This window comes from Corvus hawaiiensis, chromosome 7 (genome assembly GCF_020740725.1).
Source record: "Corvus hawaiiensis isolate bCorHaw1 chromosome 7, bCorHaw1.pri.cur, whole genome shotgun sequence".
Taxonomy (NCBI): domain Eukaryota; kingdom Metazoa; phylum Chordata; class Aves; order Passeriformes; family Corvidae; genus Corvus; species Corvus hawaiiensis.
Window position 1 is genome coordinate 20,143,625 of NC_063219.1, and position 212,413 is coordinate 20,356,037.

Genomic DNA, 212,413 nt, shown 5'->3' on the forward strand with positions numbered 1-212,413 from the left:
GGAGTCTTGCCTGGCTTGTGAAGTTCCCTACATTTTGATGCAAACTTTTTGCAGTATCTCAAAAAATTGCATTTTCCATCAGCACTGTAGGTTAACAGAAGTCAGTTGTTGGCCAACTGGCTGTAAATTATTTCAAGTTGCACAAGTCTGCCTTATAAGCAAAAATCTTTACCTATTTAAATGTTCAGAGAATGTAATTAAAAACTGAAGAATGTGCAAAAGACTATACAGACAATGAATTGCTAAAATAATTGTAATGATGCACAGTTCTACAGTCACCCTTTTCTCTCTGCTGAAGGACCCTGTGTAGAAGGCAAATCTCTGCCTGACAGATTCTGATAAGAGTTTTTGATAATTACACTTACGTCACAAGGTGCACTATGTCAGTTCTGCATAAAAACAGTACATTGCTTCCATTATAGTTGGACATTTGCATTAAACCACAAATAGTTTCCTTGCTTATCTTTGTTCCTGGCTTGAGACCAGTAGTTTTCTTGCCTTTTATTAGTTGCAGCATAATCTAAAATAGAGGATGAATAAAATAATTGACCAAGAATATAGCTTCCGATATTATTGTCTATGTGCCCCACTCTGTCTTTCCCTTTTCTGTCTCTCCCTAGGGGAAAGCAGTTTTCTTCCTTATGCTAAATCCAGTTCCTATCCACAGCAATCATGTAAATCTTGGCATCAGTCTCACAGCAGAATAGAAAGTCAAATCAGCAGGAAGCTTCCACATGAGAGCAACAGGCAGCTCCAGGAGAAAATAAAAAAACCTACAAGAAAAAAAATCTTTTCAAACTCTTCCATTTATTTTCTTTCAAAAATAAGAGTTCTACTCATTAGAAACCCTCAGGTTTTCTTGTATTTTTGAAGATAATATGCCTTCAAAGAATAACAATTCATTATTCAGCCAGCCTTTCAATGCCTTTTCTTTCAAAGCTTCTTTCTGAATAAACAAATCTATAAAGAGAACAAATTGAAGTTCTTCCTAGTGTTTTACATAGAGACTACACAAGCTGTCTTCTCTCAAAATGAGTCAGACCTGAAATTACAAAGTAACCAAAATTGTTGGATGTAGCTGGTGGAATTAATTTTATGTATTTTACATACAGACTGGCTCTAAAGCCATAAAATATATTTAATTGAAAATTCAAAATGTTAGATCAAAACCCCAAGGTATTCTTTATTATTATTATTTGATTAGGGATGTTTCAGGTGTTTAGAGATAGGCAAAGGAAGACTAATTAAAATACAAATAACTATCATAAACATGGTGACAAGGCTAAAAGTAGGGTTTGTGATATAATTTGCATTTGTACATATTGTACTGATGTACAAGATGTCTTTGTATCCAGTTATTACATTCCACAAGAGTTTACTTTAGAGTGAATTAGTCCTTTAAGGCATTAGGAGGAATTGGCTTACTCAGACTAAACTGAGTTACCCTCCCCAAGATGAGACATTGATTACCCAGGTTTTAAACCAGAGGAAACATACCCAGAAATATAAAGATTTTGTTGCTAGAGCAGAGATTCAGGGAATATGAAGATAGGAGTAAAATGTCCTCAGAAGAACTGGAGAAAGGAGTTTGGGATAAGAAGGAAATGTTAATTAGTGAATGGAGCACATGTAACTCAGTGGCTTGGAAAGAATAATGTTAGTAAGTGCAAATTAATACAGTTTGTAGGAAAATGTGGAGAAATGTCTGAACTGTCACAGGATTGTAGTCACCGCTTCACTTTGTCATAGGATTGTAGTCACCTCTTCACTTAGGAAGAAGACCAAGGCAGTGCTGTGGCAAGCTCAGACCATGTGTAGGTTCCTTGATAGAGTTTCCTATAGTTAGTACCTGAATAACAATTGAAAATAAAAAAAGAGGATCAAACATAGTACACAAGACTCCATGATGACTGACATAGGCTTACAAAGGAAGAAATCAAAAGAAGCACTCCGTGTGATTCTGTGCCAGAATATTTGACTTCATATTAAAAGCAGGTGCAAATGGAGTACAGATACAGTCAGAAACTGGAGTAACAGAGAACTCTCCTGTCCCTGAAGTCAACTAAAAGCTCTCGAAGCAATTCTTACTTAAAGATACTTTTTTTTCCAAGTGAAGTAACTGTGGAGGGGATTTGAACAGTTGTTGAATGTGGGAGTTGCTGACCACCTGTATTGCCTGTGAATTTTTTCATTTATTTGAGGAGAGCAGTGCTTAGGTCCATATGCAAACTTTTTCACTCAAATAGTACTTGTGGTTATACAGTTACAGTCCCATGAATAGACAAATTGGTCCTAGGCTTTTGCAGTGCCATCATCAGGGTTCCGCTGCTTGGTGGCAGGGAAGAGTTCATCCAAATCCATCTATAACAGTGCCTTCTTTTCAGAGCTGCAGTCTTTTACGCCAGCCACCAGCTGCATAATTGTCAGTACAGACCAAAGAGCTAGGAAAACTTCTACTGCAGCATTTTAAAATCTGCTGCAGTTCTGGTTTGCTAGGCCCTTGCAACTTCTGCTTACAGTATGCAATAAAGTGAGGACAAAATTTATCTCTGATTTTACATTGCTGCAGATTTTAAAAAAAGCATACCTTTCTACATGGAAATGGATATTTCCTGCTGCTAGTCTTACTAGGTATGGAGACTTGTGAAATGATGGTATCATTCAGTATAATTGTAAATGCAGAAAAAAAAAGTGCTTTATTGTTGTTGAGTAACTGTCTGGCAAATATCATTGTTCACTCCAGGCACCTCATCTGTTATTTGTAGATTATAACTAAAATGTAATTTTTAGGCTTTTTAAGCAAGGTATTTCCATAAAACAATATGAACAGAAGAAATAGTTATAAATGGAGAAGCCACTGTCTGTCTACAGCAAATACTTCATGAAGACTGATCTATCCAGTTCAGAGTACAGGCAAGAAGATTGCTGTCAGGGTGCAATGAAGAATGGCCGGGAGCAGGGCAGGCACAAATTGCAGGAAATGGCAACCAGGTTCAGCTGCTGAGGCAGGTTGACAGATAGGCTGGAAAGTCATTCCACAGGTCTTAACCCGACCTACTGAAGGCCAGAGTCTTGTGGTCACTAGGCAGGTCCAGGGTGATGGGGTCAGGCAGAAATGAGGCTAGGAAGTCAGGTCCAAGAGGATGCAGGCAAGCACTGAGAACAGCCAGGTGGATCTGGATTAGAGCCCTTGGACTCAGGAGCAGGAGTATGGGGTTTGAAGCTCCCAGGTGAGGCTGGTCAGGGCCATTAAAGGCTATCTGTTACTGTGTTCAGGGTCATTATTATCCATTGGCAGTCTTGCATTTGGAACAGACTAAAATGATTAGAGAGGCTGTACCATACTGAACTTTTTTCCAAATTCCTCATTACAGATACAGTAATCACAGCAATGAACAGTCATGTAAATTTTCTTGTATTTTTAATCCCACTCTCTACATCTGATCAGAAACAGGAGCCAGACAGTATTAGTGCTCCCATTGCTGCAGTGATGTACGAGCTATTCCTTAACTGCAACAGCAATTGCTGTTTTTAACAAAAAGATCAAGCACTCAAGCTGAATTGCTAGGGTATTTTAAACTAGTATTTCTACCAGATTCAATAGTCATAACAATAATGAGAGTAGTTAATGTTCAGAATTACATGAATTTTTCCACTTTGTTGACCTAAACATGAATAGCAAGCTTCGTGAAAAACTGCAGTGCCTTGTCTACATCAGTACTAGTTAGCCATAGGAGACAAAATTACTTCTAGTGTAGACTGAGAGAATGGGTAAGCAAGGAAGATCAAGCAATATCACTAGCATACCATGTAAAAAATAGCTTTCAGTAGTACTGAAACTAGTCCATTCAGTGGAATAGATCAGAAAACATCATCAGAAAACAAGCCAGTATCCACAAAGAGAGTAGATTAAGAACAGAAGCTGTTAGCATGTATCAGACAGCAGAAGTGTTCTTTTTCGTTATTTGAAATTGGCACTCATGTTCCCCTTTTCAGGATCAATTTTTAATTTTTTTAAGCTGCAAGGTCAAATGGTAAAAGTACTGGAAGTTCCTGTTTTTTTTCTAATTCTTGCTACTCTCTTATCTTGTATATGAACTTATCCCTAAACTTTCGTGCTTTTCTGTTCTCGTTGTTGTGTCTTTTAACCAAGCTTGTATTTGCACAAAAGTTACAAACAGAAGTTTAAGAGCTCTGAGGTAGAGCACAATAAAGAACAATTTCCAACATCAGGAATGAAGAAATACTGTATTCCAAGTGGACCCTTTAAAAGAACAGAGAAGTGGATATATAAGTTCTGACATGACTGTGTGGTTTATGTCTACTGACCTTGTAATTTTGTTTTGAGGCAGACAACTCATCATATTTTATCATCTAAAAGCAAGGCTGGTCTAGCATCTGCTAAAGGCCGTTTTGGTAGTGCTTGCCACCTAGTGGATTACTGCTTGTACACACATATGAGAAGGATCATCTGCCACAAAAATATTTGACCATCACGCTATTAATCACACTAATATTTAATTATGTCCTGCAGAAATTGAGTACTACTCAATGGAATTTTCTTTTGTTGGAATGAAATGCTTGTGAAAATTGAACTAGAAATTGCAAACATTTTCAAAACTTTTATCCATTTTCTGATAGCTGTATTTGTGACTATGACATGACTTGGAGACCAGCAAAATATGGAATTTGAGAGCCAATGAGTAATCAGTGTACATGGCCATGGATTCACCTGTAAACTCAAGCCCCACGCTAACATATGTTGGCTGGTGCTCTATGATGAGAACATTTGGTGAACATAAATGAGCTCGCTGAAATTTATATCTATTGTTTCTGCTTCTTCTGTAAGAGTTAGCTGGGGCCCTGTCATTTTTTTAGGTTTCTGGTATGTATACAGTAGTAACTGGATTTTCTCAGCTTTACCTCTTCTGTTCTCTTACCTGAATTGCCTGGAATGGTTGTCATCCGTTTTGTTGACCTGGACCTGAGTTTCTACCTGACTAATAGTTCACCCTTCATTACTGCCCACTAGTCTTAGAGAGGTCACAAGAGTTGCTCATACCATAACACAATGCAAAAATCTGTATTGTAAGTTACCAGGGTTCCATCAACCACTTACAAAAACCACTTTTCCACACAAATGTAGTCCTCATGCCAAAATTTTAGTCCCCTCTTTCAACTTTGAATACAATTGAGCTTTTACTGAATTTTTTAATAATCAAAATATTTTAAAAACATGGACTATTTTATCAGAATTTTCCCCAACACATCCAGCCTACAGGCAACAGTTAAGGGAAGTTATCAGTTAAGGGAATTGTCAGGTTTGAATGCAACAGTCTGCTACACTAATGTTTGTAATAGTATTTTTTCTTATTCCATGATGATGACAATGTTGGAAAATTTTAGCCAACAGCCATATGGTATTCACAAATAATCAATTTATGCTTTACACTTTCAGAAGAATTTCCAATTAAACTTACTAAACTCAAGAACATACCTTAATTCTTAGCTGTTACCGATACATTCATACAGATTATTTTACTTTTATAGCATTTTATGATCATTAACCTATTCATGGGTAACTTGATAGGCAGATGTTAAATTGGGTCAGAAGATTCCATGGGGTCTGTGCTTAGTCTGGCTGTTACTTATCTGAGGGTATATGGATCTCATAGTGCATTATATTACCATTATATATCAGAATTCATGATCTTCCCGTATTTGCTACAGCATTCTTATGACAGGATAGTTTTGGTTTGTTTTTTTCCTCCCTCTAACAACTGCTATGAGGAATTTCTGTCATGATCAGAAGATGAAATACAAATTGTTTATACAGTGAATTCCTTCATTTTCCGCCGTATACTGATTATGTTTCTAAGACTACAAAGGATATAAATGTCATCAAAAAGATCATAATAAATAGTTGAAATTAAGACATATTTTAAGAAACTTTGTACAACTGTCCTCCTGTTTTCAAAAAGTAATTTAGGAATAATTTGATCTTTATCCAAATTTAGAAAGTTATATTTTAGTACCATAAGAAAAATCTGTACTCAGTAGTATCATAAGCTCAAAAAATCATTTTTATTAACATATAAAAAAAGAATAAGGAAAACAGACATTGTAATTAAATATTTTCTCTCATCTACTAATAAGTACCTTGGATAATAAAATAATTTTTAAAATTCTTTTGAACAGTTAGAAACAGAGGAAGGAATTTTCTGAAATAAAAGCGAAAAAAAGAGACTTCTGAAATAGAAAATATTTGGCAATATCTTTTAGTCACTCAATAAAATATCCATGTAAACAAGTAATTCATATTTACAATATCATATGCAATATTCTTGGTTACATGTAGTAAGAAGTACACATGTAATTACATTCAATTTTAAAACCAAATTTGCACCATCATTTCTCAGTTTCATTAATGTTGGAAAAAAAAGTCTTCTGCTTCTGTGCATAGTACTGCATGACAGCATGTAAAGATAGTATTTTTTTTCCCAGGCCTCTTAAAAAGATAGCAGATTCAATGTTAAGTTTTGTAACTTCCTGTTTTTCTATAAGAATCCAAACCTGGAACGTAAGTTCTACAATCATGTTCCTGTAAAAACGACCACGTAGATGATTTCCAAACATGCAGAAAAATACTGATGAAAAAGCTAGAGTTCTACCTCCCATTTGTATCTTTGAAAATACACTTTTTTATTTCCTATGTTACTACCGTATTTATGTTACTCATAAATACAGGTAAGAAAATTTGCATGAAAGGAAAGTTAACGGAAGGCCACTTTGAGAAGTAGGTTTAGGACTATTACTCTCCAAATACTTATGTATTTTTATTTAGCACTTAAACTAACCTCATTTTTTGCAAGGATACTTAGAGGTCTTTCTAGTCAGTTTAGAATTAAGCCAAAAGTCTACAGTATGTTTTGTCAGTTTTAAATTGCACTCACCAAGACTGATCAAGGTTCAGGAGCGCACAGCTACTGCATCTCATGGGGACCTTCCAAAGACCAGCAGCCAGAATCCCACCGTTCATGCACATGAGATATCACTGATTATAAATTCCCCAAATGGAATCTTCCAGCTTCCACTGAGTTTTTACCATCATGTTTAACCTCTAAGTTTAAAAACAAAATTATGTTCTGTGAGGCTCCCCTCAAAAGGTTGCTAATCCTTGATTTTGAGAATAGAGAAGTAAAGAAATGCCATCATTCTTTTTTCAAGTATCATTCCCCTTGAACAGTACATGGAATACAATGGAAAACAGAGGGCATACTGGTTATTATAGCTTAACTTTAACAGTATATAGAACCAGTCACCTAGAAGCTGTTCATTTCAATACGTTCAACTCAGTGCTGTAACAAAAGAAGTCATAGATTTTGTGTTCTTTTCCAGTACACTGTACAGTTAGTTTCTTCCAGAACAATCCCTAGGCAACTGACTACCTTCCATACAAACACGTGCTTTTATTATGTGACCTAGTACTATGCAAGAATTGAGGGAGCTCATTTTCTCAGGTGGATGAGACAGAGTAACAGGCCAGTGCATAACAATTTCAAATGCTGTTGGCCTGTGTGAGTGCAGTATAGAAAGCTGCATAGTAAATTACTACAAGTGAGCTCATTTATTCACTTCCCCTGTCAGGCTTCACTGTTTGATTCACTGCATATAGTGGGACTGGAGGAATGCTCACACAATAGTTTAGTAGTTTAGTTTAGTATTCCTTCTGTCATACCTGAATTGTACATTAAACGTAGATATTTTCTACAGTGAAAAAATATACCAATGTGAGGTTGGTCCCAGTCATCCTCAACAAGTGAAAACATAGAACTCTGGGATGTAGTCCTGGAGTCCCGAATGGTACAGCAGAAAAGTTTTTGAAGTATTTTACTATGCTAGCTTTCTGTACTGAATTCACCAAATAATAAAATATTATTACAAATCAAATCACAGGAACTGAGGTGCTTCTTGTCAGAGAAGACTTAAGAGTAACTCTTGTCCAAAATAGTTTGTGAACTACAAAAATGGTGTATTTGTTGAAGGGTAATGTATTAAAATGTTTTTAAAAGCTGAAGAAGATAAAAACTTATGTAGTATTTAAAAAATAGGAAATTACATGCTGTCTGAAACTATGTATATTCCAACATGAACAGTGGTAAATTTAGATTTCTAGTGGGCTCTGAAGCTTTTACAAGAGATTATAATAGAATGGTTCATCGTTTTGGACATGTGCAGTCCAAATAATCTACTAAAATTATTCTTCTATAGTAGTAGAAGTATAAATATTGTTTGTATCTGTGAAATTAATGAATGAGCATAATACATTAATACTTTAATTATTAGAAAGAGCTATAAAAGTAAAGTGCCAGTAGGGACTCTTCGTTACTTAGAGAAAATGGCATTATTTAACACTGTAATTTCAAATTAAAAAGTCATCGAGTTTATATAGATTGCTTATAGACTAAAGCATGTCTTCATGCATATGAAAATAATGCTTTTGATGTCAGGTGTGAAGATACCCAAACTGGCTTTCAGTTAACAGGTAGCATTTTATTAAAACAGCAAAGCTCACCTGTGTCTTAGAGAAAGCATTTCTCACTTCAAGCTTATTTTTTTTTCTGTGAGACTGATAGGAGATTTTTCTGGTTTCTAACCTCCTAATTTGTAGTCTAGTACCACAAATCAACAGAACTGTGCAATCAAATAAAGGTAGTAAAATGCTGCCTCTGGGATAAAAGGAAGACTTAAACTAAGTGTTAATTTTTTCTAAGTGTGTTTCTATAGCTTTTCAAATAAGACAAATTCTGCATTTGGATGTCTTTAAATTTCCTTAGATTTCAGTAATAATTGCACATAATTCAAAGCCAAATGTTGTCTGCATACAATATATTTGGTAGAATTTGTTAAAAAGTCAACAAATACATTCTGATTTTAAAAAAATAAAACCAAAAAACCCCAGAAGTTTCTAAGGGAAACATAACATTTTATGAAGATATCAAGCAAACATTTAATTTCCTTATTTTTTAATTAAAAATTTTAGAATAAACATTTTATGGAGCAACTCTGTAAAGTGCTGAATGACCTCAAATCCCATAGAACATAGCAGCTGGTGAGGGGGTTAATCAACTAGAGAAATCAGAGCTTTAAAAAAGTGAAAACTACCAGGAAATTCATGTGTGACAAACTAAATTATTCTGTTTGGTATACTTCATGTCTGATTCATAACCTGAAAAATCACTCAAGAGCAAAATCTAGTTTGAATCTTGTTAAATTTTTCATGACTATTAGAGATATAAGCATTAAATTAAGAAGTGAGATGGAAAACAGTTTCCGATTATGTGATTTTCCCATTATGTGATGTCATTCATGCTCTTGTTTTTTAAATGAGGACTAGGCATGGACCAATATATGTTTGGGACTTACAGGAATTTAAATCCCTATGCAGAAAACTTGAGTATTTTTCAGCAAGCCATACTAAAAATGAACCCCCAACCTACTTATATATCAATGTCACTAAATTAGAAGGACCCTCACCAGGGGAAATTTGGCAGTATAATAGTACTTTTATTCTGTGTATTTTCTTACATAGTTGATCTTTGTCCTGCTTCATCAAAATTGATGTTTTGTTTTCTGGCTGCTTCAGTATTGATCCTCAGATCAGATTTATCTGCATTACTACTGTCTGTCATTGTGGATTCCACTTGTGTGCCTTCAGGAGTCGCTGCATTGAGCCTCAGAATTTTAGCATTCTCTGCTGGGGGGCGCTTCCAATGGGGCCTGCTTGCCATCCATAAAACAAGTGAACCAAATATGACAAGCAAAAGACCAAGACAGTTGACCAAAGTTGCTTCTGGTGGGGATGCACTGTATGCAGGATTTTTCCTTTGAAAGGGAAAAAGAAAGAAAAGGTCAGAAAAGATTGTTTTAAAAACAATCCTGGTCTAAAAGCAGCAGTCTCCTACTAGGTAGGTCATTTTAATACAAACAAAACAGTGTCCCAACACTGGATGCTTATTATTCTGGGCAAATGGAAGTATAGTTTACAATGAATAACCTTAATAAACAAGTGGAAACAAATACTTACAATGAAAATATAAGCTTTTCTGTGATTCCCATGAGAGCTGTTGCAATCACGGTTGCAAAGATGGTAAGACCCGAATAAATATGTATTGGCATGAGAACTACTCGAAGGTGAACTGGAGCAAAAGGGAGCAGAAACACAGCGAAACCCAAGAGAAGCTAAAACCGAAACAGATTTATAGTTAAAGCTAGATGGAAAACAAACTGCACTTCTCAAGCAGAATAAAAATAATCATAAAAATTCCATTCTGAGATATATTCAGGTAAAAATTTGAAAAGAATTGGCATTTCTATTTTTGAATGTGTTTCCTGTCAAAACCAAAACAAAATTCTGGATTAGCACTTGGGAAGCAGACATTCAATATTTTATAAATCATCCTACTTAATATCAGTGTCCAAACTTACTGATAATGCTAAAACTCCAGCCAAACTAAGTTTTCAGTGTCACTAATTCGCTAGTATAGTAAAGGTGTGAGGAGCTGCACTTTTACAGTCTCTTCAAGTCCTGTTCTCTGCTCCTGTTACAGATTTGCACATAAAGGAACATCAGAAGTCAGTCTAACCTTCTGACTTAAATGGATTAAATAATTTTACCTTGTAACAATTTCAGTTAAATTCAAGTGCCTATCTTTAGAAGGAGGATGGTCTTTCAAGATATCAATCACATGGCATTTACAGAGTGAGACATGTATGGGTGGCATCAAGTTATTCAGGGGACATTAGTCCTCCCATTAGCACTAATTTTGTGATGGAAAATAACCCATCATGTCCCATGGTTGCAGTCACAGGCTTGCCCAGTCATATTGAGGTTGCATCCTGTCTTTAGTTTGTTCTACTGTTACTTGCCCCTGCTGCTAAATTAGACACAGGGCATGAGTTTGTATTCATCTTGCTTTAACTTCCAGTCTTAGTCCTTGTTTTGTCTTTCCATGATGTATTAGAGACCCTGGTATTTTCTACCTGGGAAGCTTTTTAGTACACCATAATCAAATAGTCTCTTAATCTTAGATCTGCTGAACGGTTGGAGTTTTTTAAGTATTACACTGGAAGATAGCTTTTCCAGCTCTCAAATTACTTTTCCAGAGTTTCTTTGGGTTTGTTGCTTTTAATTTTTCTGATAATTCGTTTATATTTTAAAAAAATTATTCCATAATACTTCATATTAGTTTCACTAATGCCATCTTTTTCCTGCTGTCACAGCATTGTGAGAACTCATTTGGAGCTTCATGTAATTTTTGAGTACTTCTGTCCAGAGACATCGTTTTCCAAGAGACAGTCTCATTTTACATTTTTGCCCTATTCTTAAATTTATGTCAGTGTGCTATACTGTATTAACCTACATTTGACTTAAATACAGTATAGTTACAATATTGTTCCTGTAGGCAGAGTATTATGTGAGCGTAGGACTGACATGCCACTTCTGGTAAGTGCCAAACATCTTCTCTATTAACGAAGATACTAGTTTATGATTATTTTTAGTAGTGCTCAGTCACTTAACAAACATCAGTCTGACTGGAGAACTACATCCCAGACTGGAGGAAGGAACACCAAGGATCTTTTGATGTGACAGGCAAGGCATTAAGTGCCATTGGTCATGTTTATAGTAGCAAAATGAAAAGTAGAACTAAGATCTTACTTGCAATTCTTCATTTAACCATTAGAAAAGATACTGATACTCAGTGTAGTGGCAGCACAGACTTCCTTGAAATAGCTGCATTACTAGGACAAAGAATATCTTAACATTGTTCTTTCTTATTAATTCATATTCATTCTTATTAATTTGCTCAGCTATAGAGAATATACTCAACAATGCTGCAATATGCTTTCTTTTTTTCCAAGTGTTAAAACCACTATTTCAACATTATTTCCTGTACCTCCTAGCCTGAGCAGTGAAGGATAAAGTCCAGAACCCAAATCCCTTAGCTGAGGATTTTCTGTGCTTGATCATAGATAATTAAGTCTTTTTTAATGTTTTGGAAAAAAAATATTTGAAGTAACAAAATAAATTTCCATAGTGTAATAACACAATTTAGGGAGTTCAGAATGTATACACAGAAGCATCTGTATGTGTTCTGTAAATTTCAGGGCATGGTTGCTCTTCTTTGCCAAATGCAAAACGTACTAAGTTAGCTCATTTTACATTACAATAATGCTAATTCTCTGCCAAGAGGAGCAGTTTAAAGCATGCCCTGGAACATCTATCAGAGTTTTGCTGATTCAGGAAAACTGGTTAGCCAGTAGTAGCTCATTCAGATGTGTCAGATCCTTTACATCTCTACTGCTCCCTGATGCACTTGTTCTGCTGATTAACAAAAGTCTTGAGGCCAAGAAGTGACTACTTAAATTTATGATAGCTGGAAAAAGAAAAAAAAAAAAAAGAAAAGCTGTTGCTTCATTGAAGACTTCCTTAATAAATGCTCTAACTATATTTAAATATGCTGCCAACAAACCAAATAACTTGCTGTAAGTTCAGGAGTTAATAGAGCTTAGAATCACACTATTGTGTAACTGTATTGTAAATTAATGGCCGTTATCCCAGCAAATAAATAAAATATGCTTAAAAATGCATTTTTCTTCAGAGTCAGTGATCCAGTATTTGTACGTTTACATGCTAATTTGCCAAATCAGAGTGTAAAATGGCTATCCCAGTAGTTACAATGTACTTGTGAGAGCCTATTGTGCCTGAATTACTCAAAACTTTCTTCAAATTTACAACCTGTTTATAAATACAGTTAGATTCTGACCTGGAGAGAATAAAATATAACAGCAGTCAGCCCAATCCAGCTGTGCAGACTGTACATGTTAGGAATGTTCTTGGCATTGTGGAATTCAAACACGGCTACCATAGAAACAATTGCAAGAATCATAGCTATGGTATTTAATCCAGCATGTATGAACTTCATTAAGAGTTTGCTGCACTTCCAGGTCCAGGGCAATCTGTACACAATAATAGCTGAAGAAAGAAGAGAAACAAAATTTTATGCCTTATAGGGTAACTTCCCTCAGATGTTAATAATTATGCAAAATTCACATAGTTACATTGTAAATTACAGTAAAATCCAACCTTTAATCTTCTCAAAATGTCTATTGAAAGGCTTTTTCTCATACACATAGCATAGCATATTCTAAATATACAACTGAGGCTTAAATATAGCTTTTAAGGGATTTTTTCCTGATTAAAAAACACTTCCAGAAACTTAAGTGTGTTTCAAAAAAAAAAACCAAAACAAACCAGTAAACAACTTGATATCATATTTTCCTCAGTCATTAAATTGATCTAACAGGGATTTGGCATAGGATTTTGATTTTTCTGCTACTAGTCAGATTGGAGCAATATAGCCTGATTCTTATGTTGAGAAGATAATTTGTTGAGAAAGTGTGTAGAATTATTTTACAATATTTATTGTCTTTGCCAACTTTGGATAATGCTATTCTCTAATTGCATAGATACTTATATGACTGTCTATTGCATTGATATCAATAGGAGTACTTTGAATGGGAAAATGCTCTTCAGCATAAGGGAATCATAATCTGACACTTAAGAGACAAAAGCATTTGACAAATACAAGTCTTCCATCACTGTTAGATGAATGTAGGGAAGTTTTGCCTATACTTGAATTAATAACTCTAGCAGACAGTATTTTGTCCAGTCTGAACAAAACAATAATATCCATTGATCTAACTGCGGATGGTCCATAAGAATAACTTAACCTAGAGCTGCTTCTTGCCAAGTTTTCTCCAAGATCCTCACTGCCCCTATCCTGCCACAACTGTCCCCTGTCTGTCATATGACCCAGGTGCTTTCCACAGGGGACACAAACAGACCAGATTAGATCACTGAAGCTCCAGGTACATCCGATTACAAACTAGGTAGTAATTCTGAATGTGTGACAGCACATAAGTATATTCAGATAACAGGGGACAAATATTTATGAGGACAACTGATAATTTAACCAATAAAGACTAATGCCCCCATCTATAATGTCTTGCCCAAGCAAAAAGTCTGAGCTCCACTCAGTGATTCATCACATCCTAATTTAAGGCTTCTGCTTATGAAATTACAGTGAAAATTTTATATATAATTAGGTATAATAAAACAAAGGAATAATAATTTATATAGGTTTTTTTAAAAAAAACCTGTTCCAACCATTAAGAAATAGAAAAGTATTATCTGATAAATGCAAAAATTAGAAATTTACTTAATTGATTCTCATGCACCTTATTCATTACTTCTCCGTAACCCTTGCATTTTAGGCAAAAAGCATCGATTATGGAAAATAAATAAAATATTCTCTCTGCATGTTCTGATGAATAGTAGTAATAAATTACAAATTCTTTCCAAGTTCTGTTCACACTTTTTTTAAACTTGGATGCATTTCAATAAATACAGTACTACACTAAATAATTCACAAAGAAAACAGTTTACAAGTCAGATTTCCATACTATGATCAGATTTTAAATCAATGTATGCTCTTACATACTGTGTGAAAATATAATACTGGAATGAAGGCGTTCCTTAGGATATTTAAATATATACAGCACTTCGGCTGTTCTTGCCTTTCTACTACAAAAAGCAACAGTAGTAAATCCTACAAAATCAGGAAGATAGAAACCTTGTTTTTAAAATGGTTTGACTGTCTTAAAGCAATCTATTACATAAATATGATTCAGCACACCAAGCTTATCACCTCCAACAGTTCCCCAAAGTGACATTACGTGATAATGTTGGAATCACAGAATCCTAGAATCACTGAGGTTAGAAAATACCTCTCAGATAATCGAGTTTGACCACTAACCTATCACTGCCACGTCCACACTAAACCGTGTCCTGAGCACCACATTTACATGTTTTTTGAACACTTCCAGGGACGGTGATTCCATCACTTTTCTGTTTCAATACCTGACCACCGTTTCAGTGAAGAAATTTTTGCAAGTATCCAAGCTTAACCTCCCCTGGTGCAACTGGAGGCCATTTCCTCTTGTTCTATCACTTGTTACTTGGGAGATGAGATCAATCGCCACTTGCTACAACCTCCTTTCAGGCAGTTGTAGAGAATGATAAGGGCCCCCTGAGCCTCCTTTTCTCCCATCTAAACAACTCCAGCTCTCCCAGCTGCTCCTCATAGGACTTGTGCTCCACGCCCTTCACCAGCTTCGTTTCCCTTCTCTGGACACACTCCAGCACCTCAGTGTCTATCTTGTACTGAAGGACCGAGAACTGGACACAAGATTTGAAGTGCAGCCTCACCAGTACCAAGTACGGGGGAAGAATGACTTCCCTGCTCCTGCTGGCCACACTATTTCTGATACAGGCCAAGATTTTGTTGGTCTTGGCCACCTGGGCACACACCGGCTCATGTTCAGCTGTCTGCCAGTAATATCCTGCATGAGACTATTATTAATCAACTTGGTACTAATGATAATGACTCCTGATTTTGTAAAGCAGATGTATCAAAAGGCCCCAAACAGGCCACAACGTCCCATGAGGATATTCCAGTAAATCTTCCCTACCATATGTCCCACAGTATTGTCAATAATTTATTCAAAGTACAGCAGAGTACTGGACTCTGTATGAAGAAAACTTGATGAGCATAGGTCCTGGTCTCAGTTTTCAGTCTTTGATCTCAGAGGGTCAAGGGTTTTTTTCTTGTCATCTAGCTGATGTAACTTCCAAAATCACTATCAAAGTCCTTAGTCACTTGTCCACAGTCTCAGATCTCTGGGCCTTGAACTTTCTAAACTGCTTCCCATAAACATTACAATCGGAAACCAAAGAATAACAGACTAATGGTTTGGCCAGTTGTTAATACCATCCATTACCATGTTACATGCCACAGCCCAGGACATATGCATGATGTTACAGTTTGGTTTAATCCTCTTTTTTTTTTGTGTGAAGTTACACCTTGCAACTTCAGCAGAATTATTACTGTGAAAAAACAGTTCCATTTCCCTATCACCACTTCTGTGTGCTTCTCCCTGCCTTTCTCATAACTGGTGCTTTTCTGACCTGCAGGAAGAAAGAAGACAATCTGGGGAACAAAGGGGAGAGAAGGAAGATTCACCTTTCAGTGGTACAAACTCTTAAAAACTTACTCAGATGTGATGTTTAATTTCTTGTCAAGACTAAAACAGCCCGGGTTAAAAGCACATACCCAGTTAGAATGTTTAGTGGTGACATGGTAAAGCAGCCTTGTGAAGAATTTTATCAAGGTAGAGCATCTCTAGTATTGTTAAGAGATTTCACAGCCTAGGCACCCCAGACTGAGCTTTTTGACTCAGATCTTACTCCGGTTTTGAACTATGATTTTAAAACACATCACATAAGGCACAGTTTTCTTGCAATATCTTTATATGGCATGGGACATCTGTCCTTTAACAAATGTACAGGGCAAAATTCTAGAGTTAGCTTCCTAGTATTTCTGGCATGCGCTTCACATGTTGTAGGGAAGTGTGATGGATTGCTTATGAGATGCCTTCCACCTTAGAAGGTACACAGAATGGCTCTGTGAGTGCACTGGAGCTGCACTGCACAGCACCTCACAGCTGTCAGAAAGGAACGTTCCTCTTCCCTCCTCCTGTTTTCCTCTTCTGTCCCTTCTTGGCTGATCCTGTTGTTTACTTCTGGGAAGTTCTGAATGCCCACAAGGTTCTTTGGAAATAACTTCAACACCAGAATGGAGAAATGCTGATTTATGATTTCAAAGGGACTCAATTAAGCTCATCAAGAGAGTGGCGTCTTCAAAAGTTGCCTGTGATGAGACCCTTACAGGTCACCAGTAATTTACCCTTCCAGTTCTTGAGAATTCTGCAGCTCCTTGGATGTTAGGAACTCCAGCATTTATCTGTTTTTCCTTTGAAGAAATATTTTATGTTTGAAGCAAAAGTAATCGCATGTCAGATAACTCAGAGAAAGCTTTATCTGTTATTTCAAGATGAAAGACTATGCTTACTTTAAAATAGATTTGCACTCCTTCTCTTTGCTCTTGCACATTGTCCATCATCTCCCTTCTCCCATCTGTGGTGGTTCAGAGACCCTTTGTGCAAGCGATTCAGCTTTCTATTTGAGAAAGAAAGGTACTTGGGGTGGGTGTGGGGGTGTATTTGATAATTTTCTGCTAGTTGAGTTAATTCAGTTTATGCATCTGACAGTGGCCGGAGCTGGCACAAACAAATGGGTAGGAAGGTGAAGTCTGAGTCAAGAAGAAAGCTGAAAGGAGAAGTAGAGGAAAAAAGTAGAAGTATTTGAAGTATTTCAGACATGGTGAGCTGTTAGACTGTCTCACCCACTTAGATAATTTAATCCAAACAAATGAAATTTAATTGATTCTGTAACACCACATGGTGATGTGGCTGACCTGGATTTTTTCTTCTCTTTTCTGTGTAATCTCTCTTAGTTAACATGCATGTCATATTCCTTTATTGATATACTGCTGCTGTTAGACTACAGCTTCATGTTTTAAGCCTGTTTAAAATACAGTTTATAGGATATTTATGAATCATATATGAGAGGAATATTAATTTTCCAAGCACCTTCCAAGATTTATAGTCAACTTACAACTTTATTGTATAGAACTTACATATGACTTCTAAGCAGTAGAAGTCTGATCTGAGGGTAGGAGACAAGGACTACCCCACCCTGCTTGTTCTGACTCACTCTTTATTCAATCTTCCACAACCCCAAAAGCCACCATGCTGCTCCTCAGTCTGCAACAGAGATTTTTACATCTCTGTAGAAAAAAAAATGTTCTTTTATTAGGTGAGTAATTGGAAATTCTTAAAAATAATTTATACCACATTATATCTTGATGGGTTTCTTAATTAGTCCTTTGAGAGAGAACCAAACATTATCATTTGCAGGTCAAACACAAACCATGATGAAAATACACCTTTGAATCATGCCCTGAGTCTACAGACACTGCAACATTTGCACATGTAAATAAGACAGATTTCCTCATTTACTTATTTAACACATTTTATCACACTACTATTCCTTCAAGCTCTTCTTAAAACTCACTTTTTCCCCATGTTTTTTTCTTACTATTTTCCAAAATGCTGCTGTACTAATATACACACAGAGTTTTATTACCTATGTTTTTCCTGCCTTAAGTATAGGAAATCTCGAGGACAATTACTGTGCACTGACAGTGTTTTGTCAGGTATAATCTACCAATAGATGCTGATCCACAAATAATAAGTATTAATATTAACATGCCTACAGCTTTGCCATTTGATTGACAAGATATATACCACACTTTTATTGGGGCACATCTACTTCCCAGTATGCTCATTGTATTATAGTCATCCCTTCTACTCCCTACAGACCAACAACACAACATTTCCATCCTTTGTATAGGCTAATAAACTCAAGAAACAACTGGTTTAGTTATTATTTAAAGTCCTCTACAAAAATTTAACCAAGCTTTTTTAGGTACACCTTTCTACTTTCAACTACTTAAAGACTGATTTTTCTTGTATGTGTCCAAAGAGATATCTGATTTCCCAGTCTCATCCAATTTGCTTTGAATTCAGTGGCAGACTTCTGTCAGCCAAATTTGAATCAGGTTCACAGTGGTATCTTATCTGTTGATATTTCATCTGATTTACTACAATGCTCATTCAGTCTCCAACTGTGCTTTTCCTATTATGTAATAGGATTTCCTGCCTAAATGATGCTCTCTTTTTAGTGAATTCCTTGTATATGTGTGGTTTCTTAGCGATGGTAAACTTCCATTTACTTTACTTATGTCCTTACCTATACAGGGCTTGAGGCAACCTCCTTTCTCTATGACACAGGTAAAAAACTGAGTTTCAGAGGAAAAAATAAAAAGAAAATACGTAGGAAAAAGCTGCAGAAAACCTCTCCCTATTTTCTTTGTAAGTTCTATGCGTGTATAAAAAACCAATATGTTGAGCACATTAAGTAGTATTGATCTTAGCGAAGTCAACAGGTGGTTTTCATTGCTTATTTATAGCATGGAATTACACTTCCTATTGAGCAATATTATGTAAAACAACTTCAAAATGTGGTTTATTGCTCAATAGTAGTTTGCAGCTTGAAGCTACAAGAAGGCTGAGAACAGCCCCACTCCCACTGGAAAACAAAATCTTACAGTGTATGGTCAAATCACAACATTCCCTTCATAGCCAGAACTAGACAGCCTTCGGCATCTTCCAGCCTTTTGACTGGTTGGAAGTGTAATGGGAAAATGTTAGTCCACAGCTGAATTCTGTGGAATCCAAAGTTCATACACTCTTAAAAAAAATCACTTTAAAAAAAAAAAGGAAATAAAAAGAAGCAACCCTGTATCTTAGTATTTGTATGTTATTATGTTATTTAAGCAACAGAACAAATGATTAATTTAAGAGATATACTTTACAAAACAATTAATGCTAAGTCTAGGCTGAAGAACTGCATTTTAATAGTGCTTATGGTGCTACATTTTCTCTGGCAAAAACCCCGTTCCTGGATCAGGCTTCTGTGGTACTGAATTTCCTTTCTCCTCTTGGGACATGGAAGAGAGCCAAAAGAAAAACTTTCCTAGGGCAGCATTTCTGGCATTTCGATTTTCAACTTGCATAAATTCCAGCTGCGTAGCAAAAACACACCTCGCAAGCCTTACTCAAAATCCACGGCAATCCCCAGGCCAGAATAAACAAGTGCTTGCAGAAAAAACCCCGAAAAAACCCAAACCCCATATGTAGCAATTTTGGCTTATTACAAGGAACTCTTTGTCCCTTTTCCGGGAGTGCTGGCTTTCCTAAACCGCGGACCGACTGCTGCGCTCCCGCTGTCACCCGCCACCGGCCGCGGGCCGCGCCGGCGGCTCCGCCCGGAGCCTCCCGCGCCCCGCCGCCCCGGCCCCAGGCAGCCCCGGCTCCCCCGCAGCCCCGCGCCACCCGCTCCGTGCCGACCCGGGCCCCCGACGCACCGATGCCCTGGATGAAGACGAAGCCCGTGATGACGAGGACGGGGTGCCAGTTGAATTCCCCCTGGCTGCCGTCCCAGCTCAACCCCTCGCGGTAGTGGAAAACCCAGACGAGGGAGAGGATGACCGACACGAACCCAACCAGCAACGTCGAGGCGAGCAGCGCCAAGAATCGCCCGTAGTCCTCCATCTTTCGAGCCCCGTGCGCGGCAGCGAGCGCCGCGAAGGAGGGGCGAGCCGGCGGCCGGGCGGGGTGGGGCTCGGGCGCGGGCTCGGGCCCGGCGGGGACGGGACGGGCGCAGCAGGGGCGGGAGCAGGGCGGCAGCGGGGCGGCACTCCGTGCCCCTCGCCCTGCGGTCTCCGAGCGTCCCGTCGCCTTCAGAACTCCGCCTTAGGAAAGAATTTTCTGTGGCAGCCTGTCCCCTGCCATGGTGGCAGCCCCAATGCGCTCCCCCCCCGGCAGCCGAGGAAGGGAGCTGATGGTCGCGGGCTTTGTGCGAGAGGCTCTTGTGGAGGTTGGGGAGTTCACAGACCCGACATAAAGATAAGCCACCACAGCCATAAGCACTTAGAGATAACGCAGGAACGCTGCTATGGTGAAACGCATACAGAAAATGCAGAGAAGGAGGAGCGCGCTTAAAGACACTGATGTACTGTACCTGGAGCATAGTCCTGCCATCATGATCTCCCCCTTCCCACTGGTTTAATTGAGTGCTGCAAATATAGAACAGATACTAACCAGTTTCATATGTGGAGTCTGGCCTAAGTAGGCAGGAGGATGTGGACTTTGTTCTGTTGAATAGCACAAATGTATCAAATATCCACTAGCAAAGAAAGGGAATGCGTTAAAATTTAGACAATTCCAATAGGTATGGAAAGGCCCATTGCAGGGAAGTTAGAGAGGAAAACAGAGGGAAATAAAAGAGAATTGCAAAAGAGACAATAGGCAACCTGCCAAAAATATAACATGATAGATTAGACCAGTTTGGTCAAATAATGCAGTTACTTTTTGCTTTGGTGTCATTCACCTGGCTCTGAAGGCTGTCAGATGTAGTAGGAGGATATGTCCAAACATATATTCAACACTACTTTTCTGGTATTTGATTAGCTTATTTTTAAAATATACGTAGTGTTGAATTACATATGAATTAGAAGTTCATTAACTGATTGAGTGAAAAAAATACTATTTACTCTGGCTAACATTTGAGCTCTCTGGTATCTCACACTTGTATTGAGGCCTAGAAAGTGAAAGGAAATAGTTTTATGAAACTTAAAATAGTTCCAGCAGAATACTGCCGATTCAAACACCATACTGACTAAAGTGTTGGAAATATCTACATAGACACAGGAAGACCAAGCCAGATTGGAGAGGGATGCAAATATATTTCTTCATTATTCTCTTTAATCTCCTAAAAATAGATGCTGACATTTTAAAGAAAAGCTTGACTTGAACATCACTTGTATAAAGATATTTAACTTTAATTTGCATGGATTTGTTGTGACCTGCCCTCAGGATTTAACTGGTTGCTCATTCTACTCACAATGATAACTAGAACACTGAAATAGTTAAATGTCACGAGTCACAGCATCTAACAGAAGATCTAAGCCTTGAATCATCTGATGAATGCACTTGTGCATAAACTTGCAAGGGTGCCAGGTTGTCATTAGCTTATGAGGCACACAGGTCATCTCAATATTATGGTCATTAAAATTTTACTAAGTTTTCTATTGATTCTTAAATGAAAGTTTTCTGTGCAAACCAGCATATAATAAAGCCGTAGATCTGCCTGCTTATGCACAAAAAATATCATGTGCGTTAAACAGAATAGTGTTTCTACTTGATCAAATTGAGGATATTTTTACCTGTAAAAATATCTTTTCCTCTACTCATCCAGAATCCTTTCTTCATTGTCTTTTAAACAACCTTATAATCTTTGATGTCTTTAAAAAAAACTTAGTATTTCCTTAAAGAGTATTGTAAAACCTTCATATTTATGTTGAAATGTTACAGATTGCAAAGCATCAGTTTCATGGTACATATTAGTTCCATACGGGGAATTTCAAAATTTTTACATGAAATTCCGTAAGAAAGGATTCACAGGCCCCAAAATGTGTCCATTCTTTCCAGTTACATGGGGTGGTCTAGTAAAATTGCTTTTGTCTCTGTAAAGCCTAAAAACTGACATAAATACTTATTTTAGTTTACCTCCTATGAACTTAAATTTCCCAATTGCAAAATGCTTCCAGTTCCCACTGATTTTAACAAGCTTTGATTACATCCAGTATCCCAACAGCCCCATTTAGGAATCTTCTACTCAAGCAGATTTTACTTAACCTAAAACTATATCTCTTGGAAGACTTTCATGAATTCCTATAGCTCAAACTGGTTTACCCTGTTAAAGCAGCAAATAACAAGAGCAAACACAAAATTTTATTGAACTGAAAAGGAAGCCTAGTTTTACCAAATAACGATGAACAATTTTTAAAAAAAAAATAGAATTGAAGACATTCTAAAGCTTAGAGATTGTTAAATAAACCAAACCAGAGCAAAGTGCAAAATAAATTGTTAGACAAAGTGAAATGTTCTGTATGGAACATCTGTAAAGCAGAAGAGATTTCAGGCAGCACCATTAATAACTCTGGCCTGTACTTCTCCACGTTTCCTGTTCTTCCACCTCTTCTTGCCCACCTGCTGCAAATGTCAGATTGGTACAGAATCAGAAGCAATCCTTAGCACAGCTATGATGTCCGAGTGGATTTCATGTTTACCTGGGGGTGGGAACTCAACATGATACAGCTGACTGCTGAGGGCTGAATGACGCACTTTATAATTTGTTTGGAAAATAAACTTCCACTGGCATAAAAATGAACTATCCTGTATGGGGCTTTCAAGTCTCTTGGATCAATGAACACCTGCTTTTGTTAACCATTACTGTGGATAGCTTCTACAGCAGTTCATAATCTCTATTCTTTTCCAGAGCCTCTGTCTCCTAGAGACAATGGTATTTTTCCATACATTACCAACTCTATCAGTGTGTGTTCCCTCTTAGCAGTTCTGTTGGGACATGATCTAACATGCACTTCTTTCTTTGGTTTGCTGCATTGTCAGATGTAGGATAATATGACAGCTGGTGAGGGGTCAGTAGCTCTGACCAAGGAAGCTGTGACCAGTCCGGAGAGATGGTCCCGAAAGGAATCGCCTTCCCGAGGCCCGGTGTCTTCCCTCAGCTGCTGGCTAGGAGGGCCCGTGCAGAAGCTGTCAGCTCTTCAGTGATTGTCAGCTCGTGATTCCAGCTCAGCTCTGCAGGGCAGCCTCCAGGCCAGACCAGGGAGAGATGAGAGGCTCGTGTAGCTGTTCCACACGAGGCAGCTTTATTGTTGGTCCGTACTCCAGCAAAGGGGAGGCCAGGGACAAGCTGCTCTCTGCCCTTACAGGGGCAGGGGGCTAGCTTTATAGGGATACACAGGGGATGAGTGTCAGAGGGTAAAGGCCAGTGGGCTACAAAGGATCTGCATAGGGTCTCCCAGAGGATTCTGGGTTTGTCTTCTTCTCACCTTAACTGAAGAGTAGCTGCCTTCCCAGAGGGGGTCCTGCTGGGAGATTGCTCAATCTCCTTATCTCAGCAGACATCCCTCCAGGGCGGGGGCTGGGCATACCCCACAGGATAACTGTGACTTCAGACCTGGAAGAACCTACAAAATAGACAGGCAAAATAAGACCTACAAAACAGACAAAGATTCACAGATTATTTTGAAGAGGCAGCAGTGGATTCCTGCTGGTATTGGACATGTGGTACTCAGCAACTGCTGTCATCATTGCTATACCATTCATATATTCTGAGAGCAGCAACCTAAACATAAGTGTACATAAATGCCTATCTAAGCAACACACCATGTCACCATAGGCCATTATTTTGTGCTTCTCATGTAACTTTTTTAATACAGGAAGTGTTTCTAGTTTCCAGTGACCAGTAACTGGCTTGTATTCTGTACTTAAAATAAGATTAGAGTCTCTTTTATCAGCTACAACTTTATCTCTGTTTTTCCATGCTGGACAAGTAATTTAAGATCTAAGCCTTAGATCTGGATATTCCAAATAAGTTACAGTACCCCTTAAAGCATTTCGATGAGTTTTTCAGAAGCCTGATGGCTGTTCAGTTTGTAAACAAACAAAACTGCTGAGATTGTCCAGTCAGCTTTGTTCTGGCAGCTAATTTAACTGACTGTTGTGGAAGCTTTAGAAAGACCCCTGTAGAAGTTATCTTACCAGGAGTAATACAGACAAAGGAGTTCAAGTAATTAGTGCTTGAATGGCACAAACAAACCAGAATGATCCTTTTACTCTTTGGAACAAGACTCTTCCAATAAATTATTTTTTACTTATTCTTCACCCTAGAAAGAGCTTTTGCTGAGATAAAATAGAGCACATAGTACAGTTTTTGTCCAAAATGCTATGCTGGTTATAGGCCAGTCATTGTTACCTGTGCAATGAAACTCTTTATTGACCTTCAATCCATAAACATTTTGCTTCTGTGAGTTATAGGATGTTTTTCTAATAATTAAAGTATTTTGTAGTTTTTTCAAACTTGTGGAACTGTGGGACAATAGTTGGAATTGTCAATGCAAGATTATAAAGTTTAACTGCTTTCAGTTTTTATTTGGCTTGTGCTTTCTTACTTTCTTCCCTACCACTCTCCAGCCTTGCCAATGGGTATGTACTCAAATGAAAAGAGAAAGGCAGGATGGGCACTCTTATTATGCTCAAAGCAAATCTTATCAAGAGAAGCCATTCCTTCATATCTTTTAAGTTTCTAGGCTGGGAAATTGCACCTGGACCTCTAAACAGCTATATTTGTCAAATACAAATAAAGGACTAGCACTTTGGGGATCCCATTTTTGCTTCTCTGTCCTGAACCAGTCATTGAGATGTCGTGGTGAAGTGGGAAATAAAAAGTCATTTTGTTGAAGTAGAAATGCCGGAAGTATGCTGCTTTGGTCCACAAAACAAAATGTTCCTAAGACAGTCATTAGATCAAGCCAGCTTTCAGGCAGTACAAAGAATCACACAGAATCACACACAGAATCACCAGGTTGGAAGAGACCTTCAAGATCACCAAGTTCAACGCATGCCCTAACACCACCTCAACGAAACACTGAGTGCCACATCCAGTCTTTTTTTAAACACATCCAGGGACAGTGACTCCTCCACCTCCCCGGGCAGACAGTTACAGAACTTTATCACTCTTTCAGTGAAAAACTTTTTCCTAACATCCAACCTAAATTTCCCTTGGTGCAGCTTAAGACTGTGTCCTCTTGTTCTGTCAGTTGTTGCCTGGAAAAAGAGACCAACCCCCACCTGACAACAACCACCTTTCAGGTTGTTGTAGAGAGTGATAAGGTCACCTCTGAGTCTTCTTTTCTCCAGGCTAAACAACCTGAGCTCCCTCAGCTATTCCTCATAGGGCTTGTGTTCCAAGTCCTTCACCAGCCTTGTTGCCCTCCTTTGGACACATTCAAGTGTCTCAACGTCCTTCCTGAACTGAGGAGCCCAGAACTGGACACAGCACTCGAGGGGTGATCTCACCAGTGCCAAGTACAGGGGAAGAATGACTTCCCTGGTCCTGCTGGCCACACCATTCCTGATACAGGCCAGGATGCCGTTTGCCTTCTTGGCCACCAGGGCACACTGCTGGCTCATGTTCAGCCGGCTGTCGACCACCCCCAGGGTCCTTTCTGCCTGGGTACTGTCCAGCCACACCGCCCCCAGCCTATAACGTTGCAGGATGTTATTGTGGCCAAAATGCAGGACTCGGTACTTGGGCTTGTTAAACTTCATCTTACTGGACTCTGCCCATCTATCCAACCGTTCCAGGTCTCTTTGCAGAGCCTTCCTACCTTCCAACAGATCAACACATGCTCCCAGGTTAGTGTCACCTGCAAATTTACTAATGAAAGACTCAATACCCTCATCCATGTCATCAATAAAAATATTAAACAAAACTGGCCCCAGCACAGATCCCTGAGGGACACCACCAGTGACTGGCCACCAGCTGGATGCAGCACCATTCTCCACCACTCTCTGTGCCCGGCCATCCAGCCAGTTCTTAACCCAGCAAAGAGTGCTTCTGTCCAAGCCGTGGGCTACCAGCTTTTCCAGGAGTGTGCTGTGGGAGACAGTGTCAAAGGCCTTGCTGAACTCCAAATAGATAACATCCACAGCCTTTCCCGCATCCACCAGGCAAGTCACATGGTCATAAAAGGAGATCAGGTTGGTCAAACACAACCTACCCCTCCTAAACCCATGCTGGCTGGGTCTGATCCCCTGGCCATCCTATAAGTGCGGTGTAATGGCACTCAAAATAAACTGCTCCATTACCTTGCCAGGTACCGAGGTCAGGCTGACTGGCCTATAATTTCCAGGATCCTCCTTCCTACCCTTCTTGTGAATGGGTGTCATGTTGGCCAGCTTCCAGTCATCTGGAACGTCACCAGTGAGCCAGGACTGTTGATAAACAATGGAGAGTGGCTTCGCAAGCTCATCTGCCAGCTCCCTCATCACCCTGGGATGGATCCCATCTGGTCCCATAGATTTATGAACATCCAGATGGCTCAGCAGTTCTCTGACTGCTTCCTCCTGGATAACAGGGGGACCATCCTGCTCCCTAACACTATCTACCAGCCCAGGAGGACAGTTGTCCTGAGGACAAAACGTCTTTCCAATGAAGACCGAGACAAAGAAGGCGTTAAACACCTCTGCCTTCTCCCCATCTGTGGTCACTGAATTCCCTCCTGCATCCAGTAGAGAACCAAGGTTGTTCTTACCCTTCCATTTGCCATTAATATATTTGTAAAAACATTTTTTATTATTCTTCACAAAAGTTGCCAAATTAAGTTCTAACTGAGCTTTGGCCTCTCTAATTTTTTTCTACATGCCCTAGCAACCCCCTTAAGTATTTCCTGAGATACCTGACCCTCCTTCCAAAGACGATACATCCTCTTTTTATTCCTTAGTTCCTTCAAAAGCTCCTTGCCCATCCAGGCTGGACATTTGCCTTGTTGACTCATCTTTCAGCATACAGGGACAGAGACATTACAAAGAAGAGGCAGTGGCATTACAAAGAGCTAAAATAGGAAGAGTGTGGTGTCAATATTCAGGAGTTTCCTAGATTTCCATTGCCCCAGAGCATGGAAATGTGTGCAACCATGCTGCAAATTGCATGTTAGAGGCAGGCAACATCCAAAGTTGAGACTAACTGCAGCTACAGAAGATAATAGGGAAAACTGCCGATGTATGAGTCTGAATATGGAACATCCAAGTAAACATGTTAACAGAATAATTTTCCTGTCTGTCTTCTGGCAAGCAGCTGTTACTGGGGACTGTCTGGAGAGCCTGCAAGACTATCATGTGGAATGCATTGCTTTTTCTGCAGCATTCAAGTAAGACAGAGTTCTTGAGTCACTTTGTGGAATAATTCCAGTGAATTTTAGCTTCCCCTACCATGTTTCCTTTTTTCTTCCTGAGAAGAATGTGCACTTACTCTTCCCTAAAAATATAATGTTCTCAACAACACAGTATTCCTTCTCCACTCAGGTGGGAATAAGGCATTTGTACTCCCAGTTTACTAAATGAGTTACTAAGCTATACCAAGTGGTTCTTAACAATCACATTATTGTAACTCTTCACTCTGCTAGGATACCTAGTTCCTTTTATTAAAAAAAAATCAAAACCAAAAAATCCAATCAACCCATTTTTGCAATTGTTAATCTTTTATTAGCTGAAGCAAGCACTTTAACTACTTTGTTCAATCTATAAATATTTGAATGCACTGGCATAAAATTATTTTCTATATTCTTTCCAATTCTTTCTATATTATATAAGAATATAAGAATGTAATAACCTGAATATTTTGGTCATCTTTTTGTAATTTCAGTAAAGCAGAAATAAATACTAAAGTTATAGTTGTATAAATGCCAAGTCTAGCAACAAGAGAGCTTCAAGTGATCCTCTCTGAATTGCTGATACACTTCAATTATTATTGTTGAGGCATTGCTACAGACATATCAGATCAAGTCAAGAAAAAAGCAGCTCTTTAAAGGTTCTGTAGTGTAGCAATACTTGGCAGTTAGAAAAGAACTCAGCTGCTGTTCTATATATTTTTTTGTGGTTCAGTCTTAGAAAACCAGTTTTACTACTTCCCCTTTTTTGTACTTATCATTTAGGATTTGTTCATTCTGGCAACAGCAGAAAGCTTGTATCAACCAACCTTAGGTGAAATCCAACATGAATTCACTAGTCCATGACCTTTTTAATTACTAGACCAACAATTTGCTTTTTGCAGGCAGAGTGCTCAGAGACCTTGCTTGAAGCAGCAAACAGCAGTTCCTCACAACTGTTCTTTCAGAAAGCACTCAGCCTACATGCCACCCTGTATGGGTGTCCTTTCTAGCAAGTATTCCTATTAACAATCTTTATTATAACTGGGAACCAAATTAATTTATTAGCTGTTCCATCTTGTGGGATAGCTGTTACAGTTCCATAAGGAAAAAAATTCTTGCTGGTGAGTTTTTGGCAATCTTCAGTTACCATTAAGTAATATAAATGGTATTTTTCTCAATAACAAGAGGAAGATTAAAGACAAAATGAGAATAAAATGAGCAAGAAACCGTGCCATTAAAGTAACTGGACACATTCAGAAAAAAAATAAATAAAAAGAAACATTTCTCCACACTGAAAATGCAAAAGGAAAGTTTGGATGAAGTTACCTAATTGGGAATGCTGGCGAAAGTGGCTAAGATTCCTTCAACTCTATGTTTGAAATATGTGTTTGAGAGTTTCCTCACATTAACAGTTCGCTTATATATTTACATCTCTCTACATATGTATATATAATCTTTTTCCCTTGGGCATCTAGTGCTAGTGAAAATAATGGAAGCATAGGCCATAAGCCTTTCTGGTTTGATATTTTAAAGGATGTACTTGAAACTGCATTTGATGTAATTAATTGAGGCTTTATCTGCATACTCTGGAAGCCATGGCATGAGTGCTAAGCACCCTCTGAAAATCACAGGAAACAAGGGTAGTCGATAATAATTCCTTAGTCTAATTTCTGTAAAATAAAAACCGCTGGTGAGGGGTCAGTAGCTCTGACCGAGGAAGCTGTGACCGGTCCGGAGAGATGGTCCCAAAAAGAGACTGTCTTCCCGAGGCCCGGTGTCTTCCCTCAGCTGCTGGCTAGGAGGGCCCGTGCAGAAGCTGTCAGCTCTTTAGTGATTGTCAGCTCGGGATTCCAGCTCAGCTCTGCAGGGCAGCCTCCAGGCCAGACCAGGGAGAGAGACGAGAGGCTCGTGTAGCTGTTCCACATGAGGCAGCTTTATTAGTTCGGCAAAGGGGAGGCCAGGGGTGAGCCTCTCTCTGCCCTCACAGGGGCAGGGGGCTAGCTTTATAGGGATACAGGGGATGAGTGTCAGAGGGTAAAGGCCAATGGGCTACAAAGGATCTGCATAGGGTCTCCCAGAGGATTCTGGGTTTGTCTTCTTCTCGCCTTAACTGCAAAGTGGTTGCCTTTCCAGGGGAGTTCTGCTGGGATGTTTGCTCAATCTCCTTATCTCAGCAGACGTCCCTCCAGGGCGGGGGCTGGGCATACCCCACAACAACCTATCAGTAAAATGGGTTTCCTGATAAAAAAGGAGCTAGGTACTGCCTATAAGAAGTGAAGAAAAATTTTATCTTCTCTGTCTTACTTTAATTAATCTAATGCATTAATTCACATTTAATATCAATTTGATACTACACAACAGTACACCCCTACCAGCAACAGTGACTAAAAATGCTTGCATATAAAATCTCCTGGAGAAGTAAGGTACTATCTTTTTTTCTGGGGATGAGTTTTGTTTAGAAATTTAACTTGAAGTAAAAGCAGTTGATTCAGATGGGCTGCCACCAAGCATGCAGGTATTTGTATTTGGTTTAGATACAGTTATTTTAAATAGTGTAAAAACTACTGGTTTGTGGTCAGCATCTTCCTCCTATTTAAACAGAAGTTTATTTTTAGAATTTTCTGGGTCTCTGCATAGGTACAGAAGGCAACTCACAGCTTGAAAAGCACAAACCATAAGCATTTAATAATTCTGATTCTTTGGTGTGTTCCAGGCTGTAAGTAAGGTGCCAAGACACTCAGAAGTGTTCAGGGCTAGTCATTTGGGATTCTCTATTCTTAAGTAGCTTTCAAGGTGTTTTAAAGTAAATAGAAACCTCTTTGTTTCTGAATGAAAATGTCTATGTGGGACCTGCCAGGATGGAACATCTGCCCTTATATGTAATGCAGCAACACAGTGTGCATTTAGAGTGATAGAACTTCTTGCACAAGACTCAATCTTCATCAAAGTTTGGGCTGCCTTTTGGTCATTACAAATTACTGCATTTTTGTTTTTTAAAAAGATACTAATGTACATTTATAGATTTAACAGACTATCACTTCATAAGTCTGCCATAGCTTAAAAATAAGCCACGAGGAAGCACAGTAAACTCCTGAAAGCTATGGCTTGTCTTGATGAACAATACTTGCATTATTTAATAAAAGATGAAGTTTAAATATCTTTCTCTGAGAGGAACTGCTTCAAAAAGCAAACAGCAATGAGAGAAAAAATTATCTTAAGTATCTGCTTAAAAGTTGGGTCTTTTGTCTTAAGAATACAGCTTCATATTAGTTTTTATCTTCATATATTACTTACATAGTTATAAAATAGCAGGTAATGGACAGATGTTCTTTCCTGGACCCAGAGTGATAACTTACAGAAGATAGGGTGGAAGTTGGGTGTTGCTGCAACCCTTTTTTTCTACTGTTGTTTCATTATCTTCTTAAATGTCCTTATTGTGTTGTTTTTTTCTTTCCACAATTGTAATTAACTTTTTCTTTTGCATTACACTTTCTTTAAAAACTCACAATAGAAAAATTTTATCATTCTTCTAGAGCTCTTCTCTATTGCATCACTAGAATGATCCACACTTAATTAGTAAAGCCTGGAGCAAAAAGAAGTATTTGCATTTAGAATTGCCATGCTTATGATGACAGTGATAGCAGTGAGTTCTGTTTTGATGAGCTATTCTCCTGAGCCCAGCTTTGGCGTGCATTTGAAAAAACTTTATCACTGTGAAGTCTAGAGCCTGTGTTTTGTTGTTGTGAGTGTTTTTTAATTTAAAATGAAAGCTTTCATTCTGCAGATTCTGAATATACCACATAGCATTCCAATGTATCTGCACACAGTTGTAAGGGTGAACAGCTGGGAGCTTTGGCTCACACTGTACAACTCCTGATCCTTAACAGAGTCAGGCAGAGAACTGCTTGGTTATCTATCTGTAAAAACACATAAAAAGATATATTAAAAAGACAGTAAAATACATAATTTATTAATATTTCTCTTTAAACCAAAACATACACAACCAGAAAACCTGAGTGATTTTATTTCTCACACAAAACCAAGAGAAGGATTTTGTCTAAGTGGTTTAATGGGAACACTACAATTTTCATACTACATACAAAATTTATCCTAGATAGTTTTACATACTTGGATTAATTAACAGTTTGTATTAGAGTTGCATAGGTAAAACTATGTAAGACAGATCACAGCAAATGGTAGATAATAAGTAAGTCCACATCTTTCTTCTTGATATCCAGTATTTCAATCCTATTGCTGAAGAGAAGCAATAAATGCTGCATCTAGCATTAATGATGAACTGGTAAATACATGAAAAGCCATGAGGAACTACAGGCAAGTGTACAGTGTCACAAAGAAAAAAAGAAACAAAACCTTATGTAGTAGTATAAAATGTTAAGATTAAATCCAGCAAGAAAAACAGTAGTTGACTACTTCATATGTATGGAGTCCTTAAATAGCATCCAAAAGTTTGTAGCTGGTGTTTATGGCTTAAATATATACAAAAGTTCTCCCTCCTTTTTTTACAAAACACTTTCTGGTTTTTTTCATAGCATTAAGGATCATCATCTTTTGCAGTATCATTAAATAGCATCCAAAAGTCTCTGTAGCTGGTGCTTATGGCTTAAATATATACAAAAGTTCTCCCTCCTTTTTTTTTCAAAACACTTTCTGTTTTTTTTCATAGCATTAAGGATCATCATCTTTTGCAGTATTACAGACCATTTGATAAACATGACAACTGAATCTCCTGTTAGGCTTCTGTTCTATATGTAATACGAGGTCTTTGTCAAAGTAAACTTCATGACTGTAAGTCTGAAATGAGAAAAAAAAAAAGGATTGCAGTCTCTATTTGCACAACTTGCTAAGATCCACATCATTTTCCGCAAGGAACAAAAAATATTTAACACCAGTGAACTCCATGATCAGGCAGAAATTTTGTGTGGATACACAGAGATTACTCTTCCAGATAAAGGACAGAATTTTAAAACTTTGAGAGGTTTCTCACATCCCTATTTTAGGAATCTAAATTCAGAGCATCCGATTTAAAGATCACAAGTTGCCTATGCAGTCAATGATAAAAGAGGTGCGAAGGTGCTGAAAATTTCAGACCATATTAGTTGGATGTCCACCTAAACTTGGACTGTATGAACAGCCCATTCCATCTTCCCAAATATATACATAGTGAGGTCCATGCTTCATTCAATGCATGAGTAGTTCAAGTTAAACTAGGGAGACTATTTACAAGTTGCAAAGTTAATCTGATGTAAATAGCCACAGAATGAGTATTTAAGTTGATAAATACTTCAGAAATACATTAAGGACAACCCTTACCCCCAAACAAATCAACCAATGAAAAAAAATTACAATTTCAAATAAAGGAGATTTGCAGGTAAATTAACTACTGTCTGATGGAGCAGTTACAATTTTAGAGTTGTGATTATTATTTTATACAAATCTCATCCCTTCGCAATACTACTTCTATATCTGCTTGAAATGTGAAAAGTGGTATGTAAATGAGTGTGGGGAAGAGACAGTGGGAACAAAAGACAAGAATTTTCCTCACCACATCCCAGGACTCCTTTAATGGAATACTCTTAAGTAGAATCCCATGTTCATTACAATGAAAGTCAAGGTGAGCTCTTCCATCAGCTCCTATCTGAGTAACTGCCACAGTGGATAATAAATCCAATTCATCTTCATAGTCCACAATTTTGAATGTCTTAGGAAAAACAAAACCTCAAGATTACAAATCAAACATAAATTCACATTCCTCTCTACCTAAATTGTAGAGCTCTTTTTTCTTTCAGGTGAAAGCAGAATTGGGCAAATTCTAGTACTTATCTTCTGAAAGAAAACTTTGGGAGCTCGATACCCAACAGGCATTTTTCCCAACATGAGCTGTCAGGGTATTTCAGCAAAATTCCTTAAGTAGGAGAAAAGGAAGTGATGTTCAGAAAAATCCTAATGTGCAAGTACATGTATTTAATATGTAACATACAGGAAATACAAAATAAGTACTTCTGGAGAGGCTGAAGAAATGTATTTATTTATATGTATTTATTGAAGCAGAGTCATTAAGAGACAGTGTAGCTTTAAACCATCATTGGTTTTGAGTGAACGGGTACATTAGAGTAATTCCATTTACCTGAATATCTCTATGTTCTATTCAGATCTCTCTCTTGCTCCACAGATTATATGTCATTGAAGAACTGAGACCCAAATGGCAAGATTGTGAACTATCTTAATTGCCTTTATCTCACTGTGACATGCTCTTTAAATTCAAGCCAGTCTTTCTTCCATAATGTAAAAACATTTACTGGAATCACAAGTAAAGTGTAACAGCAGGAAAGAAAAATAGTGTGCAATTATTTTTATTATGGTTAAAAGAAAAAGTGAATAGAGATATACTGCAGACCCTTATGGGTTATACTGGACTGTGCTGTATTTTTACCACAGTAAAATCTATTTCCTCAGAATAAAGAATAGGAGAGACTGCCAGAAACTGATGAATTTTACCTGTTGTGCTTATGTCAATTACAGATCCAGCTCTAGATAGAGCTAAAAAATATTTTTCATAACCTTTTAAGACTCAAGGGGTGTTTTCATTCTCAAGAAGCAGTTACTTAAAGGAAAAGTGTTAAATACCTTATCCTACAATCCAATCAAAGTAACTGGGAGAGAAAAAGAAAGTTTAGAGATACTATAAAAAAGACAAGAGGATCCTAAAGCAGAGGAAAAGAAGGAGTTCCTTTCATTTCGTAAAATGCTTTATAAGGAACGTTCAAAGTAGACATTTAAATAAAGAAAAGAGTAATGGTTTGACACATTAACATATCTTTTCTGTGCCACTGAAGGCACATGGAGTTATGGTATCATGGGGCATAATATGAGTTCTTGAAAGAAAAAGAAAATTCAAAGCTCAAATGTCAACCAAGGAGAAAAGATGATAAACAGCATGTGAAGCAATTAGAAGAAGACAAAGAGAAGAAGAATAAAGAACTCAAAGATACACACAGCTAATGGTTACACCCACCGCACCTGAAACAAGAAGGGCTTTTGGCTAGCTAAACAGTGAAATAATCCATGAAGTGCTCTTACTACATCAGTTACCTCTTGTTCTGGGTCATCATCCAGCGAGGTAAAACGCTTTTTCACCACTCGACCAGAAGCTGTTACAGTAACAGTGTTGTTCACCTTTGGAGAAACATACAAAAAGTGTCTCTAGACTTCAGAACAATTTAGTTTCTATTGATTTGACAACGTATCTGTTTCATATATTTTGTTTTCTGACCTTGTTTTACTCAATAGCTATGCATAGCCCTGGTGCTGCTGTTTTCCTTAGGAGTTCATGAACTTGGTGACTTTAGTTGAGATATTATTGCTCTTTACTCATATTTAGAGGTGTCCCACAGAGGTGGCAAAGGTTCTCAGCTACCATAATTTTTTGAACAGAAGTGACTAGAACCAAGATGCTAGAATGAGAATTATGACTGCTAAATCACCACCAATTTTTTTCCTAAACTCTTACTTCCAGAAGATGGGGAAAGTAGCATCTTAAACCACCATGGGTGCTTCCACTGGGCTTCATTAACACCGAAAATATTTAAAAAAAAGGTTATCAGTGTCTTAATAGAAGTCAAAAGGAATAAGCACAGCATAGGCAGCAGTAGAACTCGGTATGTCAAGTTATTAGATGACTTGGTGCTTAGTTTTTTAATTCAATGCAAGTTTTGTTCTTGAGTTTGTGTAGATTTTTAATACACAAACCTTTTTTCCTGCAAAAGCTTCAAAATTAGTATCACAGATTCGCAGACATTTTACAGTATTCAAATTATAAAAATTTGCTTTTAGATAAGACATAACTTGTCTGCTCAATCAAAATGACAGTTCCAGGCACTACCTAGAATTGTTTTCATGTGTGCTCTTTAACCTTTTTGACATTAGATTGTCTTTGTGATTCTGTATCGTAAAAGGCTTTGTGAAACAACTGAGGTGATTTAAGAGCTCAGTTCTACCAGTAGTTTTAAACATCCTCTCACGCTTGATTCCACCTCTCTGCACTCTTCTGATTCACTGATGATTCAATCCTGTTCTGCTCCAGTTCAGCAAAACAAGCAAGCAGGAAAGTACTCACGTTTTCTGTCAGGTTATTATTCTGTTATTTTAGTGCCAAGGGTTAGATGAATGCCAGACTTGTCACGAGAGAGTGACAGGTGTGGATGGCCAGGAAAAGGAATGGACTTTTGGAAGCAGTGTATTGTCTTTGTTGGCTTATGAAGACTTACCCCTAAGTTATGAGAGACTTGAAACATTTCTAGCATTTGTATGCTCTACTTACCTGAGCACCAGAGATGCACACAATTATCACTTGGTGGCACCTTCATTTGAAGGAAATCTGTCACCATCTTTTAAGTATGTTTTATATCCATGATACATGTTTACACTGCACACCATAAAGAATGCTGAAAACTAAAGAAAAGACTGGAGGTTTCAGAAATCTATCCTGAAAGTGTTATTGTTTTCAAAATTCTTTTCATACTGCTTAAAGTCCAATGAAGACAGAGAAATGTCTTTCAATAAACCTTGAATAAAGCCCATCAAACACAGTGATTACTCAGATATGCAAACCCCCTGTGTATAGCTCAAAACTACACATTGTGGTCTCAGACACTAAACTCACACAGTTTTCTCTGTTGGCTACAATTGTAAAATCTTCTGCAATCTCCATTTGATCTGCATGATTTTTAACTTCCTTAAGCTTTAAGACTCTACAAAAGAAACAGAAATTATAAAGTAAGTAAATGTCTTGGGGTGACTTTATGACTTACTGACTTTATTTAGTCAATGTATTCTAATCTGCTTACTGCAACATTTCTATATAATTTTTAAAAATCTATATTAAAACACTGTAAATAAATAAAATGAAAATTAATTATTTTTGTAATTTATGTTTACCAGTGAAATTTTGACACAGTGGTCCTTGAATATTTTTCATATCAAAATCTAAACTGTGGCCTCTAGTGCCCACATTCATCACACAGAAGTCTTCAGATGTTTCTAGAAGAACTTTTGATTCTGACAAATTAATAGATTTTACAATTTCTATGGTCTGATGAGTTTTTGGGCCTGCAAATTGTCAAACTACTGAATTTATTGCAGTTATGCAACTTCTTCTGTAATGAAAACAAGATTTGAGTAAAAAAGGCTCATACTTTATCAAGTTTGGTCCCACGTGGATTATTCTACCTGACATATCTGGATGGAAATATATCCAGTCAGGTTCAAGTGAACAGCATTTCATATCCTGTATGCCATTTTTTGCCTGAAGAAGAAAAAGAAAGCTTAGAATATTAGTATTTTGAAAGTCTCACAGATCTAATTAAAGAGGAAATACTGAGCTCCTCACTATATACCTCTGGAGGTTTTTAAGTATTGCTCCTAACCATGACCAGAAAGGATGGCGGTGGAACAATAATAAAAACAACAACAATAATAATAAAAAGACTCAGTTCCAATTCTCAAGATATTCGGTGGAGCAGTTTCGAGATTTTTAATATGCAATAAGCAATAACCTTGTACCTTAGCTATGTATCATCCTATCTCTCCTGAAACTAAGCAAAATGAAGATTTAACTGAAACTGTGCAAACGCTTCAATAATTCCCGCTATTTGAGTATCCAAGACATGGGACGTGTCAACATATGTGACAAACATTAGCACAGAGTTTTACTTCAGCTTCAAACCTCAGGCTTAGCCTCTTTTGTGCAAATTATTTGTGGAGCATGTAAGCCTGGAATACCTTGTGATTTCAGCAATCAAATGCAAGCCAGTCAAAATCTCGGGATTTTGGCAGTGGCTTTCTGTTGTTAAATTTAGCTGACATCGATCATTCAAATTGCCAAATATATGAACCCACATAGAAAAAAACAGATGAGAAAGGATTCTACAAGTCCATTTGAATCAAAATTGATCTTCAGCTACAGTTGTGAAACATCAGTTTTGAAAATAAGACAGGAGGGAAATAACTGGTTTGATCAGGCAAGCAAAAGAGATAAGGACATTTACAAATGAGACTTATTTAGTCAAGAAACTCTGAACAGACCTAGAAGTTGCTTGAAATACAGAATGATCTTCAGGTCAATTCCAGATTCAAAATAAAAGCTGAGAGGGAGAGCTCACACAAAATAGTATTCATATGATGAATAGTACATAAACAAAAACAATTAGGAACAGATTAAACTAAGTAATAAAACCTTTCTAGGGACAAAAAGGGATTAAACTGAGCAATCAAATCTTTTTAAGGAGAGAGAGAGAAGGTACAAGTCAAAGATAAACTACAAACATCAAGGACATTTACTCTGCAATTTCTTAAAATTTAAAATAATTCTTTAGTCAGCATTTAGTAGGCTGACTAGTCAGAAGTGTTAGGATGTTACCATGTAACCAAGGAAACAGGTAATGAGACTTAAAAGTTAAGTCATGAATACAGTGCTGTGTAGCTCTGACAGCGCTACTGTTTATATTGGAATGAAAGAAATATGAGAAGCAGTACTAATTCAGAAGAAACTATTTTACATATGACTCCATGGGATAGCTAATTTGATACTGGAGTGATCCCTGTGTAAGCTCTACACTGCTAAACAAAGGTATTATTACCTACTCAGAATAAGAGATGAAGACAAACATAATACACATTAATTTCAGAGAAGCTGCTTTCTGAATATATTACCAAAGCATTGTCTTTCAGAGAACAAATATGGAAGACTCCTTTATGTTTTTTCTTGTTAGGTGTGATGATATAATGCCAAGGGTAACCTCCAATTTGAAATGCATTCTCCAGAGAAGATGCTTCAAATAGCAAAGGTGGGGTATCTGCAAATATTCGGTAATGTTAACACCATTAGTAGCAGAACAGTCATAATTCCATTGATCCTTACAATTCTAAATTCCAATAAAGCTACAAATTCTTCAGAACTTTTGAAGATTGGTGGAAACACATTGGCTGTGAACTCTTTTCCAGCACCAGCTATGCTACCTCACCTAGCATCCGGGTGCACATCTGCACTGTTCCCTCTGGAGGGTTACTGCCTTCTTAGATCTTGATGCTGAACTACTTTTCTAGTACCTTTGATTTACAAGCAAAGACACAGCAAATAAAATTATCTGATTGAGAAAGGATGTACACATGAACAGATCGAAGACCATATCAAAATGGTCACTATTGTCTTGGGAAAAACAGTGATAAATAACTGGAAACAGCAAGCAGCAATCTCAACTGAATTAAATGCAGGAGGATAGAATATGCAGATTCTGCTTTCTCCTTTTGTGTAATACAACAAAATAGTGTGGACCACAATGGATGCAATCTGTAGCTGAGTTCATAAAAATCAATCAAAATATAAAAATTTTTGCAATTAATGGCAAAAGGTATCTAGTTTTCCTTTCAGTTCAGTTGGGATAAATTATAGAGATGTACTAGGCCATTCTTACAAGTCTTCCGTTTACTAAATGAGAGGCATTTTGAATGAAATGGACTGCACAGAACTTTACAACTTCTGCCAACTAGGTAAATCAAAGCAATTTCTACAGCTGCTATAACTGAATCAACTTTAGAGTGAAGATCAGCTCTTTCTAACAGAGAAAAGCTGGGAAAAAATTGACAAAATGTGGAGAAAATCTGCAGTTACAAGGGGAATTTAGACAGGCAGAACACAAAAACCCAAACTGAACTAGTGCAAGGAGAACAAGGTTCTTATTTGGACTTTGGGTCCCAAACGTCTTATCCAAATTTTGACTTGTTCTTATCCTGCTTAGTGTAGATAATTATCCTAGCTGCCAATGGTGCTGTCACATGACATCAGATACTATGTTTATGGAGTGCTTCTCTCCTCTTCCTTTGTTCATGTTTCCATCTACTTAGCCATTTAGATTGAATGGAATTAGTTCAATGCCAATGGAAATGAAGTCTTTCCTAAGCTGGAAAGTGACTATGTTCTATTTGCCTTTTGGAGTGACGCATAGGAAATGGGTGATTCTGTGCAAGATATAACAAACTACAGGTTATAAAAAACTCATGCATCTGCTGGAAATGTAGAGAATGTTGAAGATGGAAGCATAAGCAAAGGACCTACTGATACTAAAATCAGTCAGAAAATGAAAAATGACATAAGAAAGTTTGCTAACATTTTACCCAAACAACTTTTTAAATAAAGCATATATATCAAGGTCCCTCAAAAATTCTGGTAGATGAACTAAATGATACAATTAAATGTATCTCAATAGTATATCAATACTGAGTAGTAGAGCCTACTTATAAAATACGCCTTTCCTTTTATGTTCATTTGGCAAAGATTTGCAAGATCATAGCCACCTAAACCACTGTGATAATGTGATTCTGCTGCCTCAACTCCCTCTTTCCTGCTGTATGTCACTTGCTCTGGTTGCTTAACACCTCCTGTTTTATTGTTTGCAAGTCCTTTCCCAAGTCTTGCCAGTTTTCAATCTTCAATTGAGCTTCTTTGTTCACTTACTTTAAACTCTGCAGACTCATCTAAACTCATCATAAGTTGTTCCTGGCAGCACTAACAAGTGTTTGTTCTAAATGCAAATAAAACCAAAGAAACAAGAACAGGAAAAGGTTTCTACAAGGTATCCTTCTCCTTGCTTTTTTCCTGAAATTACTATATCATCTAACAATAAATCAAACTACAGTTTTAAGTTCTGGACCATTCAGAAAATCACACACTGTGACCAAAATCAATTCCTCACCAGTTAAGAGTTGTAGCATAGTACATAGTAGCCTGTATGTTTCGATCTCTCTACACTTCCTTTCGGGTACCTCACACCATGGAAACAGTACTGTAATAATGGCCATCCCTTCAGGCAATTTCTGTAGGGAGGCTAGGACTAAGTAAGAAGGAAAACTACACAGTTCAATTATAGTAAATACAAGCCTGCACTCTGAAACTGTTAGGATCTTGCTCACTGAAGCATTTGCCCGTCTCATTCTTGAAAGAAAACAACTCAGAAATGCAACTATTCTTTCAAGAAGGAAACCACAGGAATGCAACTATTTGCAAAAAGCAACCACGAAAAATGTATGTCATGGGTTCAAAACTTCCTAACCACAAATTCCTGAATGTGATTAAAGATCAAAAATGTTTTCTCCAGTCCACGGTTTTAAATCTCAAAACTAAAAACTACAATGATCTATAAGCCATGAGATCAAATCGTCCTATTAAAGTTCCCACAGCAGGCTTTCCACAGGTCCCTGAAGTTAAATGGTGGTTTCACAGATCGAGATGGAGAGAAAAATGGGGAAAGAACCTGAGAGATCAAATATAGCAGCCTATTACTTTGTTTTGCTAAAACATTGCATTATAACTTCACTATGTAAGTCTGTATTTTATCTTTGTGTACTCCCTCATTTTTATATAAATATGGATTGATGTGTCACTTGTTATCTGACACTGAAAAAAAAAAAGCATATTTTATGTGGACAATCACCTGTAAAAAACGTTTAATACAGAAGCATTTTAAATTAAATAAATAAATACATGCATTCTTTGATATTCGTGAAACCAACCTTTTAAATTTTTTTTTTAGATGCCTCAAGTGTGAACTTGTGAGAATGTATTTTTAAAGTAAGAAAAGAAATTTTGAAGAAAGTCTCAGGCTTTGCTCATTCATTAAGATTCTTAGCACCAAATTCTAATCTCAAGTATACCAACAGAAGCCACTGTTTCATTTTAGAGAAAGAAGTCATTAAGTAACACAGAACATTTATAAGTTAATGATTTGAGGCATTAGAATTGTTTTTAATAATTTGTTCTCTTCTCGGGAATTCATTTTACTGAAACTGGCACATTTCTGACAACCTAGAATATCAAAATGCAAGTCAGACAAATTTTATTCAGTCTCTTTGAATTTCCTCTGCAAGCTGGAGTAAATGTTCTCACATCTTCTGCTTACATACCATATACTGTTTCTGGGTGCTACTAACAGCTATCCTAGTCCTTCCTGTTTCTTAAGAACAGTTGCATCTCAGAAATAAAGAAAGGGGTTTCCATTTCATGCACTGCTTATAAAGTTTTTCAGATAGCTTAGTTGCTCTAATAGTTTTCTTGGTGTGTCTTATATAATTATTACTGTAATTAGAAGTAAAGCAAAGCGCATTTTACTATAATGTAAATCCAGAAATACAGCTACAGCACAACATGAGCACAGTAATTTTAGTATTTTTCCTTAGTGTGAAATAAGTCACAATTAATCCATAAAAGCCACCAGTCAAGCCAATACAAAGATCATAATTACCTGTTATTTTAATGTTACATGGAAGACCAAATGGATACTTTCCTACAACTCCCACCTGACCATTCCAGTTGAATTCTTGTCCCAAATCAAATGGTTGTTCCATGAACTAAAATAACACAGAACAATTTAGCTTTACAGATGCATATTTATTTACTTTTTAGTTTTACTGCTCTATTACTACCGCATTCTTTATCTTGTTAGATACTGCTTGAGGTCTTATTTTTGAATTAGTTTGATTTTTGACTGGAAAGATATAAACTCACAAGTCTCACTGCAGTTCTGTTTGAGATCAAACTTCCCCATGCCCACCAGTTCCTGGCCTTAACAATCATCTAAAACTACAGTATACGTGTGTAAAGAGGAGCACATCTGGTCTAACATTTACATAACTCCTCAGAAGTGCCTGTCTGACCCTGTATCTCTTATGTTTTGCCAACTGTAACTGTTGCAAGTAATTTTTCTAATAGTGTATCCATTTGTATCTTCTGACCATAAATTCGGGCAGGAACCTATCCTTTGACCCATGCCCCATGTACTTATGTAGCATACACAAATATTTATGACTTTTTACCCAAAAATAGCATGGACTGTATGAAAACTCTTTTGTTTCATTACCTGTTCCAAAATGGCCTTGAAGTTATAGAGCCTGACCAGACCCATGCTATACATTACAATCAGGATTCCATTAGAAACAGCAACATCTGTCACACTATTACCAAAAATCTGGAATAAAATAAAGCAAAAAATATTCTATTAGAGAAGAAATAATTGAGAGAAAACACAAATAACTGACATTATGTCCTTGATTTTGCAATTGCTTTATTTTTTTTTATTCTGACCAATCTCTACGATCAGTCTTTAAATTCATGAAGTTTTCTGTAACTCATCTCTTCTGCTGAGTTTCTTTAATCCGTTGCACTGCAGTAACACCTGAGGTTAGATTAGTCATATTCTGCAAGCAGATTCATGCTCTAATAAATTCTCAGTTTATCTTCATATCATGCTACCCAGTTATTATCATACATGAATAGATTATATTATCCAGCATCCCACAGGAATGTTAGCAAAACTAGCAACTCAATCCAAAAGTCCTGATTTCAGATCTTCTGTTCTTTCTTCACCACCAGGGTAAAATACTAGTCTAATCACAACTCTATGGCTGCGTACAGCTGTACTAAAACTTCATTATCCAGCTGTCACAGAGTACAGGATTCTCTCTGAATCCAAATTAGACATATACATGAGAAGCTGACTTATCCTTTTTAATAATTATGCACTATTCATTTGTGCTACTGCTTAACACATCACTGAGCAAACCCCACAAACGAATTCTTCATATTTAATTAATAGCAACATGTGAAGTTCATTGGGTTTTTTTAATAGATATGCTTGGAAATGTAGTTTTCTTTAATCTGACTTACTATGTAAAAAAGCAATTAAACCAGTTAAAACAGGCTCAAAACCAATAAAAAATAAAGAAACCCAGAAACTGTAAGACACCTACACCTTAACACTACCTACAATTTTGTGATCTGTTCAGTTATGAAAGATATATTCACTTCTGAGACTTCACCTTTTACTTCGTTTTACAGCTCTTTCTCAATACATTTGTTAGCTTAGGTCTCTGTGTCTTTCAAACACAAACTCTAATAATCTTCCAACCCTCAAGTCTCCTTTCTATCCTTAAGACCTCAGCCACTCTGAACTCAGAATTTATTGTGGTACACCATCTCAGTAAAGCTGATGCATGAGGTGCATTCTGCAGTCTTAAACAGTAACACTAACCCTAACTCCAATCTAACAGTCACATTCCTCTGATCTGCGGCAGGTCTGGCATTGCCTTCACTGGTTGCATCTCCTGCTGGGTGATTCTCACATCTAAAATGCTGCCCTTCCATTATAGTTTAACAATTTCTCTGATGAGTACTTGGTACAGACCCAGCTGAAGAAGTGCTCTTTCAGATGTTCCGCCTACTATGACCATGATGAATTTGGCATGCCATTCCTAACTAGATTGAGAATACCTTTGATACTGGTAACATTTTTTCCAGTCCCAAATACTAATTTTGAACAGAACAATACACAGTACCCCCAAACTTTCATGGGCCCAAATGAAAAAGTTTAACCCCATGCCTTCACTTGTCAGGCCCAATTTCAATTATAGCCTCAACCCAACCTAGCACCAGCTAAAACTCCAGCTTATAGCTCTGGACCTTAAAAGACACTGTACCTCACAGAACCTAAAAGACAGAGTTTGCATGTTTGTACTCTTTCATGTGTAAGTTGTATCCAGAGCTTTCTTGACTTAAAATCAAACAGTAATAATTGCAATCTGGCTCAAAGTTTCTTCCTAAGTATATGCACTTACTTACAGGTCAGAAACTGAACTCAGGTTGTTTGTTCTTGACTGGTAAAGCAAGACATATTTACTTCTGTCATTCAATAACAGTGATAATAAAAGTTTGAAACATTTGTAACTGCATATAGACTTGATAGACAGTTACTAGGACTGGGTCAGAGGCACATCTATCTTTCTTTAAGGAGGTGAAAAGAAGTGTACAAACACTTTAGGATTTCCTAATTCTTATGATTGTTCTAAGAAAAGGCTAAAGTCCTTCCACATGTCAAAGAGCAACCCAGTAACAGAATCTATTTGTATCTTCTCTTCTGGTCATTAGAATTAAGAATATTTGCCCCAACGCCCCTATCAGACACAAGAACACTGCTGCTAATTAATGTTTCAATTGCTTTTACAAGCTGTAAGTATGACTTCGGAAATTCTGAAATAAGTGTCTAAACTACAGCTGTCATAGAACTACATTACAGATCACATGTTATTAGAAAAATTAACTTACCTTTTTGTTTATTTCCAGCATTCCAATGAATGAAAGAGGCAAAACTTGGAATACAGCAAGATAAAACAATACAGTCTGCTGGATTCCTGCCTGGGAAGGAACAATACTGAATATAGTTATTAAAGGTAGGACAAATTTTATCTTCTACCATAATAACAAAGTATAATGTCCCCATCTTTGTGCTTGTAAATTTTTTTGATCAATGTTGTAAAAATGACAGTTTTTTGACAAACTTACCTGCCGTGCTGCTGCAGGGAGCTTATTCTGAGCTGACTTTACAATCATTACCTCTTGAGGAGTATCCCAGCTCAGATACCTATTTGTGACAAGAAAGGCCTATCTTAATGACATAAAAACTATTTATTAATAAATATATTATTTCACATAAAATATAGTCAACCATAACTAAGCCAATGCCTGTGCCCAGGCAAACTTCAGTATTTGATTTGGAAGAGGTGCTCAAGATGTTTGCTCTTTGCAATGATGTAAAATCCATGGAACTAGGAATGGCTTATTTCATACAGGATTGTGAGAAATAGTTGGAAAGCATGAACATTCACTATCTTAATTTTTCTCCTTCCCTTCATAATCACACTTTCTTATCCTTCAGCCTAAAGAAAATAATTTCTTCTGAAAACTGAAAAAAAGAAGCAGTTTACCAGAAAAGTAACTGCTCTGCTTTAAAATCTACCCTATGGAGAAGAATCTTTGCAAATTAAAAACATCTCAGACTTTGAGCATATTGTTTGTATGTTTGATCAGGTTTGTTTTTCAGCTTTTAAAGTCCTCTCTTGGTATGTTGCTATTGCAATACTAAAGGCTGTAAAGTTGTCAGAGAAAAGCAAATAGTACGCTAGGTTTTGTGGAACTTGATACCAAATTTGACCCCATAATACTTAAGTTGGTGAAATTCTTCTACAGGTAAGAGCATGCAGGAACACTACTCCAGGTAATGTTCTAGATTAACAAATCTGTTGTCAGCCATAGGATAGTACTAAAATAAACACAATTCCCCTTCTCCTCTATAGTACTAATCACTGTTAATTATATAAAGCTCTCCTTCTCCACTATACTACTAATGACTGCTAATGATATAAAGCCTAGTTGTTGTGTAATACCTGAAGAATTTACAACAGGAACCAGCAAGATATACTTTTTCCAGTACTTCTCCACTATCAGCAGAGAGACGTAGAAGCCAGTTCTGCACTGTCAAGACTATCAGGGAAGCTTTGTAATCTGATGGACTCGGTAGCATTTCCCCCTACATAAAAAAAGGCTATTAGAAAAAAGTTTGTATCAGGAGGATACATAACATTTTGACACAGTCAGAAGAACACAAAAGTAAATACACATTCCTCAAAAACTGAAGGAGGAAAGCTGCCTGCTAATCAGATCAGTATCTCTAAGCTCATGTCCATGCCAAATAATCACCTACCACATAAATAGTCTGCTGTCACATTTTTTGCAGGACAGTTACCATTTCTAGAAAAGACAGCCTTTAAAACATCCTTGCCTTGTGAAAAATTAACTGCTTTTTGATCTAATTGATACCAACCTTGAAGATAAAGTTCTTTAAGTATTTCAAAATGAGACATTCAGTAGTAACTGCTACAAATGGCATTTACATTGCTTTATTTTTAGGTACCTCATGGATAGGGCTATATTTCTAAGCTCTGTGGACACTGGGTGAAGGAGAGAAATTATGTAATTATTAGTTAGAAACAATAGAACAGTTTTTGGGCCTCCAGTGTATCTGCTTTTTGGTTTTTTTAATGTCAACAGATCTGGAGAAAACTAAAACTCCCAGCTACTGTCCTAGAATTTATTTTGTAAGGAATTAAGAATTAATTGCATAAGCATAAAAGCACTGGTTTTAAAATTTTCCATGAAAGCTTACAAAAAAAGCATTTGAATGCACTACTGAGAAATACAGAGAAGTATACCTCTAAATGTTCAGTTAATATAAATAAGGCACATGTTGCAAACCTTTAATGACTTAACTCCCTAAAAACATTGAGAAAATGGTTTGGAAGGAAAGAGCACTCCATTCTAAATGTTTCACCAAAATATATTAATTTAGTATTTTGCACAACAATGCTCCAGTAAAAAGCAATCTTACCAGTGGGCATTCCAATAATAAAGCATCTTCTATTTTTTCAGACTTGGCACACTTTGACTTTTGATAAAGTATTCTTGGCTCTTGTGCAATGCTAGAGGAAAATGATTGCTAATCATTAGTCTATTTTATAGACCACTTTCTATCAACAAGTCATTTCATACAGTTTTATAAATCCTGCCTTCTCCTTAGGCCGGTCAGAAAAATTTGTAAATATACCTTTGTAAATATACCTGAAATTGCTCTCAAAATAAGGCCTAATAAGCAATAGTTAATATAATGTAATATTTAAAAGCTAAACTTCTCTAAATCTTTTGGTCTGGTTGCTTTTTTTTTGTTTGTTTTTAGTTTTGGGTTTACTTTTAGTTTGGTTTATTTTTCTTTTAAGTAACAATAGTAACATTCTTGCGCTAGTGATATACATTAAGAAGAAAGCACATTTCAAAAACTAATGATCATCCTGGAACCTTCCCCTCAAGTTCTTCCAATGTTGCCTTTCATAACAAAGGTGTGGCGTCATGTTCAGATACTTTAAAAAAAACCTCTACTAACTAAAAGAAAAGCTTTGTACTGTGCACAGTTTTGCCCTCTGGGAGAAGATGAGACAAAGAAAAACCTGAAAGATGTTAGACAGGTTAACCCAGTACTGAAAACATTCATACAATGTAGGAAAAAAAGCAGATTTAGATCTCAGCTGTGGGTTATAGATTAATTTAATTAACTCTTAGTGGTTTACACTGACAGAGTAGTTTGTCTTTTATGTATCATATGACACTATCTCAAAACTGCTCTGCCCACAACTTCCTCAGCAATGCAGTTCTCCAAGTCCATGCTACTTCCCTCACAGTAGGGACAGGCAAGGACAAGGGCTGGTGGACACAGATTTCCTGTCCTCTACCCTACCATGTCCTGCCTCCTAACCTGTGTATCTGCAACTGGTCATGGAACAGGAGAATACATTAGATCAGAGAACTAATCTGCAAAATACATTAGCAAAAACTAGCACATACTGCGGGCTGTACTTTTACATGAAGAATAATTTACCTATTTTATACAGAATTTACGTAGTACCGAGCTTGTTACATAGGCTGATTCTGTGACACACTCTTTAGCACAGTGCTAGTTACCAGACTACAAAGAACTACTATTCATTTGGCTTTTTAGTGCAAGACTAGAAAATGGTGGTAATCTTCCATTCCTGCTCTGAAAGCTGAGGTTATACAGCACCAGAAAGATCAGGCTTTCTTTTACCAAAGTAGGTGTCACATTAAGATACAGCGACATCTAAATGTAATTCAAAAACTGTAAACCAAAGATTTATGCACCTGGGTTTTTTTTTTGTTCCTAAGTAAACTCCACTCAATTCATGGCAGCTATTTGTATGAGTAAAGTTAGCAATGTAACACAGAATCAGTCTCAAAACTGTAAGTCAGTACCTTACAATTGTAAATTTATTACCTGGTAATACAGCATTGGTAATTGTCCATGTAAATTCTTCCTCTTTCATACGCAATAGGAGATGCAGAATGAGTTGTCCAGACATTCTTGAATTTAGTACTTTCCTGAAACAGAATCGTTTTAACAGTGATGGCTGTTTGTAACAAACTTTGCTTCTGAAAAATATTTTATTTGGCTCCTGCAACTTAATAATTCACATTAATTGAAACTTTACAGCCAAATACACAAGGAAGAATCTTATTTGGTTTTTATAAATAAAATTACCAGACCTTTTTAAAGAAAATTTTGTCTTGTTTAAAAACCAAGTTAAAAGATTTTTAATTAGCTATAATGGACAGCAGGGGTAAGGAATATTTTGTCATTAACTTGCCTGCATTAAAACTGGCTACTAACCTTCCATGGTGACTTTTGAAATCAAGGACTCAACTCCCCAGAATATAAATATGCACAGAATTCTTTTATATGTAATTAATTGGATTTATTAAATACGTAATTCCATTCTGCTGGTGGTGTTCGGTGTGAAAGACAGAAAAATGTATTTACTGTTATTTGCAATAAGCACCCAAAACGTTGATGAAATAGACTGCTCACATTAAAGTTTCTTCCATGCATTTAAGATATCAGGAGCTCTATACCATTAACAAAGGTACCAGTATTAGAAAAAAAAAGTGTAAGTCAGACATACTTATTTTCATTTCAGTAAACCTTGCATGCCTATTGATCTAGTTACATAAGCAAATACTTCAGATGACTTCCAATAAATGTATTTTCAGTGTAAGATAATTGCCAATTCACTTCCACAGTCTTTTCCAATGTATTTCTATCAACTACTGTATGGAAGCAGTAATTGTTTTAAAACTGTTTTTAAAAAAGGGTTCAGTTTGTAATTGGTTTAATTCCTATTTATTCTGTAACATTAGTTTCACTAAGAACTGGGGTTACATTTACCTGAAAATCTCTGCTGATTATCTTATTGTGCAAAATTCCTTTCAAATTTAACATGAAACACTAAGACTTTAACATTAGTATTAAATATGAAGCCATCTTAGGGAAATAGGTGATACAGAATCTCATAAAAGCTTATTTCTAACACAATTATTAGATATACAAGTGCCTCTGCAGTTTTTGCCCAGCACAATCCTCTCTACATTTCTAGGCCCGAGCCTTGTGAAATAAATTTAACCATTACTAACTGTCTTCGTCAAAACTGCACCTTTTTTTCCCCCAAACTTGTTCTCCAGCGTGACGGGGGACTTCTCGAACACCAGAGGACTGATACTCAGCCCCCTCGACTGAGAGCCCGTACCCTCAGGGATGCAGCCAGCGCCGAAACGCAGCCCATTACCTGACACATTATCTTTCTGAGGAGTCCCAGGTTCTTCCTGTGGGCGACACCAGCATCCCTGGCATAGAAACCGTGGGCCCTGCGGCTGAGGAGGCGGCACACGTTGTGCACCCCGCACGCCCGGGGGGCGGCCTTGCCCCCGCCGGCGGCCGCCTGCGGGCATATTCCCGGCCCGCGGGCCGGGATCGCCTTTCTCCCTCGCTCCAGGCTCGCTCTCGGCGGGGCGTGCAGCCTTGCAGGGCCAGGCCCGCGCCGGCTTTCTCTCAAACCCCTGCCCGGCGAGAGGTGAAGCGAAGCGGGTAAAGGCCCGAACGGCCCCTTGCTCCTTGACTGCCGAGCGAGGCAAACCGAGGCCTGCCGACGGTGCTCCACGCCCTGCACTTCCCCCGCCACCACAGCGCCGGTTTCCGCAGACGCCAGGCGGGGACAGCCCTGCGCCGCCGCCTCCCCCGCGGCTCGCCGGGTACTGTAGTTTTTCGCGAGAGGAATCGCGCGGCGCGCCCGGACTTCACCTCCCGCCGCGCTCCGCGGAGGGCCGCCGCCGCTCCCGGGTGGGCCGGGCCGGCTGAGGCGGCCGCGTGGTGCCTGCGGGTGGCGGGCGGAGCGGGGTCGCGCTCCTCCGGGGGAGGGCTGCGGCGTTGGGGCTGATAAGGCGCTGCTCGGAGGACCGGGCAGGAGCAGGCGCTGCGCAGGGCTTGGTGAGAACCGCCGGCAGCGGCCGCCCGCTGGTGCCCGCGGAGCCGCCGGCGCACCGGGAGTTCCGCCCCCGCCGGGCTCCCCGCCGACCCTGCTCTGAACGATGCGGGCGCTCGGCACGTGGGACGTGCAGATGGAAGCATTTTACCGGTTGTTTTTTAAAATAATGGCAGGAAAGTTTTTTTAGTGGTAACTAGTTAAGGAGAAGTGGGAACTAGTATATTCTTTCTTTTAAAATGTTCCTGCTGTAGAGCACAGTCCTCGGGGTTGGGCGCGGGGCACTCCCGGGGGTGAACGCCCGAGCTGGCACCTGCGAGCCTGGGGCACCGGCCGCGAGCCTTTTTGGGTACGGCGGTGTGGGATTGAGTGTACCTGGATCTAGGGGGACGGTTAAGGGATTTGTTGAAAGCTTTTTAAAACTCCAAGGTCAACAGAAACTTTTTAAGACGTGTAACACTTCATTTTTGTATTTTTAGAGCTACCTCCCAAATGTTGTCGCAGTCATCAATCGCTACTTGCCGGCAGAGCAACTGAAGGCTGTAGACAGATTTGTTTCTCTTCCTTGCCAGAAACCAAGCGACCAAATGGGGTAATCAAAAGTTGCTGATCTTTTGTGTGCCCATATCTGTTCTTCAGGATCTGAGCGGAACCTTGAATCATCACTAATACTTTAAGAATAGAGAAAGTCCTTTAAGTTTCTGCTGCTTTGCAGCTATTTCGTGAAGGTAGCTAAACACAAACTCGATTGTTGCAGTTGCTCCTTCAAAGAGCTGATTAGAGGAGTAAGTGGAGCTTACTGTGCGGTGGATTAGCAACATCGCCAGTGACTTCAGAGCTGGTAAGGCAAAGTCCACGTGGACATCCAGAGTCCTGCAAGAATGTAAATGGATGAGGTTCTTGAATATAAATTGTAGACAAGTAGTAAAATTCATGTTGCCCTATCACAATTCTCATAATCTTTAATAAAAAATCCCATAGTTTGTGTTGAGACAAATCATCTTTTGTTAGGCAATACAGTTAAATATTCAGCATTTTGTAGATAATCTGGTTAAAAACAGTTTAAGTGATTGCATTTGGAGGTTTAGATGTATCTTCACTGTACAAGTATATATGTATGCATACACGTAAAGTCTCAACAGCTCTTTTTTTTCCTTTCCCTCCTTCCTGTGTTAAGTAGCAGCCAGCAGAGGGTGTGCACGGTAACGAGGAACCCTTCTTTGATTATTCAAGTAAATATTTCCAGTAAATCAGCAGGGTTTATCTCCCCTTCTCTCCCTCTACCATTGCATAAACTCTTTCCTCTTTGCTCGACTATTTTTAACAGGCTACCTCGCAGCTTGTGGAAGAACAGGCACTTCTCTCTCAGCACATGTCTATGTGATTTAAATTATATCTGGTGGGGCAGGTTTGTTTGTTTTTATCTGCTTTGCTTTTCAACTAATTTTAACTTCGTTGTCTCTATAGGAATCAGAATAAATCAAAATAATTTTTCTTTTGTTTTTCTTTTCCCCTGGGAGGCAGTGCTCTGCAGCAGTTTTACTGAGGTTGCTGTATGCTCACAGGGAGGTCTGCATCATTCCCGGTGCACGAGAAAGAAAAGCAGTTGAAGTTTTTATATCTGCTGAGTTTGAAAAATTGTGAAATACCCTGTTGTTTCAAATGTGCAACATTTTTTGGATGTATATAATTGAAAAACTAATTATGAAGCCCCAAGAGGGCATGATTAGTCATTTGGCCAAATAGAATAAAGCACTCAGTTAATGAATGAGTCTGGTTGACAGTGAAGTCACCCCCACCTCCACCCAGATTGGAAATATTAAGAAATATTAATATGTATGTAGTTTAAAAATAACCACTGGTAATTTGTAGTTATATCTTCTGTGTCACCATTATCTTGAAATTTTTTTTCCTTTATGTCCCTGATTGCCACTTGCATCTGTTTTGTGTAAGGTGTTCTGAGTTTTGGTAGTGTTTGGTGGTGATAATACAGATTAGGAAGGCTTTACAGGAGAGCATTGGGAATTAATGGTCAAATATTGTCTAGATAAGCTTCTAGGTACCAAGCAGAAGTAATTGTATGAAGTTAATAGTTTTCAAAATACTTTTCTGTCTAGGAGTGTCACAAAAACTGCACATACTATTCCTAATATAGGCTATATTTTTCTTTATAAGAGAGACTCTACAAGTAGGTTTAATGATTGGAGATGGAAGAAGTTGTTAGATTTGTAGTTGGAGATCAGTCAAATGTCAAAATATTTTCATCCAGTAAATACATAAAATTAGGTTCTTGGACAAAAGTAACAGGTTATTTCTATTCTTTTTGTTTTGTTTTTTTTTCCTCTGACATCCCTCTCAGAACTGATGCTTTTAAAGAATTTTACTCATCAGTTAAGTGGTTTACATATGTTTTGGGGTGTAATTCACTGTTAGAAATCTTAGAGCAATTCTTTTCTCCTGTATCTAATTTTTCTTCTGTGGGTGTGACTGCTCAGGGTTTTAAAGCCTACATCAATTAATTTAATGCCAACATCAGGTCTGGCTAGCAGTGGATGTATGTACGTTCTTCTGCATATTCACCTGCATAAAGCTGTACTAAAGATGCTGTGTTAGCTTGTTTGCGGAGGGAAGGGGTTTTAAGGCTGTTTCTTAAAATTTCTCAATTAAACTGAGGACCTGATCTGTACTTGTAACAGTGACAAAATTGTAAAGTGTAAAAGGCAGTGCTCCACAGAGAAATTAAGACTTCCATGTTGCTCTTCAACATGGTTATCAAGTGCATTGTTTCTTTGAAAGTTTTTTTCTGAAAAATAGTTATGCTGCCACAAAATTTAGTAATTTTTAATGTAATTCAGTTTTATGTTAATTTCCTTAAAGATGAAAGTTGAATTGTTTTGATTAATAATCAAACTTAAAATATTCCTGACTGTGACTCTGAACAACGAAAGAACTCCTAATTCTTTTAGACAACATTTCTTGCTGTCATAACTTCAGGGTATGATCATCTTACCTGATAACAAGAAAGGGTGTTTGCCTGTTTCATTAACAAACTTCAGCTGAACAATCGAGCAATGACTCGCTTCAGAAAATCTGATTTAGGCTTACAAGTGATCTAATGCTTTTTGAACTTCTAGTAGCCCTGTTGCCCACTAATCTCGTGATCTGTGGATCACGTTTAACTCTCAGGGATATACATGCATGTCTCAAGGGAGTTCCTTCACATTTAGCATTGAATGCAGCAGTAAACTTCCTCACCTACCCTACTTACCTTGCATTTTCAGAATTTATCCACTGAAATTGTTCAATTATCACTCAAAGGCTCACTTTTTCAAAGAAGGAGTTGCATATCTGGATTTTACTGATGTAAGATCATCTTAGTCATCTGACTATAGTTCCCATCTGCACATCTTTTCATGTTCTTATTGAGATATTCAGAAAGCCAAGAAAAATTATGTGACTAGCCTAGCAGCTGAATCATTGTGTTTTATGGTGAATATCAATGCTGGCACAGGAAATGCAAGATACTAACTCAGGTCTTTTCAAATGACAGAGGGAGGAAGAGGATTTGTAAACAGTTTGCAATGTAATAATGGAATCTTTGTCCAAGCATTTTTATAATTTAGTAATAATAATTTTCGATTGTGGTTTGGGGTTTTGGAGGACTTTCTATTTGTTTTTATTTTCAAGAATTTTATTTTTCATTGCCTTTATGTAAATTACACGTTTTGCAGAAATTGTCATGATATCTTAATTTTCATGTCTCATAATTATTATTTCATTATATCCCATATATGTTAATAATTATAGATTATATTATGAAAAATGCATACATATTTTCAAATAAAAACCATGAACAACTTGTAGTAATTGAAGTATAAATTGGAATTGTTTTAGCTGCTGAGCCACATTTTTTTAAAAAAGCCGTAATAAACTCATTAACATTAGAAGAAGTTTTGATTTCTTTAATAGGCCTCAATGTTACATTTTCACTGTATGGCAGTGCTTCCATGTCTCGGTAACATTGCAGTCTCAACAGCCAAAATTAACAGTGGTTTTATTTGGCATTGTCAGCCATAAGGCAAGCTCCATTTTATTTAATCTTTGACAAATAAAAAGAAATTTTAATCTTTTTTCCTTTTTTTCTCCTTTAGGCTTAAAATGAATAAACAATGCCGTTTTTAAAGCATGACTCATTCAAAAGTACATGTTAAATGAGGAATTGTTCATTTAATTAAAGTGATTCCTTTGCCAGTCTTTGTATTGATGTGTACAGATTAACAATTTTCAATTCACAGTACAAGACTCGTCAACTAGTACTGTTTTCCTTGAGATAAAAATCTTTGTTTTGCAATCAATTTGCACAGAATGTTTTCTAGTAGTGTTTTGTGCCTGTTCTTTTGTAACTACGTTTTGTGTTTCCAGTGCATTAAATTTGTCTGTGTGATTTTTACAGAAGCAGCATTGGGGAAAAAAAAAAAAAGAGGAAAAAGGCGGGAAAAATAGGACTTAGAATAATTTTTAAAGTCATGCAGAGCATTTAAGGAAAAAAGAACAAAAGCCCATTAGGATAAAAGTAGCAGGAGGGGTATTTCATTTTACTCGTCTCATAGAAAGCCTACATAAACAATATGCAAAAAACCCCACCAAAAATGCTGGCACTAGCTGCACACACTTGTTATCTTTTATAGATCCTTTATGAAGATATTCCAAATAAGGTAAAATATAGCAATATAAGACAAAATAATACATGTAATAGAAAAATCTGAATCACTTTATGATTTGCGTTAATAGAAGTTAACATGTATAACCATTAGATTTCAAAGACAGCATTGAACAGGGATCTGGAGAATACATGGCAGAAATTTTGGAAAGCTTTATGTGCATTATGTTTACACTTAAAAAAAGATAATATAATTTCCTATTTAAAAGCATAAAACCACAGTCACAGTTCCATTTGAAGAAAATGAGTGGGGTGAAAAATGTCAATTTTGCTGACAGTATGTCCCCACTAGAAGAAGTGGTTTCTTTACTGATCATTTCTTGCTTGCGTTCATACAATATCAAACTTGGGTTATTGTTTTACTGCGTATTTCTTTTCTTTTGCCCGCCTGATAGGACTTTGAAATGATACCAAATAATTTACCTTTCAACTGGTTTCATTCCAGTAGCCTACTTTGGGATTATTTGGGCTTTCAGCACACTGAAGGGGTGTTGGCATTTTCTAAAAAGCATTTGAATTGATATTTTAGTAAATCATTTTGGTAAATCTGATGCCAGTTCTTGATTATTTGACCAGTCTCTCATGTAAGTGACATAAATAATTAGGTTACTACAAAACTGTAATTTGAGTTAAATGTGTTTTCAGGTCTCTCAACACAATAAACTTCCTTACAAGGCTTTCTGCTTTATATCTGAGGAAAAGCAAGATGCAACACAGGCACCAAAGTAGTAGACGACCAGCGGTTCCACTCGGATCACGGATTTTAACTGATCCTTCTAAGGTCTTTGAGCATAACATGTGGTAAGATGTTTCTTCAAGGCTGATTTTCATATAATTTTGTATACTGTTTACTCTGATGAATGATGGTGTGGGTGTATAAAACAAGGTACTGCCAGAACAGACACGTGAAGGTAGCACTAGAGGAAACTTGAGACTGTCAGAAGTAATCTGACAGTTACGAGCTCTCAGTGATTCGCGTTAAAAGCTGCCAAGCAAATAGTTAGTCAAGGAGTGAAAGGCAAAATATTGTTATAGATCAGTAATCAATTGGGAGACAGAAAATGTAGAGATAAGATAGTTCATGTTATTTATAATAGCAGAAAGTTGCTAGTTACGTACAATAACATTGCATGCTGGCACCCTAGTCTAAAACTGACATCATTTTGGAAGGTACGTGTAAATTACTCATATTCTTCTAAAGGTGTACTGAAGATGTTACAGATAATTCAACAGAAATTTTCACACACTGTGCAATTATCAAAAAAAGTAAATTGAATTTTAACATAAAGATGTAATAGCAGAGAAAACATCAATGTGTACATGCTGACAAGAATAAGAATTGCCCTGATTTGCAACATCTCCATCTCTAAAAGGTATTTTTGTGGTTAATGGATACTCAGAAAAGAGTGAGATTCAACACAGTGGGAAAAATTATATTGAAAAGCCTAAGATTTTTGACTGTGGAATGGAGATGAACACAAAACAGCAAGTGATATAGGGAGTGTTAGAAGGATAGAAGAATATCTAAATTTGTTTAGGAAGTAGAATATCTGGTCTCCCAAATATCTATCTGCCTGAGATATTTGGGAGACCAGAAATTTCTATTCCTATAGTTCATAATAAACCCAAGGAATATTTGTTGAGAAGTGGTAAATTTAGAAGCTATACAAAAAATTACTTCTTACAAAATGTTAAATGTATTTTTGAATTCTGTCACCATTTTTGAAAGCAAAAGTTTAACAAAATTAGGAAAAGGATTGGATGTGGCTAACAATAACCAATGGGTAGCATAACATAGGAGTAACATGACGCATTTCAGGACCTAAGCTTGCTTCATAGAAGTAATCTGCAATTTTACTTTTACTTTCCTCAGAGGTGTCCTCTGCTGTCAGAGAAGCTACAAGACAAGCATTTGTTCTGAAATGAAGTTTCAACTTGCCAGGGCTTTTAAAATTACTAATTTTTTTATAATCTGTTTTATTGGTCCACTTTGCTTTTTAATCTAAATTATTTCAAAATATTCTCTATATCAAATTCTGATGAAGAAAATGTCTTAAGAATATGATACAGAAGATTGTCTTCTGGTTAATAAAGTAGTATATTTGTTACTCTTTTTAGTCTCTAAATTTGGGCTTAACTCATTAGTTAAGATACACAACCAGATCTGTCAGCTGTTAGTGTTTTCTAAACTAGATGTCCCCAAGCTGTGGTCTCCAGCACTTATCACTTTAAGGCCAAATTTGGAGTTAGCTATTCTTCTTGGTCAAAAAAGCTGGAAGCTGGCTGATTATTGTGTTAAGAGTGTAAAGTTTGTCTCTGTATTTCATAAATCTATATGCAGTGTAGTTCTGGAGCATCTTCCAGGCTCAGTGCTTCCTGCTATGTGGATGAATCCTTTACATGTGTAAATGCTGATTCAAATGTAGGCTATATAAGCAAGGTAGGCAAAGATTTTAAGAAAAAGGCCACCCTTTTTCTGTAACATTTTTTCTTGATGAAACTCAGTTAATTCATTTGTTTTATAATTTCCTTCAAAAAATTGATCATGTGTAGCTTCAGTTTTTCCTGCTAGCCTTTGAAGACAGTCTAATACAAAGTTATCAAACTTTGATGCAGGTGGTTGGGATGGATTGTGAAGATGGAAGTGAAAGAAACAGGGTTGTTCAGGAAGTGAATCTTCAGATGAATCCATGTAGCTCAGATGGGAAAACAGGTGAAATTGAATTGAAGCAGAAGTCCATGGATGTTGTGATGGTCTTGATAAATCAAGAACCTGGCTATGATGTGGGGTAGGTCCTTGTTTCTGAATCTCACTGAACTGGCAGGGTTCTCACTAGGGACATAAGGAGAATTAGGATGAGTGGTGGTAGTGCTAAATAGATTATACAGGGTGACCATAAGATACTCATCTCCTCTAGCACTGATGTATGATGTCCTTTTGTTTTCCACTCATCATCTTTGGTAGTTCATACAGTGGCATTCTTTTTGTGTGAATTGGCAGAGAGACAAGAGCTACTACCATTGCTGCTAGAAATACTAAGTAAATTAAATTTGGGAACTAATGCTTTAGATGTTTGTTGTGGTGCTTTTCTGTCGTTTTGGGAGAGAAGTAATGAATGATGCTAGACATTGGAGCAAAAAATGCCTGCTTCTATGCAGGTCAGTAATTGACAGAGTTTTCACATTATCCCAGAGATAATTAAACCCTGTGTTAGCAAACAAGTTAGTGGAAAAGGACTAAGTTGAATAAGCAGAACTGAAAGCAGCATTGTTTGATCTCATATCAGGCCTGCTCATGTTAACAGTTCTTGGTGTGGCTAAAATGGATAGCTTGCTTTGCTGCTCTAAGTGTTCGGCTTAAAACAATTCTGTATTTAAACACTTCTGTGCTTAGAATTCTTATGTGTCTTGTGTTCCTACCAGCTTGTATTGCTGAAGGAGCTGCCTCATTTGAAGCATCCAAGCTATGTAAATAGTTTGTGGGAGAGCTACACAATGTCCCTTCTTTTGTAGATTTTGATCAAGAAGTGCTGCAGCAGTATTGTTATTTGGGATCTACCATATAGAAATTTCTACAAAAGTGCCAAAAGGTGCTCTATGACTTTCCAAGGAGGGGAAAAAAAAGGCGTTTAATGAAGATGGAGGGCTTCAGGCACCTTTAGTATTGTGTGTTGAGCCCCTAAGGGCTCTGACAGACATGCAATGATGGATTAAAATTGATCAGCTAAAGATTACACCGCAGCAAGTCATCTGTCAGAAGGGCTGCCTGTGTATTATTGCCATCTGAATAGTCCTTGGTTTCAGCTTGCTGGAATAGGCAAGGTCAAAACTGGTGATAGCGGTGAGGGAAGCAAGTCTTTCCAAGAGGATGTCTGCCTAGTAATGCTTCGGTCATTTGGTTTTATTCTGCTGCAGTGTGTCTGTCAGAGCCATGACACTGCACAGGAACATTTGGTATATGAACAAATACAGGAAGGGGAGAGGCAACCTGCTGGGGACAATAATGAGAAATATTTCAGTAGAGAGGCGGAAATCAAGTCTGAGGCAAGCAGACAAATATATACCAATTAGTCTCCCACAATTAACAAAAGGGGAACAGTGAAGGTCTAAGAATTAAATTACCTATATGTCACCATGTACGGAAAAGGAAGATGCTCATTAGCTTTTAGAGACAATCAACTCTTTTCAAGTTGGCACCTTCTTCCTTTTCCCATAGTAACCAACGGAATTTTAGTAATGGGCTTTCAGTTAGTTGATTTCAGTAGGATTAGGATCTAATAGATGACTTGAATTATACTATCTAATTTAATCTGTTCAGACCGGAGAATTTGGAGGGACAGCTGACTGGCTTTTGAAAACATCCTGCAGCACATTTTTGGGCACCCCCCATTGTCTGATCCAAACCCAGGATCTGCAGGGAAGGCAGTTTAGTCATCAGGGTCAGATCTGGGCTTGGTTCTGTGACCATGGATTAACATAACATTTAGGTAACCACACAAATATAGATGGCATAGACTTTGGAAACATTGCAGCACTGCTTGACTTTTCTTACAAATGTCTCATTCAGGTTTTTTTAAAATGTTACCTATCTCTATTCCTCAGAAAAGTAAAATCCTGTTAATCAATTCCACCTGTTCCAGTTGAATAGGTGGATTATGCTTCCTGTTTCAGAAACAGCTGATTTCTTTGCTAGTCCTTAGTTCCCATCATAAGCACTATTAATGTGAGATGTTTCTTGCATTAGGGTGTTTGTTAGTAGGTCTGTTATTGTATTCAGTTAAATACAGTTCTAATGGGATACTCAAAATACATGCCTGTAAACACACTCAATTTGCAAGATATATGTAATCCGGTTATTAAGAAAAGAAATACATTCTACTTCAGTCTCTTTGCAGTTGGGACATCTTAATCACTTGACTTTTACCTAATTAGTAATTAATTTTCATCTATCATACACTGAAACTTAGGTTTTAACTGTCAGTCTCGTTGTGGTCATTTGCTTGCACTCAAAATATAAAAAAAAAGTATTTGAGACAGTGTCGCTAATTCATGACTGTTTTTCCTGGGAAAAAATATTGTGAAAAACCCTACTGAAAAGCTGGGTCTTCAACTGCCTTCTGCAGGGACCACATGCAATGGTCACAAGAAGAAGAGGAGAATGCCAAGAAAAAAGCAACAGAGAACTCCCTTGTGAAAGTTCAATCAGAAGACCAAGGTAACAAATATTGAATGGTATAAAAATTCTCGTTTTAATGCTCTTTATTAAAACATTTGAAGATGCTGTAGAATTCAGGAAGACCCTTCTTATTTCTTTCTCTTGTCTAAATTTTTTGATTAGTTTTTGGGTTTTTTTCCCTTTGTTGCCTCAAAAGATCTCAAAGTATGTTTTTCTAACAACATAGTTACTTATTTGAACAATTTTGCGGTTGGAGTGGCAGTAGGCTCTATGTAAACAAGTACATCAGTATGGTGCAGTTGTTCTGAACCCTTTCACAGTCCTTCAGAATACAACTCCTACTACACAAGGCTTTTACAGGATCAAAGGGAATGAATTTGCATTCAGCTAGGGTACTAGGGATGAAGATTCCCATGTACAATATTCAAATGCTTTTTAGGGATTTGTGGACTATTTAGAGAGCTTGTGTTTGTACATTGCACCATATTTCAGTTAACTGCCGTGAAAGTTGCAGTGGTCCCAGCTGGTCCCGGTTTGCTGTCTGCCAGGCTGAACTGGGAGTGCTTCAGCAATCAATGTATTCACTTTGTGTGGAGGGTGTTCCAATACATCCTGCACAGTCTGCTCTGTATGGGATTAAGGAGTTTTGTGCCTGTCTTCAGAAAGGAAATTTAGTGTGTTGTGGATTTCTGAAGAGTGATAGCTCTAGGTTCAAACTGGCAAACTAAACCATAGACTAAACTCTAGGATAGTTATGAATGCTAAAGCTGGAATATCAACTTGATAGTAGCATAGAAGACTGGATTCTTAATTTGTTGTTCTGTTTGAAAGATATTCTGAAAGCAGTTACTTGGATGTCCTGTGCCTCAGTTTACGTAGCCTGTTGTGAATCTGTCAGATAGTGTCATTGTGATCCTATGCCTTGATGTAATTAAGGTACCTGTTGGAGTTTATTTGAATTACTTGAGAACGTGCCTTGCATTGTGTGCCCTTCACCACCTTGAATACTCTGGGATTGTCAGCCTGCCTTTCTCTGTTACCTCTCACACATTCTTTATCTACATGCAGGAGTACAATGTTTGTTTTTCAAAAATTACATCTAATATCTTCATTTGATCTGTATAAAAAGCTGAAAAAGAGCTCGTAATTGAAAAGTAAGCGGTGTGACCATGTGGCTCATGGAACCTTTCATTCTTTCTCTACAATCAATTACAAGTTAGTTTGTGTTGGTGAGAAATGGAATAATCAGTCATTTGTCTATTGCCAAGAAATGCAAAAATCCAAGGACATCTCCTATGAATGCCCCTCTGTTTAGAACTTGAATAGGTGAGCATTGGTGATAGTGCTCCTTCAGAAAGCTTCAGCTTCATTCTGCAAGTGGAAGTACATTTTGGCCTATTTGTGTAAACAATGAACTAGACCAAGGCTAATGAGCAGATTATATTGGGGCCTTGAAAAATACAGTAAGGAGAAAAAAGACAAGACAGACTTCAACAATACTATTATATTACTAAAGTAGAATAGTCCTGGTGAGCCTTTTTAAAGCAAGCGAAGTTAAACCAAATGAACTCATGATACTACCTTTAGGAATTTGATTTACTTATTAGCATGTGCAATTTTGTCTCAGGCATGCTTGCTAGCATTGGAAGATTCTGTTATGGAGAAAAATTGATTGATAAAGTAAAGTTGTTTTGGCAGGGGAGGGCTGGGGTTTTTTTTGTCTTGGAAGTTTATCTGTTTTTTAGTTATGTAATTTTTACATGCTTTGGCAAATTTAGTGGGTAGGCTAATTAAATACACAAAATGAAACAAAAATTTGATAATACTGCATACATGTTATTACACAGAGGTGCAGGAATGACCACTGCAACAATGCAGAGTAAAGTGTTCCTTCATTTGAACCCGTGTCATTCCTTACTAATACAATTTGAAAGGCTGACTTTAGGTACTGCTTTCCTTCAGAAAACTGGATGTGAATTTAAGTACAAGGGTTCTGAGCAGACTTGTAGGAAAGTGGTGACTACAGCAAGGGGTGATAATAATTTGAGAACCTTTTGAGTAGAAGGGTTTCTGTTTTTTATACTGAAACTGAGCAGTCTATAAATGTGCAACTTAAACTATTGAAATCTGATATATATATGACCTCAATCAACTCTGAACTTATAAAACAGGTCTGTACAATTACAATTACATGGCTGGGTCTTGCCCTTTAATAATACAACTGGATATATTAAATGTTAATTTTAAAACATTATGCAGATTTCTAGGACAAGGCATTCTGCCACCTCCTTACCACTTCCCACTGCCTGTCTGTGCCTCTAATGATAATTCTCAGCCTTGTTTATCTCTGAAAAGCTGTAGTGATTTAGGAAATAATATGTTAAGATTTAAAGAGAGTAGTAGGAGAAGTGCACCATGCATTTACTCTGTGCATTTATATTAAAAGAATTAATGTGTTGGTGTGAGTGAGAACAAAATAAGAAAGGCAACACATTATATGAGATACACTTTTGCAGCAAGAGATGTCAGGGGTAGCAAGATAATTCTGCAAATGCTTTGGAAATAAGGGGGGAAAAGCAAGAAAAAAGGTTTGGTTTGGTACTTAGGAGGGATAAGGAAGGGAAAACCATCAGCAAAAGAGACATTGAAAAGCTGTAATTCTTATCTTTTTATCAGCCTTCCTTTGAAAGGGTTAGCTAGCTCCAGTCCAGTGGCTAGCACACTTAGTGCTAGTGAGAAGGAGGAAAGATTTTGTTCTTGAACTGAGAAAGAACAGGTTACAAAGTACATCCATAGAGTACATGGATGACTGGAAAAGCAGAAAAGAGAATATTTGCTTTTTTAAAAAGGGAGGTGGGAAAAAAGAAGAGTCAGATAATTAATTTCAGTTCCTGGGAAAATACTGGAAGAGTACATCCAGAACTTGCAGACATTGGGTTCAGAAGAACAAAGGAGATGAATACTGGCCAACAATCATTTTTTTCAAGAATAAATCATGTAAAATCAAGCTAATTTCCTTATTGGAGAAGGTTACAAGCCCTGGGGATAAGGGAAAAGCAGCAGATGTCCTGAAGTTTATCCTTAGTCAGGCTTCTGACTTGCTTTACTTGACATTTTCATAAGCAAGTTAGGCAAGCAAGAGCTAATGAAACTGCTTTTGGGTGAATGAATGCCTAGAGAGATCCTTTCAGAAGGGAAAGGATTTGTGCTGGGCAGAGGAGTGTTTTATTCTGTGTCCAGTTCTGCTTGGTATTTTCATTAGTGACCTCAGGAAACAGGAGACTTGAAGATGATGTTAAGGGAAGAGATGTTTCAAGTATGATGAAGGACAGAATTAAGATTTGGAAAGATCTGGACAAACAGTGGAAAAAAATAATCTGAAATATATAAATTTGCTAAAAATAAGTGCAGATTTCTTTGCTTCAGAAGAATCCATTGAAAAAACCTAGATTCTGGAACAATTGGTTTGGTAGTCATTTTGCAGAGGAAGATTGGAGAGTTGTGGTGAATCACTAGCTGAATCAGCAGTGTCATACTGTTGCAAAATGGCAAGCTGGGAGTTATAAACAGGATTACAACCTGTAAGCCTCATAAAATACTCCTTTTGCTCTGCACTGATAATGCCTTTGCCAGAATACAGCACCCAAAAGTAGTAAATCAATTGGAGAGAATCTAGAGAAGAAAAATTGAAATTATCAGAAGTCTAAAAATCAAAAAGAAGAGAGTTAGGTTTAGACAATCTAGAAAAGAGGTTGTTTATGGAGACATAGTAAAATACTTCAAATATGTAAATAGGTGTTGCAAAGAGAAAAGAGAGTAATCTTTGCTTTATCTGCTTGGTCCCTAGCTGGGACAAGAATTGCTGGACCTAATTGCAAGATGGAAGTTTCTAGTTAGGTAGTGGAAAAGGTTTCCAACTGCATTGAAAATTAAGGACTGTGATATATTACTGAAGAAAGTTGTATGTGCAAAGTGGTATTTTAAGAATAATTTGGACAGATCTTTGTGGAGAAGGGGTATGAGCTCCCTGACTGCGTGAAATCCCTTTCAGTCCCACTCTTTGACATTCTAACACTCAGTTAGAATGTTTTGTGAATTAGAAGTTAAAACAAAGGTCTACTGTAAGACTCTGACGTGTTTTGAAAGTAAGAAAGCCAGTATGTTCCTTCTGCATTGGTGAATGGTTAAGCGTGAATTACTGTCTATTTGCTATGCAGTAGCGTTTGTCAGTCCAGTTCACAGAACTGGAATTTTGTTTTAAGAGGTGATGAGGTACCAACAAATTTGCAATTGGTTATGGAATTTCATAAAGCATGATGTAATTTCAATTTAATATTTCTTAAATAAGTGAAAAGATGCATTGCTTTTTTTATTTGAGCCATGAAAGCTTGTCTAAGGAACTTCAGATTGCTTATTTTGGTGGTGCTGTTCTATGATGTCACTAAATTTTTTTAAAAATGCAGTAAGCCTGTCTACCTCTTCCTAAGCGACATAAAATCTGATTAAACCTTCATAGGAGTTATTTTGAGCACAAGTTAAGGTAAGACAGAAAATCCATATGTTTTAATTTAAATGTACAATGTGTGGAATTATGGATTTTTAAACTGTATATTGAGGTCCAAATTATATGTTGCTTTAGAGTATATTCTAGCTGAGCTCATATTCACCAAGGTTTTGTTCTGTTTTAATTTCAGATAAATATGAGAAAGAAGCCAGTAAATATTGGAATGAATTTTACAAGACCCATAAAAATAGCTTTTTCAAGGATCGCAATTGGCTGTTTCTGGAGTTTCCAGAAATTCTTCCAGAAAAAAGGAGACATGAGTTCAAAATAGAAAAAATATCTTCAGAACACACAAAAATAAATAATAACAACAGTTTTTCATTTGAAAATGAAATGCTTAAAGAAGGAGAGAAATACTGGAGGAAAAATTATAGAGGTGGTTCTACTGCTGGACAAGGATGTGTATATAATGAAAATCAAGCAAAGGCTCTTACAGACAATCCTCAAGGTAAAAACTGTGGAGAAGAATTTGGCAAGCTAGAATCCTTCCCTGGTTGTGATGCCACGTACCGAATATTAGAGGTAATGCACTGCAAATGTTCTACCCATCATATATAGCTCCACTTAATTGCTCAAAAATCTGATAAAGACCCTTACTAAGTATCAAGAAAGGAAGCCTTTGGAATTTTACATACTACATTCATTTATGGCAGAAACTTTCAGAGAAACCTAGGATCTGTACTTGGTTTTCCCTTTAAAGTTTCTCCCAAATCAGAATGGGGCTAGATTGTCAGATTCCATTTTCATTGAAAGTCAGGTTTCTCATTTCCTAAGGAAAGGTGTGTGTTTAAGTGCTTTGTCTAAAAGTGCAAGTACTTGCTGCATTCCTGCCAAATGGTGAAATTGGACAAGAATATTGCATTTTCTTATGCAGTTTGAGAGATGGATTTTCTCTTAATTTTAGAAAGACATTGGGGAGAAATGGGATGATATAAATGAATCGTGAATGAGCTCGTGGTATGAGCTGTTTATACCTTTTCTGTCCAACATAGACTTGAAGTCTAATGGGTCCTACCTGCCAACTAATTTAAGACAAAAAAAAAACAAAAAAAGGTTTTATTTGCTCATTTATTTCAACTTTATCTTTCTCTTCTGATTTTAGGTTGGTTGTGGAGCTGGAAACAGTGTCTTTCCTATTTTGAAAGTTTTATGGTACGTAATGTTGGATTTCCAAATATGAATGTTGTATTCACATCTTCATTTTCACCAAATGTTGGTGCTGGATCAGTGCTGCAGGAAGTGTTGAGTGAACCATTTTACAGCCCTAAAATTTTTACTGTGTCAGACCACAGATAATGTTGGCAGCATCAGTATAGGATACTCCTCAAATTGCTCCACCCTCGTCTTGGGGGGTCATATTTGCTGACAAAGTTTGTCTTCAGGTGCATTCAGGCTTATTTTTTTGTAGTTAATCTCAGGCAGATGAAAGAGTCTCTTGTTTTATGTATCACAGTAAAGCAACCAGGTATCTCTTCAAAAGGCTAAAATCAGAGACCATAGATAATGGCATGTGATCTACTGGAAAAAAGTTCTGTTGTTTCTGAATTGGCTGGTATATTTGTCACATTACTTCAGGTTTTAGTGTCAAGGCACAAGTCCTGTATCACATTACTTAATTCATTGAAACATCTTAATCCATTTAGCTTCCAGTTTTAGAAAAATCTGTTATGACAGCTTGTCCTCCCATCCATGTAGGCAGGAAGGTTTTATAGAAAAGGCTATGTATGTATCAAGGGTTGAAATAGATTTATTTTTATTCATGCCTTTAAGAGCTTGAGAACAACACAATTCGTTATTCTATCAATGAATTTTGATTGCTAGTATCACACCTATACAAAAATACTCCATTTTGCAGATATGGAAACGCAGCAGGAGGAATTGAGTGATGCACCAGGGTCATACATGAAACCTCTAAGTGTTAGCAATGCATCTTCATCCCACAGCAAATGCTTTGCTTTAGACAGCATGTAGTGAAAGGAGAGCCTGGTTTCATATGAAAACTTTGAAAGGAACACTATATAGAAAAAGATACCATGTGGCTGTATTGAAAAGGATGAGACAAACTTCTGTGTTTTCCTCACAGGAGGCATTAGTCATAGATTGGCATTTCTGATAATTAAGACTCTACTCATAAGGTATTTTTCCTGGAGATCTCTATTCTTATGTAAATCCTTCACTCAATCATGTTGGTTGATACATTGAACAACTTGCTGGTTTGTCTTGTATATGACCTAATGGAAAGATCTCTTATCTCTTAGCAGGCTTGGCTTTATAGAACAGTTGGTTTTACTCTGAATTCAGTAATATAAAATTTTCCATTTTGGCAATTATATGCATATAAAATAATATATTTATATGCATATAGTTATATGCATGTAAAAACAAGCCAGTGTTAAGCAAGGGTACCCTGGCTACAAAAGAAAATTTCACTTAGCTTAATAATGTAACTTTTAAACCTCTTCCCCCTCCCTCCCTTAAAATTTAAGTTAGTGCTTTTGAATACAGCGTGTCATGAAAACACCATCCACATCAAGCCATGTCTTTGTCTTAAGTGGATTTTCTACATATTCTGCTCTAAAAAAATAAAAAAACCCCAATATTCTAACAAGTCTATTAGGTAATCAGCTTAACCTTTCCCAAGGGACTGGCTGGGTCCGAAGCCTGGCTGCTTGTCCTTGTTCATAATAAATATGTAAATTCATCAATTCTCATGGTGGGCACAGAGCTGATAAAAGTTTTACTCAGCAACAAGTATGGAATATATTTTGTTCCAGAAGCATTCTCCTGTTGAGCCCTCAGAAGTCATTAACTTAGATGTGTGTGTATACTGTGAGATGTTATAGGCACTGGCACAGTTTATTGATTCCCTTCTAAAGAAGCCATCTATGCAAAATCACAAATATATTTTTAATTAATTAAATTGATCATGAGTTGATCATGAGGTCATCTCTCAGTGGATTTTGAGTAGCTTTCTCAGTTTATCTTAAATGAATTTTTCAGAGGTGAAAAAACTTCTCCCTAGAATTACTAGTATCTGATGAATAGGACAAGGAAATTTGCAGGCTTAGTCTTGGATAGGAAGGGAAGACAGTGCTAGAAGAAATTCTTCATTCTATCTAGAAAACAGGAGATAATGGAGGACAATAACCAATAATGCTTAATCAAATGAAAAGAACAGCAAGGTGATACATGGAAACCGAAACTTCTACAGAACATGATGACTTTTGCAACACCCCATCCCTGCCCAAATCATATTGCTAATTAAACTGCATGCATGGGCTAATAATGCAGTGCTCCTGTAAGAAAATGCGACCTATTAATGTGCATTTATGCATTACAGCACCAGGACATTGTCATCAGTTCTGACAGCCCTCTGTGACCTTTTTTTTTTCCTTTTGCCTTCTCCCTGACAAGGCTATAATTCTTTTTATACTAACTGCCTGTTGGTGTTCTTATTAATTTGTCTGCCCTATTGGTTCATTACAACCTATGTGGCTTTCCATGTGCTAGACATCAATAAAGCATGCTTGATCAAACCTGTGGTGAACCCCAGAGGACCCTCTGAAGTTTCATGAACACTGATGTAGACTTTCATCTTTTACATTAATAATTTTTTAACTGATGTTGGTTTTGTTTTCCTAGCAATACACCTGGAACCTTTCTATACTGTTGTGATTTTGCTTCAGGAGCAGTGGAGCTGGTAAAGGTAATTCATGCACTCGCTTTAGAGTACCTTACAAGCCGGTAATTCAGGAGGCTGCCAGGAAGCCATCTTCATGAAAAAGAATGTGATGGCTTTGACAACTTTTAACTGAAGTTTTCAGTATTCCAGAGAACAAAGTCATACTGTATGCAGAGTGGAATGAATACCATCAGTGAGCTTGCTGCTCAGCTTGAGTAAGATACTGGACAGAATAGGCTTTTATATGAGATGTTTTACAATGCAGAATAATTGAAGAAAAAATGTTTCTTGAGTCAGAGTAAACGTATTAACTACTACTGTTCTCTCTGTGCCTCTTTTCATCTTTTTCCTGACAGTCACATTCGTCCTACAATTCAGCCTGGTGTTCTGCCTTTGTTCATGATGTGTGTGATGATGCTTTACCCTATCCTTTTCCAGATGAGATCCTGGATGTCATTCTCCTTGTCTTTGTGCTCTCTACTATTCATCCTGACAGGTAAATGAAGACTAAAGGGCAAAGAAAATGGGTTAAATCTCTTTTTTAACTGGAGATTTTCAATAAAAGCAAAAGATGATGAATCTTTGTTATTTAATAAGCTACAATATATATATAACAAGGTATTTTAAATGCTGTTTACCATTTTCAGGCTTCAGGAGAAAAGCTGGTCAGGCTAATTATAATTAGTGAGTCTCCAGCCTCCATCAAAATACAAGGGGTATATTGTAACTAAGTACACCTCTATTAGAAGTGACAGATTCAAAAAAATTGCAAATTAAAAAACCAGACTGACACTCATGATTTAACACCTTACAGTATGTTGATATAGACTTAGATTGCTGATTTAGCCGTATTCAAATGCTTACATGCAGGCCTTTTAAACTAGAATGCGTCCAGAATTTTGTAACTTGTTTGGATTAAGAACATTTGATCTAATTTTCATGTATGGTGTTATGCTGAGTACTGTTAGCCTTTGCTAATGCCTCTCAATGTCTGATGAACCAAATTTTATGACTGTTAAGGTTGGCTCATTGTGAAAATGCCCTTTTTTAATGGGAAAAATGTAAAACAGGGCATGTAAGTTTAACTTCTTGACTCTTAACTAGGTTATATGAAGGGCAAGACATGCTGTTTGTGTGATAATACATTTATAACTTTAAGAATGTCATTAAAATGGGCTTGACATACAGAACAGTATTTGCCCAAGTCTGAGAACTGTTTTCCTGCTACTAGTGATTAGCTTCATACAGAAAAACCTTCCCTGTAAAGGATACTTCTCCTTTCTTTTTATTCAGAGATGAGCACGAGTCACAAAAAGCCAGGGTCCAGGTTTCAAAAACAATTCAAGCAGGAGACTTCAGATCTCCATAACTCTCGTGATGCTGCCAGAAAGAAATTGGACAATAGTGGTTCATTCAATCACTTTGCCTGTAGAAGCAGTAATCAGATGTTCTGTCAGAATTCCTGTGTATCTTTTCCTATTAGTCTTTCAAGAATATATTTGAGGGCTTTTGTGGTTGGTTTTCTTTTTTGTTGTTTGTTTGTTTGTGGGGTCTTTCTGTCATTGTTGGTTTTTGGTTTTTTGTTTGGGTTGGTTTTTTTTTTTCCCCAGGGCTGACATGGATGCTTTTGTGTACATGTGTGTGTATACACACATGAAGATTTTCATGTAATTATCTGTGTTGTGAGACCTGCTTTCCAAAGATGTGTTAGTCATCACTGCTATCTCATAGAATTAAAATGACTGCATAAAAGAAAATGTGATCCAGATTCATCTTACTCAGTATACATTTTTCCTGGAAACTTTGAAAGTGGGAAATGAAAAAGAAAACCAAGGGAATCATGATGCAGAACTTCCGTGCTTTGAAAAGATGGAAAATATATGTGAGAGGGACATATTTATATTCAGAAAATTGTTACTTAGTAATTTCTCTCTAGGCTGTTGTTTAGTTTTTGATAATTGCTACTCTGGTAGTCAGTTTTTAACACGGTTCAATTTTGCTGGAAGGCACCTCTAAAATTTGGTTGCAGAATTCAAAGTATTAAACTTTCTTCAAGCTGTGTAATTAATGTCTTCTAGTTTGCTGGATGGGATTTCTCAAAGCAGTTTCACTTTTTGTGCGCATACACTTTTTCTGTGTGTGCAAAACTTCTGTTTATATAGGCAGAGTGTGTAATTCTGTGCACAACTACCTGTATTGAAGAGTCTCTTATTCTTGGGTGGCGCTGCCTTTTTGGTCTGTGGCACCAAATTGCTTGCTTATGTTTGCAAACTTCACCAGTATCCCATCTATTTTCTAAGGATGCAAGGGGTTGTAAATAGGTTGGCTAAGCTACTGAAACCTGGAGGAATGTTGTTATTTCGAGACTATGGAAGATACGATACAGCTCAACTTCGCTTTAAAAAAGGTAATTTCTGGATGTTTTTGTTGTTCACTGTTCATTTTAGCTCTTTCTGGGAAAAAAAGTGACATGTCCTTTTTCGTTACTGCTCTAATTTCTTAGGTCATTGCTTGTCAGAAAATTTTTATGTAAGAGGAGATGGAACCAGAGTCTATTTCTTTACCAAAGGTATGGAATGTTTTAGTTTCATAGAAAGGGTTGAGTGTTTCTCAGTGTGTTTTGGATTATGAAAACTCATCTTAAAACATAAATTTAAAGAAGGTTTTATTGGCTTTTTTTAATTCTCTGCTTTTAAAAAGCCCAAAGCTAACTGTTGTAAGGAAATAATTTCCTTTGTGTGCACACTTGTTGCATTTGGGGTCCTGCAAGATTGCTTACAGACATCACTGGAAATTTCTCTTTAAGTATCCGGTGTCTAATTGTATGCTCAAATTTTATTATTTAAACATGCACATGATTTCTCTCTTAAAATTGAGATAAACATGCTTGGAAGGAGAGTCTGTAGCTATATATGGCATAAGAGTCTGGATTGTCATTTGTCAGGTGAAATAGCTTTATCTTGATAACACAGGAACAGTGACCAAGTGGCATGCATTTGTTTACTCAACTATGGCATATTGAACACTGTGAAGAAAGGGTATCTATGGAGCCTATGAGTAATGACTAATGTGGTTTGAGCCTCAACATAACCATTTTTACTGCAATGTAAATCAAGAGCTGTAAAAATGAATTTCTAACAAAAGCCTTCTTACAGGCAGTGTCCTTTATCTTTCAAATTGCAAAACAGATTTACTTCCATCTTTGGTTGAACTACAGGTTGGCAATTATTACATTCTACAAATGACTTTTTTTTTTTTATTTGCAATAATTCTTCATATGAAAAAATAGATGAGGTATGGAACATGTTCAACTTGGCTGGATTAACTGAAGTACAGAATTTAGTTGATCGGCGATTACAAGTAAACAGAAAGAAAAAAGTGAAAATGCAGCGAGTTTGGATACAGAGCAAGTTCCAGAAGCCGTTGCTATCTCTGCATTATCCTGAAGAAACCACCAAAAGGCACCCTTGTAAATAATTGTACTCCAGAAATGTGGTATAGAAATGAACTCCAGAAACTGAAGCAAATTTAAGTACGTATATTTCCCGTAAATGTTGTCTTAGCCACTGAAAAGTATAAAAAAGTTCAATAAATATATTGAACTGAAAACATTTTTCTGACTTTCTTTGTAAATATGTGTGAGAAAAATCTCCAGGGGAAAAGGCCATTTCTGACTTCTGCTTTATTTGTAATAATCTTTCATAACTGTGACCAGGCACTGTTTTACTCCTTTGAATATGAATAGTCAGTAAGTACCAAGTATATACCTCATTCCTGTTGAAATTCACAGTATGTAAAAAGTTTTAGTCTGGAGCATAGTTGTTTCAGAGATTTAGAATATCTGTTCTCACTATTACTACCCTGTGTTAATTTCTGAGTCATGTCCTTTTCAACCACTGTGGGTCTTGCAACTGTATTTCCTCTTTGGAGGGAAATTTCTTGATGTGTAAATAATGAAGACAAAAATCTTTTTCTGATTTGCATGTAAGCTAATGTTTCACACTAGCTGCATGTGCTATATATACATATCAGATTACTCAGTGATTGGTGTCCTCCACTGTGACTGACTTACTATGCTGAAGTCTCCACATTTCATCTACATGCTCATAAGGAACATGCCAAATTCACGTACAACACATTATATTTAAAGTGCTCTAGGTTATAAGCTGAACATGTTTCTTGTAGAAAAGAATTAATAAAATGCCAAAACAGTGCCGAAACCAAATAGTTAATACTTGTCTGGATAAATACAAACATTATTTTTATGATATGTTAGATATGCTAGAGGGAGGAGCAAAAACAGTAGTCCAGAGTACATTTTATTAGTATTGTTATGGGGTAATATAATCACACTAGAATGGTAATCTACCTGGCAGCTGAGATATTTTTGTTATTTACAGAAATAAGTTGCTTTCTTAGGGATTGGATATTAGAAAGAAAATGCAATGTTTTTTATTGGCTGGGTGGGATACAGTAAAGGACAGGAGTACACTAGTACTTCAAGTTCTTTTAAGAAGGAAACTGAAATGCAAACATTGTTTTCAAATGTAGAACATGATCCTGAGGCTGTTGAGCTGGGATTTAAAGATACCACTATGCCACTTTGCTATTTAAATATAATTTTAAATCACTTAGCTACAAGGAGGAGAGATCAAGAAACAGGTGAATGAATAAAATAAATCTCTTATTTCAACAACGGTAGGGGATGCATGTAATCCATAGCATGTAGTTTTGAGTGTCATTAATACAGTGACACTCAAAGTCTCTTTTCTTGCTTTTGTTTTGGTCTGAAGGGTAAATGTGTCCCAGCTGACAGCCCAGCCTGTTGGGTTTTTTTGCAATCTGTTAGTTGCCAAGCTAAGGAAGACTGATGGTCTTCTAGGAAGAAAACCCATGAATGAGTGATCTAAATTGGGATGCCAAGTAGCTTCATTCCCTTTAACCCAGATGTGTTTCAAGAATGAGGTGTAATAAGGGGTCTGATCCTGCATTTTTGATATATTCGAAACTCCCATTACAGGAAGATACTGTTAATGAATTAAGAGGCTTAGGAAGCTTTGGTTAGCAATGGCATTATTGTAACCTGCAATAAAACTCTTGTGGTATAAATCAAAGTTTAAAACACAGCTGTGTTTCTTAAAACTGTAAGAGATTGTAGCATCCTCATGAAAAATATAAATAAATATCTCCTTATATTTTAAATATGTTGCTACTCTGTTTTATTAATTGTGACTTTTGAATATACATAGCTCTTAGCTAGCACAAATCATTTTCACTTGTAGAATTTTCCAGGGGAGTGATGATGATAAGTTCTTGAGCGTCGTGCAGTGTTATTCATGTGTGTGACATAAAATTTTCCATATGTAGAGGCTAATGTAATGTTTGCTTTGGCACTCACAAAGATCTATTGATTCTGGCAGGATATGAATGTGCTATGTTGTTAGTTTAACAAAAGTGTGACATCACAAAAAAACAAACCCTGAATTTTGAATGGCCTTAAGCAAAATCGGCTGTTTCTCTTCCACAATTTGCAGTATAAGTATTGACTGCCTCTTTTAGAATAATGGTGCCTGACTTAGAGGTAATAAGATCAGTTACTATTTTAAGTGTAGAATATCCACTCTCTGAACAGTTGTAAGATTCAAAGAAGGGGATGTGGAAAAAGGCATCATTCCCATTAAGAACTTTTGAGTCTGAGTAGCACTTTCTGTATTTTGACTTCATGACATTTCAGTTTTCAAAAAGCTTAATCAAAGACGTATTTTTAAAATGCTTCCAAATTATCTGCATTAGGCAAGTAGGACTACTGAAATAAAAGAAGAAAAAGAGATGGAGACGTATATAGGAAAGGCAGTTTAAAACTGCTTATTGTTAATTAATTTCTGGATGAAATAAAAATTAGTTTATTAATATAGAAAAAGGCATTTAAGTTTCACTTTTGACATATGAAGTTAATTCTTTAATCAGATGTGTACGTAAAATTAATTTATACACATTCTACAAATACAAAACATTTTAATTTGTAATTGCAAATTTTCTTTAAGTTTTTGTGGAGTCTTTTTGATTGTTTCAGTGTGCCTTCCTAATGGCAATTAGAGAAAGGTAGTCTTGTTAGAATTGAGCTTTGGCTTCATTGACTTTGGCTTGCTTTATGAGTACTGTGTATTTTTTGCCCAGCTCCACTGGTATTGCATGACGTTTATGTACAGGGACACTTGACCATGGTACTTACTGGTTTAGACCTTCCTTAGTTTTTAAGCAAATGTGAGTTAAAAAGTAAAGAAAGTGACCAAGCTTTTTTCCAACACTAATTTTGAGGTATCTAGTCAATAACAATTGGCTCATATTAAAAAAATGTTGTCTTTTTCCCAGCAGAACCAAGGCAGGTGCTTGTGTGGTATTCACAAATCCACCAAATGTGAAGAGGACAGTCAAAATGCAGGCCTGATGAGGAGTGTCATCATACTGAGTAGGAACTCTCACAACACTAGGGAAAAGTTTATTGTCTTGGAAACTGTGCAGCTAATCTCCTGATTCTGCTGGTTAATAATGAATAAAAATTTATAACAAACAACCCCAGAATTTGTATTAAACACTGGTGGAAATCACTTAACATAAATTTTGCTACTTCGTTTTCATTTGTGGTGTAAACTTTATTCACTGTTCCAGTGTGCTCTTTGATCTGTTGACGTATGGTTTGCTTCCTCTTTTTCCTGTGTGTAGTGGACAACTAAGCAGTTTCCCCAGGAGCTATATACACATATATTTGCAGTAAAGTTTGCTGGCTGAGTTATTGTTAGGATCGAAAAAAGAGTTTTATTTCCTTCTGTACAGATTGCTTTTTGTGTGAATGCAGTGAGTTGTATAGATGCTAAATTACAGTGGTATTGGCTTTAATTTTAAATCATTTTAAGTCAAGTGTCAGAGAATCATAGAATGGTTTGGGTTGGAAGGAACCTTAAAGATCATCTAGTTTCAAGCCATCTGCTGCAGGCAGGGACACCTTCCACTAGACCAGGTTGCTCAAAGCACCATCCAGCCTGTCCTTGAATATGGGTATGGTGTCTATGATATATGACATCATTTATAAACCATTTCTTCTCCATAGAGCATCTTCATAATGGGTGGTTGAACAACCTTGAAAATAAAACATGTATACATATTGCAAAAATATTAAACACTGCTATTGTTAATAATACAGGTCACTTTGCCTTTCAGTATATGTAAACTTCTCTCCACATTTGGAACAGTGATTGGACATGAAGATTTTTTTACATCAGTTATATACCAGTTCCCCTTCTCTTAAGAATCATCCAGAATCTGGACAAGCGTAAGTCTCCTCTATGCAGTTACGCTTTTTATGTAGTCAGTAAGAACTGCATGAGTTGCCATGGGCATCTTAGCAGGTTCCTTGTTTTAGCTGTGTCTCCTGGCATACAGGAGGCCTGGACTGGGCTTTGAGCTGAGAAGGAAACTTCTCCATTGAGAGACCATCCTTCACCCTTTGCTAGTACTGAACAACTAAAAGGAGAACTTGCCTGATTTGAAAGGAAGAGCCATCCATGCAGGAGAGGAGAAAAATGAAGATGCATCTCAAAGGCAGGTGAGAGAGGGAGTGACTGTTTCCTCTGGAAACTAGGGTAAGAAGGAAGCTTGGATAAACTGACCAAGAAAAATGAGATGCGGAACAGGCAACTGAGGAACAGAACACTGTGGGCATGGTTTATAGAGAAGATTTGTCACAGGATACAGTGTGGCAGGGTGAGGACCTTGGGCCTAGAAATGAATGAGATGAAGTAGTGGAGGCGAGAAGAGAAAGGGCACTGTTCATCACAAAAACAGGGTGAAATCTGGGTAAACAAAGGCGTCGGTATAAGGATTGGAGGCAGAAAGACCTATCATCGAAGTTTTCATTCTCCCAAGTGGTAATGTATTTTCACGTCTTAGCAGAATATTACAGTATTTCTTTCATCCATATGTGCACAATGTATTTCAATATATTAAAAAGATGGAATGTTTAATTTGTTGTAGTTTGTGTGTGCTATGCACATGTTTTCAACAGTGCAGGCAAGTGTATGATATACCTGCTTTTGCTTTCTCCTTAGGGAACAATGTTTTTACCTTCTTTCAAGTAGAACCGTATAGTGACAGAAGCTACATTCCTAACCTCCTGGGAAGGAAATACCAGAGAATAACAGAAGTGTCTGTATCCTGATTGTGTTCAATCAAGGTAGAACAATTAAATTTACTTCATATGTTCTGATGATGTCCCATTTAAATCTGGAAGATATATGCAGATTATCACCACGAAGAGCCTCCGAATATCAGTTTCTGTTATGCTTGCATCTGTTCAACAGAACTTAAGTGAATTTATATAAACTAGAAATAAAGCTTAAAGAAAAATAGCATAATAGGCTTCATCTGGGATTACAGCAATTTAGAGAAGGAATATGTTTCGTTATTTTAAAACACTTATGGTTGCAAAGGAGCTCTTATCCAAGAAGCTGAAAACTTAGCTTATTTGAGGTATAATGTATGTCAAGAATATTAAAGCTAATACCCATGTTCTGAAGCTTTGTATACTTAATGTTAGCCAAAGATACCTTATCAATTGTTGCTGTGAAAAAGGAGTTAGCAACAAGATAGTCTCATTTTCAAAGGGCATTTTATTGATCAGGTTGCTACAATTTTGAAGGGAGCTTGAAAGATTAAGAAAGCAAGTGAATTAGCTTAATAAGGCTAAAAGCCACAGATGACATATAGAATTTAATAAATAATTAGATTAAGAATAATCTAGGCATTCCTGTGTTTTGATACTAAACTAAATTTTAAGTTCATTTAAAAAACAGACTTGATGTATGCTGCTATACAACAATTATAAAAACAACCAAAATGTTAAAATTTTTAAGCATGATGTAAAAATAGAATGCTCTACAGCTACTGCATAAATCCAGTCTAGTGTTCTCTGTAGTGTGTCCTGTTCAGCTAGAAGAAAAAGATGCAGTAAAAATAGTGACGTTTTTTCATGTCTCTAGGAATTTTCATATGAAGACAGCTCAGGGAATTGAATGATAGACAATGTGAGAATGGCATATAATGTTATGTTTTAGTATTTAGAGGGTCTAATTTATATCTTTACATGATACAAAAAGCAAGGTAAATTAGTCAAGTTGGCAGGCAACAAACCTTCATTGTATATATTTATGACCATGCCTATAAAAACAAGGAATCACAATGTTCACAAGGCTAAAATGTTGGTGAGTTACCAAAAACTGATTGTGTTAGATTTTTCCATTTTCATTTTTATATGTGTGAAAAGGGAATTTTGCATATTTACTGTTCAAGATTTTTTAATGCTTCCAATTTAAAAAAAACAAAGAAACAACAATCCTAAAACCTTTCTCATTACCTTTTGTAAGATCCTAACATTGCTCAACATTCAGCTCAACAGTAGAGCTGAAGAATATGCCTGAATACAAAATGGGTCTAGTAGACACAGTTACCAAATTAAGAAAAGATAGTGGGGGAAAAGGTAGAAAAATAGAGAACATACTAATTGGCATGACAACATGTAGTCCTGTAGCAATCACACAGCACTTTGTATTTTATATAGCATGATAAATGCAGTACAGTTCCTGAGAGAGCGGGAGAGAGACAACCGTAAGACACTTCCCTGTCACTTACAACTGTAAACTGGCACATGTACAAGCTAAAAGCCAAAGAATGAAAGCAATTGGTTTGATATAAGAGTTACAATTGATTAATTATGCTTGGGTGAGACTGCCTCTTTTGGAGGGTTTCATTGCAAAGCCAACACTAATTTTTTCTTTAGTGGGCACACTATAGCTTCCATTTCCTTCTGAGGTAACAAGTGCTCTTTAATGGAGGAGTGCATCTTTGAACTTGAATAAAAGGGTTGTTGTGCAGCGTAGGATTTAGCAGATGGGCTTAGAGAACCCAAAGCTACCGCTAGACTTGTATTTTACATTAGGAAAAGCTTTGCCATTTTAAATGTCTCTGTTTGCTACGTTCCCTACTAAGCACAGTAGTCAGGTGTCGTTCTGAGGAATCGGGCAGCTTAGCTTCCAGTGACATTGATTACACTCAACAGGGAGAGCATGAGAAAGAGTAGTGGGTGAAGTGAAAAGGCAATGCGAGGCATTTCAGGGAAGAGATTTGCACTCTAGCACTTGCATGTGGGCGATAATCTCTCAGAGAAACAGTTCTTACTCTGAAGTGGAGCAGAGCTGAATCTTCTGTGCTCACTTCAGGTTTAATCTCCATCCCTGCAAACTACCAGTGCAGCCTGTAGTTAAACATGCATTTACTTAAAATGAGAGGAGAATAACAGTAGCGAGAAGCTGCATCTTTAGCATGGAGCTGTGATTTCGCAGAGAGACTCTGGCATGTTAATCCCTGGCATAAACGGGTGCAATTCTCAATGACAATGCTAAGCCTGTTTACACATGGGCTGAGCTAAACCCCAGGATGACAGACAATGCTGTTCAAAATCATTCATTTAATCCTTTTGAATTTTTGTGATCTAACAACCAGAGATGTTTGTATTAAGAAAAGATGATATGAAAAAGCCATGACAGTCACTGACCATTACTTTCTTGACATACAAATTATGACAAACATAGTCATTATCTTATTTTAGATAAACATTCTGTCTTTTTATTCAAGAGTGAATATTAGTGAATTGAATAAATCCTCAGTGATAGTTACCAAACTCTGAAATAAGATCTGCTTTTAAAATCAGAAACAGTCTGAGCTAGCTTATACAAAGAAAGAAGAACAAAATCCTCCTGGTAGTAAGTCTGCATTTTGTTTTACTGAAGTTTATGAGGAATCAATATAATCAGCAAGAACCTTTGGTTTAGTTTCTGTTTCTTTTACATTATTTTAATAGCAAAAGAAAGCAGATGGAAAAGGAGGCTGCATGGTACACAGTCTACAAAACATGCAAGTATTATTATATCACAAGATATTTAAGCTTGTAAGATATACAAGATACTAAATCACTCTCTTTTTCTTGCATCAGTTGGCTTGAGGCAGAGTATCAGAAACAGTAAATATTTATTGTACTTTGAAACAATGTTAGTAAAAGGCCTCAGGGTTAAATCTGAAAGAAAAAACTAATCTTTGAATCTTTGATCCAAATTTTCTGACATCATTCATGTCAGTTTAAATCCAGAAGACTCTTAAAGTCTATAGAGCTTCTTCAAGATACTGACTAGCTGCTCACAACTGGAATCCAAGTTAATTGGTGCCTGTTTTGGTTTTGGTTGGGGTAGAGTTAATTTTCTTCACAGTGGTTGGTATGGTGCTGTTTTAGATTTGTGCTAAAAACAGATTGGTAATATAGAGATGTTTTTGTTATTGCTGAGCTGTGCTTGCACAGTGTCAAGGCATTTTCTGCTGCTTGTACTGCTTTGCCAGTGAGAAGGCTGGGGTGGGGTTGCACAAGGATTTGGGAGGGGACACAGGACAGCTGACACCAACTGACCAAAGGGATGTTACAGACCATACAGTGTCATGCTCAGCATATAAATCTGGGGAAAAAAGGAGGAAGGAGAGGACATTTGGAGATACGGTGTTTGTCTTCCCAAGTCACTGTTACGTGTGGTGGAGCCCTGGCTGTCCTGGAGATGGCTGAACACCTGCTGGGCCATGGGAGGTGGTGAATGAATTAATTTTTTAGCTTTGCCTGTGTGCACAGCTTTTGCTTTACCTATTGCACTGTCTTTATTTCAACCCATGAGTTCTCTTACCCTCCCGATTCTCTCCCCCACCCCACCAGAGGGAAGTGAGCGAGCGGCTTGGTGGTTCTTAGTTGCTGGCTGGGGTTAATCCATGACAGGGCCTAATACTAGTTGTAAAGATAAAATTGCAAACACCGAAGTACAAAAATACTTTGTTCACTACTCTTACTTTGTTTAAGGGCTGAAATTTGGTTTGCTCACATATGTGTTTATGTTTTTGTGTAGGATATTCAGAATATTTTGTCCTACAACATTCTGTAGTCGGTAATAAGTTTTATGAAACTTAATAACCAATCAGATAAGCATGATTGATTAAGATAAGTGATTTATAATAAAATCCTTAAGACACGTTTGTTGTTTTTCTCTCACATACTTGAGAAAGTTCCTGTAAGAAAGTATGCCTATTCTTAAACTTAAAAGACCTTTGAAGTCCAAAATAACAAAGTTTGTGAAGATAGGAAAAAAAACCAATAAGGGAAAAAATGTTTTTTTTTAATGCATTGTCAGAAAGTGAAAATGCATATTTATGTTTTCCTATGTTTTTACATTTCATAGACATTGTGTTATTTCATTACCAAAAGACTTTGCATAATGTGATTCTAAGGAAATACCAGTAAAGTAAATGCCAGTACAAAATATAATCTAAACTTATATATGCTTTGGGCTTCTATTTTTTTCCGATTGTTCATTCTCCTTTTTCTAAATTAGTCAATCAGATTAAAAAAGAAAGCAAACATACACTCTTTGGAAGTCACAGATAGTTGAAGGTAATGCAGGCAAATATTAGCTAAGTGTTTTTTCCAGTGGATTTTCCTTTCTTATGTGAGATCAAGAATAAGGCAGTCTTATCTGGTGTGTTACCAGCAATTTTTTTTTAGTAGAGGTATGCTGTATGTATGCTTCTGATAATTCATGTAATTTTTATATTCTTGTTTCCAGCTACACTACTTTCTGATTTATCTTAATAAAGCTTTTAGGGATTCTCAAGTGGAGTGTAAGTAAGTATTACTTACATATTTTAAGTATATGTTATCTAAGTATTACTGGTTATATTCATAAAGTGAATAAATAAGTTTGACATAAACATGTATGTGTAACCATGTGTAACTACATGAACAATGACAACTTCATGCCCAGCTTGTGTGGTGAGATCAGCAATGAACGTGCAAACTTTCCCCTAGGTAGTCTAGAGCAACCTTTTCTATCTCTCGAGAGAGTTTCAGTACTTCTTCTTTTAAAAACAAAACAAAACCACAACAAAACAGTTATTGCCAAAGATAAGCCTAATGGGCTTAGATTATATATATACATACATGTACATTTGTATATGTGTATGTATAAAAATAAAATGAGAGCCTAGAGAACATCAGCAGGCTGGGAGGTAGAGAAATGGAAATTGGCTGGCATCCAATTAAAGAAAGGTCCAGGCATGAGAAAAAAGGAATTCTTTAAATAGGTATTTAACGTAAGGTAAGAGAGAAAGATTGTTTGCTTAGAAGTTTTTCCTAAAACAAATGGTAGTATGGAATGAGAAGTTAAAGAAAAGCTAATAAGGGTCTTTCTAGTCTTAATCTGCAAAAGTATACAAGCCATAACTTTCATGTTGGACTTTTTAGGCACTTTTATGCAAGGGGCCTGCTGGGGATCCACATTCTTCTGCAGTCAGTATGGATGCTGAGTCATCAGGAAAGCTGGCTATTTGGTTTTTGGTTTCTAAATATAGAGGTGAACATTTAAAGCCCTAATCTGGGAACAGTGGACACTCGTATGCAGCTTTGGTGACATGAATGATTTCATTCTTAATAGGCTTGTATCAGAACCAAAGCTGTGCTTGTATTACACATACTCCTGAAAAACTGTGGTTTCCATGACAAAAAATTAATTAAAATTTAAAAATTATTAAAAGAAATATAGAAGAACAACGAGTTTCAGTCTTTGATAATCATCAGAACCCTCTCATAAAAGCTTGTGTATCTTTGCTATATGCAGAGGAGGTGGAACAAGTAGACTTCGGGGGAGGGAACATAACAGCAACCTAAATTAAGGAAGGAAGCTTAGGTTAAGCCTTAGAAGGGGTGAATTTTGCCTCTTTGATTGGGTTTTAGCTATTGTGTTCAGGGAATAAAGAGTGTGAGTTTGTGGGGGTCTGCCTGAAAATTGTCAGTTCGATGAATAATATTATCAGAGATTTATACTAGCATCACCTTTGCAGTTGCTGTACTATACTAACATTAGTACATAGGTTGGTATGGAGTTTTTTATTTCTGATGAAGTTCTGCACACTTGGTTTTTTTATTTGTATGGAAACTTTGCTAAAGTAGGACCTTTGATATTCAAAGTGCTGTGACAGAATCAGAACAGGCATTTTCACTTTCACTTAAGACGAATTTTTATAATTCAGTATTATATAGTAGGACCTCATTCTTGTTAAAGCAAGGTTTTACACTGGTGGTTCAGTGTTTTATTTTGACAGCAATTTGTGCCTCCTGCATAGATCCTAGCTGAAGAGGCACTTGCTGAATGCTTTGCCACCTGAAAATGTGGGGCAGGGAGGGAGAAATCTTGCCTGGTCAGCAATAATGTCAGTTTGGCTAAGCACGTACACTGCCAGCAGCGGCGTCGCGCCTCTGGCAGGGCAGACCTCAGCCACTGACTCACCCCTGGCTCTCTCTGCACAAATCTCTGCTCTCTGCAGAGCATGTGCAGCACAGGTGCCATCTCCCCATCCAGCTACCAAGGTCTTCCAGGAAAGCGAGTTCTTGAACAAGCTGTGAGGTCCCATGGGTGTTGTTCTGGCAGGCCAGGTATGGCCCAGGGGCACTCCAGTGCCTGGCTCTGCTTTGAGTAAAGCACATGCTTCATTATTTAGATTGCTTACAGTCAAGTAGGTAAAACTCCTTGTAACTCTGAATTAAGGCAAGAATATCTAATAAGTGGATGGCAGCAGAGGAAAGACTGTTTTGAGGAAAAATACTTTTTTTCTTTAAACCTTGTGTCAAACTTTCATCCTGAGTATGCACAGTATGTTTCAAGAGCCATTTTTTGTAGGTGAAATAGCTGGGAATGGAACTCTTTAACAGGATGTAAAAAACCTGTAGCTGTGTTAAGTGACAAAGCTCTGGCCATCGCATCCAACATGCAGTGCTTTTGTACAGTGGCAATTCATGTGCAGCTGATTCATCCGTCAAAAAAACAACCGTTACCTTACTGTAAGATGTGAGCTTCAAAATGAGGCTGTGCCCTCATTTTCTGTGAGAACTTGAAACATGCAAAGTTTGAGGTTTTAAAAATGAGTCGGCCATGTGTGAGTTTTAAAGCCACAACAAATTAGGAGCTCATTAAAATTTGAAAATAGTTGAATTTTATCAGTTTCCTTCCAGCTGGTGTAAGACTAGGACAGATGATTTTACAAAAAAAGGCGGTTTCTTGACAATATTATAGCAGCATGATGAGAAGAATCTCTTTTTGATTGAACTAGGGCAGAGGACTCTTCTAACACTTGTGCTACAAGGTCTGGCCCTAGCCATAAACATCTTGTCTGTTGCTCTCATGGAGTTTCTCAGCAGCATGTAGGTGGAGTCAAGGTCTCTGGACTCCAGAAGATAAATGCCTAAGATGTGACCTGCAAGTGTATTTCTGCTGCCTGTGGTAGATATAAAGAAACCACAAAAGTCCAAATTGATTTTTCCAATAGTAGAAAAATCAGGAAATGTTTATTATCCAACCCACTTCCTAACATGTTCTTTGGGGAACATTGAATCCTTCTTTCAATTATGCATGATATGCTGAAGGTATTAATTTGGGACTTAATTACTGGTTTTTATTATAATTATTTTGGGTGCTGTCTTTCCACAGACTGAAAACCATGATACATCTCTTTTTCATAATTTCACTTTTTGCTGTTACTTGTCTATTTTCTACCTACAACATTTGAAATACTAGTGATTTTTTGCGTGCTACCATTAATATATAACAGATGAGGCGTTGATACAATTGAAAAAATACAGAATACAGGTGAGATGAGACAGAGATATGGAATGAATTATTGATTGTCTAAAATATAGCCACAATTCCAGCTGAAACTCTTAACATTGTGTGACCAGATATTATGTCTCATTTGAATCTTATGTGAAAAAATTTCCATTTTGCATGGAAAATGCAAAATATTTACTGTATCTACAAAACTGCTCGTGCTTCTTTCTCCAGTTTCACTCATCCCTGTTAATTCTGACAATGCTGCCATATGACTTGTGGTGAAATTAAATTAAAAAAATAAAAAAAAGCAAGTTGGGCGTAGAAAATACACTTGTGAATTTCTCAAATGAATGTGCCTTGCCACAAAGGGCCCACAGCAGCTTATTGGCCCGTGACTATCATTATACACAAATATTGTCCCTCTTGTGAGAACACTTCTAGTATGACACTTACAGTATAATATGACATGTTTTCTTTCATGTGATTCCTAGGGTGACTCTGCCTCAAATTTGATACAACAAATATTGTTCTGACCCTCAGGAACCAAGTAAAAGTTCCACCACAGAGTTCACTTCAGACAAGCTCTCATCGTAAAGAAATTTCATAGTCAGATCTAGAACTACTTTGCATACCTATTCAGGGATCTGTTGACACTTTGATGAGTGTAATATCAAGAGTTGTTCTGGGATGTTCTTGATATTTTTGATTTTATACTTCCAGATAGAAAAATGTAGAATCTTTTCCCAAAATGAAAAGGAAAGAAAAAATGCTGCAATTTGAGTATATCTGTACATTGCTGTGTTGTCAGACCTGTTTTTTAAATTAGTTTTTAAGTTTTTCTAAGAAGTGCTTTAAAAAAATACTGATACTGGTGTTCAGCAGTCACAAAACAGAAGCAGTCCCATACAGAAAAGGCCCATAACAGAAGCAGCAGAATGACTTAATATGAAAAATTTTTTAAAAGGAAACTAAGGTATTCTGCATTCTCATTTATTAGACAGGGAGAGAGAACTGAAGAGTAACCTTTAAGGAACTCAAATTGCACCTGAACAATTTGCATTTAGAAAGGATGTTCCTTTCGTGTTCAATTGGTTTATTGAATCCGTGCTAGATTCCTGTAAATGCTACACAGGTTTTGCATCTCCAGTATTTTGCCTAAATGAAAGACTAACCTTTGGAATCTGGCTTGGCTATATTACATTTATGTTTAGTCTAATAGAGGTGAAGAAAGCCATTGAACTGAGTGGCACAAATTCTCTTGGTCCTTTAGAAGCAGCTTTAACAACAATCTCACTTGGATTGTTGGAATTAACAGGAATTAACATTATTCCTATACATAGGAACATCCTTCTACTTGAAACAGCCTTCACAAATTCATGTTTCAGTAATCTACAAGGGCAGAGTGTGGTGCTGAAGGAGGAAAAGCTGAATATACTTTTCATTCCTGTGAGGAATTAAAAAGAAGGCAAGTGCTTTGAGTGGTGAGCAAGTCTGCCTTCATTTTGATTCTACTGGTCTGCCATAAAGAAACTTGAAACAATGCTTATTTTACTGAAGAAAAATATTTTGAAAATTATTATCTTAAGGAGCTGTGGGGTTGGTGTGAATGTGGACCGAGGTAATTTTGTTCCTTTAGTATGCAGTATATGTTGACAGTAAATTTTTCCTGCAGACAGTGGTTATAAGAAGCTTTGCCTTGGGGGTTACACAAAAGACTGTATTAGAAGTATAAGAGAAATCTTGCCTTGTATGTGGAACTTCTTAGTAATACACTTATTTCAGTCTCCTTCTGTTTCAGCATTTGTGTGTAGATCTCTCAGGTATCTTGTACAGTCTTTATGGACAAGGTAGTATATTTAACAAGGTGCCTGAGACTTGTAATATTTCGGAATTTGTTTGTGATTTTTATGCAAAAGCAAAATCATCTTGAAATCAGACAGGAATCTAATTAGAGAATTGCACTCAGGAAGTGCTTTGTGGAAAAATACCCAAACTGGTAATGGGGATTAGGTATTTCATATTCTATCTAAGATACCCAGCATTAGTCACATCAGATTGTAAATAGCATTTTTGAGTTTATTCCTAGCAATAAGTACTTCTTTGTATTAACGCAGGGTGATAGTTTGGTTCTGACCCTAAAAAGCAAGAAAAAGCTAGTATCTTTGTGGCATTGCACTCACACTCTGTTTAGGGGAACTTAGCAGTAACAGTGCAATTGCTCTTTCACCTGGAGTCTGGGATGTCCTGAGTTATTCTGAATGTGTGCTAGCCTCAGTTATTGGTGCCCTGGTCCCCAGATGGATTTTTTTCTTTCACTTCTCTGCACCATTCCTTGTCAAAAAGGTTACTCTTACCCTTTACCACATGAAGGTAGAAGGGCTAGAGTTTGGAATGAGAGTACTGAAAAGTGAAAGCTTCTATAAAAGAGGAATCATAACTTTTTTAAAAAAAATCCCTATGTAATCTTTGCTTTCATATTGTTGAATCCCACGGCAAGAAACTATCCAGTAAACAGTTTGCCATTGCTAAACATCAGGACCAAATAACAAGATCCATGGATAAGATAACCACCATAATAAAGGTTGACTAAAGCTGTATATAAACAAAGGCTTCTCAGACAACCTGGATATTTTGTATGTGTCCCATCAGCAAAAAAAGGCATGGCATGGCTGCAATCCTTGAGTTCAGTACAGCTGCTAAGCTGTAATTGGTTATGAAGCTGTATGAGAAATTATCCCATCCTGGTGAATAATCATCTCATCTCACTCATTGTTAACTCATTGCTTGCTCATGGTTGGGTTAGAGTGAGAGTGATATGGTAGCATGCACAGCAGTAAGTTTGGCACCTAAGACTTGCAGCTAAGACAGAGGAGTGCTGTGTATTCTCAGAGATGGAGGATACAGCCCATCTGTCTTCTGTTCTTTGCTCTACCTGTTCAAAGAATAATAAATTGGTATCAGTATTCTGCTCTATTTTCTCTAGGCACTCCAAGAATGAGATTTGGCGTACTTAAGAGATCTACTAAAGCTCAGAAATAAAACATAGGTCATCTAGAACAATGGATCCTTCCTCAGTAAGAGCAAAGCTTGACCATGACAGTTTTCTTTGGAAACAATTTACCTCTGTCTCAGAAACTACCAATAAGGAACATAAGTATCCATATTTGTGTGCATGTGTGTGTAAAGCAAAATAAAAGTTCCAAAACAAAGCAAGTTGACTTGCTTCTTCCCATGTCCACATAGAATCAGAATCATAGAACTACATAGATAGCAATTGTGTTGCTTTATGCATGCCTGAGGTGTGATCAGGAAACTATAGAAATACACAAAAAATAGAATGGGAAAAAGAAACTAATGTGCAGAAATGTCTTGCTGCTATTTTGTTTGCCTCTAAATGCTGTTGTAAAATAAATAAGTATGTGCAATTGACCATCTATTATCCTTTATCCATAAGGATCTAAAACCTCAATTTGGAACAAGTTTTACAGCGTACTTCATAACTTCTTTGGATTTTTTAAAACTTTTTAATAACTTGGCATATGAATTTATGAGTGTACTGTGGTACTGTCATCAAAAAGAAGATCAAAATAGTGACTAGAATAAGTGAAAAGGAGATAGAACTGGCACAAAATCTGTATGGAACAAAGAAGTTACCTTTATTATTCAAAGTACAACTCCTGTTGGGAACTTGCGTAGATATCATATAAATCATGATGGAATAGGTCCTCTAATGAAGGACCATTATGATGGGAAGCAGGTAGTCTCCATTGGAAATGAAAAGCTAGGCACAATTATACTGGTTGTTAGCGTGCAAGCAGCTAAAAGAGCCCTGTATGTTATTAGGCACTTGCCCTTACTACCTGAAGTGGAATTGTCTGATAGGAAAATTGGGTGGGACTTTCCATGGAAAAAAATGCAAATTGTGTACAAAGTTGTCTGTATGAGTCTTATGACTGATTTTAGTGGCTTAAGGTAAAGTTTTCTTGGCAATGAAAGAAGTATTTTGGCTCTTCCTGAGGTCTGTAAGCTTTATTAAGCACATGCATGACAAGTAATCTGATAGCAAACTGTTTTCTTTGCCTCCCTAGGACCCTTAAACGTTGACTGAATCCCTTCATCTGAGACAGGCATTGCTTTCACTGTTGTTTCTATGACAGATGAATGTGAATGGTGAATCTATCTTTGGAAAGCAGATGATGAGATGCATTGTCTTTTAGTGGTCAAGTCTGATAGACATCCTTATTTATGTGTCAGTATTGAGTCTTATAAAAGATTTTTTCAAAAGTGAAAATAAGTTTTCCTGAGAGAGAAAGATAAGAAATAAAGGATTAGTATATCTCTCCATACAATAACTGCTACTGTGAAATTCTAGCCCTTTTTCTAATGCTAGGTTAAAAGTTGGAACTTGTTAAAGGCCTATGATTCTAATGAGAGATTTGCTCCTGACTTCGGGATGATCACAGTTTTACTCCTATGGTGCAGCTGGGCTTTCCTAGGAAAGCTAATGTATAAAATACAGCCTCTGCCAGCACATCATCAATGCAACATGATGGGAAGAAGGTAACACTGAATGACATCCATAGCCAATAATAGCTGCTGTGAGCATCCTGTCAATCAGTGTATTAATGTTAGTTACCAGCTTGATTAATGACATGGAAACACTTGCTCTTTCTCTGAATAGTGTCTGAGTGCCTCCTGCCAGAGCAATGGAGATCACCTTCTGCTGAGCTTATACATATATGCAGGAATAGAGCCATTATGGATGTTTCAGTGCATTGTGTAATATCCTCTTCCAAATTAAGGAGGCTCTGAGATATCATTCAATTTATCCCTGCCTGTATTTGTTTGCACACTTAAAATTGGCTGACTCTCAGACCAAGTGGTGCCTTGTAGCTTTAAACTCAGCAGTGGCTGTAGTCTTTGTTAGGGAATTTTTCTGTCTCTATAAAAGACAAACCAAGACTCATACTAAAGATGGCCCTGGAATTTCTTTGCAATGATCCTCCCTGAGAAACTTCAAGTCTCTTGATTGCAAATAGGAAATGCTTGAAGAAATGTATGTATATGACAGAGTGAGCTTGAGAAGGCAAGAAAAGGATTTCATTGAATAATTTCCAAAAAATAAAGTGAAAAAGAATTATTTATATCAAACCAGAAGGAAACAGAGCAGTAGCATGCGGGGATAGAGTCCTTTTACTGTCTGAAAGTACTGAAAGTTTTACTCAAGACTGGGCAAAGTTCTGCATTGTGGTATTAGATGTCAACATCCTGAGATACTCAGCTTGGCACAGTGACACCACTCCATTGCCTCATTTCATGCTAGTATGTTTCAGGCTGTGTGCTGAATATGTCCAGAACTTGGCTTTTTATTCTGTGTGCAATAGATTAAATTTTCCTATTTTGACAGGTAATATCTTTAGCAGTGTGCTCTGAAATGCCTTAGGAATTCCAGCTGTCCCTTAATCAATGCTGCAGACAATGCAGTTTTGTTTTTTTTTCTCTAATGTATGAACTATGACAGTAGATTCATCCTGGCATACATCTGTCAGACCAGACTGAAAGCATTCAGTTAGCATTACCAGCACAGGGCCAACAAATAGGAGACAATCTAAAAAAGGGGGATTGAAATATAACATAGCTGGGAAATATAAGATATCTCAAAATAAGATCATAATGGAGGATATAAATTGCACAGGAATCCAGACAGCAACAGGACATCCTCAAAATATGCTACAGTATCTGCATACTGATACTGACTTTTACAAATATGCAACAAATTGGGATTGTTTGTGAAATGAACAGCTATGGGTCAAGATGTAACATAACAGAAAAAACAACTTTGCAAATATAAATATTTATTATTAGTGGACAGTAACTGCTTCCTACTAAAATTGGCAAGAATTATAAACCCTTTTAGTACTTATTGGAGAATTAGAAGGCTGATGAGAGAGTGTAGCAAAAAAAAATCTTGTGCCTTCTAGAAAAATCAGCAAAGCTAACATTGCCAGACCATAATGAAGAATACTCCAGTGTACTGAGAGCTACTGGGCTGCAGATCCACCACTAAAAATCTCCGGTGCTTGATGCTGAACCAAGAAAAGAAAAATACAAAATGAAAAATCCTGCATTGGCTGAAGGACATGCAGAATTCTTTCCCATCTGTACTTTTGGTGATTGTTAATACTTGTGTGAAACACTGCTGGACTGCCATAGAGCAAATTACAAGCAAGAGATGAATGTGTCTGGTTTGATCTTTGAGCTTCTTTGATATGATGCAGGTAAGAGTTAATGTCATCTCTACATATTGTGGCATGTTTAACATCTGCTGTTCCTTTCTGGGTTTGTTTGCAGTTTCAGTCCTTAGCTTATGACCTTTCCTTTTTTTAATTTAGCCATTGATTACAGCCCAGAACATGTGATTCATTTGAACTGCAAAATCCCTGTTTCTTATGGTACTAATAAGCATTGTGCCGACTGAAAGCTGTAGCAGAAGAGAAAGGGAGGAGGCCTAACAGGCTTGACACTGTCTTTTGTCGGTGTTGCAGCAAGGGGAGAAGGAAATATGTATAGGAATTGTCTTATCATCATGCACACATACACATGTACATAAGCTTTTTTTATTTGTTTATCTAATCTCTTGGATGCTTTTTCAATGCCTGTCTTAACCCTTTGTTCTTGAAGTAAGCAAGGAAAAACTATATGACAGGCATTTAATTTTTTTCTTTCTCAAGAGCAGCTAGTGTCCCTTGTGCTGAGAAGAAAATGGGACTGTGTGGAAAGCTAAATTTCAATTAACACATCAAAGGGCAGTTTGTGGTGTTTTGCCTATAGCTAGGGTTTAACTGAGTTGCAGGACTCTGGGAATTTTGTGTTTTCCTATAGGCTCACTTACTGCATTCTTACCTCTCCTACTTTTCTGCTCTTCCTCTGCTTCTCTGAAGGGGACAAATGAAAGCAGTATAATCTTGTTGAATATGGTTCTTGCTGATGAATTAGATGAACAGCTGCTGCGAACAGTCTAGGAATACAATTTGGTGAAAAAAAGAGATGAGATCCAAACAAATTCCCTTATTATGCCATTCATTCTATATGCAGAATTATACCAGATTGGTGGAAAAACGGGAGGGCCTAAAATTCAATTTCACTTGAAGCTGGTGTAAAAAGAAGCAATTCTACATACATTGCAGCCACAAAAACATAAATTTATAAGCACAGGCTTTTACTTTGTAGGTAGAAACTGCACAGCTGTATACATTTGATTTTCTACATGCATAAGAACTTATTTTACAGGCACAACTATTGTACTTTCTTCTCAGTACTTCCTGAACAGTTATGCTAATTCTTACATTATGTAGTTCATATCTTTTCTTTGTGCTTTAAACCAGGTTGGGAAGGGGGAGAAAACCCTACATTTTGGCATGCAGGACAATCAAAAATCCAATCCAGAAAATGGAGAAGTCATTGGTGTGTCAGTGTTCCTGCAATATCCTGAATGTGCACATTTTTGCATTGTAAAAATCCAGCATGCAATTGTGTGTTAAGATTGGAAATTAAAGCTAATCTCCTCAGTTGCCTTATGAATGTTATACACAAAATGAAGCAATAGCATTTTGCCTTTTTGTCTTGCTACTTTAGTGAATTCTTTCACAGTTGTTTTTCACCTAGCAGAGTCTGGGAAATACACAAAGAATTAAACACACTCTCTACAGAAATGGGAGAGCCAAATGGAAGAGAATTACATTGATCTTGGATCAATTAACATTTAGCGTAGTTCTAACAATTCACATATTTTGGAAAGGTTGATGGGGATCTTGGTAATCTAGGCCTGCTAAAGCCTTTGGCCACACATCCATATTTTGAACCAGATGTCTGTGGTTTACTGACTTGTTTCCTTTCATCCCACTGCAGGCCAGTAGTAGGAGCTGGATTCTTTTCTTGGTTGGTGGGTTTAAAACAAATTGAAAGCTTCTTATGCTACGTACATTTTGTAAACGACAAGCTTGGTCTGAAAATATAACCATTTTAGAGTTTTAGGCAAGTAATTTTAAAGAATTTAAAATGTTATTCTGGAACAAAATTTTTTTCATGCTTAGAAAATTGGAAGAGGCCTTCTTGGTAGATACAAAAAATGGAAAAACAAATATGTAGTTTTTAAAATTGACTCTTAGAAATAATCTAAAAGTTTAACAGTAGTCATGAAGACTTCAACATAAATGATATTTTGGTTTCTTTAAAAGGGATCACATTAGTTCTCAGGATGGAAGTGTCACGAGATCAATTGTAACTATACCTTGACACTCTGTGCCTCTATGCATGTGCATAGCTTGATATTATCTAAGTATCAGTAACAGTGATACCTAAAGCTACCGAGGGTAAACACAGGTTTCTGATGACAGCATCTTAAGTACAGGAGAAAAGCTCCTGTGTGGTTATGTTTATAATACCATCATATCCCCGAGGTGCTGACAGAGCTTCATTGACAGTTCTCCTATGAGCTGTTTTTCTGTATTTCATGTATCACTTCTCTTTCTTGATGAAAATCATTGATATTTCTTCACTTTAAATAACGACACCACGAATTAACATCATAATAACTTTTAGTAGCCTGGTTATTTTAAAGGAATTCAAAATCTCAGTTTGACTTCTTAATGGTTGTAAAAGGTATGTTTTGGACAATAGAACTGTATTTTAACAAATAATGTAATTAATAAAGAATAACTCTTTGATACATGTATGTTTAAAAAATGTTAAAGCTAGTTTGTTTTTTTGGGGTTTTTTTCTGAATGATTTTTTATTTTATGTGGAGGTTTGCTATACTTTACTAAGGCCTTGGGTCCCCAGTTGTAACAGTTGTACTGCTTAATCTGTAGCAGCCAAGTTAAATGAAACAGGTTCTCCAGTCATGAAATCATTATGGGGGGGAAAAAAAAAGGAGGTCCAGTCCATCCCTGTTGTGGCAGGAAGTGGGTAACTAGGTCATCCCTGACAGATGTTTGTATAGGCTGCTGTTAAAAACCACAAATGAAGGGGATTCCACAACCTCATAAATTTATTCCATCTAATTTAGACTTTAGGTTGAAAGGATTTTTTTTGCTGTAGTTTCATTTTTTACATCTAGTCTACTCCGATGCAAATTAAGCAATTACTTGTTTTAATTCAGGTGTGTACAAAGATCTGTTGACCATGACTTTCTGTATGCAACCTTTTATGCATTTTCCTCCCAGTCTTCTTTTTCTGAGAAAGCCAAGCCTCATTTCTTCAACCTTTCCTTGTAAGTCATATTCTCAAAATATCATTCTTGTTGATTTCATTTCAACTTCATCCAAATTGTTGAAATTGTTCTTGGAGTGCATTGCCCAAAATTGCACAGAATGCTCCAGCTGAGACCTCAGCAGCACTGAAGATTGCAAGATAATTAGGTCCTGCATCTCACATGCTGCACACTTCCTACTACATCTTGGAATGTGAAATGCCTTTCTGCAACATCATCATGCTGACTCATATTTAGTTTGAAATCCACTTGAACCTTCCTAGCCTTCTTTGCAATCCTGTTGCCTTGTTAAAGCATCCTCAGGTTATATTAATATACTGTGTTTTATTTTTGTCAATTTCCCTCTGTCTAGTATGAGTTTATTGCAGTTGTACTGTTTCTCACATAATCTAAATATTTTGCATTCTGATCTGCTTTCCTGTGTTTGCAACCCCCTTCCAGACTTTTTGCAAATGATACAAGTTTACTCCCTTTCCTGTTTTCCAAACTGTTCAATGAAAAATTGAAGAGCATAGGACGGATGAGAAGTCCCTGAAGGATGTTGCTGCCATTCTACCCTACTCTGTCAGGGAACCATTAAATAAATACTCTTTGGGAGAAATACTTCATAACTTGTGTATCAACAATTACTTGAATTTGTCTACACCATTTTTTGTATTGCAGGCAAAATTAGAGAGGACTAACTAAAGGCTTTTTTAAAGTACAGATACCCCATTTACTGCTTCCTTCTTGTTCAATAGGCCTGCTGCCCTTTCTAAGAAGGAAATTGGAGAGGTTTGACACAGTAATGATTCTAAGATTACATTTTAAAATCTTACTACATAATTGTTTTCTATCATATTGTTATCTTCATGCCTGTACACTAACTGCCTAATAACCTCTGACAGTAGCTCTCAGAGATGCATGGTTATTTATGAAAGTTAGGCCAATGCAATTTTTTTTCCTAAGACAGGCATTATTTTCATCGTTTCTAGTCTTCTAGGACCTCCCTTGCACTTCATGAATTTTCAAAAAAACCCAAACCAAAACAAAACCCTCTCCACAACACCCTCCCCTGCTCCCATCCCAGAATCATCATACAGAGATTATTTTATCTTTTAAGTGCTCCAGGGTAATTTTTAGCACATTTTCCTGTGGACACACAGTTTATATGATCCCACATATGACCAGTCAGAACACACCATGCCTTTTGAACTTGTTGCTCACTCTCCAACTGAACGGGACTGAGTAGTTGTGATCTCAGAGATACCACATTTCTACAGATTTTGTGAAAATAAGCAGGTAAATAGAGAGTTTTCCATGGCAACAAGGAATTCAGTGTAAATGAAACCCTGATATCAGGCATTGGAAAACTCACAGAAGAATGTTATGAATATTTCAGCTATAAACTTCAGTCATACTTTTTCCTCTGGGCTAATGCAAACAGGAGACACAGGGCTACAGGGATGCTGGCTTTATCCACTGCTTTCTGAACTACATGTTTAAGTCAGCAGGATTGGAAACTGGCATTCCTTAATATTGCTTAACACATTCCTTCCCTTTTCTGGTCCATGTGTCTTAGACATTTCTTAAAATTATTTGCTTTGCATGTCTGACACTAAGATATTTTGTAGACACATTAGGCAAATAAGAGCACTGAATATACGTCTTCTCTGTGTCACATTATTTGCTATCTTTTACTTAGATACTGGATTTGAACTTTTCTTTGTCTCCCTTAGTTTGTGTGTGTGTAACCTTTTATTGGCTTTTAGGTCCTTTCCTAGATTAACTCATTTATCCTCTTAGCCTTCACCATTTGTTCCTTGTGTGAGTTTACTATTCCTTTAAACCCATTTTTAGTCATTGGTTCTCGTTTTCACTCTTTTGCATGATTGCTTCCTGTTTTTTAGTTAACCAAATAGCTCCTGATGAAGCCTCGCTGCTCTCTTTCAGTGCTTACTTTACATCAGGGTAGTCTGCTCTTGTGCCTTTAATACACTTCTTTCAGTAACTGATGTATCTCCTATGCTCTATTTCCTTATTAATTTCTTCCGAAAGATCTACCCACCCATTCAATCCGTAAGCCAAGAAAAATCCACTTTTGGTAGCCCATACTCTTTCTGTCACTCTATGCTTTCTTTGGCATCATTAATTTTATTGTTTTGTGATCAGTTTCATGTTTATATCTTCCACCTTTTTCTCATTAGGAAGTATTAACTGATGAGCTAACTATGCAAAATAGCCTTTTCTCTCTTATCCCCTCAACTGTCTGAAATCTCAGTACTCTGAAAGAAAGGTTGCTCCAAATCTGCTGACTATGGGGCTGTTATCTTTTTTTGGATCTATGCTTGGACAGAACAAGGGATAGGACACTGAACTGAGTGGCTGTCAGAACAGTTGGAGAAAAGCAGCTCCCCTATTCCCAGCACAGGGGGCATTGCAGAATGATGCAGCAGACCAGCTCACCTAGAGCTGGAAGGGAACAGAGGCAGAGAATTTGTAATTAGAATACTGTTATTTTAGTATATAATATTTAATCATCTTCCAGGCTTAATGTTGATGTTTTGTGGCCAAACAAAGAAGGCCTTATTCAACAATTACAAAAAACCCTGAACCCCTTAAACTGGTAAGACTCTTGCCTGAAAAAAACATCAAGACACGCCCTATTGCTATTGGAAACCACATACAGGCATGGCTCTCTGCAAACACTGTCTGCCTCTCATGGCTTAAAATCAAAGGCAACAAAATAAGCTCCAGGCAAGACAGATACTTCAGGAAAGAAGATATAAGGTGTAAAGAGTGAGACAGAACTATGAAAGATGTGTGGAAAAGCATGAGCTTAAAAAAACATGGAGAGGAAGCCTGACAGATAAGAGGGGCCTGTTTACCTGAGAGCAGCATTGTAAAAGGAATAGTCTGAGTGTAGGAAAAATTGCAGGGAAGAGCAGACAAGTAGATTGCAAGGGACATGGGAAGAAAAGTAATATAATAAAATGAAAACAGACAGGTGGGGAAAAAAAGTGAGTGTAGCATCCATCAAGATGATTTCTTTTATTTCTTCATTGGGGAACATTTAAAACCAAATTATTTTTTATTAAAATGACTTAAACAAGAAGATTGTAAAACTCTCCTTGATTCTGACTAGAATGTAGCTAACAATCAAAGTAGCTAGAGTTGAAGTCAAAAGGAACATTTCTATGGCAAAACCCCCCCACAAATTCCATTAAATTTTTGTGTTTGGTTTGACAGGAAGCTGTTTGCGGGCTTCATGGAGATTTGGAGCAAAAATCATTACAGCAGAGGTGGATCACTGGATCAGACTAATGGTGATGATATTAAAGGTATAATAAATGCTGTTTATGACAATCACATAGATTATAAAAATAGATTTGTGTTTACATAGTGTTTGTGTCTATTTCTTAAATGTAAGCTTAATGTGATAACATTGTTTTCCTTTTAGCCTCTCTGCATCTTGATATGCTGGTAGGGAAGATACTCTTGTATATTATTTATGTAAGGTTTTGTTACCTTTCAACTCAGAGTTGCCAGCAATATTAATACCAATATTAAAAACATTATAAAGCATGTAGTGCAGTATGTGGCTCAAGGAGACAGCTCTAATTCAGTGAGCCTCAAAATTGATTTAATGGAGATCAAAATCACGTTTTCCTATAAAAGTGTTATTGCACTAAACCAGTTTCAGAAAACTTTAACTAAACTTTAAAATTAATGTCAGTACAATTGCAACATTTCTATTTGCTCATAAATAGAAATGCTTTGTGAGAAACAGGTGCAGAAGCTGTTCCAATCGGAGACAGCGTTCTATCACAGCAATACACTTGCTGTCACAGTCACATGGCATTTTACCTTGTGCCAAAACTGCATTCTGAGTCTTCTGACCTACAGAACACAGACTGGGAGATACTAGTCATTATTCCAACCCAGACTGGCCAGGAGCTTGTTGGTCTGATACAGGGAGGGTCCATACATGTGCTCAGCTGTGTTAGGAGAAGGAAGGACAGAGTGTTTGAGCTACAAACTTCCAGCATTCACCAAGACAGAAGACAGTACTTTTTTCTATTATGTTTTCACAGCATATTACATTACATCTAACCTAGAAATGTCATAAATACATAATTTTGATGATGAAATAATTTAGGCATTTTCTACACAAGCTGCTGCACCAGTGTGTCTATTTAGTTGTAAGATTATTTTTCTACTATGCTAGTTAAATCAGATTGGCTGCTGGTGTTGGCATAGTTATAGGATGTGTGTAGGTCTTTCTACATATGGGATAGGTGAATACATGTGGATACATATTTTTATGTATAAAATTGATAAATATTGGCAAATATACAGTGAGGCATACTGTAATAGCTTATGCTTTAAGAAATACCAGTACGGGTCTATTACCCAGTGCCAGGCTGACAGGGAACTAACAAAGAATTTGAAACTTCTGTTTCACTGGCATTACAAATAATTGAGGGGATAAACCAAAGGATACTAAGTCTTGGTTGCTCTACTGTCTTGCGCCAAGTCCAAGATGATGGAAGAAAGTTATAGGCAAAATAGATGCCAAAAGCATCAGAAGTAAAGACCCTAATGCTATCTGAGTCCTAACGTTTCCCTGATTTGTAGCTGATAGAGACTGATTTCAGTTTGGAAGCATATAGTTTACTACTTTTCCAAGGATATTGTAATTTCTCATAACTCTTGACTTTCATTCCTAAAAGTACCAGCCTGCTAAATCAAGTTCCTCTTCTATCTCTACTTCTTCCAATAATCTCGTGAATTTGAGGCCTTCCTTCTAATTACTGATTTAATTTTAAAACGGTCTTATTTGGAACCTATTTGTAAACATACATTATTCATATAATCAGTTACCTGGTGTGGTCAGTTGCTACGCCTTGGTATTGCAGTATCTGCTGCTTGCATGAAACCTAAGCCAGCTAATAGCAAATTGACTTTGGTGGGAAAAAGAGAAGTAAGATATATGCAGTTATTAAGAGCATGTATTATTTGATATTATTAGATACATATCTTTCATGAAGACACCAAACTGTATTTGGTGCCTGTGAACAGTGAAGGTGAAGGTCTCAGAATAGGGAAGAAACTGCCATGTCTCTGTAACTGGTCCCACAATCATAGCATATTCTTCCTTGAGAACATCTGGGATAAACTCTGGATTTTATGTGTCATGTTTGAAATTATGTCTCTTTGTTCTCTAAAGGATGTATGTGAAAAATTTTTAATTGACATTTGACCTGAGTGCACAGTAATCTTTATAGATGCAATGTAGATGTCTCAAAAACTCACTCCTGCTGTAGTCTTCCTTATTGTCGCTATTCAGACCGTTAATACTTTTCTTTAAGTACCTTCCTTTGCTATCTGCCAGTTAACTTCTCTTACTTCCTAGAGATTGGGAACTTACTGTGATAAAATTTTCTTGCACAGATAATTCCAGTGACAAAGTTGAAAGCTCTTACCGTTTTCAGGTTTTTCAGGATTTTTGTTGCTTTTTTATCTTTGGAATAAGTAAAATTCCTTATGCTTTTCTGTTCTTCAACCATCCTCAATGAGAGAGTTACTACTGTGATAAACCTTGCTAATTTTCATTTGACACATGAGAAAAACAGCACACAGGCTTTTCACTCCTCTCTGTTCTGATCTGAATTTTGAGGTCCTCTTCCTTAGGAATTAGCAAAACTAAACGAATTGTCTGGGGCTTCACCTGGAATCAAATTTTCCCATGTAGGTAGGTGTGTGGCACCTTATTCATTGTCATCCGGTACAATCCCACTGAAAGTTGATTTCTGTGTATCTACTATCTGAAGTTATGCCTGATGTTGATGGCATGCAGTGTTCACATAAGAAACCTTGATAGTTGGCTATCCTGTTCCTAAAAACTAGAAGGAAAGATTTAATATTTATTATATTTTTGAAAAAGAGTAATACTCAGTACTATTTGAGTTGGATTTAGTTTTTAACATTTTGGGCAGGTGATGCTGACTGCTCACGACTGTGAGAGAAAGACCATCTCTCTGGCCACTGGATCATAAAGTTTTATTGCAAAATAAAGACAGGAAATTCAAGGAAAAGCATTATGTACATTTACAATGTTATTTGATAAGTATTTTGAAATTTGAAATTTCTGAAAGGTACTAACGAAGGTGTTCTCTCCTGCCATGGTACTATTAAATTGGTAACACTGAAGCAATGTGGCTTTACAAATAAAGGGGTACATTAAAATCAGTGTCAGGTCTAACTCACTAAGAAGAAAGTAGGTTTTCTGTAAACTAAAGATGGGAAATATACCCAGCTCCATGTATTCTTGAAGTTATATAGGTTTGTCTCATCTGGAGATGACCTATATAGTTCACACTCTGCTTTCAGTCTCTACATCAACAGCTCATGAAACCAAGAGATACAGCTCTGCTATGCTACAAAATGCAGACTCAACCCATATTTTTCAGCAGCTACTGTGTGCTCTGCTGGGAAGTTCTGCAGTACATGCCCACTTACTCCTGGTCCCTCAATGAGGTGTTGTCACATTATGAGATGGCAAAGATCTGATTATTTTTCATAGTGTTAATGTTTGAAAATAGACAAAAAAAAGACACTTCAGCGTTTTTACAATAGTTAAACTGCATGTCTGATAGAAGTAATAAATGGGATCTTCTTCATTGTGTCCCGTTCCTCTAATCAAAGCAAGTAATGATTTATTTAAACAAGAAGTCTCAACTATGTCAGTGGAATGATTTGTAGGCAACAGTTTCTAAGCAAAACTGGCAGAAAGAATGCTTGCTTATGTATGGTTTTGTAAGGATAGCAGGGGTTAGTATTAAGTGGATGCAAAGGGCTATAAACAAAGAGACAATTTCTTTCACTTACTACTTTTTACTTGGCAGATTTTAAAAGCAGCATGCTGCAGCAGGATATATTCAACAGGAAACGAGGTGCATGTTCACTTATGCTATCATATGGATTGTGGAATTACGAATACTTTTTAGTTTTAACCTGGCAAGAATATTCTATGCCAGCTGCTAAGTATTAATATTGCAGTCAGAGTGAACTAGCACTATTTTACTTCATGCCCCAGTACTGGAAATTTCCTGATGTAACTTGCTTAGGTAAAGTCAGAGAAGTCTTTAGGATCAAGTCCTTAGAAGCAAGTCCTTGTTGAAATATCAGATCACTTCTCTCTGAAAAAAAAAAGAAAAAAGAAAAAAGAAAAAAGAAAAAAAAAGTACAGCTGTTACTAAATATATGTCCTGGAACAGACTTGTTTAGCAAGTAAACATACTAATTTTTACTTTAAGTTAATACCAAATTGCAAGGAAATTTGCAGCTATGCTGTATACTTGTGGGAGGTGAAGATCTTAGATAATTTGACAGATGTCACTTTAAAAGGAAGAGACAGAATTAGTAATATGTGAGTTGTGCAGAGCTGCAATCCAACATTAGTAATCTATTCCTGTCATTCTCAAATAGAGGGGAAAGTAGGTTAGTAGATGGCCAGGATGTCTCCACACTGCAACCACAAAATAAGCGCCATGCCTGAGTGGTGAATATATTCTTCATATACACAAAATGCAATATATCTGCAACCCGTGATTTTTTGTTAAGTAATCAAAGTCATCGTTATCCTTAAGTTGCATTGGTAAATTAAAAGGCTTTGAATGACTTTCCATATATCTCACATTCCCAGTCATGATTATGTTAATTTTAAAGAAGGAAAAACTGAAAAATTCGGCTAAGTTTGCACTTTAGTCTCTAAACTCAAGGCAATTTAGAAATTTGCCAGGTCGGCGTTGGTGCCCAGCTGGGAACCCCAGCCTGGTGGTTGAAGCGGGTGAGGTGGTGGGCCTGGTACATGGCTACTGCTCGACTTCCAGTTCATCCGATGGGAGCTCCCGCTCCGCAGCGAAGCAGGTTGCGACTGGCGGCCAAAGCCTTCTCCCTTGGGGCATCAGCTTCTCCCGAGTAGCCCCGAGTCTCTGCTGCCACACAGTCCTGTCCGGGAAAAGAAGAACACTGAGAAGCAGCAGGCGCCCCAGAGCGCCCGGAGATGCTGCCAAAACAAGGTTCACCTGGACCGCGCCGGGAAGAGCCCGCTCAGCCCCACCGCTGCCGCCCGCATTCCTGCAGCAGCGGGCTGGGCTCGCCCCGCGCGGCCGCACGCCGGGGAGGTGCCGGGCGGCGCGGCTCCGGCCCCGGCCGCTGCAGCCGCGCGTACCGTCTCCGTCTCCGCCGCCGCTCCCGCCCCCGCCGCCCCGCCCCGACACCACCATGGCCGTGGCGGCGGGGCGCGGGGGAAGGCGCGGCGGTCGGTGCGGGGGCACGGGCGGACCGTGCCGCCGAGGAAACCGGGACGGAGGGGAGCGCCGCGGCCTCAGGGGAGCCCCCTCCGGCTGGGCCGGGGCGGCCAACGGAGGGCCGCCCGCGGCGCGGAAGGTGCGCGCTTGGGCAAGGGCGGGAGGCAGCGCCGCGGGACGGGCGTGCACGGGTAGGGAGGTCAGCCGGCGGGCGGCTGCGGGCCAGCCCGGGGCAGGAGGCGGGAGCGGCCGGCGCCCTCGGGCCGCGCGGCGCGGTGGGGCTGGGGGCAGGTGCGTGCGCGGCTGGCGCCGCTCCCGCTGGCCGCCCCTGGGCGGCTCCGGCTCGGCGGGGCTCGGCTGGGCGCCGGCGGAGCGCGGCGCTCGCTCGGCTCGCGATCGTGTTTGCGCATGACCCCTCCCCGCCTGCGCCCTCCCCTCCCCTCCCCGGCGGCAGCGGCGGCGGCAGCGGGGAAGGTTGGCCTCAGACACAGGCGGCTGCTCGGCGGCGGCGACGCAGTGCAGAGGTGCGGGCAGGTTGCGCTGGCCCCGCGCCCCGTCTCTCCCGCGCCCCGCCTGCCTCCGGAGCTCGCTCCCTGCCGGCAGCCTCCCCGCGCCGGTGTCGGGCCGGCCCCCCGGCCATGAGCGCGGCGCTGGGTGTCCCCCCGCCGCGCCGCCTTCCCCGCCGCCCCCGGCGGCTGCCGGGCTCCAGGAAAGTAGCTTGATGAGTGTCCAAAGTAGCAGTGGAAGTTTGGAGGGGCCGCCATCTTGGTCCCGGCTCTCCACGTCCCCACCGAGCCTGCAGGGCTGCTCCGCGGCGGCGGCGGCCTCCCAGCTGCACGGCGCGCCGCTCGGCAAGTCGCCCAAGGAAGGTAACCAGCGCGCCGCGGGGCTGCGCGGGGGGCCCGGCCCTTGGGGAGGGGCCCAACCGCCGCCGCCGGAGGCCGGTCCCGGGCTGCCGGGGAGCGGTGGCGGGAGAGGCCGGTGCCCCCGGCGGCGGCGCGGGGTCAGCGCTGGGCCCGGTGGCGGTGAGCGGAGCCTCGGGCGCTGGGCGAGAGGGGCCCCGCCGCCCCCGCCCGCTCGTCAGTGCGGCGGCGCCTCGTTGTTCCCCCCGCTCCGGGCCGCGGAGGGGGACCCGCCGTGCTCCCTCCGTCCCCGGGCCGTCCGCCTGCCGCAGCCGCTCGCGTCTCCTCGGGCGGCCCCTCGCTGCGTCCTCCCCGAAATAGGCTCCCCTCCGTCAGCGGCTAAGTAGAAGTGTTGCGCTGGAGGATGCAGCCGCTGTTGCTGGAGGGAGTTGGGCACTTTTGGCATCATGGAGGTGGGAAGGAGAGGGGCCGACACCGGAGGTTCGTCCCCGTGGGGAAAGCGCCCTCGGGGGCGGCCGGTTTTGCGGCCAGAAGTGACAGGGCGCCTTGCGGCCGCCACGGAATGACTGCAACTTTCTCCTGTCCTCCATCACGCCTTCGATGATAATATTTTTCTCCTCCCTCCCCTGCTCCTCCCCTCTTGTGTTACACCGACAGCGACAGCAGGGTGTTGTGGGTGTTTGCAGGGAATATCTGTATGAAGGTTATGAGCAAACAAGTCCCTGCTGTTCCCTTTCGGGTATTGTCTGCTTTTCCTCCTTGTGTTGAAATGTGTTGCCACAAGATGTAGCAGTTATACAGCAAGTGAGTTGCTCGGCGCTTTTAGCTAAAATAACAACTTGCTGAACGCCGGTTAGTGGCGGAGGAGAACTTTTATGCACAGATACTTGCATACCGAGCAGTTGTATAATTTTAATTGATTTGCCCCAGTTTAATGAATACTACGTAGCATTTCTTGTAGCATCTGCAAAACGTCATCGCCCAAGCAGGAAACTTGCTAACTTAAAATAGAAATAGTTGCCAAGATGGGGACTCTTTGTTTTTTAGGTCTTCCTGTAGTTGCTTGCTTGCTTTTTGGGTTTTCTTGGTTTGGTTTTGTTTTTTTTTTTTTTTGTTTGTTTTTTTGGTTTTTTTTTTTTTTTTTTGGTTGATAAGCAATGTTAGGGGCTTGGTAACAGGGATTCGACATCCTGAAAATGTATAACACAGTCCAGTTTCTCCATTTTCCACACCAGTAGTTGTCAGACTTGTATCACTCTGTGTCACTTTTGCACACGCTCCTGCAGGTAGATGGACGTGAAATGCTCTAGAAAATACCTGGGAAGGAATTACAGTACATGTTAAAGATGCTGAGTAAAGTGGCAGGCATTTTGTGCTCATCTTCTCTGGGAAGCCAAAGCTGTTAGAAAAATGACAATCACCAGCCAAATTCGTAGTTTTAAGTTTACTGAGAGTAGGTTTCTTCAGTGTTGCAACTCTTGTTATGAATATGCATGCATGTAATATCTATATGTAGGATATTTTTGGGTGTATTTCAAATACCTGCTATACAAGCTTGAAATTATTATTGCAGCATAAATTATGTATCTTTATTTTAACAAAAAATGGTGGTCTTTGAGTACCTCCACTGAGACAAGAAAAATATTTTTTGTGAAACTCATTTTTAATATGATGATGGTGCTTTTTACATTTTTTTCTTACAACTCATGCTGTTGGATTTTTCTGGATACTGTAATTTGCATCCTCTAATACAGATTATGGTGTTAAAAGTAATCAAAACCTTGGTGTTTGCCTGGTACTATAACGTATTGTATTTGCATGGTGTTCCTGGGTTGCATTTAATTGTATGTCCTCACTAGGTAGCTCTCTTTGAAAATGAGCATAAGCTGCCATGCTTGGGTTTATGTTTTGCATTCATGCTTATGAGATGTTATCAACATATCTTACTTTATGTATATACATTTTACAATGAAGTATTTTGCCGGAAATCAGTAGGCCCTGGAATATAAATACATTGGTATATTCATAGACATTGGCTTATATATGTGAAAGATTGATCCTAGATCAAGCTAATAAGCATGCTGTATTTGCAGTGTAGTGTGTTTATAGGAGCCTGTGCCGTCATCAATTCTAAACTTGTGATACCTTGTGCTGTTAACGGAGGTTGTGAGTTTTGGAGCAATGCACAGGGCTGCTGGCCCATATACTGGATCACAGCTGCATCACTGCTGATGCCAATTTTGAGTGGGTAATATTTACCGATACAGCTCATTTGGCACTTGTGCAGAGCTTCTTTCCCAGCCTGGCCTTCGTGTTTGTGGATTAAAATCCCTTTGGTTGGCTCCTGTGAGAGTTATGTCCCTGTTGCCTTTGGAAGTACAGGCCTTCACAGAGTGTACCGCATGTGCCGTGGTTGATGTGACCTCACCTCTGAAGGTCTGGTATCAGCTCTCATGTCTCACATGGGCATTTGAACATTCTCGTTTATTAAGAACAGAAGCCTGCAACACCTTTAGGAAGTTCTAAAAATATTTTCTGAATCTCTAATAGGAAAAAAGCAAAAAAGAAAAGCTCTGGTATATATAACTATTGCACAAACTCATTTTAAAAAAAATGGCAATACCTTGTCAGTATCAAAAGAGACTACTTGGAAAATACAGGTGAAAATAACATTTTAAAAAAAAATTTTATTCTTTTAAAATGTGCTGCAACATTGCAGCAACATTTTCCATTGGATGTTATCTTCTGTATCTTGATCTGGAGTGGCCTCATGGCTTTGCTGTATTGATTTGAATTTATGTTTTGAGGTTTTGAAATGAAAAGACTGGGATGGACTTGAGTATGGTTGCACCTGCACATTTCTACTGTATAAGAACTATCTCTTGTTTGCATTTTAGTGTAGCTTGTAAATGTCTTTAATTCTGTCCGTTGTTTTATATACCCATAACTTACATGTGGTATATGTGGTCACTTAAGAGCCTTGCAGTAGATGTTATCAGGAATTTAGGAGTACTGTTATGCGGTATTATTTTACATACTGTATGTGTGATTGTATGACTGAATCGTGTGCCACAGCTCACATAATTGCAGTCACACAATTTCCTGTTTGAAGTTTCTTGACTTCTTGACAGTTGCTTTATGTGCGTAACTAAAAATATTGAAGCGCATACCTGCAAAGTGCTGTTTGGTAAATGGAGAACGACAAGGCAGAGAGTCAGAAGAGATTCCATACATTGCCTTGGCTTGGAAGGGACTTTAAAGATCATCTAGTTCCAACCCCCTGCCATGGGCAAGGACACCTCCCACTAGACCAGGTTGCTCAAAGCCCCATTCAGCTTGGCCTTGAACACTTCCAGGGATACAGTAGGCCCAGCTCCACAACTGCAAGAGGGTCAACCTGTTCCAGAGTCTCACCACCTTCAAAATAAATCATTTATTCCTAATATCTAATCTAAGTCTACTTGGTATCAGTTTAAAGCCACTGTCCCTTGTCCTGTCCCTTCCTGCCCTTGTAAAAAGTCTGTCTAGCTTTCTTATAGGCCCCCTTTTAGGTACTGGAGGGTGCTGTATGGTCTGCCTGGAGCTTCTCCAGGCTGAACAACCCCAACTCTCTCAGCCTGTCTTCATAGCAGAGATGCTCCAGCCCTCTGATCATCTTTGTGGCCTTTGTCTGGGTTCTTGCAGCAGGTCTATGTCCTTATGTTGAGGCCCCTGAGCTGAACACTGCTCTCCGGGTGGGGTCTCAGCAGAGTGGAGTAGAGGGACAGAATCCCCTCCCGTCACATTCTAGACACGCTGCTTTTGGTGCAGCCCAGGATATGGTTGGCTCACTGGGCAGTGCTATAGTGTCTGGTGATTAAGCATGATGCTTTGTAAGTTATTTTTTGTCTGTGCTGTTGGCTTTCAATACTCTGCTAAAAGCAAAATAGAATGCCAAATAGAACTTTGAATTAACACAACGGGAATGCAAATTTCGGTTTTCAGATTTGAGTCCAAATTAATATATGATGGCAAAATAGTAAATAAACTTATGCCTTGTATTTGACAGTCTTTGAAAAGTTATGTTGTATGGGTAGCAAATTTTGTTGGTAACTTTTTTCCTAGAATTTGATAAATATGTATAATTTGTATTTATTGTTACCTAAAATGTGATGGTAGTTGTTGTATACCTTTGTAGCACAAAGGTACAGTTTATTTCTTCCTTAAGTTTCCAGTCTAGAAAATGCTTCTAGATGCCAGGTTGTATCTGTATGCTACATACAATATATTAGTCCATGAACACAAAAGCAACCTGAATCGTATTAAAACTTCCAGAGTTGTTGTTTTCTGTTGTTTGCTTGTAGTGTAAAACCTCAGCTACTTTATTTGCTTTTACAGTAAGTTCTCATTAAGTTTGTTGATTTTTATAATTCAACTGTAGATTAAAAATTTTATGGATTTGGGCAGTTTATATGGGGGCAGAGAAGAACAGGAACACTTTTTATATTTAAAAATGATGGCATATTTCTACTCAGAATGAGCACAGCAATCATAAAAGGTTATTTAGGCTGGCTGTAGCATGAGCAGGTGTTGTCTGATATTAATGTTGTGCCAGTGATACACACAAATTCTAGCTTGTGATATTATTGCTGGTTTTGTTGAAGATGTGATTCTCATAGTAATCTGATGCTTATGCCAAATTCTTAGGAGATCTTGTAGCATGTGCAAATGAGAAAGGGAAAAGGAAACCTTTTTTAGTACAGATCCTTGTTAGAATCTGGTTTTCTAAAAGGCAAGTGCTGTAGCAAATAGAGTAAATTAGTCCTTGGCCAACTGTTTTGTTTTAATTCTGTTTTATTCTGCCTGGAATGGAATTTCCTATTAACCTATTCCATTTTAAATGAAGAGAGAATCAATATAAGGACAGCATGTTTTTATTTATTATCTCTGTTCAAATAAAAAGCTTGTTATTTTTCTCATTCTTTTTTTTCCCTGTTTGTTTTTTTCTGGTTTGCTTTTTCTTTCAGCAAGTAATTTTTTTTCTCCACCAAGCTGAAGTAAACTTGCTTGTTAGTAATAACTGTGGTCTGCAGTTAGTCCTTACATTTCTTTGGGTTTTCTTAGAGCCTGATAATCCTAAATGGTTGCAAAATATTGTTGTGACTCCTGGGAAACACTACCATATATGTGTGCATCATGATCAAAGTTAGTTCTATAGAATTTTGCTACCTTAAGAATTGAGATTATGGAAATATGACAGTCTTAAATAATCCTTTATGCTTTTTGTATTCTTGGTATAAGGTTGCGTTTTGAAGTAGTACTTGCTCCCAATCCATTTACTCTCATACTAAATTTTTTGCTTCCATGCTGAGCTTTTTTACACAAGAAAAAAATGTTGAAGTTAGTAAACAGTGTTTATGCAGTAGAATATTTCCCGAACTGTAGCTAAAAAGCGCAAAAGGACACAAGTGGGAGGAAGAAAAGCCTTATTGAACTTCTTTCTGTTTGGCTTGGTGTGTTTCAGCTGTAAAAGAGGAAAAGGGAAATTTGGTTTGCCAAATTGCTCTGAGTGGATATATGAAGGTGGGTAGAGGAAGTAGAGTGGTCAGGGTTTCTGTTGAGAATGCCAGTACTTCAGTTGTGATCATTGGAGAGCAGTTAAACAGAAGCTGGCCACCATAATATAAACCCAGTTTTTCAGGTGTTGCAAGTGGAAAACTTCTACTAGTTGCTGAAAATAACAAGGAACAAGTACTGCACTTCATGTGCAGTACTTAAGGACAAAGTTCACTAGCAGTAGGGAAGCGTTAGTGAGCATCAGAAGGTATTTTGGATCCTACATTTCCCGTCATCTTGACTCCATCCTTAGTGAGATGCTTTGTTTAGGATAGGAAGTAAGGGTCTGCTTCCTTCCCAGGCACCTTTCTTTCATTCCTGAGCAGAGTGCTGGGGTATACCAGCAGAAAAATCTTGGCACCTAGGCTTTCCCTGGGGAGGATGTGGTAGGTGGCAGGAACATGACTGCTTGTAAGCCTTAATCCACCTCAATCTTAGTCCTGGAAGAAGGGAGCAGAAGGTCTTAAGTGAAGTTGGATGTGCTGAAGATGCTGGGGGAAGACTGGGACTCTGCAACCCTTTGGGATGGGTCCATGCTGGAGGGATTGACTGAAATCTGAGTGACTGTATTATTAATTTTAATCATGACTTAAATCAGTGAGCAGGAAACCCTGATTAAATAATTGTTTTTAATTTTATTTTGCATTTGTGCTTAATTATTTTTCCTAAAGAAAAGTTGATTCTAATTGGTCTAATTTGGTCATACCTCTTTTTAGGCAGGAGGGGACACATCTACATGCATTTATTTAAGGAGTTATGCAGCTTAGATTCTTAATGTTTAAGAAACATAATTCCCTGTGCTTTAGACAGCTTTTAGCTAACTTAGTTAAATAAAATGAATTCTAATTGTGCATGTACATAATAAGAAACAAATATATCCAAATGTGCTTTGCATTTAAAACAGATAAAGGAGAATTAGCTGTAGTTTGTGAAATGAGTCAATTACTTCTGGTCACCATGCGTTACGAGATTTGGAGTTAATAGATCAAATCTAGTCACCAGTCCTTCTTGTCCATCATTTGGAAGAGAAAGCCAGGCATTCCTGCTTTCCAAGTTGTTGGTTGCTCTTTTGCAGTTCTGAGTGAACCAACTGTTGAAGTGGTTGAACAAATGAAAGTGGCCGAAGCAGTTGCTGGTGAAAGCTGATCAAGTGCTTCAAAACTCCAATTCAGGCAGCTCACCCACAGCTTCTAGTGATGTGATGGTCTAGCTGCCAGCAGAGCATTAAAGTTTATAATGTTTGAATCTATTTTTCTCTTTTATGAATTTAATAGATCATAAACTTATTGCTCCAAGCTTTGATTAAGCATTTGGTGCTGAAGCGTGTTTTTAAAATACACAAATAAGAAAAAATGCCTGCCTTGTGCTCAGTAGTTCTATCTGGAGAGACTCTGAAGCTGACAACTGTCCTCCAAGGATTTAGAGGGGAAACTAGGGATTGTTGAGTGACTACACAATTGTGACAGGAATCTGATCACTTTGGAGTGGGAAAGTTAATTTACTGGAGCCTTTATGTGAAATTGGAAGTCACGGAGAAGGTTGATATTCCCTGGGTCCACCTCTGCTTGCTGAGAGGTGGCAGCAGGAGCATTAAGCAATGTATCTCGCCTCATCGTATCTGCAGTTTTAAATAGGTTGAAACTTAAGGCTGCAGTGCTTTCTTTATAATGCCCTTAAGAACAAAGGACTCTGAACTTAAGATTTTAGGAGATGGGGATGGTGGTAATAAACTCCAGAGTGCCTTTTACAGGAAGTGAAGCCTGACCATAATTATTTGGGGGATTGAGGAGTACTAGATTCTGTTTCTATGGACTTCTAATAGATCTATACCTGTAAGAGAAAAATAACAGGTTTTTTTGAGGAATAAAGGAAATCCTGATGCTTTTAGAAAAATTACTGTATGATGTCACATACACCCAGCATTTTAGCTATTCACTTTTGTAACTACCTTGAACTGAAAGCATACAGATACTTCAAGCTCTGTCTTGCATCTGTAACTTTTGATGGCTTGCATTTTTTTTTCTTTGTAAGTAAACAAACTTCTGACCTATATGCTGAAGAGCAAGAAATTGGAAAGTAATCTTAGAATAAATACACGAGTTTCATAAGTCCTGCAAGTCTGAAACAGTATAATTTAAATCCTGGTCTTCCCTCTGTGGGTCTGTGATGCTCTTCAGATGACGTAGATTGAACAACAGAGGTGTTTCCCATTTCCATTCTCCACCGTGGAACTCTTCAGCCTCTTGGTTCTGTGGAGACAAACTCAGATGATGCTACAAGTAGGATTTGTAATACTGCTTTTTTTCACTCCTGTGACTTAGACAAATCCGACCTGTACACTGCATAGCTGTATTTGGTAAATATTGGGGGTTTTTTTCTAGTTAATGCTATGTTCTCATAGGTTCCACAGTTTTGTCCTAAATTTTGCAACAGTACTTTAGCCAATTTTTTTAGTGTGTGTCCTAATACCCTCTTGCTAACTACTTTGCCTCTCAAGGATGTTACAGCCTTTGTTATTTCTTAGGTTATTCTTGGTAAAAGTGATGAGAAAAGTAGTGTCCTTTAAGAAGTTGGTATTTTCATTATAAAGCAATTGAAAATAAAATCCACACATTATTAATAATAATAATCCCTTTAACATCAGTAGAATATTCAAGAGTGGTGGTGGTCTAGGGGGTGTGATTATCTTCATAAAGTAAGTTTTTATGTTTTAACTGTGATAGCAGTGATCATAAAGACTGGTTTTATCAGTATTACTAGGGGTTTTGGTTGGTTTTTTTCAGGGTTTTTTTGGCAATTCAGTTATTCCTTGAGCTGGCGGCTGTTTGGGAGTGGTTGGTGTGTCTCTGATACATGTTTTAGAAACTTCCTGACTATTACATTAATGTCATGATTTAGTTTCAGTAGTTTTATTCATGGTACTAAGCTTTGGTAAGACGCTCTCTTGTAAGCTTTCTACAAGCTTCAGCTTTGAATAAAGTGGAGTAATTCTTGTTATAGTACCTGTGTTCTTAGTCTTAGGAAGGTTCACTATGAGGAGTGGGATTTTAATATTTTAAAGCTACTGTACGATTCAAATAGAAGTAATTCTTGAAGATGCAGGTTTGGAATTTTTAAAGGAGATTAAAAAAGCACTTTTTGCTGTGTATGTTATGGCCTCAATATGTAGTTGTTTTTTTTGAAGTTTATTGCTTATTTAATTTACTTATACAATCAGATTGCATATTGCCTCTTTGTAATTAAACTATATTATTAAATGATTGTGATACAAGTAATGCCTAAGAGGAGTTATACCAGTATTCAAACTGAAAAGCAAATATCATGTTGGTCTTCCTTGTTAGGTGGTACTTTGTATTCTGCATCCGTACGTGATTTTTTCCACTTGCTTGCTTGATACATGCTGCCATATCCAGAACATGCAAGGGGTTACTATTAAGGAAGCGGCAGTTTTATATGTCCTGAATGTACACATTTTTCTATATACACAAACCACTGTCTCAGTGGAACTGTTTAATCATTAGGAATACTAATGTTTCTGTTAGGACCCTGAATTTCACAAAGCAGTCTCATAAACAAGCTAAACTTACATAAAGATTTCAGCTGCTTTTTAGTAAAAATGTTCTAAATTCCTGTTTATTATTACATACCTCTTAAAAACTTGTGTCATTTTTTCAAATATGTAATTTTGTTAAACCCGATGATGGTTGCAGATGGTACAAAGTTTGGCATCTGGATTAATCATGCTAGTTTTGCCATATCATGAGTTTTAGTTTTTGGTATTGCTGTTTGCTTTCAAACAGAAGAACAGAAAGTGTAAAGTTCACAACAGCCTGGTTGTGCATTAGATGATACATTAATACTGTATTTCTTGTATTTGCTCCCTATTTGTTATACTTGCAACATATATCATAATCTGGGTATGACATACTGAAGCTATGACAATGAAATAATCTCCAGTAAATTACCTTAGTAGTGATAGGGTTTGGGTTTTTTCCCCCCCATGTTGTGTGATTGCTACTTGACCTGATTTGTTCTCTTGGCTAAATCACAACATGCTGTTCTCTGAGTCTTTCACTTGTTTTTTTTCTTCCAGAGAAGTGCAAACAACAGGCATCAGTCTCTGCCAGCGTCTGACACCACCTTCCTGCTGTTTCCTTTAAATCTTTCTCTTCGAGTTTGTTCAAAAAAAAAAAAAGGGACATTTTTACTGCTATTTTGACTTTTTTTGTATATTGTTCTTGTGGCTTTGAAATCCCATCTTTCTAAGGGAAGCAAGCAAGCAATGAGGCAGTAATACCAGTGACTATCAGAAGTTGTAGAATTTGGCAGTGTGCCACCATCCCTGTTGACCCCGGGTGGGATGTCTGCTCTCTCTTACAGCACCAGGTCACTCAGCCTGCCTTCTCCCACTGCCAGTTTTGCTTCCTGACTGGTGCTGGGCCGCAAGGCTCCAGTACCGTCCTGCTTCTCTGCTTTCCCTGTGCTTCTCTAAGCACTGGTCCTCCTCCTCAGTTTTTATTTGTGTGCACTGTTGATATTGCTGGCGGGAGGGCAGTCTTTAGATACAGGGAGTGGGGGTCAGTGCAGTAGGAGAGGAACCTTCCGGATGTTCGACCTCCCGCGCTCACCTGGAGGTGAGCTCAGTGACAAGGATGTACCCAGGAGTCTTCTCCCATGTCCCACAGCAGATCACCGTGCAGGAGCTCTCCTGCTCTAGTGCTGGCAGCGAGGGTGAGTGTTTTATGCAGTTAGGATTTCGCAGCCACGAGCACCTGTGTCTAGAAAGACTGGAGAGGAATGGTGGTTTATCTGAGGTGTCAAAGTTCTCACTGACCACCAGTTACCACTTGAGAAAAGATAGAATCCAGTTTTAAGGTTGTTGTGGATAACAGTTCAAATGAGAGTTTTTTTGGGAAGTAACAGATTCTGTTAGTATTTTTTCAGTCGTTAATGAAATTGCTCATGCTTTTTTAGGTTTAAGTTAAGGTGGGTTGTTACAAATGCATTTTGTTACATCCACTGAGTCATAGAATTTATTGGGTTTGTTGTATCAATGATCCAAAGATAGTGAGTGGAAGAGCTTATTTCTGAAAAATAACCCATTTTTAGTGGAGTTTTCTCATTTGGTAAATAATCTTGTTAGCACCTAGTACTCGCAGAACAGTATTTTGTTGTGTGAAAGCAGTAGATGAAAGCAGTGAATGAGTGTTTCAGGTAACTACCAAAATAGGTAGCATGACTAACTATTAGGGATGGAAAGGGTTTCATTAGAGACTAAAGTGATTTTATTTTAACAGTTAGACCCAAACCTCTCCGGTGTACTCAGTCATTTGTGTTGATATTTGCTACCTTGTACTTAGAAATTTTCCTGTGGTTAGACTTTATCACATGTTAATATTTACTGTGGCTATGCAGGAGCTGAAAGGGATGTGGCTGCCAGCTCTGGGAGTGTGTGGTGTGTGTTGGCCCTTCTGGCGGTGGTAGCTCCTGCTGGGCACAGGCAGGTCGAGGAAGGCAGCCTCCAGCTCAGCCTGTTTGTTCTTCGGGAAACTGCTGTTGGTGAAACTTTCTCCTTACTGATGGTTTTTTTTCAGTTGGCTGTGACTACTGCTTAAGTTTCAGCCATGCTTTTGTCACTGAGATAGTGCTGAAGCAGCAGGCTGGGGTCAGGAATGAGGTGCATGTGGTAGATACCCCTGTGCACCTGGAGACTCGTCAGTGCCTTTACCGTGTTTAACTGTAAGGCACGGGACTCGTTTGTATTTTCTTACTGATGGAGGTAAGCCTCGTCTGGTTCTGGGTCCTCTCTAAGTCCATCATATGTTTGGTGATAGATGTATTCATTTTAAAGCATTTTCCATGAGGTTAGCTGGTGCTTAGTTACCCCAAAGTGGATCAGTTGTGTGATCTGTGCACCAGATAAAAGATATCCCGATTTGTCAGATGTTGGTAAGGTGTGCTGCTGCCTCCCGGTAGCGTGGTCTGTTCTATCTCTATCAAGTTGGCTGCAGGAACTAGGCTCCACAAAGCCCACTTTAACCATCCAAGGGGTTTCATGGTACTCCCCTGCCTCTGGTGTGAGCTATTTTAAGGAGGAATCCTGCTTTATCTCCTGTCAGATGGGGAGGAGAGGTTGGATCACACTTGGTTTTGCTAAAATTATGCCTGCAGTGGTCCACAGAAGACAGTGTAACATCCTTAGCCCTTAAGAATAAAAGGGCAGTAGTACTATGAGTGTTCAGGTGCTTCTACGTGGTGCATGATGATAGTTACAGATAAGCATTTTTACTGGTATCTTGAATTATGTTTTGAACATATACCTGAAAATATTATTTTGTTTCTCAGGTTGTGATATCAAAGAATTATAACTCTGCTCTTTCCTAATTTCTGGTTGCCCCTAGGGATTTAACTGCATTTACGTTTTGAAGTTTTATTCATATCATTGCAGACTGTGTTCCATGAGGTTCGCTTAGCCAGCAAGATGGGCAGTTCTTAGGAAGGGACCGAGTTGAAAGGGATGAAAGTCCCTTCTTTTTTTTTTCTTCTAAAACTTGAATGAAAGTGATAGTATAGCAGAAAAGAAAGCTGGTTTAAAATTAGATGATGAGCTTTGGATAGGAGAAATGGCTGTAATGCAAATTTCTTTAATGATAATGCTGAGCAACACTAAAACTGAATTTTTGACAGATGATTACATAGGATGTTTCTTTGTGTGTGAACTGAGTTGGTTTTAAATTTTAAAAATGTTCAGTACTCGAAGTTGCAACTGAATTCAGAGTATACTCTTGGTATCAACAGGCTTTGTAGCTGTCCTGTAAGAAGAATGAGTAAAAAGCTTGAAATATTTCCCCCCGTAGCCTTAAACTTAATTTTTTTATTGATCCGTGTGTCATTTCATATAAGTCTCTTTTTTTTTTCTCTATCTGTAGAATAGGAACAATGCTGCAAGGTCCCAGAAAAATGTAGGTGTAGTCATTAACATGTCAGCTCTGTGTGTGTGTAATTTGTCAAGCCGTGTTCTGAGAGTCTCCTCCCTACAAGGGACTTTCAGGAAATGAGTTTTCCCCTGTTCAGTGAAACTTGGATTGGTTGACATGTAAATTAAAACAAAACACCAACCAACCAAGGTTTGGTTCCAACCTGGAGGAACGGTAGGTAGTTGCCAAATTCTCTGAGCACCACCTAGAAAGGGTACCTCCAAGAGAAAACAGTGAGCCATCTCACAGGTAGCATGGCCTGCTCAGCAGAGGGGACAGGATCCCTGTTGCACGAGCTGTGTGGTGGTTTGTGGTGAATCTTGTGATTCTGCAGTCTAAATATATTAATTAATACATGCTATGTTATTTTTGTTTCAGTTTTTTGTAGTTTCTATGCTGTGTGGGCCATACAGGTATTTTGAAAAAGGAGGAAATTGATGATGTTACTGGAGGTTAATACCTTTTTCTTAAAATGGTGTAGTACAAAAGCAAAAATATTTCATGTATCTTGTAATTACAGTTAGTAGTGAATTTACTGTCAAGTTTAATCTTAGAAGTGTAATGAACTTTTTTCATGTTGGATGTTAAAACTGTATGGAGGCTGATGTTCTAGTTGATCACATTGTAATAAGTGAAATAGATGAATATATTTGGAAAGACCTATGATTTTCTTTTTTAAAGTTTCTTATTTATAACATGTTCCTCGCCATGTAACAGCAAGAACAATATAGATTAAGAGTTACATACTGTGGTCAGTAGTTTGTCCTGTGTGCTCCAGGGAGCAGAGCACTTGCCTTGAGGGTCAGTGGGCTGCCTGTACTCGGGAGATTTTGAAGATCATGAGGGTAGAAATGGCAGTAGGAGCTACAGAAGTAAGGAGATTAGAAAGTTCAGGGAATTAACAAGAAATACACTTCTATTGACACAAATGAAGCTTTCAAATACTAAATGACTGATATTGTAACTCAGAAAAATAAATTTGTTCCATTCAATTGTTGAGGGGTTTTGGCCTGCCTGTCTACCTTATGGGTAAGTTCAAAAAAATTTATTTGTGGAAAAGCTGCACATCTTGTATTTCTTCCTTCATAGTTTACTTTTTCTGAGGAGGGTGACAACCAAAAGCCCTATGGGAAAGAGACATTGCTTGCTCTGTTCCTGCTCGATAGGTGACCTCTGCTTTTAACTTCCTTTCCACTCCTCCTTCAGATAGCAGAAGCTACTGTTTATTTTTGATATGTACAAAAGGCCTGTGCCATTTTAAATTCTTGCAGAACAGCCATTTTGTGGACTAGAGTGTTTAGAGCTCTCGATTTGCTTCCTTATAACTGAATGCTGCAAATAAAATTTGCTGTACTTTCTGGTATTTCTCTAGGTAGATGTTTCTTCTTCAGGACTGCTCCTGGCTTTTAGTCCTTCTCAGCATAGAAATAAATGGAGGGATGAAATGTAGTGAGCCTTTTGTTCAGAGTGGGATGCATTTGAGACTATCACAAAACTGGTGTTATCTTGTGACCTGTTAGTCTGCATCTCCAACAAGTGACCCATGAACTTGCAGTGTGCTTCTCCTGCTTGCTGCCTCTTCCCCAAGGGGACAGGGAGCGTCTGGTTTTGCAGCAAATGAAGCTGAAATGGGCAAATTCTGCTGCTCTTTCTGTTTGGATACCTTTTACAGAGTTGCCTGGAAGCAAGAGTAATTGCTGCACATTTCTCTACATAGATGAAGAGGGAGATGTAGAGATAGGCAGGCAGCACGTCACCTGCATATGTGCAGCCCAGGCTGTTAGTTTTTATCTCTCTTGACATAATGTGGTGTTCGAGGCAGATGTTTGCTACGTAGACAGGCAGTCTTTTAGTGTTCTGCCACAGATGTCTTGTATAACTTTGGCCAAGACAGTAGGTACTTTCTGTAAAATAAATAGGTTTTTCTTACGTTATAGGGGGATTGTAAGCATAAACATGTCTGTGTATTGTATATCTGTTTATTGTAGCATGAGTAGTACCGTGTAATACATCAACATTGATACTACTCTATAGGACAGTAGCAAGGAGTTGTTTTACTTTTGATTGACAAAGGCAACCCAAAGGGGTGCCATTATATTTTCTTTCAACTTCTAACTTTGTAGCATACAGTCATAAAGCAATGTATTTAGTGCCAGAACACTGATTTTAACTCTGAAGAAAGGTTACTGCTTTTGACCTTATAACTGTGTAATAAATCTTCCCTTTCCAGAAGAAAGCTACGTGGAACCTAGATAGGATTGTTTAAGGCTTTTTGAGAGATTTTAGAGATGTTAGGATCACATTTATGCATGCACAGTCTATTGTGGTCAGAGATGGCAAGAAACATGAGGTGGATGTGTTAGTTGGCTATCCAGTTGCTGCCAGAACTGACAGTTGTCTGGAGCAGAACTTTATTAAAAGCACTTTAAAAGAGGGCTTTGTATCTCTGATTATTCTGTCACTGTAGCAGACGTTCAAATCAGATGCTGTCATTAAAAGCAAGTTTTACTGAAGATGCATTTATTTTTCAGTATATATTTGTTCTAAATGCTTAGAGCAGTACTTTAGATGGTGAGAGTCAACTAGTCAATAAACCTGGTCTCTGGTATCACTTTCTTTAGCAGTGAAAAGTGCAAAATGGTCAGTGAGGACTGTGTTAACAAATCTATTTGTTTTTTTGGAACATTCTGGCTCTGGCAGTTTGCTATTAAGTGGTAGAGGTAGGTGGTGTTGAAAAACCACCAGTATCCTGCCAAATCAGAACGTGCTCCTCGCTTACTCTTGGCAGTTCAGGATAAGAGAACAGTTGCAAGTGAGGAATCCAGACCTTTTAAAAAAGCAAGTAAATGTGACACTTGGGATTATATAGCATCAAGTTTCAGAGGAATGAATACCATTTCTTGTAGTGAACATGTTCAGGATATCGCCTGTGTAGTTTGTATATGTTCAGAGTGTTGACTTGTCAGGCTCGTTCTGCATGTGGTATTCTAGCCAACAACTTGAAATATCTGGTTTTAGCAAATTTTTTATTATTTAAATTCCAAATTGTATGAGTTCAGAGTAAGTCTTATAAATTAGGGCATTTCCAGAAGGGATATTATTCACTGTTGTTACTTTTCCCTTGGTGTATTTTTTGTAGTGGCTTTTCTGTGTTATTGATATAGGAGGGCTTTCGTGATGGGGAAAGATATTGCAGATGGGGATTTTGACATAGGAAGTACACACTGATGTTGCCTAACTCAATTCTGTTTATAAGAGCCTAGAAGGGATTACTGGACATGGAGAGGGATTTTGGATGTGGGGAATTACTCTTCCAAGTGGGCTGTTCTTCAGTGGGGCATAGCATGTGTTTCTGTTACAGTGCCCATGAACTGATCTATTGAAGTCAGTAGTTAAGGTGTGCAAAGGAGAGGAGAGAATACAGTGATACCAGTCTTCAAAATGTAGCTTCCTAAGTGTCGTTGAGGGGTGTCAATTCCAGACAAACAGCCTTTGATCTATTAGTAATACAGAAATACAGAATCATCAAGGTTGGAAAAGACCTTCAAGGTCATCCAGTCCAACCATTAGCCTAGCACTATCATTGAAACCATTATATATCACCCGGATCCAGACACCTCTTAAACATCTCCAGGGCTGGTGCATCCACCACCTCCTTGGGCAAGTTATTGCAGTGCCTGACCACCCTAACAGTGAAAAAAACCTTTCTAATGTTTAATCTGAATTTCCCCTGTCTCAGCTTAAGGCCATTTCCTTGGGTCCTCTCACTGCAGGCACCATCGAAGAGACCGGCCCCACCTCACTACAGCCTCCCTTGAGGAGGTTGTAGAGAGCGATGAGGTCCCTCATGAGCTTCCTTGAGACTTAAACAACTCGCTCAGCCATTCCACATAGCACATGTTTTCTACACCTTTCCCAGGCCTTGGTGCCGTTACTGGATGTGCTCCAGCACCTCAATGTCCTTTTTAAAGTGAGGAGCCCAGAACTGAACACAGTATTCAAGGTGTGGCCTCACAATTGCTGAGTACCGGGGGAAATACACTGCATGTTCTTTCAATTGTTCTTTTTCCCTTCATTCCCTTCATTCATCACATTAAGCATTATTCAACAGACTCAGGAAGGACCTTGTCGTGGTTCTGTTGCTCATAGCAGTATTTGCTATGCTAACGCTTCCTGTACACAATGAACATGGAGTTATAGTGAAAGTCTGGGAAATGGATAGATAGATACCACATTGAATGTTCTGTGCTATATCTTATCTTCTCTTTATTAGTTATTTCATACTTGCCAACTCCTATCACTAACACAAAAAACCCCCACACTGCAAAAATAATGGCATAATAATTTCTGGGGCAAGATGAGAAAAGTTTGATTGGTGAAGAATTCCTTCAGGAAAAGCCAGCAAAATGAAAAATCTGGCTAAAAACTGACCTATTATATGTTTTTGCATGCCAAATAAAACTAAATGTTGATTCATTTTCTGAATAATGAACAAAATTGAAATGAGATAGCATACCATTGTTACAATGAGTATTGCAAGAAAACTTAAGTAGTTTTCAGGCCATCAGCACCGTTAATTTAGACTTCAGTCTTGAAAGCTGTTGTAGACATACAGGTTACCATTTTTTATGTTAGGATGTAATTTTTAAAGGTGCTCAGTCACTTGTTGCTTTTTTTTTTCCTTTTCAGGTCTTTCTATTACTTACATTACTGTTGGTCTTTCTTGGGTACTGTGCTGTACCTCAAACAGGTTGTATTTACACCTGTGCAGTTGTTCGTGGAACCGAAGGAAAGTGCAATTTCTTGTATGCAATGCAATAGGGGAAATACTGTCACTCAGAAATTTCTGAGAGTTCTTCATTGCTTCAGGAGGCCCAAGCATTACTCTTGAGCCAGGTGTGGCTTTCAGGCAATTCAGTTGTACTTTCAGGGGATAGGACTGGTAGAGGGACTAGTCAGAAACAAGGCATTGCTGGATTGCCTAGGACATAGTTGCATGTCCAGTTACAATAGAACAGACCCTGGGGATCTATTGTCCTCTCCGTTGTATGAATCACTTGCTCCCTGAGCTCTGAATGACCCACTCTGAGCTACCGTCCTTGTGGGATATACCCACTTGTATGAGTATATGTTGTTGGTCTGTTGCCAAATTCAAGCATTGGTAAGCAACTTGTAAATTCATCTCTGCCTCTGCTGCCCACAGCCATCTGACGAGACACATAATCCTCAAGAGATCCCTAGAATACAGCACCTAGCTGAAGGCTGGGAGAATTAAACGTTCTTAAATTGTTACCCACAAATGTCTCCTAGCTGGTCTGGAGTTGGCCCAAGTGCTTTATTCATAAGTCTTTCTTCAAGGTGTTGGCAGGGGTTCCCTCAGGAACATATTTCTCCATAATTCACTTCTCTTTTCCAGGTTGTTGGCCACGAAATTGAAATCCAAAAACTGGCAGCACAGACATGAAGTCTAAAGATCATTACGATTTTTTTTAACGTTAAAGAATTGATTTCTGTTGTAGAATGATTTGCAGAAAATTACTTATCTATCCAGCAGCCAGAGTTTTCTTTATTTTAGATCAAATTTCTGGACTGTTGAACTGTTGGGACAAGTGAAATAAACAACATTCAAGAGCTACAGTAATTTAAAAAAATTTCCAAAAGGAAACAGACTGCTGCATCTTGGGGAGAGAAGGGACATGGAATATTTTCCTGTTCTTTGGGCACCAGAAGAATTAATTTTGATTAACCCAGCAATGTATCCAAAATGCATTTCATTGTCAACTTTTTAGTTAATGGGAAATTGCTTAGAAGTTATTGTGTTAGGGGTTTTTTTTCTCCACATCAGATAAACCTTTAATTCTCTGCTTAGTATTTTAATAAGTTTTCATCCAGCAATTATAAAACTGTAATCAGCAGATATAAATTTATAATATTTGTCAAAAACTGCTGTCTTTTTGGGTTCATAGTAAAGATCTTTATTTTTCTCATACTTTCAGTTTTACCACAGTTGTGCTTTTTCAGGCCAAAATTTGGCAGTTAGATTATTCCCCTCCCACAGGTTTTATGTAGACCAAAGCCTGATCTGTCCGCTAATTATCTGTCTTTACTCCTCAGCCTCCCATCAGCAGTAGTTACCTCTTGCATGCCCGCATTCCTCTGCCTGTTCTTTTGGACAGTCTTTCTCATTTTAAGAGGATCAGTTTGGGGAATAAAAACTCGCTTTAGATTAATAAGAAAAGCCTGTTAAGTTCACCTAGGCACCTTAGCAATGGTAGGGGGGTGTCTGCTGTGTTATATGCTTCAGTCTTCTCTGATGCTGAGAAATACTGCATTTTCACTGTGCTTTAAAATGACTCTTGATTAATTAAATGGATTCTGTTTTTTCCTTACCCTGGGCTTAGATATGTCTCTCTGTCATTAGGATTTTCTTATCTTTTACAATCTTTTTGAACAGCTGGTTTCGCTAGAACATCAGGATATATTTTTGTCCTTTCCTGTTTCATCTACTGCTACTGTTAGCTTCAGATACAGCGAAAGTTTTCAACTTGAATGTAGTACCCTGAAGTTTTTCATGTTACCTGTTGTTTGGAGGTAGTAGCTACACAGTCTTCCATAAAAGAAGTTAATCTTGTTCATTGGGAAGTCAGTGTTTTTAAGCATTTCTAAACTCCCAGGTTAAACTTGGTCATGAGTGATCTGTGGCTGTTTGTTAAGTATTTTGGATGAGCTGTAACCTTGGGGCATTGGTAAGTAGTGTCCTCTAGGCTTTGGTTATGTAGCTATTGTCGGGACATAAATATAGTTCTGGGATTTTATTTTATTTGCTTCGCTTTAAATCTCAGAGATTGTCTGTTGCTCTCTGCCCTACTGACTGCTGATTTCGATTGAGTGGGACCTTCTTGACTTCAGGATTGTGATTCACTTTGGATGATGATGTACTTCAAAGCCTTCTGCTAAGAGTGGGCTGTATTTTTGCTGTTACCTTGAAATGGAACTCTTCTCAAATTAAAACTGCTTGGCTTTATGCCATTGTACTAGCATCTCAGCTTGATTTCTTAGCACATTAGTCATTTTCAAGGCTGTTTTCAATTCTGTTCTCTGTGATTCCCAAAACACACAGTGGAAGAGAGACTATTCAAGACATGGTTTTGCAATACAGGTCAACTTTGTGACTTTTTGTATTTTGTTTTATTAATTTCTCAACCTCACTGCCCAAATGTTCTATTTTAAAGTGAACAGGTGTCATTTTTTCCAATTTAGAAATCAAGATTTGCATTCACTCCATACAGTTTGATATTGTAATGTATTCTGGTTTACCATGCTTTTTGCCTTGGTCAGACTTGTGTTTTAGTGCTTCGTCTATTCCTCGACTGACAACTTGTTCTGGGTTACTTTATTCTCTGTTGGCATTTATAAGGCACTGAAAGTATAATCTGGAAGACACCTGGATCAATGTTTACCTAACTACATAATCGTTTATTATCAAATAGTTTGTTTTCTTGGAGGCAGAAATATTAACTTCATTACCATATTTTCCTGGAAATGAAAAAGTCCTTGCCAGTTGGTTCTGCAGTAAGGAAAACCCAGAATTTCAGAAAGCTAGGGAAGAAGAAAGAAGTTGCATAGTTCGGTTGGTTTGGTTTTGGTCTGGGTTGGTTTTTTTTCCCAAATGAAACAAGAGAAGAACTCAATTAAAAGGAAATACATGTGAATGCAGATACATATCTTCATGTGAAGAAAATGTGAAGAATGAAAAGTAGTTGTGTGGCCTCATTTTTAAGAGACTGCTTAAGGGTTTAAAAATCTGGGTTTAGTAATTTTCTGTAGTCTGTTCTTCATTTGGTATTTTAAAGCTTTCCTTTTACCTGCTGGTAAACGTGTATGCTAGAATGGCAACAGCTATCATACTCAATTGTTTTGAAGTTAAATTACTGGAGCATCAACATGGTAGGATAAATACATGTTTAGGATATTCCAAGTTGAAATTAACAGTTACTTAAGGACTTCAAGGATTGCATTGCTGTGCTGTTAAACAGTGGTTTCCATACTTGGAATGGTTACCATGTTTCAGGTCTGGTTTGATGCCTTTAAAGGAATCTTGATGAAAAAACAGAAAAGGTTGTGGGGGCAAAAAGACCCCTACTTTCCAGGCTGCTTTTCCTGCTAGTGGAAATGTGTATATTGCCCCCCCTGCCGCCTTTTTTGCCCCTCGCCCTTTTAGATGGATATTAGAATTACTGTTCTAAAGGATGCTACTGCCATTGAGGAAGACTACATGGTGCCAATATTATCAATGTTAATGTCAAATTTTCCTAAAAATATACTGGGCATAACTCTCATACTGTGTGTGTTGTCATAAAATCTGGGTGCCTACTAGGAGCACATCAGGAAATTCAATTTACATTTGGGCTATTGTTGAACTGTCTTTTTCTATTCAACAGATAAAGTCTCTGTGTTGAAGTATTTTGCTTTGGCATTAAAAGCTATATGCATATAAATGCCTTAAGGAAACCGGACCAAACTAGTTTGGCTTTCACTTAAGTGAAAGGTGGTTTGTGCTGGCCTTAAATCCAGGAGAAGGGGGCCTCAGTCTAATGTGGAGAGTTGTTCTAAGAAGAATCTGGCTTCTGCATAATGAACTTTATCTTCATTGTAGAAAGCTGACAATGTGTGAAGCTGTTGATCTTCATTTCAAAGCGGTAATTGATTGCCAGATAACAAGAGTCAATTCAGGGTAATAAGAGAGTCAAAGATAAATCCTGAGCTGTAGTACAAGAGTATCGCAGAAGATGCAGTTTTAGAAGGTAAAGAATAATTGCAGCTGCAGTTCTCTGCTAAACTTTTTCTCCTAAAAGATCAGTTTTATTGAGACCTGAGAAGTATTTGGTTATATAAGTGGATCATTTACAAGTATTTTTGTATTTGGGGGTGTGGAGCCTTGGGGTAGAGGTATAGTTGAACTTCATTGTTTTTTGGTCACTGGTTCTGAAGTGTTCTAACTACCGTGGAGAATCCTTTGAATGTTTACATCTCTGTTTTGCTAAGGCAGACTACGGTATAATTGATCATACCAAATGCCATGAAAAAGCTTGCAGATTGCTTCTCTGACTTATAACTTTGAATTTCGACATACCCCATTGCTAAAGAAATTCTCAGAGGAATTTGGAGTACTTTTTAAAAAAGTTCCTGCTAAAAGTGTCCCTTTCAGGACAAGGTATCTATATATTTTATACTAGTTTTTAGAGGGGAGGCTCTCTATGGGTCTGATAAATTAATGTGGAGGATACCACCACTCTCCAAAAATACAAAAGCGGGAAAGTGTTGGTAATTAAAAAAAAACCCAGAAAACTATCAGAAGAAGTATTCAGAATCTGTAGTGGTTACAACAAATAAAGAAGCATAGTTTTTTAGGAATCCTCTGTGAATTTCAGGTAACCTTCCAAGGCCTTCTTTGGAAGGTAGTAGAAGTTTTCAATGGCAGTGCGTGGTAGCAATGCCAGTCTTTCCTTTAGCATCGTGGTAAATATGCTGTAAGTACTTGTGTAATGTGATTGAATGTCCCTTCAATTAGTGAGTTGGCTTTCAGGTGTGGGAATGACTTAGTTCAAATAAGAAGTCTGGGTATATTTTCAGGTCTGTAAGTTATATCAGTCTTGTTGGTAGCAAGGCATTCTGTGAGCAGGAGAATTTATAAAGTCTAATGTTTTAAAAAAATTGTATGTCCCTTACCTTTAATATGTAATTTCTATAATTAAAAAAAAATTGTCCCTCACATGAAATGCCTTAAAGCTGACAGTACCTTTAAAAGTAGGTACTTGTGCTGAGAATGGAAGGATTGTACAGAGCTACTTCTTTTTGATAAAACAGCTGTGTGTTTGGATGTGAATGGTGTATTTTAAATTACAACACGAATGAGGAAGGTAGTTTTTGGGATCCTTCCTGGGATTTCTCTCTGTTGAAAGAAGGTTTGAATCCAGCTTTTCTGTCTTGTCCTTCAAATCACAAAGTAGCGGAGTGCGTGTTGCTTTTTGGTTTTGAGTATTTAACAATAATAAAACCCAAACCAAAATAAAACCCCCTAACATAATAGCAAAAAACCACTTCAACAGAAATAGTGAAGAGAATGCAGTGCGTTCATTGGTGTGTGTAGGCTCCAAAATCTGAGCAGAAAAAAAAGGGGTGTATTTTATCTGTGCTGTGGATTGCCCCTTTACCTGCTATGTCAGCATTCTGACCAGTGACTTAACCCAGGGATGCTGCTCTTTTAGTGTGTTAGTATCTAGACACGGTACATGAGACCTGCAGTACTTCAGATGAGCCTTAGCTATATCCACAGTGATTATTGCTTTCCCACATTTCATAAAACAAACAGTCTAAGGTATGGTGGTATCTATTTCTGTAATGTACACGTGGCTTTACATCAGTAATTTTAAGTGATTGCTGAACTTTTGTGGGCAGTGACTATCAAATAGGCTAATAAATCAAAATACTGCTAGACCTGCTTCATTAAACGGTTTATTTGGTAAACTGAAATGCTTGTTTTTAGACTGACATACACTTAGAAACTTCTACTGTTACACAGCAAAATAATAATAAACTTTCCTGACAAATCTGTTGTGATTAATTTCTTACACTTTTTCAGAGCAATACTTTCCAATTAAGAAATAGATTACATACATCATACATACTAGGAAAGAGTTGCTGAACAAATCTGCTTTAAAAAAAATACATATATATCTCCTTACTACACAGTCCATAAATGTAAGAAATATTTTTTGTGCATATGAGAAGTGTTCAATTTGTTACAGAAACCCTTGAAAGCAGTGTACAAGTACAACTTAGGAAGCAAGAGTTTAAAGAGGATTCCCAATTGTTCTGCACTCAGCATACAGTACATACACAAGCAGTTTTTAACCCAGAGAGTTTACAATCTAAAGGATGTAGAAATTGGAGAAATTTTTACTAGGCAAGTTCAGAGGCAGCATTACAACTGCAGAGAAGGCAGCTGCAGTTTCAAGCTGTGTAATTCCCCAGACTTGTTGGAAAAGAGTCCTCCAGCTGTATATATGGCTGTGTTTGGGTGTAGTAACAAAATGTGGTATCTCCAACCTGCCACTCGCCGTTTGATTTTTTCAAAAGAAGATTCTGCCACACATTTCCTGAATGTTTCCTTACCAGCTGTTTATGTCTTGGTGTGATTTTCTTCCATCAGAGGAGGTCCGTTACCAGTTCCCATGGTAAATGAGAGCTGACACCACACTTGCCATCATCTGCCTTCCTGTAGAAGCAGGAGCAACTTGAATTAGCCAAATAGCAGAACCAGTACTTCCCCTACCAGAGGGGCTAGCTCCATGGCCAGGAGTGGCCAAAATGTCAGGAACAGAAAGAAAGATCTGTCTAGGGCTTGAATGCTGAAGATTTTGAGATACTCAAGAGCCCTATAAGAAAATGTCTTTTAACTTATTAATAGCGAGGGAAAAGCTATGTTGGTGAATTGGTTAGAATGTTTAGCTGATGGGTAGAGGTTTATAGCAGCAGTTAAACTTCGCAAACTAGTTTTCACAAAAACAGAATTCCAAAAGCTTTTTTTCATGGCACTATTCCTTTCTGAACTGCTGTGTTGTCCTGTGGGACTAAAAAGCACCAACTTGTTGTGTCTTAGTTGGAAAAAATTGAGGCTATTTTACTGTGTGGTACTTGAAGGATGTGCTATTACAATAGTGCATAAAGACTTCAACATGAAATATCTTATAAATAAATATATATAAATAATATATATAAATAATAAAGCAACTGAAATGTTTCCAATTGAAGATAAACTGAATGTTCAAGTAGTTGAAAAGATAAAAATGCAGAATGCAGTTTGTGTAAATACGGAAGACTTATTTGTCTACATCATCTTTCAGACTCATTAAACAGCCGTAAGTGATTTAAATACAAATTAGGAAGCTGCACATCATGTTGCAGCCTACTCATGTAGGCTGAGCTCATCAGAAACTCCTTTTGTTCCTCCATTTCCTTCCACCTTATTTTCCTTGCCGATGCCAGCAGCACTGCTTAACCCTATTTACAGGGCTCTGTCAAAGCCATCACCTCTGCAAGGGTCTCTGTTAGTCTTGGTTCCCTTTTTATTGCTGATCCTGCTCCTTCTGTCTGATCTTTGGACCTCCATATAACACTGCATTCCTTTGCATGTGTTGAGGACTGTGATCTACCTTCTGATTTTCCTTTTGTTTCCCCCTGTAATTCCTGCTTGTTGATCTTTGACACTGATAGTCTAACATTTAAATAACACAGAAAACAAGAGCATTGCAGAATGCATTGCAGAATTGGGAGGTTTTATGCTGGAAAATACTTTCTTCCTGTCAGCTAGTTTTTAATCTATAAATAATTGCCTGGTTGGCGTATTGCATACTGCAGACTCTGTGTCTTACATGCCTCTAACAGGTTCTAGTTTTCAACTAGAGTTGACAAGGCTATTCTGATACGCAGAACTTTCCATGAAATTTTTGTAATTCCTTGAGTGCTTTGGTTATTAGGTAACAGATGGTGAGTCATTGTCAAGTTGAGGGTACAGATCTTTCCTTTGCATAGGCCAGCGGTATGTTTGGCTTGTTTGTAAAATATTCCACTGCAAATATTAGGAAATGTAATTAACTTATATATGTATTTTTTAGGAGCAATGGATGAACTTCATAGCCTGGACCCAAGAAGACAAGAATTGTTAGAGGCAAGATTCACAGGAGTAGTAAGTGGCAGCACTGGGAGTACTGGAAGTTGCAGTGTTGGAGCTAAAGTAAGTCCTAAAAGCAGTCATTCAGATCTGCCATCTTTGACATACTAATTTATCTCACACCATCTCATTTTCATATTGTCCATGTGATTTACTTATAAAAGCATTGGGTTGAAAGAGGCTCTCAGAAAAATCCTTCTTAGTTTGTTATTTTGCTTTGAGATCGGGTTGTTTATCCTTAACCTTTCTGTGACGTGGACATTGAGTTGTTCTTAAAAACACCGAAGAATGAGCTCATACAGGGTCTTCTGTGGTTTTGCTGTAGTGCGCATGTGATCAGAGATGGAAGATTTTCACAACATTTAGGTGGAGTTGTCCCTGCTGCAGATGAGCATCTACTTACAGTTCAGCTTGAAATAGACACAGAGAGATTGTTTTTAAGGTTAAACTTTTTTGAAGATTAATACATATAGATAAACAAATTATTTCAACATTTTCAGACATTTATATCAATTTCTCTTACTTTCATTGTAGACTTCCTGTCCTTTAGTACCTAAGCCAGGATGCAACACTTGGGGAAGAACCTTATGAACACTGAATAATTACCTTCCATGTTTTGTGTATTACCCTTCAGTTAATACATCTCCAGTATAAATTTGTTGCATATTCTATGTTGCATAGCTTCAGCTTCCAAGACTGATTTCTGCAATACTATTACCTAGGCAGAAGTACTCCATTTTGTATTTGTGCATTTGAATGTTTGTTCTGCATCAAGTATAGTCCTTAATAACTGATACTAAAAAGGTGTAATACTAATTTTTTTAGGCACGTTTCCCTCATGACTAAATTACTTCTGAATTCTGTTTCCAAAGTGTTTGCAGTGTCCTTATATTTTAACTGCTTTACACAAACTTGTAGTATTTTTAGCTTCCTATGCTGTATTTTAGTTACTGGTATAGACAGAACAAAATACTTCCTGATAGCAGACATTGATGAAATTTCTGAAGACATGTGTGATATTGATGACTATTAACAAACTACACAGAATTGAAATTATTGTATAGTGATCTTGCATCATATCTTAATTGCTTTGGAAAGTGACATGAAGATAACTGTCAGAAAGCTGTAAAAAGGTGACATACTTGTTACTACCATTTAAACCAAGAAGTGAGTTAAATAGTCAGGGGAAGAAATGAGGTTGGACTGACGCAGTGACGTTGATTTACTGTTTAATTATCTTCTCATTATGATTGTTAAGTTGTATATTTGCCATATTTATGCTTGAAATTAAACACAATAATTCTGGTCCATCTTTGTTTATTTATTCCTTGGGTTCTCTAGTACTGCTTACTTCCCTAATTAACTCATTTTAATAGCTCAGGTAGCTGCTTATCATTCAAATTACTATTTATCCTTTTTTGTTACTAGATCTGTACTTTTAGCTTCATTTAACTTTTAGCTTTTGATAAAACTGTTTTGGTCCCTTGCTTTATTGCAGATTTCCCTCCTCATAATCTGTCTACTGTTGTCTGTGTAATACATTTTTTTTTAAAGGCATTATCAAGTTTCTTGGGGTTACTCTTCTTTAAACTTTGATTCTCTGTGAGTCACTGCTTACCATTTCCATACGTCTGTTCAAATCTTTTTCTTGTTGTCTGTTGTTCAGCTGATTTCAGCTGTTAGCCAAATTACATTCCACTTTCACATTCTCAGTTTGTTCATCCAAGTTAGCCAGAAAAAGAAATTTAAAATAACTAATTTCCTTTTTCACTCTGCCATGGAAAAAATACGTTTCTTGTTCCTGATGCATTCCAAGATCTGTATCTCATCCAGTTGGTTTCCAAATGGATATCTAGGTGAAGTGGGTTTTTTGAATACTATCAAGATGCTTTGATAAATGTTTGCAGAAGGTACTATTACCACTGTTTTCTGATAGATGCAGCTCCTCATCTAAGACAATGTTGTTCTTACCTTCTAGTCCTGTGATTTGTTACACCATCAGTAAAATGACAATTATATCAGTTTTGTTTGTATTTCTTTTATCTGTAACCATTCAGTATATCGATGCGGGTAACATAAAGTGTAGTAGCTGATCTGGGCTGTGTTTGGAGAAAAACACATTTTAAAAATACAGTCTTTAGTCTTGGTGGGAGATGTTCAGACAGGCTTATCTGATTCTTGTTAAAAAAAACTGATAAAACCTTTTTGGTCTGATGTACAGAGGTAACTGGGAAAATGTGAGGTATAAATATAATATCCATTGGTCTGCCTTCACTTTGAAGGCCAAAATGAGAAACTTCTTTGTATACAAACCCAAATCCCCACGTGCCAGATTATCATTTTCCTAAACTAGCAAGACAATACAGAGCTTGCAACTGCACTTAATGCTTATTTTTTGAAATATTCTAGGTCATTATATTCTTCTAGTAATTAAATTGAAATGGGCTCTTATTTATTTGGAATACTCTTTTGAAAGGTTACCCTTATCAACTGTTTTGCTGAAGAGTTTTGGAATTTCTGGGGGAAAAAGCCCATCATGTTCAAGCTTTTTTAGTAAGCAAGGTTGGAAATACAAATGTAGGTTATTGAGATTGTCTTAGCTGACTCCGATGACCAGATACTGGCACAGTGCAAGGAAGAACTATATATGGGCATTTCTGTACTGGAGACTGCCCTGGGGGTGAAAATATGCATGGAAATTTTGTGTGTTTAATTAACATTTCTCTGGAAATTTTAATTCGGAGATGATCTAGTTATTCAGAAGATGTCACAGATGAGTATTGTCCTGCAAACTGATACAGGGCTGGAATTTAATGCTCGGGTGCAAACTGCTTTGGAACTAGTTTCACTTCAAAGTATTTGTTCTGCCTTCCTGTATAGAAGAGACCAGTCCATCAGTATAAGATTTTTGGTGGGTTTTTTTTTTAATAAAGGGACACTCAGTTGATGATGACTTATTAAAATGTCCTTGTGCCATGCTGTGTTCAAAAGATCTCTGAATAAATCAGTCTTAGTAAATTTATTAATAAATTTTGCAATTTGGGACTATTTCACTATTTGGGTTTTTTTTGTTGATGGTGTTTTTTTTTCTTCCCTCACTCCTGTAAATTTATTGCTTTGTAGGAAATAATTTGTTTTAAGAAGGTAGAATAATACTGTCAATAGGTTTTAATTTTCTCCAAGACAGACTGGACTATTGCAAAGATTATTTTTAAAATCTATTCCATGACAGAAAATTAAAACCTATTTTCATTAAAACCTCTTTTTCTTCCAAAATTGAAGAATTTTAGTAGTCCCCAGCACTTTCTTCATTGGTTTTGAATGTGCTAGGGTCTTACTTGGCTTAAAAGCAATAGAAATTCAGAATTTACTGTGCCCTGTCAAAATACCTGCCTCTCAAACTTCTTATCCCCCTTGCAAGTCACAAGTGCTCTCTAGTCAATCAGTTTTTCCATGTGAGCATGAAATGACTGTTACTTGTTGTAACTGAGAGTGATAATAGTGGATTATGTTTTATAATTCTGTGTGTAATGTTGGGTATTTTATTTGTCTTGGTAGGCCTCCACAAATAACGAGAGTTCAAATCACAGCTTTGGAAGCTTGGGATCTTTAAGTGATAAAGAATCAGAGGTAAGTATATGGAGCAGATTCATTATTACCTCAGAATTTTAATGCTAACAAGTAATTTTTTTTTATTCTACTTTGATGCCTTATTTTGTATAGAAGGTTTTAAAGTAAAATGCAGACAACTCAGATAGATAGGGAAGAGCATAAATTACTGAAAGACACCATCTTGGAAGAGGAACCATGACTGGAAGAAGCCAGTTTCTTTGGATTTTTGGTCATGAAACTAGCTGCTTCTCCTTCTCTATTTATGTAGTCATGGTCTGAGGATACATACAGCTTTTGGAGCTGAAAATGCTTAAATAGTTTGCTGTCTTTTGTTTCATAAGTGGTAAGTGTTTCATCAGCACAGATGACTTTGACTGGTCTTTGGATGAATCCCTGAAAGTACTCTAGAAACTCGTTTACCATGTTTTCTTCTAGAATACGGATTTATGCCAAGGACAGACAGTAGCCATCATCTTTATTTGTAAAAGCTGCAGTTGTCCCTGTGTATTTTTTTACCTGAATCCAGTTTGTAATCCAAAAAAAGGATTCATGCTTTTATTAGGTTTTAATGTGCAGAGCTCAGACTTCCCTTGAGTAGAATATTTTCCTCAGTGATGAGCACTGACATAGTTGCAGTAGTGCTACAGTTATATTGTAGTATAAATAAATACTCTTAGAATTTACTTATTTTGGAGTTGGTGAGTCCCTCTGACAGTTTTGCCTCTGTGTGTCGCAGACTGTGTGGACAAGGTTATACCCATTGTAACCAAGGGTGGATTTCTAGCCTGGGCTGGACCCTGTGTGACAGTGTGTCATGCTGGAGAGACAGTTGTTTGGAATGTGCTGTTGACGTTATTTTCACATGTCAGAGCTTTGCTTTGGGGCCTAATTGTTCATTTGCTCAGTCACTACAAGATGCTTTTTACTGGGCTGCCCAGCAAGTAAATTTAATTGGTTCCCAAAGCTGATACCTTACAAATAAAAGTTCTGTATGTGTGCTTTGTTTTTCTCGTTGAAAAAAATCTCTGCTATGTTTTTTTCCCCCCCTCACCTTTTCCAGCTGGATTATGCATTCAGCCGCATAGACTATTTTCTTAACCAGAAGATTCTGTCTGTCTGTTGTTTTTATTCATGGCTTTTCCTAGAAATAATCAGGGCAGTGATGCAGTTCTGAAGTAGGTGTGGGAATAGAAATGTGCTGCAGTGGCCTGAAGGCTATGATGCATTATTGCACTTCCTTGACAGAAAAACATGTCTATGAGTAGTTGAGTGATCTCAGAACACTGACTATATGTGTAATAAGTTTCCAGTGTAGGAAAATGTTATTTTACAGTTGTATGCATGAGATACAGAGGCAAAGCTTTTCCAAGGTGTCAGAGTTTGAAAGTCTCTGCACAGTGTTTTAACCTCAAGCCATGCTTCTGGGTAGGGATAATATTTTTTCTTTTAAATATTCCAAGACTTATATTCTAAAATAGAAATAGACTTATTTTTCAGAAATGTCCCTGCACAGAAGTCCAGTGCTCCGTTGCACAGTGAAAGATGAGTCTTAATGACATTGAGTAGTGAAATACAATTTCTGGACTCTTTTTCAGAAGTTGTTAGTAGTATTCACTTAAATTATAATTGTAATAGCAAGTATGTTAATAAATTTTTACAGTTCTTAAAACTACATCTGATTATTTATATGCTAAAGTACCATAAAAAGTAAGCTGTAGATCTTAGTATTGCAAAAAGGTTGTGGAATTGTTTTGTTAGTTTTTGTTTGTTTTAATAGTGTGACCTTGAAGGTTTCATAGTAATAGTGGTGGTAGTGTGGAAATAAGACGACTTGCTCATTGAGAAGCAGTGCCGTCATTTGATGTTGAGAGAGCACTGTTGTATTATAATAGGTTTTGGGAGTAAAAAAAAAAGTAGATATGCCAATCTCAGAATCATTGAAATTAATTTCTAGCAAGAATGTAAATTTCTGATCAAACCGTGATGATACGTTCATGTCATTACTCTGTGCTTTCATCATGAAGTGACACATTAAAAAACTATGAATGTGAAGAGAAGACTCAGGGGAAGCACAGTGAAATTGAGGGGAAAACTAGGATCAAGACCAAGATGTATGAGGCTGTGCTAATATGCCAGGCTGTGTGTGACTTTAATATAACTTTACAATCTAGCATTGGATAACCTTAAAACTTTTATCTTGCTTATGAAATAGTAAGATTTTAATCTAAATCTTGGCTATATGTAAATACTTTGGAAGCTACAGAAAATAGCTTCAGTCTTCATTTACCAGGAGGATACTCCCCAGCCCCATTAGTCTTCAGTTTCTTGTAATTCATATGACTCCATTCATTAGGAAGGATTTTGGAGTACATTTTCTAGTGATTGATGTGTGCTGTACATTATCATGTGAATTTTGTGCTTAGAAAAGGGGAACATGACCTTGTTGAGTAACCTCATTAATAACCTCATTAGTGTGCTAGTACTTTCTAGTTTGGAAGGTTAAATTAAACACTGAAAGAAATCAGAAGAGCTTAAGGAAATAGACACTTATGAATTATTTGAGTTTTAAAACTATAAACCTCTTTAAATGGCTGGTTTTTAAATACGAGCCACAGCAGCTGGGAACTAGTTTTGGTGGGGGAAATCTTATGTGTTTTGTCATTAATTAGCTTTTAAAAGGTGTTTTGGGTTTGTTTTTTTGGTCTTTTGTTGGTTTGGTTTGGTTTTTTGGGGTTTTTTTTTGTTCAGTTTTGTTTGGGTTTTTTGTTGTTTTTGTCTTGGGATTTTTTTTCCTTTTTGTTTTTTTTTGCTTGATATGGTAGGTAAAAATGATTGCATTAGAATTTAACTGCAAAATTAAAAGTTGGAAAACAAGAATAACTTGAAAATGTTTGGTTAAGTAGTTTCAATTTAGTTTGTGGAAAGATAGCTTAATGTTACCTATTTAACTGGCAATAATTCCAAATTATTAAAGTAAAATTTCTAAGCTATGTTTTCTGCTTTTAGAATCAATAGTCTTGAGATAACTTCATTTCCAGGAATCTGTGTTATGTAGTTTGCTAATGTATGATAGCACTGTAAAAGATGCAGATATCAGTTGGATGAGTTTATTTAAAATAAAATACATTTAATTTGAACTTAGTTTATAGCCTGGTAATACAACAGTTACAGTTGTAAAACTTCCAAAGATATTTTTATGAAGCTCCACACAGAGTCAGAACACATAAAAAATACATGGTATCAGTAAGGAAGACCTTTCTTGTCTTGCTGGTTCTTTTTTAGACTAATAATTGTCTAGGGATCACAGGTAGCTTAAAGTGGTTCTTGCCAACATAAATACTGTTGGGTATTTGTAGTAAATTTATATTTGAGCATATCCACATAAAGATTTTGGAATTGAAATGTCCTTGAAATGATTTTTTGATGGTTGAAATTTGAATGTTGGTATAATATGCTGCATTAAGAAAGCGTACTAGGAGCACCAAATGACAGATACAATAAAATGATAAAAAGATGGTATCATGAGAAAATGAAGCATCTTGTCACTGATCTCAAGTTTAGTCTAAGCAATTAGGGACCTTTGATTTATTGGTAAAATAGTACTGGTAAAATAGTTCATGTGATGTCTCCTATGCTTTCTCCAGTTATGTGTGAGGCACCACGAAGAATACCCAAAGAGCTGCAATGTGCTCTCCTTGAGCAAGAGCAACTTGTATCATTTAACTTTAATAGGGGAGACTTAACTGGTTTGAATCCTCAGATCAAAGAGGAGCAAATATAATTTAGAGATGCTTCTGATCACAGCCCTTTCTTGTTGTACATGCTGACTGTAATTTCTAGGTAACTGTATAGAAAAATTTATTCCAGAAATATTAACAGATTTGTATTTTTTCACTTACCATTGATGCTTTTCTTTTTTTTTCTTGAGATAAAAGTATATGAGGAGGACAACACTTTCCAAGTGGATAGATATTAACATTTTGAGCAATTTTTGCTTTTTTTTTCCTCTTTTTCTTTCTTTTTAATTCTCAGCAGATTCTGGAAATCTGTACAGTTTTTATTAGTTTGGAAATATCTTTTGCACTTCTGAAAAAGTGTAACATTATTAGCTTCCTATTGAAGCACTAGTACTTTGTGTTTATGCTACAGCAGTTTGTAGAAAACACCATCAATAATCAGATTATTTCACTTAAGTATTAAGCTTTAAAACACCCACACTAAAATACAGAGATCTTGATAAAATACAGACATAAATGAAACAAAATTGGGTGTTCATAAACCCTGGAATGGATGAAAAGAAGTAATTGCTTAACAATTAATATGTAGAATTGCCTTTTGGGAACTAATTTAAGAACTACCTTCCTCTTTCTTAAATATCTCTTCTAGCTTATAGTTACCTGATTGACCAGAGATCATATTACCTAGTTTAACTATGATCTGAAATTACACCCCTGCTGAATTGTGAAATCATGTTTTATGGATGAGGATTTACATTTATTTCACAATAATATAGCAATAATATAAATAAATAGAACTTATGTTGCGTCATGTTCTTTTTGTTGTTTGTAGACTCCAGAGAAGAAACAGTCAGAACCTTCCAGAGGAAGAAAAAGAAAAGCAGACACTCAGAGTGAAAGCAGCCAAGGTAAACTAAAATATAAATTGACTAGGTAGTGATTGCATGTAACACAGTTTTGACTGTTAGCCTTACAAATTCTCTAGTTTTGCTTATGTAAGATGGGTGTTACGTTTTGGATGATAGTTTCGTATTCTTCTCACCCTCCCATTTGTCACTGGAAGGGATGGGCAAGTAAAATGTGAACTGGACTGGTAATTACCCAAAAGAATCATTAGCTACTGCATGTGTAACTCACAGCTATGATACATCTCTGTAATCTTTTTAAGAATTACAGCAACTCTTCTCATGCAAAATACCTTGTGGTTTGAATTTCTTTTTAGTAGATAAGGGGAAAAAGGGATTACCAATTACAATATCTGATGCTTGTTTTACAGGTATATATAAAAATTGAGTTTTATTCTTCCTTTTCTATGAAAGATTGTAGTTGTCTAGAGGGGTGGGGAAATAATGACGAGACTGATTTCTAATTTAATATTTACAAAGTTTAGTTTTTGTCATTCCTCTCTTTAAGTGACTTTTGAGCAAGGACTGGTGGAAATTTAACCTCAAGACAAAAATTCGTCAGAAGGGGAGCGGAAATAGTTCTGATAACATCTGTATCAGCTTTATTTCTCATTCTAACTGAGCTAGAAAATGTCACTTCAGATATATATCAATGTGCTCAATATCTGGAAGTCTTTGTGATGCAGCATGCTATTAGTAGAAGAATTATGTAGTTTGACTAAAATTAATTTCTTTGTGTTACTTTGTAGACACCTGCTTTGTTCAAAGAACCTGAATGAAATTTCGCATTTTCATTGTTTTAGTAGCTTATCCTTCCTGTTACTAATGAGTGTTGAAATTAGAGATGATGGAAATTTTCGGAACTTTTTAATACAGAAAACACGATTATAATGTCTTATAATTACTGTTTTACTGTCAGCAGCAGTGAAACTGAATAGTCTGCACTGCAATATTCTCAAGGAGCTGGCCTAAGAAGCTGCAGCCTCTTGGAGTGGTACAGTATAGTCAAAGCACAGCAAATAATTCACTTCTATTGCATTGGAAAAAAGAAACAAGAAATCAATCTCTTGTATATTGCATACCCAGGATATTGACTATGTAAATTAATCTATAAATGTTGAAGAAAAGGATTGTTTAGAACATAGAAGTAATTGGAACGTGGGATAAATCAGTGTAAATCTATTCATAATTGGCTGTGCCAAAATAATTTGACATATTTCTTCAGTGCAGAGTTCTGTAACATGACATCAAATTGATTTTTCTATACTGAAAAGGAATGCAGTCTGTCTCATTTATCTGAATGAAAGCAGATTTTAATTTGATAAAGTGATATGTAAGAATTAAGCATGAAGACAAATCACTAGCAGAATTACTGGGTAGGTAAAGAATTGGCTGGAGGGAAGTAGCAGTGATACGTACTGGGTAACTACTGGAGAAGTTGGCTGTGTGCTGTTCTAGGTCTTGGAATTATTCTATCTAAAGTTTACTGTTAAAAGTCTTGACAAAAAAAGGGCTGCCAAATGTTTCTGGTTTTTTGTGTTACTTCTTAGTGACACAGCATTATGCAGCAGTGTCAGTACAGTGGAATATTGGGATAGAGAGAATTCATCTGGGCTGAAACAACAGAAAAGCTTGAAAATCTTTGCTAAAAAGTAGAAATTGAATTTATGGATCGATGCATAATGATCTCCTAATGTATTGCAAAAATTTCTTTCTATAAAGTAAAAAGCTTTGAAGAGTAGTCCGTTTCCAAGATGTCTCCCAACAGGTAGTCTGACTTACACAGGAGAAAAACAGTCTTAAGATTTATCGGTCATCTCAGGGCCGAACAGAAGAAAGCATTTGTGCATTGGATAAGGTATAGGTACGATCTCTGGAATGCCACATACGGGGCAGGTCCTCGTGTTGAGGCAATACAATTCACGTTAGTTCTTCTAAAGTCTCAATACATTTGAGATGAATTCGAATCTCATTCGCTGGTGTTTTGTTTCCCTCATTAACACTGTGAGTTACCCAGTTCATAATCAGGTTAAGAGGACTGGAAATACTTGTCATCCTCTATGCTCTCACTGTTACTGGCATTTAGGAAAATCCTTGGGCAGAACATTTGGGCATAATAACTCACCCAGAGTATATAATGTTAGTAGACTTGGTTAATTTGATACTTCAGAAGTGGGTGAACTTTGAGATAGTGCTTGAAAAGGGGAGGGACTTAGAGCTAAAGGTTTGATCTGTAGGATGAGAGATGAGTTTCCTGTTATTTAGAAGAGATCTAGGGTTTCTTCTGAGTCTGCTCTAAACTGGTTTAGGAATTGAGGGTGACTTACTATCTGATTTCTCAATGAATAGAATATGAAAATCCCTTTGTTTTGGTCAATCCCTTAATTACCTACATAGGGACATCACGTATTGCCACATGAAAGAAAACCAATTAACAAGTGGTAAGATTTTGCTATAATTATAGGTAAAAATGTAAGATACCTCTACAAGTAATTTATTTAACCAGTTCTAATGTATTACTGTGTTTATTGTAGGAAAGAATATTGGGGGACGTGGTCACAAGATTAGTGACTATTTTGAGGTAAGAATTTTGTAAATTTTACTTTGGTTTTAAAATTTCCTTTTAAAATATCCTTTTAGCTTTTTTTGCATGCTACAACATTTTTGGTTGTAATGGACAGGCCTCTTGAGAGATTACTTCTTTTTTCTCTACGTAAGCTTCTGACTATTAAACCTTGAAGTAGAGATGCAGTCATCTCTTGGTGGAACCTGAACTAAAATACAAAACCCATTATCTTTCACACTTTTCTTTAACAGCTAAAGGCTGCACTAATAAAAGTAATACAATCTGATTTACAAATCCTGTGTACAGATGAGCTGTATCATTCAGTAGATATATATATATAATGTATTTTGAGAAGATTGACTAATTGGATGGCCATATCTGCTCTACAGTACCAAGGTGGAAACGGCTCAAGTCCAGTGCGAGGCGTACCTCCTGCAATCCGCTCTCCTCAGAATTCACATTCCACTCCTTCTTCTGTAAGTCTGTCAACTTCCTAACTGCTGGAGATAGTTTTATAGTCTAAAAATAGCAAAATCAAAAATAATCTGTATTCAAGGGGAGAGTTTTGAAAGGAATGACTCCTGAGAAAGAGTTCATTCTTCCAACAGGAAAAAAAAAAATCAAATTAAGTATTAAAACTAAATTTTTCTATTAACACTGGGTCATTTTTTCTTAAATCTCTTCTTATATACAAAGTAGTTATGTAAATTGTTCAATAAATATTAATATGTTGTAATGACATGTATTCATAGGCCTCACACAAAAAAGGAGAGGTTTTTTGTTACTTATAAGGAAACTTGAACTCCTAACTTGGGACTTTAAAAGCTCAGTTTTTGATAAATAGTAATTTTTTTTTAATAGTTTATACCTAATCTGCCTTTAAAATTCTCTTTGTTGGTCGTGCTAATTCATTTTTTTCCTTCTCATAAACACAGTTTTGATGCTCAGCATACCAGCATGGTATTCTAAATGGCCAAACAACTTTTGCCAGTTACAGAAAGGATTTGTTTTCTTTGGTGGTAGACCTCAGCTTTTATTCCATGTGCATTTAACTTCAGGCATCCTCTTGGTCTTACCAACAATATGGAGTGTAATACAGATTGTGGAATTTGTCTTGAGAAAGGTCTCATTCACACAAACTAGGTTCATTAACAGGATTTGTGTTCTGATCTGCACTAGCTTCCCCTCTCTGGTTCTCCCACGAGAGCTAAACACTCCAAAAATAACTCACATTATTCTTGAGTTGTGAAAGCTCAGAATCAGAAAAATAAGTCTATGTACGACTGACATGACCTTATGTCAGGCTTGTATTGTCTTAAATCTTTCAGTCTGTTTCCCAAAAGTGACAATCTTAGTTTTCTTAGAGAATATATTGCATCTTTCCTGAACTGCAAGTGATATGTAATGCCATACTGGTAGCTCTCAATGCAGTGCTCCAAGTAGTAGCCTGTGTAAGAAAAATACCTTGTTTCTCTATTCTTTGTGATGTTCCTGCCAAGAGTTGTAACAAGGCTATGCTCATAATTAAATATTACAGCTGTATCTAAAATACTTTGCTTTCATGCCTTTCAGGTTCGACAGAATAGTCCTTCTCCTACTTCATTAGCTTTCGGGGACCACCCTCTCACACAACCAAAGCAGTTATCTATTAAGATTACTCAGGTAACTTTTTGAGTAGAGCTATCCTATATCACTTCAGACTGCAGGAAAAAAAAAGGTAGTTATGTTTATTTCTTTCTCTTTTAACTTCTTCTAAACTCTTAAAGGCTTTCAAAAGCTTTGCTTTTTAAAATTGCCAAAGCATTTTTTCTGTTAAGTTCAGCAGCTCATAGTTTAAATATCTATGGTGAGTTTTGAATTCAGCAGTTGCTTGGCTCCCAGCATTGCACTTCATGGGTACATAGATGACCATGTCATTGGTAGGTTTTTGCTCAAGATTTTAGCTGTTGTGTGATTTTAGAAGTAGAGGCTGCTCTTTCAGGCAGTATTTGAATTGACATCTGCCATTGTCATACTGCATTTAAAATCCGACATTGAAGAAGAAAAATGAGATGGCAGTCAAAGTGATCAACACACAGCTCTGACGTGACTTTTAAAAGCTGAAAGCAACTGTTCCATTCTCTCTGCTGTTTCTGGCGTGATCTGTTCTCTTGCACGTGTTAGTCAGAAAAGGTTGCTTCATCTGTTGACCAATACTGAAAAATTAATTAGTTGACATTTATGTTCTTGCCCTGTTTTTTATGCTTTTTTATGAACAATAACTTCTCAGTTGGTGATGAAATATTTTAATATTGTTAATGGTTTGTCCCAACTGTTCACAGTTGTCCTCATGAAGAGGGAAAGCAGTTTTTCATTAGAACATGTCATGACACTTCCAAAACACCTGAAAATAAGATTTGCTGATCTTGTTGAATGTTTTAAAGTAGTTTATTTCTCTTCCTAACAAACATGAGAATAATCATGCTGTAGTTGTTAAAGGAAAAGATAAATATTTCAAAATATTCTTTGTAGACTGATCTCACAATGCTGAAATTAGCTGCACTAGAAAGTAATAAAAATCAAGACTTGGAAAAGAAAGAAGGTCGTATAGATGACTTACTCAGGGTAAGTGTTGAACATGGGGTAAAGTTATTTATTCAGAACAACAGACTGAATATGAGGCAGATATTTTAGATTTTTTAAAAGTTACCTAAATTAAAAGGTATAACAAGTTTTTAATTCTTGTAATTTTTTTCTTAAATTTAATAAGTCTATATAATGAAATGTATAAGGTGGTTTTTTCAGCTTCTGTACTACAACTTGTTAATGATTAAATATGTTAGTAGACTTACAAAGGTGCAAGGAAAGCTAATGCGGTTTGCAGGCAGTTGATTAATTCCTTAAATTCATATTATAATTCACCTGATGGGTGGTTTTGGGGGTTTTTTTGGTTCTAATTGTGAATAGCCCTTATCAGTGGAACAACTGTTGGTGTTTTCAGAATGGAGGTGATTGTGACAGAAATAATTACAGGCAATGAATAACTACTTTTAAAAAGAAAACTATGCTATACTGTGCTCTAAGACATGTTTTCAGAAAAAAATCTTAATGCTTCTGCTCTTGAAGGAAGCATTGGAGAGGTGATAAGTAGAAATATGAAATATGAAACAAACTTGTATTTAGAAGTTTGTTTAGTGTTTGTATGTGTACATACATATGCACAATACATAAAAATATTAACCCATGCAGTCATATACTATGAAATTTTATATGTAGACTGTTTTAGCACATGTTCAACAGTATGGGATAGACAACCCTAAATTTTCTTTTAAAATTTTATTTTAATAAAAATAATATTGTTGTGGGATTTTTAAGGTAATAAGTTAAATATAATTGGAGCAAAGGAAATTTGTTAAACTTCCTACTCAGATAATTGAAACTTTTATCATTGTAAATTTTTGCTTTCTTTTAAATTGAAGATGTCAGGATTCACATGACTTCAGAAATCATATATAAAATTTAAACTTTCTCTTTAAATGAAAGTCGAGCCCTCAGTGGAGATCTGAACAAGAGATTGGTACAGAGCTTTTATATATTCTCTCTATGCTGAATGCTCTGTAATACAGAATGCAGGACAATGTAAAGGAAATAAGAGAAGCTAGGCATCCTTCTGCAGATTGGGATAAATTTGTGAAATAAAATCTTTCTTTAGATAAATAGATGTGTTTATGTGTGTTCCTTACTTTAGTCATGTAAAAGTAGATGTACTTATTTTCTGTGACAGCTGATTTAAAAAATAGTGTTTCAGTGTACCTCTTCATATTTTGTGTGTATTTATTAGGCTAATTGTGATCTTAGAAGACAAATAGATGAACAACAAAAACTACTTGAAAAATACAAAGAAAGGTTAAACAAATGTATTTCAATGAGCAAGAAGCTTCTAATTGAAAAGGTACGTTTACTGATCTTAAAATCTATGTGATACAAGGTGGGACATTGTAGTAAAACTCCATTATGATTCTTCATTTTCACTTCAACTTTTTCACATTAGTTGCTTGAGATTGAAACTTCATATCCATGATCTCTATCTGGTGGTATTTTTATAAACCTGAATAAGCTACATAAAATGTTTAGCCTTTTTGAGATTTGTGGAAAACGTAGCTTTTTTAATTTAAGGATTTACCCATTGTAAGGAATTCAAGATATAGCAAAGCATAAAAGTTAAGAAATTAGTATATGGTGTATTTTCTGGACAAATTGTAAGATCACAGTGGATAAAAGAATTTTTAAACATAATCTATTGTGGAGAGGAGATGGATAATATTTCTTTGTGAGACACTTAAGTGGCTAAGGTATTTTTTGATGTAAAATGATAAAATGCCATGTTAGCTCAGAATTATTGGAAAAAAGGAGATGAAGATGACTGCCTTCATACTATTAAATGAAAGATTTTTTTTTTAAATTTCATGCCCATTATATTTAAACTAGCAGTAATTTATTAGAATACAAGGATACCCTGTTTCTCTCCCTCTTCTTTAAAATAGCCTCATCTAAAAAAAGAATCTTAAAAAGTTAATAGAAAATCATGTTATTACAAATCCAGATACAAAAAATTTTAAGATAAACAGCCCAAGTGCCTTCCCTAGTGCTAGCTGCTGGATGCTGCTGTCATATACAATGGCAAAAAGTGAGCCATTGGAGGATTAGGGGGAGTTTCCTCACTAGCATGTCATAAATAAATTATTGCAGATCTTTTTAAGTTCCAGCATGAGGGGTATGCCAGGAAAAGATGCATCAGATCTGTTTGGCATGATAGTAGATGGGTACCTTCAGACTGAGAATACCACAAGGGATGTTTCTTGTGAAAGGCCCTTCTTCAGTCTGTTTGCAAAAAGATCCTTAATTCTGGCAACTTCTCATTCTGTGTGTGTGTGATTTTGGACCACAGACATTTCTTATGAAGCAAGCATTTGTAACACTTAGAGGTTTCCTTGCATTAGGTGTTCACAGTGCTCTTTCCTCTCTGAAGAGACTAGGCAGACTCAGTTGTCACATCCCAAGGATGCTTCTGGTAGCAGTGCTGGTTCTGAGAAGGGCATCTGCTTCTGTCACTGCAAGTGAATATCTGATTGCAGTTAAGCCTGCCCACAGTGTGTTCCCACATACAGGTCCCTGCCCCAAGTCACTTTGGTACAAGTAGTAACACAGATGCTCTGTTTCCAGGAAATAAGTTTCCAGGCTAAGTATAGTAGGTGCATTCTTTATGATATCTAAGTTGGCTCCTGTATTGTAGTCGACATGTACAGATAGAATCTTAATTATATCCTCTGTGATGCTGATACTCTTATCAGTTTTTCTGTATTTACAAATAAAGTGGTTTTTTAATGACGAAGAGTAGCAAACTTTGTGGGAAAACTGAGCCAAACTCAGGTTCTTTTTTTTCTGCATAAATCATCCTCTAGTACTCATTCTGACAACTGCAGATGCTTGAGTTCTGTAGAAATTAAAATAAATCGAGTAAATACTACAAGATATTTTCATTTACTCTACTCTTATCCTTGCCTTAAAAGGCTGTTGGAGGAAGAAAAACCCTGAGTGTTTTACTGACTTTCTGAACACTTTCGTGTTATTAAATATGAACTTTTTTTTGTTGTTTTCTTAGAGCACACAGGAGAAGCTGGCAAGCAGAGAGAAGAGCATGCAAGACAGATTACGCCTGGGGCATTTTACAACAGTTCGTCATGGTGCTTCATTTACTGAACAGTGGACAGATGGCTTTGCATTTCAAAATCTTGTGAAGTTAGTCAATGCTATGTTCTTAAAATTCTCACTAATTGTTACTTCCCTCTAGTGGATTTTTTTATTACTAATGTTCTAGGATTGAAGCAGGTTTTCATATGTTGTAGTTTGCTTTGCCTTTTGAAAACTGAGAATAGAGTATAGAACTCCATTAGTCAGCTGAGGGAATGTTAAGGTTTTGTGTCTTTAAAAAACAGTTTGGTTTCACTTTGTTGTAACTATCTTTCGAAAAGCATGAATATAGTAAATAAGCAGCACATAATTATTGAACTCAGCTGATGGAAAGAGCTATAAAACTAAATCAGTGATTTTTCAGGAAGCAAACCATGTATCACTGGTAGTCATTGGCACAGATGAGGTCTGTGAAGTTCTCACTGGTCACATAGGTGCTACCTGCACATCCTCATGGCAGCAGCTTTGTCAGGCATCCTGCTCTTTAGTGCTGTGAAGGAGCAGTGAAGAATCTGGCAGCCTCAGATGGAGTGTAGTGCAAGTGGATGGGGGAGAACAACCACCTGGAAAAGAGCTGCCATAGCAATTCTTTCAGCAGAGACAGGGCCAAGGAAAAGGACTTCGCAAGACTGTCAGAGATGGTGGTAAAATAATTATGCAGTGCTTCCAAAGGTGTTCTTTGGTAATGAGTCTTGATTCACTGGAGATACACGTATATAGATAGAAGGATACATATATTTTTAAAAGTAATTCACCAAGATTGTGGTTTTTGAAGGGCAGTATTTAGTCTTAGCATTGTGGGATTGCCTAGGACACTGTTTTTCTCAACAGTCTTAAAAACAGTCTGTAGATATGCTTTGCATAAAAGCTGTAATTGTAATCCTTTGCCATATAACCAAACTGATGATTTATTTGGGAACGGCCAGATCACATTCCGTATTTGGCCTGTTAAAAATCAGGTACTCTCTGTTGATGCTGTCAGGGGGCATTATTTATGGTATAAAAGAAGGTATCCACCGTCATCAGATTTTTTTTTCTTCTTTTTCTAGTGCAGAAGTCATGCATAACACTTTCAAAAAAAAACCAAAAAACCCTAAAACAAACATGCACAAAACCCCAAAACAACAAAAACCATAAAACCCCAACCAAACAAAACACCCTGAAACGACCCTATATTTAAAAAGTAAATTGTGCCATAACTTGAGCAAAATTTTTCCACCTCATGAAGAACACTGGTATTCTTTCTCCTAGGAACTATTTTCACATGTACAGTAAGTTTTCTAAAATTTCTAAATGCCTTAGCAGTTAAAAAGATAGTTCTTCAAAAAATGCAAATTGATGAAACTTTAATAAAGCTTTTTTTGGGGTTTGCAGGCAGCAAGAGTGGGTGAATCAACAAAGGGAAGACATTGAAAGGCAAAGAAAGCTCCTGGCCAAGCGAAAGCCTCCAACTACAAATAATTCTCAGGCACCATCTGCCAATTCTGAACCCAAGCAGAGGAAAAATAAAGCTGTGAATGGGGCAGAAAACGATCCCTTTGTTAGACCCAATTTACCACAGCTGTAAGTTTAACATTTCAATCAGTCTTTTACATAAATTCTCAGATATTGTCTCTGTGTGTTCTATTCAAATAACAGCATAAAAAGACACTCGGTATATTCAGCAGCTATATTCTCACTAACAACTTGCTGATGTTAGGCAAATTTGCACCACTGTCTATGAAGTTGTTGTACAATTGCACAATTTATTTTTGGTAAAGTCACCAGAGAAGGGCCCATTCTGGGGTTAGGCAATGTTCCTTACGTTATCCTGATCTAGAAGTGTTCTTATCCTGGCTTCTTAGTCTTGTAATGTCGCTGATACCAAGTGAACTTTTCTTTATCCACATTGGTTTAAGAGCTCCTCCTTTAGACAGAGATTTTTTTTTTTCCATATAACAGTATTTAGTTGACAAAAAAGCTTCTTTCAGCCTTTAGTATTTGAAGACATGTCTTAAAACAAATGGAAAGAATATCTTTTTCCCCTTCTGAATGCTACATCCCAAGATCAACTGTCAGAATTACTGATCTCATTTCACATATTGACAGTGTTGAAATTTTTTGTCATTGAAACATAAAAATTGTGATTTATTATAGAACTCTCTTTTTTTCTGGGGACATTTTTTTCCTGCAGACAGAAAGGCACACAAAGATGTGTTCTTGACATTTAATTTGAATATTTTATGAAATTGCTGCTTCATGGTATTAGTTACTGCCCTTGCTGCTAAGAGGCTGCAGCTGATAGTATATCTGTTCCTAGTTTATTTTTAAGTAAATAATTAGGGTTAAAAAGACTAGCAGATTAATCTGTGTTACTTTGCAGAAGTAAGCTACCTGTGTTGAGCATGGTCACCTGTCACTTCTCGTGTAGAGGCAGTAATTTATACCTCTGGGGATGGAGGGTATATAAATTGCTCTGGTTAGATCTGCAAAATACATACATTTGGACCATCCCTTTGAAGACAGCTGCGTGTGTTTTGCATAATGCATCATTCTTAAAATTCACATTGTGAAGTTGTTGTGCTGTGACAAAAATATGAAAATACAGTAGTAAGGCAATGTAAGCAAATCTTGGTTAGCATTACTTGTGTTTTGGTAGAGAGCTGAAGAGTCATTGCTCATTGTGGCTTTTTAGTAATGCTTAGTGCCTGTGTTTCTTCTCAGACCATAATTAATACTTCTGAATAGTACAGTAAATATTGCTGTGATGTTAAAAATACCTGTGTGTTTGAATGTAATCCCTCCTGTTACTAAAAGTAACATTTAAGTAATGGAAAATGTCTGAAAATTTACAGAAATTTTTATTTGCTAGCTTTTGGCTCGTTATATTCCAATTATCTTATTGCTGCTTTGAGAGATGACAAAATATAAATTTGAGGAAAAATACAGACAACGTTCTAATTTTTAAGTAGGACAAGATGAATTCCTGGTAATAAACTTCAGAATATTTTCTGGTGTTACAAGGTATAAAATAATTTCCAATTTACTAAAGACCACAAATTTTCATTTCATCTGACTTAACCAGTTACATGTTAAATGACACATGAAAATGCATGCTTGTTATGGAATCACCAGGAGAACAATCAAAATTGTCCTTTTGTATCTAACGCTAGCATGAATGTAAGCAGTTATTGAATCAAAACTGTTTTGCCTTTAAGTATCATAGTTTGATCATTGTATAATCTAGATATGAGATTACTTACCTGTATCGTAAGCTTATAAATTTTGTTTCAGATCTTTGAGAAGATCTGTAATGCATCCTGAGATCACAGAATCATTTAGCCACATCATGCTCTTAGGCCTTTACTTGAAAGGGTTTTTTTGTATTTAGGATTTGCTATAACTTTGTCTAGTAGTAGTATGTGTTGACTCCTTTCTGCTTCTCAGTAGAGAATTAAATGTTTTGTGTATCTTGGGAAAACATTAATTGTGCACTTCCATTTTAGAGTAAATTTATCATGTGCTCTATGTGATTCTCTCCTATTAGATGATGCTTATCACTGTTTCTGCATTACTTTGGCAGTAATGATCTTAATTAGTGTAGTCAAATGGAAAAGGTTCTGTTTATATGAGGCATGAGGAAATGCAGAGCTGCTTGAGATTAGTGAACTAAACCAGTAGTGAATTAGTACAACATACATGCAAGTGATTGGGCAGGTCTATTTTAAACATGCAAACAACTTGCTAGGAGTTATTACCAACAGCTGTCTTTACCACTTCATTGTTTGCTTTAAGAAATATCTCCAGCTTCTGCTATTGACAAGATAAAATGATCTATAGCTTTGTAACAATCAGTAGTATTGAAGCTTTTTCTGCAAACAGGTGTCAACTATTTTGAAGCAGACTGAAGGTGTTGCCTGAGGCATTCTTAATAAGAGCATTATTTTAGTTTAGCTGAATATACTATAGTCTCTGATAGGAATGTAAAAGCAGAATTTTGCTCAGAAGTTATTGGTATAAAAGTGGCCAGCTTGCCAGTGTCTTTTGAATGAATGGTGGCTTGGTGTTTCAAGTAACGTGGAACAGATGAGTCTAAACACTGTTCTGGTTTTCCATCATTCTTTCCCTTTTTGTGGCCTAAGCCAAAACTAAAAAGTAGTTACAATTTTGAGAGTTTTCTTTTGTACTGATCAAACTAATTTTATTAGTCTTATGTGAAACAAATAAATTGAAATGTATTTAAAGAAAAAATATTTATTTGAAGTAGAGGTTGCCGCCTTAGCCCTGGAAAAAAATCTGTTTGAAAACTCTATTCCAAGTTTTTTGGAGGCATGAGAGAGGATTCTGTGAGATTATAATGCTAGTTCCCACTTTTTGGAAGCAGCTCTTCTTTCACAAGACAATTACTTCTAGGAGCAATGTTTTATTTGGTTTAGATGGTGAAATCCTTCCTCTGCAGCTTCAGCCATTTCAGTTGTATTCACTTCCCAGTCACCTCTTCAAGTGCTTCCCAGTTCCTCCATGGTAGCCTGTATGCATCCTTGTCCCTGCATGCAATTTGGATTAGGATAGCAGAGAGAGCTGGCTGGGTTTGTTACTGTGGCTGAACAAATGCATCATTCAGTAGGAGTATTCTGTTCTGTATGGAACAAATAAAAATATTTTCAGGAACTTTTTCAGGCTGAAGTGCCAACACTGTGTCCAGGCATTACTGGATAAGTAAAGACAGCTCCTTTCCTGAGGCAATCTCTTTCTAAGGCAAACATGGAAACAATGGGTGAAAAGACGTCATGAAAGTTTTTTACTTGGTTGAAGTTTGTTTGTCCTTGTAGAAATTTGGGGAACTGGAGTGAGAATAAGCTTGGACCACAAGAGAAGAGCTTCAGAAATTGTAGCCAGAAAACTTGTATTGGATGTGTATATGACTGTCTGGAAGCATGGCTGCATTCTGTTGTGCCTGTATATCCAGGATGATTTTCCAGCTGGGAAGAGGTGGGAGGAGAGATGCTTATAAATGTACCAGGCGTTATCATGGTGAAAACCAAGGAACACATGGCTAGTTTGGGTTTTTTGTCTTGTCTGTACCCACTAGTAAAAGAATTTTGATCATAGAAACAGGTTTTGTCTGAACTTGTGGGGAAGAAGTAAAAAGAAGACTGGTTATGTCTACCCATGTATATTGTGTCAACAACCTTTGAAATTTGGTTGTGAAAACATAGGAGTCTGAAAGGCCTATTTTTGCTAATTAAAAAAAAAAAGTTTGAATTGGTAGTAGTCAAGCCTTTCGGGCCAGGAAAGCTATCCAGCAATAGGTAAAAGTAGCACATCCTGGTCCTACATGTCACAGGAGAATTAGGCTACATGCACAGAATATGTCCAGCGCATTTTGGGGAATTTCAGGAATCCTTTGCATGTGTTTCAGAGTTTATTTGGCTGCAGACAGTTAAAATATAGCATTCATTGTACAGTAATTTTGTGCAGAGATGATCATAGTCAGGAGCAGACTGTTGCCACATTAATTCATGCAGCCTGTTCCCAGCTGCCCTTCTTCCCCAGTGCTCCTCAGATTAGCCCCACCAGGCCTGACTATCCAGCTTAAGATGGCAGCAGCTTTGTTCCTGGTTGACGTCCCTACCCTGTGCTCCTCAACCTTTCTCCTTCCATGTCTGCTGAGACCTGTGTGTCTCAGGTGATGGAGGAGCAACCCCTTCTGCAGGAAACCATGGTGTCTAGTAGGTGCTTTTGGTGGTGCTCTGAGCAACCAGATCAGTAGGTGGCATCCCTGCCCATGACAGGAGGGTTGGAGCTAGATGATCTTTAAGGTCCCTTCCAGCCCAGACATTGTGTGATTCTGTAATTCTATTTTCAGAAGGTGCCTCCAGCATGCCACTACCCTGCAAAAGGTGTGGTGGTGAGTGGATGCAGGTGGAAAGTGGTGGGCTGATGGGGAGCAGTCTCTAGGCTGGTCGGATGTTTTCAGACTGTGCAGTGGGCTGGTGGCCTACAGCCAGAAAACAGACAATATGCACGCTGTTATTGGCTTACTGCTGTTTGTTGTGTGCTATTTTAATACAGAGTACACTATATTTTTAGATAAAAACTAATAATCTCCTAAAAAAAGGTGTTACCAAGTATGAGAGAGTAAAGTTTTGTTTTTCAGAAGTAAATGAACAAAATCCAAAGTGACTATATCTGTATACAGCTCTGTGTTTTATATGCCTTCCTCCAAAATGTGGTGGTCAGTAATGACAGTTTTAGATTCCTGTGAAACATGCTGTGCTTCTAATAGAGTTAGATTTGTAAGGAAATAGAAAAATGGAAAACAGTCATTTATTGGGTTATAGCACAGAAACATGGAAAGAGTGACTTTGAATGTTAATGTTTTCAGTATGACGTCCATGTTGTGCTCTGTGCCCAAGAGGGCTATTTCAGGACTTTTTGAAAGGCGATACTTGCTAGAGCTGTCTAGGCACTTTGTTACAACTCCTTGTGGACACCTCGGGTTTTATAAAAAGGACCAGATTTTCTATATAATGTTAGTTTTTAAGGGGATCTGTGGTTTTAGGACTCCCAGTGTTCACTGAAAGTTCTGGTAGGTCATGTCATAAACTTCATATTTTGAGTGTGTTTTACTGGTGGTTCAGCTTTGCAAAGCCACCTAAATACTTATTCTTCTTCCTGAGAAAGACAGACTTTACTATCTGTATTTCTGGAAATGCACAAACCTGTGATTTCTACTGTAGACAAGAATCTGGAAACAATATTCAACCTTGTACACATTGGCATTGATCCTTTTTTTAACTGAGAACTTAATCCATATTAGAGTAGTTCTCTGTTTTAATAGAAGTATTGAAAAAGTATCAGGCATATTGTTGTGAGTTGTCTAGCATGGTCTTGTTGATCTCTTTGGTAGTGGTAGCAGATGTATTACAGCTGGAATTGGAGCATTTGTTTCTTACATTTCTTGATGTTGCTTGGACTGTACAAAGTCCAAGTGCATTGCCAGCTTTCCTAGCTATTGAGACACCCCATTTCACATTTGCTTTGATACCTCTTCTTTTAAGATGTAGCATACATTGTCTAAACCCAGAGGAGATTCTGCTAGGAAAAGAATATAAATGTTAGGCCCCAAAATCTGGGGTAAGAGACCTTTTGCCTTTCTTGGAGAGGCAAATTTCCTCCCTCCATTGCCTTCAGAGTGTTTGGGGATGTCTATTGACTGTAATACAAGAGTGCTCTGAATTCCAGTAAGGAAAAAAAATGCAGGGTAACTCTGTATGACATGTCTTAAAAGAAGCGATTGCTTCCCTCTCAGATTCTGACAGGATGTGATGATGGGTGCTTTTGTTGCCTGAGTGTTTTCTATATGTTACAGACCCAGAAGGCTGATAAAATAACTATAGTCTTGTGAGGCTGTTTCCAATTTCTTGAAAATTTAGGTGCTCTGGTCAAAAAAACCCTCAGTAATTTCACTGAGATTTGGTTGAATCAGTTTTCTGTCCTGGTCAAATCAGAAAATGGGCTGGAAAATTCAGTGTTTAGGAATGGAAAGGGCTCTATGAAAGCTTCAGAACCACTAGATTTTATCTGAAAAAGATGCACTCCTTTATCAACAACTTTTAAGATGCAATAAAAATACAGGTGTTAGAACTCTGAAAAGTGTGGTGAACTTGAAGTTTAAAAGGGAGGAAGAAATCTTATAGTCTATTAGATTTCTGCAAGGCTTATTGAAATTGCTTGGCATTTGTTGTAAGAAAAATCTGAATTAGTGTCCCTCACCTCTGGGAAAACTACTGGTGATTCTCAAGATATTCTAGTCTTCAGACTTGAAATATAAGCAGCCTATATAGCCTTCTAACCACCTTGGTCTAACCACCACCTTCTAACCACTCTATCTTCCCAGCTGATAGTTGAACCCACAGAAATACGGACTTTGTGAGAACGTATTATACTATGAATTTTAGCTTTGTATCATGCAAGAAGTATTAGGTCTAGGCAAAACAATAAAAAGTGTAATTTTTATTTCTTTTGTAGGGATTTGTGTGAACCCTTTCAAGGAGGCCATACCTCTTTCTCCTTCCCCATCCCCTATTTCTCTTCCTCATATGTGCATGATTCCTTATCTGGAACTTAATTGTCTTGGGTTTATTTTTTGGGTGGTTTGTCTTTTTTGTTTATCAGATGGATACTGCATGCAGCCAGTTTGCAGGTTTTTTGTTACTAATCTGTGCAAACAGTCTAGATTTTCTGGATGGTAACTGACTTTATGTCCAAGCAAGTCTATAGACAGTGAGGGACCACTGAATTATTTGTAGCCAGAAATTGTTGAGAAAACAAAGATGAAAAGAGAACAAGCAAGAGAGTCACGTGTGAATTCAAAGGTGAATTTGTGGTTTCATGCAAAATGTAGTGCTAGTGAACTTGAAATGTATGGTTTGCACTCCCTTCTGTAAATCACAGCTCAGAAATCCCATGTTATCAATCTTGTCTAATTTCTGAATGCGTTAGAGTTGAGAACCAAGCAGTGGAGTAGCATCAGCTAAGAACTGGGATGGTGATACAATTCAAGATGCAACTAGGTAATTAACAGGCTATCTGGAAGAACAGAAATGGCTCTGTGGGAGAGGCAGTTAATACTGCAGAATACCAGACACAGGCTATTCTGTAAGTATGTTTTGACCCTGAAATAACAAATCCAAAATGTTCAGATGGTTCAAAAATGTACTTCTAGTGGCAGTAAATAGATACTGGATATACTGTAGTTTTTAAGTAAAAATGGTATTGTTTTGTTTGCCACCGTATAAAAGCTATAATTACATGATTGTTTCATTTTTCAGTTTGACTCTAGCAGAGTACCATGAACAGGAAGAAATTTTCAAACTTCGATTAGGACATCTCAAAAAGGTATGTTTTTTCAATTACAACCAAACCCATAAAAGTGAGTACTGTCAAAATAAACAGCTTGTTGAGAGCTGATTAAAAAACCTAATACTAAAATTGCTGTACTACTTAATGCCTAGTAGTGGCGCTCCTTTTGTTTCTGTTTGTGCAACTTTCCATAAATACTGGGATTACAGGGAAGCAGTAATGAGTTCCTCCAGTGAAACACTGTACTAGTTCCTTGAATCCTTCTAAGAGTGCTAACAGTGATGATGCCATCAATCCTGCTCTTCCCCTTCTACTTTCTGAGCTCTCTCCTGAGAGCTCAGTGAGCCAACCAAGTTTGATGTATGGGCTTTTTATGTTTGTTTTTTGGCCTTTAAAAAGGTCCAATTCACAATTCTGAATTAATACAACATTTTCATCATCTGCAGTATTCACTTAAGTTGTTATCAGCGTATTACCTATCACAAGAGAATATAATTTTCCTACTTCTATGGAAAATCTTTTCTCTGTGTCTTAAATTATTTTGCAGTCAGATATCTTACTCTAGTCTCTGACTTTTGAAAAAAACTTCTTGCTTGAAGCCTATTATTCTAATAAATCTGTGTAGTGAGATAGTTATTACATGAAGAAACTATTGCTCATTTAAGCAAAGATTTTGAGGAGTAACCTGTAAAAAAGGAATGGCAGTTGATGCAGACAGAAATACTTCAACAAAATTTAAAGAAAAGTACTTCTGTCTACTGAGTAGTAGTTCCCAAGTTGAGTCAAAACAGGTCATAGTGTTTTTTCCCTTGAAATGTTGCAAGAATCTTTTTCAGGCCTGTTCCCTTCAAATGTACAAGCCACCTGTTATAAATCCTGCTATAATAATCTGAACTGGGCCCCGTGAGAAAGCTGCAGCTGTTTCTAAAGAATATGACAGGAAAGTACTTGAATCTGTAGTAGGAAATCTGCATATAATTTGCTGGCACTAGTGAAGTAGACTGCCAACATAGTTCTTCATTGTTAATCGTTTAGAAGCTCCAGCTTCACATGAAATTCTATTGGGAAATTCTGTAGGGGTTTTTTCCATACTTTAACTTTATGGAAGTCTAATGGAAATTTCAAATGATGGATGAAATTATGTTACATGGTTATTTAATATTGGAATTTTGGTTTCACCTTGAGCATCAATGCTGGAGTACTTTGCAAAAGAAGGAAATTCCTTGACTAAATGCCAGAGAGGAAACAAATGCTATTCTTAGCAAATCATATTTGAGTATATCTGAAAAAAATAATAAAAATACATTCTTACATTATAATTCTTATGTCTGATACAAATTTTGTCATTAACTAGGAAAACCAATTTTGTTACCTTCATTTTACATGGTTGTATTTCTTCCCTGTGCTGCTTCTCCTTTTACTTTTTTTTTTCTTCCTTCCTTCAGCATATGCTGTTTTGCTGACTGCTCCTCTTCCTTTTCACTCTTGAGATGCTTTCCTGGTGTTCTTATTTTTGGTGCCCTGTACATGCTGCCACCACCAGTTTTCTTTTCCTACTGCTACCCAGGAAATTCTTTTCCAGCTAGTTGCTTTGGTCCTGGAGAGAGGCTCTTGTTTTCTCACTTCCTTTTATATAGCAGTGACCTGAGGCAGCTAAGCTGGTTCATTCTTGCTTAAAGGTATTCACAGCCTGAGTGTCCTAAATAACAGCTGGAAACAATGCAACCAGCCAATTCTCTTTAGACTAACATTGGCCTATGAACCACATTTTGAGAACCACTGAATTGCATAATATATGAACAAAAAGGTCCAAAAGAGGCATAACTGATGATTTTTTTTTGTTAGCCTTTGGGAAGAACATCGACAATTGTGTGTATAAGTGTGTGGCCTTTTGTGAGGGCAGAAGGACTAAAATTCTTTATAAAGGACTACTGGGTTATGAGGAACTGCCTATCATTTCAGGGTATTTAACAGAAAACTGCAGGGATGCATCTAAATATAGAAAAAAGAGTTTAATATTATATAAACAGGAAAAAACCCAACTCTTGACATTGTCTCTTAGGAAGAATAAATGGTCCACCCAGGTCTGCTTGCAGATTAGTGCTACTTAGTCCAGCTTTTAAATTACTAGGAATTTGATTTTCATTTTCTGGGTGGAGGTTCATCTCATCTTTTGGGATGAGAAGAGTCTTCCATAGCTTATGGGGATGGTTCCAGAATATCCACTGAAATCATCTAGTCCAGACTCCTCCATTCATTGGATATGTAGTCATTTAATATGTGTTTTAGATCATACAAATACAGTTGTTGTTTCAGGATACAGGTTTATGAAAATACTAACTTTATGGCATTTTCTCTCTACCTTGCTGACTTCTGCCTCCATCCCCTTGTGCCATGGCTTGATGCCCTGTTGCTTTTACCAGCACCATTAGGTTGTACAGTCAGAGAATAAACTGGAGAACTGATCTAGCTTCTTTCAAAAAACAAATACGTGGTTTTTTATGATGCTAGTTTCTTTTTTTCTTTTCTTTCTCCTGTTTGTTTTTTTTTTTCTCTTCAAGAAAAGATTGATTAGTATACCAGTTTGATATACCATGTGGCTGTGCAAAAGGCTGTGCCAAGATAACAAGAGATGATGAGGGGTGCTGCTACTAAAAAAAAAAAAAGTATCAGATGCCAGGCCTGCTTTTTCCTTTTTAGCTAAAATAATTCCATAATTATGAGCTTTCTGATATGGACTAATTTTGTCTCCCCTTTCTTCAAATTTTCAAGCTCTAGAGGCACTAACTCTGAAATAATATAACCCTGTCTAGAGTATCTTTCAATGAGTATGTGTTTCAGTTTGAGTATAGATATATAGGTTTCCACAAATTAGGCATCATGAATTCTTTACAATTTTAGAGGACCTGAATAAATAATTATTTCATTGTTTCCTAATGCATAGCATAAAGATGAGATAAATTTAAGCGCTGAAATTAAAGAATGTGCTCCTACCTGACACGCTTCTTTTGAAGTTGCGCTTAAAATCTTATGCAATACACATTCTTCATTTGTAATTTTAATAAGACACAAATGGAAAAATCTATTCAAATTAGATTGGTTTTGGTGGCTTGTATCAGCACCTTAAGAATGTTTCTGCTGTAATGATGTGCTCTTTTATTCTTTTACTTGATTTGCACTTCAGCCTTAAAATATTTTAAATGTCTTTTCATAATCTGTTGGTTTGTACAGAATCTATAATTGCCCATATCTCAGTTTTTTCTTTTTTTGTACATCAATTTCAGAGCGCTTCCCAGATAATTTATCTCCTTGGCTGAGGTACAAAACCCAGCTGCCTCTCATTTCAAATAGCATCCCTACAGTGCAGAACAAAACCATGAACATCCCATTACCTGTGGGTTCGTGAACAGAAAAATTTCTTGAAACAGGCTTTTGCCTTATCCTTCTGAATTTTTCTGGCTTTAACAGAAAAGTAGTGCTTTCTTCTAGTTCAGCAGGGTTTTGTAATGTAATGTTCCTCCATCACCACTAGTATTGATGCAGGGGTAAAAATACCCTTTTCAAATGGGAAGTAAATGAGCTTTTATATTTCCTTCTTTTCATTTGCAGGAGGAAGCTGAAATACAAGCAGAACTTGAACGTTTGGAAAGAGTTAGAAATCTTCACATAAGAGAACTGAAAAGAATAAATAATGAAGATAATTCACAGTAAGAGTCTTTACTGTCTTAATTTTGCATGTCTGTTTTTAAAGCAATTCTCTAATATCACATTTTACCTGCAGAAGAGAGACTTGCTCATAATTTCTTTTTGGTTCTCTATGTTTATATATGTATTTTAAACACCAATTTATTTACAAGTTTCTTACAATTTGGTAAATTGATTAATTTTTTTGTTGAATATGCAAGAAATAACATACCTACACTGCTTATAGTGAAGAGCTGAAACTTGCTTGACCATATTACTAAGCTAAAAAAAATACTTGTGAGACAACTTAATGCAATTCACTTAGCTGACAATAATGCAAGAAAATGGCTGGGAGGTTTGATGCACCAGCAGCAATTTTGTGCTGCACTTAAAATTAGTTTTGTGTTTGCAGCACTGTGGTTTCATTCCTACTAGGTATAGGTACTTAGCAGGAAAAAGCCTTATGTTGCTACTTTGTATTTCACCTTGAATGGCAGTGTATCACAATGTTAAATTGCTAATAATATGAACTGTTACTGTGTAGTTTTGAAAGTAGTAATTACATAACTTTAAAGGCTAAATCTGTTTTCCATGATGACAAATACACTACAGTTTTACCAACTCTTCTAGCTGGCACTGTTGCTTGAAAGGAACTGGTTCTACCTCTCCCTGGCTACTTAGCCCTGTTTTCTTTCACATGCTTGCATTTCTTTCCTGAACTGATGCTGGAAATTGATCCAAATTAAAACCAGCTACTGTGGTTTATTTTTCTGGATTAATTTTAATCCAGAATCAATTTCCTGGTCTAGTTCTTTGCCCCAGCTGCAAAAATGTCTATTCTGCCATGAGAGGAGAGGGCAGTGCAAGGGTGGAATGAGCCAGGGGGAAAGGACATGGTGGGACTGGACTTCTCGCTTTCTGCACTAGGAAATGTTCATGAAACAGTAGTCTGAAGCCTTCAGGATTTTATTTTTTACTTTTTAGACACAATAGAATTATGCATACACTACTAAGGGTTTTAAACATTAAAAGAAAAATATGTGAAATTGTGCCTAACTGTTCTGATGGTACCTACCATGCAGTAATACAGAAATTTTTTGTTACCATGTAGTTTTAGTGCTAATTGATATCTAAATTAGTGTCGTGGTTTGGATATGAAGAATAATGGGTGTTGATACTTACATACTGATGGCAGAGTATTTTCTTTTTAAAAATATATAATATATTTTAAAATTAAAAAATATAATATTATTTTAAAATAAATGTCCTACAACAAATAAACAAGCAGGTTAAATGACAATCTTTTCTAATCTTCAGTTGTTTGCATTAGAACAGGTTTAGATTTTTTTTAAAAAAGGATCCTTCAACAATAAGGAATAAATGGCACAAAAAATTGACAGGCTTTGACTGTGAAAATCCTACATATGTGGGGCAAAGAATGCCCAAATTACAGTCACAATTGAAAACAGTTACAGGACATGGACAAGCAGAATAGTGCAGCTTCACTACTCATTGTCTGCAGTCAATGCTGACACATTTTATGGTACAGAATGAAAAGCTTTAAACTGTATTCATGTTTTTGTGGTAGTTTAGACAAGTATTTACCAAGTGGCCAAGCCACAGCTTATAGTCATCATGTAGAAGAGAAAAGCAATGGAGAAGTGATTTAGGTCTGTAGCCCCTGCTATCTTTCCTAGCATGTCCTGGCAATGTAGCTGTTTGGTAAGGGAGGGGATTCTCAGGCAAAGCAGCTGTTGCATTCTGACTCAAATCCTGTTGGGATTTCCGCTTCCAGCTGTGGTGTAAAGCAAATCCATTTTCTAGCAACAAGTCCATCTACCCATGGGTAAACTTGTATGTCTACAACTGCACTGGAATAATGGGACAAGTTGAGAGTGCAGGTTAGGGCTTCCTTGTCTGGCTTTGGAGCCCATGTGATGTTGGGGTGCAGGTTCTGAGCCATGGAGAGCCACACAGGGTAGCAAAAGGAGTGAAGAGGGAAGGTGGTAAGATTCACAAGGTTGGCCCTACTGGAGGTACACACGTGAAAAATACGAATCTAAATTTTTGAGTGTAGTTTTCAAGAATTGGGCTACTGGTCACATGACATCAACTGCCTAATGATTTTGCCTCTAAATTTGTTATTTGTTTTACACTGAATGTATTAATTACTGTTTATGGTTTCTTTAAAAAATATTTAGCATTGAAATATGTATCTTCATAGTGAATGAAAAAGAAAGTTTTATTTCTAAAAGGGGCATAGCAAGCAAGAAATAGGCATCTGCTCTTAAATACTTGACTACCTATGACCATACTTCCAGAACTCTAGAGAATATGGAAGGATGGGATGAGCTATTGGCAGACTGGCCCTGAACCCTTCTTTAAAGTTTTCTATGGAATATAAGTGGCAGCTTGCCTTAGATTCATGAATATAGCTGTCTCGTCATTTTACTAAAAATGTGATGAATATTCACATCCCTTCCCTCTGATTGTATGGAAGAATGTATTTTGTCTTCTGTATATTTCAGGAAAGAGAGCATGGTCCTTTTTCTTGGTCTGGCAGCATCATTTTATATTAGGAAGAAGTGTTTTTGCTTTGCATTTGCTTAGAGTAAGCACAGATAGTTATTTCGTGTGTTTTCTTTCTATTTGTTTTAACTTAGTGTTATATAAAATCCATTTTGTTAAAAAGAGGCAGTAATATCCAACATATCTGGTCATGTTTTGTGTGAATTAGAAGAATGTCCTTGTTGTTTGATCCAGAAAGATGAATTGTGAGACTTCCCTAAAATTTGGCACAACAAAGAGAGACGCATGTACCACATGTTTAAATTTAAGCATGCTTTTCTTATCCTCAAAAAAAATAGAGAAAAATAACTAAATGTTTGCCAGGATTGACTGTTTTGATGACAGTGTTGTGGTAGTATTTGTAAACAGTCAAAAGTTACTAAAATTGGTCATGTTGTACAGCTATGCCATAAGATTTCTTGTGGTGTAATGTTGTTCAGCATACTATATGTTGTTTCTAAAAAGAAAACTCCATTGGATGAGTAATACTAAGAGATTTACATTTTAGATGCTACTTGTATATGTTAAACAGAATAAACTTTTTTTCCTTTCAAGATTTAAAGATCACCCCACGTTGAATGAACGGTATTTGTTACTCCATTTACTTGGCCGCGGTGGCTTCAGTGAAGTATACAAGGTAGAGTTTGTTGAGTCTGATAAATCTGATTTTTGAGCCATGCACATTTAATTTTGGGGGACAAAAGTGGATCTAATTAAGTAGAAGGATTGCAATGGGTAGACCAAACTTCGATTAACCTGTGGAGGGGAGGTAGCATGACAGGAGCCTTGTCAATAGACTTGTGAATTACATGCCAGCTTTTTTTTTCACTTTATTGGGTGTTATTTTTATCACCTTTGGTTATAACTTTCCCATATTCATGCATTTCTTTTTTAGGCTTTTGATCTTTATGAACAAAGATACGCTGCTGTGAAAATTCACCAGCTTAACAAAAGCTGGAGGGATGAAAAGAAAGAAAACTACCACAAGTAAATATTAATGACTTACGCTTCATATGTTAAGCTTAATAGCATTTTGTTGACTGTAGAAGGTTAACGTATCCATCTTCTTTTAGACATGCCTGCAGAGAGTATAGAATACACAAAGAACTGGATCACCCCCGGATAGTTAAACTATATGACTACTTCTCCCTGGATACAGATACGTAAGTAGAACTTGGCAAGGATTTTAGTGCTGTATAGTAGATAAATAGAAATGAAGAGTATTTGAACAAAAATAATGTATGTTCTTGCTTTCAGCCAAAACATTTTAAAAAACCCCACATTAGTTGCAGAATTCTGTCTGCTAAATATTACAGGCCTTCTATAAGGTGATGAAGAGAGTGTTTTGCAAAGCCTGACTAGCGTCAAAAGGCTGCCATACCTTAGACAAGTTTCCAAGACTAAATGACAGCAGGAGCATTACTAGCCTAGGTGTAGCCTTTAAAAAGAGGCTTTTTAAAATGTCTCATCAATATGGATGCAGTCTCTCTTTTAGTGAGTATGAATGTTCTAATTTATGTCAGTTTTCATGAGCTAATAGTTCCACCATGTGTTCTATTAACTATTTCGTTCATTTAGTTTGATATTCAAGCAAGCCATTCTTAAACTTGTCAGAATGAAACTAGGTTGTAGTGTGTTTCTGATTGTGCAGTACGATACATTCTTTAATTTTGCCTCTCTAAATTCTACCCTAGGTTTTGCACGGTGTTAGAATACTGTGAAGGCAATGACTTGGATTTCTATCTCAAGCAACATAAGTTGATGTCAGAGAAAGAAGCTAGGTCCATTGTAATGCAAATAGTAAATGCACTACGGTATCTCAATGAGATCAAGCCCCCTATTATACACTATGATCTTAAACCAGGTAAGTGAGAAATGTTACGACTGAAAATGTAATTTATTTTTTATCCTTTATTTTGTTTGTAATTCATGCCTGAAAATGCCAGAATTATCTTCTGTGTGTTAGGATTATTGTAAACAATTGGAAAAAGTATGTACTTTCCTTTGGAATTTCATTGCCAGAATCATCTGCCTTTTCTGTGGAAAATCTTTGTTACAACTTTTCTATTTTGCATTATTTTGATTTGAATTTGTAGGAAAAAATCATATAGCTAATAGGTACATGCATTGGTAGTTAGCAGTATAAACAGATAAGATCATTAGTAGACTCAGTCTTTTCTGGTAATTGTGGAATGCCTATGTCTAAATAATTTTTCCCATATGTTTTTTTTAACCTGTAAATATGTAATCAATCACTTTCAGCATCTCAGCATAAGCACTCCAAAACAGGACTTTACAGAGAGTTTTCTTTATAATGAATAATAAATATTTTTAGAAACAATATTTGTCTTTATTCCACGTCCTTTGTTTTACCACCTTGCATGAATGATGCTTGTATTCTTCATGTGCTTTAATCTGCTACACTCCAAGTGTGGGGTTTATAAAGTAATTCTTGGTGCTAGGCTGTTTGCTTTCCGCTCTGTAATAAACTATTCATATAGGTTTCTCTTGTCTTATGAAATTGTACAGAATGTATTCTTAGTCTCATTAGTTTTTGTTCTCAGAGGAACTTCATCAAATCATTTTTATATCAAGAAATTATTGTACAACTTTAACACATGGAGTAAGATTTGTAGGATTTCAGCAATTTCTTGGCACAATTTTGTGGCATATGCAAACCATGAAAACTGTAGTGTAGGATTTTTTCTGCCAGAAAAATAATGAAACTTCATTGTAACTAGTATACTGCTGCATTCTGGTGTTTCCTCTCTCCATGTTGGTGTTTCTTTGCTGACCAGCCAGCTCCCAGCTGAGAGAGCCATTTCAGATCATGATGGTAGCCGTGAGAGTTCCTGAAACTGCACAGAAACTTGTCATAGTCAAGTTACTCTAGACTTGAGGATGTAAAGATGATGTAAATGTATCTCTGTTGGTTTAAGCATGGTGGTAATAACACCAAGGTTGTGGGTTTGGTCATGGGTCCCTTTTAACCCAGACTATTTTATGATTTTGGTTCTATAAAATTGTCACCCCTCATGAAGTTAGATGTTCTTGAAAATTGAACCTGGTTTTGAAAATCATGAATTCTGTTAGCTTTTTTTAAAGTAATTTTTCTTTTTTCTTTTTTTTTTTTTCTTCTCTGAATAGGTAATATCCTTCTTGTAGATGGAACAGCATGTGGAGAAATAAAAATTACTGATTTTGGTCTGTCCAAAATAATGGATGATGATAGCTATGGGGTGGATGGAATGGATTTAACTTCACAGGGAGCAGGAACTTACTGGTAAGGCCTGGTTTGATTTTGCTGTTTAGACTTTGGATCATTGTTCAAATTTCGTAAATGATGTCTTATAAAGCCAATTTGGAGAGACAACTAGGACTAAAAATATTAACATGGATTACAAACAAAGGTGTTTGTCCAGTACTGTGATGCTGGTATTCCCAAACGTTAGAAGAATAACTTAGCAAGTAAAATAAGAGTGTGTGTGTTATTTATTTCTTTATCTCTTTCTTTATATGTATATATATATATTTATAAATAAATAAATATGGAGGTGATCACTGCGATTTAGAAACATGGTTTCCTCTGAAGAAGCAGATATTTAATCTTTGGCTGCTGGTGGTTGAAGACATTTGACAGAGCTGTAATGATTAAGTGTGGGTGCTTAGTACTTGAAAATTGTAGGACAGGGATTACCAACAGGTAATGTCCTTAGGACAAAAGACTATTCACTATTCACTCTTCCTTCCTAAAGGTTAATGACAGCTCAGCGGCTGTGATTTACTTTTTGTGTGCACTTGCATGCTTGTCCAAAACACTGGAGTTTTAGAGCTGCCAAAGCATAGGAATGACAATAAATATTTCATTACTTACAGAAAATCTGTTTTTAGAATTTGGTCTCTAAAGATGCAGGTTCTTCATGGCACAGTAACTATTTGAGCCTGGGTATGTGCTGGCTTATGTCAGGGTGGGTGGATTAGAAATCCTGTGTTGGCCAGGTTGTTACAAGTCATTTCCTCACAGAGAAGCCAGTGTCATTCCCATTTGCTTTGCACCTCCTCCTGTATTCAGGAGTTGCATGTAATAAAGTTTTTGCCTTTTCCTTCAGAGATTTTAGGAAAGGAAGCACATCTACTTCCACAAATGCCACTGTGCACATGCTGTGAAAAAACGATTACTCAAGTTGAAACATTTTAGAAGTGTTAGGGTTTTGCTACTCTTTTTAATGCTTTACCTATTTAAATGTTTTCTTTTAGGAATATATATCAGAAAAATTTTGGCCTTTGGATTTCATCTGGAATGCCTCAGGCACTAGTGGTGCTGCAAACTTAAGAGTAAAAAAGGATCTGTAATCGTTACAGATTCATGATGAATCTCTGCATTTCTAATTTGTACTTTCTCTGAGCCCAAAATCTTCATTAGGGAGGGTAATACTTAGAGTGAGTTTGAGGTTGGGAATGAGTCTGTTCAAAGTACATTGCACAAACTGTCAGCAGCATAGCCCTGGAAGGGATTTCCTCAGTGACTGGGTCCAGTTACCTGCCTTCCCAGGCAGTTAGGTTATATAATCTCTTTTATAAACTTCTAGATGTTTATATTAAATTTAGTTAGTGTTTTGGCCCCAGTAATCTGATTTGAAGTGTCTTCTGTAACCTCAGTTCTCTGATCATTAGAAGCTTAATCCTCTAATTTACAGACTATATTTATTTGTGGCCAGTTTATACTTGTTTGTTCCTGTGCCAACATTGTCCTCCCTCAAGTAGGTTGTGGCCCCTTCCTAGTACTTGCTCCTTGGTGTTTTCAGAGCCTTCACTTTTTTTCCCCTGAAATGTAGGCTCTTCATTCTTCAGATCATTTTAGTAACCTTCTTTGCATTTGTATCACTTTAAGATCACTTGTCTTGATTGTTGTAATCAGAATTGTAGACAAGTATTCCGGAAGAGAGTTTGTGATACTGTTTAAAATTATTTCATTTTCATCTCATTTTTCTGCCTATTTCCATTTCTACAAATATTTCTTCAAAGTTTCTACTTAAGTCTTACACACTGTTGACGAAAGAGTGCCTGTTCTTTAGTTGCCCTAATAGATTTTTTGCCTTTTTCAATTTTAAATATTACAGTCAATAATACTTGACTGCACTTAATACATTTGGAAGGTTTTGTTTGCTTTGTAAAGGAAGTTCCATTTCACCAGTTACTCTGTAATTCAGGAATGGCATGGGAACTTCCTCAACTTTCATTAAGTAAAGTTCTCTTTCTGCAGAATATAGGGACAGAAATAACAATCGCCTTTGTCTATCATATATACCCCTCTGGGTAATGTTGCCATTTTTATTAAAAATTTGGGTAAAGGGCCTTTAAGCCATATCTGCTTTTTTTTTTGATTTCTAACCAGGCCTTACTGAAAAATGCCCTATTTGGCTTTCATCTTTTCTTTTCTTTGATAGATGGCTATGGTTCATATTTAACCTGGGGTCCCAATTAAAAAAAAAAAAAAGTGATAATTGGCTGTTTAGGTAAAAAAAGTTTGTATATGTGCTTGTGTGAACTAGGCCCCTCTATTTGACTAACTGTACAAAAGCTGCATTGTCAGTTTTGATGGGTTGCAGGATGTTGGAATGCAGATTGTAGGGCAGCTGTACAGTCGAAGCTCAGGGATGTGTAGCTGAAGTGTTTGTACAGTTTGACAATTGACCGCGTTCTAGTGATGCCATACTTAGAGAATGAAATATATGTTTTGTTTTCCAGGTACTTGCCTCCAGAGTGTTTTGTAGTTGGCAAAGAGCCACCAAAGATTTCTAATAAGGTTGACGTGTGGTCAGTTGGAGTAATCTTTTTCCAATGCCTTTATGGTAGAAAGGTAAGGAAAAGATTTGAGATCTAAAGAGTTTTAGTGCAGGTGCCTGTTCTCAGTAGACTGTGAATTGCATTTGTAAAAACATGAATCTGCATGGAAAATTACTTGTGTTACTTTTTGGTGGTGTACATTGATTTTTGCAAAAAAATTAGAAAATCTTGCCTGTAACTTTTTTATTTGCAGAAGGGTTGACAGTTTGTATTAACGCTGCAACAACATACTGTAGCATAAATATTTATGAAATCAAAGTAGTTGGATAAATCTCCTGAAAAAAATAATGTGCTTATTTTGCAGCCATTTGGCCACAATCAATCACAGCAAGATATCTTACAAGAAAATACAATATTAAAAGCCACAGAAGTTCAATTCCCTGTCAAACCTGTTGTAAGCAATGAAGCCAAGGTAACTTTTAATATAATCTCTGAGTAAAACATTCATCTTAAAGGATTCAGCTGTAAAATTGTTGTTAAGCCAAGAGTGCTGTGGGACATAATAACCAAGTATGTAAAAAAACATAATTGAGAACTAATATTGGGATGTTTTTATTTAAGCAGCCTTATTCTGGGGCTTCTCAAAATCATGTACTTCAAAGCAAAACTACATATATATATATATTCCAGAAATTTGCAAGTGGTTTTAAAGTAGGCCACCTCAAAAATTGTCTGCTTTGCTTTTTCCCAGAGGACCTTATGTGTCTCATTCAGGCTGTCTCAGTAGAAGTTCTTGTGAAATGCTGCTGCTAACAGTAACAAGCTCTTTCTGAAAATAGTGAATGTTCTTCTCTGCAGCCTTATTGGCTGGAAGAACTATTTGACTACCAGGTACCTGAAGGATATGACCAGTAATACTCTTCCCCTTGAAAGGTCAAAGTCTGTGTGTATTAACTTAAAGCTGAGTTTAGAAACATGAATTTTTAAGATTAAGAATCTAGAAGATATTTTGATGCTGATTCAGGAAATGAAACTGCCAAAATAGTTGATCTGCCACAAAGGTGTTGATGGCATTGTGTACTGTATTTAAAAATCTTAGTAATATCAAATTCCTCTACACAAACTGTCTATTCAGAAACAGATTAAGGTTGTTTCCCAAATGATTACTACTGTGAGCATCTGCAACACAAATCCAATTCTGTGAAAGTGGGAGAAAATGTTTCGTGTTACTTGCTTGTAAAAACTCTCCCAACTTTTGAAAAATATATTCATGACCAGTAGAATGCTTATTGAAGTTTCAGCAACTAATTAAATATACTTAGATTTGGGACACAAGATGCCAAAAATTTAGGAATGTTAAGATTCAGCTTCTAGAGATTAAATGGAAAGGAAACCTATTTTTAGAGGCAGTAACTTCCCAAGAAAATAAATCTTTTGGGCACATAAACCTGCTTTTACAAGTGGTGGTGTATTTCTGTTCATTAAAGTTTCTAACAGTAGTGTTAGTGAGAGAGTTGCAGTTAAGGTTATGAAAAACTGGTTGAAGAATTGTAGTTAGTATTGGGGTTTTTTTTGTGGTTGAGGTTTTTGTTTGCTGTTCTTTATTTTTTTCACCCTCATTTGAAAACACTATCCCTTGAAAGCAGTTGACAGATACCGATCATGTAACTGATAACATTACATACTAAGAGTTTATATCTGTGTCTTTTAACTTTGCATTTCTTTGTCATTAGTAGATTGTATAGAGGATGTTAGGAAAGAGTACATAGTTCAGCACAGAGAATTGGCAACTTCTTGCGTTCTCTGTGTATTTGCATGCTCTGTTTGTTTGAAAGACTAAAATAAACTTCCAGTATTCTCCACTCCTATTAACCATTGTCATGTTAGCTTTCAGAGAGAGGGAGAAATTATTCTCTGGTGGAAATGCTATAAAACAATTTTAGACTAACTTCTTAATGCAGACCATTTACAATGACTGTGTAGAATCCAAATTGTTTTTCAGATTTATAGGCTTGGCAGTTGGAAAAGAACAGCTTGTAAACTGAAATTCTGATTTGGAAAACACAGAGATTAAATAAATATGGAACCTCAAATGACATTGTTAGTTAGTTTTCAGACTGTAACTGTCCTTTGATTCTCCTCACTGTTTCCTGTTTTGTGCACTGATCTCCTTTGCTTCACACTAGTGTGGCTACAGTGCCACAAAACTGTGAAGTATTTTAAAAACATTTTACACACAAAGTGTTACTCTGAGGTTCTTGCAAATAACTGTTTACAGTTCATTTGTTTTGAAGGCTTTATTTTGAAGAATTTTATTAAAATATGTAATATCCAAGAACATGTGAATATATACTAACATATGTGCATGATTATTATATTGTACCTTGTTAATGCTGGATATGTAAATGATAGAAGTAAATTCTAGCATGATTCTTTGGAACTTGTATCACAGATTTTCTCCTTTAATCTCCAGTTTTTAATTGGAGCAAAGAACAAACAGCTGAACAGATTTATCAAAGGAGATATATGTAATTCTTTTAAATTAAGTTCTAAATTAAGTAATGATGTACTAATCAGTTCTGTAGCAATAATAGGGAATTTTTATCATTAAGTGTTGAAGCCCAGGCTCTCAGGAGACCAAATGTTCTGTGTGCTAGACATAAGACTTGACAGAAACTTTCAGCACAAAATGATTGGCATACACAGGATGGACCTAAACGTAGGGATGACATAGTGACTCAAGAACAGTTGTGAATTTAGCTACTGAGTTTTTCAATTGATTCAACAATTTTAAGCAGGTGTGATTGAGTTTTTCATGGGAAGAGAGTTTCAGCAAGGTAGTGGTTTCCTAAATATTCTCTTGCTTATTGAGCACAGCAACCATCATTGTCAATTTCATGGTTTGCTATACCCTGTCATGGCACATGTGGAAATGCCTGTTTTCAGAGTCAGCTAAAGCACTGAAATTCTGTCCCTACATCATCCACCTATTCTTCCCCACTGAACTCAATGGTTTTAGAAGCTCATTAGAGAAAGTAGAAAGGTCTTGTTTTTCAATCCTCTGACACTTCCTGCTGGTTTTTATTAGTCTGTTCAGGCATAACACATGCAGAAATCTAATTGGTTGAGGTGCTAATGTTTTACTTGTAAATATAGTTCCTAAACATGGAAATGCATATTTGAAGTATATTGAAGATATATATATATTGAAGATAATTTGAAACCAATAAATTTGCTGATTTTTTTCATTCTGCCATGATGTTACATTTTTTCAGTGGGCTCAGCAGTAAAATGTTACATTGTCATTTGAATTGAATTATTTAAGAACAAGAATTTATTTAAAAGCTAGTTTATTCAAGAGGCCTTGCCTATTTGCCTGAAAGCAGATGTAAGTATTTGGAATGTTACTGTAACTTCCTACATTTCTTTTCTAGGCCTTTATCAGACGCTGTTTAGCATACCGAAAAGAGGATAGATTTGATGTCCACCAGCTGGCTAATGATCCTTATCTTCTCCCTCATATGAGGAGATCAAATTCTTCAGGAAACTTGCATATGACTGGCCTAGCAGCATCCCCTACACCACCTACTTCAAGCATTATTTCGTACTGAAATTTCTCCAGCTGAGGAATGGGTTGATACCTTTGTTTAGTTTCCAGATACAGACTTGAGCTTGAAAGCATTTGAGTGTTTTTACACAGGATAAGTTTGATAACTGTGTTTTCAGACTGAAGTCCTCCTACATAGTGTCATTTGTATGATTGGAATGGATCATGGACTGTGAATAAATGTACCCTTCTGAGAAACACCGTTAAAGTTTGAAGGATGAAGGATGACACTTCCTGTTACAAACTAGCAGGTATACTGTGTTTAAGACTGAAGAAAAGGTTTTTAGTTTTTTCTGGGGAACATTGTAAATAATCTTTTTAATACTTTAAAGTACATTGGTGGATACTGGAAAGTTCTAACATGAAGGGTAGTTTTTCATTATTTAAATAAAAAAGGGTAGTGAGCAAATTTGAAAACACAGGAAAAATTTTGTGCCTGGTTATAAACTAAATGAACTGCCATCTTTCCAAGACATTGATCTTTTGAAACCAAAGTAAGGAGTGTGAGACAGTGAAAGATAATGTTCAGCATCAGATTTCTCTAATAAAATTGGAGTATTTCATTTGGCTACTCAGGCTTGTACCTCCAAAATTGTGGTAGTGTTTCACTGAATTTAGATTGGAAGGGTGATATGGAATTCCTGGTACTTATTTCTGAAATAGATTGCTAATTTTGAAATCCATTCAGTTTTTAAAAAATACTATACTTGGTGTGGTATTGAAACTTGTGAAACCTTCCAGGCTTCTAATAAAAGCAAGCAACAATATGAAACCAAATGCAAGCAGGTCATGTATAATGTTCTATGCAGGAATAATGATAAATTCCCTTCTAGCTCTATTGTAAATTGTTGTACAGATGTCACATTTTCAGTTAAATTTCAGCAATTTATTCCTGTACAAATGTTTAAAGTATGGCTTTTTCTAATTGGATATTGTATTTTTTTTAAGTCTCCCTCAAGGCGCTTTTAATTGTTGCTAAATGATGTTGCTTTTACTTCTACAAGAGTCAGATGACCTCCTTAAGGTGCGAGTCAACTGTACGAGAGATTGAGAATAGGCAATTTGTTAACAATCAAGGCATGTGAAGCAGATCTGTGTTGGCAATATACAGTACAGTTCTTTAAGTCAGTTTATTGCGTTCTCATCATGCAGAGCGCATTGATAATAGATGTAGAAGTTGCTCATGGTTATTCTCCATTTCTGGAAGTTCCTATCAACAAGGAAATGTTTCTTGTGGCTTGTACAGATATTTTAAAATGTGAAACATTTTCTAACTGCCTTGTATGGTAGAAACTTATTTTTCAGAACAGTGTATCTCTCTCCTGTTCACTATTCTTTTTACTATCCCATTCTTGATGCTGAATACCTATATGTAATTTTGTCCATGTTGCAGAAAGAGGAGGCTGTATTACCACAGGTTTTCATTTAGTATTGTACAGTTAAACTGTTGCTCTTGTTTCTGATGTTGCAAGCCATTTTGTTTTCATTGTATATAAAGAAATGTTAACTGTCTCTTTAAGATGCTGCTGAAATTGTAGAGAATGTAGCCAAAACAGTAATAAACAACGGCAGTTGAAATTTCAAGGTTTTCATTGTTTTTACATTTCAGCATAAGGCAAATCACATAACCATATCACTGATTAACATGAAAATATTTGAAGCAAACTCTTCTTAATTACAAACAAAAGGCCAGTAATACAATAATTAATTTAAGTAACATTGGAGTTGAAAGGGGAAGATTCCATGAAACTTAAAACATCTGTCATGATGAGGTAACCAAAACTTCATTTCATTGAACAGATGTCACAGAAAGAACTCGTAAGTATTTCAGTGGTCCTTCTTTAAATATTGAGCTGTGGAATAAGATTAGCTCATAGAATTATTAGAAAATTAGACACAAACAGAATACTGGGACTCCGTCCTTTCCACTCTCTACAGCACAAGACCAAGTGCAGAGTTCAAGAAGAATGTGCTATAGCTGTAAGTTCACATTAGATTTCATTCCTCCTTATTCTGCATGTTGATAATGGAAATTGAATTGATGGTTTTACCACACAAAAATATGTAGAATAACGTTAACTGTGTTTTTATTTATTTGAAATGTGTTATGGTTACCCGTAGTAATGGTAAGTTAGGCAGTATATTAGAGAACTACTTAAGTACCTGAGAAATTTACAGCTACCTGAAAGAGGAGATCTATGTACAGACTTGTTTTTCCTATGGTTAGGATCTGGGAATAGACTGTTGTGGCTGAATACAGGACATTTAATTCAGCATTACAAGTATATGTTTCTGAAACTTAAACACTCACTTTAAAAGTGCTTCATACAGGAATTATTTGAAAGAAATAGCTTTCTCATCTCATCTTTTGAATCAAAGTTGCAAGATTTTTACCCAATAACACAGTTGTGTTTGTGTTAACATCTTGTAGTACTGTTAATGAAAACTTTGTATCCCCAAGTGGACTAATTCTGTGGTCACAAGAAGACTTCTGAGTTGTGTGTTTGGTGGCTGCTACTCAGCAGTTTGTACTTTTGGGATAGAAGTACCCTTGAGTCTGAGTTTAGGTCCCTGAATTACGCTGCTGGTGGAGTGCTGATCTACTTCTAGGTAATTCATGTGTCAGGTGTGCAGTCTGTATTTCATACCCATTTTACTGACTTCACCATGTGTCATCCATCACTCAGTCTCCCAAGCTTTCTCCTGATTTAACAGCAGGTAGACAAAAGAAATGAAGTTAAACATCATCATGCAGTTCTTAACAAATCTTGGAAATAAAAGGCTTCCTTTAAATTCATAAACACTTTAAATGTCTGCACTGGAAGATTGTAGAATACTACATTACTGTATAATAATAATAAAAAAAACCCCTTTACATATGAATTAAGTGACTGTAAGAGAAGTTACGGACTTTTAACTGAATGTAGTGCTACATCCTTGCAGCCAGAGTTAACATTGGGTGGCTTGTTCCAGCAAAACAATCGTGTTTTGGCACTATTTCACTTATATTAGCACTGAATTTATTCAGATTTCACTCTGGAGCATTGGACACTTTGAACTTGGTCTACGCCAGTTGATAGATACCAATTTCGTGGAGGCCGGTCAATATTTTGACTTTCTGAAAAGTGCTTTTGATGCTCGTGGAAAGTCAGGAAATGCATCATGGCAGGAGCAGGCACCAGAACGAGCGCGGCCCAGGGAGCTCCGCGCTGCTGCGACCCGCGTGGCAGCCTAGGCAGGTGACTGCGTGTTTTAAAATCAGCAACCCCGAAAAAGAAAGCATGTTTTGGAATTTAAAGCATCCTGCGTGTTCCTGCTCCAGCTTTGATGTCTTCCCGAACGTGTGAAAACCACGGGTCTAAGGCGGGGCCACCAGCCCGGCCGGGCCTCTCTTTCCCCATCCCACAGCTCCCGGCGTCAGGCAGGACACGGCACATCCAGCCTGGGGACGGGATGCAGGTCCCCCACAGCGCTGCTGCTTCGGCCTTGCGCCGGGCTGCGGCCCAGCGGGGCCTCGGCTGGGCAGGTGCAGCACCGCCCCCGCAGCCACGTTGGGTAGGGGAGTGGTTCGGCGAGGGAAGGGAGCTGCTGGGGAGGTGAGAAGTGTCTCTGGATCGTTTTTTGTTCTTCAAAGAGCCTCAGGACTTGGTGCTCTTCTCCAGAAGTGGGATAATGCATTGGGAAGGGAGACTGGGGAGCCTGGCCTGGTGGGGTAGGGACCTGGGCGGTGTATCAGGACAGGGAAGCCTCAAAATTTGGAGACACTGTGGTTAGAGTGTCTCGATATCAATGTCTAAAATACTTGAGTCTCATAATTGCTATTGCATTTTTTAAAAAATATTTTTTCTCCATATCAGCCACAGCCAGAGTGAGGACTCTGGTTTCATAGCTGAGGGGCGCCAGGCAGCACAGACTGATGGTGTTTCCCCTGCACAGCCCCACACTCCCTGAGCCAGCCAGCGCAGCGTGTCCATCTGCCGCCACATCACGGGGACCAGGGCACAGTCGTGTCCCAGCATGAGCCTGCCATAGGCTTCAGGGTGTGAATACCCTTCCTGAGGCCTGCACCATACCTGGCTCCAGGTAGCCGTGGACTGTAGAGTTGAGGACGGTGTTGCCTTTGTAGGAAAGGTAAGACTGCACATTTTTCAGAGAAATAATGAATGATCCAGCAATCTCATGTCTTTGTGATCACAGATTGGTGAAAGGAGTCTAATGAGATACAAAGAGCTCCCTGAACCACCATTCTGGGGGTCTGGTGTTACATACCTGCCACCTGAGGCCAGTGTGTTTCCAAGCACCCCTTCCAAAAACAAAGCAGGTTTTACTTGGTCCTCAATGCTTACTAGGCAAGGATCCCTGAAAAACACTCTAGCCTCTTCCAATACCAAGTTTGGCTCAAGTTTACTTATATCCTGACAAATTTATCCACCTTATTCTTAAAGATGCCTATCAGTGGAGGCTGCATTACATATCCAAGTGATCTATTCTAGCTTTTCCTAGCATCCAGTCTTTCTTACTGCTCTTTAAGCCTATTATTTCTGGTCCTGTGGCATGAAAAAGTTTCCTGCCATGCATAATATGTGAGCCTTGCTTTCTGTATGGCCACCATGTATTTAATTTTGAACTTCATGCGTATCTTTTGGAATTAAGATAATTATCCTCTGAACAAGTGAGGTTCTTGCAATAATATTTTCAGATACTCAACTCAGAATGCTTGGGAAACTCTTGCAGTTGGAGAAATTAGATTTTTCTTTTTTGCTCTAAGTAACTGAGTCACCTTGCAATCTTTTCGCTGTGCTATGTTTCCCAGGCCAGTAAAATTCTGGGTATAAGTCAAGGAAAAATGCTTTCCCTAGAAAGCTCCTTTTGTATCTAGTGCCTCAAGAGCTAATTGTGTATCATTAAGAAATTACAGGATGTTTAAATTTCAGAATCCCCTGGTACAAATCTATGGCTATCTTTTTCTGTACACCATTAAAACACTTAAAGGGACTTTCTCTGTAAACAGTGGAGGAGATCAAAGCCACATTTGCTATGTCCTCTGAAGACGTGCTGCTATCAGACCTGCAGGTCAGCCAGCAAAGTGAAATGTTTTCTTGCTCTTTTGTGAAAGCTATGCCATGGTATTTATTTAGCAGAGCACAACTCTGCAGACCAGTGGAACAAGTGTTTCCTGGGAAGAGAATGCCATGGCCATGGCCCTGAGCCCCTGGCCCATTAGTGTTTCTGTAGTTTTGCAGTTGACAAGCAGTCCCTGGACATCACCCTTGTGTTTGCTGTTACTCTTGGGTAACCTGTTTACCCAGCAGGTATATGCAAGGTTTAAATCAGTTTTGCAGGTGGCCTGGGGTTGTGGCTTCCTGTTATTTGTACTATTGATGTCCAGGGAGGTTGTGCAATTGCACCCTTCTCCAAAACTAGAAGGACAGTTCTTAGCAGAGTTATTGTCTTCAGTAAGGTCTGGGAGCAGCTACAGCTCAAAGAGGCATAAGCAATATCCAGCATTTCAGTGCTTAGAAGTATCTGTCAGAACCTTACTGAATCAATATCCTAGTTTATTTTGATATTGGAATACTGAAATATTTATAGTTCAGGAGAGAAGACACTTTCAAACCAGCTTCTTCTAAATATTGTTCACTAATAGAGGACTAAGATAGTTTAAAGTATCAGTGGTATGTGGATTTGTAAAAGGCAGTGTATTATGTTCAATACATTGGCTGTATGTACAACCATGGGGTTATTTTTTTGTGGTTCTAGTTGAAGGGATAAAAGTGCCACACACATCTACAAGTCAATGGCTTTTACGTAATATATGCAAATATTGTATTTCACTTTGTAGTACGCTTAGGTAGAATCTGGCAGTATGTGTCTCCTATTGCCCAAATGAATTTTAACTTAAATTTATATATTGTCTGCATACCTTTCACTGCAATGGAATAGTTGGAACTGGGGCTTGTAGAGAAAGAGATCCTGTGATAGTTTAATATGTATCTTCCAGCCCCCAGACACTGGCCTTGCAACTTCTAGAACAGCTGGTGGTGTGTCCAGCAGTGCTCCAGTATGTCACCATGCAGCCATGGTACATGATGTGTGGAGGATGCTCTCCTGAAATGTGCAGTGGTTAACAATTGGATGGATAGCAAAGATGCCTGTAAGAATCAGTGTAATAGCAGGGTGATGTGTGCAGGGCCTTGAAAAACATTATTTTAATACACAGAAATGTATTTTGCAGCATGAGCTCTTTCCTGTTCATATCCTACTAATGCTTCCAGAAAAGAGCTGTCAAAATACAAGACAAGGGAGAGACGATTTCTTGTGTTTTGTGTCTTAACTTGTTGGGACACTCATGGCTTTAGCAGGCCTGGAATGAAAGCTGGAAAAGGGAACTGATTATCTGTTAGCATTGGCAAAATCTTTGCAGGAAAGAACACCAAGAACTGCATTCCTTTGTGCATTTGTGAGCAGACCCAGTAGATCTTCACTTGCCTTTATTGGTAGAACAGCAGTTTCCACTAAAACTGATAGAACTAGCAAAGATTTAAAGGACTCAGAGAAGTAGAACATGCCCCATGCTCCCAGAATTCTGCCATTTACCCTCCTCTGCCTTTGGGCTGAGTATGGCAGAGGAACACGATTTGCCAAATAGCCACGTACGGGGGCTGCCCTAGAGAGGTGGGGCAGCTTCTTTCATTCCCCTAGATTTGTCCCTATAAAAAGCCACATGAAGAGTTACTGCACAGCTTTGTATATTTGTATAATGTAAAAACTTCCTTCATGACAGACGTAATCATCCTAACTGCTGCACAAATGGTTTGTTTCAGTCTTGCAGCTGTGGCTCATTGGCTGCTGGCAGAGCTCTCATCACTGATTTGAGCACCAGAATACCTTTCCTGCATGCCCTTCTATTGCAAAGACAGGTAAGTAACGTGTTAGTTGTCAAACTACACTTGCCCATAGTGGATTTGGAGCATCTTGTTTCAGTGGTTAGATGTCAATTCATGCACATTTATATGAGACCACAAAATCCTCATGCTGCTTGTAGGGTTACATAAGGATGTATCAGGTGCTGAGCTGATCTCATAAATTGTCTTCTTAGAGCTGTCAGGATAGTTTTATTACTGAGACCAAACACATTCCAATCTAACAAATTAGCATATCCTAAAGGTTATTCTCCTATTACCCAATTAATAAAACCTTTACAGATAAAATAGAAGAATTACTCCTCTGTCATCCTTTATCATCTGTCAGGATTCCTGGGTTTTTAATGGCCCTCATCCTTTTCCACTTATATTAATACTTTAATATATTGCTAAAATGAAAATCTTAATATGTAGGTAGTACATTCAACAAAACACGGTCCTAATGGTGAAAACTGTAGAGATTGGTGGTTTTTCTCCTTATCTCAGAGACCACTGAGAGGAGTTCAGCTGAATTACACTGAGATAGCTTTTTCTATTTGGGGGCATGTTTTGATGGGTTCTGTTAACATGAGGCAGCAATGTGGAGGTCTCTTTTCCTTTTCCTTTTTTTTTCTTTTTCTCCTTTCAGGTTTTGCAAAAGATTACTTAGGTTGCAAAGAATTTTGCTAGTTTTGTGCTAAGGAGCAGGACAGGTGAGCACAGAGATCATGGGGAAAAGCCGGTATGAGCCATTCCTATTTGAAACTGGGGAAAAACGACCAGGAGTCAGCTGGGCAAGGCTCCAGATGGATGGTGTGACTGAAATAACACTTCAGCTGTACTCATTTAGATAACTTGATGTGTGTCCAGAACACTTTCAGACTCAGCCACTATGCACTGGGGGGATAGAAGGTGAATTGCTATAATGGCTAGTGGCAAAGTTGTGTTTCATATTTAGATATCCAGAAAGCAAACCCAGGACACAAGAGGAAAATTAGTGCTGCCTGACCCATCACAACTTTATTAGCAGCACTTTGGTGCTTATAAATCAGCCTCTGTTTAAAATCAGGGAGGTACATCAAAACTCAGCTTGCCACTGGAGATGTGCCTCAGACATAGTGTCAGCAGCAGCCCAGGAAAGGAAGCACCCAGTTTCCCAGTGCTCACTAGATGGCAAAGCAAGGTGCTCCATTCAGACTGCTGAACATCTGCTTTACCTGTCTGCACCACATTGGCATGACACAGAGCATGGGCGTGGCAATATCAGAGCAGCAGATGCCTGTAACTGAACAGTCAAGACTGCCTGTCCCTCTGGGATGTTGGACCAAGGCTTCTCTGTCTTCAGCAGGCAGAGGATTTAAATACTAATGACACTAATTTTCCTAGAAACTGGCATGGGGTATTGGAATTCAGTAGCATTTGGCTGTATTTGGATAGCAATTGACTCAACAAATACTAAGAGAAATGTGTTTCTCTTATAGGTTATGTAAAACAGGAAGGAATAGGTTGTAACAAACAGTGAAGGAAAACTTACTGCTTGTGCCGGTTTGGACAAACCTGGAGGAAAATATCCTCTGACAGAAGGCAGGTTACAACCAGCCCTCCCCCACCAGGTTTGGGAAAAAAAAATTTTTCCTCGGAGGAAAGTGAAAGAGATAAAGACTATTTATTTAACAAACACACAGGAAAAGGGTAATAATGCTAAACAATAAAACCTCTCGCTGTGGAGAGAAACCTGGGAAAATTTCAGAGTCCTTCTGTAGGTGTAGTCTCTCTCCTCCTCCTCGGAGCTGGGTCGGTGTGGGCCCACCTCCAGGGCCTCGGTGGAAAATTCTCCAGATGTGTTCTGATGTTGAAACAGTCCAGAAGAGAAGAAGGGAAAAAAATCCAAAGTCCCAGGAAAACAAAGTTCAACTTTCTGTCTCCTGACGAAAGCTGGCTGGAAAGCAAGCAGGGTGCTTCCTCTGCTCTTGCTACCACAGCAGAGGAGTGTGTATCTGTGTTCTTGAACAACTGCTTTGAAAAGTTCACTCGGTTTTTTCCCTCTCCCCCCTCTCAGGTTCAGTTTAAAAGCACAGAAAAGGCACAAAATTAATTTCTGGGCATAGAGCAGCGATAGGGGATACAACATCATAAAGTCAGTCCAAGACACTAGACTAGACTTTGTAGAATCCATCTGACTTGAAGCAGGAGTCTTGAAATAAAAATCAAAGCCTCTGGAGTGAAGCTTTACTTCTGCTTGGAGTTCACAGTAGTATTGAGATGTGTCTAGGAAAAGGATCTCTGAAAAAACTTAACTCCAACAAGGCTAAATTTTGTCTTCTCAACTTTTGTATTAAGCCCTAGGCCCTTATTGGGAAACTTTGGACTTTTAGGTGCTCAAATACTAAAACGATGAATCTATGAAATGCATTGATTGATGTCCATAGTTGGAAGCTTGACTGACAAAATATATTTATAATTGCTGGAAATGTAATTCAGCTCTTCTCTTTGCTCTGGACTTCACTCTTATTACTGCCATTCTTGTAATTTGAAATGACACAATCTAAACTCAGAAGCCTTTAAAAGTATTACTTTGTAGTGTTCAAGTCACACATTTCCTTGTGATGGTCACTGCTTAAGATTTCTAACGTTATTTATAGGACATTGTGCTGATAAAGGTGAATTAAGGATAGGAGGTAGATCTAAATTAATTTGGTGAAAGTAATTGTGGTAGCTACTACTACTGCAAGGGAATTTTTTCACGTAAGAAATTATAATGTAGTAGTTACTAATCCAAATAGCATGGCACTTCTGTTTTAGGGCAATTAAATATCCTTTTACCATTGAAGATTTTGTTGTATTTTTGACCTGAAACAAATATTTAGTGTAAAAGTTATCTGAGTGCTTTACATAAATTGATTCCATTACAGTGTAGTTGTACAGTAGAAGTTTCTTTCTTAATAACTAAAAATATTGTTTGGCATTCTTTTGTCTGTCTGGACAGCAAAATTCTATTTCATGGCTGCTAGACTAAAGTCACAAATATGGTGTGAGAGCTTTGGTGCTCTTGGTCCAGGGTTTAACACCACCCTGTTTAACTGGAGTTAACTAGCTGGAGATGCGGGTTGTGCAGTCAATGTAGGCAAGCCCAGGGTTCACCCCTGAGCCCTTTGCACCCACAGCCTCCCTCCTTCAGCTTCAGGCCAAGGAGCACCCAGCTGTGTGCTAGGTCTCCTCAGCTGGCAGGCGTGGGGGAAAAGGCAGCCCTCTTTTTAGGCTGGGTTACCCCTCAGCCAGGACTGAGAGCTGACCCGGGCCGCAGGCAGCCACTCGAGCGCAGGCACAGTGCCAGGAAATGGGGGTGAGCACTGGGGGGCGTGGGGAGCAGGGGGAGGGACACTTCGCAAAATGGCAGTGTCTTAGCTTGGAGCAGGAAGAGTCTTCCCTTTCAAGTCAGGCTGTGCTCCTCTCAAGCCCCTTGAGGAGGAAGGGCTTCCCAAGAGGCAGGCTTACCCCCACAGCTGGGCTCTGGCTCGCTGGCTTTCCCTCAGGAGGAGCACCTCTCCTAATGGGGACAGTTGGCTCTCTATCCTAGCAGTATTCTCAAATTTTCAGTGTGTGGACATCTTGCTGGAGATGCACACATGACTTCCTTCTCCAGGCATGAGAGTCCAACCAAAATTTCCAAGAAATAACAATCACAGCAGTGACCAAAGAGATGTGGGTGCTTACCAGCATATAAGCCATCAGTGCCATTTCTGCCTCATTGTCTCCAGGGGGTAGGAGTTACAAAAACCTACCATCTTTTTTAAGCATTCCCTGACTAAACTAATGCAGGAAGAACTTGGTGTTCTAATTATTCCATATCGCTGAGTTACTAAAGTGTAGCTCCTCTACATCCTGCATGAATTCAAGCATCTTAAGTTCAAATCTAATACTCCATCTGTGTTCATTATCCTTTGGACACCCAAAGCTGAGGTGACACTGAGCATCAAATGCCTTTGCACTCTGTGACTAAGCAATGACATCTCTTCTTCGCAGATACATACCAATCCAGGATGCAAGTGTAAAATGCTTTCATAAGTGCAATAAACTTTAGTTTTGAGGGCAGTAAAATTCTCAATAGTTTTTATATGTGGTTCAGTTAAAAAATAGTATTTCTGAGTCAAACAAAACCACTGATAAAGGATTAGCAAATACTGAAGCCGTGGTAGGCAGCATGTTTGCACTCTGTGCTTTTAGAAATGCTGATGATGTTTTCAAATCTTTGTCTTTTTAGATGGAGCTTCTTAACACTGAATTTTTAACCAGACCTAAAAGGAAAACAGGTGTTTGCTTCTTTCCTCCCTGCCCCATTCCTTCGAGAATTGTCTGGTGCAGAAGTGCTTGTTTAAACCCCACCTTTCTCAAACTGAAGACATGCTCATTGATGTTTTGGACAGTTACTCTGCACATGGACTAAGAGTAGGCTTCTTCTCAGTGAGCCAAGATCTGTCTTTGGGGGCCTTTTCTTCAGGGAGTAAGGGAGTGGGTCTCCTCTCTTCCTCAGCTTGAGCCTCTTGGTAGAAGTCACAGATTTATGTTGCAATGCTAGGTTTAGTTTAGCAAGCTGCAGCTTTCCCGGAGAGCATAGCAGGGCTGCTTAGGGCAGGACAGCCATTCTCTGCCCTCCCATAGTCCTTTCGGACTTCCCTGAGCTCCTGCTCTGGTTAGCTGGGCTCTGAAACACAGTGAACAGCAAAGGAGGTGAGAAGGGTCCCTCCCTGAGGGTTTCAGAGGACCTTTAATGGTTACATCTTTTCCCGGCAACCCCCAAAGACAAAGCCCTTGTGCTCCGGGCACAGGGGTCTTTTGTCAGTGGCTCAGGGGCGGTACATGGGCGGAGTTGGGGTACAGGAACCAATAGGGAGAATCCGAGGGAGTGGCCAGGGCTAGGGGCAGGGGAAAGCAGGGGTGGGGGGCGGGAACAATATGGGATCAGAAAAGCCGGGCGTAAACGGATCACCACAGATTTAGGGTGGCTTTCTAGAATCTTGCTGAAATCTGCTAGTAATTGGACTGAGCCAAGTAGTTAGAAATAATATTTGTTACCAGGTTAGTAGTAATAAACTGGTCAAGCCATTAAAGTGAATCCCAGAGAGATATGGATTGGGTCAAGTGCTTGACCATGACTGGGAAGGTAAGACACAAATTCCTGCAAACTTTGATGGTTTGCATTTAAAGAGATAGACAGACAGAACATACACACATTAATGCATACACACAAGTTGTACAGGAGCAGACCTAAGCATGTTTTGTCTCAAACATTCTGAGTATTGCTACAGGAAAGGTGATGAGTAGTGATGGTCCTGCAGACCCCTGCAGAGGTGGGGCAGCACTGTTCTGAGCCAGCTCCCTGCCTGCCCTGAGACTTGTGCTCAGTGTCCTATCCCCCAGCTCACTTCCTGGAGAAGGGCTGACTCTGCATTTGCAAACAAAACAGTGCCGAAAATCTAGTTTACATAAGAGTCATGCACCAGGTTAACTGTAAAAGGATTGGCCCCCACTCTCCCTCTTTTTCCTGGCTTCCTCTTTCACTCTCGACAATCTGTGCAGCAGGACCAACACGGGATCTAAGGACTGATGATATTCTTTGTTTTCTTCCGTTGCTTTTCCTGGGCAAAGCACAGCTATCACATTCTACTCTGTAATCTGTACTGGAGTTTATTGTGGGAGTGGGGAGCTTCTGGAGGTGTGTTGTGCCTTGTGTGACAACACCTTTGATGATTGCTGTGGGAATTGAGAACTTACTGAAGTGTACAAAACAAAGGGCTTGATAGCCAACACCTTTGGGGAAGTGTATTGTAAGAGTTTAAGGGGTTTTTAGCCAGTACCTTTTTAGTCTAAATAGGGGCTGGTTGCTACAGTTATGGCAACTGTACAATAAAACCATAAATGTTCCTGACACCTGGTATGGTGTCTTTGTTCAGCCTGATGAGAATTTATAACAAACATCATGATGGATCATGACAACAAGCATATGGAAAATATACTGCCTCTGCTTTGTTGAGACTATAGAAACCCAGGCACTCACTTCACGTGTACACACAGCCCCAGTACAGGAAGCTGAGAAGTCATGAGACCTCTGGACTCTCACAGCAGTGTAAATATCAAACACAAGCCATTGCTTATCCAACATTTTTCACTTGTAAGTGGTGAAGTGTCAGCATCTTTTCTATTTATGACTCAAGCAGACAGGTCCTTAAAACTGTTGATCTCATAGAAGAGAGGAGTACTAGATATGAAGAGGATTACAACAGGGGAAGCAAACACTTGCCCTTGTGAATTTGTATGAACTATATTTAGAATTTAAATCCAAGCATAATTAAACAGTGCTAATGAGACAGAGGGACTTATCTTCATTTGGTGTATAATTGGTATCACTGATTTCCTCATTCAGTTTTTCCTAGTTTTAAAGCCTTCTTGTTCCAGTGAGATTGGATGGTAAAAGCTACCCTGTGGAGAGAAAGTATGTGGCCTGGAGTTAAATTCAGTTGGAAGCCTTTTAAGGGATGCTGCTTTCTTGATAGCATCGATAACTGACAGCAAAGACACCTGTGAATGTGTAGCCAACAGTCGAGCAAGGCAATCTTCTTGCGGTGTACCCTTGAAAAATGCGCACAATTTTATAAAGACCATAATGGGGAAGAAAAGTTCACCCTTTCCAGCAAGGGAAACAAAATACAGTAAGAGTTTTAATAGTTGGAGGTATGTAACTCACCACTATTAACTGAAGTTTGACTTTCATCTCAGGAATATGCTCCGCAACTCATCCAGGAATGTGAAGCTTGCATAGAACTTTTGGTGACATTTTATGGTGGGCACACTGCAGCAGGTCTGGGTGGAAGATGGTAATGATCTTACCCAACTTAAGTAGCTCTGAGCCCATAACCAGAGCAGCAGCCTCTGTTACAGCTGTGTGCCAATAGCTGATTATATTGCTGAGCAAAGGACAACAGCTACCTGCAGCTGCAGGGACTGGACATTTTTTTTTACCTAGTCAAAGCCAGTGAAGAAGTGGCTGCAATAGGCAAAGTCAAGTTACCAAAGTTCCATTTTTGCTTTGCAGTTTTGTCTTTGGTTGGATTCAGGCTCCTTTTAATTATGCCTCAAATGGATACAAGTTTTTTTTTTTTTTAGGGTTTAATCCACATCCATTGTTCCAAACTGCAGCAAAATCAGCTATTTCCTAAGGGATAGCACAAAAATGACTATGCCTGTACATTTCAGTGCTGCCATGCATACCAGGGTGCTTGTGCTTTATCGGCTGACAGGGGTGCTCAGAAGCACGGGACTTTGCTGTGCCTCACATCCTAGCGGGAGTGCTTGCAGCCAGCTGGAATCTGTTCTCAGTGACTGCCTGTAAAGAGTCTCCAAACCCTCTTCCCTCCAAAGTGACCACCACTAACCAAATGCCTGTTCACCCACTGAGCCAAACCAGTTCAAAGAGGAGCACTACAGTGTCTGTGAGTAAGCTCTGCTGGATAGGAAGAGGATAGAGTGAGATGAATCCCACAAAAACAGCAAATGTTTTTCATCATAGTCCAGTAATTCAGCACAGACTTATTCTTTGGGTTGCTGAACCCAAGACTTTGTTTTGTCCTTTTCTGGAAGGGGATTTGAGCACTTCCCTGCTAAGACAGTTGTGCAGATTAATCTGAGACATAGGAATTGTTACGAGCATTTGGTCTCAATTTCCCTTTGCTCAGTTTCACTGGACCACTCTGACCATGTCACCCTCTGTAAATACCCCTCTCTCTTTTGGAGGCTGTCTCTTTTGACCACTTAGAGCCTTGTTGCTGTTCCATAAGGTGTGATTTGCAGCTGTATTTCCTGTTCATCATTGCCTATCTAGGCTATTCAGTCAGCCCTCTGGCTACTTACTGATAGTCAACAATACTGTGTTTAACTTTCCAGGGGAACAGATCATTTTAGAAGTTGTTCTGCACCCCAAAAATACCTTCATCTACTTATATATTTCACAGAATGGCATGTCTGCTCTTGCTGCTTTTTCACAGTAACAGTCCAAGTGTTCAAGCTCTTAACACTGCCTTGTGGTTGAAGAGCAATGAGAAACACCATTGGTAACAAGAACTGAGAGCAGCACCAAGTACAACTGCTCCACTTGTGAGCAATCCAGAGCCACAAACACTTGTCCATCAAGTTCTGCTGAAAAGATGCCCTTTTTCAAAAGCAGGATTTCTTTCTGACTGAGCTGTGTAACAGAGATCCTGACTGTCTACAGCCATGAAAAATCCCATAACTCTCAAAGTGTCAGAGACTGGTGTCTTAAAAAAATTTAAAAGTCTTATCACTGCTTTCTGCTGCCTTAAACATAATTTGCAATTATATTCCTTTTTAACCATCTTAGCTTAACTGCTGGGAAGTCCCACTGTCAGGATTAAACAGATGTTTTATTTCCTGCCAAAGGTGGGTGAAATAATAATCACCAGCTCTGCCTCATTGGCTGCCATGTGGTCTGGAAAGGCGCCATATGCCCAGCACTCAGACTGCTGCAGACAGGAGGCTGGGGGCACTATTTATTATTTGCCTAATCAATTTAAATACTGTCTTTCTTTCAGAAAGCATATTTCTAGTCTTTATAAGGAGATATGTACAGGACTCATCAAGCAACCTCTTCTAGTGAAGTGCATCTTCTATTTAAATGGCCAATATTCTGCTTGCACAGCATATGGGGCTAGAAGCAAAGACCTTGCACTTGGAGCTGCGCTGTGCTCATGAGCTGCTCTCAGCATCACAATCAGTTGTAGAGGTTGTTCAAGTTCAACCCAAATAACAACAGTTTTCTTTTAATACTTTTGAAGAATTCTCCTTGAAGAGAGCGTGGTGCCTCTCCTCCAGCACGCAGACAGTGTGGGTGGAGCAAGCTGCTTGTTGCTGACCTGCCTCTGGAAAACTGCTGCTGGGCCTTCACAGTGATGGCATGTGGTGTCTCAGGTGGCAGGCGCAGGGCAGTGTCTCTCTCCCACTGGCAGACTTGTGATCCTCTCTCAGGCCAGCCCACGTCTTCCACAGAAGCTGCAGGGCCCTGTGGTGAGCACAGGCTGGGGCTGGATGGGTGGTGACCAGAGCGTGCAGAGCATGCCAGGCATTGGATGTGGGTGGCGACTTCTGCTCCTTTCTTGGGAGGTCCAAGGAGAAGCAGTTGAAAATGCATGGGCACTCCTTGCATGAGGATGGGAAATGAGGAGTCCTCGGCAAGAGGCGACAGTAGGACCCCTCTGCTCCATGGAAGAGCCAAGCAGAGTTCCAAATGCAGTGAGTAATGAGAAGACAGCCATCTGGCTTCTGTCCTTTAACAGCTCTCTTTCACCATCTCTCTTCCTGTACACCACAAGAAATCTCCGTGTTTTTGGCAACCCCTTGTAGCCTTTCTGAATCATACTGCAAGGTCCCATCTACAAATAACTGGTAGAGTAAGGTGAAGAGAGAAAAAGGGGAGGAAGATGATATAGTGGACAAGAATCTGAGAGGCCTTCAGGCCTTATCTTGAAATATTACCTCGGTAGCACTGGTTATGGCAGCAACCACCAAGGCAGCAAGTCCTTCAGAGCAGGAGCTAGCAATGTACTTATTGAGGGAGGGTGTTGCATTGCCAGAGGCAGAAGTTTGTGGACTGACAAGTAGGCACTGTGAAGACAGGAGTAAAGGCTGACATAAGTACTTCTGCAGATTGATGAGGGACTTGGGAGCAGACTATACTGACCTCCAGCAGTGCGTGTCTGCAGGTAAGGATGCACGAGCACGCTTCTGCATGAGTGACATATGGCAGTTTCCAAGGAGTGTTTGAAAAACATTTGGTTCAGTTCCTCGCAGTTCTTAATATTTTACCCTGAATTCCTCCAAGTCTTCCTGTTCCTTTATGATGTGTACTTTTAGGCTAAAAATATTCAGAAGCACAATGCAAATCCATAAGTACATTATTTTTGTTAGTTTTAGTAGTTAGGAATGAAAACAGTCAAGAACTGGGTTGGGAACAGTAAGTTCCTTTTCATTATTAAACAGTTAGTGCCCAGACTACAAGTGTGGTTTTGGGTTGTGGGGCTTTTTTGTGTACTCTCTGAAGAGGTGTTACTGGTAAGATGGGTAAGAAACCTGTTTCAAATAAAAATGAAGCTTTGAAACAAAGGTAATTGTTTCACAAATTCAGTCATTTCTGGTACACGGCATGTTATTTGGCAATACAGAGACTTCCAATTGCTTTCTTTTTTTTAGAAGTTGTAGTTGCTCTCTTTAAGGATTTACCCAAGTACTGTTTGTATCTACAAAAACATCTCCTATTGTCAGACTTCTTAGTAAAGCAGTGTCACTGCCTGGGACCACACTTTTTCTGTTCCCTGTTTCACGTGAAGAGAGATTTACCTGAGGGCATAAGCAGTATTGTGAAGTAGCTTTTCATATCTTTTCTTACAGTTTTAGCTTTCAGCATCATAGTTGATAATACTTGACCGATCCCTAGTAACTTAGTTAACACTGAGCTGCTGTTTGCAAAAATTGCAACTTTTGTGTACAAGTTCTCATGTTTCTTAAAGAAGTTGCACTATTCCTCTGAGCCAGCTTCAGTTCCCAGATTCTTTCTTTCAGGTATGTAAGCACTGCTTGATGGTATGTGCACAGCTCCAAGCCCATGCAATGGGTATTTAGAAATGCCTGGATGAGATTTAAAATCTTCAGTTTAAGGGTGAGATGGCAGCAAAATGGTCACTGCTAAGTCTTAGCTATTGAAGTGGCTGTCTGCTCTCTCTGTACAGTACCAAGAACTGGAAACTGTTTCTATTATATCTGAGAATGTAGTGGGCTCTGCTGAAGATTGGCTATTTGTGTCTATAATTCATTTTAGGAGCAAGATCACTGAAATGAACTGTTTGTTCCTGAAAGCTGGCAGCAGAGGATGTTGGCAGATGAACTCTGAGGGCTGGAAAGAGATGTGTTCAGGAAGCAGGACCTGGGCAGCACTATAATGTCCTTTCTGCACATCAGAACATCCAGACGAGTCGACCCTCAGTGAGTCCCATTTCATCCAGTGCCCCTCATCAAACACAAAGCTCACAGCTCTGCATTGCTTTTGTTAATACTATAGTCATCCACTGCAGGCTTTTCTTACATAACTAGCAAGCCTGTGTTGACTATGGGTTTTGCAGCCTGAGTTCACTCATGTTTCCTATGTTTTAGCTTCTGTTGGGGTTTCATAGCTCACCTAACCTGCAAGGGCCATGAACAAAGTATGTGAATATGCAACCACTTGCTGGCAGAGCAAATAGCTCTCAGACAAGAGGATTGTTACTAAAAGGTTGTTTTGTTGGCAGAATAGGCTTTCCTGGTTGCTCAAGGTGAACCTGACCTCTGTGGCTGCTGAAGCTCTCTCTTGTGGGTGAGCTGAGCAATGCTGGAATGCAGCTTTTAAGATGGATTAACGGTGAACCTAACAAAGGAAACAGTTCAGAGAGAGTAAAATTTTACATTGCACAGCTAAGGATGAAACCTGACTTTTGATCCTATAGGACAGAAGTTCCAAGGCTGAGAACATGATTATTTGATAGGGTCACAGTCATCTTGTCAGTGCAGAGTAATGTTTGCAGCCTCCTCCTAGGGCAGAATTCTTACTTTCCAGGTGCAAGAAGGGCAGTGGAGAGGCAGGTGTGTGGCCAGTGGACAGAGCCTGCACTCTCCTGCTGTGAGTAAAGTAAAAAAAATGTGTACACCACCTCACCCTTTCCTCCCAGAGCAGGTCCCCATGTGCCAGGTTCTGGTCTTTGAACTCGTAAGTCTTGATGCAGTTTTACAGGCACAAACCCAGAACTTTGTTACTAAACCTCCAGCTGAAATCATGTGCACAGGCTGTTCTAAGAAATACCAGTCATCCACCCAAGTAAAATTCTGAACTGCTAACTGCATGCTAGCCTAAGGATAAACATGAATTGAGGTTTCAGGAAAAGGATGTATTTGTTCCTGGCTCAGCTCACTAGCTCTCTAGCCACCATGTGCAAATCTCTTAGGTACTCCATAAAATGGCAGATTACTGTCCTTTAACTCTTTTGCCACGGCTGCAGGGCAGAAGTGCTGGAGATTCACATGAGCTAAATGAAGTTTTCTGTTTGACTGAGGCCATGGATTTGGTTTTGGTTTATTTTGAGATTAGTTCTTGCACTTTAAGTGTTTAGCTTTAAAACTGTGCTATGGCAGGTGTCAGCTCTGTTACACCACAGCTAAAAAAACCAGTTTCTCTGCAGCTATTACAGGGAAATCACTTTGAAGATTTTAGTTTTCTGACCTACACAGGTTTTTACTACAAGACACTGTGCTGGACTGCACAAATATACATTAAGCCTTGGTACTACCATGAAGAATGTACAGAGGAGGATTACAAGCCTGGATTATGAATTACAGACACTTAAAAATGAAGAAGCACTTCTGCAGTCTGATTCTTGCCTACCATGACAGGATTCAAATCTAAAATGAAACAGATTCTAGGTGTCTAAGTCCAAGTGAAGAACCAAAAAATCTGAGATTGGTGCCAGTGAGGCCTCCCTGTTACAGAGTGATTGTGAACACTTATTTGACAAGTACAGACAAATCCTGTGTATAATCAAGGAAGACACAGTGCCATGATCCAACATCCCTGATTCTTATCCTGCCCCCTTCAACTTAATTCCATAATCAGCATTTACATCACGGAGAGGTTGGAACTATTATCCAGGCCTCTCCTTCAGCATTACAGTATCTCAAACAAGTCCCTGCCTGTAAGGATCTGCTTTCTTCAAAACTTTCACCCAGTCCCATGGTTAGTTTAACTTAAGTCAGCAAACTGCCAACAAAACTCTGAAACTTAGAAATAGCTTAAGCTCAGCCCATTTCTGCCTTCAGATCACTTGGTTTTACAGTTCCCAAGCACCATCATTCTGCATCCAGCTGGCATCCATTTGACTACAGTTGCTGCTGGTGGGGGGGCAGGAACCAACCACCCTCGTAGCTGAGTCTAGCCTGTAAATTCAGCCAAAAGAAACTAGTGCACGCCATCTCGTGGCCCTGCACAGCTATTTCCCGGGAACGAATGGAGCTCCAATTGCGACAAGGTTTGATGTGGACAGGATTTAAAAGATGGCTGTCAGACGCTCAGACACAGCCCCACCATCTGACCCCCCCATAGCTATGAAACGTTCATCATTAGTGCTTTGTCCACACTCCTGCCCTGACCCTGCAGCCTGAGCAGCTGTTTCCTGGAGCAGCAGTAGCACAGCATTAAACTGCAAAAGGCACATCTTCAGCACATGCTCACATGGCTGTTCAGGCAACCCTGCCCTTACAACAAATCCAGGGTGCCAGTGAACATAGCTCCCAGACCAGCCTTTGGTGGAGCAGGAAATTACCATATTCATTTTAGAGTAGGTCATACACATGTAAATCATTTTTAATTACATGCAAGGTTGGGGATATTCATGGTACATCTGTCATCTGCCGTCAGGACTTGTTAAAGAACTCCATGTGTCAATGTTTTAAATAAAGCTAATGTGCCTGTTCATAACTGTTCATTAATGGCTGACTACATGAACTCATGAAAACAAGGTTACACCAAGGGATTGACAGCTGATGTATCTTAGGTTCCTATTCCTCCTTACTCTCTCTTTTTTGGTGGGAAAACCATTACAAGACCCTTGCCAGAAGTGATTAAGGTACAATTTCATCCCATTGCGTTGAGGGAATTTAAAGAAGGGGGACAGAGTACTATAATATGACTTCAAGGCCTGTGTTTTCATTTTAAGTAGTAAGCATTCAACTTCACAATGTTTATGACTTCTCAGCCGAGAGATTACAGCTTAAATCTGCACCACTGAATCATCTCCAAATATGAAGTCGCATTATCTTCAGCAGAATTGCTGATGGTAACACTGCTTTACTTCCACTGCTCTTGTAGCTATCAAAAGGCTGGACATATAGTCAGCAACAAGGGACTTAAAATAGCTAACAGAGTGCAAAACTTCAGACTAAGCATCTTCTTTTACTAGAGACAACTGCACAAGACCTATGAAAGTTTACAGCTTGCTGTTGGAAAGTATAGCATCATGCCAGAGAACACTGTGCCATACTGCAAGAACAAAAACATCAACCCAAGGACTCTAGTTCAAAACATCTGATTACAGTCAGCAGTTGCTCTAAATGTGGTTTGTGACAAACATATCTTTACTCTTCTTGCATTGGAAGTGTGTAACAAAGTTGCAGGAAAGGCTGTTAGACCTGTGAAGCTCAATGAAGCTTGATACCAACATACTTTCTCTGTTAGAGGAAAGAAAAGAGGGAACATCCTTCTTCTCATGTCAAGGTTTAATTCTGAGGTATACGACACTGGATTTACAAAGGTAAATAAAAATACATTCTGAGAAACAGCAAGTGCCCTACTTAGCAAGGCAGAGGGATTTCACACTCCAAGTGGCTGAGAAAAGAAACCGCTCACAGTATGAAAAAGTATTGGGGGTCTGTCTTTGACACAGGCTTTTGCCATGACAGATGATGAGGAATGGGTGGCAGAGAAAAGACAAATACTTAGGTGATAAAGATGAGACAGGACAACAGGTACTAGATAAGGCTTCCACTTGAACAAATTATTTGAGACATTATTATTATGATCAGAAGTCAGATGCTATTCCAAACACTGATCAGGCAAACTACATTGCCAAAATTAATTACACAGCTGTTGAGACAGACTTCATCTTGAGCCTGCTGAAGATATGGGTAAGTTTGCATATGCTTGTAGCAACCACATATAAATGAAATCCCAGTAATACAGAAGGACTGGAGTGGTACAGAAGAGTTTTCCACATCAACTGTACCTGACACCAAGAGCAAAGGCTATCATCCAGAGTACAGTGTACATAAGAGTTTCTATAAGTGTATCATATACAGTTAATCTACAATTTTCATCCTAAATAAGAATTTAAAAAGCCAAGTATGAATCATATGCAGGCAGATTTAATGACTCATTGCTGCCATGGATTTAACCACGAGTGCTGATCCTGCCTGCCATTAAGATGTCTGGCATTCCCACTTGGACCTATTCCTCTGGAAGGGAGCCCTTTCACAGATCTGTGCTAGAGAGAGCCGAGCTAAAACCAGCTAAATGAGACTTAAAGAATTAAACAAAAAAAAAGTGCTATTTTGTCACACAAAGAATAAAATTCCAGGAATTTATTGCTATATGTATGCTTAATCCATTAATTCATCTTACAGTAGTCATGAAGTGCCAAATTGTGTGCTACATTTAACATTCCATGTATTCCCTTCCAAATGCCATTTTACAGTGGGCGCATGAAACAACGCAGCAGGGGTCACAAAACATGGCTTGAGCATCTCTCAAGAGCTTAAAGACAAAGATTCGTGTACAAGCTGAATAACAACATGTCAGTTAACAGGTCACTCAGCAATTTTAACAGAAATATCTTTAGGTGGAAGTTTTGCAGCGTTAAAATTCACAACTCAGACTAAACATTCTCATCCCCACTGTAGAAACAAGATACTTGCAAAGAACAAGAACTATGGTATGTAAATGTCACACGCAAGACCCGCTTCATTTCTATCAGAAGCAAAAACTGCTAATTATAAGCAAGGACAAGCCTAGCAGGGTAAGGCTGTCAGCCTATATTAAAAACATATACCTCAGAGTTTGGCAGTGGAACTCTATTTACCACCTTGACTTTTTTTTGGTAACATACAAGTTCTCCTCCTCCCCCCCACACTTTATAAATCCCCTGATATTTTTATTACACCTCCATATTATTTACAGGACTTCTAAAGATTAAGTACAAACTAGTATGAAATTAATGAGAGCTTGCTTTTCAAATATGTATCCCATGGCTAAATAAATACCAAGCCAATCCAACAGAGTGATCCAACAGAGTTATGATTCAGAAGCTTGTGTATCTGTGATTCCAGTTGTTTTCTCATTAGCTGTGGAGGATTCATTTGATCTGTCAACAATAGTTGCCCTGGAAGCTGGAGTAGCACTATCCAAGGTGAGTGTAGAGGTCTCCTCTACATTTTCAGTAGTGCCAGGGTTGACAGAAAAGCTTCCAGCTTGAGTAATAGAGGGAAGCAAATCTGTAGGCACTGTAGATGCCTCTGTAACCAAAGGAAGCACAGGAACACATTTGGGTGGCATTGATAGAGGCGTTATTCCCATTAGATGCAGAGGCGGCAAGGGGGGAAGGGGTTGCAAACCTAAAAAGAAAAGAAGGGAAAAAAAAGCAGTGAGCTGCTGCACACCACAGCTCAAATGGTTAATTGTGCAGCAGGCTCATTTCAAGCCTGATACTTTTCAGATTTCAGAACTGAAGAATCAGAGTAAACTCAAGGTTGCTTGTACCTCCCCAGAGGACTAGGTATTTAATGCATTAATACTGATGATTAGGTTTTCTGGCCTTCACTGGAACTGCCAGAAACAAGAAGTAACAAAAACCATATTCCATATAAGCTTCCAATATCTTTTTGCTTGCTCCATGTACACCTTCAGCAGTTTTGTTGAATTCAAAACTGTAAATCTAATATTAGTTCATAATTCTGGCATTCAGTTCAGGGAGCTTCGATCTTCTCATCTAGCTTACAAGGAAACACTTCATATTTTCTTTTACCCATAAATAAAATACTTTCACTTTTGGCACAATCTCCTCTGAGCTATAAATCAGGTAATAGAAAATGAAACATCTAAATACAGACAAAGGTTTAGAATTAGTTTATTTAAAGCCATATTCCTTGTCTATCTGATCTGGGCACTAACATCCACTGCCATCTCAAGCAAACATTTATCCCCTTCAGGACTCCCCTACATAGGTGCAAATTAGAGTGTCAAGGTTAACTCTAATTACAGTGTTTCAGTTTGCAGAAGCACATACCAGGCTGTATGATTTCTGGAGCAATCTGTGGTGCAGGTAAATTAAGTTTGGACAGATCAGTCAGGTTAGGAAGCCCTGCTGGTAATGGCATCAGACCTAAGAGAAGAGTGGAAAAGTTACAGCTGAAAACTTAAAACTGTCTTTTTCTAACTGTTTCTTAGATCTTGTTGATATAAAGTAAGCTTTAAATTATCTTGATTATAATTTTTATATGGAAGTTGCACAGTGGGAACAGATACCTAGTGCAGGGAGTCTGGACTAACAAATACATAATCCCAAACCTTTCAGATTTTTCTGAGGAAAGAAGACTCTTATTTCAGGATTAGAAAGTTTACATTCCAAGTTCAGCTTTCAACAAAGGTAGTTGTTTCACCACAGCACTATACCATAATTTCTCCATTCCCAATTGGAGTGGCAAACAATAATAATAGGATTAAATACACAGTTTTCCCTGATCCCTAATATTGATTACTCTATTATTAGTCTTTTCTACTTAGTTCATGACTAGAGTTAAAAATGTATGTCAAAAGGCAGGACAAAGGAACTTTCAAAGTCAGGAAGGACTGAAAGTAGAAGAGAAACATACGATGAATGCAACACATGCCCTGCCATCATTGTTTGCTATGGAACATCCTTCTGCTCACGAATTTTCCACTTTAGAAGAGCTTCATTTCTGGGACAAGGGCTCTATTCTAAGTACTTTGTGTTTAGTTCAGAAAAGGCTAATTCAGAAATAAACTGTTGATACTACAGTATTAAGATAGAGGGGAGAAAAGTCTTAAAGCAAGGCCACTGCATAGAGATTTTGATTAAAACCCAGCCATCTTTACTTACCCATGAATTCATTAGCCACGAAGGCTGACATAATCTGACTCAAAGAGCTTTCAGGTAAGCTATATGCAACTTTGTTTTGAATTTTTTTTTATATCTGAAAGAAGCTGAACTTCATATAAATTCACTCAAATTTTAGATCTCCAGTATATTTAGTAAGAACAATTTCACTAGTATGTCCAAGCAAATTGCAAGAAATATTCTAATTTGCTTTCAAAAAAGCAATGATGCTATTCAGAGAAAAAGCTGAATGGAAAACTTGTATTTGCAGAGTTTAGGGAAGGGGTGGATTAGGTGGCTGGGGAAGAAAAGGACAGTAATATTTTTCTGCCTAGAGAAAATAGAAAACTACTAACAAGTTCAGTTTCTGTGAGAGTTCTCTGCCCTTATTTGCATGCACTGAGCTCTACTACACATCTCTCCCATGTTAGAGACCCTCCAAGCATTATGTAATGGACACATCTTTATCTACTTGTCTCATAACAAGCAAAACATAAAATACAACTCCTTCAGTGTTTTGGAAGGTACAACTGAGTCCTGTACCAGCATACCAATGCCAAAGCCAAATCCTATACAATCCTTATTTTACCCCCCATGACTACTTCTGTTTGAAATGATCATTATTAAAAGGAAACAACCACGTTGCAGAAAGACTTCTACTTGTATTATACCAGTTTAAATTCCAATATAATTCAGAAACACTAACTGCAACATAAATTCTATATTGTTAGCCCTGTATTTATACTAGGAATAGTGATCAAGATGATCTATATCATTATGATGCCTGAAGTGGCCACCTAAAAACAGAGACTAGACAAAAATAAGGGAATAAAGGCAGGTATTTATTTGAAGGGCCTTCAAAGGTTCACCCTGGGGAGTCCAGAGGCTACTGCCAGGATGGACCCCAAGATGGACCGCAGGTCATGAGTTCTTCACACTTTTATGTTTGGTTCATTTGCATAGCAGGGTTAATTCTCCAAGTAAAGCTTCAATTAATGATGTAATTTCCCCAAGCTTGCCCCCCCTTTTAGAGGCTTTTGGTTTATACTTTTGGGGCCTAGGATGGTCTGAGTGTCCTCGGAGAGGAGGCCTGGAGAGGCTTTCTTATGTGTAACCAGCACGAGAGAGCAGAAATTAACAGGCAACAAGGAACTTCAGAGTTACACACTAGGCAGTACAGGATCTGAAAAATATGAAAGTTGAAACCTAAGGCATCATTCCCTCGCTATGGGTTTCCTAAAATGTTGCAAGCAAAACCTTCCTGAGAAATCCTGAATACTGCATCCACTGTGCAGGGGGCCCTAAAAGGTAAACATTGTAAACTATGTTGCCACGTCACTCCTGTGTGCCACAGACATGCTGTGAACATGCTCCAAGAAAATAATTCTTCACATTGTAGAGGCTGTATAGAGAGAGATCTTACATGAAATGCATAATGTATGAAGTATGAAATAATAAAAGCAATGGAAAAAACAGCTCTCTTCTCTTGCTCCCCTAAGATTTTTGTTTCCGAAATGTTTTAAGAAATTTTACCTACTCACCTGGTAATGTAGTTGCTGGGTTAACTGGTGGCACAGAGGTAAGGGACTGACTGACTTGTGGTGGTAATAATGGAACTGTTGGAACACCTGGTGGAGTACACAGGGAAACAACATTGATTTTAAGCATACAACACTTCATCTTCTTTCCCTAAGGAGTACAAATAAATAATTGCTTACAGGAAAATTACTATTTGCCTTAACTATAAAATGCTGATAAGAAAAAATGGTATTCTAAGTAATACACATGGTATTTTTAACAGAAGTTGTTTGTAATTATTTCGTGAGCAAGTAAGGCACAAATCCAGTACTTTAGCCTTTGTTCTTGAGAAAGTTTAGAAGAAAATTTTATTTTCTCTTCTGCCTTCTATTAAATTAATTAGAAATATCTGTGAGAACAAAAAAGTCAGAAAAGCCATGCATTTCAGGTCAATTACTTGCCAATACCAACCTGTGCTGAGAACATTACTGACAGTAGTTGAAGGTGAGCTAATAGAAAGTCCTGAAAGACTCTGCTCAAGGCCTGCTGACCCAGGAGGGAGGGTGGCTGAGGGATTAACTGATGATAGCTGAACCTTATTGAAAGAGAAAGGAAAGTTACATCATTAGGATTTGTTTCCACATGAACCAATAGAAGCAGAAAAGCAATATATAACATCATCATCCATTTTTACGAAGCTGAAGGAGGGACCACAACTTACCTCTGTGAAACCATCTTTGAGGGGACTGAGAGATGCACTAGGCAACTGTCCTGGGAGAGAAATTTTCTTTCCCTCTTCAAATGGGCGAGTAGGTATCCTGTGCAAATATCCATAACCAATGCCACATCCTAGGCTTTTAAAATACGAAGATTTATAAGTCAGACAAGTGCCTTTACAGCTACAGACTATAGCAAGCAACGCATGAACAACTCAAGACAGCAACAAGTTTCAAGGTAAATTCTGTACAACCTTCCTCTCCCGCCCCCATGTTGCCTCATTTTCTATGGAGAAATAAACAGTACAAAACAACTGAAAGGAAATTCTATAGCTTTAGCAATAAATATTCAGCACAAAATAAAATTCATTCTTATTTAAACCAAGCAGCTGTACCAGGTATACAGCTTGGAATTCAACTCAGTTGTTACTTGCAGTGCTGTGCTCTGGCTACTCACAGTATTTCAAGGATATACCACAAGCTAACAACGATTTGGAATTTAATGCAGAAAGCAACCATTGCACTTTATGCACTTCTGTAGTAGCTAATTTACTGATTTGCACCCCTCTCATTAGTAAGTGCATCTGAATTTCAAGTGAATATATAATTTATTAGAGCAGAAACACTTTTGATGTAACAACACTCTTTCCCTGTCTTTGTAGAAAACTTAAGCCCAGCAGCTTTCAGGCTGGTGCTACAAGAAAGTTGTCCCATTCCCCTGTAAAACATTATCTCCTTACCTGCCTTCTCCACCCCAGGCAGAATTTGGAGTAATCACCACTTCCCGACAATTATCTGTGTCTGTGTTGTACACATAAAGTTTTAATGGCTTTGCTTCGTGTGTTTCAATCAGGGAAAAGAGATCTTCAGACTGCAAAAAGATGAAAATGAGTAAGGGCCTTCTTGTCATTGGATCAGTCATTCTAGTCCTGACTTTCTGTAATAGACTCTGGTAACAGCCACATGTTGCAGTGCTGCTGTTTTATCACAAAGCCAACTTTAAAATGTGTTTTGCTAGCACAACTCAGAAGACGTGGCACAACCCAGATTTCAAATCTGCTATTCAAAATATTGATATTACAGTACAAAAAAGTTTGTATCTGACTTCATGAAGACATTTAAGAACCATTCTTATTTCCAGGATTGCATTTAAGAAAAGGCACCATGACAGAGCTCCTCCCTCTTTGTATCTGATTTCCATTCACACTGAACAGAAACAGAGCCAGGGATGTTTCAAACTGCCCTGGTACAATTGGGTTTTAGGTTTTTTTTAAAAAAACATTGTTTTTATATACTTACCTCATTCATGACAGTATCTGCTCCAATGATATAGTCACTATGAGGTCTAAGTCCAGCTAATGCAGCAGGAGAATTTGGCTCCACTTCCTAGTTTTAAGATGGAAAGTTACAAAACACTATATAACTATCAGGGTGTAGCAGAACAGATAGATAGGCACTTCACACAAGCTCTGAGTCAGACAAACTGGTCAAGTTTTCAACACAGTAGAGTAATGAACTAATTAAACAGTGGCTCTATGGCAGTCCCTTTCCATATGGTGCTGGTGTTGTACCAAATACAGTATCTCTGAGTATTGTACAAACCCATTCATTTAAATATAACACTTGATAATATACTCACAAATACACATTTCTAGTTCAAAAGTCTTCGCAAACCCAAAATCTATGAAAACCAGTTTGACCAATGAGACCAGTTTGATCTCATGACTTGTTAGCTACATCCTATGCAAGTTACTTTTCAACAGTAAGATAGAAATAGTGAGCAATAATGAGAATACTTCCAAGTCCATACGTACCAAGACGTGCCAGACATTTTCATTAGCCCCATCAAAGCTGCAGAAGCGAATGCTCACTCCCAGCAGGCCCTGCCCACCCCACATGTTGCTGGGGGTTACTGATGTTTCTCTCAGTTCCAGTGTTTTGCTGCTGTACACAAGCATTTTTACAGGTTTTTCAACATTTGCTTTCAACAGGTCCTTGAGAGTGTCATTGTCTTTATTCTGTGAATGTTTAAGCAAGAGCTTGGGTTAGTGTTTAACAGAACAAGCGTTCTGTTCTACAGCAACACTTGTATTTCAGAGGTGCTACAAACACCCTGCATTACCAGAACATGTATTAACAGCTGCTTTGTAACAAGTTTCCAGTCCCTTCACAATTCTAGAATACAACTCTTGCAAAACCCTGGGATTTCACAGTAACAGGTCATACTTTCCAAAAATGGAAACACTTCAATTGAATCTGTAGTAAGATGCACCTTGCAGCTTTTCAGTGGCTTTCTCAAATCCTGGCATACTGGTGGAAGAGCTTCCCACAGCTGGTTTTTTCCACTGCTATGATAGTCTGTTGTTTGACTATAGTTCTGCTTGAAAGCTCCCCCCATGCCTCCTGCCCAACTAACAGCTCTGACAGCAGCTTTTTCCCTCAGCCTGTTTTGACTGAATGAAGTTTGTGAGTTCTCATGGAAGCAGACAGAACTAGGAGGGCACCAGTATAAGTCATGAGGGGTGGATCAGCAGGCAATCCTGTATTGGTGCAGATGTCTGCAGAGAGCATGTCTGTCTGCATCCTGATCTCCAGCTAAACTCGATAGAATTGTAACTACAGAGTGAAGGAAATCAATTTCTGATGCAGTTTGCCTTGCTCATTTTAAACTAAGGAGCAATATTTTATATACATTTAAGTAAAACAAACCCATCGGTTTGCCTATAAATATCAGATTCTCAGCACATTGTTTATATTAAAAGTTATAAAATAACAACACACTTACCAATCTTGAACCATTAATGGACACGATAAAATCAAAGAATGGCTCTAATCCAGCTCTATGCCCTGGTGAGTTTTCTTGTACCTAACAAAGTTAAACAAGAATTTAGTAAAAGTGTTCCAATGCTGATTCATAGATTAGAATTATATTTCTGCTTGTGCCAACTGTAGTTCTAGAAGCTATTAATGTTTGCATGTATTATTTTAAAATATTCAAATATAATCATATAATCTTTAGAACCAGAAAATCCCTCACTTAACCCCCCCCCCCCCCGAGATTTCAAAAGAATTAGTAATTTATAAATTGAGGAATGACACAGCAGTAGCCACTCCCTGGGAAAAGCACTGCTTAGCAGTTGCAGCAGGTAAATTGCAAGTATTTGTTTCAAGAAAGGAGATTATGGTGAAAGGACAAGGTTAATGAATTCTGACAAGGTGGGTTAAAAAGTACTACTTTTCCACAGTAGTACCAACATTGGACCTTACTTTTTATCTTATGCTTACTAAAGGAATAGGAAAGTCACATCTGTAAGCACAAGTTGTTATCTCATGATTAAACATCACCTGGTGACATTCTTGAGACACAGAGGGCATCTGTACAACCAGTGATTTCATTAATATAACTTCAAGTTGCAAGAAAAGAGACATGCAATTTTGCAGCCATGGCAGCTCAAATAGTTCAACCACTCCATTAAGACAAGGCCTAAGTTTTGGATACGCACTACTCCCAGAAGCTAAAAGTATACTTTTAATTCCAAATGGAGTAACCGAAAGACATTTTGCCAATGTTTTTTCACTACTGCTTGGATTGCTGACAACAAAAAGTAACTCAAATATGGCTGTCAGATTTTTCCTACAGCTTTTTAGCAAAGACTATCTTTTTCTGTGTGGAAGCTGATTCATTCTACCCACTGGCTTTTTCTTTTATGTACTACAATCACCTTCCAAAAAGATCTAAAAAGCATTACCCTTTACAGTGTGGTTTCTTATATTACATGTTATTCCACCTGACAGAAGTGGGACAAATGTATTTAATTGTTCAATACTGGCCTGATTCTGCAGGAATTGAATTTTCTTAGTATGACTTATCTAGAACAAAATATTCTAATATGGAATTTAAAAAGTGCTTGATTACTACTAAAACTGTTCCTCTGAAATTTTATTTATCTCTGCCCAACATGTTCACAAAATCAGATCTTGGAAAAAACTCAGATTACTTGTTCGTAGCTTTCTGTAACAGATGCCCAAACTGTAGAACATTAGTCACATAACCTGAATCTGGAATTAGTAATTCCAGAGTCACATCACACTCACATTTGTCCAAGATTTGTAAAGCAGCAAAGAAGTATGAAACCAACAATATCCCAAAGTAGTAAGAATCACTGAGGCAACAATAACATCTCCAAAGTCCACGTTTATAATTTCTAACTAGAACTTGAAGTGTGTCTGTAGAAGTGTCTCTTCAAGATGCCTGGATACTCCTTGGAAATAACTTTCTACAGCTGGGGTACATATATTCTCCCTCTTAGCCAAGTATTAAGTGTATGGAACCACATTTCCCAATCACCAAATATCCTGCAGTCCCTCTAACTAGATCCAAACTACAGCCCCCATGTTACTTAATCTGTCTGTTCAAGATGCCTCTCACTGAGAACAATCAGAGATCAGACACCAAACTGTGCACCAGGTAATAAGGTACAAGTACAAGCTAAGCTGTGTGGAGCAGACCCACTGACTCAAGCTGCACAGAAACTTCCAGGCACATGGTGGATGTGGATTTGGCATTTGTGGACTGTTTCTAGAGCTCATTTAACTGTAGATATTAAAACTTTCAATAAAGTAGGGCTATCTGAGAACAGCCTTCACAAACAGAAATTTTAGCTTAGGAGAAAAGCTGCAGAGAGGCTAAAATTCACTACATAACTTATTCTTCCCAAATGTAGAAAGCATTTACTACACAGAACACTTGAGACCTCCCTGCCAAAGAGAGGTTAAAGAGTTTCATGAAAGGAGAATTTAAAAACTCTGCTTTCCTATGGACGTGATCCATAATGGTATTCTCAGGCTTGCAGTTTCTCTTGTAATCAAGTTATTCAAAACATCCTTTCCTCTTACATGCTTTTTTTGAGCAGCAAATGTAGGATGAACTTACGCTGTTTGTTGTTCTTCCCTCAGTTTAGAGAAGTGACACAAAAATACTCTAATAGCCTCTCTCTCTCTTATTCCACCACCTATTGCATAGGTCATAGAGGAACTTACAGTTTGTGTTTTTAATGAACCTGACATACAGGCTTTATACCAAAATTAAATCTGCGGATGGTTTCAGAACTTACTAGAAACAACAGTTTTAAAGACATGTGTTAGTTAAACCTCAGCATTAAAAATCAATAAATCCAGCAAAGTGGTACATTTATTCTGATAACACATCAGATTTTTGGGACTGGATGTATGTCATGGCCTTGAAATTATGAAAGGCCAGACTTCATCTCATTCAGAGATTTTCCTCCATTTCTAAATTAACTTCTTTGAAATAAAAAACCAAACCATACCAAAACCACAACAACCCTGAATCCTGACACAATAACCCTCCTCAATAACCTCCAAGAGATTATATCCTGAACACTGTGAGCCAAGAGTGGCCAGTATTCAATAGAGCAACTTTTTGAAATAAGATGGCATACCTACAATAAATGAGAATTACCTATCTTCAGCATCTATCAATGTCAAGCTTATTGACACCTGGGATGTATAAATAATTTACTTAGAATATCAAGTCTGTGTTCTGACTCAAACTGGTGAAGGGACTGAGAGAATTTTCAAGTTCTAAACTTTTAGTTTGCAGAAAGTATCTGCAGATGTAGAACTCCTTGCCCCAAACCCATCACAATCCTGAACATCTCTGCATGGTTTGTTTCTAAGTGGGCATGTAAAAACCACCAGGAAGCTGTATGTAAAAGAAATCAAGCCCTTATAGTTGCATCAATCATACAAGCACCTCAGAAGCAAGTAGCTGCATCCCATTTTGTCATGCTGCCATGCATAGGTCGTCACAAAAAGTTTCCTATTTCCCTGGCCTAACTTCCATGGCATGTTTATACCTGGGAGTCCCAGAAATGCCAACCAGAAATTCTGAGTCCATGCCACATGAAAAGTCTCCTCCTTAAAGAAGTGATAAACTCAGCCCTGCAAAACAATCACACTGACCCCATACAGTTTTTGTCACATCATCTTACTTTCAGTCACTATGTGCCCAATTCATCACCACCACACAGTGCCAAATGCACAATACAGCTCTCTGCTCCAAGCTCTTTGGCCATGATTCTCTTCCAGGAGACACAGCAACAAAGGATAACCAGGGACCTTAGAAAATACAAGGACACAAATTATTCTACCACTATTAAGGATGGAAATAATAAAGATTCCTTGGATATGTACATAAGCTCTGTGCCTCCTGAGCAATCTGGCTTTATGCAGCTTTGCTGTGGGCCCCAAGTAGGTATTTAGTAACTTGCCTTTGTAATTGAATAATTGTTGAGAAATAATCAAGTAATATCATTTACAACAGATGCTACTGCAGGCAAGATACCTCTCAAAGATTCTCTCAAAGCCAGCTGTTATTTCAGACATAAAAGTTACAGACCCCTCTGGGTAAATGCCATGATTTTCTAACAACAAACAGTGGCACAGAAAATGCAAAGAAGCTGTGGAAATGCAAGGCCAGAGCTTTTTAAGAGCACATGAAGAAAACCTCTATCAAGAATGCTGAGTATCAGAGAGCAGAAAAGGGCCTTACACATTGCTGCAGGGTTTCAGCTTCTCACCAAGATGTGAGCAGGGCTGCTGAGTACATAGATTACACATTGATTTCACTTTTAATTCACTGTCAAGAATTGAACAGGAAAAAGGATTCAAGGTCAATACACTAATTTTAATTTGCAGTACCGAAAAGACTTAACTGGTAAATGCATGAAGTTTTTCCTTGCTGAACACTGTTCCCAGCACTATCATTCTATGCCTGCACAGAATATATTGTACATTACACATTTTAAGAAGCCTGCTCAACAGCACAGTGGTCACAAATTGAAGACCCAAGAGAGCAGTGCAACTGCAAATGGAATTAGGCACTGAAACCTGGACTTTCAGAGGCAGATGAAGGCTCTGACCACTTCTGAAAGCCAGCTACCTTATACTCCTTTTTAAACTTTCAGAAGCTTAGCTTCAAGCATTAAATACACAACTTCCAAGGCCTTCTTTTTTCCCCACATAAGAAACACTTCCCAGTATTCTACTTTATTAGCAAAGAAATGTTGAAAGGTTTTTTCATAGTTCTTCCACCCACACCATAACTGGCAGTAAAATTTCATTATGTATCATGTACAAGCAATTCCTGTTAGATCTGACAGAATCTATTTTATTTCTGTCAGCTATTTTAACACATTACATTGTATAACTGAATTGAATTTCTTGATGAAACACCCAGTTTTCAAGAGAAAAAGCTTTGTAAGTTTTTGGTAAGAAAACAGATTCTATCTATGTAGCATAACCTTTTATTTTAGCACAGAGAATTTAACTCAAGCTTTTAAAATGTGAACCTCCCTTAAAAAGTAAGTCTTCACTTCATGCAACACGTTTGTATCACTATTACAACAAACCAAAGCACTCAAACAAGAGTGAGAAATCTAAACTTTGGGCACTGCTGCTCAGTATCTTTTAGGGAGAACACCACATAACATGGTAGCATACACATTTCTCACAGATAAGAATTCTTATGTAGAATCTCACAACAACTGACGTTGGAAAAGACCTCTATGATCATCAAATCCAACCACTAACCCAACACTGTCAAGTTCACCATTAAATCTAAGCCAAAGGCCACATCTATGTGTGTTTTGAATGCTTTCAGGGATGCTGATTAAACCACTTCCCTGGGCAGCCTATTACAATACCTGACCATCCTTTCGATGAAGAAAGTTTTCCTCAAATCCAGTCTCTAAATCTCTCCTGGTGCAACTTGAGGCTCTTTCCTCTTGTTCTGTCACTTGTTAATTGAAGAAGAGGCTGAGCCCCACTTCGCTACACCTTCCCCTCACGGAGTTGTAAGAGTGATGAGATCTCCCCTGAGCTCCTCTTCTCCAGGCTAAACACCCCCAGCTCCCTCAGCTGCTCCTCACAGGACTTGTGCTCCAGAGCTTCTCTGGACACAGTCCAGCACCTCAACATCCCTCCTGAACTGAGGGGCCCACAACTGGACACAGCACTCAAGGGGTGACCTCACCAGTGCTGAGTACACGGGGACAGTCATTGTCCTGGCCCTGCTGGCCACACTATTCCTGATACAGACCAGGATGCCACTGGCCTTCTTGGCTATCTGGGCACGTTGGCTTGTGTTCAGCTGCTGTCAACCAGCATCCCCCAGGACCTTTTCCACGGGGCCACTTTGCAGCCACTCTGCCCCCAGCCACGGGGATGTTGTGACATCATCTATTAGCTGAAGAACTGTCACGTCATTACATCAGCCTGGGCAAACCACAGCAGTTTCACACCGCTGAACAAGAAAATTACTCAGAATCTTCCTTCATTCTGTTTTGAAGAGGAGAAACAAATGCATACTGAGCAATACACAGAGTCAGCCAGTTGGTCTAATCAGCCACACACCTTATGTTAAAGGAAACTTATGGAGAAAAATTACTTCAAATGACTTATCACTAGGTCTACTTATGAGGAGATCTGGACAACAGAACACTTGGCAACCTTTTCTCCCTCTTACCAAAAATATAAAAAATCCCAACATTTTAATGTCTAGAACCCCAACAATGCAACGCAGTGAGCAACTTCTGCTGTCAATTATGCACATGATTAAATTCTTTTCCTTTGACAGCACTTCAGTCCTGGAGTGTTCCTATTTCCTGTTACAACTGCACTGGTGATAAAGCTCACAATGCAAGCAATGTTGCACTGAGTATCAGCAGAAGCAGCCAAAAGAATTAAGTCATCTGCAAATATTACATCAAAAATTAATGATGGTAGTGCTCACTTTCTGCATATATTTCTGTTCCTGTCTGAAGTGAGCAAAGAAAGAGACTTTTTACTAGTTTTGTGGGGAGGCAGCATGTACAGTCTAAAAGTCTCACTGTGAAAAACCTGTAACTTGCAACAGTCTGCTTATCCCTCTGGCAACTTGTGCTTGGCTCCTGCAGTTACTCTGAACAGTGTAAACTCTTTGTTTCACAGCCATTTAACACATATTTTTCTTTTATCTGCCTTACCCAAACAAATTCTTCCAGTAATTGAAAAAAATTTCTGACATTTCTCTAATTTTCCCACATGTAATGAAATCTTTAAAACAACCACTTTACATTATTTACAAAAGTTTGGTGTTGTCAAAGAAATCTGGTCTTACTCAGATCTGTAACACTGGAAGACTACTGCTGTTTTCCTTCTACCATTCTCATTTACCTCATTAAAGTACTGAGCTCAGAAAAAAACGTACTTGAGAGTAAATTAGAGCAAAACAGCAGTATTGCTTGACCTCAAGTTCTACTAAAGGTCAATCCATGCACACAGAGCATTTATGCAGAGCTCCTCTAACAGTGCGAGCCCAAAGCTATCTGGAACAAACTTAATACAGAATAGCAACTGGAAAATTAAACTTGGAAAAACTACAGAGAGAAACTCTAGTCACATTCATGTATGCCGCATGCATTTCAATAAAAACATCCCAAATTATAACTGTTAGGCTGGGATCATGATGCAGTTTAAGATGCCTGTCCATAGACAGAGAGTAATCACTCATTATTGTGGCATCTCAAGATATCAGTAAGAAGATAAGGCAGTGAAAATCAGATATATCAGTCTGTTTAAGACAGCAGGCAGGTCCTTTCCTGCATTATATAAATAAAAATGTCCTCTTGGAAATCAACTTCTTTAATGTGCACCTCTCAATTACATTTACAAAGACTGGTAATCAAACACTGCCACTTCGGGTCATAGCAAAAACATTACAACAAAAAAGTGCCTACATGAAAACAAAAGGTGCCAGATCCAAGCCAGATTACAAGAAAAAATGAGTAGATTCTACTTCATAAAAGAGATGAATCTCAATTTATTAACATGCTTTAATCAAACAGTATGAACTCATAAATCTGATATAACTGATACTCTAACTGCAAAGTACATACTGGTTTTACAAGTCTCCAAAGTAAAAAGTTAATGAAATTTACACTGTACTATGATAAAAAAAGAAAAAAAGTCTGCCAGTTTTACCAACCTGCAGAATAGTTTTTGTGAGGGAAAAGGAGAAGACAAAGTGGACTGACATAAACTAGTAACACTGGACTCTTATATACCATTGATATTAAAAGGGAGGAAAAAAAACCACTGTGACTTTAGTCTATATATAAATTTTAACAGAATGTTTGGATTTGATCAGAACATCAGTATTTGCTTCTCAAAAGCAGAGAACTGATCCAAAAGGATACGATTCCAACAAACACAGCGGCCCAGCACGGTACCCAGAGTGAAGGCACTCACACTCCGGCTACGAGGCAGAGGCACTGTGATGTGGGCAGGGCTATGAGTGACTCCAGCAATGTCCCTGTACCCCAGATTCCACAGCACGACCTGGGAACCATTCTGCTCACTGAAAACAAGACACGTACTAAAGACAGGCTTTCAAAAGGCTGGTCACAAAACCTAAAAAACGCAGCCTAATAAGGTATTTTGTATTTCGCATACAGAACCAAAGTTTAGTGGCCACAACGCGAACAAAACCAATGTAACCACGAAAAATAGTACTTTCACTGGAGTTGCAGTCCTCAGTTGTGCTGCCTGTCATGTGAACACCTTGATCCGACACCCCTGAGCTACTGCGGAGGGGCAGCAGCTACAGTCCAATCCATGATGCAGCGACCAAGACAAGCCCGACGCGTTATCCCGGGCGCACCTGAGCGCAGCCCAGACTCGCGCGGGCTGCGGTGTGAACAGCGTCTGCTGGAGGAGAGGCCGCCTCGCCCTCAAAGGCTGCCCAAACCCAGCATCGCCTCCCATGCGCCAGCCTGCCGGCCTGGTCATACTGAGGCACAACCTGGCGGCACGACCCGGCCCAGGGAACTGTCTATTCTGGACCAATTCTTCCTCCAGACTTCCCAAATCCGGCAGCGGCAGTGCGGGCCCGGCGCACCTCACCGCTCCCGCGAGCCGCGGCGGAGCCCCGGCGGCCCCGCTGCCCGAGCGCCTCCCCGGGGCCGAGCGGGGAGCCTGGCGAGGCCGCCCCGGGAGCCCCCGGGCCGCTCCAGCGCCTCCCCACAGCGGGACAGGCCCCGGGCCCACGGGCCGCTGCCGGGCTGAGTCCCCGGGGCGCCCGGACGGGCCGCGCCGCCCTTACCCGCAGGACGTGGTAGCCCTCGGTGCCGCCGCCGGGGATGTCGATGCTCTGCGAGGCGCCCATGGCCGCGAACGCGCCGCGACGGGGACGTGGCACCACGCGCTGCCCCCGCCCGGCGCCAGGCGGGGCCCTACGGCGGCCGCGAGGGGCCACGGCCTCGGGCTCGTGTCTGGCGCCCTCTCGCCCCCTGGCGGCCGAGGGCGGCGGTGCCACTGCGGGGCGGGGGCGCCCGACGGTGCTAGACAGGAAGAGTTAATTAGTTTATTAGTGTTAGCTATATTAATGGGATATAGTAAGTATGCGCACAGAACATAAAGGTAGCAGGTCATACCGTATGCTGCCTTCTCTACTCCCACAGCTCTCTGGAGCTCCGAGCGCCACTCCCCCTGCGAGGCAGAGCCCGTAGCGGCTGCGGGGCGGCGCCGGGAGCGCCTGAAACCGTCTGGGAGCTGGAGCTGGAGCGGGAGGAGCAGTGCACTGGTACAGAACGGATCGGGCGAGAAATGCTGCCCAGAGACCGGATTTTGGACTAACCCGGGCATGCACCGCCCGCAAACTTCAGCGCGACAGCGGCGCAGAGCTGGCTGCCGACGCTGTGGTGACACGGCGCGGCAGAGCCCCGCTCGTGCGGGGAGAGCCGCTGGCTGCTGGAACGCACCCCGCGGCCAGCAATAAAATCCTGCCCTGAGCCAGCGGGGTGCCTCGGTGCAGCTGGAGAAGGCGGACGGTGGGTTATCAGGAAGCACTATGATGGATCTCAGGCTCACATCATCCCTCTCCGAGAGTTCTTTGTTCCTGGAAGGCTTTTTCACAGCCCGTGCAAACCGGTGCGTCCTGGTTCCGATCCCGCAGACCTCCAGAGAGGTGACCTCTTTAAGGAATGATGCTGTCACCGGTCTTTTAGTGATGCAGAAATACTATTTATTAGTGAACTGCAACACAGTCTTAAAGAGCCTTAATGTTGCACGGAAAGGATATCCAGATTAGCATACTTCACTTCTTTCGGACTCATTTCCCTCTGTATTATCACAGTGCTATCTGTCATATTTTCTGCTTAGTATTATTAAAAGCCTCTATGCACTGTGCTTGGGATTTACCCCAGTGCTACCTGCAGAGACGACCAACCCCTTTCCACCCTTGACCACCTCACTGTGCTCAGCTGTTTCCACTGGAGCAGACAGACAGGGTTTCTCCAGGCACTCTAGTCAGGCATGGCCAGTTCTGGACTCCATCTGCGCACCAGTTCAGGCGTGTTTACCTCCCTATATAGTGTCTCTCCTCATCAGTACAAGAAGAAATCAACTCTAGGATATTGAGGTTGCAATGTAAAGTACGAAGGCAAAATGAATAATACATAAATAAGCTATACCTTTCAAGATTTTCTGTGCTCTTAATACAGTATGAGAGCTGCTAAAGTAAGTAAAAAAGCTATACCAGTTTAGGCAAATTTCATGCCACATTCTGCCAAATTTCTGTCAACATTCCATTTATATTCAGGAGGGAAATCCCAGCCATGTTCCTTTCTTTCTTGTTATCAGAGGTTCATATAGACAATAGTATAACACAGTGTGATCCAGGGACAGTCACTGTGATTCACCACCCTTTATCCAAAGCTTCCTAAAAGATCCATAGCTGATAGCAAACTACCATCCACTGTCATTCTTTTGCTCTCTTCTGGCATAGTGGCTCCTGTATGATACGTCTTTTTATGCTTCCAGGTAGGTGCTGTCAATTTTGTGGGTTGTTTGTAAGGTTTTGTGTGGCCATGAGGCAAATGCTAGCCCGATGTTGTCCTCCTGGCTGACTGGCTTTCTGATGCCAGCCCATCCTTTGTTGAAAACTGACCCATGGGTAAACATCTTCATCTGGTGAAGGCTTCTCTAGGGTATATTAAATTTCATTGCCTTGCCTTTGGTCTGGAAGACCTTTGAATGACTGTGTTAAGAAAAAACCCCACATCTCAAGCCACTCTCCAATGGTTTGCTTCCCTCCCTGGCCAAAGTCCCATAAATTCCAGAGCATTTTTAGACCACGCAGTAAATTACAGTGACAATTCTGTTTTCCGAGAAATTATGAAGAAGTAAGTTGCTTTGGTGCCAATAAACCTTCCATTATTGGCAGGCACTTTCTACTCAAAGTATATGTTGGGTCAGATATAATAATTGTTAATGTGCTTCATTGAAGGTATTAAAGCCTGGCTTCAGCATGTTGCACACCTTATCCTTAAAAAGCTATCTCTCAGTAGACACAGCAAAATAGACACTGCAAAATACCTATTAGAAGCCCCTTCCCATGTCATTAAAAACTGTAAAGAAGAGAACCGAACTTTGATTTCTTTGAAAAATAAAAAAAAGGTGATTATCCCAAACTTTATGCTTCTGCCCACCAACACCAGGACCAAAAAGAGTAACAGTGTTTTGCCATTAAAAAGTTGCCACTTTGATGAATATGCATTTGAAAATCTGTGATATGAATACTAGCCTTTCACACACTTCCATCTGGCCTTTAGACATGTAAACAACTTTAAAACTGGGATTGGCCAAATTACACAGTGCTGATTTTATGAACCTAACTTCTAATTATCCAGTTGCCAGCAGTAGCAAAGCCAAACCCACCACATAAAAACTTAAAAGTGAAAAACCCCCATGTCTTTGGCAGTAACACTTCTGTGGCTGAATTCTGCTCCTGTGACCATTGAGAGGTGTGTGAGGGGCTGAGGAAGAGCACTTTGGCAATTCGCAGCAGCTATTGCATCCAACTGTTTGTGAAAGGAAATACAAATTATATATATTCTGACTGCAATTGCAGGAGTGAAGTGTTATCAAAGGAGGAATGCCCTTCATATTTCCTAAGGGTGCTAGTGGTGAAACAAGGGAACAGATTTTGCAGCTCCTTGAGTATGCTCAGACATTACACCCTCTGAGACCCAGTCAGTACCATTGCACCAGTAGTCAGTCTGCCTTATTCTCACAGCAACAAAGAAATTCCATTTCCCTCTTCCTCAGGAGATCTGTAAAAGTTCCATGCCTGCATGTGATGAACTGAAAAATAGGCAGCCATATTTTGTTCTAACCATCCACTAAGAAAAAAATAACTCTCTCCCAGCCAAATCAGGACAATTGCTCCAGTCAACCCCTCAGAGAAATCTGAACCTGGCCCCTCACTGCAGACATAAACTACATACATCACTGCATCACTGAAATTCTTTTTAAGAACTTTTGCCTTACCACAGTATCTCAGCTTTCCATCAAAGTGCTGTCACCCTTTCTGGGCTAGTTCCACCTCAGCAAAGAAAGATGTTATCTGCAGTTTTCCATCAATTCCCATTAAGGGCTGAACTGAAACACCAGGTTTATTTGAAGAAACATCTTTGAATTTGGTCCAATGTTCTATGGCAAAAGACTAGTCTGCAAAAAAACCCAAATGAACTTTAGAACCCTCTTAGATAAAAAAACCCCAAATCTTACCTAAGAAATAGGAAACAAGATTGCCTTAAAGTATCACTTAAGACCTAATGACAACAAACCCCATTTGCAGAAATTAACTAACAAATATAACCTACCTGTTCTTTTACGTTTGTATCTCAGCAGCTGCATTTCAAAAGTCATTAAAGTTAATGAGCTGTGCTTTATGGTAGAATCATGAAAACTTAATTGGAATAATTAGTTGTGAGATAGCAAGTGCACCTTCCTGGCTAACAACATGTCATTGTTTGATAAGAATAATAATGAATTTAATAAATAAAGCGGGGCCCTTCTAATATGTTAATAAAATAATGAAGTAGAAGGCACACGTGAAAATGATGAATTATTAGTTTGGAGACTGCACACAATTGTCTGAGGAAGATGGATGGGGAAGTGGCCTTCTTGAAACTGTCAGCTACATCTGCTGGCTAAAATCCAGCTTGCAATAGATGAAGCAGCCACGCTGACCTTTGCAGAGGATGTGGTGCAAATGCTTTCAGCGGGGCCAGCATCCTTCTGCAGAGCAGGGTGTGCAGTGGATGAAGAAAAGCAACTGCGCTTTCTTTTCCCCTCCTTTAACCCTTGTGTATTAATTGGTGCTGGGCAAACAGGAATGAAAATGGACAGAAACCCAGGCATGTGTGGAAGGAAGGGAGCTTCAGTGAACGAATCAGTCTATTTGACCCAAATCACTTAGAGGCTAAGACAGGCAGAAAATTATGATTTATTGCAGAAACAGTCTTAAGCTCAAACATAGACATGCACACCACAACAAAAGCTTCTGAGGCATTATTAAGAATCAGTAAATAGAATAATTTTAATTAATGGGTGCCTTTAAAATTAAGTGAATACTGCCGGAGTTACAGGAAGGCCTACAGTAATAAAAGGGATTGTCCCAGTAAGCAAACACTGAAGGAAGGCTATAGTTTCAGGTGGAAATAGAGCAGCAGTGTGCAGAGACTAAGAAGAAGATGGGTCATAAGATAGCTCTTAGTTTTATCCTCTAATCAATATATGACCTCATTTGTTTCTGCTCTTAATGTATTGCCCAATATGAGGAATTGCAGTTCAGAATATCTACTTGTTGACTTCAGTCCCAGCAGAGCAGGACTGGGGTTGGTAGGAGCCATAAAGAATCTGATGTATGTCTAAGATCAACTCATATGTTAGCAGTGCCCAAGGAGATTTTATCACCTTTGCAAGCACACAGAGAGCAACCTCCTGCTATTTGGAAGGCATCTACCTGGCTGTGCACCCACAATACTTTGAACTTCTCATTAACAGAAGGCCTAAAGCACAGCGCCTTCAGCTCTACAAAAACAAAAAGGTAGCTCTAACTCGCACAAATGGCTGGTAAAAGCCTGCTGACACAGAGAAGCCATACACCCATCCATTGGCTGCAGGAGTACTCACACACACTCTCCACAGTTTTAGACTGTGGAGACTAGGAGCTGTAGGTGCTTTGGAACTGAGGCAATCTAAGAAGAAATAAGTAAGGTAGCAATGGTCAGCATACGTGCAAATGTCAGGGGGTGTGAGACTGAACGTGTTCTTGACCTGCTGCTGGCAACAGCTGTGAAAAGATCAGACCATATGTGAATGTAAAGAGAAATTAACAGCGAAGCACTTTGAATGGAAGCCAAGCATTAGTGAGCCTCCGACCAAACAAGCCCCTGAAACTCTGCAGGTTATGGTTAAACACTACGGTCTGATGCTCTAAAAGTTAAGTACAGAAATAATGTGGGGCTATTGTAAAGCTGGTTTCATGGTCATTAGTTGCTACGCAGCTAAACAGGGAATGAAATGCAAGGGAGGACGGCACTAGCTGGACAAGTTGCTCTTAGGCATAATTTTCCCAGTGAGAATGCTGCAGGGCTGGTTCTTCCCTGGTGCTCCACAAGGCACCAAAGACCATGTCAATCTCCAGGAGCCTAGTCTTGACCACTTGACATTTTTTAACTATAAACATCTATCAATTTCCTTTGCATTATCGCTGATTTACACTAATGCATA

At 38.2% G+C, this 212,413-nt stretch overlaps 5 protein-coding genes and 1 long non-coding RNA gene across 13 annotated transcripts; 2 read left to right on the top strand and 4 right to left on the bottom strand.

The window, feature by feature from the left end:
- Positions 1-6,262: 6,262 nt before the first annotated feature.
- Positions 6,263-20,264, bottom strand: LOC125328732 (plasma membrane ascorbate-dependent reductase CYBRD1). Its single transcript, XM_048309807.1, has 4 exons — positions 20,013-20,264; positions 12,828-13,036; positions 10,088-10,242; positions 6,263-9,885 (listed from the first exon to the last, which is right to left on the bottom strand). The coding sequence occupies exons 1-4, from the start codon at positions 20,197-20,199 to the stop codon at positions 9,585-9,587; spliced, it is 852 nt and encodes a 283-aa protein (XP_048165764.1). The 5' UTR covers positions 20,200-20,264; the 3' UTR covers positions 6,263-9,584.
- An 11,131-nt stretch (positions 20,265-31,395) lies between these two features.
- DCAF17 (DDB1 and CUL4 associated factor 17) lies at positions 31,396-50,733 on the bottom strand. Its single transcript, XM_048310230.1, has 15 exons — positions 50,711-50,733; positions 49,533-50,340; positions 48,188-48,291; positions 46,733-46,823; positions 45,732-45,874; positions 44,851-44,929; positions 44,614-44,703; positions 42,374-42,481; positions 41,759-41,864; positions 38,175-38,317; positions 36,659-36,768; positions 36,127-36,214; positions 34,557-34,640; positions 33,010-33,165; positions 31,396-32,258 (listed from the first exon to the last, which is right to left on the bottom strand). The coding sequence occupies exons 1-15, from the start codon at positions 50,731-50,733 to the stop codon at positions 32,133-32,135; spliced, it is 2,259 nt and encodes a 752-aa protein (XP_048166187.1). The 3' UTR covers positions 31,396-32,132.
- METTL8 (methyltransferase 8, methylcytidine) lies at positions 49,971-96,755 on the top strand. 7 transcript variants are annotated; one of them, XR_007205007.1, is made up of 14 exons: positions 50,091-50,230; positions 50,705-50,817; positions 51,553-51,633; positions 55,591-55,746; positions 60,069-60,160; positions 64,816-65,207; positions 65,788-65,837; positions 68,328-68,391; positions 68,724-68,863; positions 70,668-70,774; positions 70,871-70,936; positions 71,657-71,899; positions 76,473-76,597; positions 90,089-96,755. XR_007205007.1 is itself a non-coding variant. In XM_048310386.1 (12 exons), the coding sequence occupies exons 2-12, from the start codon at positions 50,813-50,815 to the stop codon at positions 71,842-71,844; spliced, it is 1,341 nt and encodes a 446-aa protein (XP_048166343.1). In that variant the 5' UTR covers positions 49,971-49,995; positions 50,705-50,812; the 3' UTR covers positions 71,845-73,569. The 7 variants fall into 7 exon arrangements, 4 of the variants coding, with proteins under 4 accessions (XP_048166343.1, XP_048166342.1, XP_048166345.1 ...); XR_007205008.1 differs by lacking the exons at positions 76,473-76,597; positions 90,089-96,755 and adding an exon at positions 74,740-74,938; XR_007205009.1 differs by lacking the exons at positions 76,473-76,597; positions 90,089-96,755 and adding an exon at positions 74,743-74,938.
- A 2,651-nt stretch (positions 96,756-99,406) lies between these two features.
- On the bottom strand, positions 99,407-101,551 carry LOC125329015. Its single transcript, XR_007205010.1, has 2 exons — positions 100,684-101,551; positions 99,407-100,559 (listed from the first exon to the last, which is right to left on the bottom strand). It is a non-coding gene; the product is annotated as an uncharacterized LOC125329015 (long non-coding RNA).
- Positions 101,552-101,698: 147 nt separating this feature from the next.
- On the top strand, positions 101,699-170,467 carry TLK1 (tousled like kinase 1). 2 transcript variants are annotated; one of them, XM_048309215.1, is made up of 21 exons: positions 101,699-101,811; positions 127,785-127,903; positions 131,399-131,470; positions 136,022-136,097; positions 138,629-138,675; positions 139,050-139,136; positions 140,233-140,322; positions 141,172-141,264; positions 142,481-142,591; positions 144,302-144,438; positions 145,765-145,953; positions 153,207-153,273; positions 156,847-156,944; positions 160,045-160,126; positions 160,385-160,476; positions 160,563-160,652; positions 161,184-161,353; positions 162,637-162,772; positions 165,238-165,349; positions 165,641-165,748; positions 168,711-170,467. In XM_048309215.1, exons 2-21 carry the CDS (start codon positions 127,790-127,792, stop codon positions 168,885-168,887), a joined length of 2,148 nt encoding a protein of 715 aa, XP_048165172.1. In that variant the 5' UTR covers positions 101,699-101,811; positions 127,785-127,789; the 3' UTR covers positions 168,888-170,467. The 2 variants fall into 2 exon arrangements, with proteins under 2 accessions (XP_048165172.1, XP_048165171.1); XM_048309214.1 differs by lacking the exon at positions 101,699-101,811 and adding an exon at positions 102,260-102,541.
- A 20,525-nt stretch (positions 170,468-190,992) lies between these two features.
- On the bottom strand, positions 190,993-207,051 carry GORASP2 (golgi reassembly stacking protein 2). The gene is made up of 10 exons (XM_048309723.1): positions 206,937-207,051; positions 198,558-198,638; positions 197,587-197,790; positions 197,072-197,158; positions 196,513-196,643; positions 195,778-195,910; positions 195,528-195,651; positions 195,080-195,166; positions 192,708-192,803; positions 190,993-192,036 (listed from the first exon to the last, which is right to left on the bottom strand). The coding sequence occupies exons 1-10, from the start codon at positions 206,997-206,999 to the stop codon at positions 191,717-191,719; spliced, it is 1,326 nt and encodes a 441-aa protein (XP_048165680.1). The 5' UTR covers positions 207,000-207,051; the 3' UTR covers positions 190,993-191,716.
- Positions 207,052-212,413: the final 5,362 nt, after the last annotated feature.

Bases quoted from the DNA above. Each gene is read 5' to 3' on its own strand.
- LOC125328732 (XM_048309807.1), bottom strand. From the start codon at position 20,199: ATGGAGGACTACGGGCGATTCTTGGCGCTGCTCGCCTCGACGTTGCTG. The intron at 13,037-20,012 runs GTGCGTCGGGGG...TTCTTTCTTCAG, and splicing joins CGTCTTCATCCAGGGCATCG to CTATTATTGTGTACAGATTG. The intron at 9,886-10,087 runs GTAAGTATTTGT...TCCCTTTCAAAG, and splicing joins GAAAAGCTTATATTTTCATT to GAAAAATCCTGCATACAGTG.
- DCAF17 (XM_048310230.1), bottom strand. From the start codon at position 50,733: ATGACTGCGACAACATTTGGGAG. The intron at 45,875-46,732 runs GTAAGATTGCTT...TTTTTTATGTAG, and splicing joins TATTATTGGAATGCCCACTG to GGGGAAATGCTACCGAGTCC. The intron at 38,318-41,758 runs GTAATTATGATC...GAATATTTGCAG, and splicing joins ATGTAACATTAAAATAACAG to ATACCCCACCTTTGCTATTT.
- METTL8 (XM_048310386.1), top strand. The intron at 60,161-64,815 runs GTAACAAATATT...TTTTAATTTCAG, and splicing joins AGTTCAATCAGAAGACCAAG to ATAAATATGAGAAAGAAGCC. The intron at 65,838-68,327 runs GTACGTAATGTT...TTGTTTTCCTAG, and splicing joins CCTATTTTGAAAGTTTTATG to CAATACACCTGGAACCTTTC.
- TLK1 (XM_048309214.1), top strand. From the start codon at position 102,394: ATGAGTGTCCAAAGTAGCAGTGGAAGTTTGGAGGGGCCGCCATCTTGG. The intron at 161,354-162,636 runs GTAAGTGAGAAA...TTCTCTGAATAG, and splicing joins ACACTATGATCTTAAACCAG to GTAATATCCTTCTTGTAGAT. The intron at 162,773-165,237 runs GTAAGGCCTGGT...TTTGTTTTCCAG, and splicing joins CAGGGAGCAGGAACTTACTG to GTACTTGCCTCCAGAGTGTT.
- GORASP2 (XM_048309723.1), bottom strand. From the start codon at position 206,999: ATGGGCGCCTCGCAGAGCATCGACATCCCCGGCGGCGGCACCGAGGGC. The intron at 197,791-198,557 runs GTAAGTGTGTTG...AAACATTCACAG, and splicing joins CCATTAATGGTTCAAGATTG to AATAAAGACAATGACACTCT. The intron at 197,159-197,586 runs GTACGTATGGAC...TCTTAAAACTAG, and splicing joins AAAATGTCTGGCACGTCTTG to GAAGTGGAGCCAAATTCTCC.